The 229,886-nt window shown below is 29.7% G+C and overlaps 6 protein-coding genes across 10 annotated transcripts; 2 read left to right on the top strand and 4 right to left on the bottom strand.

Annotated features, from left to right (window-relative positions):
* Window positions 1-591: 591 nt before the first annotated feature.
* LOC107437749 (anoctamin-7) lies at window positions 592-113,261 on the top strand. The gene is made up of 22 exons (XM_087152066.1): window positions 592-945; window positions 45,472-45,624; window positions 82,581-82,683; window positions 82,763-82,899; window positions 84,311-84,418; window positions 86,054-86,190; window positions 87,393-87,561; window positions 92,312-92,477; window positions 93,303-93,393; window positions 93,511-93,677; window positions 95,659-95,741; window positions 96,664-96,801; window positions 96,882-97,077; window positions 98,527-98,638; window positions 99,347-99,401; window positions 101,299-101,396; window positions 102,773-102,897; window positions 103,965-104,170; window positions 108,428-108,561; window positions 110,137-110,227; window positions 110,345-110,476; window positions 112,135-113,261. Exons 2-22 carry the CDS (start codon window positions 45,496-45,498, stop codon window positions 112,237-112,239), a joined length of 2,682 nt encoding a protein of 893 aa, XP_087008192.1. The 5' UTR covers window positions 592-945; window positions 45,472-45,495; the 3' UTR covers window positions 112,240-113,261.
* LOC107437747 (uncharacterized) lies at window positions 53,559-68,317 on the bottom strand. 2 transcript variants are annotated; one of them, XM_016049845.4, is made up of 2 exons: window positions 68,155-68,317; window positions 53,559-56,007 (listed from the first exon to the last, which is right to left on the bottom strand). In XM_016049845.4, the coding sequence occupies exon 2, from the start codon at window positions 55,906-55,908 to the stop codon at window positions 54,475-54,477; it is 1,434 nt and encodes a 477-aa protein (XP_015905331.3). In that variant the 5' UTR covers window positions 55,909-56,007; window positions 68,155-68,317; the 3' UTR covers window positions 53,559-54,474. The 2 variants fall into 2 exon arrangements, with proteins under 2 accessions (XP_015905331.3, XP_015905332.3); XM_016049846.5 differs by lacking the exon at window positions 68,155-68,317 and adding an exon at window positions 62,747-62,903.
* Window positions 113,262-133,469: 20,208 nt separating the features above from the next.
* LOC107437748 (erythroferrone) lies at window positions 133,470-148,883 on the top strand. The gene is made up of 8 exons (XM_016049848.4): window positions 133,470-134,215; window positions 139,939-140,070; window positions 141,992-142,103; window positions 142,253-142,293; window positions 143,843-144,025; window positions 146,832-147,022; window positions 147,126-147,201; window positions 147,732-148,883. The coding sequence occupies exons 1-8, from the start codon at window positions 134,060-134,062 to the stop codon at window positions 147,828-147,830; spliced, it is 990 nt and encodes a 329-aa protein (XP_015905334.2). The 5' UTR covers window positions 133,470-134,059; the 3' UTR covers window positions 147,831-148,883.
* A 12-nt stretch (window positions 148,884-148,895) lies between these two features.
* LOC107437741 (acid-sensing ion channel 4-like) lies at window positions 148,896-191,068 on the bottom strand. Of its 3 annotated transcripts, none has more exons than XM_087152067.1 (14): window positions 190,734-191,068; window positions 180,832-181,136; window positions 179,350-179,472; window positions 174,573-174,696; window positions 172,646-172,779; window positions 171,480-171,601; window positions 164,280-164,440; window positions 162,796-162,894; window positions 161,919-162,018; window positions 158,982-159,048; window positions 157,565-157,610; window positions 154,857-154,891; window positions 154,701-154,776; window positions 148,896-152,271 (listed from the first exon to the last, which is right to left on the bottom strand). In XM_087152067.1, exons 2-14 carry the CDS (start codon window positions 181,044-181,046, stop codon window positions 151,987-151,989), a joined length of 1,587 nt encoding a protein of 528 aa, XP_087008193.1. In that variant the 5' UTR covers window positions 181,047-181,136; window positions 190,734-191,068; the 3' UTR covers window positions 148,896-151,986. The 3 variants fall into 3 exon arrangements, with proteins under 3 accessions (XP_087008193.1, XP_071042969.1, XP_042894641.1); XM_071186868.2 differs by lacking the exon at window positions 190,734-191,068 and adding an exon at window positions 188,676-189,461 and having other exon boundaries at window positions 180,832-181,078; XM_043038707.3 differs by lacking the exon at window positions 190,734-191,068 and having other exon boundaries at window positions 180,832-181,509.
* Window positions 191,069-195,016: 3,948 nt separating this feature from the next.
* Cdc42 (Cell division cycle 42) lies at window positions 195,017-228,657 on the bottom strand. Of its 2 annotated transcripts, none has more exons than XM_087152065.1 (5): window positions 228,380-228,540; window positions 226,154-226,304; window positions 218,187-218,369; window positions 213,326-213,523; window positions 195,017-195,279 (listed from the first exon to the last, which is right to left on the bottom strand). In XM_087152065.1, exons 2-5 carry the CDS (start codon window positions 226,256-226,258, stop codon window positions 195,178-195,180), a joined length of 588 nt encoding a protein of 195 aa, XP_087008191.1. In that variant the 5' UTR covers window positions 226,259-226,304; window positions 228,380-228,540; the 3' UTR covers window positions 195,017-195,177. The 2 variants fall into 2 exon arrangements, with proteins under 2 accessions (XP_087008191.1, XP_015905330.1); XM_016049844.4 differs by lacking the exon at window positions 195,017-195,279 and adding an exon at window positions 208,432-209,960 and having other exon boundaries at window positions 228,380-228,657.
* Window positions 200,209-201,971, bottom strand: LOC139426747 (speckle-type POZ protein). Its single transcript, XM_087152064.1, has one exon. The coding sequence runs from the start codon at window positions 201,791-201,793 to the stop codon at window positions 200,210-200,212; it is 1,584 nt and encodes a 527-aa protein (XP_087008190.1). The 5' UTR covers window positions 201,794-201,971; the 3' UTR covers window position 200,209.
* Window positions 228,658-229,886: the final 1,229 nt, after the last annotated feature.

Below are 229,886 nucleotides of genomic sequence, written 5' to 3'. Positions count from 1 at the left end.
TTACCCTTTAAAATAAATGTCAAAAAAATTATTGAAGATAAACAACATTATGATTTTTAATTGGTTTTTGTTTTCTCATGCTATTTTATTTGCATTTATTTCAGTAATTTTCGTAATAAATGATTTTAACCACAAATTTTTACGATTTAGAATAACTAGTTTAAAAAGAATCTGTCAAGAAAAAAAGAGGATTGTACCAAGTTTTCACACAAATGGTTGTATAAACATTCTCATTTGTACGGAAATCGAAAAAGCGTGTAATTATCAAAACGATTTAGAATAACTAGTTTAATAAGAAACTGTCAAGAAAAAAAGGGATTATACCAAGTTTTCATACAAATGGTTGTATAAACATTCTCATTTGTACGGAAATCGCAGGAGCGTGTAATTACCAAACAGATTCTGCTAATAGATAATCCAGTAACCTAAATATGATTTTACGTTCAAGTGCTTTTTCCGGCATAGCGAGAGAATATTGTTCTAATTGTTTCCCCTTCATTTTATTCTACTTTTATCAGGGCTTTACGTGAATTAATGAGAGTACCTACTCAAAAGCGACAGAGGGCGCTTTTGTCGCCTCAGTCGCAATGTATCGAGAAATCGAAGAGGATTTTCAGAAAGAGTCTGAGATGTCGTCTGCTTGGGTAGATTGTTGAATTTGTTCCATTTAATTTAAGCTTTCTCATGAAGAATTTTGCACTTAATATCAACAAATGAAAGCATTGATGATGCATTGTTGTGTTTTTACTTATGCATGTGCAGTAATGCAGCACTCTGAATTTGGAAAGATGGGAAGAAAATAAACTAACAGATGCTCGATTATCAACTGTTAAACGTATGTTTTTAGCGTGAAAAAAAAACTGAAAAGCTGCTAACTATGGAACATTTTTATACATGGTTCTTTATTTAATTTGCATAGAGTTAGGAAAAGATTTTTAAGTACAGGTGAGTAATATTACATTTTCTTTGATGTTTTTCTTTAATGAATTAAAATCGACTTGTGATTTATTTAAGTAATTTTAAAAAAAAATTAGTTTTGAAAATAAGTTTCTTTAACGTAGAAGTATATTTAAAACTAATATTTGTTTTCATTAAAAACATATAATTATTCAACACAGTTGTACCTACTCTATTTACTATAATAATTTTTTATCACTTATGGCTTTAAAGTGTTCGGAAAAAAAATATATAGCTCTTGAAAAAAAATATAGCTCCAGCCTACATTAGAGTTTTGGGTTACGTTATTTTCTTTTTATAAGTATTATAAACTTCTGTTGTTATTAATAATGTGGCAAAATAATAAAATTTAGATCATTAGAACAATTTCAAACAGTAGGAAAATTTATTCAAGTTCGTTAAAAAAGGAAAAACAAAGAGGTAATTTTCAGCTCTGCATTGGAATCCGCATAAAGTAAATATTTATCATTAAAGTAAAATTTCAATGCACTATCAGCTTTTTTAGAATAATAGGAAACTTTCAAATAGTTTAAAATAATTATTTATTTAGAATAATATGTTAATTAAAATGTACTTAATAATGTTGAAATGGAAAGCTTATGCATTTTTAGTATCTGATTATTATACAGTTCAGTTCATGTTCCCTTTTTCCTTTTACGCTCATTGAGAATAATGTAACATAATAAAACAATTCAGTGTATTGGAATGATATTCTATTTAGGTTAGTATGTTAATTATAAAGAATTGAAATATGTTTGAAAAAATAAGAGATTATAGCAGCAATTTTAGTGCATTTCTGGTTCAGCACCTCCCAATGAATTAAATGATTTCATTTCAAACTAAAAGGAAGTTAATAATTTATAAATTAAGCTTTATTTTACTCTGTAATAAAGCAAAAACAGTGGTGTTTTGATTTCTTACAAGGTATTTTGTTTCTAAAGCATAAATCAATTAATGATAACTTCACACAAAATGTTGGGCAAAAGAAAAAGCAATCAAAAATTTTGACAAATTGAGAAAAAAAATCAATTTTAGTGAATTTATAATTCAACATCTTATGATGAATTAAACGGTTCATTTCAAATAATAGAGAAGGTAATAATTTATAAATTTATTTTATGCTGTAATTAAGCGAAAACGGTCGAATTTCAATTCTCAGATGACATTTTGTTCCTAAAACATCTAACAAATTATGATTGCTTCGCACAGATTTTCGGACAAAAGAAAAAACAATCTAAAATTTCAGACCTCTTTACAAGGTATTTTATTTTATATTTTATAACCATCATCGAACGGCCGACCTAGGTTTACGACTATTAAGGCTCAACTTCGTAGCCTTGTAATTTTGAATCCAATCCAGAAGACAAGGGATCTCCTCGATCAAGTATTGGGAGAAATTTGTCTTCGTGGAGGACTTTTTGATGGAACTAACGCGCATTTGCATTGCATGGAGAGGAAGACCACGAGAGCCTCCCATGGTTAGCCTGACGGCAAGGGGACTCTAACCCCTGATCCGTCTAAAACTGAGGATATTTCACGTCAGCACTATGGTCGGTGTAAGCCGGATGCGGAATTCGTATCGACCAGCCATTGCCGGGATCGAACCCTCTGTTCACCTCATTGGAAGGCGAACGCTCTATCCCCTGAGCCATCACGCCTCAATTTACACGGTATTTGTAGCAAATGGAAAAGGAATCAATCATTTTTCATTTTCTTAACAAGGTTTTTTGAGCAAAGAAATAAAAAGATGTAAGAAAAAGTGCTTTTTACTGTAGATTATTATTTAAGATGTTGATTATTTAGATGATTATTATTTAGATCATTATTATTTAAAACGAGTTCATTGCGCCTTTTGAGTTTGAGTAAAATTTTTAAATAATAAAGCAAATATATAATGAGAATTTTAAGATAGCCATTATATTAATAAAATGGCAGGAAATAATAATTTTGAAATCATTTCCGTGACATGCTTCTACTCAGAGAAAAACATTTTTCTGAAATGATCGTACTGTATGGTAATGGTATTTCTGGTAAAAAAAGACCAACGACATTATTATGGTTAATAAAACCAAAATATACTGTATACTTAAACCATGAATTTGGTATTTTTTCCGTTCATATTGTAAAGGTTTACAGGAAATACTATAGTTTCAAAATTATTGTTTTTATAACAATGAATTTTGTAAACTCAAAATGAAAATGAAAACTCAAAAGTAAGTTTAATAAAATAAATGGTTTTTATGCCCTAAGTCCCCTAAGATATCATGATAAAATTTTCAAATTTTACCGCAATTACGTAAATTTTATCACATATTATAAAACTACATTTCATTGTTAATTTTTTTTTCAAAATCATAAACAAAACACTTCCATAAAAATTACCGACCTTTTCGATGTTCACATACAGGAACACGTAAATTTTTTCTATATTCTGGTAGTTTTGACTATACCTTTTTTCTCAGTGTATAAATAAACGCATATCATGAACGTTTAAATTTGACAACAGAAAGTATTTTATTTGTTTCAATTTTAAGAAATAAAAACAAATATGAGCTAACTTTGTACAATGGCATGGAGTAATGACAAATTCGCATAACAAATTGGAACTTATTTATTATTTTGAATTTGATTATATATTTCTAAATAGCAAATTATAACAATTTACAAAGACTTTGACTATCAAATCTTGAAGCTCACGTGTATTAAAAAGTTAAGAACGCTTGCATGGTAAAAGATTTTAATATTTTGACAGATTTGAAATTTCCTTTGGGGTACGCTTTAACACACTTTGGATTAAATTAATGATAACAAATAATATAAAATTTATAAATAATAACAAATTTATTATTTAATAAATAAATATTACATGCATAATTATAAATAAATTTTATACATGTTTAATGATAATTTTATAATAATAAACATTTCTTCATAACATAAATACTTAAATAAATACCTCAATAGATTCATGCAACTAATAAACCATTGCTTTGCAGTATATTATTTAAAGATAGTTTTTGTTCAGAATAAAGTATTAATTATTTTAGATGTAAGGTATTAATTTTATGTATTTTTTTTAAATGTAGCTTCATTAAATAAAAAATTGAAATATGATCTCTTGGGGTAAGGCGTAAATTGCAAATCCTTAGAACCTTGTAAATTTTACGCGATGTCAAAATTAATTTTAATTTAAATTGCAAAACTCTTTGCTTGATTTATAGCAAAGAAATATTTTCACATTACTGATTACATATTCATTGATATGAATAAATCTCGTATATTATTAAATGATTATAAATATGATTTTTGCAGCTATATTAATGCTAGAAAAGTAGGGGAGGTAGGAGAGAAAACGCTTTTAGACTATCACTTGATCTATTTATCTTTTCCGCATTCCCTATGCTATTGCCGTGAAACTGTTTTACAGTGTTTTTTACTCAGCATGCGGAAACACTTTTATTTAGTGTTAACTTCCGATGAGATGATAATTTCCCTGATAAGATAGTAAATAATTTTTTTTTTTTTATCGCAAAGAATTTTTTTATTCCAAAGAGTGTTTCAAACAATAAATTAGAAAATTATTCCAAGCTTTTGTTTTCCATATATCGTAAGGTTTAAAAATTTTGTAATTTTATTAGAAAAAAGGGAAAAGCTTTTTAGTTTATTATTGATTGCTGTGGATTAATTATTAAAATTGGCATACTCGAAAAACGGACAGTAATTTTCTAAAAAAATTTCCGACATTAATTTCAAGCTATTTTTGAAATGCAATGTGCACCAATGAAAATGAAAAACTGTCTAGATTATATGAATTAAAGGTGAGTCATTTTACTGTTTTTAATACTATTTTGTTGATAAATTATGCGAAAATAAAGTGATTCATATTATTCAACGGTCTAAAAAGGGTGAGCAGTAGTTTAAAAATAAAAATCCTTAAAATCTATCAAAAAGGGACAAACCAAATAAAAATTATTCATTAATAATTAAAATAAATCACAAATTTGGTTTACCATTTCCTTGTTTGGTTTGCCGTGTATTAAAAGGTGCCAGCTTAAGTAAAAAAATCAATATTTTTAGATTTATGTAAATTTAAAAAGCACCGATAGAAAGTTTACAAACAATTTTTTCCATAAATTATATTAAAATATTCATAACATAATATGAGTTTTTAAATTTTTGAGCTTTTAACTTTAATGCTATCTGACAGGAATAGTTTGTTTTTAGTCTTTTTAGAATACTTGTCGGAAATGAGGTAAAAAAATTATAAGCCTTAGGTGACAAAATAATGTACAAGAAAATGATAGATATTAATATTTAAGTGGAGGTGAAAAAAATGGTTTAAAATCTTGATGAATAATTAACAAAGAAAGCAAGATTAATAATTCGCTATTATCATTAATAATTAATGGGATTAAACCAGACATAAATAATCAGTGAGATTAATGGCACCGAAAAGACGAAACAATGTTAAGTTTCTTTCAGCAACCAAACTGGTTTTTATTTTTTTAATCCCATTTTTCTCATTAATGATTTATCAGTTAGGGATGTTCTTAATCCCACCGTTATCATTATTGAATATTCAAATTTAATTAACGTTTTTGTTGCCTCCTCGCTTGGATACTAGTTTGTGACCTCTAATAAGTAGATTTCGCATGCTTTATTTTGGAAAAGTATTTTAACGGATACATTAAAGCGCTAATTACATAATATCTTGCATATAAAATATAAAAAAAAATATTAATTATAATTTTGTGACTTTATCTCACAATATATAACAATTAATATGTTTAATTAATTAACTTATATTTCAAAACATGAACATTTAATGCAGGGAGATTTTTAATGAAGTTTTCGATATTTATTTCAGAAATCCAACATATAAGTCTTATTTCTATATTCTATTAATAAGTACTATTTTAAAGTTTCGTTTGCATTTGGAATAACAGTGATTCTCTTAATAAGTAATTTTTTTTAACTAAGATTCCAAGCATTTGTTTTTATAACAAATTTAGAGCTGCAGTTTTTATAACATGTCCTGACATTATGGCGTGAATAGTAAAATAAGAAAAAAATGTTACAACCAAGTAACATGCATCATTTGCGATACAGGAAAAGCTCTTATTCTTTTAGATTCTTTACGAGATTATGCCGTAACTAAAAGAAAGAAAAAAGAATCTGCAGTAAAGAGTAAGTCCCTATTTGGCAATAAATCTCCTTACTTAAATCAGTCGTTGGTCTACAAAACCTCCACGAGTTATTAATAATTAATGAAAACTACTGACTTGGCAAGCACTCATCGGATTAGATGAGATGGAGATCGTAAAAGCACACGACCTAAAAAGATCTAGTTTAGTCATGAAAAGCTTTTTCTGAATTTTCTTTTTGTAAGGTACAAGTTATCCGATTTAAAACTGATTTATATTTATTGTTTTACATAAAATTAATGTTTTAAAGAACATAAGAATTTGAAAACAAAAACTATCAATTATCTCCACGGGTAACGTTACATTTTTGATACGTTAAGACATTTCATTTTATTTTTAATAGATCTTCGCCGATAGATTTTTTGTCTTTTACTTTGCATTTAAATTAAATACCTTTCATTAAAGCCCGAAAAAATATTGAAGAGAAAGTCTTTTGCATAACAGATACACGAAATTAAGATGTAATTAATAATTTAAATGTTATGGGACTATTGCTAATGTGACTTTCGAAAAAGTAAATTAAAAAAAATATCAAAAGGTTATTTTTTAAATAAAAGCCTTAATTGCTTTAATTTACTCACTAAATCAAAAATGTCTTGCAATAAACACTGCAAAAAAATTTCATGTATCTGTACACCAAAAATGGTGGTAACAATTTTACCACGAAGTGTTCCATGAAGTGTTTAACTGAACCAAGAGACAGGGATAGTTCATGGAGCAGTGAAACACCTAAAAAGTTTTTTTGCCCCATTTGTCTAAAGTAGCTGTCACTATGCCTGTTATTAGTTGTATTAAAATTTATAATTAAAGTAAATATGAGACTTATCAAAATCAGCAAAGTTATTTTTTACTCAAAAATATAAAGCAATTATAATTATTTTAGGTTTTTTGAATAAAATTAGCTCGTAAAACAAGCAAACGCGTATCGCTGTGAGAATATGAGGAAGAATTCGAAATAGGCTTAACACAGCAGCAGTGGATAAAAATTATACATTTTAAAATTATTTAACGCAGTTTGCTGGGCAGTTTGCTGCATATTTTACCGGCGAACTTCAGTTTCTGTAAACGATTAGCATCATTGAAAATAACCACAAGCATTTGCTAACTTGTTATCGATTATAAAAAATTACAGACGTTGTGTCCAAAACACATCAGCATTAGAGTTTCCGGAGGCAAAAATATTTAACGTATGGTGTGAAGGTGTTTAGAGATTTCACACAGCCTTTAAATTGTATATAAAAGTTTGATTTGGTGAAAACTGTTCAAACTGTTCTTTCACACAATTTTTTTGGGTTGTTAAACATTAAATTCGGAGAGATATTACATCAGTTTTTATAGCTTAGCAAAGCGTTATCCGAAAAGAAATAAATAGCATTCTTTATTAAATAGTAATAAAGATCCATAACCAATAGTCCACAACCTTTTTCCCTCGACTGATGTTTGGTTGTAAACCTTTAAAAAAAATGAACGAACAATATTTTTTGAAGAAAAAAGTGTTTGAGATTTTTGTAATAATTGTTTGTAAACATAAAATACAATAAAAAATCTTTTTTGAATTTATACAACTACTATTTGTTTTAAAGTTTTCTTTTTAACTTCATATCTTTTCTATTTTCTTAAAAAAAAATTACGTATGAATACGTAAAGTTGATTATCATTGTAGTTGGTTAAAAATTATTTATAAGAAATTAAATTAAAATTTATTGACATTTTTGAAGATGATCTCGTATAATAAATTTTATCTGATTTGTTCGGCAGCTTAATTGAAACAATGGTTAGAGCACCTGTGATTTCCGGATTACTAAGTATTACCCAGTCTTCGATTAATTTTGCAAAATACTGGAGTAAAATTGAAACTGATCTTTTCTATAACTATTTCTATACCACATTCTGTGTAGTTTAAAAAAACCAGCTTCTTAATATGCTTTATTGTTTGCATAAATTCACTCAAGATGGTTCTCGAATTTTCTGTTTTTCCATTAATTTTCCATTTTCACTCTCAATATATTTTCTCCCTTTTTCAGAGGGATGAGAATTTCAATTTATTTTTTAAAGCATTGACGTAATTTATTTTACCTTTAAGCATTTTTCAAATCATCTGTATTTTATTATAATTTTAAAATAACTTAAGCTTCCTATGACAAAACTAAAAATGAATCTTAGCAAATTTTGTTGGAGAAGAAGAAAAATTAATGTCTTAGGCAATTTATGGTCATAGGAATCGGTGATTGATATTAAAAAAGATCAACAGCATAAATTTATGTATTATGTATTGCACAAGTAAAAAGCATGCTGGGATATTCGAATCACTAACTCAGATTACATATTGATGGAAAAAAAACCCGTCAAATTTAGTAATGTATCTTTTATGATAGTAATATACGGACACACTATACTTAACTAGAACCAAATTCATTTATATCTGTTTCTATGGATACGAGACAATCTAATATCATTAAATCAAGAAGAATAAGTTATTATATATTTCGCAAGTCTCATAATTCAAAATATGCATTTGTTAAAGTAACCTTATAGGATGAATTATGGCTTCACTTTAAAATATTTTTCGTTTGGTGTCTGCATATTAACAAAGCGAAGGAAACATTCAATTAGGTGAAGTATTATAAATAAGACACTTCAATATTTTCAGTTAAGTTCTAGCAAGAAATAATGTCAATTCAAATCTTCATGCATAAAAAGTTTTGAGATTATTAGTAGGATATATTAGATATTTAGTAGGATATAAATTAAGGAATAAATAACTTCAGTGGCGAGGCTCTATGTATGATTATTTCATATCCATATACACATTTATATCAATTGTAATTAATTAATAAAAAGTAACTAAAATAAAAATTTTATTTGTTGGCCCAGGTAGGAATTCACTTAAAATTTCTTTAAAATATTATTTTTAAGAATTTTCCATCAGTTTCTGAAACGTTAAGCAATATAATAGCAATAAAAGTTATAGTGAAATTTAAAACGGGTAGAGAAGTTTAATTTAGTTGCCAGTTTTTTTTGTTAAAAAGTGGATTTTTTATATCAAAAATAAAATCTGCAAAACTTGTTTGGAATGCGTTTATATTAAGTAGGAAAATAATATATTTTTCTTTAGATTTTTTGAATGGTAATATATATTTAATGAAAATTATTTATGGTGAATTAAAACATTAAAATGTGTTGATCTCTAACACAAAATTTTCTCGTTTCACAATAATCACAGATTATTTCAGCATGATTATAATATAATAATAATTAATAATTCTTATTACTAACTGAAAAAAAATGACTAATTATAAAATGTGATTGATTGTAGAATATGTGTTACTTGCACTGAGAAGGAAAGTATGATAAAAACTACCCGGATATGGTACAATTTTCCGTGTTTCTGACTCTATGGGAATGCCGAAAAGCTCGGTAGTTTTTCCGAAGAGCTTTTGTAACCAATTCGAAAAAATTAACAACAAAATGTAGTTTTATAATAAGATAAATGTGCTAAAATTTGGTAATTTTATCATGATACCTTAGAGCATGAAATAAAACCATTTATACTGAAAATTTACCTTTTCAGTTTTGTATTTTTTTAGTAAATGTGTGGTAATAAGAACTATTGTTTCGAAAACAAGAATTTCAGACAATATTAACAGAAACATTACCAAATTTATGTTTAAAATAAGGTATAATTTGGTTTTATTACGCAGAATTATGGTATCTTTTTATCAGAAATGTCATTACCATTCAGTACGGTAAATTTACCATAATTTTTTTCTCCCTGAGCTTCCATAAGAATTGATCTTATTGCACCTTTAAATGATTTCTTATTTGAAATATATAATTTTTACAAAACTAATCTTTTAGGAAAAATCCGCTTGCATCATTACTTAGAAATTTGATTTTCCAAACTGAATTTTATTAGAACTTATTTATCAGGATACCAAGTATGGATAATCATAACTTCTTCATCATGAATAACATAAATCCTCTTTGTCTCTCATATTTACTTTTGACCACAATAATGTTTTTTATTCCTGTGAGTTGAAATTTTCATAAATTATTTTCTTAGATTAATAAAATTAAGAAAAAAAGGTCAACAAAATGTGTATTCTAAGATTTGTGCCTTTAATAGTAAATACTTTCTGTTTAATAGTAAATATTTTTAGTTTTTGTAGTTTAAACATCATTTATTAGTAATTACTTTTAACAAGAAATATTTATAAATGCTTTTATCTTGAGCTATATTTGCTAAATAAATATTTTTTTGAGGAAATATTTGTAAGCGTAATATTGAATTTTATTGCAGAGTAAGTAACTTTTAACAGAAAATATATATAAAGCTGAGCATTTTCAATTTATTACCAAATTCTCTTATAAAGAACTATTAAACTAAATTTTTTATTATTATCTGTCAAAATATTGTGGGGAAATGTTATTAAAGAATTTGTATTTGAAACTCTAATTGCTAGTAAATACTTTTATAAGGGAAGTGCTTATAAGGACGAGGACTTAAATGATATTTTATTTCTTACTTTTAACAAAAATGTAACAATCGCAAAAAAAAGTTCGATAAACATGATATTTTCCGTTTTTAAAGTCTAAACTTGTTGAAAATGTTATTTTATTAAATCTATTCAAGTAACGACCAGAGTTTTCCCATCATGTTTTTAATGATATGTATTTTTCATGGTTAAAGTTACAGGGAAAGAACATTTATTGATCGTGATTTAATAGGTAGTTAAAAATAGCTGCATCTAATAGTCTAGCAACAATATTTCACTTCTTTTCAGGTAAATGATATTGACACCGATAATAAAATTGATGTATTACAAAAATAAAAGTTAGTTCTGCGTACATAAAAGAGATGTTAAAATTTTAATACAGAGGTAAAATTTTAAAATTAATTATATCGTACGTATGAATTTTTTTGATTAAATTTAAAACACTATAGCTCCTAAAAAATAAGATATTTATGTCGTTACTTACTACAATTTGCTACCTACTGTATTCGCTTATTACAACTCACTACATCGCATAAGAGCGTAAGAAAATATACACAAAAGTACCCTTCTCTCATGAAAACCATAAATCAACGTAACAATAAAGATGTTAAAAATTGCCTGAAAGCATGCGAGTAAGAATACATATTGTAAATAAAGCAACACATAAAATATAGAAATTACCTAACTCTTAAAAGTACAAAAAAATAATAAATAAATAATATAAAAATTTATGTGCTGTTGCTGCTTGTACTAGCAACTGTCTATCTTATTGTATGTCTATGTTTAAAGCAATATTGCATGGCAAAATCCGTCAGCTACAAAAGAAGTAGTGAATTCGAGTAAAATGATTAAATATAACGAATAGTTTAAATCCCCCCCCTTCCATTTCGATTTTTTTTTAAAAAATGATACATGGAATCATTGCAAATAATAACTAAATCCTTTTATCTTTTTAAGAAAAAATTTAAAAGTCAGAACACAAATGAAAATATGTACAAATAAAAGTTCATGTGTTGCTGTTGCATTTGTTAGCTACTTATATAGTTATTTCTTTAGACATCATTGCGTGCGAAAGTTGTTGAGCGAAAAAATTTCACAAAAGGAAAAAAAAGAAGTAGTAAATATTTGAATAAGATGATTAAGTTAAATGAATAGTTTTTTTTCTATGAGTACTTCTTTAGTTTATTTATTTATTTGTTTGTAAAATAATGCATTGAATCATTGTAAATAATATCTTTCAATGGCCATAAAAAAATCAGTGAATAAAATTAAAATTCACTAACACAAAAGAAAGGAGTATGCAAAAATAAAAGTTCATGCGCTGCTGTTGCTAACTCTTGCAACTAACTTATTTATTTTAGGCATAATTGTGTGTCAAAGTTAGACAAATAACTGAAGACCTTATTGTGAAATAGTCATAAATAAAATGTCACAAAAAAGAAAAGAAATTAGCACGTGTATGAATGAAATGTTAAGTGTAGTGTTTAGTGTTTTTTAGTACCACATTAGTTTTCTTGGAAAATAATAATTAGAAACATTTTAAACAGTATCTTTCAAAGACTTAAGAAACATCAAAACAAATGAAAATTTATGAACACGAAAGAAAGGACAATATTTAAATAAAAGTTTGTGTTACTGTTGCGTGTATTTTCAACTAGCTATCTTAATTCTTTTAAGAATTTATCCATGTCAAAGTTAGTCAAATGACTGAAGACCTTATTGTGAAATAGTCATAAATAAAATGTCACAAAAAGGAATAAAGAATAATTAGATGTTTAACTGAAATGATAAGTTTTTTTTTAAAGAAATGCTTTAGTTTTATTATTAAAATGATAACTGGTAACATTTTAAACAATATTTTTCAAAAATCTTAAGAGTATTGAACGAAAAATGAAAATTTACCTACACAAATGAAGAAAATATGTATGAAAGTTCATGTATTACTGTTGCATGTATTAGGAGCATTGCAAGAAGTTCTGGCACCCTGAGTGTCGGAACTTTTTTACCGTGAAATCCATTTTTACGGTAAAAATGGATTTTACGGGTGCTGCACTCAGGGTGACAGTACTTTTTACCGTGGTTTGATCTGGAATTGTTTTATACGGTGAACTTCTTTTTTATTCTCTTTAGACATTATTGCGAGTCAAAGTTAATTAGGTGATTGAAGACTTTATCGTGAAATAGTCATAAACAAAATGCGACAGAAAGAAAAAATTATATAAATTTTGTATAATTCAGTATATACAAAAAAATAATTATTAGCTGTATAACTAAGATGATTAAGTATAATGAATGGTTGCTTTCTAAGTACCATTTTAGTCATCTTATAAAATAATACTAAGAAATATTGCGGCAAATTTGCTTAAAAAATCCGTATATTATATACTGTTTCGTAACACATTCTCCAACAATCAAGGGATATAATTTAACGTACAGTCAACAAAAAAGTAATTTTAAAATACTAAGATTTTTTACATCTTCTACATTAATAAATAAATCGAGTCTTTCTGATCTGAATGAATTAATTACTGAAAAGTTTAAAATTTACATTCGTAGCTTTCAATTCTTTTCATAAGTTCTTTTAGTCATTAATTTAAATGTGTCATCAATTATATTTTCGTGAATATAATTATTTACAGACTATCTTAATAGTTTCATTGAACTGAGTTATATAAAGATTTTCATTTTTAGGAAATAATAAAGCATATTAAGCTGATAGTTTTGGAATTAATCTCAATGTACAAAATTTTGTACATTGTACAAGTAAATACAGATGAAAACTTATCTGAAGGCAAAACCTTTAGTTTTTTTTAAAGAACTAAATTATTTACCTGATCCAAGTTTTCTTCCTTTCAATTAAGTGCTATTACAAAATTAGGTCTTTTAAAGACCAGGATTTCTTTCCGACACCAAAGTTTCGATCATTCTCTTCCCTAAACTATTGAAACACAATTTCTCAGACATTAATCACCAAAGTTTGAGGGTAAGAATCCAAATTTCTTTCGAAAAAAAATTATATGTTTATTCAGAAAAAGTATGCTTTGTGTTTGATTTCTTAGCAATTAATCATCATGCTAACCTCTCGAACAATTTAGGTTCTATCTTATAACTTAATAATTATCATTAGTTCTTAAGTCATTAAGGTGTTCCGTTTTTTTATTTTGAACATTGTGGTATGATGTTATTTCAAAGTAAGAAGCCGTCTTAAACAAAAGTACTCGGTTAAAAAGTAAAAAATAATAATATCAGAGTATAAAGATTAATGTAGCTTGAAAATAGTTTCACTTCCTTGAAAAAACGAATTATTAAATCCTCGATTTATTTCTATTTATATTGTAATTTATTCACGATGTTATGAATATTATGTTCGATAAACAAAAATCCTTCATGCATGCTTAACAAATATTTAACTTGCTATATTATTCCCGAATCGATTTTTCCGGCACAATAAAATGAGGTTCCGAGTATTTGTGCATTTAAATTTATTTCTCTAAGCGAGAGTCATTTAAAAAATATTTCCTGTTTTATGTTTTTTTTTCATTTGCTGGTCTTGTAGAAGGTTAAAATAATATATGGAGAAACTCGAACTTATTTTAATGAATTTTTCAATAGGGACACGTTTGATTAAAATCGATTTGTTTTAGATGTATTAATTTTATTTTCATAGGATTTATTTTAAAATTTACTATCATTGCAGGGAAAGAGTGTTGTAGTTTGAACTATTTTTTTGTGCGAAAAGATACTAATAACTTAAACACTTTTTGAGAAATACAATATATACTTGTCTATTAATAAAATTTTTGTGAATGAATTACATAATACACTTTAGAAAAACATAGTTATTAAACTATAAGAAGCTAGTCTAACGTAAAACACTATTGATCATTGGATTTTACTCCTTTAATGAGAAAAAAGTATGGTAAAAACTACCAGAATATGGCAAAATTCGTTTCGGGTCTTCTGCTTCTTTTTCTATTATTTCTCTTGCTATTCTTTTTGTTAGCAACTTAACTTTTTCTTCTTCTGTGTCCAATCCATGATTAAATTTAAATTTCTTCTCCAATGTCAATAAATCACGTCCATGTTCTTTCAACAGAAAAGACAATTATTTTTTCACGCTCCTTTTTCCAAGAGCACTAATATTCATTTTTATCATGATTCGTAAGACACCAGTTGTCAGGGAATTATCTGAGCGGACTGGATCTAAACTGATAGAATCATCAGTTATTTAATTGAAAATGTAATTTAGTACAATTTGGAAAAATATTAAAGGTAATTAAAAATATATTCATTTATTAAACCTTATAAAGTACATCCAAAACAATTTACAATCTATTCTAACAAAAGCCAGTTTAGTTCTTGTTCCAATTTGTTCTAAAAAGTCCTGACATAATGCATAGCCAAACAGTATATCAATATATTCTATATGAAACCTTTCTTAAGTTCCATTTCAAACCCAATTGCGTTGTTGGAAAGCGAAATTTGTTGTTACAAAAGAGCTAAAAATGTACTGAAAATCATTCAGAATAGCCTCTCGCAAGATTTATTTTATTTTATTTTATAACCGTAGTTGAATATCAGACCCAATTTCATGGGTTTACGACTACTAATGTTCAGCTCCGTAGCCTTGTCATTTTGAACCCAATCCAGAAGACAAGGGAACTCCCGGATCGAGTATTGGGAGAAATTTGCCTTCGCGGAGGACTTTTTGATTGAGCTAACCCGCATTGCGTTACATGGAGAGGAAGACCAAGAGATCCTCCCACGATTAGCCTAACGGCAAGGGAACTCCAACCCATGATACGTCTACCACTGAGGATATTTCACGCCAGCACTGTGGTTTGTGCAAGCCGGATACGGAGTTCGTATCGACTGGGATTCGAACCCGGTTCACCTCATTGGAAAGCAAATGCTCTATCTCCTGAGCCATCGTGGCTCTCTCGCAAGATTTAGTAAAGAACGAAAGATTTTTCTTAAATCATTCATTTTAAGTTTTTTTTCCCTTCTAAATTTGATGATTGAGTTTGACTATCCGCACAATCAAAGATAAATTTTTGTGCATCATAACCATTATATCAAAGACTATTTTATTCAAAATAGAATTTTTTTACATGAAAAAGTGGTGAAATTCGCAAGGAAACATATTTTTACTAACTGGACTTGTTGCACTTACTTCAGGTCGGTCCAAGGAACAACGAGAATACATTTTTATTTTATTTCGAAAAGCATAAAAAAATGAGTTATTTTTCTTTTAAAATAGGTATTTTATCCAACAGATAATGACATTTTAGTACTTATGTGCCCCAGTTCCATTTTAAAGTGCAAGTACTAGATTGCTGTGTTTCCAAAACGAACCGATTTTATTTTATTTCCAACCACCGTTGAACGGAATTTTGAACGAATTTTGAGTGTACGACTCAGTGGTAGACGAATTATGGTTTAGAGTCATGGCCTTGCCATCAGGCTAGCCTTAGGAGATTTTCGCTGTTTTCCTTTCAATGTAAAGAAAATGTAGATTAGTTCCATCAAGAAGTCCACCAAGGCAATTTTCTCCCAATACTTGATCTAAAAGTTCCCTTGTCTTCTGGATTGGGTCCAAAATTACAAAACAATCCCATTGAAAACTAATTACTCTGCTACAAGAAAATAAAGAAAAGTTTAAGACATGCCCATGAAACTGGAAATGGTTACAGATCCAAAATGCAGAAAATCTTTCCCAGAAGACGCAAATATCTATACTGTGCTCGCCGTTCTTGCTCTTCTCTATATATATCGTCTTTAGCCTTAAGAAAAGGAAGAGAAAAAAAATCCCTCTTTTTTTAAAATCTTGTGTTCTTAAAACATAATATATAAATAAATATGTTATGAAGCTTTATAAATATTCCAAAATTCAAAATTATTTAACTGAGTTTGTGCGTATCAGTACATTCAGTGATGAAGTTGCTTCTGAATTTTATGACAAACAGAGAATTTGTGAAAAATTTTAGGGGGGTTACATAATTTTGACGTTACTTATCACAAATTTTTTTTACCTAGAGAGCAAATAGGCCCATAAGAAATGTTAATATAATTTCAAAAAATTTCGCTTTTTAATGAGCTTGTAATTTGCTTAGGGGCTATTTTAATTACATTATAAAGATGTAAAAAAATCATTAGTAAAAATCCTTAAAATCCGTGCACAAAAAAGACTTTTTTAAATACTTTTTTTTGTGTGTAATTCGTTTTTTATCGACTTTGCTGGATTTAATTTTTACAAATGTTTTACTCTTTTTTTGTTATCATTTTTTTCAAAAATTGCAGAAGTTGCTAATTATAGAAATGAATAGAAAAAAAATCCTTCATGTATTTAAACATTTTCGCTTATTATTCACATTAATTATATAATTTTTCCGCAAATGATTTAGTTTTATTGGAAGGGGGAAAACTTCAGATACATAATGTAGTAATTTTATTAAACTGAAAGTTTTGCCTTCAAATATTTGCTCATTTGTATTTACCTTTTATTAAATTAATAACGAAGGCTTTAAAATTTTAATTTAAATGTACTTTTTGCACATTGTACTAATTTACAGTGATAGTTTTAAATTTCAAAAGTAATTGCTCATGTTTTAATCAAAATTAAAAATCAATAAAATAGGCACTACCACTCATTGATTTCAATACACTTACAGCTTTCCTTTTTTCACAGTTTTTTGAAGAAATGCATAAAGTACTGATCTTTTGCATCAGTATAATTTTTCACTTAAACTTAGAATTATATTTCATTGCATAAGCTAGAATTCGCAGCAGAATTTTGTGTTATATATGTGTTATATATGTGTTTATTGAAAAAACATCCTTCTTTAGACCCTCAGAAGCAATTAACTGTCAAACACTTCCCAAATGTGAGGTATTTTCATTTTTGGACCATAAGCGAAAAAGACGATGAATGTTTGATTTTGGAAGTTTTGAGTTCTGGATCCAATATTATTCCAATGTATTTATACATAATCTGTACGATGTGTATTTAGACATAATCTAATATGTTGCAGTGTTAAAAAATTTGCTTTCAAATTTTCATTTTTGGACCATAAGCAAAAAAGGCTAAGAATGCTTAATTTTGGAATAAATGGCGAAAATTGAAACAAAATATTTCGTTCCTCATAAGTCACGTGTATTTTACCGTTGCATAATCTGATTGTGGTGACGAAAATTTTTGTCTTTGGACTATAAAAATACTTGTACCCTTTCTTACAAGAAATGCTTAATATAGTAATTACCGATGAGTTAGGGCTCGCTTTCGGAGGACCGAGCCCTAAGAATTTAAATTCGAGCCCAAGATACAGAAGAATACAAGAGCCTGAGTTAAATAAAAATCATTTGACAACTAGTGTTAGCACCACAAGGCAAAAACACCGAACAAAAGTAGCAAATCACTGTAATTTTTAATACATAATAAATTCTAAAATTTTTTGTACTATATAACTAAACTAAATATTTGTTTAAAAGTAGTAAAAAATGTTTATCAACAATTTGCAAAGTTGAAGCCTTCTCATTCTAACAGTGATGAAAGAAGCCAAAAAATACGTGAATATTGCATTAAATTTCAGTATTTGTATGATGATTAATGACATATGAAAGGGAAAAAAATTGAGTAAGTAATAACTTATGAAAATAATATAAAATTGATGTAAAACAATGCATGTAATGTAAAAAAGCTATTACATACATTATATTATGTAATAGTAGCATTATAAAAAAGCTATTAAAAATAGCACAAAACATTTACTCTTAAAAGCTATTCTATATAAAGCAATTAATTAAAGTACACATTTGAAAATAAAAGCTAAGAACAATTTCATGAGTTTAGCGAAAAAAATATTGATCCATCTCTCCCACACGTTCTTATTCTTTATATCTTCTTTCAAATGCTGAAACCATAAAAAAATATTCTACGTGAGAGTATCTCCACTGGAATTGTGTGTCAGCAGGATTTGTTGCAATACTCGTGACGTCAATGGCACATGTTGTGTTGATAGAGGATGTTGTTACCAAAGACACGGGGATCAAAAGAAATTACTTTGGCTCATCAACAACCGGAGTGGGATCTATTTTTGCTTTGTGGAGATTGATTTAACGAACGAGTATTACTCGTTACAAATGAATAGAAAAAACTCATTTACGTTATAGTTTCTTATCTCTTACTCATATTTTCAATCTAAGGAACTGGTGGGAACTATATGCTTTCTTTTTTTATTTTATACTAGGGAATTACGCTCCATGTTTTCTTTTATTTTTTTACAAATAATTTTGTTTCAATGATTGATAAACAGATTGTTACATCAAAGCTAAAATTTATTCAACTTTTTATTATTGTATTTACACGGATTTCGTTGCTGAGATTGAGTTTCCAATTCTAACGGAATGAAGTTTAAATCTAATCATTTTGCTTGGTTTTAATTGCAACTTTACCCACCGTTTAGTAGTTATAATCAACGTAATAAGATCTACGTAATAAGAGATCATATAATTAATTTATACAACCCTTTGACGCAGATTTTTTCTAAACATATTTTTCATGCTTTTTTTGTATTATTTTGCATTAATTTAGGTCAAAATAAGTGAAACATATTATATTTAGCATTTTAATAATTTATGGTTATGAAATACAGCATGAAGCACCAGTGCCACTTTCTGCTTTAATGGTAAAATCTTCAAAAACGGCTCACTTTCGAACAGTATTCTTTTTCAAATTTGCACTTATTTTGCAGTTATTTAGATCTAAGAGAAAAACTTATTCATCATTGAAATCTCTTTAAGTTATAAAATAAATTTTGAATACGAATAAAAAAGAATTTTTCAAACAAATTTTTTTCGATGTTATATTTTCGTACAAATATATTCCGATAATTATACAGCTTTTTTTAGCAACCATTAGACTATTTTTTATCATTAAAAAATAAAGAAATATATTTTTGTTCTGCAATAAGAACGTTAGAAAAACATATATAAAAGGGACATCAGTGACCCATCTGCTTCAAAGGGACCAACTTTTAGTTTCAAAACTCAAAATTGGATTTATGCTCAATATCAAAATCATAATATCCGTATAAGTATAATAATATCAGTTATTAAAAATGGTGGTAAATGTTTTGGTTTAGATTTTGTTACGTTAAGTAAGGGATAAATCAATAATTCACAGGTAAAATACATTATATCTTTTATTCATTTTTTGTCGATGACAACTAAATGTATCCGTGTCTTCCAAGTTAATTATCGATCCTATTATGCGAATTTTCGGTTTGGTGTAAATGTGCGAAACGGTAAGACGACTTTTACCTTTTTGTGATTTTTAGAGATGTATATATTTTTAAAAAAATCAATTTTTTATCACCACTGATTGATATTACCATGTATTGAATTGGAGGCAAATTTTTTTCACACCTATATCCTTGCCGTTATGCACGCAACTCAGAGAACGAATAAATTGTCACAAAACAAACGAGCACGCTACTGATTTACATCGTTTTTTATCCTGTTTTTATCCATTTATTCGGGGAAATTGATCAAATCTGTTTGATCTTTTGATAGATAAAGAAATGCTGAAAGCTTCATTTTATTTTATTATCATTTATTTTATTTACTTCATTTTATTTATTTTACTATGGTTGAGGAATAGACTATTTGTGTATCGAATTTAAGGCAATGACATTTACTCTCGTGTTTCTACAATTATGAATCTAGCTAAAAAGGCGATAAAGCAGATAGAAAGCAAACACTAATACGCTTCTCATTTATTTTTCTTTTTGTGGTAAAATTACTAAATTTTACCACATTTGCAAATTTTAATATACATTATAAGATAAGATTTACTGCTAATTTTATCAAAATCATTACCAAAGCACTTCGGTAAAAATTATTGAAATTTTTGGTGTTCCCATTGAGTCAGAAACACGGTAAATTTTACCATATTCTGGTAGTTATGACAATATTTTTTTCTCAGTCAGAAAACCACGAAATTTTTCTCGGTTAGAGTGACAACATTGAAATACTGAAAATTATTTTGAGTAATTGACATACAAATATTTTGCAATCGAAAGCAGAAACTTTTTATATGAATGCTGTTTATTAGGTTGGAATATGTTAACAAAAAGTTTGTAGTTGGGATCTTTGAAAAAGTGAATACATGTATTAAAAAAATCAATTTACGTGGGACAAACTAATAAGAATAAAAAAATCAATTTACAAGGGACAAACTAATAAGAATAAACTCATTCTTCGAACGCAGCATCCCTTTTTAATACCATCTGTTTGTGTATATTTTAGATGGAATAGCCGGAAAGAGAAACTTTTGTATGCCTGTTAGGACAAATATAGATCCATTTTTTCGTATTCATCATTTTTCTTCAGCTCTTTTTGAATACCACGTGACAAAAATACTGAAATCAAGTACGTGGATATCGAATTATGTATCGGAAGGAAAGAAGATTGATTTGTGTTCTACACTGACGTCATATAGACGACGCTGTTTTGCTGAGGGCTGTTGATGCCAGATGCTTCTATGTAAAATTTGTTTCATAAATCCGAAATCGCATACTTCATTTTGTAAAACTGATTTATTGGAGAAATATTGGTTTGGGTATAAAGCGACCTTTATTTTGATTGACTGATTTCGTATAGGTCAAAAAGATTGGTTTACACCTATCTTCTATTAATGGGAAAGAGTTGTAAACTGTTAAAAATTTCAGATTAAATTAAAGTACCACCACTTTGAGTGCATCATCCGTAAAATCCATTTTTACCATAAAATATTATACTCTAATTTTTAATATAAAGTTTATTTAATTAGAATGATTCAAAAGTGCATATTTCATTTTGTTAAAAGATTTATTGGAGAAATTGTGTATTAAGTACAAATTAACCTTATTTTTGATTGACTGAATTCATGTAAGTTGAAAAGGTTGATTTGTACAAATCTTTTATCGTTTGTAAAGAGATGCGCAATGTAAAAGATTCTTGATCGAATTACGGTATAAAGTACCGGTACTTTGGCTGTATCATCAGTAAAATCAATTTTTACCATAAAATAGAATACTGTAATTTTTGAAGTAATGTTTATTTAATTAGAGTCATTCAGTGATTTTTAAGGAAATTATTACAGTGAAAATTACAGTACATCAAATTTTTTTGTTCCGTAAAATATTTTGTATGATCCGTTATTGTGGTATGTTTTATCACTGAAACTTTTTACTCATAGTCTGAGAACAAACTTTCGAGAGAGATTTACCGAACAATAATTGTAAAAAAACTTGGAAAGAAGTAAACACTTTATTTAAAACTGTTTGCGATGGAATTCTTAAACATCGAGATGCAATAAAGAAAATAGATAGTTTTTTACACATTGGTTTACTGTTTTATAACGTTGAAAGTTAGTTCTCAATTTCAAAAGGTTCTTTCTTTCAAAGAGAATTAATTCAACAATAAGTTATCTTCCCTGTTCGATTTCGAAATTACTTTCAATAAATTTTTTGAAAATAATACCCTCTGCTCTGCATGTATTTTAGAAATGGGTGACCAATGGGAGAAATAAAAAAATTAGATATTGAAAAATTTATGGAAAGTTTTGAAGCTAGTTGTTATTGGATATACTGTTTGTCACATGCCAGAAAATGACATTTTGAAATTCAATTAAATTTTTTAACTATACAAAACAGTCAATGTTAATGCAAAGTCATTTTAAAATGAAAACAGCAATGCTATTTATTAATTTCTTTTTTTAAAAAAAGTTTTTTTAGTAGTATAATATTATATCTTGGAGCAAAGGACTGTCAATTGTCGTATTTCGTGAGAATCAGCCATATACTCATATCGTTCATGAAGTTAGGGGAATAATAATTTTATTTCGATGCTAGTCTGCAAAGTTATTGCCTTTTATGTCACCAAATGAAGTTATAAAACATAATTAAAACACCGGTCAACCGCTGTCGTTTCACATTTTATTAGTTTTGATGGATTTTAAACCCGCCTTCACCGTAATACCGACATGACAAAATATTTTTATTCATGTTCACAGCCATGAAAAAATAGTTTTAGAAATCTATCCAAAAATGAAGTAAGCAAATATGCGCATTCAAGGTCGAAAATAAATGTTTATATGAGAAAAACATATGTATTACATAAATTTGACGAATCATTATAGCTAATAGTTGTAGTGAAGACAATACAAAAAATAATTGAAATAATTTGATAGGTCGTTGAAGTTAAAAAGCGTTTCTAGTAATTATTTTTAGCCAACTTTCAATATCATCTTGTTAAAAAAATACGGATTTTGATGGTTTTAATCCCGCATCCGCTGTACGTAACCTCAATAATGATCTGCAGGACTTAGAGTGCATGTTTTTTCTTGCAATCCTTGATGATTATCTTTGAAAAGGGTTCTAAAAACATAAATTATGGTTAGTAATTAAGAAACAAATTATGGACAATTTAAGAAGTGTATTTAAAATAAACTATATTGATTTAAGTCATTTAAATATGAGAAATATGAGTGTTTTATGAGAATGAATAGAAAATCCATCGACACTCTTAAAAAATTATACTTTTTTATTGAGCCTTGTAAAATAAACTTTCCCTTTGTGTGCAAATTTTCTTCTTCCCTATATTTTATAGTTGTTTCACGTCTTAAACAGAGTTGTTAAATATTTTCTCTTTGGGCGATTTAAACGACCTTTTATTTGGATAAACATTGATTGCTATTCCGGCCTGAGGAAATACACGAATCTATTGTAACCATAGTAACAGCACGTTATTTCCTGTCTGTGTCAGTTTAAAAAGTAATTGAGAAAGTCTTCGCAATCTTGCTCCCATTTTAAATTTTCTCCATTGTTCGTAAATAGAATTTGTTCACATTGTAATGATTTCACACTTAAATAAATTGTTACCGCTATCGATTTGATTTTCCCTCTTAGTTCTTAAAATAACGTTTATGTTAATTTATGTAAATAAGAAGCTCTGTCCACCTATCACTCCGTTCGTCTACCTCGCAATTAAATATCATGCATTATTATTTATTTCTTCTTAAGCGGTCAATATTTTTCACAAAAATGCAGAACATTTTGGTTCCAAAATATACAATTATATTAGCTTTATGTAAGAAAATTTTGTTGATTGTAACGAAATAGACGATTACCTAGATTTGAAAAATAATCATCTGTACTTGAAAAAAATATAATAAGGAAAGCAGATTGCGTGATTCAAGTAATAAGTGAGAGGGAATTTTACTTGCTGACGAGACTTATAACAATTCAAACAGGGAATAGCTTTTATCGCTCATTATTTATTATTATTTTTTTTTTAATTTCCTTACGAATGTTAACATGTAATCTCGCTCTCTCTTTCTCTTTTTCTCTTTATTGATTGACATCTACTCTAGCGCAGAAAAGATAAAAAATGCCATGAAAAAACGATTTAATTTGCAATAATTTACGAAACATGGAATTTTCGAAAAAAATTAATACAAAATGTTTTTTTTTATCATATTTCAACTATAGTCTGATTTCAGTGGGCAGTAGATCGACAAACATGTTTTTTACTACAAGTTTCTCAGTTTTTAAACTAATAATTTAACTGTATTTTTTTTTCCCTTATCATTCTATCGAACTTCTTGTTCCTTCTATTGAACTTCTTCATAATTTCACGTTTTTAAGTCATAAAGTTTTAATCAGAAAAGGAAAATTTAGCATAAAGCAGCAAAAAAAAAAAGTGAAAAAATTCGCGAAAAGCACTTGAAATTGCTTCTTTTTTATTTTATTTTATAAACGTCGTTGAACAATTAAGGGCTTACGACTACCAATGTTCAACTCCGTAGCCTAGTAATTTTGAACCAAATCCAGAAGAAAAGCGAACTCCTGGATCAAGTATTGGGAGAAATTTTGTCTTCCAGGAGCACTTTTTGATGGAACCAACCCTCATTTGCGTTACATGGGGAGGAAAACCACGAAAACTACCCACGGTTAATCTAACGGTAAAGGGACTCTAACCTATGATCCGCTTACCCTGAGGATATTTTACCAATGCGGTCGGTGCGAGCCGGGGGAGGAATTGTTATCGACCAGCCATCGCTGGGATTCGAACCCGGTTCACCTCATTGGGAGGCGAGTACTCTATCCGCTAAGCCCCATCTGCTCTTAATTACTTTAAAAAAAATTGCAATTTTCAAAAACAAAATCCAAAAAAATTCTATTTTAAGTTCATTAACAAATGTATCCCTTTCAGTGAATCATTATAAACATTTCAATTGTTCTTTTTTTAAGTTTCAATGCTTTAAATCTCAATAAGTTTGAATGTTTTAATTGCTTAGGTAATACAATGTAAAATACACTATCAATCGATAAGTTGAAAAAAAATAAATTGTGTTAAAAATAAACATTTAAACTAAAATTAAGATAAAAAATTAAAATGTGGAAAATCTTTGAAAATGTTAATATTTAAAAATGCGTCTGAAACATTTCGTATTAAATTTTTAGTTCAGCTTTTTACGTTACACGCATTAACACAAAAACATCTAAATAATAATAAAATGCTTAAGTCACTAGCGTATGTGTTTCAAAGATTTCTAAACGATTCAATTTATTATGTAATCGTCAGACTTTTATTTCGATTTTTGTCCAATTAACAAAAATATTTCTAGATTTTAAACAAAAATGCTTTTGTAGGTGTTCAATATCTTTTGTTGTGGAACAAACGCCTGATGAGCCTCAATATTGCCAAGTAACGAATTGGTGGAAATTATAACTGTCGAAATCTAATCGATATACGCCATTTTATAAACATAAGGAAAGTTGTTGTTGTTGTTGTTAATTTACGTCGCACTAGGGCTGCACAATGGGCTATTGGCGACGGTCTGGGAAACATCCCGGAGGATGATCCGAAGACATGCCATCACAATTTTGATCCTCTGCGGAGGGGATGGCACCTCCGCTTCGGTAGCCCGACGACCTGCGCGGGAACACATAAGGAAAGATGTTTAGTTAAAGTAAAAATTTATCGTGGTTCAAATGTGGATATCGTTGAAAACATTTTCTTTCTCATAATTAATTATATGTAGTACAACATAAATGGTAGTTATGGGCGATATTAGGTTACGCTTCCATCTCGCATTATTCATCGACTCACAAAATTGCCGAGCAAATATTTTTCCTTATTGAGTATAAACACGATGCATCACAAATAAAAATTATTTGATTTAAAAGCTTCACATTTTTATTGCATTAGCAGAAATTTGGTTCCACGTGTTAATCTCCCGATTCTACAGGGAAACAATTTGCATCGGTAATTATTACAACAGCATTAGAACTAGGAAATTTCCTTTTTTTTTCAAATTTGTATTTAATCTTTTGTATTTTTAAAAAACTTGTTAAATGTTTTTCGCCAAACGGGTTATTATGTAGAAATTGAAAATTCCTTTCTTAAATTTGTACTAAATCTTTGGTCACTTTAAAAACTCTTTAAATATTTTTTCGCCAAAGAGATTATTTGAAAATTGACATTTTCTTTAATATTTGTACAGTCCGCAAAAAAAAGAAAGATATCACCCTGAATAACTTTCGTTCTAATGATCGGATTTTTACGAACTAAAAGTCAATCTTAATGGTTCCCGGGGGTGACCTCAAATATGCTAATTAATTAGTGCTAACTATTAATTAAGTTACAAAATCAGACACAAAAACGTGCTTTCTCTGATAAAACATATATTTTTTTTTACATATTTGGAATCTAGCCACTTAAATTAGGGGGGGTAGACAAAATTTTGAAAAAAGGTTTATATATTTGGCGACAGTCCAGAAAACCGCAAAAAAAAGTCGCCAGTGCAAATGAACATTTTAAGATAACCCATTGACTAATTCAAAAGCTTAATGCTTAATTTTACTAGGTTGCTAGGCAACCTAGTAAAAGAACTCTGAATGTAAAAAAAATGAAATAATGTTCTGTGATTGCTGGGAGAGGTTTAATTAATTGTTAATAGAAAATATCTCGAAGTTTCAAGGCAATAGACAATTTTTAAGCTGATTTCTGTCCAAAAAGCAAAAAGAAAATTTTTTTTAAAATCTCCTTTGAAAAGAAAATTTGATTTGATTTATAAATTATTTATGATTTTTTAAGTTTTTAGAATTTAAATACATGAACTTTTTATCTGATATTATTTAGATATGTTGTTTTTGCTATATTTATTCGAGGATTTCTTACTAAAATCAAATTGACATAACTTATTATAGCTATATACAAAATTTTAGGGATAATCATTTTTACAGATTTAATCGAGTCTTCTAGGCAAGAAAGTTTGAAGAAACAAAAAGTGCTTGAAAAATAAAATGTAGATTGTGTAGTAATTCTAATACACATTCACAAGGTTTTCTATAATTTACGATATTTCTTTTTTCTATAACTCAAGGAATTTCTGAATGTTTAGTGGCATTTTAAAAACATTGAAACATGTTATATTTAAGAATAAGATATTGAAATAATATGTTGCATATTGTATGATTCATTGTTTAAAAAATCGCTTCATTCTGCTAGATATTTAGGTTACATGGTTTTCTTTGGATTAAGATGATTAACAAATAGCATCCTTATGTTTCGATACATTCTGAAACTTACGTTCGCAAATTCACCATAAAATGTCGCACAGCATATTCTTCAATTACGATAAGCTACATTTACCCCCAAATGCTGCTACTATGATTATTTTTGCTTTCTTATATATATCTGATACTCTCTTTTTAAGCAGAGCTCGTAAGATCCTTAAGATACTGAAATGGGGGCACAAAAACTTAAAAGATAAAATATTTAATTTCATTAACTCAAAATATCTGGTCTCAAAATTTTAATTTTTAAGTTAAATATAACTTTTACAATATTGATGCTATTACGTTTTTAAAGACCACATAAATCCTGTTAAAATATAGAAATGCTTATGTTTACTTTAACAAGTGTAAAATCCTTGTCAAAATAATGATCAAGACTCAAATGCAAAACGGTATAATTGATGATAAAAACTCATCTGGCCTCAAAAAATATGAAGAGGGAAGTAAAAGTCGACATGTTTCGAGCGTTCAAACATAATCGCCCATTCTCAAAACTTGTCAAGCTTGAATAACTTGTGACTTTTATTATTGGACACTCAAAACATGTCTATTTTTATTATCATCTATTATTTTTTAAATCAATGAAGTTTTTATATTTTCGATTCAGTTTCTTAGGATTATCTATTTAGTTACACAACATATTAAATTATTTCACTCGATATTAAAATAAGTTTTACATAAGCTATAGGCACTGGTTCTTTGATTGAAAAAAATAATAATTCACTACTTTCTAAAAAAATCAATGCATTTTTCTTTTCTTTTTTTTTTTTTTTGCTGCAAGCCTTAAATTTCAAAAGTCGAATGTGAAAATGGAATGTCCCCTAGTACCAGGAATCGAAATTAAATAGTTACAAGGACAACTTTTTCAAACAAGTTAGCGTTTCCGTCCTACTCGAAGTTGTTTGAAAAGGTATTTTTTATATATCGATTCCAAAGATTATTCTACATATATTTTAGGGTATACTTTCGGAGTGTTTTGATCGAGTTTATTTTTACACCCTTTTTTGCTTAAAATTATTAAATAATTTGCTTAAAATAAAATATTCAAGCTACCTGATTTAATGCATTTATAGTATAATAGTAAACGGGGCTTCCATCGCATATCCTTAACCTTGATACCTCTATCATTAAATAAATGGAATAAGCTTAGATAAATAATGAAAGTTAATTTTTCCCTCATTTTAATTTTCAAGGAATAATATGTTTTGATCAAACAGATTTCATTCTGGAAATAGCGAAATTATTGAGTAGGTCCCTTGGAGCAATATCATTCTTATCCTCTTTTGACGAAATATAGGAAAAATTGGTTTTCACAATTTCTGAAAAAAGTATGTTAGCCTTCTTGCCCCGTTTTTTTTTATTTTAATTTTTTTTTATTTTTAATCAAAATAAGATCGGAAATTGCGTATTTTTTATTGCATTTTTTTTAAAAAATCAGATGGTTTCAAAATTGGAACGGCTTCGGAATATTCTTACAAATTTCAATTTTTATTATTTCCTGCTTAACAAAATAAGGCATTTCTCCTGATAACAAATTATACTACAATAATATCTTGGGAATCGTGCTAAAGAAAAAAATTAAGCGAAATAGTTTAGCATATTATCCGGAAAAAAATCTACATGTAATCATAAAGAAAGAGTAAAAGATATAATGAAATAGTTATTGAATCACGCGTGGTCAGATAATTAAAAATTTAATTTCGCAACTAAGATGTTAGGACGACATTTAAGATACTGAGATATTTTAAGACGCTTAAAAATTTTGGCTACGTATTCGACAGCTTTTTATGTTCGGTATCTTTAGACTCTTTGTAGTGACTTCTAAAGCATCAACACTATTTTAGATAATCTATGTTGAAGTCACAAGAAACAAAACAAAAAAAAGGCTATCAATGATTTATGTTCCTTTTTCGAAAAAAATAGTATGCTTAGTAAATAATCAGCTGTTTTTGCATTAAATAATTCTAAGCAGTGGAATGTTTTTAATTTCTTAACAAGGTTTTATTTTTAGCTAGCAGACAATAATTCTTTTTAAAAAAACTTGACTATAATTTAAAAAGGAACTTCACTTTAAAGAAAACCTAAATTAAAGTACTAAAAAATTGATTAGTATATTAATGAAGAAATAATAAACGTAGTAGGGTAAAGAATAAGATTTTTAAAAATGTTAAAATTTAATTAAGTAGTTGGTAAAATAGTTCTGCGAAACACTTCCGGACAGGTGATTAAAAAATTACTTCTAACATTAAGACGATAGATAAGATGTTGAGAAATTTGCGATGATGTGAGGTATGCTTAAATACGTTTACTACGTATTTTTACTAATATTTATAAAAAATGTATTCAAGAAATTGATAAATATTTTATTCCAAATCTATTCATACGTATGTATACTATTGAAATTGTATTAGTTATTGAGAAGTAAAATCTAAAAAATAATCACATTAAAGAAGCACAATCTGGTGTATAATCATATTCTATCAGAAGCATGCTTTTATAAAACTCGACATTCGTTGAATAAAATGTTTTTTATTCAATAAGATGTTTTATTCAAATTTCTTTGCTGAATTGCAAATAGAATTTTAGACTATTAAAAAAGAAACATTGTATTTTATAGCTTTGAACAAAATAAAAATAAAGAGATTTGCAAACGATTAATAGCGAAAAAAAAAAAAATGAATGAAATTTTCGCTACGCGCGCTAAGTTAAGTTCCTCGCAAGTTTATCATATTTTAATATTTATCGCCTCACTTAATCATTTCTTCATTGTCGCCAAGTTATTTTTTTTTAAATAATTAATTTTAATTTTTCTCATCTTCTAATAAATAAAAACAGTTGGAAAATATGTTGATTAAAATGGTATAAAAAAATTCATACCATTCAACTTTTTTTCATCCTCACTTTAATTAAATAATAAAAAATAATAAATAATTATTAAAAATTATTTTTTTATGAAATTATCTTTCGGTAAATGAGTTTTATGAGTGGGTGCAATTTTTTTTCTAATTGCTTCATTAGTTTTTAAAATATGACTGAAAACGCAAAAAGCGAAATTAACATTAAGGGGCCCGAACTTTGAATCGCTTTCCTGACCAAACTATGGGGACCACATTTCCCAGATTGCGGCTACCTCCTATATTTTGAAGATGAAAAATCCGAATATGTAAAAAAAATGTATGTTTATTCAGAGAAAGTACGTTTTTGTGTCTGATTTCGTAACTTAATTAATAGTTAGCACTAATTAATTAGCATATTTGAGATCACCCCCAGGAACCATTAAGATTGACTTTTAGTTCGTGAAAATCCGATTATTAGAACGAAAGTTATTCAGGCTGATATCTTTTTTTTTTTTGCGAACTGTACTTAATCTTTGGCTACTTTAAAAACTCGTTAAATATTTTTCGTCAAGGAAATTATTTAGAAATTGCAACTTTCTTTTTCAAAATTGTTCTTAATCTTTGGTTACTTTAAAAACTCGTTAAATGCCTTTCGTCAAAGCGATTATTTAGAAATAGGGTTATTTAGAAATTTGGTGAAATAGAGTTATATTCTGACAGAAAATTAACGTTTAAGGAAATTCCCCCGTCTTTTATTAACTTTAATTTCTCGAACAGAATTACGCTTAATAAACCTTTTTCAATAAATTACGAACATGACAGAAAAATTTCGAAATCTTATATTGTGCAAGCATTGTCATAAAACTCCGGTACAAACACTCTGGTGTTCTGTTACTAAACAACAGATACCATCTTAACATGACCTTAGATGCTTAAAATATTTGTCTAATAAAAGAATTATTTTTAAGCAGTACTCAAGATTAGAGAATTTTTTTTAATAACAATTTGATATTGTAGTTTTAGTTTTAGAGTCATTGTTATTCATTTTGCAAAGAAATTGTGCCTGATTATTTTTTAAATACAATATATATATGTTTTAGAAATTTTGTAGGATAAACATAAAATTTGCATCGACGAAAAATTATATGTAATTCTCTTATAACTTTTTCAATTACCTTAATTGGATTTTATTTGAGGAAGAAATAAATATTTTTTGTTAATAAAAATTGGTATATGTTTTATGACCGATACATTTTCGCGTTTTACAGAAAATAAACTTCGAGGATTTTATATAAAGAAATTTTTGTTTCCATTCCTTCCAAAAAAGAAATAAAAAGTAATTTAGTTGAATTGAAATGGGAGAGAGAACTGAAATACAATTTTATGTTATTTCATGAAAATAAAAATAAAAAAAAAAAACTAAAGAGGTATAGTTCTACATTTGAGAACTGTACTTTACAATCAATAAAAATAACAGCACCTTTTATGATCTAAGTTATTTTCGCGCTTCCATGGAGAAAAAAAAATAAGACAATATTAAAAGTGTTTTAATATTTTGCAAGCGTTGCTTTCTCACCAAATGATTTTTCCCAAAGTTAGTTTTTCTGTAAATGAATTTGTTTTATTGTTTATATACATTTTTGCAGTTATTTTATAAATTTAAATATTTTCAGAGAAATAAATGAAAAATTTTTTGCCGACCTCATTTTGTAATAAATGTTATTTTTTAAAAAAAGGATAAAAGAAAGATCTTTCGTTCGTTGATAAATGATTTTAAGTACATTTTTAGCACTTTCGTAAATTCAAATTTCCCTTTCCAACATAAATATTAGGTTTGAAATTAAATTTAAGAATTGTTTTATATGGAATGTATTAATATACTTGTTGTTTGTGCTTTATGTAACAGGCACAGAGAAAAAATTCTGGTGAAATTTCCATACAGTATAATATTTCCATTTCTAATTTTTTTTTTTTTTTTTGAAAAAAACATAAGTTTGGTAAAAATTAAAATATATGGTATTTTTAAACCATTCATTTGGTAATTTTCCCCTTATTATGGCACGGTTTATCAGAAATTCTTGTTTTCAAAATTGCAGTTCCTATTATCAAATTTTTAGTTAAAAATACTGGATTGAAATATAAGTTCAACCAAATAAATGGTTTTCATACCACGTTGTAATGAATCATGATAAAATTACGCATTTTTGAAATTTTATCAGACATTACAGTATATTTTATGAATAATTTGACAAAAATCATTGCCAAAGCGCTTTGGTGCAAATTTCATAGGTTTTTGGGGTTCCCATTTAACCAGAGACATGGTAAATTTTACCATATTCTGGTAGTTTTTTCCATACTTTTTTTCTTAGGGTGGGGAGACGATTGCTAAAAGCATTGGAAAATATTATTAGTATTCTTAATTTTACAACCATTTTTAAGGCATCAAAAAATTTGCATTTTAAAAGTAATTTAATTTATTTTCTGCAGAAAAAGAACTTGCTTCCTGTGAAAATACAGTCTTCGAAAAGGGGTTGGAGGGATATGAGTAATGATTACGCAAGACAATGAAATCCTATATTTTCGAAAATTTAAATTTTTTAAAAATCAAAATTAGAAAATATTAAAAATAAAAGTTACACGTGCAATTCGTTCAAATTTTGAATAAAAGTTGAAATCTGGGGGGGGGGGAAATAGAAACTCTTCATGTATCAAGTGTTTTGGACACAAAAGGAAAGTTAAAAAGTTAATCTATTCTCAACAATAACAATTCACTGTAAGGAAATTTATCACTTACTTACTTACTTACTTTATTTAACAAAAGCTGGGCACCTGGGCCGCGCAGAAGACCCATATCCCATTCATCGTGAAATTACAGTAAAATTAGAAAATGAAAGCAGTTTGTATACAGAGTCTCTGGGGTGACTGATATTGTAAAGCAAGCACCTTGCTTGTTTAACTGAAAAGAAAGTGAAAATAATTCTAAGCAACTTGCTATAGTAAAGATGGCTGTGTATGTATTGTCCACATGAGGTAACAGGTTTGAATTTCAAGGCTATAGAAAAGATGGCTGTGAATCTATTGTCAACATTAGGTACTAGGTTCAGATTTCAAGTTTGGTATTGTAGTTGAAGCAGTTGAGATTGTAATCTGTTGATGTTTTGAACTATTGCTATGAACTATTGATGTTAGAATTGGAGATTTTTACTTATGTTGATAGTTTCGGTACGAGGCGTCAGAGGTGAAGTGTGCAGCTATTGGTCTAAGGTTTTTGTCTTTTTTAAAGTTTTCAAATTTAAATATTTCATTGAAGTTAGCTGTATTGCAGTTGATAGCTTTGTCATAAGAATCTGCATTAAATTTGTAAATATGCTGAGAGAGAGTCGGGATTTTGAGATCTTTGTGGATGTTTGAGTTTCTAATGAACCATCTGGCACAGGTGATTTTACGGAGTATTTTGTTTTGACACTGGTTCAGTTTCTTCATTAGATGGTCTGGAATTGTGGCCCAAGCAGGAGAAGCATATGTTAGAATGGGTCGGATCATGGAAGTGTATAGCAGTTTCTTGTTTTTAAGTGAAATATTCCGGTTGTAGATGAGAGGTTGAATTGCATTTATTGCTGTATTGGCTTTGTCTATGGCATTTTTTATGTGGTCGGTCCAGGTGAATTTGCTGTTAATGGTGAGTCCGAGGTACTTTGTTTTATTTACTACTAGCCGCCTAAGGCGGCCAGCTGGCCGCCACGCTAAAGTTTTTCACAAATAAAGTTTTTTAAAACATAGCAGGAAATCTGACAAGTAGTGGACAATTAAAGTGTTCCTGTCCTGCAATTTTGTCTTCATATCCAGTTCTGCTGCAGACAAAAGTTAAACCTTTCTCCACTTTGATAAATGTAAACTAAAGCTAACCTTACAATTAATTTATTAATTCCTTCGTATATTATTGGCTTAAGTTGTCGAAAATTAATATTTCAATTGTGAGGTTCGCATTAGCATACATTTATAAGAGTGGAGAGAAAAGTATATGCATTTTTTAATAGTTTTTGAATATGGCTCTTTGAAGACGAAAAAGCATAGATTTTCTTACAAAATGACTGATAACTAAAAAACTAATCCAAATTTTTGAAAAAAAAAAATACTTCTTCATTATGTCAAAACACAATTATGTGGCGAGTTTCGTGCCTGGGCGAGGCTTCTGGGGCGATATATTGTGATTACAGACAAACAGACACACACAGCCGCGTTTATTATTATGTACTAGCCGCCTAAGGCGGCCAGCTGTCCGCCAAGCTGAAGGTTTTCACAAAAAAAAGTTTTTCAAAACATAGCAGGAAGTCTGAAGATTAGTGGACAATTAAAGTGTTCCTGTCCAGCAATTTTGTCTTCATATCCAGTACTGCTGCAGATGTGTTATAGCTCTTGAGGATGTTTGAAATTATATAGCTACAACGCTTAAGAAAAAAAAACTAAAATGCTAAATACATGAAAAGAACACGAAAACGAATAAATTTTTTATGGTATCAATTTCTATTTCTATATCTGTTACGTCAAGCACTCAGGTATTATAATTTGATCTAGTTGTGCTTGTATAATTTTGATCTAGTTGCGCTTTCTACGTCATTTTGTTAGCATTGTTTGGTTTGTTATTTAACATCGTTTGGTTTGTTATTTCTAAGTTAACTTTCAAAAAAATGGCTGGTATCAGCATTTTTATTCTTTAAGTTGTTTATTTTTTCTTTTGGAATTCGTTCCTTTTTAGCGAAATGTTTTTCAGCCTAATCGAATTCTTTGCCGACTGTTCTCTGTATATATAAAGAAAATAAAGTGAAAAGTGTGAAAAGAATTTTTAGTTGTACAAAGTACTACAATATCGCTATAAAAATTATCGTCTTCGTTTAAGAAAAAAAATAGAGCGTGGAAAGAAGAAGAAAAACTTATTATAACAATTATGAACAGCGACAAATATATCAAAGCGAAGCGTTCTATTTACGTATCGAATATGTTGCCACATTTTTAATACAAAAGTTAAACTTTTCTCCACTTTAATAAATGTAAACTAATGCGAACTTTACAATTAAATTATTAATTCCTTCGTATATTATTGGTTTAAGTTGTCGAAAATTAATATTTCAATTGTGAGGTTCGCATTAGCATACATTTATAAGAGTGGGGAAAAGTATATGCATTTTTTAATAGTTTTTTGAATATGGCTCTTTGAAGACGAAAAGCATAGACTTACAAAATGACTGATAACTAAATAACTAATCAAAATTTTTGAAAAAGAAAAAAAATACTTCTTCATTATGTCAAAACACAATTATGGGCCGAGTTTCGTGCCCGGGCGAGGCTTCTGGGGCGATATATTGTGATTACAGACACACACACACAGCCGCGTTTATTATTATGTATAGATTGGAATTTGAATATCAAAAAGCTTTGGTTTGCATTGAGGAAGTATTGTGATTCTTCTTTTTTGTATGACTATGATCTCAGATTTTTCGGCATTGACGGCTGTTTTCTAATTTCTGCACCATTCTTCTATTTCATAAATGTGTTCTTGTAGTTTCATGAGAGCAAGGTTTGGGTTTCTGGATTTTATAATAATACTAGTATCGTCTGCGTAATAGGCTGTAATACTGTTGAAGTCTGTTTTATTTATTGGGAAGTCATATGTATAGAGAATATAAAGTATCGGTCCAAGTATGCTGCCCTGAGGTACACCAGCAGTTATGATTCGTTTGGAAGATTTACTGTTTTGAATGGTGACATGGAAGGTTCTGTTTGTAAGGTAGCATGAAAGAAGTTTAATAAGTCCAGGAGGAAAGTTTAGTTGTATTAGCTTGAAAATTGCTCCTGTATGCCAAACTTTGTCAAACGCTTTGGCTATGTCAATCATTAATATGGCTATTGTTTCCTTGTTTGCTAAGGCCCTTCCAGCATAATCTATTATTCGTATAAGCTGTTTTGTTGTGCTCAAGTTTTGGCGGAAACCATATTGTTCGTCTGGGAGGGTTGAAAGAAGTGGTTTAGAAATTTATCACGGCGAAGAAGCGTTTCAATATAAAAATTGCATCCGTTAAAAACAATTGGTAGTTATGGATTTTTATTATTTCCGGAAAAAAACTAAAAAATCAAATTTATTTGTTACCAGTTTTTACTCTGGTGCGCCGCAAAGATGAGACAATCTAGCGTGACCCACCGGTGAGTCATCCCGGCGTGAACGTGTTAAAAGATAATATCGGTGACGTTTGCTAGTTTATAGCTATATTCAGTAAATAAAATGGATATTGTTACATTCTCTTTCATTATTTTTTTTTAAAAAAAATCTTTAAGTCAAACAGGCTTAAGCAAAGCAAAAGTGAGATGACATACACAAAATTAATGGTTTGAAAACTATGTGAAGTAACGTGATTGTTTTCTTTGTAGCAGCTTTTGAAGCATGATTCTGTAAAACTGATCAATTAAAGAAATCATTGGTGAATGAAATTTTGAAAAAAATATCAAGTTATTTACTAAAGTGGAAATCCATAAGAAAGACTGCTCGTTTGTGCTAAATCTAGATTTTTATGTATTGGTCGCTATCAATAACCAATAATTTCAATTTCCATGCCGAATAATATACTGACTATAGCAAATCTTTATATCGACCAGTTTTGTTTCTAAAAGCGTGCTGAGTTTAATATAATAGCTTGAAGCGACCGAGAAAGGCCACGATTAACAGTAAAAATAAACTGGAATTATTTTAACTGATTTAATTGTTCCATTCACGGATTTCAGTTTTGCGCATTTTTATTACCCTGTACATAGGATGAGAATTCAACCAATGCTTAAGCTTTATTCGTCAGAAGGCTTAAATCTAGTAATTTTATTTAGATAATGGTGTGTATTTTGTCTTTCGTCTGCGATTCTTCATTTCTTTTCTTCTTTTGACAGTGACACAATATCGATACAATATCGATGACAGCAAAAAAGGAAAACACACCTGTTGGGGAAGGTTGAATAAAGAAACTATATGACATAAATATTATTTTCTCTACTTTTGACTCAAGCATTTAAGAAATAATTATTTATCTATTTCTTCTCGAATTACATTATCTAACCAAAACATTTGCAAGCTTATCTGTTGAAACTTTCAGAGGGTTTGAACTATTATATCGTTTAAATTTGCAGCAATCTTAATAGGGTGAAACTGAACAATTTACCGTACATACCTTTTTAAGGTTGTAGCAGATTTACGCAGTATTATGGTTCAAGATTATGAAGAAAAGAATTTGAACACTTATAAAAAATAACATTTTAAATTAATAACAGTGTAATTAAAAAAAAACATTTATTTAAATATATTAAAAAACTCACTGTTTTATTAAACATCATGAGCTTTTAATATGATTGAAAGTTTTTATTAATAAAAGAATGGATCATATTTATATTATGAATATACAATCTTGGATAATTGAAATGGCTGTTTTATGCACAGAGGAAAAACTTCTGGTAAAATTACAGTACTGTATGATAACATTTCTGATAAAAAAATAAAAAAACATAATTCTATCTAAAAAAACAAATATATAATATTTAAACCATTCATTTGATAATTTTATTATGGTAATGGTTAATCGAAAATTCTAGTTTTCAAAACTATAATTCTTATTTCCGCAAATTTGGTAAAAAATACGAAATTGAAAAGGAAATTTAACCAAATAAAGGGTTTTTATGACATGCTCTTACCTATCATAATAAAATTTCCATAGTTACCTAATTTTATCATAGATTATAAGACCATATCTTATTGTTAGCAGGGTGGCCACCCACCTGGAAAACCTTGAAAACCTGGAATTATCAGGGAATTTTTTTTATACTGGAAAAAACCTGGAAAAATCAGGGAAATATGGATAAAAACCTGGAAAACCTGGAAATTTTAAAGAAAAGCTGGAAATTTTTTCTTATATATTTTTTTAATTTCACTAATTTAAATTATTTGCTAATTTTCTTAATTTAAATTGTTTCATCCATTACACCCACATTTTTTAGACAGAAATGTATCTCCAAACAGTTATAATATCATCTACTTACTTTGCTTTCTTCAAAATTTGCTCCATTATAACCAACATAAAATTCTCCCATGAAAATGTAGTATGCAGACTATGGGACTGTGCAATTTAGGAAAAGCAAAGATTATGGTGGATTCGGTTTTTAAATTCTGTCCGTGGGTTTGTTCACACAATGATTCAAGTTTATTTGCAATTGAGAGTGGTAATTTTTTTCTATTTTGGCAAAATGAGAAAATGTTTTTGTATTTTTAACTTTATTAAATTCTCTAAAAGTTAGTTGGTTATAATTTAATGATAATATTGCACTCTTATATTGCACTATTTTTCTGAAAGCTTTTGAATTCCCATTCAAAGAAATCTATAAATTATTTTTTCTCAGCAAGCCAACCAATCACGCATTTCCCCCCATCACTAACAGCAATGTTTCTCGACAAATTGTTACAATTCTTGCATTAATGCTAATTTTTTCTATTTCATTTTAACCTTTTATAGTATATTTTTATTTTAAAAAAAGTTTTTTTTAGAACTAACTATATATTGATATCAAATTTTACGGTTTTGCTGGTAAATATTAGTTTTTTGATTAAAAATTCGAATTGTATAGTTATCACAATATCGAAAGCTCGTAAATGTTGCTTGCATTCCTGAGATGATCTTTTAAAACTATTCCTCTTTTTACCTCAAAAAGCTGACAATGAATAAGGAATGTATAGGAAACATATTAAATGATATATATACATAAAATATATTTTTTTTTATTCATATGTGTTTAGTCAGGAGAAGGAAAACGAAACTTAGTGTTTTAGTTCTGCACTGTACAAGATTCCAGTTGTTCAAACAAAAACAATTAACTATGCTAAACTAAAAAACTGTGCGTTTAGATTGGAATTCTTTAAATGTTTTAATTTCAAATAAGAAAAAAAATCAAAAAAGTATCAATTTTAAGGAATTTTATCTATTTTTTTTCTTCTATAGAGTATAGAACTAAAAATTAGACAATTTTACATTTCTGACATTTATTTTTTTATACTGAATCTTTTAAAATAAAAATTCTATTTCAAAATACCGTTATTTAAAAATTTGACTTGAGATATTGGTTTAAGGAAAATATGATCCGTGAATTTTATAAAAAGCACTGGTAAGATGAAATACAATATAATGCAGTATAAAGTACAGCTTTATATTGAAATGTAATTACAGTGATTCACAAAACTGTTGATACACTTTATGACTTTCAATGAAATAAGACTATCCATTAATTAAAATGAATATTTCAGAATGTATATTTAATGATAAAAAATGTGTTCGAATCGTAACAAAACTGAAATATTTTAAATGACAATATGAAATGTTTTAAAAACAAAAGAAAAGTTTATTTTTAAGAATCAATCATCAAAAAGTGGCAAAAACTTTATCCCACAAAAGTCATCATACACTTTTAAAGAAAAAACTTAGTCTATTAGTAAATCTAATTTTTCGTTAAATTAACATTTAGTGGAGTTTCCTTTAGCATCTACAATAGCTTTTAAAGGTTGAAAATACGTGAAACTAGTTTTTTTTTTGTCAGGTGAAATTCGTGCAGAATATTTTTTTAAAATTTTTACAGAAACTTTTACAACACTCAATTGCAAATTTATTAATTTTTCCACAAAATTTATAATTTTAATCTCTGATATGAAGTCCTTCTTTTAAGCATTTTATCACATATTGCACAGTTCAATTGAATACAGTAAACTAATTTAACATATTCATCACTGATTTACCTCTTATGAAGACAAATAATCAAATTTGGTCTATTTTATTACGACCACAAGTCATTTTTAAATGATAAAATAAAATATTACGGAGTTAGCAAGCCGAAGTTAAAATATAATTTTGCTATTATAGGTTTGACACTAAATTGCTAATAAAGAAATAAGAAATTAAATGAAAAATAATTAAATAAAAAAAGCAATTGACGATAATTTTAATTCTGAGATCCAAAACATTTAAATGTACGATGACTTTCGTGGGGTAGAATTTTTGTTACTATTTGATTAAAAAATTAACTTTTGCTTTGTTTTTAAAATATTCTGTGCAGTTTTGCTAAGAATAGATTATACATCTTATTATCAAATACCCATTGTGAAATATTCATTTTAATTATTGAATTTTTATTTCCTATTTCAATATAAGTTATAAGTGAGTGAGCACTTTTGGGAGTCACTGTAATTATTAAAAATTATTGATATATAATCACCTGAAACGGTTTTCTTTTCCTTAATGAAAATATATTAAACAATACTTGTCCAAGGTTTTATTGGTTATTCTGATTTTGTCATTTTGTAGGTACACTTTGAGCAAATACTACTTAAAGTATCACATTAAATTCAATAAAAGCAATTAAAATTATTCAATAAAAACAATATATTCTGCAAGCTAAGCATATTTTCTCCACGTCTTAATTTTTTAAAAATTAATGTTGTACCAGAACATTAAAAAATAATAAAAAAATATCTTGTAAAAAAATAGATTTTTTTCAAGATATGTTTAAAAAAAATGACATTTTGAATAAGATATTTTATAATACAGACACTTTCCTTGTACACATCCTACACTTTATAAGAAAAAAGTTAAAAAACACAAACCTGGAAATTTTAAGATTTTTACCTGGAAAACCTGGAAAAATCAGGGAAATTTGAAATCTGTTTTGAGTGGCCACCCTGTGTTAGTTTTACCAAAGTCATTATCTAAGCGCTAAAATTACAGAGTTTCTTAATGTTCCCATAGAACCCGAAACATGGTAAATTTTGCCATATTCTGGACCATATTTTTTTCTCAGGGTTACACTGTTTGCAATCTGACGATATTACAAAGTTACTATTACACTCAGTTTTCATGAAACTGGAAAAAAAGGGGCGGTGAAATCAATTAAGGCAAATGTTAAATTGTTTACGGTAAAGCGAAAAGCAATTTGTGTTAGCTTCTATGGGCGAAGTAAATCAGAGTACAAATAAAAAAAATTTGACCTTAATTGCCATTTAAAAAAAAGGAACAAAAAGTTTATTTTTTTTTAACGAAAGACAAAACATTTTTAAAATCTACATAAAACTTTAATCGTTAATGCTCATTTTTTTTAATAACAATTGCTATCTTGGATGTTTGCCACGACCGTTTTATGGATAGCATTCGTGGTGGATATTAAACTTTAAGGTAATATTTCGTTTTCGTTCCTACGAAACTGACAAATTCCATAAGTCAATCAAGGCGTGAGTTATCTACGGTTACTCAAGAATAAATGGAAAAATTAAAATTCAAGACTACTATATACTAATAAAAAAAGTAATAATCGAACGATGTAGTTTCAAAAACACCTATTAATTATACAAAAAACTTATTGTTTTATTAATGATCATAAAGTTTCAAAATGACCGGAAGCTTTTATCATTAAAGGAAACGGCACCATGTTGTTATTTAAGCGATATTCTCAAAACGGAATTAGATTTCCTGTTCGGGCGCCAAAAATGCATTAAGTTTTCCTTAAATCCGAAGTCCAACAAAATTAACTTGCATGCTTTATTTAGAACTTAACTGTCAGAAATGATTTTAAACGGAGCGTATTTACAGTTTAATCCAAATTTGTTTGACGTTTTCGATCTCTATAATGGTTTCGAGGCGAATCAGAATCTAGTTATTCGTCTAGGTTTAGATAATTACTTTTCGTATATCTTTTCTTAATTGTCAATTATGATTAAGATGATAATTAATAATTCACTAAAAGGGTTGAAAACAGTATTTCTAATTTTATTGTTCGATTTTACTCGTATTTATATTAGAGAATAATGACGGTATTAAACTTAGCATTGTAAAGCATAATAATGGATATGTCAAATGCAATGATGTGTTGATATAGTTCGTTCACCAGGAGTTTCCACAGCGCGATAGTTAGAAGAGAAACATCTCCGTGCCTGAAATTTAGACAGCCCTTAATTTGCGCCAAACACAAGCAGTGAATTCTTTTTCAGTCACTTACTTCGCTTTATCATCTGCTATTATACCTTTTGTTACTCTAGCTAATTAAATATAGTTTTAATTTAAGAACTGCTGTTCTCCCAGCAAAATGTTTCATAAAGGACAAACTATTCACTCAAAAGAAAGAAATATCATAAAAAATGGTGCAAAATATCATCAAATTTATGATATATTTATTGTTAAAAAAATGAACATAAAGTTTGCGAAATAAATATTTTTGCCAAACGATTGCCAAGTAGCAACATTGTTCAGGCTCTCACAACCTTCTCCCAAAAATAGCGAAATAGTATTGTCGCATACCACGTGATGAAGGCGGAGCCAAGTCAAAGAATATATATACTTATATATTCTTTCTAATATATACTTATATATTCTTTGGCCAAGTGCCAACTCCTGGTGAACGAGCTATAGTGTCGGTCTATAAATGCTGTAGGATGAATAACAATTTATAGTTTTCATTTCATTTTATAATCGCTGTTGAACAGCAGATCCAATTTTGAGTTTACAGCTACCAACGTTTAAATCCGTAGCTTTGTAATTTTGAAACCAATTCAGAAGAGTATCGAACTCCTTGGTGAAATTATGGAGGGCATTTGCTTTCGCGAAGGATCTTTTGATGGAACTAACCCGCATTTTGAGTTGCATGAAGAGGAAAACTACGAAAACCTCTAACGTTTAGCTTGACTGAAAGAGGACGGACTAACGCAGAGTGGTACCATAAGTGGTATACCCATGGAGAAAATTCCCTTCTCCTTCTGGTTTATATCTAATGTGAGGAGGTGGCCTCACAAATGAGAACCCCTATGGTCAAAAATTGTGATGGCATGTCTTCAGATCATCCTTAGAGATGTTCCCTAGAACGTCGCTAATAGACCTAAAACTAAACTCAGTGGCACGACAGCCCATAGAGGGCCATTGCATACTGTGCCCATCTCAGTTTTCTTGACCTTTGGGCTCTGAGGTGCAAGAGTGTCGCTAACAGACCATTGTGTATAATATCTCCCTGATAAATAACCTGATAAAAACAGATAATAAAGTACATACCTGATCAGAGTGTATGGCTTCCCCGTTTTGGTAGCCCGACTACTTGCTCGTGAAGTCGAGCACTTTACGTTAAAATAGTTTAACGAGGACCTCTATTGCACACACTCGAACCCTTCGTAGACTGATCAAAATGGTCACCCACCCCCTCACTGACCGGTGCCAGCGATTCTTGACTTTGGTCAGTCCGTTGGACAGCGTGTCTTACGATCACATTGCGGAACAAGAAGAGGAGATGAAAAGGAAAAAAGAAGAGAAAGATCAATTCTCTTTTGAATTCTTTTTTACACGGATTAAATTTTTACAAGGATTCTATTTTTTGACTTATATATACAATGTACTTGAAGAAAAGTGTTATGAGCTTTTCTTCGTATATTTTTTAAGTTAAAATTTTTGTAATAAACCCACTATAAGTTCTTCTTAATCCCTGTAACGTTAGAACGAGAAAAAGTTTAAATACAGGAGAAAACGACATAAAAATATATATTTCAAGTAACTTGAGAGATTTATGATACGTGGGGTTTCAATCATTTCTTTCATACATTATTGATAACCCGAATTTTATTTCTTTTTTTAAGATATTTCAAAGAAAATATAACGAACGATTCCTTTTCAGAAATTCTAAATTCGATTTTCCCGTTTCAAAGAATGCTGCTTAAATTTCTCGTCTTCCGTCTGCGAACGAGACAAAATTTCTAATCATTTACATTTCAAAGTAAAAGTTTTTGTCCTCCTCTTCACAGGTAAAATGGAATAAGTAACGTCGCCAGGGAATTTATAGAGTTACTCGTGTCCCAAATTGAGTAAATAAACTACAAATGTAGAGATGAAAGAAATTAAAGATAATTTGCTGGAAATAAACGTTAATTAGCAAATACAAATGCTAAGTCATTCTGAATTACTAGTTCAAGCTACGGCAGTCAGTGTGAGCAATTCTTCGCGAACAGTTGCAACCAAATTGTAAAAAAGTAATTCAAACAATATTAGCATGGCTAATAAACCAGCATTAGCTAACTAAATTCCTAGCAAATAGACAGATCAGCACATTCTAAATGAATCTGTAAATAATATGAATAAGCAGTCCAATCTAAAGCTGATAGCATACTAAATTCGTCTTAAATAATCACGATAACAGGTTCTGACTACCCTGTTCAAATAAGGGTTATCAGTTCACGCAATTTGCAACGAATGATAATTTTATCGAATAATCACAGAAGCATTTTATAACAGTAAACAATATAGTTTAAACATTAATGTATGCAATTCGTAGGGAATCAACAGGACATCAAATTCCAAATGAATATTTAAATTGAAAATTCTATGAATGAATATTGTTGTTATTACATATGCCACTTTGCTTCAGTAGAATCGAGCGAAGCAGGGGGGTGCGCTTCTTGTTTTTTAGTGGTGCCATCTATGAGCAAGACTACGAAATTGCCACGTGCACGTCACATCCCGTTTCACTGGGAGGATTTATTCACACATCTTTCATCCCAGCGCAGATCGTAATTTTGACCTGAGCCAGATTTAACTCCGATCCAATATCCCACTACATTTTACTGAACTTAATCTAAAAATATGTACTTTATCTTGTATTCTTTAATATAAATTAAAATATATAAACTCTAAGCTCAGTGGCACGACAGCCCATAGAGGGCCAATGCCTACTGTTCCTGTCTCAGTTTTCCTGATCTTTGGGCTCTGAGGAGCACGAGCAATTGTTTCGGTTGGGTGATCAGCCCAACCTGGAACCCCCAGTGTTTGGATCCCAAGCATGCTTGGTACTCATTTTACCGACCCACTGAAGGCTGGGTGAACCTTGCCCCGGTCGAAGAATCGAACCAGAGACCTGTGGCACGACAGCGCGAAGTGCTACCACTCAGCCACCAGGCGCCAATTAAAATATAAAATATACATTAATAATATTATATTACATATAAAAATATATACTTCACATTAAAATCTATGCTTTGTATATTTTTTTAGCTGTTAATCAATAGAATAGCAGATTATATATGCTAGCAAATATTCAAATTGTCTGATATTCAAAATGATGGTTCTTAACTATAACTTCAGCTAAGTTTTAACTCTATTTATGGAATGCTGCATAGTTGTTAAAAGAAAGATTTTAATTGGAAATAAAATAAAAAATACGTAATCGCTTGCAAAAGACTTGGAAATTTTGTGCAACAATAATAATAATATTATTAAATAATTTTCAAGTCTGAATTAAAAATGTTTTATGCCTTTTTCAGGTAACTAGTAACTGAAGGATAGAGATGCCTCATTTTGGTAAAAACAAGAGTGAAAAGTATGAGCTAAATCCGTCTGAAAGAAACCGAGAGACTTACGGATCTTGTAAAAAATCAGGGGACGATGAAGATTTCATTTTGTCAAGAGACGAATTGGTGAGTAACTTTTAAATGAATCAATGAAAAATTATAGATGCATCGGAGAGAAAAGTACATTAGTAAGTATTTTTGTGCGACTGCATATTTTATAAGAAACAACTAATTTAATTTCCTTATCTTTTCGTCAAAAAAAAAACTATGTAAATTGCATACAATTTACCACTGAACCTTTTATTTTGAAAATAATTACATAAATTGTACATCATAAATTTGATAGATTTTCCCCCGTTTAACTTGGAATACTTCCTCCATGTAAAGACTGAAATTTCAAAATTATGTTAACCCCTTAAAACTTGTGCGCTCGAGTTAATTCGAGCGCGCTAAACAGGCCAAACTGTGCACACTCGATATAACTCGATCGGTGCTGTATTTTATACTGCTATAATTTTTCACACTCGAATATAATCGAGAATTGAAAATAACAATGTGAAAGCTAAGAAAAAAATCATTTTATTGATATTTATTATTTACATAGGATTGTAAACGATAACACTTATTTATTCAAGGATAAAATATAAGTCTTTTTCTATGGAACAAAAGCACAGTATATCAAAATTGTCCACCAAAAGGAAAGTTGAACCGGAAGTGGCAACAAATAGAAACCTTTGAGGAAATGGATTTTTTTACATAAAAAAAAATTAATTTTCTCGGCTGTTTTTTTTATCAAACAATCTGTACGTTAAGAGGTTACGTTAAAAGCACTATTGAAATCCAATAATTGCTGTCTCTCCGGATCTCCCTCATATCTTTTGCGGGGAACACGTTATTATAGCCACCAGAGCACTTTCTTGGACTATCTTGGTTCAGCAATACCGAAGCTGAATGAGACGATGACTTGTCTTTATTGTTTCTTGTTTTTATTTTACTTGCTATATTTTGTTAGAATTTATTGGAGAAAAAAATCTGACAAGTCACTACTCTCTAACTTTCGGATAACCATGGGTTATTTTGCTGTCTTTGAAATAGCAACTTAGGCTAGACTACCAAGTATTAAAAATATATATTTATGCAGGGTGCCGCAGTTAAACATTTCAGAAATTCTATTCCTAAGTGCATCCTGATGACTTAAAATTACATAGCAATGCTTCCCTGAAGTGGTAGATAATGATGAACCAATTTTCTGAGCGTTTTTCCTAGGAATCATTTTGAAAAAGGACGCAGTGCCAAAAAAATAATGCCGTAGATGTAAGGTCTGAATTGAAGTCGGTAAAAAAAACTTCGAATATTTTCTTTGATCCATGTTTCTTTTTCCTTTTTTTGGCACCCTTTAATGTATATTACCCTTTAATGTACGTATCGTATATTTGTCCCAATGCTTGATCTAAGATTTCTCTTATCATCTCCATTTGTGTTCAAAATTACAATGCTATGGGTTTGAACTTAGGGTGCCACAGTTCCAACATGAGCAGCTGTTCAGTGTGGGTTATAAAATAATATCAAATGCGCAAATCAAGCACAGATAAAATAAATAAACGAACGCGTACACATTTGTCTCGTGACTTTTGAAAAATAGACCATGTGAGTTTTAGATACTTTATTTAATTTAAAGAAATGAAATAGAATAAAAGTTGAACGTTGGAGGTAGGTACTTTACTAGCGTCGCACTCGAGCTGCATAATGGGCTATTAGTGACGGTTTGGGAAACATCCCTGTGGATGATCCGAAGGCATGCCATCGCAATTTTGATCCTCTGCAGAGGGGCCGGTTCCCCTGCTTTGGTAGCCCGACGATCTGCGCGTGATGTCGAGCACTTTACGGTAGAACAGTTCAGCGGGAGGTAGAACAGTTTACCTATACTACACACCCTCGGTTCCTAGACTGGCTGATCAAAGTGGTCACCCACCCGCTTACAGACAGCAGCCGGTGATGCTTGACTTCGCTGTTCTACTGGGAACCGTGTCTTTACGATCAGTCCACTGCGGTATTGAAAATGTTAGAATAAGCACTTCAAAAATACGATAATTAATGCAATTTGACATAGAAGATTGTTTATCATCGTTAAGGCCTGGTTTCTTAGGACAAGACGCCGTCGGCTGGAAATCAGCGCTAACCTCTGATTGGTCCATTTGTGAGTTTGATAGTATACGTCATCGAACGCTCATCTTGAACTACAATTGCCGTCCAACTCAACTGCAGTTGAATTACAACGTAACGTAACCACAGAAGCAATGGCGGACAACATCCAACAGCACATTGAAATCAGCCAAGATTTCGATTTTGACATTAAACATAGCTTCTTCATTAAACATAGCACTCTTCATTTAGCTCAGCTATAATGTGTTTTTTCTTGGACGGCAGAACTTCATTATTTGTTCTCTAAGACACTGGTCGACAATAACAAAATCAATACGAATTCAAAATAAATATTTGTTTACGTTATTAACGCATGCGCAATGAGAGATAATGTCTGCGTTGGACCGACTGCTCACGCTGAGCTAACAAAAAAGTATTTTTTTTGGCGTCAGCTCTACGTCAACTTTCCGCTGACGCCCAGATAAAGCGCTAGTTCTAAGAAACCAGGCCTTGAGCTAACAAACCAGTATTTTGTTGGCGTCAGTGGGACGTTAACGTCCCGCTGACGCTCAGATAAGGCGCTTGTCCTAAGAAACCAGACCTTTAGTATTATTTATAGTGTGGCGTAACTACCACTATGAAAGTTTAACATCATTCACTAGTATATAAAGCATGCTAACTTGATTCTATCATGAGGTACCTTTTGATAGATGACGGTTGGTATTGTCGATTAGCTCCGCCCCCACATTGGTGACCTTCGAACGTGATTTGCTCACGCAAGTAACGCCCACTTCGCAATCTCTTGACGGTTACGCCTACTTCGATGGATAGTCCACATTGAACAGTTGACTTGCTATTTGTGAATGCATCATTCACCTCCTGCGCTGTTGCTTTTCAGTCTCGTCTCGAACATTCACACACCGCCTACACTCTCAACGCCTGCATACTCTCGACTGCTAATGGCAACACAGGAGCGACTTCGATTGTGATGTTAATACACCTCTCACATTCAGCACTCAAAAAATCCGGCGACTCTCTCCCGGTCTTTCACAAGTACAATCAACTAGTGAGATCTGTTCATCGAATTATATCTCTGATAAAATTCTGGTGGGGGAGTACTGTGGCGTAACTACCTTAGAGGAGTAATTTAGGTAGAGAGAACCAGTCCCCCATCCCTCGTTGCAAAGAACATCGTCACGTGATTCCTGGACGATTTTCCCTCCAGTAAACCCTCTCCCCATTCTTTTCCTATGGAGGTGAATTGATGAGCTGTGTTTTTAACTATAAAATTTTAAAAAATTGGTGGTATACTGCTGTGCATTTGGATGCAACGAAAAATTCATTAAAGGAGGACCTTTTACATTTCACTAGAAAGATTTTTATTCTTTTATATTCAATTATAAACATTTATTTTCTATTTATATGTTAGCACGTCAAGTTATGGAATGAATTTAATTGGTTTTTAACTAGCAAAATAGCAATTATTTTTTTATATTTTTATTTAAATTAATAGATTATAATGTAGTTAACATTGATAGGCATTTTCATTACAATTAAATTTCATATTGATACAAATATTCTGATATTTTTACTCCTTTTCTGATAAAGCGCGTGCATCGGGTTTGGCGCATTTCTTTCACGCCAATGTTTGCAAACAGATCGCTTTAATTTTCGCTCTGTAACTTTTATTGATGCATTAAAAAAAATTTTTGTAATAATTTCAAGCGAATTTAATTATATATATTAAATGATTTAATTATATATTTAATACATTTCATGCAAAAAATAATTTTTTGGATCAAAACTAAAATTATCTTTTAGAAATTCCGTTATTAAATAAAATTTATAAGCCGAAGAATATATTTCTTATTATTTTATTATATAGGAAAAATTGTTTGGATATTCATATTTACTTAGGAAGCTTTATATTTATTACTGTACATTTATTATTGAAGAAAATATTAACTAGGTTATTATAGGTTCTATTATTAATAATAGGTCATATTATTAAATAATTGTTATAGGATTATAAAAGGTGTGGCTATTTATTATTATCATTATATGTATTTAATTTTGATTTCGAGAAATAAAAAGGGAATCATTCTTTTTTTGAATATCAATTAATTTTTTTAATATAAAATTACAAGTAGCTGTCGAGAGCTATCAATGTTTCAAACAACTGGTAGACAGTATGTTCTTATATGGAATTTCGCAATACTTTTTTTTAAAAATAAGATAAAGGGACAAATAACAAGACAAAAATTTGGTATTTTAATTTAAATACTTTCATCATGTTATGTTAACTCACTAAAATTTTAATTGTATGCATTGGTTGAAATAAATTATTATCGCTGATAACACTGATAACATATTTTATAATTCATGTCAGAATGTAATATAAAAAAGACATGATGTATTTTTAAAAATTAAATGTATTTCCTAACTTTGCAAATTACGTTTTATTTCTTTTTCCTTATTAAAATTTACAGATTGTAAAGTAATGACTTAGAAAATATTTGCATATCAAGCCAGATTGTTGCATCAAATGGATAAGATGATTTTCTTTAAACAAAGATTGACAATGAAAATATATTTCTTATTTCAAGCCGTAATGTAATATAAAACAGAATGATAATGTATTTTTTTAACTATTTAAAATAAAATATTGATATCCAATTATTTTCTTGCTGTTCTTTAAATTCTATTGAAGGAACTAGTTTTTTTTTATTTATTTAACTCTTATGACGCTTTGACAAAAATAATTAATACCTATAATCATTTGCAATTAGTTCTTTATATTTTAAATGCTTTCAAATGTATGTTCGATTCAAAAAATCATTATTTTTATTTCATTGTCTGGCAAAGTCATACTTAAATTATATGTTATTAGCTTTTTATGATTAAGAAATTAAAAGTAAATAATTAAATGTAGCACACATACTATAATGTATTTTTATTTGAAAGCTTATCTTTTACAATCACGAATAAAATTGGGAAAGCATTCAAAATAAAATAAAAGAGAAAAAAAATCTTTAGTACTCTTGAAAATATTTCTGTACGATGCAACCGCCAGCTATGAATTTTTCGCCAAAATGGAAACCCCCATCTTGGAACAAGTTTTCAGAGCCCAAACAATAGACTAGCTCTCTCTACCCTAATATCTCCTCTAAGGTAACTACCACTATGAAAGTTTAACATCATTCACTAGTATATAAAGCATGCTAACTTGATTCTATCATGAGGTACCTTTTGATAGATGACGGTTGGTATTGTCGATTAGCTCCGCCCCCACATTGGTGACCTTCGAACGTGATTTGCTCACGCAAGTAACGCCCACTTCGCAATCTCTTGACGGTTACGCCTACTTCGATGGATAGTCCACATTGAACAGTTGACTTGCTATTTGTGAATGCATCATTCACCTCCTGCGCTGTTGCTTTTCAGTCTCGTCTCGAACATTCACACACCGCCTACACTCTCAACGCCTGCATACTCTCGACTGCTAATGGCAACACAGGAGCGACTTCGACTGTGATGTTAATACACCTCTCACATTCAGCACTCAAAAAATCCGGCGACTCTCTCCCGGTCTTTCACAAGTACAATCAACTAGTGAGATCTGTTCATCGAATTATATCTCTGATAAAATTCTGGTGGGGGAGTACTGTGGCGTAACTACCACTATGAAAGTTTAACATCATTCACTAGTATATAAAGCATGCTAACTTGATTCTATCACGAGGTACCTTTTGATAGATGACGGTTGGTATTTTATATTTTATAACCATCGTTGAACAGCCGACCCAATTTCATGGGTTTACGACTACTTACGTTCAACTCCGTAGCCTTGTAATTTTGAACCAATCCAGAAGACAAGGAAACTCCTGGATCAGTACCCCCAGAGGTATTGATTTGTTGTGGGAACATGGAGGACTTTGAGACTCGACAGATTTAACGTGCATCAGTCACCATTTACTACACGGGGAGTCTTCGGCCGGCGAGGATCGAACCCACGACCTCTTGGATATGGGCCCAGCGATTAGCTCCGCCCCCACATTGGTGACCTTCGGACGTGATGTGAACACACCTACCTCGGCAGTAATGCCCACTTCGATATGGGCACGCCTACCTAGACGGTAACGCCTACTTCGATGGATGATCCACATTGAACAGTTGACTTGCTACTTGTGACGGCGACATTATCCACCTCCTCGCACTGTTGCCACTCAGTCTCGTCTCGATCACGCATAACGTCGGCTTGCATACTTGTGATTACTCGACTGCTAACGGCAACAGAGGAGCGACTACGACCGTGAAGTTAATACACCTCTCACATTCAGCACTTAAAAAATAATAAGGTGATCTTAATAAAGCTCTCCCGGCTTCTCACAAAAACAGCAATGAATCAACTAGTGGTATTTGTTCATCGAATTCTATCACAGATATAATTCTAGTGGGGGAGTGCTGTGGCGTATCTACCACTACAAAAATTACAACTACAATTCACTAGTATATAAGACATGTTAACTCGACTCTATGTCGGGGTACCTCTTCATAGATGAAGGTTGACATGGCCTAATACTCCTCCCCCCACAATAGCATTAGTTGTTTTAAAATTTTTAATGAGATTTTTAATTCTTACCTCTAACTTTTCTATTCACGAATCGATATCCAACAAATCCTCTTCTACTTTATCCATTGCAGCTTCATTCTCAACAGTGTCACAGTAGTTGTCACGTAATATGCAAACGGATGATTGAATTTTTTCAATATTATTTATTTTTGTGTCTTAGTCAAGTTCATTATATTTTTTCATCTGGTTTATTCAAAAAAATTTCGAGACGAGTTATTGTAGCTTTAATGCTTCCCTTTTTTATTATTAAGTTACTCGTATTAAGTCCCCCTTTTTTTTTAAGTTTTTCCATATGTCAAATTTGTTCTTATAAAGTCAAATATTTCGCAAATAATCCATGATACGAAATCAAAATTATTAAAAGTTTCCGTTTAAGATAACCAAAAATGCTTATGACGATTAAAGAGTGAACTGTAAATTTAACAAATATCTCAACACAAGAAGTTCACCATAGAATGTCCTTAACGAAGAGCGATATATTTTTAATTGACATCCATATTTTTATTATAGGACTCTCACCATAGAGCATACTCATCGAAGAACTAACAATTAAATTAAAAAACAAAACATTAACAAACAGTTGCCAAATTATCGAATTATCTTTTACGTGGCGACAACAACAAATTTAGATTCATGACATTTAACAGTACTTGAGCATTCGATCATTAGAGCGAAAGTTATTCAGGTTTATACCTTTTTTATTATGCGCACTGTACACTATAGACTCTTAAAATATTTTTTGTGAACTGAAAAGCAATTTTGCAAAAACAAATTCTTCTTAAAAGATGCGGACGACTGTAATTATACGATAATTTAAACGTTTAATTAAACGAAAATTGACAATAATTGACACCAGCTGTTTTCAGCTATCTCCCAAAACAAGGGAAAGATTAATGACCATGTTTACTATTTCTAATTTCGTTTAAAAACCTATAATAGCTTTTTTTTAATGTATAATGGCATACCGTACAGATAAAGCACCTTACATATTGTTACTTTGACCTGAAATAAGTACGTCAAATCAAATAGAATTTTTAGAATATGCTGTTCTGCTCCGATTTCATCAAAATGGAGTCGGATTAGAGAAAAAGATAGTTAGTTACTTACTAATGCACCACGTCAATAATCCTTAGAACTTCGAATACTAAAAAAGTAGAATAGTCGCGGAGTAGTGGCTCGCACTTTTAAAAATGATGAGTACATATGAAGGTGATTTTAATTTCTAATTACTTCCTTTATTTATAAAAAAAAACAAACAGACAAACAGGAGAAATTGGAAACTTCAGAGTTTTAAAACAACAAATTTATTTAAAATTCGTTAGTTTTTTTTTTTTTTTTTTTAAATTTTGTACAGTGCGGAGAAAAAAACGGAACACCATGAAAAACTTTTGATCTAATGAACAGATCTTCCCATTCTAAGACACAATCTTAATAGATCGTGTGGATGAACTCAAATGTGCAAATTTATAAGTGTATACGATATTTTAAATTGCGAAATCAGGCATAAAAGTCCACATTTTCTGAATAAACATCCCATTTTTTCGACAGGTACAGATTTCTAACCCCCAATATATAAGGAGCAATCGCTATCTAAATTCGATTTCTCCAGAACAGTGTGAACGATTTCGCTCAAGTTTTGCCTTATGTAAAATTGCATTCTTTAAAATTGATGTAAAAAAAATTTAAATCTTACAATGCAAAAATTTTTCGACTATTATTAAATGAAATATTAGAAAATAATATTTTTTGCACGGAATTATCTTCGGACAAACGAATTTTTTTAAATTGTATGCAAAAACTTTTTCGATTCGCCTAAGATATGGCAATATACGCAAAAACTAATATTAGCATTAAGGGGTCCGAAATTTGGATTGCTGTCCTGATCAAACTATGGAGATCATATTGTGGCCACCCCCTATAATTTGGAGATCACAAATCCAAATCCGTCGAAGCAAAGGTATGTTTATTCAGAGAATGTACGTTTTTGAGTCTGGTTTTGCAATTTATAATATCTTTTGCACTAATTAATTAGAATGCTTGAGGTCACCCCTTCGAACCATTAAGATTATGTCTTAGAACGTGAAAATCTTATTATTAGATCTAAAGCTATTTTGGGCGGCTCGCTTATTTCCTTATTAAATTTTTTGCACACTATAAGTTCTTCATAAGTATCCTAAACGAAAAGAGTCAATCTATCTTCTTTACAGTTCTTTTCTTCTTACAGTAGTACGATGTATCCACGCCTTGTGCATAGTCTGACAAGCAATTTTCGAATTGGAGTCCATAAACTCTTTCCATTCTTCAGACTGCAAAATCTCTTCGTCATGGGTGATTATGAAATCCTGAACTGCATCCAGAAAGTCTGAATCACAATGCATATCGGCGAGATGTAAGACTTCACAAGCACTTTTCGATGACAGTTGATCAAACAAAATCGAAGCACACTTATCTTTTAGAGTCATAATCTGATATTTATCTGAAGCGACATACAGTTTAGTAACGCTGTCCCAATTCCTGTCTTCCAAAACTTCGGAATACATAAAAAACAACATTTTATCCACAGTTTCTGGATCTAAATCAGATATTTCAACTACATTTTTCTCCTTTTCTAGCATGTTACTTTCGAACATAGCACTGAATACAGGAGATCGAGCACATAGCACAGTCTTGTGAGCTGGGAACTTTTTTCCTCCCACAATGATTTCCATGTCTGTAAACTTTCGTTCAATGTAAAGACACATAAAATCATCTCGTAAATTAACTTTATTTTTCTCGTAGCTTTCGGACACTATCTTTGTTTGAGATACTGGCATTTCAGAAAATTCTTCGATCCAAGTATTTGATTTGCGTTCTGATAATGAAAATTCAAAATCTAATGATAAAATATCAATTAGAGAATCACTTGACTGTAAATCTTTTATGCTAATAGGGGTTGGAAAACACCAGACATTTGTTTCTTCTTTTTTAAACACGTTGAAATGAGTTGCTCTGAACAGGTGCTTTCCTTTTTCATCAGTAATGGATAATTTACAAATTAAAATGGCGTCACTTTTGCTTTCCGAAGTGTTAGTAATGTCCATTTTTAAGGAATCTTTACTTTCAGATGCGCAAAATTTTATATCAAATGGCATTGTCAAACTGCATGCCAACGGCGATGGAAATAATAAATTTTGATTTTGATCAAAAGTTTTGATGGTCAGATTGGTATATTGAATCCTTCGATATTCAGCTTCCACCACAGTTCGAAATGAATATTGATTTACAATCAAATTGTTGTCCGAAATTATACGTAGGTAGCATCGAAGTACTACAGTGTTAGGAAAAGTTTCAATATCTATTTCTTTAAAACTACCGATATTAGGCCAAAAACCTGAAAGTGTTCTTTCATTTTTGTCTTGAAGAACTGTAGAACCATCTATCGTTATTGAGATAGAACAACTGAAACTTACATTTGAAGGGGCCAAGATGCAGTTTCTAAGACCGAAAGAGTTATTATAAAATCGTAACCTATATTTGTGTGTGGTCCCGATAAGGAAATAAGGGCTATCCAAAAAACTGGACCTCTCTAGGCAATGAAAATTTTCTATTTTCCATGTAACAATACAACCACCGTTTTCATAAAGTGTCTTCTCCATTAATGAGCATAAATGAATCTTAGAAAAAGTGTTTAAATATAACCTGGGCCAGGGAATTGTTCCAAATGGTAGAGATTTCCCTCAATCTAGAACTTAAATCTGGAAAAAAATAAGGGCAAAATTGCATCAGTTATAAGAAAATCAGACATTATATTGAATGTTAGTACTTTGAGGAACTAAACAGAACAGCCAGAAAATGAAAAACTGATCGCTCATTATAAACTTCTGTTCTAACTCACATTCATGATTAAATAATGGTAATTCTAAGATCTATACTCAGTATTATCTAAAAATGATTCATTCTTGAAAGCGTCTGGTCTCCCAAGTCAAAATCTCTGATGGATTTCCATTGATGGAACAACATAATCTTGATGGTAACCATCAATAATTTCATCAGGAACCATTATATTCTTGATGACAACCAACATAAGTAGCAATCAATCACCCCTATGTCATGGATCACCATGGATTGCTGGTTCATGAAAACCAAATTTCTCTTGATGGTTAACCATCATAGTATTAAAGTAGCATTTTCAATCACGGATGTTTGTTGGAATCTCAAAAACCTTCAACATGGCATAATGAAAAATGTTGGATGATGGTGACCATCAAATGATGTTTGACCATCATGAATCGCACAGAAACCAACATATACCATCAAAATGCTCTGAGGGGACCATCAGGAATTTTAACTTGGTCTGACTCACATTCGTAATTAAATATTGGCAATTCTAAGAACTATACACATAGTAATTGAAAAATGAAAATCAAATCCTTCCTAAAAGCGTCTGATTCTTAATTTAAAAAACAGTCTGGTTCAAACAATCTAAACAATGTTTTTTTGTTTAAACTAATACTCAAGTCTAATAAATATTTAATTTATAAATAACAATCGAGCAATACTCCTATTTTGCAAAAGTTCTGTTCACAAACTTTATTAGAAGTATATTCTTAATATTTATTTCCCAGAAAAAATAATTTTATTTATTAAGTTAATTAGGTTTTTATTTTATAATGTGGTTTCCTAAACAAACTAGCATTGAATATCACTTGGGAGGGAAGGGTATTCAAAAAAACAAAAAAAAAGAAAAAAATTATACGCTTTTTCCTACCATTTAAAACACGATTTAAATTATATTCACATGACTTAAAAATCACACATCGCGATGTCTATTTACTCGCTTTGAAAAAGCGCATCCTGTTTCGTATTTTAACTATTTTTTTTTTATCAAATATCGCTTTCCGCATTCACCTCGATTTAAAAACCACTGTTATGATTCGTATTGGCTGGTCAATGCGAATCCCGTACCCGGCTCGCACCGACCACAGTGCTGACGCAAAATATCTTCAGTAGTAGACGGATTATGGGTTAGGCTCCCCTTGCCGTCAGGCGAACCGTGGGAAGATTTCGTGGTTTTTCTCTACATGTAACACAAGTGCGAATTAGTTCATTCAAAAAGGTTTCCACGAAGCAAATTTCTCCCAATACTTGATTCAGGAGTTCTCTTGTCTTCTGGATTAGGTTCAAAATTGAGAGGCTACGGATTTGAACATTAGAAGTCGTAAACCCAAAATTGGGTCGGCTGTTCAACGACGGTTATAAAATTAAAATTATTGTTTTTTGCATTTTCTTCAAGATTCTCTCTAAATTATCGTAATCATCTTCAGCATCTGTATCTTCCTCAGCAAGAGCATTGATAAATGAATATTCTTTACAATTTTCATAAATTGTAATGCATTTTTTACCAGTTTTTCGGCAATTGCAAGCTGTTCTACTATCTTTTATGCAATCATTGCGTAGACGCATTCACAAGCAGAATTTTTTTTTCCATTTCTTTTCGATCCTGTAGTATTTGCTGTAATTTAGTAGACTGCTTTTAATGTATCATCTTCTTTTCCTTTTATAAAATAGTATTTGAAAAAAAAAATTTATTGTAAAATTATTATCACCTCAAATAAATAAAAAATCAATTGTTAATACCAGTGATTCTAACAGTACCTTATTTATTTTTTTAAGTATTACATGTTCAGTTTGAAATGAGTTCCGTTCTTATTAGTTTTATGAAAATATTTGCATATTTTTGTATGCACATCTCACATTATAACATGCGTTTGGATGTGCGGGGCCGTTACATCGAGCTTTCAATATATTGATGACACACATTACGACTATTAGTTGTATTATTTAAAATTAAAAATCAAAACTTCCTTTAAAATTAGTTTGTCTTCATCTTATTTTCATTTGAATTAAAGCTATTTATTGAAGTAGAATAACACGTAAATGTAAAGGCATGAAAGAAGTTGCTATAGGTCAAAAAATGAAGCATAAATTCTGCTTCATTAAAAACACCAATTAAAACTAACTTCTGTAACCAACTTAAAAAAAATCCACGTCACATTTTTTGACTTACGCTGACCTCGGCTAAAAGGGGGGGGGGGATTGAAATTGAATATAGTTAAATCATTGCAAATCCTATTAGTAAAAAAAAAAAGGTCTCCAAAACGTCAAGAAAGCAGTCGTTATTCAAACAATAATGTTACCAAATTATTTTTCTTCATTCCAGCATTTAAATTTGGCAAAACGTGCAATTTGTTTTAAAAATTGGCAATTTAGGTCATTTTTCACAATAGGTCAAGTAACCATTTTCGAAACAAAATATTTCATATTGGTACACATCTTATTCGAATCTGAAGTACAGTTCCGTTTTTCAACACTACGCCTTGTTAGCGAGATATTTAGATGAAATTGCAATTGGACATAAAAATAAGAAAATCTTTTTAAGCGATGGGTACTTTTGGTCAGCTCTCACCATATGTCAAGTAAGCATACTTGAAACAAAATATAACACATTGGTTTTCATTTCATACAAAATTTACAGAGCGCTTTAACGCATTCGCGACGGCAAGTATCAAAATGCATTCAGTCGTTTTTGCAAAATATCGAAATGCAACTTCAGTTTTTTATTTATTTAGTTTTTTAATATTTGTTTTATCTTATTAGGAACACCGATTCCAAATTTGAGAATTCTACCTTTGCAAAAACTTGTTATTTAGTATTATTGGATTAATTAGGCTAAGTACTCCAATAATTACAAAATATCGTAGTGAAACTTTTTTAGTTTTTCCATTTTTCTGATAAATAACATATATTCAAAGTTTTAGCTTTCTAAATTTATTTATTTCAAAATCAAAAATTATGTTTGTTCAAAAGCAAAGAACGGTTAAGTGATTTACAGCGCCATCCGTCCAAACAATTGTGAACTGAAAGCAAAACTCTGAAAAGTTTGTTTGCTTTGTCGCTTAAATTTTCTGTACGAACTGCTTTATTTATTTTAATCGAATGCTTTTTTTTTCAACTGCAAAAATCATCAAATTTAGATCATCAAATTAGAAAAAATCATCACATTAACAAGAGTTTTCAATCATAAACCGTAGAAAAAATTCAATCAGGAATGGCATCTCATCCGGAAGGAACCTATTTTTTACAGGGCACTGGAAGAAACGGAAGAAGTTGCAATAGACCAATACAAACTCGTAGAAAACCTGCTTAAATTTACGTAAATTTAAATTAATATAGCAGCAAGAAGTTCAAAGGTTTTGATGAAAGAAATTATAAACAATAAAAATTATTAGTAAAAAAAAAACCATTTTTAATGCAGAATTTTAAAAATCTATATATCATATTATTTAAGAATCGATTTGCAATATTCATACTTAATAGCATTTATTTAAAAAAATGTTATGCTATTTGAATTCGTAAATTTAATAAGTTTTTTGGTAGTGATTATGTTTAATGTGTGAATTAGTAACTTTGTGGTATTAAATAAACTCGGTTATGATATTTTAAGAGTTCTTTAAATAATTATAAATTTAAGTAAGTGTTTTTTTAATTTCAGAATTACTTTGTTTGAAACAGAAATTTTTAAAAGTTTACAGTATAATTTTATGAATACTGAACAATTATACTTTCGAATCAATATTTAATATTTTCTTACTTAAGTCATTTTGAAGTGGGGTTTCAATAACTTCGAAATGAAAGGACAATGAACAACTGCTTTACATTTTTGTACAAAATTAATTTAAAAGATCCCTCAATTCAACATATAAACATTATATGATATGATTATGTTGATTGAAATCTAAAGTTCTTAAAATCAGATGAAAAAAATGTAAATTAATTATTGCGAAACTACATTACACCATACTACAAGATTTGTTTCTGCATTTGCGTAAAATAATAAATAAATATACGTCCCCTGAATTCCTCAGCATTAAAATTCGATTATGAAAAATTGGCAATGAGCTATTTTTTCTATAAAATGACTGAAAAAAGGTTGACAAAATGCAGTAAGGCTATATGCCTATGCAGTATATATAATTAATAGATGGTCCCTAAATTGGAACTGGATTAAATGTTATTTTCACAAGTATTGCTAAAATTAAAAATTAAACAGTATTTTTTTCAAACCTATTTCTTAAATATCCACATTTGCATTCTTAGAAATTATTCAGAGCACGCACAAAAATCAAGAATATCAGACGAAAAACTAAAAATCTGGGCAAAATATTTTTGTATTATCAGGAATATCAGGACTACGTACCCTGAATATAGGTTTCAGTTTTGACTATTGTTATCAGTTAACTTTGTTTATCTAAAGCAGAGGTCGCCAAAGTGGTCTATATAGACTCCCAAGGGTCTATTTAACAAAGGCTGGGGTCGATCTGAGCCAGGGGGTCGAATGGGGGTCTATCCGAATCGGAAGGGTCGATTGGGGGTCTATGAAAAAACAGTTCTTAATACGCAAATCACACATACCTAATTAAGTATGTAAAATTTGTGAATTTTTTTATAATTGACTAATTGACTTAATATCAGTTTCTTTATAGAACATAAATTAATAAACGTATATTTATTCGGGTGAAACAAGTAATTATGTACCAGTGCGCAGTGGCATGAACTCTGCACTTCTGGTTTATAAGTCATATGCATATGTGCCATAAAATTGACCAATTTTGAACCCATTATAGGGAACCTTGCAAAAAAACACCAGGCACACCCATCTCATTGATTAAGAAGCAATAAACCTGTAGTTACTTTACTTACTATTTCTACTTTTTTATTATTACTTATTATTTAATAAATATTAAGGTATTTAAATTTCAACATTAATATATTTTTCATGAAAATATTGTTACACAATGTACTATTACTTTAATAAGTGTTTAAAATCATGAAATAAATTTACAAACACAGTATCTAATAGAGTTTTATTTTAATTAACAGAAAACTACTTTTATGGGGGTCGATGGAGACTTCGAAAAATTATGTAAGGGTCGATGGTCAAAAAAGTTTGGTGACCCATGATCTAAAGCGAAATTGAGTTACGACAAGTTTTCCGAATTTAATTCTAAAATGCTTGAATTTAGAAAACTCAAAACAGATTTACGTACACTATTATCTTATTTAACCACGGAGCAAAACTCATTATGACCAATAAACACTTAAAATAGCACTTTTAGTTTTAATGGCTTAGCTCTGTTGTTATTCAGTGTTCTTTTTGGAATTTAATTATAAAATAATGATAGTAAAAACCTTTTTTTTTTTTTTTTACATAAAGGATGTTCCTATGACGTCTTATTTTTTACGTCTCAATATATGTAAAACAAAAACAATATTTAAAAGATAAAAATTATTTGGATGGAAAGATAAAAATTATTTGGAAAGATAAAAATTATGTGGATTATATATAATTTGTAGACGGTCCCTAAATTCCAACACTTGAATATAGTTGTTTTTACAAGTATTGATAAAATTTTAAAAATATCAAATTTTCCGATCTTTCAAATCTTTTTCTTAAAAATCCATAAATTGCATTCTTAGAAATTATTCTGAACGCGCACAAAAATCAGAAATATCAGACGAAAAACTAAAAATCTGGACAAAATATTTTTTGTATTATCAGGAATATCAGAACAAAGTACCCTGAATAAAGGTTTAAGTTTTGACTACTGTCATCAGTTAACTTCGTATATCTAAAGCGAGATTGAGTTAAGACAAGTTTTCAGAATTTAATTCTAAAATGCTTGAATTTAGAAAACTCAAAATAGATTTACGTACACTATTATCTTATTTAAAAACGGAGCAAAACTCATTATGAACAATAAACAATTAAAATAGCCTAATTTGATTACTTTCAGTTTTAATGGATTAGCTTTGTTGTTATCCAGTGTTCTTTTTGGAATTTAATTATTCAACATTGAAATAATGATAGTAAAAATCTTTTATTTACTTTAAAATGTTCAAAAATATTTTTTTTTACATAAAAGTTCCTAAGATGTCTTATTTTTTTAAGTCTCAATATAAGTAAAAACAAAAACAATATTTAAAAGATAGAAATTATTTGGTTGCTTATTTAAGTGTTCCTTTCTCCTTTGATATACAATTAAATAAACTATTATGTAACTATTTATTTATTTTATACGTCTCAATACATTTAAACAAGCATAATATTTAACAAATAAATATTATTTGGATAGCGTCAAGCGTTACTCACTCCTTTAATATACAATTGAATAATTATTATTCAATTATAGAACTATTTATTATAATTAAATATACACATCATTTCATAACATGATCGTATAAATTTCCGGTAAAATATTTAGTGCCGTGGCGCCAACAGCGTTACGAACTAACTCTTGTCTTTTATATTAGCAACATTGTCTTTTAAATTATACAGAAATTATTGTACGTGTTCAACATACTACATTACGTATAAGAAAATTATTGTAAATATCAGTTAAACATTGTAAATATAAGTTTCTTAAATCTACTTACCTTTTTAATTGAGTAAACGAACAAATCGAGGTCCTTACAGGCTATTTTCTGGGGTAAAGATACGAACAAAACTTTTGAAACTCTTCTGTTTTAATTTTTGTCTCGGTAAGTCACGTGACTTCCTATTACGTCACGCTCTTATCACCCAGTATATTTTCAATATACTTTCACTTTCGCTATCGCATACATTCTTTTTTGGCACAACTCTTCTATAACTATCATCGCCAAGTAATTTAAATTTAATTTTAAAATTCATTTTGTTTGTAGCTGTTGAATAATCTGAAACTAAAATAATTCTTGATATGCCTTATTTTGTTAAAGAGAAATAAAATTAAGAGGGAAATAAAGCATATTTTTTTTTCCTTAAAGAAAATGCTTCACTAAACTTTCGATCTCGTAATCGTGTTCTGATTTTAAATATGTGATTTTTAATGATTAAAACCCAAAGACAATTTCCAGGTAAGTTGACAAATAATTCCACTACAAAACTATGGTCAGAAATTGATTTTTTTTTAAAAATTTATCTATGGAATAATAAGAATTGCCCTAAATCTATGACATTACGACAAATGCTGTTTTAATAATGAGTAAAAAATTCAATATATAATGGTAAAATTGCGGTTATAACGCCTTCCTATAATTTTTTTTTCCAGGTGATTTTCTTTTTTTACCCCTCTGTGTAACACTAATGTAAGTGATTTGTAACCAAGAGATGATGTTAAAAACGAAACACAGATTAGAAAATTTAGTTTAAAACAACTTGATTATATTTTTTAAAAATAATTTTTATTTAATATTTCATGCGGCTATATTGCTTAATACCGAGGTGGCCGAGTGGTTAGCGTGTCTGACTGAGAGTTCGAATCCCGTTCACGGCATGAATGTTTCTCTGGCAGTTGTGTAATATGTGAATGTGACCCACCATATGAACGGGTATTTGTGGCAGTATGGAGTGGTTAATGTTACTCGCCTCTGTGACTTTGATTCACAGGTGCCCACCGGATATAACAATAAATGAGCAACACTTCCGGAATGTTCTAATGCGAGGAATGAACATTCAGTGCCTGCTGTTATCAAAAAAAATTTAATGCTGTAATAAGCTTAAACAGGAAACAAACATTCAATTAACAAATTTATTCAAAATGAGTAACACATCAATGAAGTTACAATTTTAGTTATAAATTTTTAAAGGAAAACACAATATCATTGTTTTTTGTACACACCTTTGAAAAATCAATATTTTTCATTTGTTGTTCTTAAATTCTTTTCATTCTTTAAAACGAAAACTTTAGTGAATTTAATTGATTCTTGAATAGATTTCCATTCTGAGGCTGAACATTTTCATGTTAAAAGAGTTTCCATGCATATTTTTCGAAAATACTCATGCGCAGAAATTTTTCCCTAATGATTTTATTGCAGCAGTTTATTAAAATCGCTCTGTTAAAAATTATTAAAATCGCTAAAAGTGCTGAGAGTGCGTCAACAGGCATACAGCTATAAGGGAGACATATATTTGACCACTAACTTTAAATCTATTTGTATTATTTTTATAAGGAAATAAAATTTTTTATTTGCCGTGATGGCTGAGGGGATAGAGGGTTCGCCTTCCAATGAAGTGGACCGGGTTCGAATCCCAGTTGATACGAATTCCGCATCCGGTTTGCACCGACCACAGTGCTGACGTGAAATATCCTCAGCGGTAGACGGATCATAGATTAGAGAACCTTTGCCGTCAGGCTAACCGTCGGAGGTTCTCGTGATCTTCCTCTCCATGTAACGCAAATGGCAAATGCAAGTTAGCTACATCAAGAAGTCCTCCACGAAGGCAAATTTTTCCCAATACTCAATCCAGGAGTCCCCTTGTCTTCTGGATTGGGTACAAACTCACCAGACTACGGAGTTGAACATTAGTAGTCATAAACTCATAAAATTGGGTCAGCTGTTCAACGGCGGTTATTTGACATATATTTGACAATACAATAATATTTAATGAGAAATAAGCTATGATTTTCTGACAAATTTATTACTGATGTTTTCAGTCATTAAAATTTAAATATTATTATTTGTTGGAATCTCCAAAACCATCAACGCATAATGAAAAATGCTAGATGATGGTGACCATCAAACGATGTTTGACCATCATGAATCGCACATAAACCAACAAAATGCTCTGATGGGACCATCAAGAATTTTGAATTGGGCTGACTCGCATTCATAATTAAATATTGGTAATTCTAAGAATTATAAACAGAGTAATCGAAAAAGGAAAAACAAATCCTTCTTAAAAACGTCTGATTCTTAATTTTAAAAAACAGTCTTGATTAAACAATCTAAACAATGTTTTTTTTTTAAATTAATACTCAAGTCTAATAAATATTTAATTTATAAATAACAATTGAGCAATGCTCCTATTTTGCAAGCATTCTGTTCACAAACTATATTAGAAGTATATTCTTAATATTTATTTCGTCGAAAAAAATTATTTTATTTATTATGCCGAATTAGGTTTTTATTTTATAAAGTGGTTTCATAAACAAACTAGCATTGAATATTACTTGGAAGGGAAGGGTATTAAAAAATAATAGTAATAAATAAATAATAATTTTTACGCTTATTCCTACCATTAAAAACAGGATTTAAAATTATATTCACATGACTTAAAATCACACATCGCTATTTCTATTTACTCGTTTCGAAAAAGCGCATCCTGTTTCGTATTTTAACGATTTTGTATAAAACATCGCGTTTCGCATTCACCTCGATTTAAACGTCGCTGTTATGATTCGTGTTGGCTGGTCGATAGCAATTCCGTACCCGGTTTCCACCGACCACAGTGCTTACGTAAAATATCCTCAGTAGTAGACGGATCCTGGATTAGAGTCCCCTTGTCGTCAAGCGAACTTCGAGAGGATTTCGTAGTTTTCCTCTCTATGTAACGCAAATGCCGGTTAGTTCATTCAAAAAGGTTTCCACGAAGCGAAATTCTCCCAATACTTGATCAAGGAGTTTTCTTGTTCAGATTGGGTTCAAAATGACAATGCTACGGTGTTAAAAATTAGTCAGACAAATCCTTCAAAATTAGAAATTAGACAAATTAGAAAAACAAATCCTTCTTACAAACGTCCGATTCCTTAAAAAAACAGCCTTGAGTAAACAATCTAAACAAAACTTTTTTTTAAAATTAATACTCAAGTCTAATAAATATTTAATTTATAAATAGCAATCGAACAATGCTACTATTTCGTAAAAATTCAGTTCGCCAACTATATTAAAAGTATAGTCGGAAAATTTATTTAGTAGAAAAAAAATATTTAATTTATTAAGTCAAATTAGATTTTCATTTTATAAAGAGGTTTCATAAACAAACTAGCATTAAATATCACTTGAGAGGGAGTGGAGTTAAAAAAAATCATTTTTACCCTTTTTCCTACCATTGCAAACTCGATTTAAAGTTATATTCATAAAGTTATATGATTTAAAATCACACATCGCGATTTATATTTCCTCGTGTTGAAATAACGTATCCTGTTTCGTATTTTAACGATTTTTTTAAAATCAAATATCGCGTTTCGCATTCACCTCGATTTAAAAGCCACTGTTATGATTCGTTTTGGCTGGTCGATACGAATCCCGTACCCGGCTTACATCGGCCATAGTGCTTACGTGAAATATCCTCAGTAGTGGACGGATCATAGGTTCGACTCCCTTTGCAGTCAGGCGAACTGTCGGAGGATTTCGTGGTTTTCGTCTGCATGTAACGCAAATGCGCATTAGTTCATTCAGAATGGTTTCCAAGAAGCAAATTTCTCCCAATATTTGATTTAGGAGTTCTCTTGTCTTCTAGATTAGGTTCAAAATTACAAGGATACGGAGTTGAACGTTAGTAATCGTAAACAGAAAATTGGGTGGGCTGTTCAACCATCGTTATAAAATTAAAATGATTGTTGCTTGCACTTTCTTCGAGATTCTCTAAATTATCGTAATCATCTTCATTAGCATCTGTATCTTTCTCAGCAATGAATGTCTTTTTAAATTTTCATAAATTATAAAGCATTTTATACCTGTTTTTAGGCAATTGCAAGCAGTTCTACTATCTTTTATGCATTCATTGAGTAGACGTAATCAAAATCTGAAAATTTCTTTTGACGAATATAACAAGATTACGAATCATATTAATTTTGTTTGGAAGATTCTATCTTTCTTTTTTTGTGAAATCATCTTCTTCGAGTGGTTTGTTATCAAGTTAAAACCTGTTGTATTCACATGATTTTATAAACTGCTTTTAATGTAGCCCCTTCTTTTCCTTTTATAATATATCATTTGAAAAAATATTTTAATGTAAAATAACCATCTCAACTAAATTAAAAAATCATGTGCTATTATCAATTATTATAGTAGAGCTTTATTTATTCTTTTTAAGTATTGCATGCTTGGTTCAAAAAGAGTTTTGTTCTTATTAGTTTTATAAGAAATATTCACATATTTTTATACACACATCTCACATTTTAACATGCGTTTGGATGCGTTATTAAATAAAGTAATTATAAGTAGTATTAAATAAACTTGGATATGATATTTTAAGAGTTCTTAAAATAATTATAAATTTAGGTTAACTATACTCATTTACATTAGATATTGTAAAATTTCAGTTACTTCAATTTCTTAAAAAATTAAATTATTGCTTTTCAGTTTTTGGTCAATTAAAAATGATATTTTAAATAGCTTGATAATCAACACTATTATTTAAAATAGATTGCAATTATAAACTATTGAAAAAAACAGTTTGAATATTTTATATTTCTTTTTGAGTAAGAGTTTTTTATTTATTTTTGTTAGATTAAAAAAAATTTCTTTCTTTCGGGGTGTTTTTTTCTTCCTACTTTGAAATAAACTTTCCACAGTGAAAACTTATTTTTGTAACTTGATATTTAACAATTAAATTTATCTTATGAAATTGTACAGAAGTTTTTGTCAGTCTTCCGAAATATGAAGAGACATTTTGAGTCTACACTAGTTCCGTGTGTGAGCCGTTCCTCTTTAAACTTACATCTGATGGGAGCAAAAGGTTATTCAAAATTCTTGCTTACATTACAGATTTAAAATTTATAATACAATGTGAAATAACAAATATAATACTTCCAAAAGTCTCTGAGAACTATTCTCTGTTCTGAAAACTAATTTATTTCATGTTCATCATGTTGAAAGCATTATCAAGTCCCTTTCAGGACTTTCTACATAGTCAATTGAGAATCCATACACCACAAATGGTTTAAAAAACTTTTCTCTCGCTAATTTTACTATTTCTGCATCCGATAAATCAAAGTTTTAGGTCTGTATCAAGTCTTTTAGGTTTAGTACAGCATTTGGTACTAAATTTTTATAGATGTTTATAAGAAAAAGACACTTACTTCTAATGGCAAATCTTTGGAAACTCGAATCTATAAACAAAAATTCTTAAACAGTAGAGGACTTTTACCGTCCATTTAGCATTGCATATGACACTTGAAAAATATTTTGTTTGACCTTTGAAGAACATCTTCTTCGCTGTGACAAATTTCTTAAATATCAAGCATAAGGCCGAGATAGCCTGGTTGGCACAGCACTGGGCTTAAGTCCAAGAGCTCGTGGGTTCGATCCCCACCGATCGAAGATTCCCCGTGTTATAGTATTATAAAGTAGCAAGTTAAATCTGTCGAGTCGCAAAATCCCCCATGTTTTCATAACAAATCAATACCTCTAGATCCAGGAGTTTCCTTGTCTTCTGGATCGGTTCAAAATTACAAGGCCACTAAGTTGAACATTAATAGTAGTAAACCCAAAATTGGGTAGGCTGTTCAACGACGGATATGAAAAAGAAATATTGAGCATAGGCCAGCGAAAGCCTGTTTGGTATGGCACTGGGCCCACGTTCAACCGGTCGTGGGTTCGATCCTCACCTTCCGAAGACTCCCTGTGTAGTAAATGGTGACTGATGCACGTTAAATCTGTTGAGTGTCAAAGTCCTTCATGTTCCCATTACTAATCATACTTCTGGGCTACTGATCTAGGAGTTTCATTGTCGTCTGGATTAACTCAAAATTACAAAACTAAGGAGTTGAACATTAGTAGTCGTAAACCCAAAATTGTTTCGGCTGTTCAATGACGGAAATAAAACATATCAAGCTTAGAGCCGTGGTGGCTGAGGGGGTAAAGTGCTCGCCTCCCAATGAGGTAACCCGGGTACGAATCCCAGTAATGGCTAGTTGATACGAATTCCTCATCTGGCTCGCATCGATTGTAGTGCTGACGTAAAATATCCTCAGTGGTAGACGGATCATTGGTTAGAGTCCCCTTGCCATCAGGATAAACATGCTAAGTTTGCGTGGTTTTCTACTCCATTTAACGCAAGTGCGAGATAGTTCCCGCAAAAAACCCTTCAAATGTCTTCTCATACTTGATAAAAGTGTTCCAGACCCTTTTGGATTACAAGGCTACAAGGTTCAAAATTACAAGGCTGCGGAGTTGAACATTGCTAGTCGTAAACTCAGTAAAGGGTCAGTCGTTTAACAACAATTATATAACAAAATGAAATATCTAACACATTTAAAAGAATTATTTATAATCTCGCCCTGGAGGATATATTTTGGGTTTTGCAATTGCTTAGAAACAGTTGTCCAACAACATCTTCGATGTCATTAATTTTTTTATTTGGCTTGCTCATCATCAATCTGTACTTTTTTTTCCATGATTTTTATTGATAAACGTTACCCTAAACTATAAAAAATTTCAAATTGAGGGATTATAATAGATCAAACTAGAAATTGATCTTTCAAACTAAAAACTGATCTCAAAATTAATATGTGTCCCGCAGTGGATTGATCGTTAAGACACGGTTCCCAGCAGATCACCGAAGTCAAGCATCACTGGCTGCGGTCAGTGTGCGGGTGGGTGACCACTTGGATTAACCTGCGTAGGGACCGAGGGTGTGCGGTATTGGTCCTCGTTAAACTCTTCTACCGTAAAGTGCTCGACTTCGAGCTCAGATCGTCGGGCTACCGAAGCAGAGGAGCCATCCCCTCCGCAGAGGATCAACACTGTGATGGAATGTCTTCGGATCATCCTCAGGGATGTTTCCCAGATCGTCGCCAATAGCCCATTGTGCAGCTCTAGTGCGACGTAAATGAACAACAACAATAACAACAACAAAATTAATATGTGATGATGACTATTGAGGTAGATTTGATGTAATATAGTGGCGAATTGTAGCAATGGGAATTTCTTTTGCACGTTTTGTACAGTGGGCCAAAAAAATAAATATAAGCAAATAAATAAATAAAAAAACAGACCATCCTGAATAACTTTTGATCTAAGGATTGGATCTTCACGTTCTAGGACTCAATCTTAATGGTTCGAGAGGGTAACCTCGACTATGCTAATTAATTAGTGCAGAAGATATTTTTAGTTATAATATATATCAGACACAAAAACGTACTTTCTCTGAATAAACATACCTTTTTCTCAACGGATTCGGATTTCTGATCCATAAAATATAGGCAGTAATCGCAATCTGAGAAATATGGTCCCTATAGTTTGCTCAGGATCGTATTTCTCCATATCTTGAGAACTTTTTAAGCAGATTGAAAAAATTTTGCCCACAATTATAAATTTCATTTATCCTAAAATAATTCAAGACAAAAAGTAAATTCCAGTAAATATGCATTATTTTTTATTATTTTATTTAAAATTAATAGAAAACATTTTGAATTGTACGGTATACAATTTTTTACATCATTTTAAAGAACTTAATTTTACATCCCAATATACAAAATCTGAGCGATATCGGTTGCATAGTTTCTTAGAAATCAAATTTTAAAAAAGCCGTAGATTTAATAAACCATTATTGTTTTACAAATAGGTTTCTGTCATAAAAAATGAAGTTAAAAATATTATCTATAAAAATGACTCCATTATATGTGTCACCACTTATAAAATAAATAAACGTTAGGAGGAAAAAATATTTTTTTTAATGTTAAAATCAGGGGTCTTAATATTATTTTATTGAGCAGAAACTTTCCAAATATTAATTTTATACCAAATGGTACCTAACAGAGTGCAGTAAAAGATTTAATGAAAAAAAGTTTATCCCATGGTAATAAAAACCACACTAGTGTTCATACCCGAGGCTAACTTCTCCATTCGATGCCACTGAAAAAAGAACAGTAATCACTGGAGGGAGGGGAGAGGAATCAATATAATTTAAAACAGAGTTTCTTAGACTTTTTCGTGTGGTGGTTCCGCAGTGGACTGATCGTTAAGACACGGTTCCCAGCAGATCACCGAAGTCAAGCATCACTGGCTGCGGTCAGTGTGCGGGTGGGTGACCACTTGAATCAGCCTGCGTAGGGACCGAGGGTGTGCGGTTTGAAACTGTTCTACAGTAAAGTGCTCGACTTCACGTGCAGGTCGTCGGGCTACCGAAACGGGGGTGCCATCCTCTCTGCAAAAGATCAAAATTGTGATGGCTTGTCTTCGGATCATCCTCAGGGATGTCTCTCAGACCGTCGCCAATAGCCCATTGTGCAGCTCTAGTGCAACGTAAATGAACTACAACATCGTGTGGTGGTTCCCATAATATTTACAAAAATATTAGGGGACCCCATAAGCATTTCACAAATCCAAAATTATCAGTTTTTTTACTTATACTGTAGTATAACTATTGAAGTTTTAGGGCTTTAACCACTTGCGCTGGCAAAAAAAAAAAAAATCTCTGACGCGTGTACCAGAACGGTCCAGTATAATTCGCTGGGATGGCAGTGTGCGATGCCTCAGACTGCAGTGGGCACTGTGCGATGCGTGTTTCCACACCCATTCCTTAGGAATAAGATCAATTTTACAATCTTCATTTATGTATTGTTCCTCGTCATCAGAAAAAATTCCTCACCAATTTCGGAGTGGAAAAATTATTGAAGTTATACTTCTTATGCGACTTCCAACAAGGTTGCGTTAAACGTTTAACGCTACATTTTTATTGGCCGGGAAATCACGTGGTAGGATCCAGTTTTCCCTCATTCACTTCCATATTGTTTTGGTTCTCACCAGCATAAAAATAATAAAAGTCATAAAAGTATTATTTTTCTATAAATATTTTTTTACTTTGATTTGATACACATATAATTTAATAGGATAGTATTTTTTATTTTCAAATTTAGTGGATAACAATTGTAAAAAATGAGTGAAAACAATCCCACGGACAAGGCGACGGATTTAAGGTTATGTCAAGGTACGTCTCTTGTGAATATCAATTGATTGTTTCTCTTCTGAAATTACATTATGACTCATTCACATACATTTTTATGCAAATACATTTTCCAGGACGAGACGATGAGGCAACCACAAGCACTTCCACTGGTTCAAGAGGGAAAAATGCACAATATTACCGTGATTATAGAGCTAGGAAGCGAGCGGAGCAGGAAAAAGAGTCGTTGCATAGAAGTGATCCTTCTACGACTGCTGGTTCTTCACAAGCGACTAGGGACAGAACGATTCCATAATACAAACAGACTTAAAAAATTTAGAAAGGGGAAAATGAGCTCGATATCGAGAAAAGGTTGCTGGTGAGAGCTTTAGCTTAGCAAAATATCGCCTCATTTTAGCGCAAACATTGGAAGTCAAATTTTGGCGGGATTTTCTGAAACAAAAACAAAAACTTAACTCGAGTCATCAACAAAGAAAGAATTGATTATTAGGCTTTACAGAGAAGACATTCAGATATGATTTTTTTTTTTTTTTTAATCTTCAAAGAACGTTTTTGATGCAGAGAGGTACGTACCTCAGTACTGTTGACAATTATCGGTCGCTGTTCCAACAATTCTGTACATGTTGGAGGAGCGTGAGGGGGGGGGGATCGTGAAAAGAATTCCGTGTATATACCCTACACTGGTGTTATACCCCAGTGTATATACCCTACACTGGTGTTTTTTTAAGGTCAAGTGCCACTCCCCGTGTATAAACCGGGGAGTGGCACTTGACCTTAAAAAAACACCAGTGTAGGGTATACCGGGCAGTGACACTTATACTAGGTCTAGTTGACTAGACTTTTGGTAAATGTCTGAAATATATACAAGGTCTAGTTAAGGGCCACTGCCCGGTATACCCTACACTGATGTTTTTTTAAGGTTCAGTGCCATTACCCGGTATGTATTTGCCCGGTATATCCTACACTGATGTTTTTTTAAGGTCAACTACCATTGCCCGGTATAATTCTCACATTTTATACTTTGCCTAAAAACATCCAGTATTCTATACAATGCCGGCAACATACATATATTAAGATCTAACTAACTTTAAAGTAAAAAAAATTAAAAACAAAAGCAAAACAGATAACAATAATAAAAATAAAGACATAACGAAGAAATTCAACAAATAACATATTTTATACGAGTTCGAAAATGACAGCAAACGTCGCAAAAAATAAACATAAAAACAAATGCGAACGGCGACGGTAAACCTTTGAAATTTAGCCAGTACGCCAAGGAAGCGAACAAAAAAATCCCCAATATTCTCAATGTAATTTCCTTCTTTCCCTATTTTCACTCTTCCGACGAAACTCTTTAAGTTTTTAACATTATGGAATCGTCCTTCCCCTAGTCGGTTGTTGATTCTTCTACAATTAACGTCGCAGGTTGCGAAGTTTAACTTCTTCCGCGCGGAGGGACTCCACGCAATATTTTTTTTTTTTTTTTTTTATCAAAGTCACTATCACTACCATCGTGTTTGCTTTTCCTATTTGAGGAAATGATGTCGTTATGCTTTCCATTTTAGAATGTTGGTTAAATATTTATAACTGTACGCTATGCAGTGCACTGATGATCTGTACTCTGACAACAGTTCCACCTGACGTGACACGCATGTCGTTCTTGTTTCTGTAACAATTCCATGATGACGTAAACACCATGTCGTCGGCGATTCTGTGACAAAAGCATTATGACGTGCGTGGCACGTCTTTCTAGCGCAAGTGGTTAATTTTTAATTTTAAAGCGTAGAACAATAAAAAATTTTTATTAAATAACAAACTTCAAAATATAATACGAAGACAAAAATGCGTCAAAACGTTTTAATTTCTTCTTTCTTGTATTATTGTCTTATCTTTATTTTCAGTTACATTGTGTAAAAACATTTGGTAATTATAATATTATTACAATACAATAAAGAAATATCAAAATTTCTGTAATTTTTAGTGAACCCTGCTGCAGGTCTCACCCCCCCCCCAATCGGGATTGGGACCCACAGTTTAAGAAAATAATATTTAAATTAAAAATGAAAGTATATACAATTATAATAAATCTAAATTTACATTTAAAAATTTTATTTTACGCTGAGCTGGAATTATTCTATGGAAAAAATTATATAGAACAGATTATTCTTAATTTATCTTAAATGTAAAGAAAAAGAAATATTTAAATTTTAATTAATTATTAAACTTTACCATTTAATAGTTAATAAAAACTAATTTATTAAATTTATTTTTAAAAAAATTTTTTTTCGTAATCATTACATTCTTTTGCTTTACCCAATTATTTATCTGTTAAAATATTTAATTTCATTATAAAAATTACAGCCTAGATTTAATGTCCTTAATCGTCGATTAGATGTTTTAGGTTGGATGCCTGAGTCTATGTACCTCCTTCTTTTACTTTCATATTATTGATTTTAACATTGTTTAATTCTAATTTTTTTTAAACATTGTTTCTTTTTAACATTGTTTCATCTCTGAGGATTTTGAAACTTACAAAAAATACTGATGGTTGATACTCCAAAATAGATAAATGAAGTTAGACAATGTAAATAAAGCACAAATAAAACCCCCACAACAGGCATGCAATAGTTTTAGTTCTATAAATCATAACTTCACACTGAGCTATAGAATTAGCGAATCACACGATTCTTGAAAAAAGTTGCCTCTGTCTTTCTTTTAATAATGTTTTTAAACATCACTAAAATTATAAAAATTCATGTTGAAAGACATTGTCATGGTTAAAGTTTTTTTCTTTGAAAAACAAAATAAAAAGATAAATTAAAGATAAGGCTTCTAGTTGAAATAATAGTACAAGAAAAGTAAAATTGGGGCTAATAGAATAAATAGCTCTGGTTTCATAAGCCCACATACACAAAGGGCAGTAAGAAGGTATTTTCCCTCAAGCCTGAATGATCGGATTTTTTTGGATGAAAGCTCTTTTGATTGGTCAATCGCTACGGATGAAAACGTCTCCCTCCAAGTGTTAGTGTTATGTTCTGATATCAGAAACTCAATATCTAAAGATAAAGTATGTGATTTGTTTGACGTTAAAACCTTTGTATTAATAGGAATCTGTAAACACCAAGTATTGGGTATTTTCAAATGTTCAGGACCATCAATAAATTCTTTACTGCCAGTTTCGGTATACAAATTGTTTCCTTTTTCATCAGCAATAGAAAATTTGCAAATAAGAAGCACTTTTCTGTTTCCATTTTCTGAAATCTTTGCGACAAAAAAAGCGAGAACATCGGTTCCGAGTAAGCGCAATGCCATTTCAAATGGCACAGTCAATCTGCACGCCAAAGGAGCGGGAATGAATAATTGTTGACCACCTAAAATGCTGATTTTCGGAATTGTATACTGAATTCTTTGGTGTTCTGCTTCCACAACGGTCTGAAATTTATACTGATTTATAACTGAGTTATAATCATCTGAAATAATACGAAAATAGCACAGAAATATTACAGTTGTGGTAGAAGTATCGATATCTTTTGAATCATAGGATATAATACATAGTTTATCACGCTCTTTATATTTCGGAAAAGATATTACTCCTACCTCTTCAGGAATATCTCCAGCCTTCCATGTCACCTTGCAATCATAACTAACACTTAAGTTTTTAGAAATGCACGTATTTTCATTATTTTTAACCAAAATGAAATGATATTTTTCCTTTCCTGGCATCGTCGCAATCTGCCATTTGATTTTGTGTGTAGTTCCGATAAAGAAATATGGGCTATGCACGTTGGCCATCTTCTCCAAGCAGTGAATGTTTTTTATTTTCCATGTTACGACACAACCGCTATTTCTGTAATTTGTTTTTTCCATCGTATAAAACTACGAAAAGAAGATAGCGAAATGTTCCTTAATTTATTAATAGCTGCGCTCAATGATTCATTTTTAGTAGAGTCTGAAACCTGAAAAGAAAACAAAAAAACAATCTAACGAAATACTAGTGCAATATAAAGATAAGTTGTTATCGGAATCAGCTGGGGTGGATCGGGGTATCAGGCAATCATTTAAGAGAGAGTGGAAGGAATATACATTTGTAATGATAACATATTTTCAGATAAATTCTACTAAATTATACAGTGGGTGATCTATATGTAAATATTCAACTTAAATGCCTTTTCTAACGGTGACGATCTAAGATATTTAACGTAGCCTGTTACAGAAGTCTGGGTGCATGTTTTAAATTTTTTTTTAAAACAATAGGTTCTATGAATGAACTCTTGGTATCACAGTGCACATCGAACCGGTAATAAATTTTCCCCAAATAAGAGAGTATCAGAATCAGTTGTGTAGATCACAGATATAAAGGCAGAGCCCTTTTATTAGTTCCTGGTGTAGATATTGGATGTAATACGCTATTTCAAGTATTTTAAATCTACTAGGAGAGGAGGACAAAAATGCCCCCAAAGAAAGAAAATCACGGACCATCATAACTGTGCTGGTAGGTGGCGATTGCATCAGTACCATGCTGTAATAGGAACTTTGTCAAATTCATTGATGAGAGTAGTTAGTTTATACTGGTTTATACAAAGAACTTTCCGCGTCAGTCGTCTGTTGCTTGGTCGGTGACTACGGTGACAAGATTGAGCTAGTTCAAAGAACTAGTGCTTGTCTAGTCTAGTGAACTAGTGCTTGTCTAGTCTAGTGAACTAGTGCTTGTCTAGTCTAGTGAACTAGTGCTTGTCTAGTTGTTCTCTATAACTCCTAACGTATGTACTATTAGTTTGGAACACCTTGTAAAACAATTTTTAAAGTTATTCATTGAGAAACAAGCTCTTCCATCGCAATAAACTAATTCGCAATACATTCAAGTATGTTAAGCAGTTGCAATTTATTTATTAATCAACAATTAAGAAATTAAGATTAAGATATTTGAGGGGATTACAACTATATTGTATTCCTATTAAATTTCACACATTTGTAGGCCATTTTTATATTTTTCCACTAAATTCTTATATTATTATATTCATTCAATTCATTTCCACACTTCTAATTTCACACACTCCTCACTAATTTACTTAAAGCCTACTGCAAGTCTGCGTAAGTTCAACTCCAAAAATTAAATTAACTTCATCTATAAATATTTATGAATAATTTGCCATATTCTAATTGTTATAATTCAATTTTTTCTTCCCTTTCTCCACCAAATTAGACTTCCTTTTGGTCAATTTTATTTCTGACTACTACTTTCAGTTATTTTAATATTTTTAGCTAAATAATTTATATAGGCTTACACAATTAAACTAACATAATAAATTATATGAAAATCAGTATTATAACTAGAAAATCTCAAGAAACCTGAGATTCCATAAACTTCTCTAGTAATATTAATGCATTAACTATAGTAAATATTATGTTTGCTGAGTCAGTATCTATATTTACTAAGTAAACATAGTACATTTACTATGTTTAAAGCAATAAAGTTACTAGAAAAGTTTATAAAATCACAGCTTCATAGATGTTTTCTAGTAATAATGCAGTTTTTTTAATTTTTTATTTTTTTATTTTTCGTTTTTTTTTTTTTACAGTATCTCCAGTGACTCCCATTCTTAGCGTATTGGAAAGTTCGACACAGAATAACGAAAAAACTGTAATAATTAAAGAAACTAAAGTTACAGCCACTTACCTTATTATTTGAAGATCAAAGTTCCCAAATATATCCAAACTATTTATTTAATATTGAATTATTTTTTATGTGAATTCACTGCAAAATATCTATGGTATCTTTCTTATGGTGATCGTTACGTCGAAAATACTTATCTTTTCTGACATATGAATTTTTATCACATCATTCGCTCATCAAACAATCAAACTCCGTTTCATACGAAGAGTTGCAAGTTTATACATTATCTTACATCTTATCTATGTATTTAACACTTTTAAACCAGGTAGCCAATTGCTCACAGAGAATTTAAAGACAAATAATTCTGAGTCTTATGTCAATTATTATTTCTAATTCGATTTATTTAAATATGAAATGATGTTGGCATAAAATGGTAGTTTGAGTTTAAGCTTCTTACTTGGTAAAAATAGGCAATTTTGACGGAAATTTGTATTTTTTTACTGCCTATTGTTGAATTTTATTCATTAGTTTTCTAAATCTCTTAAATTGAGAATGATTGTTATGATTTATAATTATTTTATCCATATAAAATAAATAGTTTTATCATATTTTGGCAATTACATACTTTAAATGAATTCTCAGAATGAATTCTCAAAAAAAAAAAAAAAAAATTCATTTACATTAATACATATTACAAAAAATATTTATTTAAAATTCTCTGAAACTTTGTATGAAGATTTTGCGTATTGTTAGCTTTGTTTTGAACTAAAAGCTCAGTTTAAGCTAAGCTCTAAGTGGGAATTTATTTTTTGTATAATGCTGCAAATGTAAGAATGTTTAGATTTTTCATTCAAAAATCAATATTAAACAATGTTTTTCATTTTATATTTAATATTTTTTAAATATTTTTTAAATATACAGGTAATTATATTATTGATGCATGTAAAAATCTTTTTGATATTTATGAATTACAATTTGTTGTAGATCTGGTATCAGGACGTGAAAGATTTGTAATTTTTATGCTCCAAATTTCCTTTTATGAAAAAAAAAATTATAAATTTTTAAAGTTTACCTTATATTTATAAATTTAACACCCATGCTTACCAAAAATAAATTAAAATTTCAATTAAAACTGTTTAAAAAAAATTTGTCGAACCCAGTCGAATAATTTTTATAGATTAGTAAACAAAATAACAATAATTGATCAAAATTAAAGTGCCAAAAATAATTACATTTACTCAAAAATGTATTTGAGTTTAAAGTTCGTTACCGCTGATGTTTCTTAATGTATTAAAAAGCTCTACATTCGTGATTTTTATAAATACTTACAAAAAATATTTTTTACCTTTTACCTATTTAATTTTGGATCTATTGCCTTAGAAAATTTTTATGTTGAAAACTATCTTCATGCTCTATATTATTCATAAATAATATGCTAAAAATAGTGGAAAATAGTGCAATTTCTTAGCGAAACAATATCGATCATTTTTGTTAAACTATTTAAATCATTATGATAATTAAAATGATTATTATCCGTACCGGCAGAATAAAATAAGTCAGTGACTATGAAGTTTTCTCTAGCTTAATTCCAGCTCAAAGGTTAGAGATCGAAGGATCAAAGGATCTAAAAATGTTTTCATGTGTGCAAGAACCAACTTTATGACGGGCTATTTTATTAAGATTTAAATTGAAAAAAATAAATAAATAAAAGCAAAAAAAATTGTTAGATGCTTACAAACTGGGTTTTCTAAAAATGAACTACCTATATTTATTTATTGTTATTTTTTTTTCTGTAGGCATACGGAATATGCGTCATCACTACATGCATAATGCGAAAAATACTAAGATGCAATAAACTGGTTTGGAAGTTTTTGTCAGCAAAACTAAGCACTCAGGAGTGTTTAAGTTTTGCTGACGATGTCTTTCTTAAGTTGCAAATTCAAATGCAGTTTATTTCTACAAATAAACATGTTTTTTTTCTCGATGGGATTTGTAACTTTTATCCTGAAAATATGAGGGGTATGGTTAATATAATTTATTTGAAACAGCATTAATTTTTGGACTTATGGAATTGGTCTAATTGGGATGGACCTCTTGGGGATTAGAAAGAACAACAATATTTAAAACAGCGGTCGAAAATTTTGCTCTTTAATATAATTTTCACTGTATTTTGGAAACTATTTAAAAGTTTATCTAAGGGTAATTGTAAGAAAAAAATAATTTTATTTTAATATTTATTAAAAAAAAAAAGAAATTGATGTGCGAGGCATAAAATTTTTTACACCACTTGAAACTACGTTTTCTTTATTTGACTAAATATTAAATTTGAATAGAGTAGAGCGAATAGTTTATCAATAATAGAATTTCAAAGTAACAACAACAAAAAAAAGGAACTGTTCAATTACTTTTGTTCAAATTTTTATCAATCTAAATGCACTAAACCTGGAATTAGGATTTTGGATCCGAACTTTTTACCACTTTCTTCACTAAAGGTCTGGAATCCTAATCCGGTCAGAAAAAGGTGTGCGAATTAAAAGAAAGAACTCATTTTTTTTTCTTTTCTGATTTCATACTTTAATGTATCGTTTGCGCATTTTAATTAGTGAAATCAGTTTTTTCCCTCTTAGCATTGATATTGCAACTTATTTCGTGAAGATCCGATCACATGATCAAAATTAATTTATCTGTTAATTTTTTTTAATACACTGCGAATTTCAATGATCAATGCGAGGAAAACAAACAGACTATCCTGAATTGATTTTTTATCTAATCACGGGATCTCCATACTCTTGGATTCAATTTTAATGGCTCTGTTGGAAATTGCAATCCTTTTTTTAAGGTTCACATAAGCAATATTTCCTTTTCACGTAACTGCAAACGACTCGCTTTATTTTATTTATTATTTATTTTTTGTTCCCATAGTAGCGATTGTTTTTTGTCTTTCTAAAAGCTTCAAAGATGAAAGTAGGTTATTATCTTACTCAGTAAAAGCATTTTTCGAGTTTATTGAGATAAATTTGTAATTTATTACCATAATTTATTTGAGAAGCATCATGGCAACAGTTCTTTTTTAGGAGTTCTAAACGCGTCAACGTTGAGAGTAGTTTATTATGCTACTGAGTCCATGGAATTTTCGAATTCAATGTGACAAATAAGTTATTCTTGTTGTTTTCGTGTCCATGGATTTTCAAAGAACATTGAAACTCTATACGATTGCAGATAGACTGCAGATAACAGGTCTTTGGTTGTCCTCAAATGGCACCATTCCCAATTTCAGAACATCAGGTGTAATTGCTGCCCACTCGAAAATTTGTCTCCGTGTTAACATGATATCCAGGCAGTTTCTGCAGGGAGGATATGTATATTATCTATAGAAAGGGTTGCCTAAGCAATAATAGTAATTATAAGTAATAATAAGTTTGGGAAGCATAATAGCAACTGTTGATTTTTGGTCCTCTAAAAGTAGTTTATTATATTACTGAGTCCAAGTATTTTTCGAGTTTAATGTGATAAATGAGTAATGAACTATTATAATTCATTTGAGAAGAATTATTTGAGCTAATATATAATTTATTTTAGTTATTTTCACGAAATTATTTTTGTTAAGTGTCTATCGTCTGTTCGTCATTGTTCGTACATATTCTTACTTGTCGGCAAATAAAGTGATTTGTATATTCTGATATTCTGATTCGATGTCTACCCAATTTGGGAGCAACCTAGATATTCTAATTAATTAGGGCAAACGATATTTTAAGTTATGAAATCAGACACAAAAACGCACTTCTCTAAATAAACATACTTTTTTTTTTCGATAGATAATGATTTCTGACTCTCAAAATATAGGGGCAGCCGCAATCGGGGAAATATGGTTCCAATAGTTTCGTCAAGAGAGCGGTTCAAAGTTAGGACTCTTTAATGTTAATTTTACTTTTTGCGTGGTTTCACCACATCTCAAGAACTTTTTAAGGGAATTAAAACATTTTTGAACTCAATTAAGTTCGTTTATCCAAAGATAATTCCATTCAAAAGTAACTTTTAGTAAATATTAATTATTTTCTGTTTTTATTTAAATAATAACCGAAAACCTTTGAATTGTAATGTACGCAACTTTATACATAATATTTGAGAGAAATTAACCGCATAATTACTGTGAAATCAAATTTTAAAAAATTCATTTGTTTAAAGTTCAAATTCTCAGGAACTGTTGGATTGATTTCCGTCAATTTTTGTATTTTGCCACGTAAAATTACATTCTTTAAAATGTAAAAAAAAAAAAAATTGTTTACCTTACAATTCAAAATTTTTCGATTATTATTAAGTTATAATAATAAAAATTTATAAATATTTACTAAAAGTTATTTTTTACATGGAACTATTCTTGGATAAATGTATTTTATAATTGTGTGCAAAAGTTTTTCAATTCGCTTGAAAAGCTTACGCTGTGGGCGAAACATGAAAAAAGTAAAAATAACATTAAAGTTTCCAAACTTTGGACAGCTCTCTTGACCACACTATGGGAACCATATTTCCCCGATTGTAACCTCTTCTTATTTTTGGAGGGCCTGAAATCCGATTCTGTGGAAAAAAGGTATGCTTAATCTAAAAAAGTGCGTTTTTGTGTCTGAATTCGTAATTTAAAATATAGTCATTTGAGATCACCCTTTCGAACCATTAAGATTGAGTCCTTGATTGTTAGCTCATTAAATCAAAATTTATTTAGAGTAGTTCATTTTTTTTCTTGTTTTGCGTATTGTACTCAATTTAAAATTATTTTAATTTTTGTCATCGAAGCATTATGATTACATATTAGTATAAGAAATTCCGATTACTAGATCAAAAGACATTTAGATGCTTTATTTAATTTTTTACAACACTGAATACAAATTTCTTGTAATGTTTGAAAATTTTGCAAATTTTTTGCACTCTATTTAAATTTTTATCATTGTTACTGTAGAGTGATTATTGAAATGCTTCTTCTTTCTTAGGAAGAAGAAACTGAATCCTTGAGTAATGACTGCGGTATTATAATACCAAGTGTGCCAAAATGTGACAAATATACATATTTTAGAGATGGAAAACGAAAAATAGGTTTGTAAACTGATCTTTAATTGTTAGAGTAACCTAAAACCAGTCATTCCACCCTTCTCATTATGCATTCTCTTTACAGATTATGTGCTCGTGTACGAAGAATCTACCGATGACAAACCTTTACCAAAAGGTTTTGCACAGAAAACGCATAAGCATGAAGCATGGAGGAAAAAATTTATGGCAAATTTAGTGAAAGCAGGACTTCACATGGAAGAAGTAAGTGTGAATTAGGACCAACAGAAAAAGAAATCCCTTGAAATATATGAATGCTGTTTTTTTTTAACATTATCATTTAATTGCATTCTTGTGAGACATCTTTGCCGTTTGAAAAAAGTGTCTTTTTTATTTTTGCTCGATAGTGAAACTAAATTACGTAATCCAAAAAGCGTAACTCAGCGAATAAAAGCATAAATAATGTATTTATGAACAGAAAAAAAAGAGAAAAAAAAAGAACGAAACGTCGATTCGTTTGAAGGCTGTAAAAGCTTTTTGCTATTCCGCCGAGAAATACAGAAAAATTTATTTTTCTCTGTATATCTTTATATTTTGCGATACTGATGATGGTGCATTTCAGTGTACGGTAAGAGGCTCATTGCTATCCCGAAATAAAGCCGTACATTTTTTTTCAATATTTTAATTCTATTTTTTTCAATATTAATATTTTTTCTTCATTCTTTGTAATCTCACAGATAAATGGTGTTTTTCATAGTATGGGAGTAGCTCAATAATGTTTTAGAGAGAAATACTGAAAAATACATTTTTCTGTATATTTCTTCATTCTGTTTCTTGCTACAGAGGTTTAGTACGTCTTGCAATATGTAGAGAGTAGAGAGGCTGAATGCTATTTTAAAAAGAAAAAACTGAAAAAGTTTCTTTCGTTTTATGACTCGACACTGAAGACGGTCCTTCTTGCAGCATGAAGATATAGTCGGTGTTATCATGAAGAAAAGTGAGAAAAGGAAGTAATTTTTTCCTTTTTTATAGTCTTCATTCTGTGTCTGAACGACAGTCATGACAACAATTCTCATGATACGGAGATTGGTTCACTGCTATTCAGAAAATGTGTTAGTAAAAATGTTTTTTTTCTTCTGTATTATCTTTATTTTAAGGCTCGAAATTGACGCTGGTATTTTTCACAATGTGGAAAGAAGCTTAATACTATTCTAAAGGGCAAAAAAAATTATGATTTAAAAAAAAAATTTTTTTTTTCGTTGTTTATCGGGGCACTGAAGTTTGGTACTTCTCGCAGTTCAAAAAGGAGCTTTAAGTTGATGACTATAGAAAATTGGTTTTCATTATATTTTTACTACATTTTTTGTATTAACATTGGTGACAGCGCTTTTCATAATGAGAAGAAAAGCACAAGGGGAAGAGAGTACAGAAAATGCCATTTTGTCAATATTTCTTTACCTTTTGTCTTGATACTGAAATTTGGTACTTTTCCCAGGGTAGAGAGAAACTTAAATCAGTTCCGGATTATAAATCCTTTTTTCCCTTCGATTTACCTAAAGTTTTTTTGTCTCGACACTGGCAGTTCACATTACAAAAGAATTCAATAAAACACATTACAATAAAATTCTAAATTTTAATTTCATTATAGATTGATAACTTTTATTTTCTTTTGCAGGAAACTGTGGAAAGTGAAAGCAGCGTAATTCACTTCATTAAATTGTCAGCACCATGGCCAGTTCTGGTTCTCTACGCTGAACAACTGTGCATGCGTGCACCCCTTCAAGTATGCTTTATTACTTACAAAATAAATAAATGAAAAGTGTTCAATTATGTAAGAGTGATCTTTAATTGTTACACAGCAGAAAGACTGTGTAGATAGATGTCATTAATGCTGTTTTTCGAAAGCTCTGTGGAAACACGAAATAACGATTTTTTGTGAATAATATGCTATTTTCATAATTGCTGCGAATTTGCAACAGCAATAGTGTTAGAAATGATGATTAGGTCAAGTTTTTCCTATTTTTAAGCCAGTGATCTCTGTTCTAATAATGAAAATGGTTGAAAACGTCGATAAGAAAAAAGGCTACAATTAGGAAAAAAGAAAAACTTTGTGATATAAGTTTTTAGATTGAAAAGGTACTAATTCAACGCTGCCTAAAAATTTACAAGAATTTAAAATTATTTGTCGGTTTTGATTTATTTCTTTCTAAGGAAAAAAAATGCCTAATTGCGAGGAAAAAAATTAAATATTTTCTTTCTAAAACCCATAAGATTCTTTACGGATCGATGTTGTATTTAGCATAAAATTATAGCTTCGCCTCAACTGTAAGAAACTTAAACTGCATTTTTTTTAAATCTTTCTTCGCGAAAGGAATGAAAAAACACTTTCAATATTGAATGCTTTACGAAGATTGATTTGACTATTAATTATAAAAAAGTACTCAAATAAATAAATAAAAACAACTAAATAATTTATTGATGGCACATGTATTTTGAAAAAAAAATTAATTTATACTAAACTTCTAAACAGTGACTTATTTTACAAAGTCACATTGTTCTCAGGCCAAATCCACGCTTTGTCTCCAATTTCCGATCACTACATTTTTTTCTACATGTTCTACATTTTTTTTCATCGTTCTTCCGTCGCTTCCAGTCTCTTTCGGCTCTCTTCTGCTGTTGTTAACTTTTCGCAAACGGATTAGTCAGATTCCTTACAAAGTATTAAAAAACTACGCATTGATAATAAGATTTAAGGCTATACACCTCATCTTCATCGTATCTCTGGAAATTGGAATATTCACCAAATGGATTGGCCAGTCAGATATCCTGACCTGAAGTCAGTAAAGAATATCTGGAAGATTCTGGGAAGGATAGTTTCACTATGCCCTTCGACAACCTGTACAGAGCATGAAATCAGCATTCCCGATCAAGAAGACACACAGAATGTCACATGACATCTTGCCACAGAAACATCTAAACTGTCTTATGGAGAAATTGACAGAGAGTTGTCCATTTCTCCTGTTAGCATTTTTTTTTTTTTTTACTTTTTAATTCATGTTTTATGCTTTCAGATTCTTATGGGTGTTACGCATGAGAACATGCATGAATGTATGAGTATTATAAAATTGTTGCTTTTCCCCTGGTACACCAATCTTCCTTGAAGCCAAATTTCTGTCTAATTTCGCAGTTGGAGTGTCCAAAATATAAATATTTTAGGCCATTACAGCAAAGAAAAATTTCGTTAATGTTTTCATGTGACTAACTTTATTGCGATATTCTTAAAGATTATCACAAAAATAAGAACACTGGATTAGCAATACACTGAGTTAGAAAATCATTCATAACATTTTAAGCATGCTTAAATACTATAATATTTTTATTAATGGAATGATTTCTAATCTCCCGTCATTTTCTGTAGGCACATCCGAATCCTAGTCACAACTGGTCCGAACATATTCTTCGATTTCTTTACATTCCAAATATAATGAAAGAAGACGTTCCTAACAAACCATTAGATTACTACACGTGCGCCTTCAAGAAATCAAAACTTGACAAGTAAGTTTCCGATTTTATTCATAATAAATAATCACTTATTCTTCTGCTTGATGATTTGTCTCATGTTGCAATAAAGATTATTAATATGTATATTAAATAGAAACCAAACTCAACCTACTTTCGTTCTGCTAAATATATTTCAGATTTTATCTTTTCACAAATAAAATTAACCGCTTCCTTTGCCATTTTTTTTTCTTTTTTTGAAAAAGAAAATTTGAAAATCAACATATTTTTTTTGAAATTTCATTAATAAATACAATTATTTAAAACAAAGCATAATACACAGGTTTTAAGCTGAAATTTTAATTTTTTTATGAGTAAAAAACATTTAATTTACCATCAGTTTACTATCCCGAGCTATCTCAGGCAAATGAAAACAGTTAAATATAAGTCTTTGTATAATAATTTTTGAAATAAAGGGAGAACACAAAGTGATACGCCACTTTTGTAACACTTTCCTTTTAATGTAAATTCAGCAACCATCGTATACACAAAACACGTGTACATTCCCACAATCCAGCAGCATAACTACCAAATAAGACTTGGTAAACTTCCAATCACAGCAGATTGTTTTATAACCGTCGTTGAAAAACCGACCCAATATTTGGGCTTACAACTACTAATAATCAACGCCGTTGCCTTGTAAATTTGAACCCAATCCAGAAGACAAGGGAACTCTTGGATAAAGTATTGGGACAAATTTGCCTTCCTAGAAGACTTTTTGATAGAGCTAACTGGAATTTGCGTTACATGGAAAGGAAAACCACGAAATCCTCCGACTGTTTGCTTGACGGCAAAGGTACTCTAACCCATGATCCGTCTACCACTGGGTATATTTTACTTCAGTACTGTGGTCGGTGCAAGCCGATTGTGGAATTCGTATCGACCAGTCATCGCTAGGATTCGAACACTGTTCACCTCATTGGAAGGAGAATGCTCTATCCCCTGAGCCATCACGGTGGATTATTATTATTATTGCTTCCGGCCGAGTAAAAATCTGATCAAACAAAACGCACTGATAAATTCTGTTGCGCCCCGAGTTTTTTCGGGCTAATAAATATTTGCAATGTATACATACCCGGTTAACTCGGGATAATCAGGAAAATGGTTAAATAGTTTACTTTTTAATAAATCAGCATGTTGTTCTTATGATTCAAAAATTTTTCGAAATGTATTATGATAATTTTTTTTTTTCATTTTAGATTTTTAGGTAGTGATAACCAAGATGACTATTTTAGTCGTACACAGAGAATTCGTATTGTTTATGCCATTTTACAAACAGCTGTCTACGGGAAAAGAAGAAGAGCACAAATAGGAATAGACAGGCTAACAGAAGAAGGAGCATACGCTGCAGCCTTTCCACTTCATGACGTATGCCTATTTCATTTTCTTATATTCTAGATAAATTAGAAAAAATAAAATGGATTTTTAAGAAAAAAAATGGCAGCAAGCAATGATCTTTTCTTCAGCAACTGATAACTACACCTTTCGATAAAATCAGATCAGCTGCAATCAACTTTAATTATAATGTTTTTCAAATTTCATGCAACCACAACTTTAATAACACGCTAAATTGAAGCATAATTCCATCCAAATCGAACCATACTATCGTAAAATAAACTTTAGGAAGGATTCCTTTTTCACGATTCAAGTTGGCAATCGTATTAACGCTGTAGAAAATTTGAATGTTATTACGGTTCTATATAATCCATAATTTCAAACAGGGAACCACCATTATTGCATGTCACAAATTTTAATTTAGATTTTTCTTGGAATTGGTAGTTTTGTATTTAATTTTTTTTCAATTGAAGTAGATAGTAGATTTTAAACTGTCTCTCCTCTTAATACTTTTATCTGGTAGTTGTAATAAATGCCTTTGAAAGCAATTTAGTTTTTAAGACTGAGATATCACTTTAGCAGTGTATTTATCTACAGATTGGCCTGTTCAGAGTTAAGGCCTTGTCTTTGCTTACTAGTGTCATGCAGTTACCTAATTGGTGACCTGAAAGGGGTAGCACTACCATATCTCTCTCTGCAATACCTTTCATCTGCATTCGACTCGCTAGATGACAAATTCTATAGTGTTCTGAATCTTACTGCTTCTATGGTAAATTCTTGGTTCTTTGCATCTTACTCATTCGATAAATTCTTGTGCTTTTTATCTTAACCATAAGATGACAGCCCCATTTTGACTACAAAATCAGCAGAGTGTGCCAACTAAAGAGCCAACAAATTCAGAAAAAAGCGAAATAAGATTTAAAATAACAATAGGTCAAAATGGAAAAGCACTAAAGCCAAATTTGTCTTAATTTTAACAATTTAGAAAGTTAGAAACAGAAATCAAGAAGAAAAAAAGAATTTCTGAAGATATGCATGTTAGTAAAAACAGCATTCAGCAGGGGACATACTGTCTGCTAACACAAGAGCCTTTCTGTCGTTAGTGGTAATACCAAAAACTGACTGTGTCCCGATTGCGACTTTACACATTGTCGACTCCCGGGCACCTCCACTCGCCGCGGTTTTATTTGTCAACTGTTTCACCGCCTTATCTAGTAACCCTCACTCAGAGGCAACCCTACGCTCGCCGCAATACAGCACTCGCAAAAGTCATAAACGAATCTTCGCGCTCATGGTTATTTTTAAAAGTTACTTGTTGAATTAAGTTAAATTTATCCTCGTTTAAGACTAGAAAAATTCAAATAACGAGATCAAAATACTTCGTCCTTCTATAAAGAAAAAGTTACATACACACAATTATTTCAGTTAATTACATACATATTTCGGTTAAAAAAAATTTCAAATAGAAACTATTCTTGTAAATTAAATGAAAATCTGGAGTAATAAAATATTTATATCTTCAGAATAATCAATTTCTTTTGAATATCTTAATTAATAAACAAAGTCTAAAAAAATAATCCCCTATATAAATCATCACATTATTAAGTGTACATATTTTTGAAGATAAAAGTATTAAAAAAAAAATTACACAGTTTGAAAAATAATTATTTTTATTTCCTTCATTTTTACCAGGTTTTTTCAATTGTTTCTATTTTGGAAAAAATATGTATTCTTCAAAATGCTTACAATATCTTAAAAAAAATTGCATATATTTTATACTGAACAACTTTTGATTGACATTATTTTCTTCATAAGAGAGTCCTTAAGAAAATTTGAAAATATTTTCATTAAATTTGTTCAAATATTTTCTGTAAAATGCGTGCTATTATGAAAACAAGGAGAAAAAATATTTCTAGTAAAGCCATGACATAAAGAAACAAATCTATGACATATTCACTACTATTTTCGTATAGTTAATTTATTTTTTATAACATCAAATCATATTTATTAAAACTTAAAGTTGTGGCTGCTCAACTTTTTTTAATGTTTCTTAAATTTGTCAGGGAAAATTCCGATATTTTCCATTTTTCTTGTTTCTATCACTATTATTTGTATATATCTGAAATTACTCACCTTCGTTTTAATTGTTTCCTAATTAATTTTATCATATATTTTGCTATATATATTTATCCCTTCATTCTATGCTTCATTAATTTCATAACTTATCCATCTTGTAACTTTTTATTCATAATTTTATAACAACTTTAGCTTATTAGATTCTATAACTCAACAATTGGTCTATATATTTTATAATTTCTTTATTCAATTTTTGGGCTTCTAAATAAGATATGGAAAAAATACTATGAAAATTATTACATTTATTGTCAATCTAAAATTATGCCTTTTTTTCCTCCTAAGTGCGAAAACACATTTACTAACTTAATGTAACGTAATTTAACACGATTCATCTATTTTAATAAGAACGATTCAGAGAAAAGCAGAACCAGTAAAAGTGAAATGTGTATTTTAATTTATAGTCTGCTTCAAAAATGAGACAAAAGAGACACAGAAAACTTTTCTGTTATTATTTAATAGTATTCATTAGTCTTTAAAATTCCAAAAGAATTTTTAAGTTGCTGGAATCATATAATAGTCTCATTTGTAACAACTTGTTTTTTAATTTTTTTTCACTCAATAGCTTTTATTGTATGTAATTTGCTTTAAAAGTTCAAACATTTATTCTTAGATTGTCATGCCGTCTGCGTGTCTGAAAACTGTATGACCTATTTTATTTTATTTGTTCCTTGCAGAATGGTAATAATTGTTTCTTATTTGGTAATAAAAATCTTACTTTTGCTGAGATAACTGATCGCAAGGGTTTTGTTTTATTATCATAACATCGATTAATTTTTTTGAGAAAAGTGTAAGTCCTCAGCCTTTCAACCATATTGCTTTAAAACTACTTTCTTTATTTAAAGTAAATTATTAAATTTAAAAATTATTAAGATTCTCTTATTTGACTCAATATCTTGTCTTTAATGAATCAGAAATAAATAAACAGATTGTCCTTATATGATATGAGTTATGATATGAGAATGTCAAAGTTGATGCTTACTGTTTACATTATATTTTTATTTTACAAATCATAAAAAATTTTCTTTAATCAAAATTGTGTTCACCTCATAAATATACTTTAACTGCTACAAATTTTTAAGTCCTGGCTACCAAAGCTGTGGAGTTGGCTAATACGTATGAAGGAATTTATCGTTTGGGACATAACATTTGCAAAAAAGTGTCAAATCTAAGTACACTTGTTTGGAAGCAAATATTATTCGCACTGCAAATGGGAATCATTATATCAAATTTAATCATAGATATCAATGTCAGAAAAGTAAAAAAGAATAAATTCATGTATAAAGCTGACAGCAACAATCTCCTCATCATTACACGTATATAAAATGAAAATGCTTAAACTCATAAATTGTGTAGTTACTTAAATTAAAGGTTTTAAAAACTAAACAATAAGGTACAAAACCCTGCTGCATTATTGAATATTGCGTCCACATGCTTGATAAAGGCACCATAAAATATTTGCAATAAATTTATAAAAATAATTATAAAGCTATATTCTACTCATATATCCTACACCCACAACAGAACTTTATCTTAAAAAGGATATAAAAAAGTAAGAAATAAATATGTGTTTCAGGAAGTCCGAATAAAAAGAGAATAATAATACACAAAAACTTTTAAAGCAGCTAAATTTATTCACACCTCATGTTCACTCATGCGTTTTTCAAATCGTATGTCGCAAGTGAAACATGCGCGAATTAATATTCGAAGATTTTCACGAGAAAATTTGAAACCCGACTTGGCGAATGCAACATTGGCGAATTTCAAAATACGGTGCCAAAGAAGTGCCCGGGAGTCGACAATGTGTAAAGTCGCGTCCCGATTCGCCCATAATGGATAAGCTAAATAAGAAAAAGCAATAAAAAATTTTAAAAAATTGAAATGTAAATGCAATGAAAAATCAATGATGCACAAACACAAGTCAAATAGATAAAACTAAACAAACTAACAAAACTAACAAACAAACTAAAAAAACTAACAAACAAACTAAAAAAACTAACAAACAGAGATAAAACTAAAAATGAAAGGCCTACATGTAAGAAAAACAACGATAAAGTTTCAGTTAGAATGGCCGAATCAAAATAAAACATATATTGCCAAACTATTAAAAAATTCTTTATAAATATTTATAGTGCCCTTTTGAAAAACTTGAAAAATAGAGCAAAAACATTTAACGTTTAAAAATTCTAATAAAGTGCTGCCATCTATATTCTTCGGGAAATACTCATTGCCTGTCAGTTATTCCTTTTATTCATACAGTTCTCTAATGGGGGCTGTACGCTTAATGAAGCGAGTTTTCTAGGTTAAGTATGTATTTTAGTCGAAATGGTTAAGTTATCGTTAAGCTATCCGTAGGTAAGCACGATATATGTTTTGCAACCACGAAAATAATATATTTTTTCTGGGATGGGTGAGCACTATAGCCACACAAACTAAAAGCATTTCGCTTCAGACCAATTGATTTAGATTTTGTCCTAGCCTTACTTACAAACATTGAAATCTTTTAATAAACCAACTCTTCTTTAAAATATATATATTCTAAGAAGTGGTTTTGTTAGTGATATTCTAGACCTCAAACATTATAAATGTATAATTGATATTTTATTTTAAAATGTTTTATTCTTTTTACTAATATTTAATCTTGTTTCAGGGCCCCTATCATCTTCCTGATCGGCCTGTTGCACCAGAAAATCTGAATAAGCGCCAAATCCTTTACAATTACTGGGCAAGATGGGGAAAGTGGTACAAATACCAACCACTGGACCACATTAGAGAATATTTTGGTGAAAAAATAGGAATATATTTTGCTTGGTTGGGTGAGTATTTAATTAGCAAGCTAAGTTTCTCAATATTTTAAAATTATATCAAGAGAAATTTTTTATTATCATATTTTTATGCTTTAATACACACTCTTGTTTGAATTTTTGCCATTTTAAGAACAAATTTAAGAACTCTTTTATATAAGTTTATGATATTTTTTGTACTTTAGGTGCGCTTTTAGTTTATATCTAAGCTTCTTATGGTACTTAAAATGTTACCATGTCAGCTATACCGATTCTAATTTTGAAACCAAAAAAAAAAAAAAAAAAAAATTATAATAATAATGTTGTGTCTATACCAGAAACAAGAGCTATGAGATTAAAAATAAAAACTTCAGTAATAAATATTCGTAATATAGTCCTTGGTTCCTTCGATATTTTTTTTAGCAATAATGGTAAGCAAGATGGAAATACTAACCTAAAATTTTATATATTCCTTGTAAAAAATACTCAGCTAAATTGGAGACCTCAAGTTTAGAAATTGAATTTCCACATTTTTGTAGTTCAAGCTTTTGGTGTAGTATGGGAGCTCATCAGTCCCCAATTTCCGCTAATGGTCATTATACCCACAATGAGAAGAGCATAGATACTGGTTTACTTATATTTTCTCATTTCGGGCTAACGTTATAATTAAACATAAGAAGAATTCATTCATTCTTTCAGGTCTCACGAGATTTTGATACTTGGGCAGAAACTCTATGAATTTCTACTTCCAAAATTCATTTTAGTTTAATAAATGCAAATTAACAAAGTTCATACACTCTTTAAGGCTACGTGTTATTTTTATAACTGTGCATAAACTGAATACATTTATTCTTTCAGGTTTCTACACTGGATGGCTTTTTCCTGCTGCTGTCGTGGGGTTTGCTGTTTTCCTCTACGGCGTACTGACGATGCATAATGACACACCATCGTAAGTGCGTACGGTAATTATTTCCTGTACTTTATGACACATGCAACTGTTTGTTTTGGAAATCAATTTATGCATAATGTGTTCGTTCAACATAACAGGTAATGATTTTGATTTCAGGAATGAAGTATGTGACAGCAAGAATACATTCTTGATGTGCCCAAGATGCGAAGAGAGCTATGGCTGTGCTTACTGGTATCTCAGTGATATATGCATGTTTAGTAAACTCTCATACCTGTTCGATCATCCCGGAACCGTTTTCTACGCCGTCTTTGTCTCTTTCTGGGGTGAGAATATATTTTAATATCATTCAGATAACTTGAAGTAAAAATAACAAACCAAATATTTCTTATAACTAATTAACCACCTCGCACATAAGAGTAATTAGAGTGAATGTAAGGTCGTGCTGAGTGTGTAATAGAATAACACTCAGTAGTGGGATTTTTAATGGCAGAGAAAACGTTTACAGAGTAATGATTGCTTTTATGGCAACTCTGTGTCCGGATTTTGGAAAAGCGTGCATCAACATCCGATCTGTTTCCGGGGGGTTGGCGAAAGTCCGGAGCTCCCATGAATCCATCGCTGCTGTTGATGAAGCAATTCGAGGAAATAATGAAAGCGTTATGATTCTTGACGCGTACAGTGAGCAAAAAATGAACCACCCAGAGTTAATTTTGATCTAATGATTGGATCTTCACATACTATGACTGAAACTTAATAGTTCGAGAGGGTGGCCTCAAATATGCCAATTAATTGGTGTGGACGATAATTTAAGCTTCGAAATCAAATATGAAAACATACTTTCTCTGCATAAACATACCTTTTTCTGACGGGTTTAGATTTCTGACCCCCAAAATATAGAGGATAATAGCAGCAATTTGGGAAGTATGGACCCAATAGCTTGGTCAGGAGAAAATACAAAATTTGAGCAAAATCGAGCAACTTTTTCCTGAGAAATCGAATTTTAAATATGCGACTTTTTTCAAATTCAATTTCTTCGGAACTATGCAACCGATTTTGCGCAAATTTTGTATTTTGCCATGTAGAGTTATTTTCTTTAAAATGATGGAAAAAATTGTATGCCTTACATTTCAAAATTTTTTCGACCATTATTAAATAAAATAATAAAAAATAATAACCTTTCACTGAAAGTTTTTTTTTCTTTTGCTACGGATAAAATTTATAATTGTGGGCAAAAATTTTTCAATTCGCTTAAAAAGTTCTCGAGATATAGCGAAACACGCAAAAAGTAAAATTAACATTAAGCTGTCCAAACTTTGGAGTGTTCTCATGACCAAACTATTAGGACCATACTTCCCAGATTTCCCTTATGTTTTGTAGGTCAGAAATCCGAATCCGTTGAAAAAAGGTATCTTTATTCAGAAAAACTACGTTTTTGTGTCTGATTTTATTAATTAGTCTGCATTATACATGCACTTTCTACTAAGATATTTCGGATACCCCCCCCCCCTAATCATTAACGTTGAGTCCTAGAACGTGAAGATCCGATCATTATTAGTTAACAAAAGTTATTCGGGGTAGTCCATTTTTTTTTTTTGTATGCGTATTGGTACAGCTTTTTGCAAGGCTTATTTAACGAAAATATAGAACCATTTTTTACTGCTAAAAATTCTACTATTTGTTTTCTTTTTCTTTAAACATCTTTTTTTGTTTGAGTTTCATATTCACTTTAAATGCCTTTATGTTATCTCATGTCGTTCTTTTAACCTTTACGATAGAACTGATATTGTTTTTCATATTTTTAACGCATATTCATATAATGAATATAACACATATTCATAACATATAACTATCCCTCATGTTCACTTTCCTTTGCACAACCCATCTATTAATGGCTTTTCGTGAAATATTATGATGTCATCTTCCACTAAGGCAATGGTGCCAAAATTGAATAAGGCAAACAAGTGTTATTGTGCCACGTTTTTTTTTTCTCTCCTTTTAACTGTAGTGAAAAATTGTTATTGTTTCATGTACCTTATTTGAAGCATGATCTATTATCATACCTAACACAAATCCTAATAAGAGCTCATAACCAATAAAAAAAAAACAGGAAACACTTCTCTTGCCTCATTTAATTCTATAAAATTGATTTAAAAGCATTAATTTGGAATACAATTGACTTTTATTATAACAAGGGGTGGAGCTTTTATAAATTTATGCAGGTTTATATATTTAATGCATAAATTTATATGACGTCTCAAAACATTATTTCCTCTGCAAAACATTAAATAATTTCATTAATTGCAGCTGTTTCTTTTTTGGAATATTGGAAGAGGAAAAGCGCCAGTCTTGCACACCATTGGGATTGCATGGATTTTGAAGAAGAAGAGGTAAAACTTCTAAAAATAATATGAAAACCTAAATTGAAATGCATTTTCTTTTTCGGAGTTGTGAACAATTTATTACTTCAATTTATTTCATACTCTGATCAGCTACTATAACGATATGAGTTTGAAACCGCTTTTTCTCAGGGCCCGATTTTGCCTATTTGGGACCGGGGGCAAAACTTCTCCCTCTGAACTATATGGAGGTATTAAATTTTTCACTTTATTATCCATATATAACAAGAGAATTGACTAGAACCTAAAATAGATGTAAAGTCATCCCCCTTCCTCTAATGGTATCGTTCTGTCCATTTTATTCATTTTCTGACAATTCTATGTCCATCATGTCGAATGCAGTTTTCTGATTCTTAACTTTGTCGTCTAGCTGCGAAAAATTCATATCCTTGCTGACATTAGGGCAGAATTCAGCGAAATTTTCGCAGTTATGATGGCTCACTTAAGCTAATCAGAAGCCTGTATTTTTGTAAAATATCACATTTTGCGATATATAAAAATACAGGGTTTTGATTGACCAAATTTGTCAATTGTAATTGCAAAAATTCAGCTGAATTCCGCACTAGAAAGCCATGGATTTACGAAATATAGATTTATTGTGTTCATACAATAGATTAATGAAGAAGCTAACACAAAACAGACGGATTTTACACTATACTGATATTTTGTTTAAAAAAAGTGCATTAAAGAAGGAAATCTAAAATAAATTTTTCATTCGATTTGGGAGCCCCTTCTGAAGGGGGGCCCGCCCAGGGCAACTGCCCCATGTGCCCTTGCCTTTGTCAGGCTTCGTTTTTTCTCTCTTAAGTAGTAATTTTCTAACCTTTATGTACTAAGTTTCTTTCTACTTTATCCCTATACGCAACGGTACAATGTTCTAATTTTTATTTATTTATTTCTCTCATCTGTGTAGGAGAGGCCTCGTCCAGAATTTGCAGCTAAGGCTCCCTGTGTTGAACGAAATCCAATTACAGGAATTAAAGAGCCATCTTTTCCCACATCTATCAGATACAAGAGAATAGCGATTGGGTCAGGTGCTATACTCGTGATGGTAAGACAATCGATTACATTAGTATTTAAGATTTGATGAATGAAATGAAATTAATTTGTAATTCTGTTGGTCTTTTGCAGATGGCCTTAGTTATGATATTCATCGTTGCTGTTATCATTTACCGAATTTTGGTGTCCATATTTCTATTTAGAACGGACACTTTTAGGGGAGCAGCATCACTGATAGCGAGTTCCACCGGAGCTGTTGTCAATCTACTTCTGATTATGGCTCTTGGGAGAGTCTACGAAAAATTAGCTCTGACGTTGACTCAGTGGGGTAGGTCATGCTAACAAATGAAATGAAATTTACAAGTTTAAAAACATTATATATAACACGTAGTCGCATAAATGCTACGATAAACTTCTGGGGGAGTTAGGGAACATCTACAGAATTAAAATTGCACCGGAACCCATTCATGAAAATGTAATCACACGCCGCTAGGGGCGCTTTCCTATAATGACCTGTTCAGAAGCACACAAAGAAACATGGTAGAGTTCTCCTAGTGGTATATGACGACAGTTCCGGGCATGGGTTTTTATGGATTTTTAATCCTGATGATATGTCCGAACTCCCCTAGCAGATTGTTGTCACATCTATGCAATCACCAGTTATATATAGTGTTCGAAAAATTAGACTAAACATATCATTTAAAAAGAAAACTTGAGCTTGGAGAGAGAAATCGATTACAGATTTAAAATCAATGACGTGAAAGTATGGAAAATCAATTCAGAAAGTCTCACGAAAAATTAAGCAAAAAAAAGTTGTTCCCTGTATAATTTGAAAATAAAAAAGCATTTTTATTTATAGAAAGTGAAGTTTTGCTACCCATTTCGCTACTTAAAATGCCGTCTACATTAATAAATTAAACTCTGGTGCACGACAGCTCAAGGAGGGCCAATGCCTTCTATGTCCCTCCCAGTTTTCTTGACCTTGTGTTCTGAGGTGAAGGAGCATATGCTCTGCTCCGGTTTGGATGCAGCAAAGCAATGTTCAGTCCCCAAGCATGCTCCGTACTCATCTTATCTACCCACTGTAGGAATAAAAGGCGGAGTAAAACTTGCGTGAACCAAGGAGTGAGCCCCAGACCAGTGGCACGGGGGTCCAAAGCGCTGCCATTCTGCCACGGGCCATTAACTAATGAGCATTTTTAAGCTTAACTTCTCGAATAATCAAAATAAATTTAAATAAAACACAGATTATTAGGTCAAAAGTTATTCAGAGTGTTTAAATTTTTTATTATTTAATTTTAGTTTATTTATTTTTTATTTATTTTACTGAACTTATAAAATAAGTAAAATTATTTATTGAATAATTAATACAAATTACATCGCATTAAAACTCAGATTATTAGGTCAAAAGTTATTCAGGGTTTTTAATTGTTTTCTTATTTTATTTTAGTTTGATATTTTTTATTCATTAATTTTACTGCCTTTGATGTGTAGTACTAAAATAATAATAATGATTCGATTTTTCTTTCTCTAAATTCTCATTATTTCAGGAGTCAATTTAAAATACTCTTATTTTAGTCACGATATTTTTAATGACTAATTAAGGAAATTAATTTTGAAATAGATTCTTTTGTTGCGAAACCACCCCGGTTTTTGAGTTTAGATTGGAAACTCTTTGCTTTAGATAATTTAAATTTTTTTCATTGCATTATTTTACTGCAGTATTTTTTTCCAATTTATGAAAACAATAAATTTTAATATTTTTTATGTGTTTCAGAAATGCACAGAACTCAAACTGATTTTGATGACAACTTGACATTCAAAGTATTCATCTTTCAGTTTATCAACTTCTACTCTTCAATATTTTACATTGCATTTTTTAAGGGAAGGTATGTTAGAATTTTTTTTAACCAATGTATTTCAAAATAAAAATATATAATATATAATAAATAGTAATACTTTCAACATTTAACTAAAATATTTTTCTTTAATTCTAAAGTAATACAAAAGTTGTAAACTTATGTAAAAGCTGTAAAGTTGTAATTGTAAATCAATAGTATTATTTTTGAAACTTTTGCAGTAACATGTAAAATAATATGCTACATATTGTAAAATAATTTCTTGTGTGTTTACGTCCTTTGACAATGCTTATGAATCTTAACTTTGAATGTATTACATTAATGTGTAAAAGAATATGTTATGTATTGTAAAATAATTCCTTATGTGTTTACGTCCTTTGACAATGCTTATGACTTGCTACTCTCAACTATATATGCATTGTATTAACATGCAAAAGAATTTTCTGCATATTGTAAAATAATTTCTTATGATTTCACCTCCTTTGTCAATTCTTATGACCTACTACTATTAACTATGTAAGTTTTGTATCAATGTGTAAAATAATATGTTACATATTGTAAAACAATTTCTTATATCTTTACGTTCTTCGACAATGCTCATGACCTACTACGCTTAACTATGCATTTGTACTCTAGAGTTTTTAAAGAGTTTCGTATATACTTTATAAGATATAACAAGCGTATCCAAAAAAATTGTCTTTGATGAAGTTAGCATTCATTATCATTTTCTACTTACAGATTTGTTGGATATCCTGGAAATTATAAGAAGATGTTAGGACTTAGGAGTGAGGAGGTAAAATATAGGCGCTTTGCAACCATACATATTTTTTTAAAATTTATTGACGGAAATAGAATTGAAAAGTTTTACAAAAACATTCCCTAGTTTGCTAATGTATTTGCGATAAAAAAAATTTAAATTTGAAACATTGTTTAGAGTATATATTTTATTTATAAATATAACTCATCACATAATTTTAATAAAATTTCCTAATATTCAGTTATTTTCCACAAACTGGAATATTTTTAACTAGAACACTACATTAAAAGAGAAGGAAATGTAGGGGTTGAGTTAGTATTATTCTTTTATCTCTAGAATACTAAGAGATTCATAAATAGCATATAACTTGCTAATAGTTAAAATTATATAAATTTGAGAAGCTTATTTAAAGAAGATTCCGAACGACATTTCAGTGAATTTAATGAATGTCAGCTTTGGAGTTGGAAAAACATTAATGAGAAAAGCACATTTTCTCATTAAAAATCATCTTATTTAAGAGCCTGAAAAAAAAACAATATCTATACTTACATCTAAACATAACATGTTTCCAATATGAACATTTTGGGCTTTTCTTCCATTTAAATTTAGACGTGGTTTTAAGATTAAGTTTAAATCTAAATTTAAGTTTAGCTCTGACATTCAAATTCAGACGTAGATTTTAAATTTTATTATTCAACAAGCATTAAAAAATTATTCGTTTTACATTGCACTTGGTACTTATGGATGCAATTGGGATTTAGACATAATAAAGTAGATGCATTTATATCTTATATTTCAAGATGTTTGTAGACAGAATTCTTCAAATCTGTTTCATTTATTGCTATTTGGTTGTTTGTAACACATCTATTCTTTTGAATTCAAAACGTAGACTACAGTGTAATTTAAGTTTTGAATAGGATTAAATTATTATTACGGTTTTCAGAATATTTTTCTCCGTTTGTTATAGTAATTTTTTTCTACTTTTAAACATTCTAAGAGTCAACAAAAATGAAGTATATAATTTTATTTTTCATTATTTTCCGACAAAAAGATTTTAGAATAAACCTTTCACAATGATTCACTTAATAAAAGTGAATTTATACACATTAAATAATTAATTGATTATCGAATGAATAGCTCTACAGTTAGATGGATTTCGTGTTTCTTAAGTTAGACTTAAGACTTTTTAATTTTTTTTCTTCTGTTTTTACTCAAATTTTTGTCGGTTTTTGTTGCGGAACGCTATTTTGAATTTCTTATAATTCCTGAATTATTGGTGCTAGGGCTCTGAAATTTGGACATCGACTACAGGAACCAATTTTAGCTCCCGTTCCAAAAACTCCTTTAAAAATTTCAATTTTCCCGTTCGGGAGAAGTGTTTGAAAAATTATTTTTGTAGCATTAGCTTAACATTATCATTATAAAGAAAATTTTTAACGAATCCTGTTTAAGACTTTGTAGCACGTCCTTTGATGTTTAATTATATTTAACAATCTCAGTCATCAACGTGAATGACACGCAGATCAGTGCTACGTCACCAAATTAGCATTTAGTGCTACGTCACCAAATTAGCAGTTTTTAACCACGTGTTTACTTAAGATATAGTTGTGCTTCAACAATGTGCTTCTGGGGAAAAAATACTATGATAAGTTGCTGTTTTTTGAAAGTTTACAAACTATTTTATAACAAAAAAGTTTTGAGTTTAACAAAAATTCGTACATAGTATAATAATAACAAAATGAAAACGACAATAGACTGTTTCAAGACTTTTTTAGAAGAAAATTCAAGCGTAGTTAATTTAAATTATTACAAATCTTGTCTATCAAAACTTTGTATTTCTAGTAAAATAAAGAAATTGTATAATTGAAAGCAAAATGCATTATCTTATTCACGTTTTATTCTTCGTGAACTCGATTTTTTGCATTGTTTTCAGTGTGGTAACAGCGGCTGTTTAATGGAACTGGCTCAGCAGTTGGCGATCATCATGATTGGAAAACAAGTAATAAACAATGCTCAAGAAATTTTGCTACCGTAAGTAAGATTCCTCATTGTCAAGTATGTACTATGATCCGCGGTTACTTAAGCCAGTGGGGGTAACTTAAGTCACTTTGTTGGGTAAATTTCGAACAATGATTTTAACAACACAGTTTTGAGTTCTTGTTTAAGTGAAATTTTATGTTATATATTTTAATACTTTTTGCGTTTTAAAGGTAATTCTATAAGCACTTAATTAAGATAATTTCATCATAATATTCTACTTTTCAAAACTTAAATCAATTATATGTAGAGTTTCTTACACATACTTTTAAGCATAATCTCAAGGAGTACTTTTTTACGGTTGTTTCAAGCAAAATTATCTATTTCTTATTTTTTTCCATATTTTTATATTTATTATTATTTTCTGCGTCTGGTCAAAAAAGCTTTTAAGCTTTTTCCTCGGAACTAGGAATAAGAATATTGTGGACATTTTTGTAACTGCACCGCTTATAATGACCAATGGAGGACGCTTTACCTTTATATTTGAATTTGTGACAATCTTTTAAATACTGGACAAACTTTTAATGAAACATCAGTGCAAATAAAATATCTAAATTATTAAAAATAAAAAAATAATTTTTTTTTAATTTTTATTCTTACTAATAAATATTTTAAGCATCATGATTTCTGTGCGCGAAAATAAAAACGAATCGCTCTGAATAACTTTTGATCTAATGGTCGGAATTCACGTACTAGTGCTCAATCTTGAAGGTTAAAGGGAGTGACCTTAAATATGCTTATTAGTTGAAACGGCGATATTTTAGGTTGCGAAATCAGACAATATTCAGATTTTTCAATCTCAAAATATAGCGAGTAGCCGCAATCTGGTAAATATGGTTCCAAATGTTTGATCAAGAGATCAGTCCAAAGTTTGCCCCTTTTAATATTAATTTTACTTATTGTGTGCATAGCCATATCTCGAGAACTTTTTTAAGCTAAGCGAAAAGTTTCTACAGATGATTATAATATTTATTTAGTCAAAGATAATTCTATACAAGAAATAAACTTTTGATAATTATTTGTTATTTTATTTAATAACCGACTAATTTTTTTTTTTTTTTAAATTTGAATGTATAAAAGTTTTATACCATTTAGAAAAATGTAATTTGATAAGGTTAAAAGCAAAATTTGATCGAAATCAGTCAAAGAGCTCCAAATTTTAAATTTATGATATATTCTGCTATCTAACGTAAGCCGCATCTTGAATTCTTATTGCTTGGCTTAATTTATCACTCTAAGCCTTTATTATTATTTCTTTTTCATGCTAGTGAAAGTGCTGCTTAAAAGCAATTGATTGATTTCTATAACAAATTTTATTTTTTATTCAGTTTAATACTTAATAATTGTGATTTATTTTGAATGCTCATTAGAAAAATGAAAGCATGGTTCCATAGAAAAAGGACAAAGCTGGGTTCAGCCATAAAGCTAGCAAGATGGGAAGAAGATTATCAGCTGATTGAAAATGAAGGGCTGTTCCAAGAATATCTAGAAATGGGTACGCATCACGTGAAATATATATTTAGCTTGTGCTTATCTTTTTTTCTACATAAAAGTAAAGCAATTTCTGTAAACAGGATGTTCCGTAATAATCACTCTTAATATATGTATTTTTAAGAACCCTTGTAAAAAATTAAATCAAAAAAGTATACACACATTGCTGCCGCGAAATAATATTTAAGCGAATGAGATAGAAAAGGCCATCGAAATCTAATCGTTGTTGAGGGAGGTGGTTATATTCAGTTTGATTGTTTAACGAAACTTGAACGGGTTTCTACTCCGATTCGTTTTTTATGGAAATCAAGTCTTGACATTTTTAGTGCCGCTGTCCTCAGTAATGCTTTGTTAGTTGTTTAACTACATTTCTCTTTTGTTTTGTGACTCAAATGAAAATGTTTATTTTACACGAAGACTAAAAGTTCATCACGAAGAATTATTATTAAGTATTGCTTATCGGTATTCGTTCATATGCATGCTTGATCGATATATCTTTTAAGCAAGCGATGCGGCCCAGTGAGACTAATAAATTACAACTTACAAATTACAGTGAGACTAGCAAATTAGATGCTTAATTTGAATTTTTTGTGATTTTTAAATTTTTAAAAAAAAATTAAAATGAACACAAAGAATAAACAAAAGCTTTTCAAGTAAGCAATAAATTAAATTATATTTAAGATTTTACAACCTTACAAAATGTACGTTTTTTTAATGGATGATATTTCTATAACTAAAACTCTTCAGTGCAATTATTTATTTTCATTGTTTATTTTAAAAGCATATTTTCATAAATTCATGGGCCACCAACTCCCTGATAGAAAATGTTATGTCAGCTCTGGAATCTACTTGAGATAAACAAACAAAAAAGAGACACACACCTAGATAGTCTCCCCCCCCCCCCTTAAACACAGGAAACTCTGTATGCGAACATAACGGATATTTTCTAAACACATATACAAAATAGCGATTGTTATATAAGTTACATGAAATAATATTATGATTCTTTATTTAATATCATTAATATTAATATATTAGTTTTTTGAAGTAAAATGATCGCTTTTCTTTCAGTTCTTCAATTTGGTTTCATCACCATATTTGTGGCAGCATTTCCTATAGCTCCTCTTTTCGCCTTATTGAATAACTGGGTAGAGATTCGACTGGATGCGCAGAAATTTGTATGCGAGACCCGTAGAGTGGTTGCTGAACGAGCACAAAACATTGGAATTTGGTTCAGCATTCTAGAGCTTTTAGCTCACCTAGCTGTTATAAGTAATGTAAGTATCGAGAAGTTTTTGAACACAACATTTTAAATTCAAAAAATTACACGTGCCCCGTATTATTTCTCTTTTAATGTCTTGAATAAATAAGAGTAGCATATAACAAAAAAGATTATGATATTAAAGATTCTGATATGGTAATTAAGTTATAATGTTCTGATATGGTAATTGATAAAATAAGAAACAAAATTGCCATTCACGACGTTGTAGAGCATAATTCATGCAGACGAAACTATTATATATGTCGTTGGATTATTGGAAGCTCTGGTTCTTTTGCGAACTGCCGACATCTCTTTGTGATGCTCCCAGAAGTCACACTGCAATAAGCCTAACAAACCACGTCGGAAGTTTGAAAAGAGCCGGATTTTTCAATTAGCTTACGACATTTTACATGAATGTTGAAGGGAAAGCTGTGTACAAAGATTCAAATATCCTTTGAAAATGTATATTGCTGTTTCTTATGCCACGTGGCAATACTAGCAAGCCTGCTTGGTGAAACTCAGTGAATTTATGGCAGAGGTTGCGTTTCCTGTTTTTCAGTGGTGCCATGGCCAAAAATACGCATTCAGCCATGCAAATGTCACAACCTGGTTTAGAAGGTGGACCCATTCATACATACATTCATTCATCCATAGATCGTAATTTTGACCTGAACCAGAAAACGATCAATCTCCGATTCAGTATCCCCAAAGATATCGATTTATTATGGGAACTTGGAGGACTTTTTGACCTGACAGATTTATCGTGCACCAGTCACCATTTACTACACGGGAAGTCTTTGGCTGGCTGGAATCGAACTCATGACCTCTTGGACCTGGGCCCAACCAATACCTCCTAGAATAAGGAAGGCCTCAGCACGGGTTAACATAAATGAAAAATCCGATCCGTTGGTAGTCCAACGAAGTAGACCTGAATGGCTGCCACATTCTTCCATTAGCATTGGCGTCATTCATAGCTTTGATTTTGGCGAAATGGAATTCCGGTGACCATAACAGTCATTCCCTTTGGCGCCGGTTCTTCCCCTTCCACGTGTTTTGTTATTTTTAATTCGTTTTCGTGAAGTTTTAAGTTATGATAGCTACTGTTGGATTACATATTTGCAATATATATTAATGTGTCATGCCTTACCATTGCTGTGCAGTAAACTGCAAAGGAAATTATGCTAACGGTCCAAAAGTTGCCGTATTTAATTTTCCCAAAGATGAAGCTCAACAAAGACGTTGGCTACAAGCACTCTCACGGAAGGATTTTATCATCACTAAGAATTCTCGTTTTCTCACTTATTGTTTATTTCTGTTGAAATCGGGGTTCGTTGATTTAAATCAACACTTTCTTTTTTAAAATAATCATTCAGGTAGTTAAATCAAATTATATTCATTTTTTTATTTTGGAGAAAAATATATATTAAATTTAGAAGGCATTTTAAATGAGATAGTACAAATTTTTCATGATTTTCATAGTTTTAAAATTTGTTTTAATTGCATTTTTGTGTGAGAAAGTTTGACAAAATGTGAAAACATAATGCAGGCTATAAAATTCAAACAATATGAAACCGAAAATTTAAATCATTCAAAAAAAAAAAAAATCACAAACCTCTATTACAACAGTTCTATAAGTATTTTAATATTGTTTTTCCTAGAGTGATAATTTAAAATTTTACCAGAAATTAAAAGTTTTACTTAAATTTTAATTTGCGTCTCTTATTTCATTAGGTATTGTGCATTAGAAGTCTTGGTTTTGTGAAGAAAAAATAGAAATTGTAATTGAAAATTTAATTTGAATCTCATATTTCATTGAGTAAAATATGACTTTCAACAAATATTTTGATTTTTCTGAAATTTTTTTTCGTTGAGTTTAAAAATATGAGAACATTTTAAGAGTGAGAACTAAATGTAAGAACATAATTTTTTTTTTTACATCAAATATGTAAAAAAGCTTATGACATCAAAACTATAAAGTATTAAGTATAATATTTTTTGAAGAAATAGTTAAAAATAAAAACAAAATACTTAAAATGTATACTTGTTTTTAGGTGTGTGAGAAGCATTTTTCGTCGGATGTCATAGTTAAAGAAACGGTGAAAACTGACCCAAAGACTGGTGAAATAAAATAAATATTGTTCATTTTGTGAGAAATCTATCGCATTAACGGATATCGAAGAGAAATTTAATGTGATAGATGATGTTGAAAACTCTTACATTCAAACATTAGACAGAGGTTGTTTGGTTTACCCTAAGCAAGAAATTGTTGACATAATCTTGCACGCATATGTGGTAGTTCAAAAATTAGTTTCTGAAGAGTTTGAAAGCTCATTTCTACAAATGCATAATCATAAAGTTTTGGCTATTGAAACTACTATTAATGTTTTGGAAAGAAAGGAAATATTCTTAAATGACAATCAATGCTCTGCTCATGATTCCAGTTTCATTGTTAAATTTTTGGTAACTCGAGCCATTAACACCTTTTTAAGCAATTATTGTAAAAAGCTAAATGATTCAATTTTAACTGAACGATTTAATAAAAAGAAAGCTAACTTAAACTTAAAAGTAACTCAATCTAAAATTGAACCAGAAACTAAGAAAAGAAAACTACAAACATTAAAATAAAGGAGCGGTTTGTTTTTTTCAACATTAAAATATAGAATCAATTTTTGATACAGCTTCTGTTTTTTATTTGTAACTTTTAAGACAAGTAGCATTATAATACTTTTTGAGTTTATTTGAAAAATATTTTGTATGACTAGACTAATAAATTAATGTTTAAGTGGTCATATTTTTAATAAGCTGAAGAGATTTAAAATGAAATCTTACATTGTTTCTATATTTGTATTTGAAATAAACAGTTTTGTTACTTGTTTCATCACTTTTCATTTTTGAAAGCTGTGAAAAGCTAGTAACTTGTAAATAATTTTACTATACTACACTAATTTAAAATTGTGTTCAAATTTCAATAAAGTTAAGGATATAACTTTATATCAGCTGTCTTAAAAATGAAAATTTGTTTTCGTAAAAAATTTTACTCAATGATAAAATTATTTATTATATATAGCTTGTTTTATGTATATATTTAAATGAAAGAATAATAATAAATGCTTACATAGATAAATTGCCAAATAATATTGTCTCATTCCTTTAAATAAATTACAAAAGGTATATCAGAGTGCAATTTTTTTTTTAATATCTTTATTTCAATTGATAATGCAATTAAAATAATTTTTCTCAGAATGTTAGTATATGTTCGATAAATTTCATTCTTTTCAGTAGAGACGAAAAGTGCTTAAAAAATTTTATTTTCAGAAAGGTAAGTTTCTAATTAAAAACAAACTCATATAAAGTATCCGATCGAAGCTTTTCTGAAAAGACGCGGTAAGGATTCTCGTTGGACTACTAAGGATTGAGAGGGGTGTGTCGTGCTGAGGCCTTCATTCTAGGAGGTGTTGGCCCAACGCCCTAAAAATCAAGCTATCTCGACCAAAAAATGCATGTGATTCTATCAAGTAGATAAAAATCACTTTAATGTAATGTACTTAAGCACCATTTTTTTACAATTATAATTGTTGTCTAACTAAAATTATTTAACTACATATAAGCTTGACTTTACATTCTATCTATACCCTCCCAGAGTTGTTGATTCAATGCAAACCATAATATACATGCCGTGAACAATAATATTAATACCATGATACAGTATAATCATTGAACCATAATGATGTCCAAATTGCCTGCAACCTTTAAAATGTGTTTAACTGAAAGATTTTTTTTAAGTTGAAGCATAATCTCGGGCATTTAAGTATAAGAAGAACAATGATATATAACCATATAAGCCAATATGAACCCTGAATAACTTTCACATGTTATTTACGGCTCATATTGGCATCCTACATTATGGTACAAAACGATATTATGATTTATTATGCAACAAAAATTCTGACAGGATAGAATTACGTGATATATTACCATTAATTTAAATTAAAATAAATATTATGCTTCCGACAAACCTATAAATAAAAGAAATTTCTCCTCACTTATGTGCTACATTTTTTCCAGATATTTATAATTAGAAATTTTTTTTCTTTTCCAACTCACTCTTATGAAACAACTTATTACTGTGTTATAATTTATTCCAATTTAAGTTAAAAGTGATTCATTAAAGCATATATCTCGCAAGTAAAATGTCTATTGCATTATTATTACATACAATGTAGTACTACTTATAGTTTCCGATGACAGCTAATTCGAAAATAAATATTTGCAGGCATTTCTCATAGCATTTACTTCAGAGTTTCTTCCGAAGTTATTATACGAGTATGAATATAGTTGGGATCTTAAAGGATATGTCAACTTTACTTTAGCATGGGCTCCAAATGGCACTCTTACTCAAGCATGCAGGTAATTTTTCATTTTAGTTTCAAATTTTTGGATTTAAAATATATGATTAGCTACCGAAATTCACAATTTTTAGAAAGAGTCTGGGGTTTTTATTTATGCATATTGTCATTTGTTGTTTTAATTATTAAAAATTATTAATAGAATTTAATTATTAATACTCATTTTAAAGTTTATTTATAACATATTTTTGTGATGTCCATCACTAGATCGAATATTTTTGCCATAAACTTTCTTTACTTCATCTTTACATACTGCAAAAATATTCTTCTATGGTAAACGCTGAGAATGACAAAGAGAAAGTGAAAAGGGTGAGGGTTTTTGGAAAAAAAAGTGGGTTTGAAAGTACAAATGAACTGAATTGTTAATCGCTAAAATGAGAAAATGTTAAGTTTTGCAAATTCATACATGTGTACCTAATAAATAGAATTTTTAAATTCTTGTCAAAATTACTGAAATATATATCTATTTTGATTGGTTATATATAAAATATATTAATTATATTTTTGATTGGTTACATATTAATAACATCAACAACATCTTGTATATAAAAGTATTGTGATTTAAATAATAAAAAATAATGAGTCATCTTCCTCTATAAGTTGACTTTTTAAACAAAGGACCATAAAAAGTCAACTTAAACAGATTTCACTGAATTTTAAAATCTCTTTTTGCTTCAGAAATCTGGATGAATATTGATTTTTAAGGGCCACCCAAAAACATATTTTTAGTATCCTTGTCAAAAATAAAGTCAAAAAAGTACACGCATTAAATATCTCAAGTTATAATTTAAGCCAGAAAGAGAAAAAAATATCGAAATCTAACGAATTAAAATTAGCATACGAAGTAAAATTATCATACTGTATGGTAATAGCATTTCTGGTCAAAAAGAAATTATGATTCTGGTAATAATATCTGAAACGCATTTTATTTAAACCATTCATTTGGTGACTTTACATTTCGTATGGTAATGGTTTACCTGAAATTCTGGTTTTAAAGTTTAGAGTGTTCATTACCATACATTTGGTTAAAAAAAAAATGCAAAACTGAAAAGTAAATTTAACCAAAAAAAGGTTTCTTATGGCATGCTCAAAGTATTCTTGATAAAATTACCAAATTTTACCTTATTAACCAAATTCCTTCACATATTATTAAAATACCATTTTATTACTAATTTTACAAAAATCATTGCCAAAGTGCATCAGTAAATTAATTACTTAGGCTTTTGGCGTTCCTACTTAACCGGAAATACACTAAATTTCACCGTATTCTGGTAGTTTCGACCATACTTTTTTCTCAGTTCAAAAAAGATGTTGATAAAAGACAAAGATACTAAAAAAAATTTTATAAAGTAAATTTTATTCTTAAAAAGTATATTTCCTGAAAAATAATGTGCATAACCTATTGCATTTATGTTTTGAAAAAATTACATTAAGTCTTTTTGTTAGTGACAATGAGTTAGATACATTTTAACAAATTAATAATTAAAAAATACATAAATTGTTCTCTTTGAAATTCTTTTGCTCATTTAATTAATTATTTTTTAAACTATTTTTACTTACTATTTCTTTTTTTCAGATACTCAGATTTTAGAGATGAAAACGGAAATTTAACAACATTTTACTGGAGATTATTAGCCCTACGTTTTGGCTTCGTGATACTTTTTGAGGTAAATCACAATTTATACATTTTTATTTTAAACATTTTTTATCGCTTTGCTACATTATTTGCCTTGTCAAAAAATTTTTGTATTTTAATGCTGAAAATTAGTTCACTTTTCTTTCAGCACATCGTTTTTACAGTGTGCCGTTTAATCGACATGCTAGTGCCAGATATTCCAGAGGCCCTTGAACTGAAGATCAAGCGAGAAAGATATCTCGCAAAACAAGCTTTAGCCGATTCCGATACCATCATGAAAGTAGGTGCCACAGTTTTAGCTATAATGTCATATACCATATACATATTAAACGGAGGAAACAAATTCTGGGAAAACTACCGTACTGTATAGTAATAACATTGGTTTAGAAAAAAACATAGTTTTGGTTAATAAAACAAAAATAAACCATTCATTTAGTTATACTTCCTATCATATGGTAATGGATTGCCGGAAGTTCTGGTTTTCAAAATTATAGTTCTAATTACTACACATTTCGAAAAAAAAATTCATGCTTTTATGCCATGCTCCAAGGTATCATGTAAAATTACCAAATTTTATCACATATTATAAAAACATATTTTATTGTTAAGTTTACCAAAATCATTACGAAAGCTTTTCGGTTAACATTACTGAACTTATTGTTATCATAGAGACCGAAACACGGTAAATTTCACCATACCCTGGTAGATTTGACCGTACTTCTTCTTCTCAGTATAAGTTGGGTAACATGTTCAAATTAAGTTTGTTACATGCACGGGATTTTTCTGACACATTTGCTTTTATTTTGCTATCATTTGTTTCTTTAAATATTTAAAAACAAATTAAAGGCATAATGCTATTTCAAAAAAATTCAATTGTAAACATTTGTTTAATAAGCTCTATTTTGTATTTTTATAGATTACTGAAATGAACAAAGCTTAGGATATTTTTTCTGCTCAAATCAAACAGTGAAGATCTATCGCGAACAGTTTTAAATAAGCAGTTTACTTCTTCCCAAATTTTTTAAAAATTTTTGTTCAGTAAATGTCTCTTGAAAGCATGTTCTTAGACTTGGTGTAAGAAGTTTCAATGATAAAATATATCACAACGACGTATCATACAATTTTGTTTAATGAATTTTTTGACGCAACTTATTGTTTATAATAGCTTGATCAGAGAATTATGCCTTTTGACTTCACAGTAAGTAAGATAATTTTAGAAAGCTTCTTAAAATCAGAAATAAGAAAATTTTTTATTAAATGAAAAAAAAGAACTTTCAAAAATTTATGAAAATTTTTCAATGGTTGCATGCTAATCATTGTATTTTGGTCCCCATATCCTTGCCCATTATATTTAAGCTCCAATGCTTACGCCCATTGTCTGTGCATACTTACTAAAATACTAAAAACTTAAGCTCTTGGTTCTCCTAAATATATTCATGAATTTCAAAAGGTCCTTGAGTTGTGGTTATCTAATAGCTGGTTTTAGGCTTAAAAAGAGAATTGTGAAATAGAGATTAAACGATAATAGAGATTTTCTTCATTGCGATATTTAAAAATCCTGATTTGTCGAACAAAACGAAAAACCGGTGAAGGGATATTTTTATTTCCTTATAATAGGTTGCAGTGTGAATGAAAAAGCAGATATATACTTCTAACTACCTACTACCTTATCCTTTTCCCGCCAGCTGGTACATTAAAGCCTCGAGTCACTTTTTCCCTGCATCCCTATCCTGAATCTGAACACAAGGGCGGAGTTAAACGGATATATAATAGATATAAAAATGTTCCATAAGAGCAATTTTTAGACGAAACTAGCTTTATTTGTCACTTGTGGAACTTTTGTAGCACCATAAAGACAATTTTGTACTAAAATGCAAACATTTATGTTTTTATCGCTTTATTTCTACAAAATAAGATTTTTTTTTTTTTTCGATACAGGTTGCTCAGAGACGAGACGACGAAGACGAGGAAGATGACGAGGAAGCTTTGAGACAGGGCACCGCATCATTTGGCCAAAATGATCAGTCCAGTTTTCAAACTTGATAGCCTACCTATAAGACATTCCTTGAACGTGGAATCTTTTGTCTGAAGAGAAGATGGCGAGGAAATCTCACCTATTTATCCTCACAAAATGATAGTAGAAGAAGATTGGCGATGAAATACTTCACGTCTGTGAGTCTTGACAAAACAGATTTTCTCTGGTTCTATTAACCCCTGTGATACCGCTGCTGACCTTTGTGTTCCAGTTTCTCAAATTATCCTGTGATGCCACTCATCTTGAAATAGTAAAGCAACTCCTGCTTTTGATTCGTGTGTGTGTGTTTATGACTGTTGTTTGAAATACTTCTGCAATTTAATATGAGCTAACTTCGAGTTGGGATATTTTTATGAGAATATCCAACTTAAATTTTCCTTCGCGTCTTTCAAAATGCTTATTCAAAGTATAACTGTTTAATCTTTATTTTTCTCTGGTGTAAAATATGTGCTTTAAGCGTTCAACTTTGTCGTTTAGCTTCATCTGTTTGCATTATTTTCCAAACTGTTGATTTGGCGTTTATTCAAATACCTTCAACTTCCTAGAAACACAAACGTAATTACACTTATTGAAATGTCAGGTGTTATTTAATTAAATCAGGCAATAAAAATTAAAACAAGCAATAAAAATTAAATAATTTCTTTAAATTTAATTAAGCTAGAGACCAACAATATCCAACAAAAACTGCACAACTTGAAAAATTAATTATTAAGAAGAGGTATGGTATGAGAGAAAGACCCTTAAATTTTTACTTAAAATTTATGACATTAATACTTTTCGACGCACTTCTGTTTGCCTATTTTTATTCGTTTAAAATACGCTAAATTTTAATCATTGTCAGATGATACGATTGGTGCACTCATTAAGACACACTTTTGATTTAAAAGTGCTCCTCACAGACGACAACTATAGAATTTCGATTGGAATCGTCTTTGAACTTTCTACCCCTCATTTCTAACGATCAAATGTCCAAACTGGCTCTAAATATAATAATCAGGGCATAAAATATAATAAATAGAAATACAACAAATGAAAATGAAAACTATGTTAGTAGAGAACTATTAATCGTAGATTAATTACTATTAATCGTAGAAGACTCTATTAATCGTAACTTAGAGCCAAATGTACAGTGCGAAAAAAAAAAAAAAAAAAACGTATTATTCGGAATAATTTTTTGATCTAATGATCGGATCTTCACATTCAGGACACGGTGGGACCTAAAATATGTTAATTAATTACTGCAGTGTATATTTTAAGTTACAAAATCAGATCCCAAAACGTACTTTTCCAAAATAAGGAAACTTTTTTTCCCTTCGAATTATGATTTCTGACTCCCAAGGTATAGGGGGTAGCCACAATCTGGGAAATGTAATCTCAATAGTTCAGTCAAGAGAGCGGTTCAAAGTTAGGACCTCTTAATGTTATTTTTACTTTTTGCGTATTTTGCTTTATCTCGAGAGCTTTTTAAGCAAATTGATCATTTTTTGCACACAATTATCAAATCCGTTTGTTCAAAGATAATTCCGTGCAAAAGATAATTTATATTAAATATTTATTATTTCTTGTTATTTTATTTTATAATAATCAAAAAAGCTTAAATTGTAAAACGTAAACTTTTCTAAGACGTTTCAAAAAATGTAATTTTACATAACAAAACCCAAAATTTGAGAGTAATCGGTCGAATAAAAATACGATTTTTTTGAAATTCAATGTCTCAGAAAATATTCAATACCGATTTCGCTAGAGCGAATTATGATACGTTAAGTAAATTTAAGTTTATGTTTATTTCGATTTTCGTAGAATTATTCGAATTGGCGATTTTTAAGGGTAAAAAGTTATTTTGAATTTAAACTAGAGCCCTAAAAACTAGAGGACCTCAGGCCTGCACGTCTCAGCAAAATTCAAAACCAGGCACTGGTAATAACGGTCGAAATCTATTTTAGAATGCTGATGGAATTTTAATAAAAACAGTCACACAGTATTTCGGAAGGACATGATAATCATCTACTCTTAGGCCGGGATAGCCTGGTCAGTGGGGTGCCGGGCCCATGTCCAAGAGTTCGTGGGTTCGGTCCCTGCTGGTCGAAGACTCCCCGTGTAGTAAATGGTGACTGATGCACGTTAAATCTGTCGAGTCTCAAAGTCCTCCATGTTCCCATAACAAATCAATACCTCTGGGGGTACCGATCCAGGAGTTTCCTTGTCTTCTGGATTGGTTCAAAATTACAAGGCTACGGCGTTGAACATTTGTAGTCGTAAAACCAAAAATTGGGTCGACTGTTCAACGGCGGTCATAAAATAAAATAAAATCATCTACTCTTGAGCCTCGATGGCTCAGGGGATAGAGCGTTCGCCTTCCATCGAGGCGAACCGGGTTCGAATCACAATTGATACGAATTCCGCATCCGGCTTGCACCAACCACAGTGCTGACGTGAAATATCCTCAGTGGTAGACGGATCATGGGTTTGAGTCCCCTTGCCGTCAGGCTAACCATGGGATGTTCCCGTGGTCTTCCTCTCCATGAAACGCAAATGCGGATTAGCTCGATTAAAAAGTCCTCCACGAAGGTAAATTCCACCCAATACTTGATACACGAGTTCCCTTGTCTTCTGGATCGGGTTCAAAATTACAAGGCTACGGAGTTGAACATTAGTAGTCGTAAACCCATAAAATTGGGTCGGCTGTTCAACGACGGATATAAAATAAAAAAAATCAACTATTCTTGAGCCGCGGTGGCTCTGGGAATTGAGCGTTTACCACTCAATGTAGTGACCCTGGTTCGAATCCCAGCGGTGGCTGGTTGATACGCATTCTGCTCCCGGCTCGCACTTACCACAGTACTGACATACAATATCCTCAGTGGTAGACGGATCATGGGTTAGAATATCTTTTCCGTCGAGCTAACAATAATAGTGGGAGGTTTTCGTGATTCCTTTCCATGTAACTCAAATGTGGGTTAGTTTCATCAAAAAGGCTGGTTTGATTCAGGAGTTCCCTTGTTTTTGGGGTTGGATTTAAAATTAAAAGACAACGGAGTAGTTATAGTTTAGTAGTTTTATAGTGCATTAATAGTCGTAAACTCAGAATCGGGTCAGCTTTTCAATGCCGGTTATAAAATCAAATAAAATCCCCAACTCTTTTGTTGTTGTTTTTATGCTACCAACACATTACATTAGACTGGGATAAATGCAAAGTATAACTGTCCGAATTTAAAACATGTGAGAGTGATAGGATTAAAGGGATTGAACATAATAGCTTTTTCATACTTGCCAACTCTTCCGGATTTTCCGGAAGATTTTATTTTCATATTTAAAGTGGTAGCAATACTCAGGTTATTCCAATTAACTTTTTGAATTATAATGATAATTATAAATGAGTTTGACCACCACTACATATAAATAATTACAATAAATATATGAAAGCATAATAATCCTTGCGCAAGCGAATTTCAACGGGATCAAAATATAAATATATTTTTGAGTCAGTTTGTTTTTTGTTTATTGTTTTACACTTATTGTTACTCTGAAAATCCATTCTCGGAAAGAGTGAAAGTTGGCAGGTATGCTTTTTATAGTTTCTAAGTGTGGCTACTTCTAATTTCCACAACTTTCGATCTTTCAGATTTGCTAATATGTATTTGATGCTGTTTAACAGATTGTTCATTTTTTTTTATGTTAAGCATCCAATCACACTTAACTTGACTTAACCAAAAACAAATCCATAGATTTTATCATCGTTCTAATTATTTTTAATTTAAAATATAAGGATGACTAATTTATACATAATGGTAAATGGAGTATTATGTTCAATAATCGGTTTCGTTTTTACAACAAAAATTAGATTTCGAATAACGAAATTATGTCAATGAGCGTAGTCATAGTAATAGGAGCATATCATGTGATCATGACCATGATTTAAACCATAATGACCAATGATATTGATCATGACTATGATTATCTAACACCTTCCTTTCTCCTTCAAAAACTTGACTTGTGAAACTCTTTGGTAGTTCTGATGATTATAAAATTTCAAAGTTCTTCAATTCGACGAATATCAGATCTCGATATCGTTATCAACCAACTTTATAGACAGCATATAACACTGTCTCTTAAGTAAATACAGTATATTCTCTTATACTGTACCTCATATATTCACTGGTGTGATCGCTGACTGCATATAGTGTTTGCATGAAAATTTATACTGGAAGTTTTAAGCAATGACATTATAATTCGAAAACATTTAAAAAAAAAAAAGTTCATTTAACAGTTTTGGAAAAATAAATATTATAGCAATTCTTTTAAAATGCAAATTAGATTTTGATATTAGTTGCACATAGATATTATTATATTTTTACTTAAGAAAAAATTAAAAGAATTGGGATTCAATTAATTCAATTTTCTCACATGTGGTTAAATATATAAAACTATTTAATATTTAATCGTTTATTAAACAATGTACTATTCAATCCTATCTTATACAATTTAATTTTTAATCACATTTTAATATAATCTTAAGCAACAGTTTTAAAATGTATATTAGATTTTAATATATATTACATATAGAAAATATTGAACTTATACTTGAGAAATAAATATTAGGAGAACATTTTTTATACCACAAAAAATTAGAAAACATTAAGACTAAAATTCAACTAAAAAAATATGCTTCCTAATTTTACATAAGTGGTTAAATACATATATTTAAAACATATTTTTCTAACAAAACTACTGAAATATAGTCTTCTTTTTTTATTTCTAAGCATGCTTATAAATGTCAAAATGTATATAATTTTCCATTTTCTATTTATGATACTAAGAACAAATACACTCTATAAAAAAAAAATCGACGCACCATAAGGGAGTTGTCCGATTAAAACAAAAATTGGTGGATAGGAAGACAATGTACAGAATAGTAAATGCTTAAAATTTCAGAACAATTGAATAATTTACTGCAGAGTTACAGTAACAAGTTCAATAAGGTGTTGATCCGCCTCTAGCCTGGATACAAGCTGCCACACGGCGTGGCATAGACTGATAAAGCTCCCGGATGGTCTCTTGCGGTATTTCATGCCAAATTCGATCCAATTGTCGAACGAGGTCATCAACATTACGTGCCAGATGCCATCGCCTTCCCATCATATCCCAGACATGCTCGATGGGAGATAGATCTGGTGATCTGGCAGGCCAAGGAAGAGTTTGACAAGCTTGCAGACAGTTCATACCAACACGTGCCGTATGTGGTCTGGCATTGTCCTGCTGAAAAACCATCCCAGGGCGCTGCAAAAGGAACGGTAGCAAAATAGGTCTTAGGATGTCGTCGACGTACCGCTGTGCAGTAAGTGTACCTCTAATGACGATCAAAGGGGTCCGGCTGTCAAAGGAAATGGCACCCCAGACCATAATGCCTTGTTGAGGGCCGGTGTGGCGTGCAATAGTGAAGGTAGGATCCCCCCTCTGCCCTGTGCGTCTCCAAACACGGCTTCGATAATCGTCAGGACACAGTTAGAAGCGGGATTCGTCGCTAAAGACTATACGTCCCCAGTCGGCATCATTCCAGCCATATCTGTTCAAAACATTCATGCATATGAAATTTCAAAGCAATCGGATAATTGCTTCTTGGTGCGACGATTTTTTTGTTATAGAGTGTATTTCCCTACTGCACTTCTAATGATGAGCATTTGAAAGATTGTCTTCAATTTAATTACTCTTAAAAAATAATTAAGGAAAAATAAAAATTTCATAGAAAGCATATTTATTTTTAAAATTTTTGATGCATGTTATGGTTTTAATTTAAAGAAAACTCGCTGATATTTTTTTAATGACTGATTAGCCTCTGACTATTGCCAAATTTGCCTACCGGGCTATCCTTCTTTTTACCGTAAGCACTTAATACTTTTGATTTGATAATTTTGATGTAGACAGGCTGATATCATCCATGATTTACGCATGTTGTTAAAAAAAATTTTAATGTTTTTTAACAGCTCACAATTTTGAGTTTCCCTTAGAGTCACTGAATCTAACGTAATTAGAAAGCAGTTTCAAAATTGTGCGAAAGTAAAAGATTTTCTCAACCTATCTTTACAATTTTACTCAAACATTCGCCTAAGTATAATCATGGTAATTGATATAACTAACATGGTAACTGATGTAACTTTTGAAAACTAGCATTTAGTCAAAAAAACAAGCTGTTTAATTATTATGTAATAGAATAAACAACTTGATAAAAATGCCTAGTACAGTTATCATAGTTTTTAATATATATTATTTTTTAATGTATATAATTATTTTTTCAAAAAGAACGTTTGTGTTAGTATTACTTTTGTATATAGTAGATACTTTGAATTGTTAAAATTAATTTAAAAAGCAAGAAGAAAAATTACATAATTTCGAGATTTCATTGAATAAAATATCTTATTGATGACCCTATGTTATGTTTACGGGATAATGGTAAGTTTTTACTGCAATTTATACTTCTCACAATCAACCTGTCATAAATCACTATCTTAAAAATCACTAAATGATATAACTTTCAAACTACATTAGATTCAGGACCTCTAGCTCAATTTTTTAGTCCTTATTTTAAAAACGTTTAACAATCCTTTTTCTCATTAATTTTGTAACACAAGTAATGGATGATGTATTTTTGAAAACTTTCTGTCTGCTGACCTAGTTTTGCTTTAAATTAATAAATATATAGATTTTAAAGTTCACAATTTCGAATGGTTTTGAAGAGAAAATTACAATTTGCATTGATTGGCCGTGTGGATAATCATTTTAAGGCGTCCAAAACCTTAATCTTTGTATTAAGTATTAAAATCTATAAGCTAAAGTAAAATTATAAATATTCCTCCTTTTTTTAACGTCTCGTGCTTATTTTCTAATCTTCTTTAGCCAATATAATAAAAATAATAATAAATTCGAAGCAGTTCGCTTTAAATTTTAAAACCACTTCAACAAGTAAGCCTCCTTCTCTCAAACCGAATTTTTTATTTTAAAGAGAAATATAAAAATCGAATTCAATTCCTTCAGAACATTCTCTTTTCTATTATAAAATTATTTTCATCATTTTTTAAAAAGATTTTTGCCCAAATTTATAATAATTTTATTCACTGCATTTTCATTTTAGATAATGATTGACAGTGAAAACTAATTTAAAGTAATAAAGAAAAATAGCGAGCTAGCAGATAAATATTTTTGCAGAACGAAAAAGAAAAGAAGAAAAAAACGTCGGTGCTAAAATAAAACAACAATCAATTCATTAATAAAAGAAATATTAATATAATAAAAAATATATTTTTGAGAAACAAGTTATAATTCAAACTGCATCTGCTAAAGTCGGGATAGAAATTTTAATCGCATATAACATAGGAACATACTTAGAAATTAGTCAATGATAATTTTTTTTATTGAAATAATCTTAAGACTGTATTTTTCCTTGTGTTTTCTTTTTAACACTTTAAAATCTTATCTACATTAACTTAAGTTAATCTAGATATAACTTAAGCTATATCTAGATTTCAGATCAAAAAAATTCTCAACAAAAATGGAAGTTCTTAATTTTATGACATTAATCTAATTTTATAATGATAATCAAGAGCTTAATGGGGGAACGCTAAGTGACATTTTATTAAGTTAATATGAAAATATCAGGAAGCTCTTAATAATATAACTTTTCACCTAAACTAAGAAATTTATGTGTTATTAAATATTAAATTAATAATTGAAACTCGTTTTCGTGGCCTAAAATTTTTAGATTTTCAGTATACTGCATCAAATGAGTTTTCTTAATAAATTCCTTCATTCACAAGAAATTTAGAAGAGGTTTGCTGTCACCCGAATGCCATGGCAAAATTTCGCGTTTAAAAGCTATATATTTTTTTTACTTGTCAGAAATTGAAATCAATTAATTGAATGTAATTTGTGTTGTTTATTATTAACACTTGTAATTGCAATTGTAAATTCTTTACCAAAATGTAAATATTACGAAAAAGTATATTTTTGTCGTTCATTAAAAATCTATAACCCCTTCTTAATAGAAATTATAAAATTAATTTAACTAGTGTTATTGAAATTATTATCAGTATTGTATTGTGTAAAAAAGCATGCAAAACTTGTATGTCTTACATTAGAATTTACTTTTCATATTTGATGTTTTTGTTTTGATTTATTTTATCGTTATTTGTAATTGCTTATTTGCCCTTTGTAAGTATTTAATGTTTACATGTTAAATGTTTCTGGAGTCCTTCATGTTTAACATTAATTAAACTTGCTTAAGCATCTCTCCTTTTTCTTTTCTTATATTTTAAGTGAGTAGCTTTGAGTGTAAGGTCATTTTTTTGTTTTTTGAAAACGTCAAACAGTGTAAAATACGATCATCTCTGTGTAATTGATTATTCATTCATTCGTGAAACCGTAATTCCATAAAAGATGGTTCGGTTACATAAGTTGTAACAAAACGCTACTTAACAGAAAAATATATTTAATAACAATAAAGAAGAGTGAAGTTAAAGTTGCAGTGCCTGATTGGAATCAGAATATTAATTAAACATCACCGCGCATCTATGCACTATACATCACGGCGCAGCGCAGAGCGCCATCTGAGAGAATGAGAAGTGTTATTAACTAACAGTGGGACAGATTAGTAACAAAATGGAGAATAATTCAAAATATTGAAGTAGATTTATGATTGAATGATTAGAATAATAAACTCTTCATGCAAATGTTTTCTTGTGTAATTTAAATATTATATTTTTCGCCAATTTTATAATTTATTATAAAACTAGATGTGATTTGGCTTACAGTATGTGAATAAAAATAAACTGAAATATTTAAGATTTTACATAATTTTGTAATTTATATGTGCTTTCTTTTTTAAATATTCATAAAAAAGTTAAGTCCATGACTTCGATGGATGTTTGGTTCTTTTTGTTTATTTATTTTTCAATTTTTTTCTTTTCTTTTTCTTTCCTTATAGAATTGTAACACCGAATAATTTTTCCAGGATACAAATATAAGAATAAGTGTATTTCTTATGTAGCATTTGAAATTTTTATAAATTCTTTATTATTTAGATAATCTATGACTACTTTTCATGATTTTAGTGAAAAATATTAAAAATAAGGTACAATACCATCTTCAAACTATCAAGCTAGATTTAACACTAGTTGAGAAATAGATTTATTTGAAAATTAAATCTAACTCGTCAAAAACAATTTCTACCCCACTGCTAGTTATCAGAATGAGCTGTATAGACGATGAACACTGACAAAAATCATTTCTCAAAACTGAAAAGAAAATTCAGGATTGATTTCGTAAAAATCTGGAAAAATTTAATCTTGGCACTCTGCATAATTTTTATTCTAACCCTAACATACCCTAAATTTCTTTTTTTTAGAAGGACCGCCAAATTCTCTGTTCACACTATTTTACTGTGTGTTTTTGAATAGTTTTATTTTATTTATGTGTTGTTTTATATAATTTATGTTAAAAATTTATAAACTTTATAGACTTTTAGATTTTACAACTTATATGTATGCGTTATTTAATTTTTGTTGTTACCACATTAATTACACTCGTTTTCATACCATTTCATATTGTATGAAACTAAGCTGATTCTACGTTTTTTAAAAACAGCCTGAAAACTCTACTTAGTTTAGTAAAAATAATTTTTTAATTCTACAATGCATTTCTTTTTGTTAATGGTTGAGTCTCAGGGAGAACAAAATCAACGTTAATTTACTGACTTATATACGCCAATTTCTGGTGGTAATTAAACAACGTAGACTTTGCTTTTGCTTCACATACCAATGTCATAAATATTTCTTGTTATCTTAGACTTCTTGCACAATTGACCATACTTTTTGTAACCGCTGCCCCCTGAAAATATACATATATATATACACATATATGTACAGTATATTACTGCTTATTGTGTTATATCCATTTCTTCGACAAATAGAGCTCTTTAAATAAAAAATATATGAAGCAATAATCATATTGTGTGTGTGTATTTTTCTTACAAGTTTAAAACGTTAATATTATTATTATACAATCCATTAAATTAAAAAATGTTGTCACCTGATAAGGCTGTTTATAAGAAGTATGTTAAAATTGACTTTAACACTTTTCACAACCCACAAAATACATCTTCAGGTAATTTGGGAGTCTTTTTTGTTTCTAGCTTCACTTTTCACAACCCTCAAAATATAGCTTTAGATAATCTGTGAATCCTTTGTTTCAAACTTTGCCCCACAAAATATAGATTTTGATGATTTGTGAGTTTTTTTTCTTCTAAATAAATGAAAGTGCACTGAGCTAATTTTTTTGGCAGTAAAGCTGAAAAATTTCAAGGCTTCTTTCTTTATACTTTTTTATGGAAACTTTCTACTTTTTATGTTAAAAATGCGGAGTAAAAAAATTTCAAAAAAGTCCTTTGATTATTTATTACGCTATACATTTTAACGTGTTGATTTTTATAACAGTAATGAAAATTAATTCAATTAAGCAGATGCTACGAATATTTCTAGTAAGACAGTAATTTAGAGGATGACAAAACAGTAATTTAGAGGATGAACAGTATTTCAGTATAGTATATCCTGGAAATTTCCATGTTTTTCAATTTTCTCCATGTAAACAATGCGACAAATATTGTTAACAAGTTATTTCACACTTAAATTTGCAGATAAAATTTGAAATATTCTTTTAGCAATTCTCGTTTCATAATTATAAATACTGAGCTGTTTCTTTTATATATATTTTTAACTTAGGTGAAAATAGTCTTAAACTCTTGATGGATAGAGGATAAGAGATGAAAGAAAGATAGAGGGGAAAAAATTTCTAACTCTTTTTTTTCAACAACACACATCTTCATCACATTTAGCTCTAATAAAACCTAGTCTCTTTATTCTCCATCGAGGTGTGAAAATTGTCGATAAATGTGATACAAACACTTGTCCAAAAGATAAAGCCAGCCTTATCTCTAAAGGATAAATCCTTTATAAAATCATCCAGACATTGTTTTCTGATAAGATGATTGGCATCAAAAGATATTCCATAGGATAAAAGATACAATCTTAAAACTGCTGGAAAGAGTTTAGAAAATCACACAAAAGGTTAGAAAACCAGTCCAGAAGAAATAAAATGACCATCCCTCCCCCTAATAAACAAAGAACCTTTTTTGGGGAACTAGGGGGTCACCTGTATTTGTGAGCCCAGGTGTCCGAATTTGGGATGTTTATTCCTCCCTTTCCCCTCAAATAAGTGGGTGGGGCAGTATTTTAAGTTAGCCCATTTCGGCCATTTAATAAAAGGTAATAGTGGTATTTTCATTGGTTTATGTACCAACATTAAACATTGCGTACATATCTCGAAGATTCTGGGGAGCAGTAAAAATGCAGGTGTCAGATCTGCGTGACTTCGAGCATAGAAAATGTTTAAATTTGTATGAGAGAAAAAATTTCCTCTAAGTTTTCTAGAGGCTAAGCTGCTTATATATTGATTTAAAATTGTTTGTGTACATTTATTATTAAAAAAATGACATTTTTGGCATGTATGATGTCAAATGGATGAAAAATAAACCTTTGAAATTGTTGGCTCTAAACCACGGAAATATTTTTGGATTTCGGCAATTCGGAATTATATAAATTGCCGATAATGATTTCGGGTAAAACTTTCGGTTGAATTGTTGCATAATTTTTAATCTTTTAGCCATAAATTGTGAAATCAAATGGATGAATTTTTAGAAAATTTACGAAGGTGAGAAAATTCTTAATATTTAAATTGATGCAATATTTTATTTTGCCTCTTTTTTTTCTTCTTTTTTTTCTGGAAAAGTAAAAAAATTTTATTTTTTTAAACTAGTTTTAATCGTAAAATAATTTTTTAAACTTTTCCGAAAATGAAAATGTAATGAATAGAGTTATTATAAATTTACAAGAAAACCAAAATATCTTTTTTAAAAGAAAATTAAATAAATAAATGAAAAAGAGTGAAAATAATATTATAGAAAGTTTTGAAGAAATTTAATTTTTTATATTTTTCTTTTAAAATAAAAAAAAAATGCATTTGAAAAAAAGAAACTCATTTATTGAAATGATTTTACATTTTAAATTGAACTGTTTTTTGTTATTTCTTTCATCATATGAACTAAAAAATGATTAAAATATAAACACGAGACGTTAAAAAAGAGGAATATATAATTTTACTTTACTTTAAATATTATTTTTCCGGTGAAGTGTAATTGCTTCGAGTACAAAATATTTTTCTGGATCATCATGATCAAAACTAAGAGGCCATTCAAATGTTACGTAAGAAGCACCCAACGAGGAAAGGGGAACAGTAATTTGCTTATTTTTGTGGACAAGGAAGAGGTTATAAGAAGTGCTTACGTAAGACATTAAAGCTGCACTATTTTATTAATTTTTATTCCTGAAATACGCACAAAACAAATCTTAAAACAAAACTGGAAAAGTATTGCACTTAAAAAAATTCCAAATTTGAAATAAAAGTTTTAAGTTTGGGGGATGAAAAAATTGCACGAAGATTTCATCTTAGCTTTTAAAAGGTCAAAAGATATAGCCACAAAAGGCAATTCCCAAGTTAAAATTTCTGATAATTTTCTATTGATGGACCAACATAATCTTGATGGTAACTATCAATAATTCCATCACGAACCATTATATTTTTTGATGGTAACCAATATAAGTTACCATAACCTCAATGTATGAATTCGGACTGATTTATGACAGTCCAACATAAGAATAGCAACTTGTTTTGGTGGTTTTTTCACGTTAAACCATCTTGAATTTCCATAGTATCTTAGAAATCAAATGTTGGAATGATCATGAACAACCACCATTCCAATCTAGGAATTCAGACTGATTTATGATGGTCCAATAAAAAAAAAATTGTTCTGATGGTTCCATAGAACCAACAAAAATTCTCGTTAAAATCATGTAAATGTATAGTTGGAACCACCATAAACAATCACAGATCATCATGGATTGTTGGTCTATGAAAATCAAACTTTTATTGATGATTATCGATCATAGTATTAAAGTAGCATTTTCCATCAGGGAATAATGAAAGTTTGTTGGCATATCAAAAGCTATGAGCACGTAATGGAAAATGTTGGATGATGGTGACCATCAAATGATGTTGGACCATCTTGAATCGCACTGAAACCAACATAAACCATCAAACTTTTTTGATGAGCCCATCAAGAATTTTGACTTGGGTTCCTTTCCCGACTGAACACAACTAACTATCAAAAAGGTGGAGAAGGGAGGGGCAATTTTAAATTTGTTTTTAATCATCTTTATTTAATTTTCACAAACTGATGATGAAATTATTTAACCTTATTTAACAGTATTTTTTCGATACAAGGCCGTAATCCGATCACAATTTGTGAAATAAAGCGTGTATTATTTTACGTACTCTGTCCATTTTTTCTGACAAAATTATGCCAATACAATTTTTAAATTAACAGTTTTTTGATCAGTAGCTAAATGGTATACTGTTGCGCAATTTTAGATTCGTGATAATTATCTTTCTTTTATGTAATTAACGTTAAAAGAATTTTTTAACGCTATCTAAATTGGTTTTCTTTTGTTTAAGCTGTAATAAAATTAGATTTAAAAAAAAAAATCTGAAAACTAAGAACTGATTTGTTTTAAACTCAGAACCGCAAATCGCATCGTTTTATTGCTTTAAGGTTTGGAGAAAAATTTCATAGAATACTAAAAATGATAAAACGCTATTTCTCCTAATATAATAAAGCGACTTCTTTATTTTATACCTTTATATAATGCTATCCAATAATACTACATCATCAAACTTTTGATGATGTAGTATTATTGGATAGCATTATATAAAGGTATAAAATAAAGAAGTCGCTTTATTGATACAAAAAAATTACAATACAAAAAAATTCAAGGAAACACAAATTAAAGATTTAACGTAAAATTCAAGATGGCGAAGGTAGAGGCCTCTTAGGGAAACGGAAAAGATTGATAAATATTCGACTCAAAATTTTACAAAATGAATTAAAACATTCATTTTGTTTTTTATTTATTTATTTTTTCAAAACTACATCGCTTATTTAAATTAGATTACTTCAGCGTAAGTGAAAGCAAAAACATGGAAAGGGAAAATTTCGACCTTCTTACGTAAGCACGTGAGGCCATTTATGATTTTTTGATTTTTCTGATAGGGAGGAGATTGAGTCCAAATTTGCTAAAAACATGCTAAGCCAATCTTTGAACGGTCGATAAAAATGCAAACAGTTAGTGTCCGAAACAAAAATTGAAAAAATTGTTTTGAATAATGCTGTACTTTTTGACAAAACTTGATAACAATAGTAATAAAACAAAAACTCTTTATTTTGTACTTATATGAGCTTCAATTTATACTGAAATCTGCATATCGTCATATAATACAAAAATTAAAATTACCAACATAATTCAAGAATTTTAGAGCAGCATTTTTATTATATTGGTATACAATAAATACCAATATAACACAGAAACTTTTTCAAATCCCTAAGTATATAAAATCGTCTAAAATAAATCTATACTCATAAAAATCAGATAAAATGATAACTGGTCCATGCATTCGCCTTGAATAGATAAATCACATGGCAAGATCCAGTTTTCTCACGTAAATATCCACATTTTTTTCGTGTCATCAGAATAAAAGTTATAAAAATATTATTTACCTGTAAAATATAAAATTTATTTACCCCTAATTTAAGGTATTTAAAAGTGATATTTACTTGTAGTTATAGTCTTTTTCTTAGCATTCTTTGTTATTAGTATGTTTATGGTTTTGATTTTAATTTCAAATTAAATGATTAAAATCGAAAACAGTGTTTCTTCATTAAAAATCTGTCTTATGATATATCTTATTACCCAATACATTATGATAAGCATGTTTAAATCAGTAGCTATTTCAAATTTTTTACAACCTTTAAATAGTAAATAAGTTATATTTAGTTTTTGTATCCAATCATTTTGTATAAAATTGTAAGCAATCAACATAAATAATTTAAATGATGAACACTAAATTTTTAAAAATTAATGTGTATCAACTATTCGTAGAATTTAAAAATACTCGTTTTGTTTGGTCAGCATCGCAACTTAATGTAAAATTTTACTTTCTAAATTCCTATTTAATTTTTGGCTACTATAAAAACCCGTAAATTTTTTTCACCAAAGAAATGACTTAGCCATTGCGAGTGATTAATTCCTCATTAAGTTTTATAATTTTGCATTCCTCATTTCGATTGCATATGTTAATTGGCCACAGTTTTGCATAAAGCTTAAATTAAGAGTTATTTATTTATTTTCTCTTTGATAATTGTAGAACGCGTAATAAGGAAAATATAAAGGAAAACTGCATTAGTTTTAATTTTGTGTTACAATTAATAAAAAAAAATTAATAGTAGCGGAGAATAATACGAAGAACGAACGATAAATAGCTATTGCAGATATATATCGTTAAATGAGGGATAGAGAAATATTTTACAGGTTACATAATTTTATGCTGATAACAATCAATGGAATGTGTTTTTTCCCCCAATTAAGTGCAATTTTTGCTGATAAAGAATGCGCAGAGAACAATGAAAATGGTTTTTAGACCAATATGCTATGATATAGAATTCATGAGAAAATTTCCAAGATCTTCAATTCACCTTCAAAATTGTTTACTCACAAAGCTTTAAAAGAACTTTTTGACAACCAGATAATTTAAAACTCAACTTATTAGTCGACCAGGAAGTGGAGACTCCAGGAAGAGTTGCAGTTTCAACTTTCGGGGAGGTCTTTTTCGAATGAAAGCCCGGCAACATTTGGAGAAATGGTAAGAAAGCCGAAAGTACCTCCCATGGCTGCCTTCAAAATCAGGCGCCAGGACCTGTCTTCAGGATTTTATCTCCCACTGTTCTGGGGTCTCACCCAGACTGTCACTATAGAATTGTACAACTACCACATGATGAATGTCTTGAAAGTAGAGTACAATGAATATATTTTACACTTAGACTTTTTGTCGCTCACATTTTTCGTAACACGTTATGTTAAAAAAATAGTTTTGAAATTTTGCCATCTTCCTGAAGAATTTGAAAGATTGTTCGATTTTTATACCGTACATGCACGTCAATTGGATAAGTTTTCAAAGTCATGCATGACTTCTAAAATGAAAGTATTCCAAAAAAATTTTTTGCAGAAGATTTGAATTAATTGAATTGATGGATAATTTAAATCGTATTTTATATATTATCATCCTTTTTTATCATATTTTTATAATAATTTTTATCATATATTATTTCTCTCTCACTCTTTTTCTCATATACACACAAAAATTATTCGAACTACTTATCAAAAATACCACATAACTTCCCAATATTTTTTTATTTATTTTATTTATTTTATTTATTTTATTTATTTTATTTATTTTATTTATTTTATTTATTTTATTTATTTATTTCTTTTTTGGATACCTAACAACTTTGCAAGGCGAAAACTTTTCATCGCTTCCTTTCATTTAAAAAGAAAAGCAATAAATAAAGAAAAATAATAATGAATAATGAAAAATAAAAGCAAAAATTTGTCCCATATTGTTAGAGTCTTAAAAATATAGGGTACTTTTCTGTTAGTTCTGTTGTTCTTCAAGCAAAAAATCACGGGGGGAAAAGCAGGCCTTTACTAGTTATTTTTTTATTTTATTTATTTTTAAAATACATAAAAATTAAATAGAATAAAAATTTTATAAGTTAAAAAAAAATTTAAAAATAAAATAAGAAAGTTGTTGAATTTTCTTCTTTCCAGCTAACCGAAAAGTACCAAATTTTGCTCCGATGCTGTTCTGTAATCATAGGTTTTAATAATTATAAATTATCCTACAGAGCAACGTATTTACGGTGGAAATGTTTTTTACTTTTTGTATAAAAGTCAATTTACCATATTACTTTGAAGTTTACATTTTACATTTAATAAAGCATTATTTCTGCTATATGTCATAAGAAACGAGAATGTCGTTTATGAATGCAATCTTTCTCGATTCTGCAGTCTATCGTCTAAGTTTTTTAGTTCAGCTAATACTAAATAAAATTTATTTAGAAACAAACTCAGAGAGTTATATTTAATAAGTTAAAAATAAAAATTTCGATAATAATTATATTTTGATAAAATCCCTTTGAATTGTTATACAACGAAGGTAACACATAAATTATACAAATAAATTAACTTAAAGATATATTCAAACTTCTTTATAAAATGACCTGGAATAACGAAGAAACTGAACCAAAATTTAAATACTTCATTAAGTTCTAAAATAATGAATTTTAGACATTTTTCTTAAACAAAATCAAAATATATTATTATGAGTTTGTTTTTAAATTAAGGAGAAAACGTAATTTAATCTTCAATTTAAAGTTTTATTGCTTAAAATACTAACAATAAAATATATCAAAATACTGTTTGGTTTGAAAGTTATTTCGTGGTAATTTTAACTTCACTGATTATTATAAATAATCCATTCGCTACAATTTGTGTCCTCTCCACCAGAAAATTGTTGACGTGTCATTTTTTATACAGAAACATGATTCTGAGAAAGAAAGTTAAAGAATGATTTGAAAACCACATGTATTTAAATTTACGAAAGCATATAATCAGTTTTTAGCAAAATACATAGTCTCAAAAGTTGTTTGGTCGGAGAAATATATGAAAAAGTTCGTTGACTACCGGTGGGATTTGAACCAAGGACAAGCAAGAGGCTCTAACCATCATCATTAAGAGATAGGAAACTTTATATAGCTGCGCCGTAATTACATATCATGACATACTAATTTTCAATTTTCCAATTTCATTTCAATTTGGTAAAAAAAAGGTTGCAATATGAAAAATATGGTCCCTTTTTTAAATCAATTTAAAATTATGTTATTAGTATTTAAAATGATTATGACGAAACACATCAGAAAACTTTTTTTGAAAATAGATTTTTTTACACTATAGACTAGTCAGTTGAGCGTATTAAACGTTTTCTAAATTTAACATTCTTGCATCAAACTGTTCCTTAGTATTATTTTTAAATAAGCACTTTAAATTTTCCAGAATTTCAGCCAGATAAAAGCACAAAATTAAAATAATCTTATTACCCGCCAGGAAATTGTGGTGGTAAACAAAAATATCTCGTGAACAATTTGAAAATGTGATATAACCTAATCTAACCTAACCTAATATAACCTAAATGTGATGTGCACCTAATCTTTCATAACTTTTTTTCTCTCCGATACACAGTATTAGCTTAATTTATAAAATTATAATAATCCGACTAAATTTCAATAAAGCCTTACAAACTGATGACAAATCAAATCCTAGCTTCGTCATTACCATAAGAGAAACCTGCTGTCTGCACCAACCGCATATCTGTTTACGAAAAAGAAATTTCAAAAAAAGAAGAAGAAAACATCTGCTTCAGTTCCTCTTTAGTTATATAATTATTTTTTATGAGGTGTTCCTTATTTCGTTTAGGTAATTGGGAATAAGCTACATGACATAAGTACTTGAGACACTACCATGCAAAAAGAAAATATATGGTGCGCTGGGCAACGATAAAGTCTCATAACAATGCTTTTTGGGCGGCAAAGATATATTAGACTTCAGATCTTACAGGCTATTATGTTTTTTGATAAATGGGTTGAAAACTTAGAAAAGTAAGTAGAACTGCACTGCGCCCACCGGACATTCTGGAGTCTACATCCATCCTATTTCAAGGTCTCTTCGTAGCATTTTGAGGGAACACGAAATTATGCCCAGGCAATGTGAATCTGGAGTTTTGAGGTGGATGTCTTAAATCATATAGAATTTCAATAAGTAACAAGAGCTACTTCTTGATTTTATATGAGTTTTGATTAATACGCTTGTAGAAATCATTCAAAAATAAAACAGAGAATTTTGCAATGGTCTTATCACTTAAATTAAATTGGTAGACATTAGAAGAAAATATCTACCCAATTAAAACTTTAATAGATTCCTTTTTTTCATTATTGGAGCACTTTTCGTTTGCAAAATAGGACATAGTAAAGGGTTTCAGTTAAATTAATAATTAATAAGAGATTCATGTTCGCATTGCCCTAAATTGTAACCAGTGTCCTTAGGGACACTTCAATTATTCCGTAAGCACTTATCGGGAGGATGGGGTTTATGCTTTTTTTATTTTTGCTGTTGACAAGAAGGGAGGAGGAATGTAAGTAACGCTTACGAAAGGGGTATTAAAATTCCTTAATTTTCAATTTTTTTTTAATTGAAAAAATGCAATAAAGAATCACAATTAGAAAATTTTTAATTAAATTCGGAGTAATGAGTTGAAAAGATTAAATAAGAATCAGAGGTCGAGTGTTTTGGGTTAGAAGAAAAGATTCCTAAGAAAGTATTCCACTTAAAATTTTATAAAATGAACAAAAACGTTAATTTTGTTACGTTTAAAGTAAAAATCCTGGCTTGAATTTAATCTTTAAATTTGATTGCTACAATAAAATTTAAAGCTCAAGTAAAAAAAAAGGAAGGCATAGCAATTTTTTTTTACGTAATCATGAAGGGTTTTTGATTTTGTTGTTTTTTCTGACAAGAGGGAAGGGAAACTTCAATATTGCCAAAAATAGGCTGACGTAATTTTTGAAAGGCTGCTTGATATTTTCTTAACCTGAATGTTAGAAGAAGATATTCACTTAATTTAAACTCAAATGTGTGACCATTTTTTTAATTTTTAACTTGAGTACTTTTTTCTATAAAATACGAAGTCGAACATTAAAGGATTAAAGCTAATTCAATAATTAATAAGAGTTTGATGTCGCAATGCCCCAGATTGTAAACAATGTTTTTCGTATTTTCTTACCCTGTATGTTAGAAGAAAACATCCACTTAATTTATAATTAGATATGATATAATTTTTTTTTTATTGAAAAATTTTCTTCTTTCTGCACTTTGAAGATTTCAAGTTATATTTATAATTAATAGGAGGTTGTTCTCAATGTTCCAAATTATAAATAGTGCTCTTCTTTTTTTTTTTTTTTTTTTTTGTCCCAGTAGTTAAGTGCTTTGGCTATTTCACCTGTATGTTACTTTACTAGTTATCGACTCCGATAATTAGTAAAATCCTTTTGAAAAATTTTTATATTCTGTAGGGGAAAAAAATACAAATTTTCAGCCCTCGAGGTTCTTTGTTAAATTAAATTATCTTTTTCCAATTTTGAAAAAGTCATGTTCTTAAAATTCAATTTCTCAATAACTATTCGACTGATTTCGCTCAAATTTCGTATTTTGTTATATACAATTACATTCTTTAAAATGATGTAAAAAATTGTATACATTAGAATTTAAAATATTTCGACTGTTATAAAACAAAATAATAAATATTTACTAAAAGTTATATTTTGCATGGAATTATCTCAGAGTAAACGAGTTTTATAACTGTGCCGAAATATTTTTCAATTCACTTAAAACACTTTGTCGAATACCATTTATTCTTTGCAAATTACTTAATAAAATTCTGTGAAAAAATACTACTGTTTCTTTTTTTAAACCAAGTTGAGGGCTATTAAAAGAAAATGTCCACCTATTTTAAATCTAAATGTATTACAATTTCTGTTGTTAAAACACTTTTTACAGTAAAATACGAAGATATGCACACATAAATTTATGCTAAATTGATAAAAGGTTTACTTTCGTAACATCTCTTAATTGTAAGTAGTATTATGATGTACTATTATTTTACGTGATTAAATCTTTTTGCTATAGCGCCCGGCTCTTATATGTCCTTGTTATTGAAACCCCTGCTATTTTCGTTCCATTTTTAGATAAAATGGAACTTTTTCAGTATTTTCGTGCAACATAATCCAGATTTTAATCTTATTTGAATCAAATCGTCATTTTCCAATCATTTGTTTATAATTATTTCTAGATTTCTAGAGTTTATGTACACTATGTTGAATAATGTTTAAAAATTTTGTTGGAAATTATTTCTTTCATTTCTTATTATTTAAAATGTCTACCACACGAAGAGTCTCTTTTCTCTTTACAGATTTAGGAACTCGAAATGTTAGGCAACAAAACCAGACAATCAGCCAACTATTATAGCCACAAATCGGTAACGTTTATTCCCTTTTAGAAAGAAAAAAAAAGAAAAGAAAATTTGCCATTAACTTCTATGGAAACTGGCTTTCAATTTCTGAGCTTTGACTTATATTGTCCACTTTTTGCAAGAGGAAAAGATCAAAGCGTGTCTTCCTTACCTCCAAGCAAGAGATTTGCACCATCCATCCTACACTGGCACCTGAGTGTCTTTTCTATAGAAAAAAAGGCTGTGACAATACACACGTGTTCTAAAAGCTGCCCCCCTAAAATACCTGAAGCAAAATTTGCACGTGATTTACAGGTAAGGGGGTGGGGTCAGACGGAAAATATCACTTGGAGCTTTTGTCCAGTTTACTTGCCCACTCTTTGCCTTTATTTTCAGAAACGAATCACCTTTAGGAAAAGATTTTTAAGAATTTCCTGTGGAAGGCAGTCGGTTTTGCCATTTTCAGTTCTGAGGTCTTCAGTTCGCGCGGTTCGTCGGTGGTAGTCAATTAGGAACGTAGGATAATCAAAGAAGTCTTTGTATGTTGCGTCATTGTTGATTAATCGGAAATGGAACATTTGTTTATCGAGTAATTATGTCTAGTGGATTGATTTCAAATTGATTCTGGGATTATTTGGTGTTTTGTGGTTGTTTAATTGGCGATTTGTGTTGTTCTTTTTGCCCCGAACTGCGCTTTTTTTGCTTAGAACTATTAACATGATTTGTAATCTACATTTTATTGTGTTTGTGACTTTCCTGGTATCCATTATTTGCCAAACTTCGGCAGCTAAAAAGAGGTTTCGGATAGAAGCTGGAGAGCGAAAATGGCCATTGAATCCATCTTTGCAGAGATCTACGGCGCCAAAGAAAAATGTAAGTATTTTATAAAATAATTACATTTAAAAAATACTTAATATTTTTTTTATAAAATACTTAATATAATACTTAACTTTAAGCATTGATAAAGAATTTAATATATATAATCCGCTGTAATTGTGTTATTTAAAAATTAGAGTATTATTTGAAATGAGAGGAGGGACTAAAAACATTATGTACTATTTATATTAATTGATTTTTTTTTTTGTACCGTAATATTTGTATGATTTTTACAGTTTCTTTGGAATTTAATTTTCACATTTTTCATTCTAATTATAATTTTTTTTTATTCTAATGTTATTTATGATAAAGGCAAAAAATATCATTATTCAATTTCTGTTTAAAGTTTGTTCAACTCGATTTTTTATTTGTATCATATTGATTGAAAGTGATACTCTTAATCATACAATCTTGGTGATACTTTCAAACAATACATAGAACTAAGCTGATGTATAAACAAGAAACTACATTATTAATTAAATAATTAATAGTACTACTCCTAAATATTACTAAGTAATTCACAGGCCGATTTTAAGATTTTAGAAGGCCTGAGCCTGTTTAATTTTAAAGGTTCAATTCAAAAAAAATTGAAACGATTTAAAAAAGTTACTTTCCTGCAAGAATGAAAAATTAATGCAATGTTTTTTACTATAAATGATTTACTATGCTATTTATATTAGTTATATGAAATAAATCTTAGGTAACATTACTTTTTGCTGTGATTTTTGATCCTTTATTAGTAAAATTATTTTACTAAAAGGCATTAGCTTCAGTGTCTAGCATTTTTGTGCTCCCCTTCTCTATTTTTTTTATTATTATTTCATTTTTAGCCCATTCTATTGAAGAGATCATAAAAAACAATTCCATTTTGGCTGTTTTCATTTTTTTTTTTTTTAAATTTTCATTTATTTGATTAAGTAATTTTAAACTTTTATAAACAAATAAGTGTAAAACAAACAAGTGTAAAGCAACTGCATTTATTTTCATTTATTTCATTAAGTGATTTTAAACTTTTATAAACAAATAAGTGCAAAGCAACTGCATTTTTGTAGCATTTTAAAAGTAGGAAATCTTTTAATTGCACGAAAATTTTGCCTAACATTTTTCTTCTATAAATATTTTTTAAATTTATATATTTGGAAAATACTTAATCAAACTAGCCGAGTAAAAAAAAAAAAAAATCAGAAGAGAACAACAATTGCCACGAATAATAGCGGCAATAGTTGACGAACTTTTTGTCTTCCACCAAAGAGTTGTAAAAAAAGCTTAGACGTCCAATTCTAACGTCTCGCAAAAATATAAATTAGCATCGGAAATCAAAATTGATGTAACTAATAAGAGTTAAAAAAATCAGTTTTGCCATTAAAAAAAGAAATTTTTTTTCCAGAAATTTAGCAAGTATTTTTATCATAAGAAATATAAAATATGTTCCCCCCCCTCCAAGTTACACATATCCATAAAAGTTTTTTAAAAAAAACGCAATTTACGAGGAATACATAACTTTTGTTATTCATAATAACTTTTAGCTCAACTTTAGCACATATCAAATTTACAAAAAATTTCTTTTTCTCACTAGAATTGCCAAAATTCAAGATAAAAAAGCATTTTAGTCATTTTATGAATATATATTTCAGTCTACTAATTATGTATGTAACCACATGAAAACCACAGTGGCCGGAAGGGGGTAACTCAGGGTATAATGTATTTCCACGTGCCATGGAGAGGTGGTGAAGAACTGATATTGTTAACAAGAGAATCAGCATTCACTTAAAAAAAAACAAGATTCCAGGGCGTCAAGATGAGGTTATATAACAAGGATGGAAAAAAAATTGGATTGTTGAAATTGAATTTATGCCCTATGTTTCAACAATGTGCAGCAATTTTATTTTACTTCATATGCGTCGTTTAACAGCCGACCTAATTTTGAGTTTACGACTGCCAATGTTCAACTCCATTGCCTGATAATTTTGAACCCAACCGAAAAACAAGGGAGCACCTGGATTTCTCCTAACACAAGTATTAGGAAAAATTTGCTTACGTGGAGATATTTTTGATGGAAAAAACTCGCATTTTGCGTAACATGGAGACAAAAACCGCGAAAACTGCTTATGGTTAGCCTGAGGGCAAAGAGACTAATACATAATCTTTCTACCACTGAGGATATTTTACGTTACCACTGTGGTCGGTGCGAGCCGGGTGCGGAATTCATACCGACCAGCCATCGCTGGCATTCAAAACACAGTTCACCGTATTAAAAGGCGAACACTCTATTCTCTGAGCCACCATGACTTTTGAAGCATTGCTGGTATCCCTCCTCTCTCCTTGTCAACAAATATAAACAACTAAACCCGCCTTCAGTAGGTGATAACGCAATATTTGGAACACCCCATAGCTAATTTTCTTTTATGTAAATAACAACTTAATCGATACAAGTTACAAGCTTATTGCTTGATTTTTTTTTCTTGCATAAGGTATTCAAAAATACTTATTTTTCTTCGTAATTTATTGCAGGTCTCCCACACCTCTGAAAGCTTTAAATCTTATTACAAAGTATGAAAATTTGCATGATCTTGAAACATCTCCAAAGTTGCAAAATAATACTCTAAGTATTTCTTGAGAAATTTCAAAAAATGTCAAAAACTGTAACTGATTCTTCCATTATTGTAGGGTAGTGTATTTTCATGCAAACACTATATGCTGTCAGAGATCACACCAGTTCATATATTAGGCACAGTATAAGAAAATATACTGTATTTAACTAAGAGACAGTGTTATATGCTGTCGATAAAGTTGGGCGATAGCGACATCGAGATCTGATATTTATCGAATTGAGGAACGTTGAAATTTTATAATCATCAAACTACCTAAGAGTTTCGCAAGTAAAGTTGAGATTTTGAAAGAGAAAGGAAGGTGTTAGATAAATCTTGGTCATGATGACATGACATACTCCTATTGCTATTACTACGGCTCATTGACGTAGTTTCGTAACTCGAAATCTAATTATTGTTGTAAAAACGAAACTGATTATTACAGTAACATATTTCTGTTATGTTCTTTTACTTACACTAGTCAGATTTACAGCGCTTGGGGGTTCGGGGGCCTATTGGAATTGAGGCTCCAAAAGTGAAAAATCCCCCCCCCCCCAAAAAAAATTATTATTATAACTTATCAAAAAGTAATTTCTGCAACTTGCAAAGTAGCAAGTTGCAAAAATTGCTTTTGAAAATGACGGTAACGGCGGCTAAATTTTGACGTAATATAAAAATTAAGGTTTTTCATGCATTATAGTAAGCTCTTAATCATGTGGCCGAAAGCGAAAGCATTATTCAGTTTGGTTGAAAATCCAAATTAAAAAAAAAAAAAAAAAAAGAAAAGAAAGAAAATTATAACTTTCCTGTGGCGGAAAAGAATAATTTTTTTATATGCCCGATACTATTCATATCCGATAAAAAAAAATCTTTTAATTGCGATAAATTTATTTATTTGCATTGTTACTAATGATTAAAAAATTTTATATACTGATTGTCGTTGTTAATTTAAAACAATTATTGTAAAATATTTTATACACTGATTCACACAATAAGTGTTAAAAAAAAGACAAAAATATTGACATTAAGCGAGAAACACAGAAAATAATAAGACAATATTCATAAGGAAAAGTTTCATAAGTGACAAAAACACGAAATAAATAATCAAAAAATTTCATATAATTGACGTCATGATTTATAATAATACACAATCGCATCCCAATGATGAATGAATTCTTTTTTAAGTTACTGTTTTTTATACTTTTTAAAATTTCAGATGTTAATTTTAATTTAAAGCAACCATTCTTAATACGATACATTTAAACTGTGATACGTAGGTCGATTATTGTTTAAAATTAAAAGGAACAAACTATTCCTTAAACTTAGTTCTTTTTAAACAGAAGCAGGAAATAATCATAAAAACGTAGACAGCATTCGGAAAAAAGTATAGTTACAATTGTGATTAAACCAATCATTACATGAAGGAAATTTAAAATCGAAAAAAAATCAAAGCATGGAAGACTTACCTGCTACAAATAATTTTTAGAAACGTAGTCTAACTTGATCATTTATTTCACAAGATATAATTGAATAAAATTAAGAAGAGAACACTATTATTGTGTATATCTGTCTAGACAAACCTATTATGCTACATTTAAAGAAAAACAAATTATTTTTTTCTTATAGCTCAAAGAATTTTAAAAAGTCGTTTGGGTACATTTATTTAAGTAGTTTAAGTTTATCTGCTATTAATATTGTAATTGGGCAAACGATTTTTCAGATTAAACATTTCGATTGTCGAAATAATGGAATTCGATGTTTGAGGCAAATTGATGCCACCTTGACATTTTATCTAAAAGAAAATATTCCTATTTCTTTTCAGAATAATAACAGACTCATTTTACTTTTGCAAGCGATATGTAACAAATTGGATATTTGCAAGTAACGTCATCGTAGATAAATCATGGCATTTGCGATTCAGAAGCCAATCAGGTTCGACAAACATGCGTGACGTCGCTTGCAGAAGTCCAATGAAATCTAATTAAAATCACAACGTCAGGCACTATCACTTCACGAGTTGCAAGTACTCAACAGAAGTTTAAGTTATGCTGGTTTATTTGCATTACTAAACATTTTTCATTTAATAAGAATTTTTATGTCATGTAAAAAAAAAAAAAAATTATAAAGCTTATAAGATTTAATACTTCAAAATATTTCACGACTGTATCTATCTATCTATAGATAAAATATCGTAGTGCATCCGATTACAACGTCAAATTTGAACTAATTCTCTTGATTGTTCTAATTTAAACTATTAATTATAGTTTTGAATGCTTTTATTCGTAAAATCTGCTTTTGTGAAGTACTACTCGAACTACTATGCATTATCCGTCTCCACAACTACTCTTAAGAATGCTGTCATTTATGCAAATTTTACAATTGATTTTTTGTTAAAATTACAATCTTTCTTTAATAAAATTAACTGTAGATCGTTTGTTACACATTAAATCAAGGAATTTTTTATTTCATTTTCAAGAAAATTAGGAACAATTTGAATTATAAAAGAACTATAAGGAAAATTTAAATAACACATTTACCCCTTTATTAAGTTCAACAGCGCATTTGTCCCGACAACTTGTTGTTGTAAACAATGGGTCCACAAGCCTGAGCTTTTGGAGCCCACTCCGAATTTCTTCAACTTTTGAGAAGTTTATCGTTTAATGGTTGTTATTCGTTTAACTGTTACTTTTTCGATTGATTCAGTTCATATTTTCGAAGACGGAAAGAATATCACCATTTTTCTCTTAAGGTGAAAACCGATTGAACTTTTCAGTTTGTTTTCGAACGACATTATCAAAACAGCTTCAAGCGAACTCCAAAAGCTTCCTGTCCTGGAACAGACACAATTTGAGGTTAATAATGAAATGATGCACACTGATACAGAAAAAAATGCAAGCAGATCAATATATGCATTTGTTATTGTATATGTATGCATTGTTGACTTGCATTTTTTTTCCGTGGAAATAAAACTAACACCATTAATTTGAACCAAACTGAAATTTTTAATAGTTATTTAAATTCTTACAATAAAATCAATTTAAAACAGTTTAACTTATTTTCGTCTTGATTAATGAAATAATTTTACACAAATACACATTGATGTTGCCATAATGCTTCTTATTGATATTATAGGAAGGAATTACCTCATTAAGTTCTAAGGATACATGGAAATATTTCCAGAATGCAGTCCAAGAAAACGAACGGAAAGTAAGAAGAGAGAAGAAAGCGCAACGAAAAATGATGACTAGAACTTTCAATATGCAGGTAATAAAGAAATGGCTGTATTAGCGCTAGGCTATATAAGTTTTGCCATTAAAAAGCATTTATATGAAAAACAAAGACATTCATATCTGCGATGCATTGGTGCAACGTTGATCTAGTTATGCAAAAAGGCATTGAGAGGTGAACGGAAAGGGAAGCATTTTACGAATTGCCGAAATTTTGCCCTCCTCCCATTCCAAAAACACTACACTTGACGGAATCATATTTGGTCACCACTACAGTCCCTAGCCAAATTATTAGACGCACTATAAGATTCTATGTAAAATCTTAATTATCAGTTGTTACTATACAGCATTAGTGTTTTTCCGTGGCTGAAACCGGTTTGTTTACACTTGTTTACGTTCGTGTTTTAATTGGTTATCATAGTAACGCAATGGGTCAAAAATAAATACAAATAAGAAGAGTATAAAAAATATCCTAAATAAAAGCCCGTTACATGTATATTTAAAGATAAAAGTATTGCATATAAAATCATGCAAAACATGTAATTATTAAATCACTACAGTGAGTCTAATAATTTGAACTAATTATTATAATATACTAATATAGTACCTTGTATAATAAATATTCAATATTTATATAATGTATCGTCTAATTTATCGAATCGTCGAATTTATATTATATATCGTCTAATTTAACCAATTGATACCCAAACGTAAATAAGTGCAAACCGGTTTCAGTTGCGTAAAAACAGTAATGCTGTATAGTATCATCTGATAATTAAGATTTTACATAGAATCTTACAGTGCGTCTAATAATTTGGTCAAGCAGAGGAGTATAAGAAAGTAAAATAATAACTTACCATGCAAAACTAGCGTTGATCTAATAAAAACTAAAACCTCAGGAAACAAAGAGGAGAAAAGTACAAAATACAAGTCAGATGTTAGAAATTACGGAGATTGTGCATTCTTCTCCAAGAAATTCACTACGTTGTTTCGAATTATATCAACTCTGAGCCAGCCGAAAATAATTACTTACAACTCAGACTATCGGACAGTGGGAAATGAAAAGTTTCTTCGCGATAAGATCGGTGTTTTGCAAGCAATTTGAGGTTAATAATAGCACACTGATACACTAATAAAATCCTGCAAGCTGGTTAAACTTGTTATTGCATGTGTATGTAGTATTTTTTTAAAAAAAAAACATTCATACTTAAAATTGCTTTGAATAAATTTAAAGAAAATAAAAATTGATATTTGAAACATTTGTGTACTATCACGAGACTAAAAATTAAATTACATAAAAAGTAAAATAATTAATGCTTCGAACATATTCAAGATGAAATAATTTTTCCTCTTGGTATAAAAAAGGACATTAACTTCACATTGGGGACAGAATGGATAGTAAAAAGTATAAATTAGGCGCTTTTCTTGAGGTTTTAATTTTATCTTCATGAACATTAGAAACAGATTGATTGAAATGCAAAATAAAGATGAGGAAAATTTAATCAACTATGACCTTCGGTAGTATTTTTTTTGCTCCGTTTTTTTTTCTTTATTATTATTTTCTTGAATTTTTCTGAAGAATTAAAGCTAAAACAGTATGTTTAAATCATGAGCAATGATTTAAATGATTATTGAAATGAATGATGATTTAAACTTGATATTGGTCAGCTGCTCAAATGGATCAGGAAATACAATTTCATGAAAATGAACTGTAAAACATTTTCAAAGTAATTGTTTTCATTTATTTATTCATATTTATTATTATTTTTATTTATCATTTTGAGGGAATAATGAACTTTCATTTTTAAGAAAAAATTTTCCCACTAGTTTCCTCTTTTATGAATTATTTAAGAATCTTATTTTTATAAAATATTTATGAAACACGTTTTCATGAAACACGTTTTTGAAACATGTCCAAAGCAAACAATTCACAATATATTACAACTTTATAATTTTAGAGACCATCTGTAGGCTTGCCAGGACCTAGAGGGCCAATGGGGCCACGAGGTCCTAAAGGTGCTAATGTAACAGCAGAAGAAATGTTTGAAGAGTTCCGATCGCTAATAAATGGTAAATATAATTAATTTCTAATTTATTAAACATACATTTAATTTTTTTTTAAAAAATTAACGGCATTTTCTAAGTTTACAGTTTTTGTGATTATTGAAATATTTTATAAAATCATATTACAGTGTTTTTTTTTTCTTTCTTTTTTCTAGATATGACTAAGCAGAAAATTCTTCGTGCAGCTGATCCTAGGGTATGATATGAGAAAAAAAATATTTTTAATTATTAAATATTAAAACAATTATAATTTATTCTTATTATAATTAATTATTGTTATAATTAATTCTTGTTGTAATTTATTCTTATTGTTAAAACTATACTAGAATTCAAGCCCTCGAACCATTAAAATTGAGAATTATTCATGCTAATCTCTCCTTTTTTTTGCGCAGTGTGCTAAGGCGATTAACATATTTAATAATGCACGCATTCACTACATTTTTTGTGCATACTGTGTACAATCCTTGGTCATTCAGCAGACATCCCTTTGATAAACCAGTTCCGCACTGAATAAAAAAGTATGATCAAATCAAGATTACCTAAATATGGTAAATTTTACCGTGTTTCTGACCTCCTGGGAACACCAAGAAGCTCGGTAATTTTCACCGAAACGCTTTGATAATTGTAAAATTAACAATAAATAATAAGCTTTGGTAAAATTAACAATAAAATATGTTTTTATAATATATGGTAAAATTTGATAAATGATACCTGAAAGCATGGTATTAAAATTATTTAACTTACTTTTCAGTTTCGCAATTTTCGATAATTGTGGGGTAACAAGAACTATAATTTTTAAAACCAGATTTTCCGGTAAATCATCCTCTTACGAACGTAAAAGTTATTAAATTATTTTGAACGTCATAAATATTAATGGAAAAATTATTAATTAAATGAAAAATTATTAAATAATTAAGTACCGTCCATTTTGGTTTTATTAACGAGAATTGAACTTGAAATTTTATTTTATTAATAAGAATAATAGAATTCTATGAATCATTCAGACTATAATATGACTTAAAATTAGTCTAGTACGATAAAATGATTTCATGATTTAACGTCTGTATTCGACGTCAGGGGCCGTTATACCGAGCGTCGGCATCATTGTGTGGAAAAAATTATGAATCCGAAATTTAGTTCACCAAATGATGAATTGTAGTTGCTACATGTTTAATGAGTATTATATTAAAAGTGTACCGCAACAAGATTAATATTCAGCTCCTATATCTAAATGAGTGACTAATGCTCTAATATCTATCCTGGATCCATTGTTTGTTAAATCGCTCGTTTGCATCAACTGTAAATTCGGTTGTAAATGTGTGGTTTGTGGTTGACAAATATAATGATTACAAGCATTTACAGGAATGTTTATCAAGTACCTGAATACATCATATAAAAAAAAAGTTTCGTTTTTGCAAAATATAGAAATCTAATACAATTTTATTTCTTTTCATTTTTGTCTGGTAAATTTTAATATCCAATAAATTTCAGTTTATGAAACTGATGCATGAAAAATGTTATAAGTGGATGTTTAAAATTTCCTGCAATACTTTTTTTGATATAAGAACTACTAGATAGTTTATTTAATAGTTTTCCTTACAATTAAAACTTAACTTTTATCATTAAATTGATGGGGTACATAATTAAAGTTTCGCCTTTGGTTATGATCACCCTATACTTCTAAACTTTATTGGTATTGCCCAATTTATTTCAGTAATTTTTCTAAAAAAAAATTCATTTTGCAGTGTACAGAGTTGTGTGTGTCCACCTTGGGAGCAAATGACAGTGAACCTGTCGACAGGTGGGCTTTATTAAAGGAAGAAAATGATTTATTTTTGCCGAAAGTCATCAGTTCTTTCATGTGGGATTTGAAACGATACATTCTTGTACCAAAACATGCTAAAGTAGAACTGGATATGTTTAAATCAGTAAGAATTATTACCTTTTTTCTCTCAATTGTGACATTTTAAAGTTGTTAACTTCGTAAATTATGTAAATAAATAATATTTAATGAAAAGAGCTCAAATAAAGCTATATATAGTGAAACTATACATGTAGGAAAGCTCACTTATATGCATAGTTTGTCTACTGTAAGAACACTCCCTGCCATAAAGTCTGAAACCGTCTGCTGCTATGGAAACAAGAATAGTACATTTCAAGGCAAACACAACAGACCAAAGAAAAATATATTCTCTTTTTCTCGCCGACCCAAGCCAAAATCTGTCCCAAACAATGATCCCGCATTCCTACTTGAAATAGTTATACCTCGTTATCATAGTCATAGCCGCCGGTCCAGACGAATGGATAGGGGAGTTCTTACTTTAGACAAACTATAGCAACTTCCTCTATTTACTATAGCAACTTCCTCTCCCAGCATCCAAGCGAACCTCTGGACGAAATGCGGTTAAGGTCTGATAAGGAGGCATTAAAAAATATCAAAACAAAAAATATTAACAAAACAAATAAGTTGGTTAAAATGCATTCAAAATATTTGTGTGAGATTCTTAGTTAGATTATTATTAATTTATTAGAGATTTGTGCTCTTTTTGACAATCTCTGAAAGAGATCTCCTATCTCATATTGCAGTCAAAGTGCAATACAGACGATTCTATCAATGATTTATTTTTAGAGCTGAAAGTTAAAGGGAAAAAAAAGTTATTTTAAAGAAGAAACTAAGCATCTCAAAAAAAAAAATTATTTTCATTTTTTAAAAGCTAACTCGTTTTTATGATATAAAATTAATTGTACACTTAAACAAAAAACATAATTGTGCATTTATTTGAAATAGTTCTATCATTCATAATTGGTAAATTTGTTTTTACTCATAATTATATCAGTAGGGATCATTTCTATTGGCTCTAAGTTTTATTCAACGATCCGGTTTTCATGATGACAACACAAGTGCCATTTCCGCACCATGGGAAAGGACACTGACTAACTGGGACACTGATCATGAAAGGACACTGATCATGTACCACTGATAATATTATGGAGATAACCCCTGAGAACGACCAACCTCCATCAACCACTATTTTACTGTACTCCCAGTGTAGTAAGTGGTGACTCTGGTGCACGTTAAATCTGGAAAGTCACAAAGTCCTCAATGTTCCCACTACAATTCAATACCTCTGAGGGTACTGACTTGGAGATTGATTGTTCTCTGGTTCAGGTCAAAATTACGATATGTGAATGAATGGAACCACCCTATAAGCGAGTGTGACGCATGGGTGTGGCAGAAGTCGAATTCTTGACCATAGATGGCGCCACTGGAAAGCAAGAACAATCGCACCCCCTCTGCCTAAATGGCTGACTACAACAACAACAATCACCATAACTAAATAAATATTTCTGTAAAAATTATGGTACATAATTCTACGGTAAAAATGGATTTTGTTGTAAAGTGAATTTTACGATTGCCACACTGAAGGTGCCAGTACTTTTTTACGTAAATTTAATTCGAAAATTTTCATAGGGTAGAAGACCTTGTTAACAAATGTAGGGAGCTAATCCCTGTATCATCCCTCATTGCAGTGACGTCGTAGTAAGGGATAACTTGAATGCTAGCCATGGTCCTCCATTAATCTGGACTATTTTTCTAATTTATTGCAATCTTATTTGTAGTAAAGACATAGTAGTATGTTACAGTCAACATTTTACAGTATTATTTACTTTCAAATTTTCCAAAATTCTTTACTTTGAAGTTCAAATATTATGTCAGTACCAAACAGCGAAGGGGGAGTTTGAATTTGCTTATTTTTGCTGACAAGAGGGAGGAAGAATATTAGTAATGCTCACATAAAACATAAAAATCACATTATTTTTAAATGTAAGGAAACCGTAACCGGAAAAAAATTTAGGTAATTCTAAGAGTTTCACAGGCAAGAGACTTATATATTTTGTTTCAGGCAAAGTTAGTTTATTTGATTTCAGTCTTAAAATTAGATTACTACGTTCAAAGTCAGAGTTAAAACAGAAATAAGGGGCTACAGCGTTGAAAGCTTATATATTCATAGACGGAAACAAGCAAAAATCATTTTATTATAGATTGTTTTCGAGATGGCTTACTAAAACATTCATGACTACTAAGAATTTTTTAACAGTCGTAACAAATATAAACTGTTTTTTTTTTTTTCTTTGTTAGAGAAAAAGCGAATAACGATGAATACTATATACTTTATAATAGTAAGAGCTTAAATTGAACCTGACGCAAACCATCTATAAATAAAATCGCACTATCACCAGTTTTTTTCCGTCTTACATTCGGCCCTGGAAGAAAAAAAAAAAAATTCACTGTAAAAAATTCCGGATCAAATTACGATAAAAAGCACTGCCATCCTGTGCGCCTCATATATTAAAAACATTTCACCGCAAAATCCATTTTTACCGTAAAATTTCATACCGTAATTTTCACAGGAATCTTTTTAATTACAGTGAACCAGTGATTTTACAATATGCACATCTGTAAAAATTACGATACATCAGGTTTTTCTGATCTGTAAAATTGTATGGTGAAAATGGGTTCTGCAGTAAAAAGTGCCTGCATCCCGAGTGGCGGCACTTTTTACTCTAATTTGATCTAAAATTTTTTGCAGCGTATTGCAGTTTGGAGTGGTGTTTGTTATCTGCTTACTTTTTTGACAATGGGAAGGGGATTTCAAAATTGCTAAAAACATGCTTACGTAACACTTGAACTGCCCCTAAGTGTTTCCAAAAATTAATTCATGATCTTTACAGGCATCTAAACCAGGAGCATATGGCAGAGATTCTGGTAAGTCGGATGCTGATAGTGGTAGATTTTTCGCTCCCAGGACCGGATTCTACACATTTAACGCAAGGATGCATATCCGTTTGCCAGAAACAAAAGTTGTCAGAAGCGACTTGTTCTCTGTACAGATATGCATTGATTCCTCCTTGCAGGAGAAGACGTAAGCTGAAAATAGTTTTCTGTTACAAAAACAGTTTTTATTTTTATTTTATTTTACTTAATGTAAGTCTAACGAATACAATTTTTTTCTTTTTCAATTACAGATCTTTAGAAACTGTTTCGGGTCTCGGTCCAGGTAGTATGATGACGGTTACGGTGAATGGTCTATTACACTTAAAAGTGAGTTTTGCAAAATAAATTGCATTGATAATTAATAAACACACATACAGGGTGTTCCGTACTTACTGCCCTTATTAGAAAGATTTTGCTATCTCGGGTTACATGCAGCATGCTCAAGTACGTGGGCTCTGCGCAAACCGAAATCGTATGCATATTACTGGTCCTTAATCAATATTTAAACGAGGAAAAAAAGTTTTAAAATTTAACGAATCACTACTGAGGAAATAGAGATGAATAGAAAGATGAGAAATTAGAAATATAACACCAAGTTTCATTTGACAATGGAACGGATTTTGATGTTTTGGCTTTCAGTCCTTTCTACGGAATCAACTTACATCGATAGTAATTTTGTCTTTTCTTCACTTAAATATTGATTAGCAATCCTCAATCTGTATACTGTATGGATTTCAATTTTGATAAGGAATCTGAAAATATTCCTGTATAAAGGGTAATATTTACGGAACATTCTGTAAATAATATTTGTTCTATGAATGTTTCTCTTAATTGAAAACGTTCTTATTTGTTTTCAGGTAAATCAGTACGTTTCTGTATTTGTGGACAACGCTTCAAATTCTGATCTCACTTTCCTGGATGGTTCACAGTTCAGTGGTTATTTAGTGGGAATTTGATCTCAAGGAAACAAAGATTACAAAATTCATACAATACAATAGCAATTAATTACATTAGTTTTCTGATGCAATTGTTTAATCAAACATTTCATCTCATTTTTATGAAAGGGCTATTTTTTGGATATTAGAACCAGGTGTTTGAAAATCTTCTATGGACAGAAATAGCCGATATAAATATATATGGACACAAACTTTATCGATCTGTGGTTCATGATGCTATTGATATTACAGAAAAACAAACTATACGGGGTATCGGTTTTAGCTTTAATATGCTTTATTAGAGTGAAATAGTTGAGATAATGATAAAGTCTTTTCATATATCTGAAGATGATGAACACTCATATTAAATCAATGAAGACAGATACTATTCTCATGCATAATTTTTATCAACGCCCTATTACAAAGACAAAATTTGATTTACATGGAAAATAAATGACATATTTCCATCTGAAAAAAAAATCGCTCAAATTTTTAAAGGAAATGAAGATTTTGTTTATGAAAACATCATATAAGAAATTGGTTAAAAAGCACAAAACTTCGATACCAGTGTCTTGAAGGATTCTTAAGTGCTGAAGATATCACTAAACTAATAAACTTGAAACAAGAACGAAATTTAGGCAAAAGTTCTTATCTCAATAAAAGTGTTACAACACCTATATCTAAGAGTTTTGCGTTGTAATACGGTTGCTATTTATAATGTTTGCTATGTACTTTTCTTAATCGAAATGTTAAAAAAAATTTATTCTTTCCTTTACTGCAATGAATTACTACAATGAATTATTATTCTGGTTGTAGCATATTATTCCAGTAAGTTTTTGCCAAAAAAAGCTTCTTTTTTCCTTTCTCTTTGTACATTATTTTTTTCCATCAATTAAATACATTCTAATCTATACAACATTTTATATCTCATATAGGTATCTGTGTATATACACATTGATATATGTCCTTTTTATATTCCTGATATGGGTACATTTTTATCTGTTATGTATTTGTATTTTTCCTATTATGTATATAATATGTGTATGTTGTGAATATTAAATTGTATCTATTTAATCTGTTTTGAACTTTTTATTGTGCTGTATTTATGGATTGTAATATTTAATACAGTTTTTTATGTTTTTCGTATAAAACATATGGCCTTTATAATCGATGATATAATTTCAAGTTTCCACTCCCCCCCCCCCCTCGACATTTATCTTTTTTTTTCTTCCTTCTTGCGTGGGATGCTTAGGTAGTTAAATTACAATTGAAAATTTCATTTTATAAATTTTAAATTTTTTTTAATCAACCTAAATTTAGTTACGCAATGTTAATTCAACTACTTAATCGTAAAATTTTTTGAGTTAACGTAAGGTTGCAAAAATATTACATAATACTATGGTTCAATATGCCGATATTAAGGTGCGACATTAATTCATTTTTTCCTTCTGAGAGTATGGTACCATCGTTTTTGTTTTTTATTTTTAACAATAAATTATTTTTGCAATTAAACATTACGGTTAGAATTAAATTTAACAATTCCACAATACTAGTCCCTTGACTATTTCATTTATTGTTGCTTCATAGTTTTCTAATTAAACATAAATTTCTGTTTGTTAAAACAGGAAAAAAGTATCTTGTTTTTTTTTTTTCCTTCCCCCTTTTTCAATGGTCAGTTACTTAATAAATAAATTTTTAATTTCCTCCCATGTTTTTTTTTCTCCAATGTCCACTTGGGGAATGACCTCTCATCATACAGGCATCTGAAGTGCAGATTTGTTGGCCACTTTTTCGGGGGAACCATATTAGGTGGGCCAACATTGCTCCCACAGTAAGGACAGATAGCACAGAGAATGAAAGAACATCCAGGCCACTTCCTTGACCCTTACACAGGCATTTCCTAACATGTAATAAAATATATTTCAGTTTCTTACTGCAAAAAAAAAAAATTTTAAAAATTCTTGATTGCATGTTTTTTATAAATTCTATTTACAATAAACAATATACTACACTGTTCAAAAAATTGGTTAATTTTTAAGAAAAATCACAGCATGCAAATTTTCTGTCAGTTGACGTTTAATTTGAAAGTAGTTTTTTTAAGGGACTTTTTATATTAAAGTAATTGAAATATCACAAGTACAAGTGTTGTATAACAACAAGTGCATAACAATTAAAAATTCAAAGTATATAATAAATTTAAAAATCATTAAATGAAAATATCGAAGTATTGAATCAGCAGACAAGAATAGCGTAATAAATATTTTATAGTTTATTTCATTTTTTACATTACAAAAGTTTCTGAATTTCACCAGTTTGAAAAACTCTTGCCTAATACAAATTTTACAATTGATACAAATTGCATTGCATACAAATTTTAATGTATTGTGTAATCTACTGAATACTTTTTATTTCATTAAAGAAGCTATGTGTGTAGTATCATTTCTAATTGCTCTGATAATATTTTTGAAATGCTCTTGCTAAATAGAAAATTATATTTTCAAGTATTTTTAAAAATATTTTACTTAAAAGTTACCTTATTAAATTATATAAATAGATATAGATATTTACGAAAACAAAACTTTTATTCAACGATTTTAAAAGCATTTTTTTTCTTTATAGATTAAAAACAATTACATATACTAAAACCCTTAGTCGCAGAATATTTATTTGACTACTACTTTTTTTAAACTTTATAGTTTAGTACAAATATAATTCAGATAATCTAACAAACTTTTTTAGTAACTAATAGACAATTTTTTATAATTAAATAATACCAAAAATATTTTTTCGCTTTTAATTAGAGCGTTAAAAAAAATTAAATAAAAGGGATTCCGGTGTCCCATCTGCATCAAAGGGTTAATACATACAATGATAATCTACAAGAAACCAATAAAATGAGTTGATATTTAGGTGATTCTCACGAAACATGACAATTTGGACCAAACAATTTCTTCAAATTTAAAGTCTTCAAAATAATCTAAAAATTTTTTTGTATACTTCTTTATCTTCACTTATTAATGTCTTATAAACAGCAGTGTAGTTTAGAAGCTCGAGAAAAAAAATAAAATAGAAATTCACCAAATCTTGAATGCCAGAAAAATGACATATTACCTTAGAAGTTTAAAAAACAGTAATTTTAAGTTAATAGTGAGCAACTCAATTTAAGCCTTTATGCTAGATGGACCATAAATTGCTTAAATTAATTCTTTTTATCCACTGTAGAAAGAAGCAAAAACATTTTTGTTGCTGATATGTGCAGAATAAAATTGCGTATAATAATCAATCATTAAATAAATAAATAACTTTGATTACATCCAAGCATATTACAATCATACATAAACTTGGTATTAGGTTAATATTTGCTTTCCCCCTTTACAGTATTAGCAGTTAAAAAGAATTTCTGGTAACACTTCAATGTCCTGGCATTCATAAGCCAGGATAATGACAAATTCGCCATTTTATAGCATATAACTTTACTTGTATTTAATATTTTGGCCGAAGACGTTTATATTCTGCAGAAAACAACAGGATTTCTTAAAATAACTCAGATAAATCTATGTCGTTTTTGTTATTAATGATTTCAAGAAGCCAGGAAAATGACAGCATGAAAACCTACTCACCTTGAAAAATTTTTCGAAATAGATTTTGATCCAGAAAATATGTTCTTTATTCATGCAACAAGACATGTTCAGATAGAAGGATATCTAATCAATCTATTAACATAAGATATTGAATCTCTATCTATTTTGGATATAAATCACCAAATAAAAGTAGCCAGGAAAATGACAGATTTTCATGGGACAAACAAATTATTGACTGAAAAAATTATTTTAAACGAAGTTTTAGTAAACAATACCCTTTGCGTATATTCTAGAAATGCTTACATAGGATAAGATAAAAAAAATTAGATTTTGAAAAATGTATGGGAAGTTTTGAAGCTAGTTATTATTGGAAATATTGTTTGGGACATGCCAGGAAAATGACATTTTGATATTCAATTAAATTTTTTAAGTATACAAAGCAGTCAAAGCTAGTGCAAAGTCATTTTAAAATGCTAACAGCAATGCTATTTATTAATTTTTTTAAAAAAATGTTCTTTTAGTATTATAGTATTAGATCTTGGAGCAAGGGGCAGTGAATGTCATGTTTCATGAGAATCACCCATTTATGACATTCTTCAGTAGTGTCCATTAGTAACCTTACGAACATTTACGCCGAGATGGCGAGGGTGCTCTTTAGCATCCTTAGCCCATGGCATGGAATCAGTAGAGAATGTAGAATTGCTGCGAATTCTAGAACCTATTGCTGATTGAATGTTCGTTATCTTGTGCTTGTTTTTGAAACGATCAAACACATACACAATGAGAGTACTTAATGATTCTAAGAAGTCCAGCAGAGCAATTAACGAAACTCCGAGCCATATCCCGATGAAACCTCCTAGAAAACTGAATAACTCAATGCTCTAGAAAGATTAAGAAAAGCTAAATGAATATCAAGAATATTAAATATCTACATTGTTACAGCGTATGACATCTGCATTAAAATAGGATTGAATGTTTGCACTAGACAAGGATTCAATGTCTGCGATACAAAATTATTCAATATCTGCCTTACGACCGGATTTAATATCCTGGTTAAAATCGTTTGGTAATTTTAAACTCGCCTATTGTCAGCAAAAAATAAGCGAATCACAAACCAAACCCAATCAATGTTTACGTAAAAAAGTTTTCTATCATAGTGCAATTTATGTTTAAATTTAAATAAAAGATGTAGCAAAATTTACGCTTTATCAGTTTATAAACTTTTTTGTTTTCTTTCCGCGTTCAAAATTTTTAACTTCTGAAACACCGAATCCGTCCGAATTCAATTTTCATAAAAAATTTTAAAATTTTGTATTTGTATATTTTTTATTAAGTTTTTTTTTAAAAAAAATGGAAATAAGGGGATTTTAATGTTTTACACAAGGCATTGTACATACCCCTTTTCTCAATTGTCACCAAAATAAGCAAAACACAAACCCGTAATATTTAAATGTAATATTTCAACAGCTCCCCACGGCTGAGCATTTGCATTATAAGAAGATTTAATCTGTGCATGTAACCAGGATTGGATATTGGCACTATAGCAGGCAAAATATCTGCAATTTACGGAGTAAATATCTGCAATTATTACAATTTACTGCAATTTATATAAATATCCTAAAGGAGTATTTACAATATATCATTTAGAATATCTGCACTATAAAAGGTATAATAACTGCATCTTATCACGTTTGAATATCTGCATTAAAATAAGGTTGAATATTTTTATTACATTCAGAATCTGATCAACTTTGATGCAGTCAGATACAATAATATTTAAAAGAAACACGATAGGCAAATTATAAAATTAGAAACAAAACGTATTTTCCTTATTTCGTATTTAAGAGCAGCAATGACTCAGTGATTTAAGCATTGAACTGTCAGTGTGAAGAGCTAGGATTCGATTGATTCCTAGTGACTGCTTGAACCCTACCCAACTTCAGATAAATGGAAACCAGCCTTTCTGGGAAGTAAAGGTGGTCAGTATGCAGTGCTAACCACATTGCCACAATCATACCGTTGGTTACGAAATCGTGGAGTCTTAATCTCTGTGGCTCCCTGACTCACAATGGGCTGTTGCGGGAATGCTTTTTAAAACAAAAATATACGATATTGGTAATTTTATCGTTCATATGGTAATGGTTTACCTGAAATTCTGGTAATCACAATTATAGTTTATATATGTATGTATAATTATAGTATCACACATTTAGTAAAAAATACAAAACTGAAAAGTAAATTTAACTGAATATTGCCATGCTCTGTGGTATCATGGTAAAATTACTAAATTTTATCCCATATTATTAAAACATATTACATTGTTAATTTTGTAAAATCAATAAAAAAGCAATTCGGTAAAAATTACCGAGTATTTTAGTGTTCCCAAAAATCTAGAAACATGCAATCTAAATGTCCCCTTATTCTTTTAGTTCTTATTGTACACTTTTTTTCCTCATAGTAGATTTAATAGTTCTCAAAAATTAAAAACTTTTAAAAAAAATTATATATTTTTCCTCATTTTCTATTTTTTTCATTATTTAACCGATTTCATTTTAGATTTCGCCATTCATAGTTAGGTAGTTTTCCATAAAAGGAAAATAAATAATGTTTCAACATTAAAAAAAATACGTTTGTATAAACATAATTTAATAATTAAACAAAAAAGGAAGATTATTTCTGAATTAAACATTATTTTTTGGTTGAGATTATTTCTCGTAAGATTATGAGCTTTAAAAAGAAATTCAAAGTGGATTTGATTAGAGTATATCATTCCAGAAACAGGAAGAAAAATGCAACGACTTAAACAACTTATGAAGGACTAAAATATAAATGTCATAAGTTTGAAGAATTATTTGTAGTTGTCACCCTTATCCTATATTTTTAGTATCTTTTTCAAAAGGAAGTAAAAAAATAAACCTATAGGTTACGAAAATTACTTAGGCGTGGAAAAAATAAAAACGCATGAAAAATCTAAATGAACATATGAAAACATATGAAACATCAAAAGCTGACAAATTTTGATGCCTCTAAAGCAGTCATCCTCTATAATTATTATTCAGATATTGCGAATATATTTTTTCTTACTTAAATGTTAATTTTCAACTTCTAATATGTATTTCTGATACTCCTTTGACTTTATTTTAAACAGGGACTTTAAAAAATGTATATTAAGAGTTATAAATATGAAACATTCTATAAATGATCTCGTGACGAATTTCGCTGAATAAACCGACAATCTAATTTGTTTAAACATGCAGCGATAAAAATAAAAACGTCCTTTAAAATAATAACACGCTACTCAATAACTTACATCATACTTCGCTCTGTATCTGAATACATTGACATTTGTTCTCTTGAAAATTATTAGAAGAATTGCTGTTCTGTTCCTGAAACACAAAAGTTAACAATAGAATTTATAAAAGAAATTTGATAATTCCTACATGAGCTTGCAAGAAAATTATTTTACCAGTTATGCGTAACGGCATGCCCGACCCTCGTATCCTGAAAATAAAAAAATAAAAAATAATTAAAAAATTCACCCTTAACGGACGCATTATTTCCAAATCTTTCTCGAAGTGAAAACGTCTTTTTTTTAAAATATTTTTAATTTATTTTTTTTAAATTAAATTAGTGTGTACAAAATGCGCAAAATAAAAAAAAAATAACATTCTGAAGAATAACTTTTGATCAAATGATCGGATCTTCATGTTTTAGGACTTAATCATATTGGTTCCAGGGAGTGACCTCAAATATACTAATTAATTAGAGCAGACGATGCTTCAAGTTACGAAATCAGACACAAAAAGGAATTTTTTCTGAATGAACATTCCATTTTTTTTCGATGTGTTCGTATTTCTGATCTATGAAATATAGGGGGTAGCTGAAGTCTGGGAAAAAGGTTAAAAACGTTTGGTCAGGAGAGTTTGGACGTCTCAATGTCATTATTATTTTTTGCGTATTCTCTGTATCTCAAGAACTTCTTAAATGAATCGAAACATTTTTGCACTCAATTATAAAATTCGCTTATCTGAAGATATTTACGCTAAAAAAATATAATAAATGTTTATTATTTTAATTAATAATAGTCGAATAATTTTTGATGTATAAAGTCTGCACTTTTTTACATCATTTTAATGAATGCAATTTTAAATGACAAAATACGACATTTGAGCCAAATAGGTCGAATAGTTCCTGTGAGAGAAAGAAATTTGAAAAAAAGTAATATATTTAAAATTCAGCTCGATTATTATTAAATAAAATAATAAACATTCACTAAAAGTTATTTTTTGTGTGTGGAAAAAAATAGTGAATGCAAAGAAAATTGGATAAAATTCGTATTGAATAAACGTAATTTGTATTTGAATAAACGAATTTTATAATTATGTACAAAATTTTTTGATTTGCTTAAAAAGTTATGGAGAAATGCGGAGAAAGTAAAATTAACATTAAGAGGTTCAAACTGTGGATTCGCAGCCCTTTAACTGTTGGAATCATATTTCCCAGTTTACTTGATTCCTCCTATATTTTGGAGATCAGAAATACGAAACCGTCAAAAAAATCGGTATGTAATTTGTTCAGAAAGAGTATGTTTTTACGTTTGATTTCGCAATTTTAAATATGGTCTGATTAATTAATTAGCATATTTGAGGTTCCCCTCTCGAACCTGCAAGATCGAGTCCTAAAGCGTGAAGATCTGAGTGGTCAGGTTTTTTTTAATTTTATTTTGCGCACTATACTTATGGTTTTAAAAAGATTGCAACAAATATGAAAAAGATCGTGATAAAACTTTCTGAAGTTCTCCAATACCACTTTAAATGAACTTTTAAGAATAAAATTTGCAAAGTTAGCTTATAAGAATCGTAACAATCAATAATTCTCTCTCTATAACACTTTTAAAAGCTTCAGTTATAAGACTTTATTAAAAATATTAAAACACAATTTATACATCGTACAATTATAGGAGATAGTTTGTTTAATCTCCCTTCTAAAAAAACACAACTTGGTTACATTTTTAAAACACATGGCCCAATCTCAGTCACCCGTTGCCACCCTCAGCAACAAATGGAGGAAAAATATCACTAGGGTGATTTTGGTTGGTTGGCGCGTGGCGGGAGGCCATAGCGACCAACCCGTTTGTGATATCTCTATATATTTTCTTTAAATTTTTGAATTGAAATAATATTTTATTGTTTAAAAGGACTTTTAGATATTTTACAATTCTGATTGGCATATAACCTTTTGTACCTCGATATTTACTTCTTGAATAATATCCTCTTTATGTAAATTATTATTCACTGTAAAGGTTTCCATAGTGACTGTAAAGGTTTCCATAGTGTAAATCTAATACGTTTATTCATTAAAAGCAAACTATCTATAAAATAACTATGTGAAAGACTAATAACAACCGACCTACCCCCGAAGGAGTTTGCGGATAAGGATTTCACCCGTTGTCACGTGAACTAAACACAACAAAACTACAGAAAAGTAAAATCAAAACTGAAAAGATTGATACACATAGGAAAAATCCCAAAAAGGAAAAGATGGTAAAAATAAAACAGAATAAAAATTAAAAGTGCTTAAAACATCTAAGTGAATAAAATTAACCAACAGTAAAAGTGTCAAAAATACAGGTAAAAACACATAAAAGTAAGGTCAGGTAAAACATCAAATGGTAAAAATATGAAAAATCACATTAAATACAAATAAGACTAAAATAAGAATAGAATAATTAAAATAGTCGACTAAAAGTTCAAGTGTCCCCCTTTCAAGGCTTCTAAGATTAAAAATGTTCTAAGGTATACCAAAGTTTCTCTAAAAAGGATAAACACTCAAAGATGATACCAGGTAAGACAGAGGGTGCAACTAACTATGTTTAAATAAACTAACTAAATAACTACGTGTAAAATAAACTAACTCAAAATATGCAAAAAAATGTTTTAAAAAATGTGAAAATGATCTTGGAGGAATTTTTTTTAAAAAAATGTTATCGGTCATTATAGTTATGGAAAAATTTAATGATTCACGCTATGGCTAATATTATCGATACCTCGCCAAAACAGCTAATCTGCCAATTTGACTATTGAAATGTTCGTATTGTTGGCGTGAAGTTAGCGATATCGAGATTTCCTCTTCCTAGGTAAAAAAATTTTTAAAACCAATACAAAAAAAACTTACTTTCATTACGTCTTCCTCTTTTATATCGTAATCAAAATTCCTATCACTGAAAGAAAAACAATATTATTATTTTTCTATCATTATTTCATTATTGCTATTTTATGATATTTTTTTAGTATGGATTAAACCCTCACCCTAAGGGAGGATTTCTTAACCTGTGGCTCATGAACTCCTAAGGGGTCCATGAGTTATAATTTGGGGGTCCGCTGACTACTAATTTTTAAAACGTTTGAAAGCCTACCCATTGCTTGTAAAGCGAGCTATGGCAGCTATAATTCCGTTTGCCACAGTATATCTTTGCGAAGCGGGATTTTCCACCATAGTGACAATAAAAACATAACATCGAAATCGATTGAATGTTGAACATGATATGCACGTTGCTTTGTCGAAAACCATCCCCCAATTCAATTTATTAGTTAAGGAAAAGCAGCAGCAACCTTCACATTAAAAATTTTAATTTAAAAAATTTTTTATACTATTAAAATAATAAAATTAAATGTTGTTTTCTAATAATTGATGTTTATTGCAATTATTTTTTTCACAGGGGGGTGGTCCATGACTTCTTAAAAAATTTTAAAAGGGGTCCATTATATCAAAAAGGTTAAGAAACACTGCCCTAAGGTGTACACTACCAGGAATCAGTATGTCTATTTTTATAATTTTGGAATACTTATTAGTTTTTTTTGTTAACATGCTCGCTATGAACTTTAATTATAAAGTAAAGATTTTGCTAGAAGAATGCTGATTACGTCCATTGCCGAAAAAATATTAACAACCATTGTTTTAGAAGATCAGAGATTGCCTAACAGACAACATCTTCATGATGAGTATGCTATTAATACCCTTATTTCTCAAAAGATGGCAACAAATTTCATTGCGCTGGGAGAATACGTAGACTGTCTCGATTGTCATGCAAAATAACCATATGCAAAAGAATATTAATAATGTAAGGGTGACAGTGAATAAAATGCTGAAACACTCATCATCTCAATTCTGTAGATCAAATCTTGAGCGAATGAATTAAACGGGCAACGAAGCACCAGCAAATCTTACGGTCTCATTTTCCAGCATATTTGAAAGGCATTAGATTATACTTTTATGATACTTTTATGATATTAGATTATACTTTTCATGATTTTTTTTTTTTTTTTTTTTGCCTAAATAATTTTTGGTCCTGCAAACCAACATGAAATCCCCATTATAGTTAAGTAACGGCCTTTAGATAAGCTGATCAATAATTTATATAAAAAAAAGAACTAGAAAAATTGTTTTTTAGTCAATTTGCACGAACAGAATTCGGTTTTAAGATATAACATTATTTTAAAATATGTATGAGTATTTTAAACTATTATGATTATTTTAAAATTATTATGATTATTTTAAAACATGTGAGGAAAGTAGAATATTTAAAACTTACTGACAGGCAGGAGCGCATCTAACATAACAAAATGTGTAATTAATACTGTTAAGACAATCGTCCATTTCTGCAAAAAAAGAAAAAAAATAGTTATTGCATTTGGTTTGGGGTAAAAAAATGTAAAATTTTTTTTTAATTATATCATATTTTAATTGCTAAATTTTAAAATGTTTTATGTGACGCTGCCTTAAAAAAAATTGATTAGTTAATATTGTAAAAAATTTTCGTGAATCTGAATACTAAAATGCTGATAACTACTTTGCATCAAAATAGTGTTCCACTAAAGGTTCGACTGCATCAAAATCCAAGGATAGTTCCTGATGCAATGAAACACCTGGAATGTTCTTTTACACTACTTGGTGTAAAGTATTCGCCACCAACCCCCATGTTTATCATTCAGTAACGCTGCAATTTATAATTACAGTAAGATATGATACACATAAGAATCAGTAAAGTTATTTTTACGAGACAATACAAAATAAAAGTCGTTAATTTAGGTTGCATAAATATACTAATTTTTAAAAATAAAATTAGTTTGTAAATCAAAAGCACGGGTAATACAGGAGAAATATTAAGACGGATTCGATCTAGGCTTAGCAGAGCAGTAGTGTATAGAAATTACACATTATAAAATTATTTAATGCAGTTTACAGAGACTTAAAATTAAAATATAAATAGCCTTATTACACAATTAAAAACATACATACATATATTTAGTGGTGATTCATAGTTTCTGTAGATGAAAAGCAACATTGAAGATGACCGCAAATGGTCGCCAATTCGATATCGATTGTAAGTATTTTCAGACGATATCGAAACGCGCCAACATTGGAATTTTTGTAAAGTCAAATATTTAAAGTATGGTGTAAAGGCGCCTGATCTTGGTGTAAGTTTTTGCATTCTTGGTGTTTAAAGCTTTCAAACACCCTTTAAATTATACATGAAAGCTCAATTTTGGGTTAAGATAAAAAAGCGTTCCGTATCGCAATTTTTTGGGCTGTTGAACATCAAATTCGTAGAGATATTAGTCCGCACTTTTTACAGTGTATTAATTCAAAAATAAATGTGTTCCAAGCGATAAGAAGCCGAACTATAATATTTGTATTAATAGCACTCGATTCGTGAAAACTTATGGGGAGATCTTAAAATAATACCAACTGTGTGGGGCTTTCATTACTAAAATATTATTAAATCAAAATTTTTAAATTTAATAGCTAAGCGTATTAGATAGAAGGTGCTGTCAAATGTTTTGTTATATAATAAATTTTATTACATTAAACGGAACTATTTTAACATTGAGGCGTAGATTTTGGATGGAACGTATACCGTGATTTAAAATATTATTTATTTCAAAAGAAATTTTGCACTATTTTTTGCTTTATTTTATTTAAATTAATTTTTTTATTAATTTTTTTTTAAATAAACAAACTTTCTTTAGATTATTTTAAAGTTCTTGAATTGAAATGTTTCTAAATCTTATTTTGTAATTATTCCAAACATTTCTTTCCAGCGTTTGATATATATATATTTCAGACGATTGATGCAATTGTAAACAGTAATTGTCTAACAACAATAGTTTTCTAGTAACAAAGACATAGTAGTACCCAGTAGATTTCCTGCAAAAAATGTTTAGTTATATTGAACAAAGGTTTCAAAAAACAAAGGTTTATTAGCATTCAATAGATTTTAACTACAAGATTAACTAGCATTTAATAGTATCTAACATCAAGAGATAATACTAGCATCCAGTAGATTTCTGGTAAAAAATGTTTAGCAGTATCAACCTGTTTTCCAGAAACAAAAGTCTATTAATGTCCAGTAGTTTCATAGTACTTAATTAAATGTCTGGATTTATTTTACTATCACCCTGTCTATCGGATAATTATTTACCATTTGAGGGGAGTGAAATTTTACTCCGCAGCTCGCAATTGACGACCAAATATTTAGGGCTGTCGAGTATGTAACAGAGTTTAACTCTAGAATAACAAATTTGGCAAGTAAGCTGGGATAGTCCGATTGGTAGGGCACTGGGCCCATGTTCAAGAGTTCGTGGGTTCGAACCGACCTGGCTGAAGACTCCCCGTGTAGTAAATGGTGACTGATGCAGATTAAACGTGTCGAGTTTCTAAGTCCTCCATGTTCCCATAACAAAACAATACCTCTGGGGGTACTGATCCAGGAGTTTCCTTTTTTTTTGGATAGGTTCAAAATTACAAGGCTACGGAGTTGAACATTGGTAGTCATAAATCCAAAAAAATTGGGTCGGCTGTTCAACAATGGTTAGAAGTTTGGTGCGTGAATAACAGAAATTGGCTGAAGAATATTAAAGAATAATAAAATAAAAATACGACTTTTTTAAAATTCGATTTCTCAGGAATTATTCTGCCGATTTTGCACAAATTTTAGTTTTGCTTTGTAAAGTTAAATTTTTAAAATGATGTAAAATTCGAATAACTAACAATTCAAAGTTTTTTCGCTTATTATTAAATAAAATAATAACTAAAAGCAATAAATAAAAATAACTAATAAATAAAAAAAAGACTTACTTTGAGCCATTTGTTTAAACATAATGGAGCTTAAAACGTAACAATGTTCTTATTAACGCATTGCAGCATTGAGCATATATATATAAATAAATAATTTCATGGAAATGTATATAAATAAAAAATGTATAAAATGAGTGTAAATAAAAAGTTTCACAGGTTGTATAGGTTGCATATTTTTATAACTTTATTTTAAAACATTATCATTCATATAATAATCATTAGCATCCAACTTCATTAACATAACAATTACATTGCATAAACATTATAATTTCATTTTAAACCCAGCATACATGCAAAGCTTGACTAAAATACATAAGTATTTGATGATATAGCTCTAATTGCGAAGCATCTTTAAATTGAACTTAATTTTGGTTTTTAAAATAATGCTTACCTTCACCACAAAACTTGAAATTGTGTGGATACAAGTTTTCAGTTAAGACACACTGGCAATTGTCCATCGTTTGATTTAAAATACACTCTTCAATGCACATCTGTTTAAACAAAAATCATAAATTTAATGCGCAATTAACATGATTATGTTTTAAAAGCCTCACCGGAGGCGACGTAAAAATGTCGACTGCATGTAAACTATACCACTATTCTTTTTTTTTTTTTTTTTTTAAAGACACTTTTATTTTCCTTTATTCTGTCAATTGTATAATTTTATAATATTTTATTTCTATCAGTTAATGTTCCATTAAGCCTAATTCGAATTTGTCTTTTGTATTCTCTCAGTACGATGTGCATGTTTGATTTATTAACTAATTTAATTTCAAGAATTAGCGTTTATGTATGCATTCTAAACTAACCGTTCATACTCTAAATTGTTACGGGAAAATAATTAACTCTTTTGTATACACATATGAGTCTAAGAATCTGTCTTATTGTTAATAATATTAATATGTACATGCACATATCTGTTATAAAAATGTTAGCGTTATTGAAAATCCACGATGGCCCGACCACTTAACATCAAAAGAAAAGCAAAATTTCAAATACTTCACTACACCAAACACCAAAGAATTATTTGCGATGTTTCACTTCACCACATTTGGTGCAAAGTAGTTGCCGCCATTTTTATTGCTTAGATAATATCGTTCAACAAACAGTTTTACTGAGTATTATTTTATTATTTTTGCGATGTTCCAACTTGTACCACAAGGCTTCTGCAAACTCAAACTATGTCTTAGCATAATTTTCTCCAAAATTTTTATCAGTGTAACGCCTGACACATCATTTATAATCATAAATAGTTCGTAATATATTACTTCTTTTGATAGTGGTCCATTCCCACCTCTAATCTGCCATGTCTTTATATAATCTGTACAATTCGTCTGATATGGATATGGTAAAAGATTTTTTATGTCCTGTAAGAAAAAGAAGAAGAATCATATGGCTTGCCAGAAACATGAAGTAAAGAGAGAAGAGCTTATCTTTCTGGAAAACTATTCAAATAAAAAATTGAATTCGTTTTACTTTTAAACTTTGCCATCTAACATTACGAATAAATATAAAATTCCTTGGTCTTCAGTCTTAAAAATTATTATAAGAATAGTATATAAAATATATATTGCAATAATAATAGTATATAATAATTATTTTGCGGTAAGTTATTTTTTGGTAAATAAGATTGATTGACGTCAAGAAAAAAAAGACCATGGAAGGAGGTAAACTTTTGACGTCGATTTTGACTACTTTGATGTGGTCATAAGTTTCAATATGAGTCAAATTCTCATATTTTGAAGGTTGAAAATCAAATTCCCTCAAAACAAAGCAAATCTAATATATATAATTCTCTTACGTGGCTCCCAAGTTTTGGCTGTATTTCTTTTCCGCAGGTGGCAACGTTTGCTTTGTTTTGTTTACGTTACTATTTCTCTTACACGGCGAATCGACCAATGATTGCCGCTAAAAATGTCACATGAAAAATCTAGCTGAGGTGACTCAACATATAGCGCTTTTAAAAACGGAAACTGAAATAACCAGAGAGCATCAGCTGCAGCAATCTCGTACTATTAAGCTAGGCAGAAGTGAGTAGTCTTTGTCGATAGTACTCTATTTTAGTATTTTGTCGAAAGCGCTTTTTTTCGCGAATTTATATATTACGAATTTATTCGACGATTTTTGATTTATATCACGAATTATACTATAGCACATTTCTAATAGGTTTAACGAATTACATGTCATTTATTTGATTTCAAATTTATTTTAATGACTTAGTATTTACTAAAAAGATGTAATTTTTTAAAAAAAAAAAGTTTTTATATGGATTTGAATGATTGTTTTGAATTCTTAGAATTTTGTGCATTCGCGTACCTAAGTTAGTAGCGAGCGAAGCGAGCTTGATTTGCAAATCAAACCATACAAGATTGCGTTGCAATTTTCGGGGGTTGGCGAGCGTTGGGGGGCGCAGCCCACTAGTTAAATATAATGATTTTAAAAAATATCGAGAAACAGCAACTTTTCTATAGATTTGCACAAAAAAGTAAGAAATAAAATATTGCGTGTGATTTAAAATTCCACGCTATTTAAGTATATTACTCGAGAAAAGCTGGTATCACCTGCTAGATTTTAAATAAAGTTCCAGATGGCAACACAGTAAAAAATTTCACTACTTAATATAAGGGAATCTAGTTATTAAAAGATTTTTCTCAAATTCAAATAAACAATCAAAATAAGACAAAAGTTCATTGTGGAGTAAATTTAATGAATGAATTTAATAAATAAATTTAAATAAATATCAAATAATTGCCTCTTTGAGATGTATGACGTATGTTTTTCTTGGCTTCAGTAAGAATCCTTCGCTGAAAGGGTTGAGGATATTCCAAGGAGAGTGAATGGCTACTTGACCAGTCACCGTCTCATCAATTCTGAAATATTCATCCGGCTCCAAGTCTATTACCATCTTAAGGACTGAAAATGAAACAAAGTAAAATAAATCTCTTACGAAGAAAGATATCTGTTTTGTCACCCTGGATACGGAATGAAAGGTTAAGGAAAATAATAAGGATAAATCAGAGAGCTGTTTTGAGGGAAAATACGACGATTGTCATGTACAAAAATTGACACAAATTTGGCATCCTGAGTTAATTTCTGGATTATTTTAGAATAAAATTGAAACCTCTAACTTTTCAACTTCATCCACAATTTTTTTAAAATTCTTTTTTAATTACTTTTTTAATTTCGCACTTAAGAATATTTTGCAATGGTGCAGAAAGTAGATTTTCAATATTATTTTGAAGTTTTAAATATTTATCTGTATTCGTTTCATTTGTAATAATTAACTGGTCGCAGTTCTACATAAAATTAATTATAAAAATAAATATAACTAATAGTATAACTTAAATAGTAAATAGTATGACTTTACATTTTAATGATTGTAGAACGGTAAATAAAGTTGTTTATCATGAAATATTTCACTGTACGGTAAAAGTTGCTTTATAACGCAAGCAACAACGCTTTTAGTCTTAAGAATTTAATTTTGAAAAATAATCAAAATCTTAATAATAGAAGAGAATAGCGTCGAGAATGGATATAAAACAATTACTGCAGGTAATACCGTTAAACAATGAATCTATAAATAACACTGGGAAACAAATTTTTTGTTGCATTTACATAAATCTTGCCTAATTCAGGCGTAGGGATTTCAAATATGAAATTGGTTTTGCTCCTAAAGCTACAGATTTCTTTAAAAAGGACATTTTTAGTGTATGTTTTTCTCTAAATGTACAAATTTAAAAATTTTATCTTCCAGGGAAGTTAGGGCACATCATCAGGATTAAAACTACATAGAAACCTCTGTCCGGAAATGTTACCACGCGCTTATTTATTTTCATCTCTTCCGAAACAGTTTACAATAGAGGAGCGTTCTTGATCTTGTCTTGTTCTCTTCTGTATTTTGTTCTAAATTTTAGTAAGATTCTTGGTAAAAAAAAAAGAAAAAAGAAATCGTCACTTCGTTTTCTTTAACGCCAATATTAGCGCTGTCTTATAGATCTCGCCTAAAAGTTTCTCCCCTACCTGAATGATTGATGAGGTGGGCGGAGGAGCTCTATTGAAAAACCGCACCTGTTCCCGTAGAAGATTACTCGCCAAATCTTTATGATGCCAATGACGATAAAGGGTCTCAAATGGAAAACCGATTTCCCTCCGTTTTGAGAGACATAGTTGATTAATTCTTCCTTTAGTGGGAGAGTGAAACTTGCGAAATTTTTCGGATGCGCAAGGGATTTTTAGGGATTTGAGTTAAAACATTACACGACATTTCCGAGTGTTTTTTTATGGGTACCATTCAAATGACAAGGGGGGGAGGTACTCCGATGCTAACTTTTTGAAGATTATCTATACATATCGTGTGTCTTCGTGCATTTTTTATACTTAAATTTGAAGGGCATACTGCATTGCATTATCCGATTGAAAATGCTGGGAATAATCAAACTGTAGCATTTGCTTTTTTATTTTATTTTTTTTGAAACCTCAAAATGATAGTAAAAAATAATCAGTATGCCACAATGATAGTTATTTATGGAATTCAAGTGAAGATGCTACCGTTCATAAAAAGGTGCTTTATGAATAGTAACATGATATTACCATAAAAGATGCTTTATGATTAAAATTTTCTTACTATGTAATATTCAAAAAACTCATAAACATTAAAAGACTCGATTAAATTTTTTTTTTTACAAATTAATAAAAAAAGAGCTAATAGTGGCACTTCAGTTTCATAAAGTAATGCTTTCAATTTTTTTTTTTTTTTTAATGAATGCTTTTGTTGCTGTTGATTCATTTGTCGTCGTCGTAAAGTGTAGGCGAAAAATTACAAAGGTAGCATATTAATAATCTTTTGACGTAGATTGGAGAGTGGTGTCCGTTTTAAATTTTTTTTTTTTCCTGACACTCTAATTATAAGCAAAAATATATTTAGGTATTTTTTAACTTTAAAAAATACTCGAATAGTTACTAAAAATTTGTTTAGATTATCAGGAAAAAACTTGTGCATTTTTTTAAAAGCGTTATTCGAAAGTTTTTTTTATAAAATTGTATCAATAATTCTTACTCAAAAGTACATCAATAATTAATTTTGTAATTTCAATAATGAATAATTGTTTTTCTTAATTTAACTCTAAATAAGTGCACATTTGAAGATTGGTTGGAAGCGTCATGTTTAGAAAATTTTAGTGCAGGAAAAACAACGGTGTTTCATTTTGTACTTCGCAATCATAAATTATAAAATGCTAAATATAATATTTTCACTTATTTTGACTTAAATTATTCTAAAATAATGAGAAAAATTTAAAAATTCCAGTTAAAAAATTAACGATTTAAAATGTTGTAGTGTAAAATAAGTGAAAGAGTAAGAGTGAATCAGTACAGGAATAAAAAGTATTAAAAATTAACAAAACAAAAAAATTTTCTTTTATGAGGACCTGTTATATTGGGTATGGGTTGATAAGGAGTTGAATTTCCAGTTTTGTTTGTAAAAGAGGGAAGAGATAACACCACTATCTTTATAACTATTTAAGGTAGGCTCCAAGATTTACATGCAAACAAAATGGCTCAGTTTGAGTATGTCGAATCAATTCGAGGTGGTAAATTGGTTTTATTTAGAATAAGGATGAAACACAGAACGAAAATCTATTACAAGTGTATTTCAGATGATTGTAAAGCTTCCTCAATTCTAGAAAATGATCATACAGTAAGTCATAAAGCTCAGCATACCCATGCTCCTGATAAGGGTAAAATTGTAAGAAAAAGTTTTTACAATGAACTGAAAAAAAGATGTAGCCCATTGTGCAGCTCTAGTGCGACGTAAATGAACAACAACAGCGAAACCCATGAGTATTCCCCGATAGGCCATTATTTTTTTAATCGTACAATGAAAGTCGTCAAGCCAAATTTACCAAATATTCTAAACTTAAAGGGAAAAAAAAATATTGATCCTATGTGAAATGGAATTAATAGTAGTTTACATATTCTTCAAATTATTGATTATACAAGTCAATCAGATAAAAATTCAAAAATTGAAACAAATTACAGTTTGTGCATACATTTAAGACTATTTTTAATGCTCACGAACCTTTACGAATATTTTGCGCATTAGAATATTTTGTGCACTAGAATAATCTCTAAATATCTCTCAATAGATAAAAGTTAAATTAAAAAAAAAAAAAAATTCAGAAATTATTAATTTTTGAGGTCTTTTAAACCTTTAGGATGGACTCTTTGTCAGTGATCGTTTGATTATAGTCTATCAAAATTAATTTGGTGTGACTTTAAAATATTCTCACAGATAGGAATGATTTACTGTGGATTATTGATAGACGCTCTACTTCCACATGTTTGTGAGAGTAATTATTTAACAGAGAATACAACTATTGAGTAACAATAATACATACTGCCCTACAATGATGGGCGAGAAACTTTCAGATTTTGACATTTTCATTAATTTCTCAAGAAATACTAAGAAGATTATTTTATAACTTTAGAGATACTTAAGTCATTCGTAGGGTTTAATTTAGCAATAAAAATTTAGTCGTCCAAGGGCCACCTTGGTATTTATTTATTTGTCATTAAATTTAATATGGTAGACAAATTTTAAAAAAATTGAACTTTACAATTGTACATTTTCTTATAGTACACATGAAAAATTAACAAAATAATATTAATAGAATTAGTAGTATAATATCAATAAAATTATCACTCAAGTAACGCAAACTCAGTTCTTAAAGGCCTTTCACACAAAAATTAGTTCTGAAATTAAGGGTTTCCTTGTCTTCTGAGTTGGCTTCCTTGATAAAATAGCAATCACATGGTATATCTTTTCCCTAATCTACATGATGATTAGTTTGGAGTGGAGACGTGATTTTCATTACTTTTTAAAGAATGCATTAAATTCTTAATCACCTGTTTAATATATAATAAATATATAAAAATTATAAATGGATGAAAATGTTACATTTCTAAAAACATTTCTAAAATTATTCCGCACATGCATAGAGTGAAGAAACTATTTTAAAAGCTCATATCTTGAGAAATTGTGAACAATTTTTTATATAAACTTTAAAATAGCAATTTCAATAGTAATTGAAAATAGTTCCGAAAATGTCGTTGATTATCTACAGAGTTATAGCCCAAAAAGATGCAAGAAAAAAATTACTATTTTATTAAAATTTTAAGTATGGAGGGGTTTGCAAACAACAACAAAAGTAATCAATGCAAAATCTTTTACTTCATCTATCCATCATCAATCTTTTTTTAATCTTTCATTCAAATTAATTGCTTTATTTTTTGGCATAGGGTGCTCAAAAATACTTGTTTTCGTTTGTAATTCATTGCTGTTCTTTGAAAGCTTTGAAACATTTTTTTAAGTATAAGAAATTTCATGACCTAAACACGACTAAAGTATTTCTTGAGAAATAATTATAATTGGATTTAAACTACTTTCTTTTAATTCTGCTATTCAAACTTTTTTCAATGTCTCCTACCTCATAAATTATTGGTCTAGTTTTTAGTAGATTTTTCCATGATTCAACGTTATTTTGTGACATCTAATAAAAACTAAAAGTTCAACTTTACTTTTAAAAGAATTTTAAAAATGTAGTTTACAGGCGTTGTTTATTGGGATATTCTATGTGTAAAAAAAGTGTTCTGTACATTTTTTTTTCTTTTTGTATAAAATATAATTTCATTTCAATTTTAAAAATTTTTTGGATTGATCAAATTGATTTACATTCCTTCATTTCGTATGACAAAAACCAACTAACTATATTTAATTTATTTTAAAGGTGATTTTTCTGAAAGCTAATAAATTGTCGAAAAATTTATTTGCGAAAAAGAACAATTAAGTTTTAAAAAGAAAATCTTCAGGATCAAGATTTTTGAAAAAGTAAGAAAAAAACTTTGTGTTTGTGGAAAAAAAAAGAGTGAATTATAAAACCGCATTTAACAATGTTGTGCTTAATAATAATAAATAAAATTGTAGTGAAAATATTTTGTTAATACCATTAAAGACTATTGAATGATTTCTCAGTTCTGACATGATTCCTAAGTACTGAACATGAATTTAATTTAGTTCTTTAGTTCGCAAGTCTGTATCACGGCTTGAATATCAATACATAGAAATAATTTCAATCATTATCCCATAAAATCTTGAAAAAAAATTATTATTTCTAATTGGGTATAATATAAAAAAAACACAACTACTTCCACTTAGTAAGAATAAGATTTACCATGACGCAATGCTAAATTCTATGCCACTATCCACATAAATGCCACTATCCACATAAATCAGTTATTAATCAAAAATCGAATATCAATTACTTTTCTTTATAATGCAATAAAATCTGGCGAGCAGCTATTTAAACGATCAAACACTTCGTTTGTTTATTTGGGGCTTGAAGTTAGGCTCGCAGAAAATGCCGTTCATGGGTTAAATTTAGTAGGAATAACACAACCTGTGACGTAGGCTATAGTATACCCAATTATGTTTTTACGGTGCAGTTACTATATTATATTAAATTCTTATATGTGTTGCATTTTCAAACCTCATTCATACAGACGATAAATTTTATGGTTTAAAATTATTAATCATAATAGTAATAACATTATGATCGATTTCATTAAATTTAATTGACGTAATAATTGTACTCAATGAAAAATTAGATTTGAACTAAAATTAAAAAAATTCTTAAAGATTTCAAATATTTATTTAATGCGATTGTTAATAACGACTTCCAATGCTTAGAAAAAAATGTTCTGATAATTGAAATTTTATAGTTTATTTAAAATTTCAGAAACACTACATAAATCTATTTCACTTCGCTAGATAAGATAAGCTATTCATGAAATGGTGGTAAGTCAAGGTCAAGCTTCTTTCATTCTTAGAAAATTTTCCCTCTGATAGCTAAGACTTTTCCCTCTCATGACTAAGACTTCGATTACACACTTGCGGACAGGAAAAATCCTTCTTCATACCAGGAGAAATAGTAACCTTGTTATAAGAAAAGCGCCAAGAGAAATAAACTCTATCATGCCAAGGGAGTATTAAGCCAAGCCCGTTCTAGGGGGGCTTTTTAACGCACCTGAAAGCAATTATCCTTATCTTGACAGCTTAACTTTGGGCGAGGTCTACAATGAACCATATTAGCCACTTCTTTTTCTTTTTTTTCCTTGCCACCTCATGCTCCCAACTATCTTAGAACAACCCAGTTACCATGATAACGGCTGCAATACGGTCTACCTGCCTTTCTCTCCAGAGCCAGCTTCAGGTGAAACGGAGTATAGTGATGTGCATTTAACTCCCCTACATTAACGCGACCCCTGTTATATATAACGTTTTATAAACTTGTACATTTAGATAAAAGAAATACACAAAATTGTAATTTTTAAACAAATCTGCCGCTTGGAGGGAAAAACCGATTGCAGATTTGAAATCAGAGATACAAAAGTATTTAAGATCTATTAAATAAAAATCTCATGCAAAAAATTTTTTTCTCCCTTAACTGATCAATACCAACGTGACTTTTATTGACGAATCTAAATTCAATGGCGCGACAGCCCATAGAGGACCAAGGCTTACTGTGCCCATCTCAGTTTTCTTGACCTTTGGGCTCTGAGGTGCAAGATCAGATGTTCCGGTTGGGTAGTCAACCCAATGTGGAACCCCAAGTGTTTAGCTTGGTACTCATTTTATCGACCCACGAATCAGAGACCTGTGGCACGACAGCGCGAAGTGCTACCGCTCAGCCACCAGGCGTCGACTTTTATTAATGATATCAGCTAACTATTTCGTGATTTTTCTGCCCAGTAATAATGTACGAAAGTCTTAGAGGCTAATTATCTTATTTATAGTATATGGAGAAATAGCAGTTTACAATAAAGGAAATAGTTTACATTGAAGAATAGAGGAACTTATTTAAATTTTTATAGGTGTAAAATTTTAATAATATCATACCTGCTCTTGTTGGTACTTGGGGTAGATTTAGGCGAGCTTCCTGCCACAAGGCATTAATTATGTAGCATTTCTTCATTCTGCCATACAGGTCTTGAAAGACGAAACTTTTAAACGTTGTATTTCTGAAATTACAGATTCAGAAGTTTTTATAAAAACTGTAAAAAGATGTAAAGATTTGAATGCGAATTTTCGACTATTATTAAATAAATAAGCAAAAAATAATAAATAATTATTTAAAAGAAATTTTTACGTGAAATTATCTTTGGACAAAGGAATTTTTAAAAAATGTGAGTAAAATTCTTTCAATTCACTTAAAAAGTTCTCGAAATATGAAAGGCGCAAAAAGTAAAAAGATCATTAATGAGTCAGATTTTTTTACTGCTCTCCTGACCAAACTCTTGCAACCATATTTCCCGGATTGTGACCCCCCTTATATTTCGGGGGTCAGAAATCAAAACCCATCGAAAAAAAGTATGTTTTCTCAAAGAAAATTCAATTTTGTGTCTTATTTCGTAACTTAAAATATCGTCTGCACCAATTCAGCATATTGGACTTCCAATTTAGCCTATTTACCTCCAATTTAGCATATTGGAGGTCACCCTCACCCTCACATTTAAGATTCACTCCTAACACATGAAAATCTAATCGTTAGATCAAATGTTATTGTTTTTTGAGTGCTTTTGTTTTTTTCTGGACATTATACATTTTTTTAATCAATTGGCGGAGTGCGAATGGTAAATTCACATGACATACAAATCATAATTTTTTTTAATTTTATTTCCAATGAGCTGCACAATCAGTATTCCCGATGAGCAGACCTAGTGTGTTCTCCAGAAGTGGTATCCACTCTTTCAGAACGACCACAATGGGTGAGATACCGTTGGCCATGTTAATTTGAACGTCTAGTTTCTGCCACACTAGATGGCAGCACCGAAACTCTATTTGGATGCTAAAGTGCACTAGGAATGTAATTTGCCGGAAATGCCGAGAGCCAATAAGGCACTCCAGGGATCTTTTACATGCCGCATAATCATGTCTGGGCCGGGGATCGAACCCGCAGACTTAGGCTCAGAAGGCCGACGACAAACTAACTGCGCCACCCAGCCACCACAAATCACAAATTAGTTGCTCGGATAAATAGTGATATTTATTACTGAAAAACGTACTTGCAAAAGTCATGCGTGCGATTCAGTCCTTCAAAATGGCACGAAGATATGAGAGGATACGATGTATGTCCTGCCTTTTGTATCATATCTTGTGTGGCCGTCACTTCCTCAGACTGAGCTTCAAGCGTCGGAAACTGGAAAGGAAATTCAAATGTAATAATCATCAATATTAACGTATGATATGCACTTATCACAAAGCTTCCATCGCTGTCCAAACTATTTCTCTCAAAGGAAATATGGTTTAACATTAAACCCTAATGTCAGAACCCTTAACTATAATTAATACTTTGCAACTTTGATGCAACCTCAATAAGGTGTTAAACCACTCAAGTTGCATCATGTAATCAAGTTCAAAAAGTTCGATAACATAGATAATTTGTATAGCATTACGGCTGTCTCCAACTCTAACATTCTTGAGCTTCACAGCTCATGCGCAAATATTTCCTTACAAATTAAAGCATCGCTGAGGAAGAGAACGCAAGGTTGTCGTCACGGTTAATGCCAAACAAACGTTATGCAAAATCTCTCTAATGTTATTCAACTTAGTGCCGTATTAAGATAGCAACGAGTTTGAACAATATTGTGGTTCGGCACGCTGTGAGATTTTTAAGAGTAACAATTAAAATCATAAAAATCATAAAAATACTACAGTTTAACTTAAAATTTTAAAAAAACCACAAGATTGCATTTTAAAATATGTGGTGCTCTTTATATACCACCCTTATATAATAATTTTCAAAGTATTTATCGATAATTGGTAATTACTAGTGTCGTTTGTAAATATTACTAGCAAAATCCAGAAAATAAATGGAAAAAAAAAGTTCTAAAAAAGGGAAAATAAGTATAGTTTTTGTAGCGTTCTAATTTCAAGTACAGCAATTTTATTTGTTGATAAACAATCAAGTCAAAAGCATTCGATAATGTATACGGTCAGTGGTACGGTCAGTCCTAAGGCATATATTAATACCACTTTGATTCATTTTTTTGCATCGATGGCAGCCTACGCACAGCTGGGGAGACTCTCTTAACTGTTTATGTTTGAATGTTTATGTTTGAATGTTTATGTTACCCTCATAAGTAAAGTGATCTCAGCAAGCAAGGATTTGGACTCAACCGGTTCAATTAACAAGCTCTGTTTTGTGTATGTTTGTGAAAGGGAAAACTTCTTCCCTCACTTCAGAACCGTTTTTTTTTAAAATTCAGAGCAAAAAAGAAGACTTTATGAAGAAAGTAAGCGTACAAAGAAGCTTTAACCAAAGCACAAGCTTTGATTGGTTAACAGTTAACTTGGCAACGTCCGAAAATGAAAATTTGATTAATTGTCTACTGATGCTCAAGAGTTCATCACAACTGAAGTGAGTACTAGCAGTAAGAATGTTCTTTTTCTGGCTACGTGAGCTACATCAGATGGGGACTCTAAGGCAGAAATTCTAATCTACAGTTCATACTGTATCGTTTTGAATAGCAATTCAGTGGAATATTACAATTAAAGAGAGTCCCAAACTGATTGACCAAAGGTTAGAATTGAAGCAAGAATAAAAACGATGCCAATGGGTAACCTGTGATGGCCTTGCGGCGATCACAATTTGTTTGGTTAAATTTTATTTATTTTTTTATGTTTACATTAATTATGTGTTTCTTGATTTGTTTATGCCAAAAATAGTAGAAATTTTAATTAAAAAGTTTGCCTATCTCTTTTATAATAAAATGTTAAGAAATGAATGGCAAAAAAGTAGTTTCTCAACTTAAAATTTAATTTCGAGGTACATTAAATTTATGAAGCACATTATGTTTCTGATAATTTTCCAAGGCAGTGACTGGCCCCTAGGAAAAGCTTAGTTATTTTAACTTTCTGAGAAAAGGCGTAATGGATAATTGATTACTGACATAAGTGTTTAACGAAACAGTTTCAAAGAGCACTACTTACATAAGAATTGCCTTTAATACGACCATTTTCACACGCTTCTGGATACCGCTGACAAAAAAAATCAGCGTATTCGACTGGTTCGCAGTTCTCTGGTTTCATTTTACAATAGTTTGTACGTTTGAGTCTAAAACAAATTACATCAAATTTAAAAATTCATATTTCACCTTTTTTTTTTTAAAGTCAATAACAACATTTATTTTAAAAAAAAACTTACATTTCTGAAAATTTTAAATTCAGTCAATATAGGAAATGTTTTCCTCTCTGAATTTGCGATTAAAGACTATAATGTATTAGAAATTTTTTTAAAAAAAATCTCTTTTCTTCATAGCTGAAAGAGAAGTAAGGTCGATATACTTCAAACTGTTGAAACATGACACTCATCATAATGACACCACGTGATGGGCGAAAACAGAAACAGGTGTGATTAAACACAAGAAATGGCACTGTTGCAAACAATATAGCTCAAGGAAATTTTGTGGGAATAAAAATGGAAAAGAAACCATGATAACCAAGAGATCGCTGCCGGCCTAAGGAGGCAAATCAGGGCGGAATGCGTTTTCCGCAGAGGTTGGGTAGAAATAAGATCATTCACTAAATAATCTATGTTCACATGAATGATCAAGATGATTATGAAAAACAAATGCCCTCTGAAATATAGAATAAAAGAATGCGATCAATATGTTCGTCATGAAGAGATCGACAATTCTAAAACACTGCACATTGTTAGGACCTTGGGCGAAAATTTAAATTCTGTAAAGACAACCCACTCCTGACGCTTCAGCTCTCCTGATTGCCCTTGAATCTTGTTTCATTTATTTTAATCATGTTACAAAATGTCACAGCGCATTTAATGAAAACTATTTTATTAATTACAATTTCTATTACACTGTTTGTAATAATAATTATTGGGAAAATCTTTTAGGTGAATAATGAAAATAGATTTTAAATTTTCACATTCTTTTATTGGTAATAAATATGGACAATTCCAGGTTTCGAAATCTTATTTTTCTCAACATCAACTCTTCAGCTGGCCTAATTCATATTATAAAAGTTTTAGTACTAATTTTCTTTGACGTTCGTTTTGGTCCTTGTTTTCAGTGCTTTTGACATTTTTTTTTTTAAATAACCTTCAAATTTCTTTGCAAACTCTTTACCTTAATTGCATTTCTATCAGGTTGTACTTGTTTTATTGACTTTTCTACTCTATTTCTATCACTCAAAATTAGTCTCATTTTTCATTTCAGGGCAACTATTTTCACTTAGATATTTTTGGTTTCTTTTTTCTTTTAATATCCTCATTCTTAAAGTAACTGGATTTTTAATTTTGTTATGATTATTATATGATTGTTATGATTTTGTTTGATTTAAATATAGAGTAAGATTTCAAAGATATAAAATAAGGCTTCTTTTTGTAATTAAAAAATATTAATGAAATTTAAAATACTATTGAAACCTAGGAAATTACAATAATTTTTTATTTATTTAATTTTTATTACTTATTTTATTCATTTATTTTGATCTATTCATTGATTTTTATATTTTGATTTCATTTATTTATTCTTTTATTTATTTTTATTTACTAAAACGAATTCTGTTTGAGGAATTTAGTATATAGAAAAGCATGTAGCTTGACAATTGGAAACACACGTTTTTTTATTTTCATATTTATAGAGTGTAAGGTAAACTAACCAGTGAAGGAACACTTAAGCTTCGCTTGCCTTTTAAAAAAAATCATATTAATTTCAAAATTCGTAATTTTAGTTAAATGACTGTGTCAACATATTTGTTACTAATTACAAATTATGTAAAAAAAATTTAGAGAACTTACATAATATTGTTTTAAAGTTTTGGAGGTTCAAATAACAAGTATTAAGAAGACCAAGTGAAGGAACAGCTCTTACCATTGAATGAGCACCCAGTAAAGGAACACTTAATTTTGGTTATTTTTTAATGCTCTTTATGAATTTATAAGCCCTACAAATATTTAAAAACAAGCTTGTTCTTGAAATTATAACATATAAATACTTGAAAAATTTTAACATTGTTTTGTAATCATGAATTGAAATTTAAAGGGTAAACATATTAACACATACTGTTCATTCACTGGGAAATCCATGCCCAGTAAAGGAACATGCCTGTTCCCTCACTGGTTAGAAGTTGTTTTTCGTATTTTTAACATACTTTTGATGCGGAACATCACTAAAGGTACAAGAAAATTAAAGTTTATCTTTTATTTTCATTAACTTAGAAAAAAAAACAGTAAAGGAACACTTGTTCCTTCACTGCTTTCTCATCGTTTGGTGATCCAGTGAATAAACGTCCCCTTATCTCAGTACTTTACATTGCTATGGTGCTTAAAAAAATAAAACGCAACTTCAATAACTATATTTTGAATTCTCTTTTTCACAGTGGGAAAAATAAAACTATTACATGCAATTAATTAATTAATTCCACTTCAAACATATAAAAACAAACACTCAACTTATAATTTTTTCGAAGAAACAAGGTGTTGCAGAGATAATAACAAATTCAAAAATTTTCCAGAGAAGTCTATGTGACCAAGTAATCCAAAACATTGCTAGATGACTTCCTATTGTTTGGCAGTAAGCTATTGTTACCAATCAATCTAAAGAAAAACTTTAAAATTCTTATTTTTAATCTATATATATGAAATGTTCCTTCACTGGTTGATTTAACCTATTTACTAAATTTATTTTCAATTTTTTTTAAAATTTTTTTTAAATTCTTATTTTTTGGAAACTATTCAAGCGATTTTTTTTTTCAACAATGAAATTTATAAGTAAAGAGAAGAAAAATACTAATTTTAATATTAAGTTTTTTTCCTGATTTTTTCATTAATAATTGGTGATAACTAATAGACAAATATATTTCAAGTGTTAAACTCGTAACAAAAAGTTCTAAGACTTCTTGTACACGAAAGTCCCATTATTATAATAAAGTTATTCAGAGTGTAGAATTAATTAATAAATTTTTTTTTATTAATTATTAGCATTTATTAACTCTAGATGATGATTTGTTGTTGTCAATTCTAATAAAATATTAGTATTATTAGCTGCAATTAATAACTCGTAGTTATTACCCATAAATGATAGTGTGTGTAATAAGTGAATAATATTTATTAACACTAAGTTATGAGTGAAAGTTACAAACTGTGGTTAATAAGTTGTGCATATTTAAAAGTAAAAATTATTTTTGAACTTAGTAATTGAATATGAAAAGTCGACTTGTTTTGATTACTCAAATACGCAGCATCAGAACGACGCCATATGAATGATGAAAACAGAACAGGTTAAAAACTAGAAATGACGAAGTTTCAAACGAAATAGTAGAAGGATAAGAAAGCAAACCACACCTTTACAAGCAAGGAGAAGGTGATGGCACGTTCTTGATGATATTCGTTTCAAATACTGCCTATATTAATGAATCCTAATTCGTACTCATCGTGGACAAAAATCGTGAAATATATGAATACGATATGCGTTTAGAGAAGAAATCCTCATGAATCACCCTACACTGATTATCTTTTTAACATAATTATTTTTTGATTGTTCATCTTAAAAATAAAATATTTTTAAATCATACCCATTTCTATTGTATATTATTAGAGCAGATAGATTAAAAAGTAAAGTATTGTGAAATCATACCCATTTATATTGCATATTGTTAGAGTTCATAGATCAAAAAATAATGTACTTTGAAATCAAACCCATTTCTATCACATATTGCTAGAGCAGGTAGATCAAAAAATGAAGTGATTTGAAATCATACCCATTTCTATTTCGTATTGTTAGAGCAGATAGATAAAAAAATAAAGTGATTTGAAATCATAACCATTTCTATTTCGTATTGTTAGAGCAGATAGATCAAAAAAGGAATTATTTTGAAATCTTACCCATTTATATTGCATATTGTTAGAGCAGATAGGTAAAAAAAATAAAGTACTTTGAAATCTTACCTATTCCTTATGTATATTTTTAGAGCAGGTAAATCAAAAAATAAAGTGATTTGAAATCATACCCATTTCTATTTCATATTGTTAGAGCAGATAGATTAAAAAATAAAGTGATTTGAAATCATACCTATTTCTATTTCATATTGTTAGAGCAGATAGATTAAAAAATAAAGTGATTTGAAATCATACCTATTTTTATTTCGTATTGTTAGAGCAGATAGATAAAAAAAATAAAGTGATTTGAAATCAAACCCATTTCTATCACATATTGCTAGAGCAGGTAGATCAAAAAATGAAGTGATTTGAAATCATACCCATTTCTATTTCGTATTGTTAGAGCAGATAGATAAAAAAATTAAGTGATTTGAAATCATAACCATTTCTATTTCGTATTGTTAGAGCAGATAGATCAAAAAAGGAATTATTTTGAAATCTTACCCATTTCTATTTCATATTGTTAGAGCAGATAGATTAAAAAATAAAGTGATTTGAAATCATACCTATTTCTATTTCATATTGTTAGAGCAGATAGATTAAAAAATAAAGTGATTTGAAATCATACCTATTTTTATTGCATTTTGTTAAAGCTGATTGATCAAATATAAAGTACTTTGAAATCATACCCGTGTTCATCGCATAATGTTAGAGCACATAGATCGAAAAATAAATTACTTTGAAATTATACCCATTTTTATTGCAGTTTGTTGAAAAATGGTAGATCAAAATATAAATTACTTTGAAATCATACCCATTTCTATTGCATATTACAGGTGAAACAAAAAATAAAATACGTTGAAATCATACCCATTTCTATTGCATATTGTTAGAGCAGGTAGATCAATCATAGGTGGAGTGGTAACTTGAAGATCTACTAACGTTGGGTACGAGAAGTAGATGACTAAAAAGGCTGACGTCTGATACAAAAATCTATAAAATTAAATGTAAAATAAGCAGAAATTATTCATGGCTCTATTTGTAGTTTATGAGGGAAAAGTATATACCTATGATACTTAGTATCTATCTTATTTATATCTCCAGGAAAATTATCTCAAATGTGTAGTTAAATACCTCTTAAACGAGTGGAACAAGAGAATTAGGATATCTTAATTGATTTGCATAAAGTAAGTGCTGAGAAGATTTCGTCAGCGTTACAGAACCTCCAAATGGGAACAACATACGCAGATGGCATAGGATGTTTGAAGAAACGGGATGTTTGTGCAAAGGGAAAAGTAGCGGAAGGTCACGTGTTTCAGCGGAAAACGTTAAAAGAATTCGCAGCACGTATGAACGAAATCCACGAAGGCAGTAAGGAGTTACAAATGGCACAAACAGACACGGGCTGCAACTGAAGCCGTACAGAATTCAACTTGTGCAGCAATTGAAACAGGAAGACTACGGCAAACGTATGAACTACTTTACGTTTATGCTGGAAAGCATGGAGGATGAAACAATGGCTGATCGTCTCATTTTTAGCGATGAAGTTACCTGCCACATAAGTGGGAAGGTTAAGCGACACAACAGTCGAATATGGGGTACGGAAAAGCCTTTCACTGCAATTTAACATGAACGTGACTCAGCGAAAGTTAATGCGTTCTGCAAGATCTCATCACGTAAATTGTACGGTCCTTTTACTTCTGTGAGCGAAGTATTACGTCAAATGTTTATCTTGACATGCCTGAGGTACGGTTGATGTCACAGCTAGATACTGATTCTACGGATTGCATTTCGCAACAAGATAGAGCACCCTCACACCAGGGTACGATGGTCCACACATTTTTAAATCAACATCTTTGAAACCGTTGGATCGGTCGAAGTGGAGATGCCGATGATGTCTTCTGCTTTGGCCACCAAGATCTCCGGACTTGACATCCTACGAGCGATGATGCTACGAGCGACGACTGCCTAGATGCCGTCCATGTGACCAAGGGAAGTCACATGGAAAGTCTCTGACGCATGTATACAAAATTTTGAAGTTCCTTCTACATTCTGTGTAAATTTTATGAATATGTCCTTTTTCATTAAATAGTTTGTAATCACTTTATTCATTTTTAATTACCCTGTAAAGTTTTTTAAGTAGTAAAATTCTAACAAATGTTGCCTAATATATCGGAAGATGTGTCTCAGAAGGTTATGTACAAAAAAAAAATTTTTTTTCTTGCTCCCTGTACATGAATAGTTTGACTCTTGTAAATGTTACACTGTTTATGTCTTTATTTGAGTGTTCAAATATTTAGAAAACTTAGTCCTGAAAAATACAACAAAAAGAGAGTTATTGTTTATACGAACCCAGTAAAGCTGCCAAGTACGACAAAGGTTTTGAAAACTCTGCTTCTTGTAGTGGGAGCAGATACAATTTGAGGAACTCCAGTGAGCATGGAATTCGCCAACATATCCTTGCAGTAATCTTTTAAATCTTCTTTCTCGACATTTTTTTCGTCTTTAGTGTTGCTTTTCGGTCTTCTGAAAACGGGATAGGGTGTTGGAGTTCTGTTTGGTGACATTTCCAAAGTATGGTCAGGAAACTACGAGAAAACTTTAATTTTCCATCAGAAAACTGCAGTTGCTAATTTTAGACAATTATTGCATTAACTCTGAAAATTACACATCAATAAATAATTATAAAATTAGGAAATAAAAATTTAAAAATAGAGCTAAATAATTAGTGACCGAAATCACCTTGAAGTAGGTGTTCTAAAATTACAGATGGATATTTTTTATATGTCTTACTTTATCTTTTCTCGATATCAAACTAAGGAAGTAGTAGCTATTCCTTAACTTAAATGTCCAAGATAGCAGGCCCCGTGATAACTAAGTGGTTCAGGCAGTTTTTCGAAGGCTCTGTCGTCACATAAAATAATATTTTTTTTCAATTAATTAACATGCTACTTTCATAACTGCATCGAGTGTCTGTAGTTACTCATAACTGTAAGGTCGAGTTTAGCCAGTACCCTCTATGCTAATTATCAAAATGGCGTAAAAGGTCGTTCTGAAAAAAAGCCATATTTGCGAAAATTAAGCTTCAATTTTAGAAAGATTTTCACACAAGAGGCTGAACTGGATCAGTGTTCCACAACCATTTAATCAATTTCCGCTTGCGTTATTTCTATTGGACAATTCGTATTCCGTTCCCAATAAAAACGTAGTCCTATTGGTTGCATCTGAAACTGACTGATCATTGACGGATTTCCAATTGTGTAAGTGATGTGACATCAGCTGAAACATCTCTATTTTAATTTTTTAATATTTGAAAAATATAGATATATTTTAACGCTGCATTATCGGGGTTTCCCGAAATTTTGCAACAATTGAAAGATTGGTCATGAATTAGAATCCCTTTCCGTCGAACAAACTGAGGGAGATTTACATAGTTTTCCTCCCTATGTAACGCAAGTGTGGATTAGTTCCATGAAAAACTCCTCCATGGGAAGCTAGTTTACGCCAATACTTAACCCAGGAATTCCCTTGTTTTCTGGGTTGGATTCAAAACTACAAGGCTACGGGAATTGACCATTAAAGGTCGTAAACACAAAAAAATTGGGTAGGCTGTAAAAAATGTTAAGACTAACAAGCTTTTAGCTTTTTAAGCTAACAACCAATTGCTTATATGGTAGTGAAACCTACTCTTGTCAATGATCTATCTACTTCTAAGGATAATTTACGATAATGAATGTAGTTGGAACGGATCAAGATCATCCGGGCACCGCTAGTCAAGCCAGGGTTAGATCTTCTGAGCTTTAAATGTCTTAAAATACTGTGATATTTTAAAAATCTAATAAAAATGTTTGAGTAAAATATAAAATAAAATGTTCGTCTTCATCTGTTCTAACTGTTAGAGAAGTGATTCACACATGCATCATTTCCCATAAATCGTAGCATTTGTCAATTCAGAAACTGATCAGGTTTGGCCCACAGGCGTAACGTTGCTCAAAGTTATCCACTTAAATCTAGTTTAAATTACATGGTTAGGCATAATCTCTTTATTTTTCGAATTGCAAGTACCCAATTCAGACAGCACGAACAAACATAAATTTTGGTAGCCAATTTCCTGATTAAGACAAAATTTGGACACTGAACGGTTGATGAGACATGAATTTTTGACACTTTTATTTTATTCCCATAATTCGACATCGTAAGAATCGCTGACGCCGGAGCCTCTGCAGTTTTGGGTGTTCACCTCAAAGTTAAATTTTGTTTTGTTGCGCAAAAATTATGAGACTTAGAAACTTGAAATTTCTAAGATCCCTAGAAAAGTTTATAAAAATATATATAAAATATTCAATTTGTAGAAAAGTTGCGATGGAATAAAATAAAGTAGCATTCGATAGCTTTGTTTAACAATTATTAGCTGTTAAGCTTGTTAGAAAAAATATCATACGGACCGCTCTACAGGCGGCAGGAATGCAACTACAGAGTTGAAATTTGGCATGATGACAGAGTCACATTTGATTATGAAAAAAAAATTTTTTTTTTCGTAGTTCCAATTTGTTTGAAAGTTATTGAAATTTTTATTGCTTTTCGGGAATTTATTATCATTTTTTTTCTTTGCTTTAAGTTGCATTATTCTTTCTTGCTCAAAATTTATAAGGCTTTGAAACTTGACATTACGAAGGTGTGTAGCAGAATGTAAAAAGAGTTAGATGAAATACAAAAAAAAAATATGATTCGATTATTAGTTCGCGAATTAATAACTGTTAAACTAGAAGTAAAAAAAAAAAAAAAAAAAAAAAAAAAAAAAAAAAAAAAACATGTTGGTTGATCTATTGTCCACTGGAACGTAACTACAGAGTTTTTTTTGAAGTTATACTTCTTATGCGACTTCCAACAAGGTTGCGTTAAACGTTTAATGCTACATTTTTATTGGCCGGGAAATCACGTGGTAGGATCCAGTTTTCCCTCATTCATTTCCATATTGTTTTGGTTCTCACTAGCATAAAAATAATAAAAGTCATAAAAGTATTGTTTTCCTATAAATATTTTTTTAGTTTGATTTGATACACACATAATTTAATGGGGTAGTATTTTTTATTTTCAAATTTAGTGGATAACAATCGTAAAAAATGAGTGAAAACAATCCCACGGACAATGCGACAGATTTAAGGTTATGTCAAGGTACGTCTCTTGTGAATATCAATTGTTAGGTTTTCTCTTCTGAAATTACATTATGACGCATTCACAAACATTATGAATACAAATACATTTTCCAGGGCGAGACGATGAGGCAATCACAAGCACTTTCACTGGTTCAAGAGGTCCACGAGGGAAAAATGCACAATATTACCGTGATTACAGAGCACGGAAGCGAGCGGAGCAGGAAAAAGAGTCGTTGAATAGAACCAGTGATCCTTCTACGACTGCTGATTCTTCTACAATTAACGTCGCAGGTTGCGAAGTTTAACTTCTTCCTCGCGGAGGGACTCCACGCACTATTTATTTATTTATTTTTTCAAAAATGTTCGAAAGTTAGTGCAGATTTAAGCTCTTTTTCGTGATCTCTGTTTCCACCTTTTTTGCTTAAAATATTGACTATTTTTCCACTTTAGTTGGAAATTTATTTTTCCCTCCCGAGATCTTTATTTTATAAGATCACTCTTGCATAGATGTCAATAAAAAGTAGCAAAAATAAGAGAGAGAGAGAGAGATTAAAGAAGTAAAATTACCTCGCATTTATTTCTTCGCAATCTGTATTCCTTAGGTTAATTTTTTTCCCTTGTACAGATGATTATTTTTCAGATCTAAATAATCATCTATTTCATTACGATTAACCCATTAACAAAATGTTATTACAAAAATTGCATATTTGAAAACTAAAATATTCTGCGTTTTCTGGAAAATATTGATGTTTAAGAAGAAAATAAACAATAATGAATGAGAATCAATTACGGAGTTTAGCGAACGGAACGAACCTCTTAGTAATAATGAAAAAAACTGTCTCAATTAATCCATTTCAGGATAAATGGCCATAATTTATAAAACCATTGGTAATATCGAATAAAATAGTAAAGTGGTTTCTCACGTTAGGAATTTTTAGTTTTTGATAAGCGACATTAAACAAGATGGAGAAATGGGTTCTGACATTCATTAGATAGGGAAACTGTATCCCAGTTAGTCAAAGTTTCGTGCTCTGATTTCCATACTGAGAAAAACAAACGTGGTCAAAACTACCAGAATATGGTAAAATTTACCGTGCTTCTGGCTCCTTGAGAACAACCAAAATCTCGATTATTTTTACCTAGGTGATTTGTTAATGTATTTGGTAAAATTAAAAATAAAATTTGGGTTTATAATCTGTGATAAAACTTGGTAAATGTGGTAATTTTAGCATGGTAGCTTAGAGCGCGGCATTAAAGCCATTTCAGTTAAATTTACATTTTAGTTCTGTATTTACTAAATGTGCAGCAACAAAAACTATAGATTTGCAAACCAAAATTACTGGTAAGCCGTTATCAATAACCGTTAAAACTAAAATGTCGGTTTATAGTCTGTGATAAAACTTGGTAAATGTGGTAAAATGTGGTAATTTTAGCATGGCATTAAAACCATTTGTTTAGTTAAATTTACTTTTTAGTTCTGTATTTACTAAATGTGCAGCAACAAAAACTATAGATTTGCAAACCAAAATTACTGGTAAACCGTTATCAATAACCGCTAACCGTTAAAAATAAAATGTCGGTTTATAGTCTGTGATAAAACTTGGTAAATGTGGTAAAATGTGGTAATTTTAGCATGGCATTAAAACAATTTGTTTAGTTAAATTTACTTTTTAGTTCTGTATTTACTAAATGTGCAGCAACAAAAACTATAGATTTGCAAACCAAAATTACTGGTAAACCGTTATCAATAACCGTTAACCGTTAAAAATAAAATGTCGGTTTATAGTCTGTGATAAAACTTGGTAAATGTGGTAAAATGTGGTAATTTTAGCATGGCATTAAAACCAATTGTTTAGTTAAATTCACTTTTTAGTTCTGTATTTACTAAATGTGCAGCAACAAGAACTATAGATTTGTAAACCAAAATTACTGGTAAACCGTTACCAATTTAACGGAAAAATACTGTATGATTTTATTTTATTAACAAGAATTATGGTTGTTTTTCTTTACCAGAAATGTCAATGAAATGCAATACAATAGTTCTACCAGAATTTTTTTTTCTTTGTATAGAGGCTTTCACACCTCGCGATTAAATGTAGTGATATTTATGAAAATTCAACATCTTTTTTTTTCTCATTTTTATACATAAAAAATGAATGAAAATTAATCAATAAAACAACACAGTTCAGTTTCTCCATCGAAAAGAATACGTAAAAGTTTGGCTGATACTTTTAGAACAGTCTAAGAGTATAATTGCATTCCTAAAAAGTTTTTTTAAAAGCAACAAGTCTTAAGATAACTTTTTTTTTTAATCAGATTCTCACATATTTAAACCAGTAAACAAAGTCATGATTATACATTCATCTGTTAAATACAAGAGATCAAATTTTGCCATTTTTCTTTATAACTAGGAGGCTTCGCCCTCTGCTCGCTGGCGCTCGCCAACCCCCGGAACTGCGTTCGCAGTTCATTTCGGATTGCTTCACAATCCGATGCTCGCGCATTGGATACGTTCTTAACGTCTAGCTTTTGTATATTTTTTTGAACACTGAAGTTCCGAAAACTTTAAATGTAGAAAATTCTAAACCTGTGCATTTTAATATTAATTTGAAATTGCAAACAGTTCACATATTTTTCTTAATCACACTATTCTAAATTTGAGTTGTTGAGAAAAGTAACTTTTGTAAGTTTTGTTTTAAAGTCTTTCCTTCCCGAGGGCTAAAACCATGCGTTGTAAAACAATATGAAATAGTACGGAAAACCGGATGTAAAGCATCGGCTTCGATGAAGATAATTCGGTGAGAATTCACCAGATTAGACATATGATATGCTCACTACGTGCTCTTGCGCGCCGAAGCCTCTCAATTAAAACGTATTAGCGTTTTATATAATATAGATCAGCCATATGATGCTCACTACGTGCTCTTGCGCGCCGAAGTCTATCAATTAAAAACGAAAACTGTTGCCAACGCGAGAAAAGAAATATCATCGGTTTTATTGATACATACGTATTAGTGTTTTATATAATACTAGGAGGCTCCGCCCCTTGCTCGCTAACGCTCGCCAACCCCCGAGAATTGCTACGCAATCCTATGTGGTTCACGCCGTGAACCATGGCTCGCTGCGCTCGCTCGCCAATGAACACAATGTTCTAGCACAAAGACATAATATATTATCATTAAAGACATAGTATTTTATCATCAAAGACACAGTATTGTACTTATGTAGAAGAATTCTACCAATGTTCTTATTGGCTTTTAAAAAAGTGTATTAGCTATTTAGATTGTACATGGTGAAAAAATCAAAGCATTAGCTAAATAAGAAACATATTAGCAAAATAAATTATCAAATATTGCTTCACTAATATTCTGCATTTTAAAGCGTGAAAATTCATTGCATAAATAAACGCGAAATATAAAAAAAATTCAATGCATTCAATACAAACACTTAAACGTTTTTTAGACGTTTAGGTAGCTCCCAGTAGAAAAATATCAATTCAACAGCGGCCTTTTAATGCATTCTCACTTCAATTAATTAATTAATTCCCAATTGAGTTTAAATTAAATATTGTCATGTTTTTAGTGCATGAATCTGAATTGAACAACCTGATAATGCTCACTCTGGTTATTGTTATCTGGTTGCTCACTACGTGCTCTTGCGCGCCGAATCCAATCAATTAAAAATGAAAACTGTTGCCAGCGCGAGAAAAGAATTTAGCGCGCGAGAGCGCGAGAAAAGAGAGCGCGGTTTTATTGATACATACATACGTACGTATTAGCGTTTTATATAATATAGATAGATTATCTCCAAGAATTAAAAGGTAAGTAATCGTTCTTAAAAGCGGTCATAATACTAGAATTATAGATACCCTATGCTGCCTAAATGATGATTCAAAACGGTTCAGTTTTCCATCAAAACAATCTTCAAGCTGGAAGTTTTTAATTAGCAATCCAAGCTTCTGAAAGATATCAACGATTTCATGATATTTGACCATAATTTATCAAAGCATTTTTTATCATTGAATATGACTGTAAATTGTTGGCACGCATTAATCAGTTATTGATACAAATAAATAACACTAATCCATAAAGTGATTTTTTACTGACTATTAATATGCTGCTCGTATGCTTTGTTAAATATCTATACACTGATTAGATATCAATGATTTCACGATATTTGACAATAATTTATCCAAGCATTTTTTATAATAACTGTAATCCATAAAGTGATTTTTTACTGACTATTAATATGCTGCTCATATGCTTTGTTAAATATCTATACAATGATTAGATATCAATGATTTCATGATATTTGACGATAATTTATCTAAGCATTTTTTATCATTAAATATGATTGTAAATTGTCGGCACGCATTAATCAGTTATTGATACAAATAAATAGCTGAAATCCATAAAGTGATTTTTTACTTGCTGTTAATATGCTGCTCATATGCTTTGTTAAATATCTATAGAGTGTTCAGTAAAAGCCGCCCTTAATATATATTTTTAGAATCCTTATCAAAAATGGAAAACAAGAAAGTATACAAAAATTAATATTTAAACGAGGAAAACACAAAAACTCTATTTAATTCTTTCAGGTACAGGAAGGTGAGAGTAATAAACAACAAGACAGATTTGATTGCAGGGGAAACATTGACGATTTGAAAGAGAATTATCAGAAGCACCTTCGAATTTCAACATCCAATAAAACCTGTTTTGATGTTTATTACATTTGCCTTCATTTACTTTAAGTAGTCAGATTTCTATAGCGTTTTTGCTTATTGTTTGTAAATACCAATGTATGCTTTGTTTTCATTTTTGATTATTCCAAAAATACTTATTAAAGGTGAACTCTGTGCAAATCTATTGAGTTTCAGATGAATTATTATTTTTTTTTTGCGGGGGGGGGGGGGAGATAATTGGAGTGCGATTCGTTAGAGAATCAAGGAGCTTCTGGTTAACAATAAGCTATCAATATACTGAGGAGGGGAAATAACTATTTTTGGATTCCATGTAAACAAAGAAAATATATAATACTTACATTAGTTGTTTAAAGGTTGATTTTGATAACGTGTTCAAGTTAATAAAGCATTCGTAAAAATAACTTAATTAGTAGCAGGAGGTTATTTATAAAGAAGTTTCATCGTAAGTGAAGTATAAGGTAAGAAGTTTTAAGTAGGAGGACATCAAAAGGTTCTTCTTGAAAATTGAATTGAAGATAAAAATAATAAACCCAATAAAAAAAGCGAAAACGAAATCCTCATTATAACTTTTCGGACAACTTCACTTAACGCTTCCTTCACCACTAATGATACGGGTCGGTAGGCAAAAAGTGATGGTAGAATAACGAATAAAAAACTTTTATAACTATCTCCATGTTTTTAAGTATGCATTAAACAAACCCTACTAATGTATTAATGTCAAATGATATGTTTTTGAAAACGCAAAGCATCTAAATAAACCATAAAAAAAGTAAACATTGCATCGTTTTCTTCGTTTATGAACTCCAACTGTCAAAATTGATTCCATTTTATATTCCACGTTAACGAGTCTATGACGTAACAGTAACGACCAGCCGATTTCATAAAGAATTCTACACGAAGTATATTTTTATTATTTTTATTATTTTTTTATAGGTATTAGTACCGAAAACGTGGTATGGTGATGACCAACAGATGGACAAAGACACTTGGGAATGTTAACATCAGTTTCAAGTTCTTAAAATTATGCAACTAAAGATTTATTTTTAATGTAAGAACTTTTTTTTCGAAAGTGTTTCGAAGTTGGATATCAGTCATCATTACAGAAGGAATGGACAACTGTCAAAAACTTATTGGAAAACTCCCGAACTAGTTCACAATAACGAATACACTCTTAAGAAGTACAATCATTATGCGAAGAATATCTTAATAATAAGGAAATAATTATTCTATCTGTATTAATTGAATAAAATTCACGAAAATTATTTGATTCCTCAAAGTTTATCCTCTTCTTTTTTTTATTAATTTCATTTAAATAAACATAGTGGCTATATTTTAGTATTTACAACTTTATTTCGTAATATTTCAATCCGTGTTGTATTTTGTATTGTTGTATTAATCCACTTTGATAAATTAATTTCATAAATATTTTTAATTAATATTTGAAATTGCAAAAGTGCATTTCTTAAATAAAAATTTTAATCAATAAAAATAAACTTCATTCACCTTTCTTTGTAAATCAAACTGACAAAAATATTTCAGGTTTCCTGACTTTAAAAAAAAAAGTACTTCGAGAAATACGTATATTGCATTTATTTAATCTTACACCAAACCATTTCATAAGTTCCTGACCATTTTCAAATTTATCAAGTTATTTTTTTACTTTTAGCGAAGCAAATTTTTTTTATTTATTGTATCATAAAATATCTTTTTCATAGTCTTAAAATATATGTCTGCTAAGAAAAAAATTATTTCGTTTCTCATTGCTGAAATACACGGGGAAAAACTATACTTCTGATAGTCGAATAATGGCTAAAACCAATTAATTCAAAATAACTCTCTTACGATACACTGGTATAATTTATAAAGCAATTTGTTTTGAACCAATTTGCTACGTTTAAAAGACAAAAATAGTGGCTAAAATCAAGAATTCTCTGTTATCTCTTTTATAATATTTGACAATAATTTATAAAATAATTTTCTTCAATAAATGTGATTGTGAATACATGGATCACTTATAAAACTCTTAAATTATGGTTAGATAATAAATAAGTTATAGATAGAAGTAAAAAATTATAGCAAATTATTGGGACCATTTTTAGCTGACAATTAGCGTGCTACTAATAATCAAGAATTCGCTGATATCTCTTTTAATATATTTGATAATAATTTATAAAATAATTTTCTTCAATAAATGTGATTGGGAATACATGGTTCACTTCTAAAATTCTTAAGTTATTGTTCAACAATAAATAAGTTATGGATAGAAGTAAATAATTATAGAAAATTATTGGAACCATTTTTAGCTGACAATTAGCCTGCTACTAATATGCATGGGTAAAAGGCTATCAACAGGGATTATAAAAACTTAGATAATAATAAGAAAAGCATATACTGACATGGCTTGTTGAGAGATTTCTGGCGATCAGTTATACTGATAAAGGCAAAACATCGTTCGTATAATTAATTCCAGAAGTAACACGACGAATGAGATTATTTCACCAATAAATAAATTTGCGTTAAAACTGTTTACACAATTTAAATGCGTGCTTCCAACATAACTTAAGATTGATATGAGAGAGGAAAAAAAGTTGTAATGCAAAAACCGACTAAGATATTTTTAACTATCTTCACGCTTTTCTGAACGAACTCGCCAGATCATGTCATGCATTAACAATAAATGATCCGTTACTGAAAATGCTAAACATCCAAGTAAACAATAGAAAACAACACAGTTTATGAACGCTAACTGTCAAAATTAGTTCGACTTTATTTGACGTCATAACAATTACAAAAATCAATTTCATTAATAACAAATTATATTTAGTTTTTTCTCTCTTTTATGTTGTTTTTATGAAAACGCAATATGAGGGCCAGCAAATAAACAGAGACATTTGTTAATTCTTATGATGAGACAGACGAATAATTATTTTTAAGGTAGAATATTTTTTCAGAAAAGGATTTGTAAGTGTCTTATAAACTCATTATTATAATTAGATTGGGCAATTTTGAGGAATTTATCAGTAAACCATTAAATTAGTTTGATAGAAAGAAAAGGAAAGTTGCAAAATACCTGAATCATTATTAATCAGTATTTATTTGAAATTACCACTGAATTATCCCCTTTAAATGTCGTAATTAATACTCTTAAAAAAGACTGTTATAATCTGATATATTACAAAGCTATAATTTAATACTATGTTATAAATTATAATACAGACAATATTGCAAAATTTTATATGCAATGAAATAATTATTTCCATCTGAAGAAACATTTAAACAAAACTTATAAACACCCAGAAGTGCATATTTTTTGCTTATTTTTTTAGTAAACATTGTGATAGCGTGTACTACTTCAATTCTAAGACATCGCAATTACAATTTTAGCATCATTAAAAAAAAATCTTGAAACGTTTTGCATATTATTGAAAGTTTAGAGTTATATCTCAATAAAATTAACTTTGTAAGTTGTATTAAAAATAAATTATTATTTTACTTTCTTTCTAGCCGTTTCAAGCAGAATTCATCGCCATTTTTATCACCAATCGGAGTTTTATATTCGAATTAGCTAGAGAGCTCAAATGTCAACTGAAGACTCTGAACCTGATAACAATAAAAATTTCCCGAATTTACTCGCCGATACAAGCAGGATGTTTGGCGTATCAAAATATACAAGCAGGATGTTTGGCCAATCAATATAGGGACAATACTTTCAATATCAACAATACTTTAACTTTAATTACTAACAATACTTTCGTAATTGTTAGATTGCTGATATTTCAGTTGAAGTTCATGAATACAAATATCAATTTCTTTACCTCAATTAAAAAAAAAAATTTACATTTTTTGTCAAATGAAATGTATTGCCATTTGAAATTCGACCATTTTCCGACTAGCTAAAGTACTCAAACTTCAGTAAGAGCTTTGCACCACACTGTAAAATTTTCCGGATCAAATGCAAGTATAAAGTATCGGCACTTGGGATGCATCATCCGTAAAATATTATGCTGCATATTTTTGAGTAATATTCATTTAATAGATAGTTAATAGTAGCATTTAATAGTAAAATTTATTTAACGTAAGTGTGATACAGTAATTTTATGGTATTTAATACTGTAAAAATTACGGTATATCAGATATTTTGCTCCGGTAAAAAGTTGCGGCACCCTCAGGGCCAATGCGTTATACCGTATCTTGATCCGGAATTTTTTACAGTGCACATGAAAATATAATTCTCAATCTTTTTCTGATTATTACAAAAAATTATTGCTTTTTTTCCCCTCGTCAAACAGAATTTATCAACAATCGTGATTTTGGCAATTTTCCGATATAAAGAAATAACAGAATAAACAGACTAAATTTTTCGTTTTAACAAAACATTCCTCGCTTTAGAGAAAAATCTAAAAAAAAAGAAAAGGGAAAATAATAAGATAAAGTTTTTAAAATCTCAATTCATTAAAAATCTCAGTTAAGACGGACACAATCATTTTGTTTTTGTCATACCGAAAACGAGAAATATAGGAGTAAATATAATTTTGTGAAAAACTTTTAACATCACCTGAACTTCACGTTTTTCCATTTTAGAAATGACAAAAATGAAATTATTTTCTCTTTTTTTTAAGTTCACTTGAAAAATGTGAATTTTCATAAAATTTTTTTATCCGTAGTAAAGTATCACGAAATTATTTACTTTATACATTAAGAAATGCTTGTAAATAATTTCAAAAATTGTTGCATAAGTATGCGCATATGCACTTGTGCATGTGTTGGCCACATGTAATCACGTGGATTACACTTTTAAAAAATTTTCATGGTCTACAGATTATTCGATAAAAGGTTGATAATCATTTATTCATTAATTATTTCATCATAATTAGGAAAAGAATCGACATAAACTTGAAATTAGCATCTCAATCGAAGACAAAATATGTAGGGACAAACTTTAAGGAGAGGTAGGGGACATTAAGCGGAATCAGATTTGCATAGCAATCCATGGTCGGAAACGTCTTCGTACGCCGCTAGGTGTTGTTGTTCACAAGATGGTGAACCGGTTCCTTGGTTACCCCGCTCTCCTGATTTAAACTGATTTCTTTCTTTAGGATGCACTGAAAAGTGCTGTGTACGCAACACCTGTGGTTTCCGTAATAAATCTGGTATCAAGAATCATCTTTACTGCAGCGGAAATGCAACAAAATTCAGGTGTATTTGAGCGAATCCGCCAATCCACACACACACTATGTAAACGCATGCATCACCAACAATGATGGAAACTCTTAACGTCTTTTGTGACATTTTTACCTATCGTCTACAACAGCACATGTAATATCTTTGACCAATAAATATTTAAGGTTATCTCAGTCTTGTGTGTCTTTGTTTCTTGTACCTGTCATATAACTATTTTCCTACATCATGGGTAGCTATGCAATTCTTAATTCTTGTGATGGACCTTACCTCCCCGAAAAGTTTGTCCCAATTAGCTTGGGACACTCAACATGCCTATATAACCGAAGGAAAATCATTCGAGATAATTCAAAGGCACTCAGGTTGAATTCCTATTAACAAAATGTGAAAATTTTTATAATAATCTATATATATATTTCTCTTACACGGCGACAAAAAAAGCCTCATTACAACTCCCCGAATGGCAACTCTAGAAAATCGACCAATGATTGCCGCTAAAAATGTCACATGCCAAATCTAGCTGAGGTGGCTCAACATATAGCACTTTCAAAAACGGTAACTGAAATAACCATTGAGAGCATTCTCATCAAATGCGATCTCTTCCGAAATTCAGCCTATCAGCTGCGGCAATCTCATACTATTAAGCTAGGCAGAAGTGAGTAGTCTTTGTCGATAGATCTTTATTTCAGTATTTTGTCGAAAGCGCTTTTTTTCACGAATTTATATAATACGAATTTATTTGACGATTTTTGATTTGTATCACGAATTTATTTGTTTTATTATTGTTATTAGTTATTCATTGAAAAATGAGTCTCAGTCGTGATGTTACGCTTTAAGATTTTATACTATAGCATATTTCTAAAAGGTTTAACGAATTACATGCCATTTATTTTAATTCAAATTTATTTTAATGACTTAGTATTTACTAAAAAGATGTAATTTTTTTTTTTTTTTTTTTTTTGAAAAAAAAGTTGTAAATGATTGTTTTGAATTCTTAGAATTTTGTGCATTTGCAATGTATACCTAAGATAGTAGCGAGCTAAGCAAACCATATAAGATTGCGTAGCAATTTTCGGGGGTTGGCGAGCGTTAACGAGCAGGGGGCACAGCCCACTAGTTTGTAATTATCATGCTACACGATAATTTAGATGCAAAAGGGATTTAAGAAATAAATTTCTAAATAATTGTTATTTAAGAGTAGTTTGTAAGTATAAAGTATTCATTGATGAGTTCACTTTAATTTGCTTCACTAATATAATAAATAAATTATCATAATAATATATAATTATTTTATTAATGCATGATTCTTAACATTCAAAATAGATTTAAACAAATTAATTTCAGAATTATTATACAAAAGCATAATTTGTAATTAAAAAATATATATAAAGATAAATACAATGCAATTTGTTTCCCCACTAATACAATATATAAATTATTATACTATTATATAAATTATTATGTTATCTATAATAATGAGTAATCATCATATAAACGCATAAGAATTTACAAGAAAAATTTATTTCATAAAATAAATCTCCAAATATTACTTACATTCTGGATATATGGTTAAATACATTTAAAATTGTTTCAAAATATACATATATATATTTATATATCATAGTTTATAATATCAAAATAATATTTCTGATTGAGTTAAAACTAAAACAATACACATTTTCCATGTTTACTGCCTCTTTTCTTTTTTTTGGGTGGCATCAGAGCAGCCAAAATAGCCTCGTCGAAGACGTTTTTCAAGTTTTTCTAAAGACAAGGAAAAAAACACAAAAACAAAATAATTTAGAATCATCAGCAATTAAATAAAAAATTAAATTTTAATTTTAAATTAATTTATTTAATACATGATTGCATTTTCAGTTTTTAAAAAAAATAAGGTATTTGACCTTTTTTTTAATTTTTTGAAATTAAGTCATGATTAAACCCCAAAGAAGCATGTAAAGAATTTCCACTCTAATGCTAGAGAATGTTAAAAACGATATAGTAAAATTACAACGCTTTCTGACCAAATAATTATAGCGCCCCGCTGCGGTGATAATCTTAATTACTAATTAAAAGGTAATTTCATCGTTTTTTTTTTCAAAAATTTATAAATTTATTTTAATCATTGGTTACTTATTTATTTTAATTTTAAGAATATCGAGTGTTAGTGAAGAAAAAGAAAATAATATCTTAGTACAAGAGTAAAATACGACTTATATAAGCATTTTAATTTATCTATATTTTTCTTCTTTTTAAATTTATATCTAAGTAGAATAAATTTTTTATTTATATGAAAGGCATACACCATTAATCATTAAAAAATAAATTAAGAATAATTACGGATAAGTGCTTTTACTTACAGATAATAAATACATAAATACTTTTCGATAAATTATAAATGTTAATTTTTTCTTTTCTTTACTTAGATCAGAATTTATCATAAACAAAAATAAAATAAATAAGAGTAAATAAAAATATGAACGAAACACTTTTTACGAATAGTTGAATAAAAATTCTAAAATCTAAAGTCAAAATAAAAACAATTAAAATAAATATGTGGAATCGTTCAAAAAGTATGTTCTACACTATTATGCAAGATCTAAAAGCAAATTTAAAAACACTATTATAAACTCACGCAGTTCTATTTTGTTTCGATAATTTTAAATGAAATGAAACGTTAAGAAAATCTCAACTTCAAAACAAAAAATATAATCGTAGCATTTATGGAAAGTAAACAGAAGTCATCAAAAATATTGCCAAGACACTAAATTATAAGCTGTAGAATGTCGATTTTTCAAATCGACAGCATGAACTAGCCACTTCGTTTCAATGTTGCTAGAGGGCGCTGTTGGTTAAGAAGCGGGAAAAGAAACTTTGAAAAATAAGTTATGATGGCATTGCAGTGGATCGTTGTGAAATATTAGTCGTTTATGAATCAAACAAAACATCTGGCAAACCAGCAGTGAGGGCTATTAAGATTTTTTTCCATAGATCTTAAGTGTTGAACTTTAATATTTTATTTATTTTCATGCCTTCAGAATAAATCCTAAGTTTTAAAAAAAAATGTTTGTCAAACTTTAAAAAAAGATGTTGTAAGAAACTAGAAGTCCCAGTAGTCCGCAATGAAGAGATGAGCGACTAAATTCCACGAGATCATTGGTTCAAAACTTACGTCAGACTGGAATAATTTTGTATGTTCTAAAACTCTATTAAACAACAAACTAAATTCCTCAGGTGAACAGGGTTCGAATCCCGTCGATGGCTGGTTGATTTGAATTCCACACCCGGCTCACACCGATCACAGTACTGACATAAAATATCCTCAGTGGTAGACGGATCATAGATTAGAGTCCTCTTGCCGTCAGGCTAACTGTGGGAGGTTTTCGTGATTTTCCTCTCCATGTAGAGCAAATGCGGGTTAGTTCCATCAAAAAGTCCTCCATGAAGGCAAATTTCTCCCAACACTTGATCCATAAGTTCCTTTGTCTTCTGGATTGGGTTCAAAATTACAAGGATACGGAGTTGAACATTGGTAGTCGTAAACGGAAAAATTAAATCGGCTGTTCAACGACGGCTATAAAATAAAATAAAACTAAATTTCTCCATTTATCTATTTTTAGTACCATAATAAGAAAAATGTGTTTAGTACAGGGGAAAAAAAGAGCAGAATTGGACCAACGTTTTTGAATAGCGAGTAAAATACAAATATTTATTAAAAAAAAAAAAAGTACTCAAACAAGTTGCGTTGAAAAAACGCATCCTCTAATTATTTCAATAAGTGTATTTCAAATCGAAGCGTTAAAAAAAACGCATCCTCTAGTTATTTCAATAAGTGTACTTCAAATCGAAAATCAAAAAATTTCTCGTTTAATAGCTATTTTTATGTATAAAACATGCTTAATGAGAATATAATTATTAGAGATATACCGGGTCCGGGTACCCGAAAAAAACTGAATCTTCTACGACTGGTTACGGGTACCCGGTAAAATTCGGATATAATACCCGGCCTGATATTATAACATTTCTACAAAACAACTTCAAAATCGTATAATTTTCTATCTAACAAATAATTTGCAAGATATAGTTTCAAGGAAAATTACTGCACGCCTCTATATATAAAAACATGTTTTTATTTTTAGATTTTTTTTTAAACTCGATTTAAAAACAAAAAGTTTTTTGGATAATTGCTCGGATGCAGAATGATTAACGTAAAACTTCGCGAACATTTGCTAAAAGTGGACTTTATAATTAATTATCTTTTCATTTAACTTACTCAAATATTCAATCACATTTATTAATATAGCATTACATTTATAATGTTAAATGATGAATAATTTCTAAATATTTTAACAAAGTAACTGTCCGTTAAATGAAAAATGCTTTAACTATCAGGTTTAATTTTAAATCATCCAATAACTATAAATGTAATTTACGTCAATATACAATGTATTTTAGTACAATCTGTTAAACTTTTCAGTTACTCAGTAGAAATTTTATCTTAAAAAAATGTTAAACGGAAGATTCACGTAGCAGTTTTGCTGTTCTTGAAGTTAAGATTCAATTTCCGTATCCTAGTAATTTAGAACTACAAAAAGATAAACTCCTTGGTTAAGCAACAAACAAGGTGAAAATTAACTTTCATGGATAACTTTTTATGCAAAAACAAAGCGTATTTGCGTTACACGGAGGGGAAAAAAATGAAAATCTCTTACGGTTAGTAGGATAGCAGAAGATATTAAAACTTCAGTTTAAAGTTAGCCAATAGCTTTCATACATGCTTATTTTCAATATAAACATAAATTAAATTATTCTGAAAACTCTTAAGCTTTTTGCTTTTTGTCGAGTTATGTAAAGTAATATTTTTTTATCTTTATTTATAAAGTAAAAAGTATATTCAAAAAATTTTTATTATAAGCATTTTTTTATTTCAATTGGCTCGGTTTTAACTGTTGTTTTTATTTACTAGGAAATTTAACTTGAATGTCTAAAATAAATACAGAATTAGAATATTATACTAATATGCCATTTGTAAGAAAATAGTTTACGTTTTTATTCCAACTGTTATCTTCCATAAAACAGGTAAAAAATCCTAAGCTTGCAAATCTAAACAATAACATATTATTGCTCATTAGCTGAAAGCAAATGTAGTACGAATAGACTTTGAATTTTTAATTTACTTTAAATAAATATCAATATAATTCCCTATTTCTAATCTTGTATTTATTTAACTATCAGATATCAATTTAGTTAAAATAGTTTTCAGCATAAGATTTATGAATTTACATGTCCTTCTCCTAAGCAGACACCTAGTTTTAACGAACATATTTTTCTGTTCCAAAGGTGTCTATTTTACTAAGCTTTCCTTGAATTGAAATTTCGCCCCAACAATTTTGCACTAGCAATTTTACACCAACCAATTTCGCACCAGAAATTTTATATTGCACCAGCTATATAAAACATGTAATATGTTGTACCTTAACTGGTAATTCAGCTTAAAATAATACATGCTCAAAAGAAATTGATAATAATACTACATGGATTTCTAAGACTACAGTTAGTTTAATGAACAGTATTAAGGTTACTAAAAATCTGAATATGATTGTGTCGATTTAATAATTCGGCTCTGGATATCTGGAAAAACAGGCCGAGTCAGGTCTTGAGACTAAAAACCGGGTTCGGATATGCTACCCGGTACCGTGTATTGAAATTATCTAGCCGGGTACTCGGGACATGCCTAATAATTATGAATAGCATTTCATGATCAGACTTTCAATAAATGTCTGTAACTAACTAAATAAATAAATATATCTAACTAAATTAATAAACAGGTTGGAAAAGTTACTTCCTCAGTGAAAAATCAGTGGGGAAAAATGGAAAAAACCGTCCCTGGAAGAAATAGGCTTCTTTTTACCCAAGTGGAAGAAATGGAAAAAACTCTTTTTTCAGAAAGACACATCAAATATTAAAACAATTTTTTAAAATTTATGTTTCTTTTTCTATTTTTTCTCTTTCCTTTGCTTTAAAAATTTCCATCATTTTTAAATAATGAAATGTTTTAAAGCAAAAACTAGAGGGAAAAAAAATTTAATAAATTTTTGCAGAAATTAAATCAACTGTAGCTTTTTGTCCATATTTTACAGTCAGGAGAAATTTTTTTATGAAAATAAGGCATCTGATTTTTTAAAAAAATAATCTGAGAACTTCAGCGTCTGATTCGTGAATTTAATAAAACATTCAAATAGTTACTAATATTTGATTTATATAGACTCTATGGACAGCCACAGATAGTGCAGGTCATACGAAGCAATAGATTAAGATGGCTTGGCCATATCTGGAGAGGTCCAGAAAACAATGCAGTACGAATCGCCACCTTTAAAAATCCTTCTGAATCTCGGGCCAGAGGAAGACCTCCAACTAGATGGCTGGATGACACTACTAAAGATCTCAAAGTAATAAAGATTAACAACTGGAAAAAAGTCGCCATGGATAGGAGGCGTTGGAGGCTACGCGTGGTTGAGGCAGCCAAGGCCTGTAAGGGGCTGTCGTGCTGAAGAAGTTACTATTTTTGAACAAGAAAAAAATCGAAAGAAAAAAAAAGGAAGGGGAAAAAGATCACTACCAAACGATCTCGGACTTATTTTTGCATTTGTTCTACGGAGTTGAAAGTTTGTAATAATGATTGAATATACTTACCTCAAACTTCAACAAACATTTCATGCATTAGTTTTGCAGCTAATGCCCCCTTATCTTTCATAAATTTTTTCCATTCTTCAGTGCGAAGCACTTCGTCTTTGTGTGTTTTAATAAAATCTGTAGCAAATTTAACTAGTTTTTCGTTTGTGTGCATATCAGCAAGAAATAACAAATCACTCACATTTGAAACAGATATTTTAGATTCCAATTTCGCTAAGCAGTTCTCTAATAGTGACTTTATTTCATATTTATTGGCAGCAAGATACAACTTTGCTGTTTCTTTCCACTCTAAATCTTCAACAGTTTGTGTGTACATGAAAATAAGCATTCTATCAACGGTCCCAGCATCAATATCATCGATCTCCAGGATAATGCAATCTTCGCTCAAATCTTGCTCTAGAATAGTCTTAAACACAGAAGACCAGGTGCACAAGATTACTTTGTGGGTTTGAAACAATTTATCTTCGACTTGCAGTGAGACATCGCAGAACTTTCTCTCTTTGTTACTTTCCATTATCTTATCACTTGGATGTTCATCGTCGTCGCCAGCTCTTGTCAAACCATAAACACCAAATTTCGGAGGGAAATATGTAGTCTGTTCGACAAAAGACTTCACAGAAGATGGACTTGCAATTTCGAATTTGTAATATAGTGTTAAGGTTTCATCCACAAGGCGTAAATCTTTGTTACGCTGAAGTTCGCTCAACTTGAGAGAATTTCGAACATTAATTGACATAGATGAACCAATTTCGAATAAATGTTCTCCTTTCATGTGAATTCTCGAGACCAAGTCGCAGTCAACTAACAGTATTTCATATAAACAATAAAACGATTCTTTACTTTCAGCCAATAACTCAATCTGCATACTTTCTTCAGGCTGTCTTGTCGACACATTGGGAACAATTGACAGAACAAATTTTGGGGAATTTTTGCCTGCAAAACAAATTGACGTGGTAAGTTTCTGATTCAATGCGACAGTACAAAACCTAGGAATAGCCCAAACAAATCTAAGTTCTTCAACGTTGATGCGAGTACGAATTAAACATTTGCTGACCTTAGGTTTAAAAGCCTTCTTCATGCCATCAAAGGCTTGTTTAGAAGCGAATTTCGAATCGAAAGCATAATTGCGAAAAGCAGATGCAGGAGAAAAATTATTCTCAACGTTACATTTCTGCATTTGGCATTCCAATATAAAAGTATTACCAGGAAAAAGGTATTTCTTCTTTTGAAATACTTCGCACTGAGGAATTAATTGAAATCCATATCCCTTATCGCCATCGAAATCATAGTTTTTCTCACATATCAAAGAAGATGATCCATCAGTTTTTTTGATGGAAATCGCAAAGCTAACAGGTATAGTTTCTGCTCCTTCTTCGGATTTACCTCGATAAATAACACCTGTGACATAACTTTCGTTTTTATAACCCCTCACGTATAATCCAATATTCCATTCTGTACCAGCAAAAGTATCTATCACTATCGTAGGGCTCCAGAGTGGTTTATCGGCTTTAAAAGGGATCATCGTGAAATTATGGATTTTCCATGTTAATTTAAATACTGAATCGTCTTCAGTAGCAAACTGCATTGTAAAATTCGAACGATTTTCAACTGAAACTACCGTGGTAGACGGTTCAGGTCGATATTCAAATTTTTATCAATTTTTGTTTCGATATTCTAAATAATTATAAGGAAGTTGAACTGAAACATCTGTTTAAGACTCTTCCCACTGCAAGCATTATCATCATATCAAAAAGAAACAAAGCGCTGAGACAATATTCATTGTCCTTTTTATCTAAAAGACCTCGATAAAAACGAATCTACGTGATAAGATGGTTTTAGGAAAAGGTATCGAAAGCTAAACTATTTGTCTAAAAAAAGGTACGAAATAAATTGTGAGGAACTGAAAAATGAATATATATTTAATTTCCTATCAAATGCTTTTCTTATATCTTGATCTGTAATAATAATAAGAAAAAAGGAACTGCTGGTTTTTGTCTATGTTTGACACCCGTGGGCAAATTTAATTTCTTAGCTGTTCATTTACAACAGCGGTCATCAAACGGTGGTCCGCGAACAAGTGATGGTCCATAAAAGAATTGTTTATGCCCGCGAAAGAATTATTAAGGAACGAAAATTTTTGCTCTTGTTGCGTTAGTCAAATTTCCTGATATGAAGTCGCATTGATTAAATATCGTTACTTTTATTGTAGTTATTAAGTAAACTTTAATTAATCATTGTCATCAATTAAATTTTCTTTCTTATCTTTGATCTTCATGCGACATAAAAATTACTTTGAAAATATTCAGTCTCTTTATTTGGAAATGCGATATCTTGAATAACTTTTAACCTATTTTAGGCTAAGCATAGAAATTTTATAAAATATGGCATTACTTTTATTAAAATATGCTTCAGTTATATTGATTAAGATACAAAAAAAAATTCGCGCATGAAACATAATATTTTATTTAAGAATTAAAATGCCTATATGAGCCATTGTTCAAAGCAATGGACAAATCATATAGTTGAACACTAGTTTCTTTAATGACATTAATCAAGAATAGCGACTTTAATCCATGATATATATGATTAGTTTAAAATTCAATAATTATAGATTTACAGTTATACATTTTTCCAAATCAACGGACAAATTATATAATTGACTACTATATTTTTTATGACATTAATCAATGATAGCAACCTTTATCCATGATGAAAAAACATATATTTAATCTAAAATGTAATAATTATACATTTGTCCAAATCAATGGACAAATCTTATAGTTGAACACTAGATTTTATGACATTAATCAATGACAGCAACTTTAATCCACAATAAAAAATAAAAAAAAACATATGATTAATCAAAAATTTGATAATTATACATTTCCAATAAGTCGAATTAATCAATAACTGTTTAAGATTTTTAAAAATAGTGTAGTTAGAAACTTTTTCAACAGAAAGTATTTACTTCAATTGAATTGCTATAATTTTATACACGTCTTCAGTACCCTTGAAAATAGTCAAGAAATAAAATTAGAGAAAAATATACATCACACTGTTTATAAAAAAATATTTGGTGCGTTTATGCACATTTTGCTGAAAATGGGTTAATAAGAAATCAATCATTGGTTAATTAGTAATCAAATGGGTAAATTAGTAATAAATTAATAGGAATCACTGTAACATGTGCTGCTATGTAACGCGCAGTTATTACATTTAGCGTGAAAACGACCTTATTCATATTCGTGTATTAAGCCAGTTTTTCATGTTCATGATTAGAAAAAATTATGTAACGTATTTCGAATTTCACGCATCCCTAGGGGATTAACTGGTTGCTTTACACTAAATAAATGTAAAAAAAAAAAAACAATTATTAATAAATTTTAAAAAAATGTTCAACTTAAACAGCTCAGGTATCTATGAAATTTTCAGACATTATGACATTTTTTATTCAGATATAATTTTTAAACAAAAAACTGTTATTTTAACTGCAATAAATAACTTGATTTCTTTTTAAATATATATATGTAACCGTTAAAGTATATAATGCAGTTATTTCATAGAATACCTAGTTATTCCATGAAATAACTGATCGTGTCCGTTAAAGTGTGTAATATGTTATTAATCTGACACTTTAACTAGTTATTCTATGAAATAACTAGGTATTCTATAAATTAACTAATGAGAGACAGTTTAAGTGTAAAATAAACAATTTATCTAAAATGAAATGACTAGGTATTCTATAAATAAACTAATGATAGACAATTAAAATGAAAAAGAAGCTATTTATCTCATTTATGCAGCGTATAAATGGTATTTATAGAAACGTACCATAAAATCATTTGTTACACAACAAGGATTACTAAAATGACACTTGGAATTACAAAGAACATTATTTCTGAAACAAAAAAAATTTTTGGTGACGCACTGGGTTTTACACGAACATTTCTTAAATCCCTGACCAGTGCGAACCGAGCGAGATATATGATATAAATTATTATACACTTTAACGGGCTGCAGATCGTTATTCTATGAAATAACTAGTTAAACCATGAAATACAAGAGAATTTTACACTTTAACGGACACGATCAGTTATTTCATGGTATTCTATAAACTATTCTATAACTAGGTATTCTATAAAATAACGGATTTCATACTTTAACGGTAACATATATAATGATGTATGAATATGTAATTTGTTTATGAAGAACTTACTTGAATAGTGTGGATATTTCCTTCTGATTCATTTGTATATGGGCTGTTTAAAAAAAAAAAAAGGTGGATGCATGACGCATTTAAATTTCAAGCTCTGACAACAATTAAATTTAATTCACAGCAAAACTTTTATAGTATATTCTAGTGAAAGAAATTCGCATAAATTATTGCAAAAGTTTTCGTCATTTATCGAAAAGTTTAACACTTCTCAAAACGTGGTCCTTTTTGGGGAGAGGGGGGGGGGGCAGAAAATAAAGGATATCAATATGTTTTGAAGTGAAATAAAACCAAAATAAAAAAAAAAATATTTCTCAATGCCTGTCACAGATTTTTATGAAAATGTTTTGCAAGAAAGTTCTTGATGAAAAATGGCTTAAATACTTTTTTTCAAAATTTTTGGACAAAAACTACGATTGAGGATCATTTTAAAGTTTGACTCAATTTAAGAAAATTGAGTAATTACAGATGTTGGTTAGGAAAACGTAGGTTAAGAATGTCTATTTTTTATGAGCCAGCTTTCTTAATTTCGTTGTCATTATACAAAGAAAAAAAGTCAAAAAAAGTTTCTCTGCTATAAAATAATCTTGAAATATTTTGGCTAAAAACCATTTTTTATTTTGTTTATTGACCAAGCAAAACAAAATGATAAAAATACTCTTTTGATTTTATTTATATTTAAAAACGTGACATTTAACATTATGAGGGAAAAAATTAAGATCAAGAAACTTTTTCTTCATGCTGTAAAAAAAAAATCTTGAAGTATTTTGGCTAAAAACATTTTTTATTTTTTTAAAGGCAAAAAAAAACCTTTTTTTTAATTTTAGTATGATATTTAACATTATCAGAAAAAAAAATAAGTTAGTGATGATTGTTACTGTGCTGTGAAAATATTTTAAAGTTAGCAACAAAAAAAACATTCCCCAAAAATTATTTCAATAAATTTTGTTAAACAAAATTATATAACTATCTATTTTTTAAATGAAAATATCAACATTTAAAAAAAGTGATAACTTTCTTCTTTCTAACGACACCAGAAATAAGAAAATTGGTTCATAAATTACATTAGACTAAATTAATATATAAACACATTAAAGATCCTTTATTAAATAAAAAATATTAATTAAATAAAGACATTAAAGATATAGACATTTTAAACCTACGAGGCACCATCTGCAGTTACGGTATTTTCTTAAATTGAGACATATTTCAAAATCATCCCCTAATCACAGTTTTGGTCTAAAATTTTCGAGCAAATTATTTTAGTCATATTTCATCAAGAACTTTTCTATAAAAAATTTTCATGGAAATCTGTGACATAACAGCAATGGTCGATTTCGCTTGGAATAAGCCATAAGGTGATTACAGAATACCCTATATATACATATTCTTATATCTTATTAGATATCCATGTTCACCTTTTTTGACGTAATGCTTGATTAGATTAGAAATTTCGGTTGAATAACTTTTTCTCCATGTAATTTCAAACGTTTAATGTCATTTTGCCATATCCCAGTTGTTGAAACCTCAATTTGTGTCAATATACCCCAGTTGTAGAAACCTCAGTTTTGATCTGTTATAACATTCGAATAATGAGCGTGTATTAAAATATGCTTGCTAAAACAATTAAAGGGGGGATTTTTTTTGCAATAAAAAATTAACAAAGCAAATAAGAGAAAAACATGTCTAATAGAGGGATGGAATCGCGATGGCTCAGGGCGTTCGCCTTCCAATGAGGTGAACGGGTTCGAATTCCAGCGATGGACGGTCGATACGAGTCCGCATCCGGCTTGCACCAACCACAATGCTGACGTGAAATATCCTCAGTGGCAGACGGATCATGGGTTAGAGTCCCTTTGCCGTCAGGCTTACCGTGGGAGGTTCTCGTGGGCTTCCTCTCCATGTAACTCAAATGTGGGTTAGTTCCATCAAAAAGTCCACCAGGAAGGCAAATTTCTCCCAATACTTGATACAGATGTACCCTTATCTTCTGGATTGGGTTCAAAATTACAAGGCTACAGGGTTGAACATTAGTTGTCGTAAAACCGAAAATTGGGTCGGCTGTTCAATCACGGTTATAAAATATAAAATAATAGGAGATATTGGCGCTTCATACTTTTTACCAGGGTCCTTATCAAGCTCAGTGGCAACCGCACCCACTCTAGCACAAAAACACCCTTGATCTCATTGATGGTTGTTCAAAAGATCCCCTATTATTCAAAGAAAAGATCCCCTATTAATAAATTACAGTTTACCTCTACAGTATTTTGCCAACATGTTAAGAAAGAGACCCTAAAAACTCCTCTTTTAATCACAGTCCAAATAATTCCTACATAATACTCAATGAATTGTTTTATGCAACCATACTAATAATTAAGAAAATTTTCAGGTTTACAAATTAAAAAAAAATTTCTGAAGTTATATACAATATTTAATTCAAAAATCTGTTTGGTAAATTTTAGAGCTAGAATTAAGAGATAATTACCAAATTAGAAATAAAAGTAATAAATATTAATTTATTAAAAAAGTATAAAAAAATTCTTTTTTCTTTAAGTGTTTTTTAAATTTATAATACCATACCATTTATTGAAATATGAAAATTATTCAGTTCTTAATAACAAATTTAAAATTTATTGACGGTATTTATGATACTTTCTTATTGATTCATTAACATTTTCAATTAGTTATAAAAACAAAGTATTAAATGTTTAACTTGAAAAATATGCTTTTTGGCTATGTTTCATTTGATTGATTTTATTTTCATTACAATGACTTATTGTAGATGTTTCATTTTTAGAATTTATATAACTTAAACAAAACTAACAACTTATTAATAAAAAATGTATTAAATATAAATTCTTGTTATTGAAATACATTTAACTCTTTATGTACTGACGGAGCTTTTAAGTCCCACTAACATTATTTCCATATATCATTGAAATGGAACAAAATATCCCATCGGAACTTGTTTGTCCCTGTAATTTCCATTTATTGTTACTAGTTCACAACACACAAATATTTGTAGTTCCACAAGAAAATCACCTGTGGAATTATATTATATCGTTATTTTATGATTCCTCAATTCTCAGTTTTCTGTATGGATCAGTTTTGAAAGAAAGTCTTTCATACCTTCTTATTGATTCATTAGCATTTTCAATTAGTTATAAAAACAAAGTATTAAATGTTTAACTTGAAAAATTTTATGAAAATATTAAAGTGTAAAAGACATTTAATAAAACAAAAAAGTTTGACATTTTTGATAATTTGGTAAACATAGGATTAAGAAAACACTGACGTAAAGATAGCTGATTCTAACCCTTCAATCTCTTATTATCCAAATTAGTTATCGTAATTTTTATATGAAAAAATACTTAACAGTTAACATAATGGTAAAAACTAAAACATGGGAAATAAATAATAATTTCAAAAAAATAATACTTCTACTTTCCCGACAAATATTCAAAAAAGAAATAGCTTTTGTTTTAATATAAATTTCAAAATTTAAGTACAAAATTTTACAAAACACTATATAAGTTTATAAAATATAAACTTTTTATATACTTAAAATTTCAAAAAACACTATTAATAGTAGGATTTTAATGGCACTTATATTCAAAATTAAATATTTTTCATATTCAATATATAAATTTGAAAGTGTAATTGGGTTAACTACTTTCAGAATTATGAGTTTTGGATACTTCGGTAATACACTTTTGGGCGATTTAAAATAATATAAGGAAAATCTAGGATAGATTTAAATTCAAATTATTTTTTTTCTTCACATTCTGTTCTTAATATTCCAATAATTTTTTACTCAAAATGTGTTGAGTACTAGTATCTGGATTTAAAATATGCATATACATTTCTTGTATCTCATTTCTAATTACTTTTATTTCCATTTGAAGAAACTATGGCCATCTATCATAGAATTACCCTATTCCAAATGTTATGCCCAGAGCCTTAACTCTGGATGAGAGTCATAGGTAAAGATAATAAAGAAAATGCCAATATCTTATCAATTTTTTTTTATTAAAAATTGCTTCATCCAGTACACGAAGTGTATATTAACATGTGGCACAGACTGTCTCTTTTTGTAACACAAATGGGCAGTAAGCCAGTTTTTTTTTAGCATTTTTGTTTTCTTTAAATACTGAACAGCATACTATTAGGAAGACACATTGTGCTGAACAGTGCTCTTATTTTTGATTTATACATTACAAAAAAACAATTAAAAGCCACAAACAAATGGGAGAAGAAAAAAAAGAATTCACAAAATAATCATCAGAATGAAACAATCACATTTGGACTTGAAAAATGTTACATTGTACATAATCGATACTTAAAAAAGTAATAGAAAAAAAAAGGATGACATGTTTTTATATTAAATAAAAAGATTTTTAAATCACAAGCACCCTAAATATAAAACTTTGATAGGCTTTTCATTTTATATATTTGAAGTTATATTGTATACCCATAATAGTTATTTTTATCAGTACTGGACACACAATATAAATACATAAAAGGATTATGCTGACTATAATAACACAGAAAAGCAAAGCCACAAGGTGCAATGCCGAAATAAGAAACAAGTTATAAAAAAATCACGTTTAATGTTAGTAAGCTTAATATAGTTGTGTTTACTAAGACCTGCACATTAAATTCTTATTGAGCATGAAGACATGACAATCCAACAATGTAAAAAGCCCTTACTATTTGCAACAACATACTTTCTTATTGTTCAGAGGCACTTTTTAGGATTTTAAAACGGAATTACTTTATGCCAGCCAGCAAATTTATTAATGAGTCGTGATTCAACATAATTGAAATAATATAGAAAATATATATATCCAGATTAAATTATAATAAAACATGCCTAAAAAAGACAAATTTGGTAAAACTAGAAAAATAATTTAAACTACAAAAAAGACATTGTTACACAACACTAAAGTATTGCATCTGCAAAAGAAATAGTTTCTCGTTCTTAAACTCATACGTTAAAAACTCAACGTCAAATCATTATCCATCTCAAGAAATCCCCGCAAACTTGCAGCCACACATCCTAAGTCAAGGATTAAGTGTTCTCAACTCCTTACTCACTAATTCTGAGAAAAAAATTAAATAAAGTGGCACTTTATATATATATATAAATCAGTCTTGGTCCTTTTCACTCAAAAACCCCTGAAACACACTTAAGATGTTCAGAATGGTAAATGCGTATAACATATGTATCAGAATACAGAATGTATCAGTATTCCACAGAACAGTGGTACATGATTAGCGCAGGGATTCGCTAATGAATTTCTGGATTACAAAAAGAGCAATGTGTTTTATATTATTTATGATGTTTCGCGGAATATAATGTTCAGAAAAGGAGAAAAGCCAAGAGTTTTTTTTTATTTGTAGATTAGGGTAAACGTCTTGATGGCGATATATTAAGGTCATCCAATCTTTATAAAAGCCTGCACTTTCGTCTAGGTTTGGGTTCTGGTGGCTCCAAGGCTGCCAATATTGCTTCATCAAAAACATTCTTCAAGCCTTTCTGTTGAAAAGGATAAATTTAAAAATTAATATTTTAAAAAAAGAAATTCTAAAATATTGACAAATTTAGAATTGAGACTATAGGAGTTTTTTTTTTTTTTTATTATTATTTTTAATAATTGCAATTTTATAGAAACAGAAGAAGATTCTTATTTTATTTTAGAAATAGCTGAGATTTTTTAAAAAAAATACTTTATTTAATTATAAACATTTATTTGGATAAAGGTACTTGCAATCTTTAAGAGTAGAAAAATTTTGTATAATTGGAATTTATTATTTCCTCATTCATTATTTACTTAATCAAGAGATGGCACAACCAACACCATTATCATTGATGATATAGTTCTTAAAAAAAGACAAGGTAATTTTTAAAAGATGTTATTGTTTGTTTCTTTTATAATTTTATGTTTATTAAGTCTTTTTAGAAGTAAATTTATGAGATAAGAACCACCATAACTACTAGGTTTTAAGAGCATTTGAACAAAAATATAAATAAATAAGCCTACAAAAAACCATAAAAAGCATCTCTTTTAGGGCAAGAAATAGAAACTACACTACAAGTGTGAACTTTTTGATTTATTATCGTAGATTCAACCAATTGGAGGTATGCAGGCAAGACTATATTTTCTTTTTTTTTACTTTTGACAACTTGCAAACTATAAAGTAGCTCTTTTAATATTCACTAAAATGACATTTAAAACATTTACCCATTCAACTTTTCCATTATAATATCTTTAATTATATTAATAAAATATATATAAAATTAGATTACTACCTGGAAAATGGTATTAATTTAAAATTTCTACTCTAATGGTATTAAATTAACTGATTAGATATATATGTGCCTGTTGAAAAATTATAAAAGGGCCTAAAAGGCTAAGCAGATTTTTCTTTTTTTCTTATAAATATTATTTAGCATTATTCACGTAGCAATAAATATAATGTTAGTGTATGCAAAGCTATAATGCAACAGTGATCAAGAAACAGACACAAAAAGCATGACACATTTTTATAGCATTGGAGAATTTCTTTCAGATTCTTTCTCCTAGGTTAAACTGATAAAAAGATAAACACAAATATTGCATCATTAGTGACAGATTGAGATGATAAAGGAGATGTCCTAAATCATTTTCACAATACACACATTAATAACCTATTACTAAGCAGGTTGTTTGAAAAATTGGTAGGTGAAATGTTTGACTACAATAGAAGCACAACCAAACTTAGATAGTTGGCCACTACAAATAGAAAATAATATGAAAGCTAATAAATAGTCAGCAAAAGACTATGACCTCTCTTAATCAGGACTATTTATAAATATTTAAGAGTCAAAAAGTACCTACAGGCCATATATAGGTTATGCATGAGCTACATTTTTCTCAAAATTATCGGCACATGAATAGATTTGATCAAGATGCAGATGGTCCCAAAACCAAATTTCTTCTTCCCCAAAAGACGTGAGAAAAAAATGTCATTAAAAATAAAAATATATAAACATCTCAAATTTTCTATTATTTTAATCTTATAAAGAAAGCTCGAAGCGTCCTTGACAATAATTTTCCCTTTCAAACATTTGCAGTTTTAATCTTATTGAGGAAATAAAGTTAATTTACTAATTTATTTAGGATGATTTTACATCCTCTTAACTGATCTGAAGTTTGCATGACGAAAAAAAAAGTTAACACAAAATCTAAATAACATATGAACATTTGATAAAATTACACTATTTTTGATCAAACTTTCTATCAAATAATGAAATTATTTTTCGTGCCTGCATTTCTTTTCTTTACTCAAAGAAATCCAATTTTTTACAATTAATAGGTCAATGTTTAAATATATATAATACATTGGTGGAATTATGCAGAGATAAATATGAAAAAGCTTAATGTTGCTATCTGTAATGTATAAATTTTTCTTTTTAAATAGAAAATTTGAGGAATGCTTGCAATTAATAAACTTATATTAGAGACCTCAACCACAATTCAGTTTTTAGTGGTGATTATGAAAATTTTTAGCATTCTTCAAGCTCTTACAGTAGTCAGGGTGCGTAGCCAAATTACTCAACAAAAATTAAGCACCTTTCAAGCATTCAAAAAATATTTTTAAGCACTTTAAAAAAATATCCTAATTTGGTAGGATTGGAAAGTTTTTGACAATTGACGGTTTTATCTTGTTTTAACCGTCACATCAAAAAAAAATTTAGCATTGTTTTTAACAACTGTCAAAAATCATTAAATTTTGAATCATGTACAAAACGAATGGAGTTTTCATTCCCTACAGACTGGCAATACACCGAAATAGATTGGAGTTGAATTAAGTGTGAAAACGTTGATTCAAATTAGTGTAATTATGTTGTATAAAAAATATCGGAATTCAAAATACTAAGTGAAATTGAATTAAAACAGATCAGAAAACCGCTTAGATTTACCAATGTCAATCATTGTAAATTGGACACACCCCAAAGTGAAAATACAAATTCAGATGTAAAAATAGTGTATTAAAAATATTGGAATTCACAAGCATTGGAATTCCATATATTTTGGATAAATGGTTTAATAGATCACTAGCTGTTGATAAATGATCGTAAAAACCGTATGGATTTACAAAGCAACTGTCATGAATCTGGTGCACATCAAAAAGTAATAGCTTCTATTTTAATACAGATTTTGAAAAACCATAGGAACCTATCAATATCATATTCTTTCATAAAATGGGTTCTAATCCTTACAGTCCATGGTAACAATCAAAATTTGCATGAAAACTTTAAAAATTCTGTATCCGTTGGAGTCTCTGTAATATTGTCGTATAATGGTCGAGCAGATAAACACAGTTTGAAACAAAATAATCAGTCACAAATGACACATAAATAAAAAAGTTATTTATATAAATAAAAAATATAAATATTTATATGTCACATTTAAAAATTTAAACCGACTAACTAATTTTGAAATAAAATTTAAAAAAGACTTATTTTATCAACTAAAATGCAAAGAAACCTAAATAAATTTACGTGTAAATAACGAGGGTAGAGAGTCTTTATCCATCAATCTCCTGAAATCTTTTAGCAAATGCTTTAAATGAATAATAAAAAAAGGACTAATTTTAAAAGCTGGTATAATTTTCTCCATATTTTTGTAAAAAATTTTTCATTGAAGCCAAAGCAGAAACTTTATTTTTGTATCAAAATATATAAAATTTAGAAAAAGAGAAAATAGTATTCTTATTTTTACATACATAAAAATATTTATCACTATTTATTAAATATTTTACATTTAAAGTCTAATTATTGAAGAAAAATTTATTTATTATAGCGCAATAAAGGATCTTTTATATAATTACTACTAAATAAAAGAAAATTAAAATTACCTGAGTTAAGGCTGAACATTCAACATACTTGACAGCTTTCAATTCTTTAGCCAATTTTTCCCCTTGTTCATATGTGATAGGCTTCTGTTTATTTTTTGCTAATTTTTCTACTGTTATTCCATCATCTCTAAGATCAATCTGAGTACCCACTAAAAGAAACGGTGTTTTCTGGCAGTGATGAGTAATTTCTGGTACCCACTGAAACACATATTTAAAATCAATAAATGTAACACTTTAGATTACATGGATAAGAACTTTTTGGAGAAATAAAATACAAAAAATTGGCAATAAAAGTAAAACAACCTACAATTTAAAAATTCAACCTTTTAATTGATCTTTTATTTCCAGAGAGAATAGACTGAAATATTTTGGGAATTGAAATTGATATCAGAAAGAAATTCATTTAGCTTATTAGATAAATTTTAGATTTTAACTTTTTAACTTGTGTGAAATTAAGTTCATGAACAAATGGCATTGCTAGTGCTAATTCATAAAAATTGATTTTTAGAAACATGGCACAGCCTGAGAACGAAATTAACAAATGTCTACTATTTTTTATTTTTGGTTAGAATGATCTAATGCAGAAAACATTGCTGCCGTATAAGATTATTCTACGCAGTTTGATTAGATCCTTCGATGCATTCTGCATTAGATCATTCTAATTCTATACATTCTGTATTAGATCATTCTAATTCTATACATTCTGCATTAGATCATTCTACGCATTTTGCATTAGATCATTGTATGCAGATGGTTTTGCATTTCCCCCTAATTACTAGTGCGTTCTGTTTTAATATTATAAAAAACTAACTTATTTCGACACCCTGTGAAAACATGTTTCCAAAGGCAAGAATGCAGAAAACAATTAATCAAATTATCCATCCTTTTTCTCAGTAGTATTAAAAACCCTTTAATTGACAAAGATCATACTATGATTAGATTTCATTAGACCATTCTACACATTCTACATTAGATCGTTCGATGCAGATTTTTTGGCTTTTCTTTGCAGCATAAAAACACTTTAATCTACACAAACTCAATGACTATTGAAAAAAAATACTCAAAAATGAAGAGCGCTAGTTTCTTACAGCTGAAGGATGCAGAGAGAGGGAAGATTATTGAACATGATTAAATTAGGAACATTTAATTATCACAAAAAACGGACAATATATTTTTACTCTACTTGGAGGTATTTTTTAACAAGATATAAGCTCAATTAGAATAGATATAGCAGCCATTAAGTTCCAACAAATTTTTGAAAAAATCATAACTATGTAACTTTGCTGTTGTATAAGCTACATTAAGAGAATAATTTAACACCATTCAAAGCTGTTCTTGTTAATTTAAATTGAAATAAAGATAATTTTAAAAAATAACAAATTTAAAGAATTAAAATTTATTTAGTTATAAAAAAGTATATCTGTGTGCACAAAACACACAATTTATAGATAAATATTACGTTTGTTCTTATTAAAAATAAAAAATTCTTCATATTGAAATTTTACATGTTTTTCATAATGAGCAGATGGAACTGCCTGGAACTGAAAACTTAACAGCTATGAATAACTAATGAAAGTAGGAAAATTTCATTAACTATAACAATAGCATATATTTGTTTTTTTTTTCTCTTGATACGAATAAAATGAAAGCATTTTTTGAAAAGTAATTTTTCTTTTTTGTCTTCTCAAAAAAAGAAAAACACTAATTTTGTAAAAAAATTTTAAACATAAATTTCGTGACATGGTCCATCTAATAAATATCCATTAACATTTACAATCAGTATGAGATTGGCATGTTCCATTAAATACCAATTTTAAGTGTTTTTAATCCACATCAGAGTGTCCACCAGGTCCCAAGGGAGGGGGGAGGGGAAACAATGCCCCCCTACACAAATTTTTATGACTTTTTTTGAAATTAGGGTGTCAACTAAGTCTTAAGAAAAAAATTCATACCACCTAAATTAATTTTCATGACTTTTTTTGAAACATTTAGGCCTTTTTTTTCTTCTTATACTTCTTTATTAATAAATATTTTACAATTCATGTTAATGTTAATGCATTCTACATACATTTATGATTAACCAAATTTAAAAAAAGTGGAAACTTTTTAATGGACTATTAACCAGATATACTGCTGTTTTACTGAAATGAGGATAACAAGTGCTTTTCTGAAGCATTATAAATTATTCAATTAGATTTAAAGAAAATACTTTTCTAAAATGTTTTAAAGTTGGTTTTTTTATTTATATATACACTGATTTTCTACACAGGGCAATTTTCTTAATCTGCGCTACAGTCAAAGGCACTGGTGCCTCTTCTTGTAGCCTCAATCTTAAGGAATTACAATTTTTTGGCTGGATCTAGATCTTTGTATTGAGTCATCCGATCCTGTAGGACTTAACTATTAAAATAACAGGGCAATTCAGCAATAAAAATTTCATTTAAGTACAAAAGCATTTCATTAAGTACAAAAGCAGTTCATTTTAGAATATTACATAACAGTTTTAAATAATTACCACTTTTTTAGCTTTTCTCATAATAAAGATACACTATCTGGCCATTATTGACCGGTTCCCCCTCATTTCGAATACATGAGGTGCTAGAATCAAGTCAGTAGGGCCGGTATTTCGTCGGTATTTTCCCCACCACAGGTTCCGTATTTATTCGGCCAGAATGAGTCCACCTGCCGTTCAAGGGGTGCCCAGTCATTAATGGCTAGATAGTGTACATATTACATTATAAGAATTTTCGATTTTGTTTAAAAGACTGAAGAAAAAAAACAGTGCCAATTTTTCTTTTTGTTTATCAGCTGTTATCATTTCTGATTGTGCATTGGAACTACACACAGAACATTTAGTTTCATTTAAATTAGTATTTTCATTCCCACTGTTTCTCAAATTAATCTGTACTTCAACAATTTCTGCTTCTTCAACTTAAAAGTTTGGAAAAAGTTCAATTTTTTCCACTCTGCTCTTTCTATGAGACATTTTCTGTTTGTTGGTTAGGATTTTCCATGCGGAAACTTTAAGCTTCATTTAAAAGTTTCTAGTCTTTCTCAATTAATCTAGTCTCTCAAATTAATCTGAAAATTCTAGTTTCTGCCAATATTATTCGAAGGATTCAATTTCTTAACTTGCTGAATATTTTATAAGAGCTACTTTTTCAACTTGCTATGTTAAGAATGCATGCTAGAAAGGGTTTGTAGAGAACACCACCAGTTAGCACTTCGGATTAAAAATTTACATTCCACATGCCCTTCAATCCAGAGAAATCATCAAATATACTACAAAATAAGTATAAAAACAGGTCTGCTTAAGCCTATTTTTTAAAAAATCTGCTTGGTTATTAATTAACCTGCTTGGTTAAAAAGATATATTAAATACTGTACTGTTATGACACGCCAATTTTGAATTTGAGTGAAAACTTTTTTCAGTGCTAAATTTGAAGTGATTGCAAAATTTTTTTGGGAGGTTATTCAGGGTTATTTTCCTGTTATTTTTTGCTTTATTTCAAATTTTGCTCATTTTAATGTCTTACTGATAGGATAGGTGAATTTGAATTATCACCTTTTATGAACTTGATTCACGGCGATTTCATGATAAAGCCACATAGTTTTTTGGATCATTTTCTCAGACCTTTTTGTTTAGTTTTTTTTTTTTTTTTTTTTTTTTTTTTTTTAATGTTTTCGAAATCCAATATTTTCATTAAGCGAGTTTGAGTTAATAATTTTTTCAAATTTTGAAATTTTTAATATGTTATGATGACACGAATTTAAAATTTGAGTTATCACTGTCTGCCGTTCTATGTTCACAACAATTCGGTTTCGGCATAAATTCATGTCATCTGATGATCGCCATAAGGTGATTTCCAGGTAGTTTTCAAATTCAACATTATGACAGCGCACAATTTTCTTATCAGAATTGAAAACTTCTTCATACACCCCCTTGAATGGTGATAACCTTTTTGGTCGGTATTTATAGTTCTTTCCAGCCAATTCAATGTTTGAATGATCCCTACTTTAATAACTTAAAAAGATAAAAATTAATGACTTTTCATGACTATTTGTGACCAATGAATACTCTGATTCCTTGTTACTCGTTTTCACAAAATCAAACAAAGCAAAGTTTCTGATAGTTAACAAGTATTTAAAGCTTGTTAGGAACACAAAAATTCTGATATTTCATCTGCAAGCCCATTTTCTCACATCATCCATTAGTCTGGATAAAACATGGAAAATTTAAGGGCTATTTGAATGATAGTGTTAATTTTATCACAAATATGATAAATACACAAAGATATAGAACTAGGTACAGAAAAGAGTGTGAATAATTGCATATTTTGCTTTGCAGTTTAAGTGTTTGAGGTTGCATTGAGTTTTTGTAGTTTTATTTACATCCCTTTTTAAAAATAAAATTAGGTACAAACTTTAAAATTCTACTATTATAATGCATTATTATTAACTAACTCTCAAAGTATTTTACATTTTTTTAAGAAAGTTTCCTGCATTTTTAGAGTCAACCTAATACCTATAGACCTCCTAGTCAATGATTCCTATTAAACTAAAGAATTAAGTTGTTAATTTACGATTCATTATTTTAATTTCAAAACTCCTCTAAAACAAGGATCTTATACGATAAAACATAAATTGTTTCTATTTGCTAAGAATAAATAACAATCTTTTCACATTTAAATGCTTAGTCATGCACTGAAGAAAATACAACTTAGTAGATTTAGAGTAATAAAGTCACATTAGATAGCTAACAAGAGCTTTCCATCATGCTACGTTTATTTCGCAATTTGAATTAAATACTACAGAAATTAAACAATTAAAAAATATTAGTAAAAATACCAGGTTGAATTACCTTTTCTTTAACATTTTCAAACGAAGAAGGAGAAACTACAGAGAAGCAGACAAGGAAAACATCTGTTTGAGGATAACTTAGAGGTCTCAAACGATCATAATCTTCTTGACCTGCAGTATCAAATAGACCAAGCGTGTATGGTTCCCCACCAATCATAACAGTCACTGCATAATTGTCAAATACCTAAAAAGAAAAAAATTAAATCATTGATACCTATTATTGAGAATAAGATTAAATCGAATTGTTAAAACATTGATGTAAAAATTTTTTTAGCTTACTAACTGAAAAATGAAATACAGTGGAACCTGTCTAAATTGACCACCCTCGGGACCAAGTCAAATGGTCACTATATAGAGGTGGTCACTTTATGCAGACTCTTTAAAAAGAACTCTTTAAATAAAACTTGTATAAAATGGTCACCTTACTCAGATGCTCACTTTACCCAGGTGGTCACATTTACAGGTTCCACTATTAATTGGTATTAATTAAATATTAATTTAATGAACAGCAGGCTATTATTTAAAACTTAGGTTAAAAAAAGAATAATACAAATACACAACTAACCATTTATAATTATCTACAAAAGAAAAAAAAACATAGAAGCAATTTAAGCAACTGACTTTTTTGAAATTCAATTTCTCAGGAACTATTCAACCTATTTTGCTTGAAGTTTGTATTTTGCTATACAAAATAACATTCTTTAAAATGATGCAAAAAGTTCTTTAATCTTATAATTCCAAATTATTCCAACCAGTGTTAAATAAAATTAAAAAAAATAAATGTTTACTAAAAGTTATTATTTGCATGGAATTTTCTTTGGATAAACAAATTTTAAATCTGTGTGCAAAAATGCTTCAATTCACTTAAAAAGTTCTCGAAATATAGGGAAATGCACAAAATTAACATTAAGGGGTCCAAACTTTGAAGCTCACTTCTGAACAAACTATTGATACATATTATATATTTCCCAGATTGGAGCTACCACCTATATTTTGGGTGTCAGAAATCTGAATCTGATGAAAAGTAAAGGCATATTTATTCAGAAAAAGCATAATTTTGTCTGATTTCGTTACTTAAAAAATCATCTGCACTTATTAATAAGCATATTTGGTCACTCCTTTGAGCCATTAAGATTGAGTCTTAGAACATGAAGATCTGATAATTATATCAAGAGTTATTCCGTGTGGTCCTTTTTTTGGCACGATGAGAATATAAGTAGGGCATTTTTTTGGTACAATAACTTTACAAAATATTTTTGGAAAATAAAGCTAAAGAAAAAAATACAAGGTATGATCAAAAAGTATCCGACCTTAATTTTTATTGGTCAAACAAACGCAGCTATGGGGGCGGGGCTCGATGTGTGGTTGTGAGCATGCCTAGTGCGCATGCTCATTTTTTTCTACAGCTCCAATACAAGTCAGTCGGCGTCAGGCCATTCATGATTGAACAGGTGCAAGTGAGTGTCGTCGGATTTTATTTTTTTTTAAATGTCAGAAAAAGTCGAACAGCGTTATTGCATAAAATTTTGTTTTAATCTTGGTGATTCGCAAGTGGAAACAATTCGCAAGATTAAACAAGTGTTTGGAAATGAAGCGATGGGCACCACACAGATAAAGGAGTGGTACAACCGCTTCAAAGATGGCTGCTTATCAGTTGAAAGTGAACCACGCTCAGGGAGGCCCTCAACATCGAAAAATTATGCCATCATTGATCAAGTGAGGAATCTGGTGATGCAGAACCGCCGAATCACGATCAGAGAGCTTGTAGACGAGGTGAGTATTAGTTTTGGTTCCATTCAATCAATTTTGACTGACGACTTGGGCCTCAGGAGAGTCTCAGCAAAGATTGTACCAAAGCTGCTAACATTTGAGCAAAAAAACCTTCGCCTGGAGATCGCACAAGACATGCCGAAACTGTGAACGGTGATCCCGACTTTATGAACACAGTGATTACAGGTGACGAGTCATGGGTTTATGGATATGACCCAGAAACCAAGCGCCAGTCAACACAGTGGAAGCATCCTTCATCCCCGAGGCCCAAAAAAGCAAGGCAAGTTCGCAGCAATGTCAAGGTCATGCTAACTGCCTTTTTTTACTCCAGTGGCTTAGTACATCACGAGTACGCACCACACGGTACTACAATCACCAAGGAGTACTACCAAGAGGTTCTGCGTCGCCTTCGTGACGCAGTGAGGCGCAAGCGCCCGGATCTGTGGGCAACAGGCAGTTGGAAGCTCCATCATGATAACGCTCCCGCACATTCTTCCCATTTAATTCAGAACTTCTTGACAAAACACAGCACACCAGTGGTTCGTCAACCTCCCTACTCTCCTGACATGGCTCCCTGCGATTTTTGGCTTTTCCCAAAGCTGAAAATGCCACTAAAAGGGACCAGATTTCAGACCAGAGAAGACATTATGCAGAATGCGACAGACCATCTGAGAGCAATACCGAAGGAGGACTTCCAGCGATGCTTTCAACAGTGGCAGAAGCGTTGGGAGAAGTGTGTGGCAGCCCAAGGGGACTACTTTGAAGAGGATTTGTATTAAATAATTATATCATAATAAACGTTTATTTTATGAACAAAAGTCGGATACTTTTTGATCACACCTCATATATATTTGGTTTTACACAATTCTCGAATAAAGGAGCATATGTGTTATAAAATAATAGGAAACGAAATATACGAAAATAGTAACAATTTATTAAATTAAATTTAAAGCTCCATTTATAAAGTTAAAGAATTCAAACTAATAAATAGAAAAATTGACTCATTTTTTTAACAAGAAATTTTGTTAGAATTTTTTTAACCCAAAAATTTCCCCATGGCTGCTTGAATTTCCTCTAAAGTCTTGTTTGTGCAGTCAGAAATATTCTGCTCACCTGAATATAATTAATTAGAACAAATATTGAAAATCAATAAAAACATTTAGACAATTATTGGCAAGCACTTTTATTTTACTTAATCTAAAAAATTTTCCTAAATTGTAACACAAAAAAATTAAATTCAATATTTAGATTGATAATAAATAACAACTCTTAGTCATTAGCTGTAATAGTTATAATATGGGTCTTAAAGTATTAAGACTACCATTAGAAAAACCAATTAATAGTTTAATAATTTTGGCTACATTTTTCATATGTCATACATAATATTTAATCATAATTATAGTAATATATAATGCAAGTATTGATCATGACTTAGTATCTAATAAAATGTCTTCAACAAAAAAAAAAAAAAAAAAAAAGGAAACTTGCCCCATGTTTTTCACAGTTTTTTGATGTGCCATGTCACAAATCAGCTTTTGACATCAAAAGCCCAACCCTGTTTTTATCCCCTCAGTTTGTAGTAATTCTATCATAAATTCACATTGTTGTCCGATTGTGTTGGTCAGTAGTCATCAGTGTCAGATTGTATTGGTCAGTAGTTAACTGTCAAAAACATGGGGCAAGTGCCCCATGTTTTTGACAGTTTTTTGATATGTCATGTCACAAACCAGTTTTTGACATCAAAAACCCAACCCTGCTTTTAACACCTCAGTTTGTAATGATTCAATCATAAATTCACATTGTAGTCCGATTGTGTTAGTAGTTATTTTTTTTTTTTTTTTTGGCCATTCTTGTGCCAAATTTAAATATCATACCTGCCAACATTAGAAAAATAAAATAACGGAGATTTTACTTGCGACATTTTTGGGCTACATGTACGATTCTGATATCTGATGCAAAAGCATGGATGTCAAAAAGAGAAATTCGAAATTGGAAATAAAAGTACTTACATTTAGCAAAGTTGAAAATATCTACAAAAATCTTAATCTAAAAAAATTTCTAAACTATTATTTATAATTACTTAAACCATAAACACTCAACATCAAAATAATTTTCATAATTTTAAGTAATTAGCTTTATATTACAGAATTATTACATGCTCACATTTCGAACGTAAGCCAATTTGAATAAGCACAGGAAATTTTTCATCAAAGTTCTGTTCATAACAGTTACCAGGAGAAATTACTCTTCCTCAAAAGCAAGTTCACAAGCTTTCCATCAGAGAGTGATGAGTGAAGTTTGGAGCAATTTTTTTAAAACCTTAAATAAAGTTTTCTAGGGGTCTGCATTGCTCAGCAGAATGTATAGGGTACCTAACATAACATCTGCTATACTTTCGAACTGTTTTTTTTCTTTCCTTATACAATTCATTTTCTAGTTGCTTGACTACCAATAAATGATTCGGAAAAAAATAAATACTTTCCTGTTTGGACGATTGGTAAAAATACCAACACAAACAAAGTTATTGCCAGATTCCCATAGATAAATAACAAAGTTTGTTATCGGAGAAAAAAACAATTTACTGAATAAATTATTCAGAGCGGCTGTGCAAGAACTGCAACACTGTTGAGGAATAAGAGAAGTATTTTTACTATTAGCGCATAATTATTGCTAAAAAATTAATTTTTTTTTATTTCTTCAAAAAATACGGAGATGTTTAAGAACATGTGGGTAAACGGGAGATAGTCCTCAAAAACGGAGGTCTTCATTAAAAAATAGGAGACTTGGCAGCTGTGAAATATTATAAATGCAAGCTTATTAGGCAAGCAAATTTAGAATTGAGTTGTCACAATCGGAAGTTTCTGAAAAGAAAAAATTTTATGACTTAATCTAAAAAAGTTATCGCGATTTTCCTGCTCCCCTTTCAACTCTGCGTCCTTCATAACCCGTGGACACCCTATGCATCCACTGTACATTGCAGAACAATTTATGTCTAATTTACAGTTGCAAAAGAAAAAATATGCATTAAGAATTTTTTCTTTTCATTATGCAGGCATATTTTTGATTTTTTTTTTTTTTTTTTGCAATCATTGAAAAGAATAGTTATAATTAAAATAGTGAGAGATGTTAGTTTATCGTTGATGATAGCCTCAAAACATTTTATTATAAAGCTTGTTCAAGAGCTTAAGACATAATTCCACTCTTTAGTTAGTTATAGATAAATACTGTTTTTTATTTCATAACCACTTCAATACTTGTATTTTTATCTTTAAATATTATAAATTACAGTGTTTTAGAATAAAGCATTTTTTGACAATCGATACTTATGCTCTAACAATAAAATTAAACTTTAGATATATATGCCAAACATTCTGCTTTAATCTTTAACTGTTCTTAAACAATTTAAATGGTAAAAAATATGCTCAAAATAACAAAACTGTTGATTAAAATATGCTTATCTACATAAAGATTTTACAAATTGAACTAATATCATTATTCAACTGAGATAATAACTACAATTCCTTATCAGTAAATTATGGTTAATCTAAAAATATCAAATGAATTACTAAATATTAAATTACAGATTAATAAGAGTTACAAAATAAAATCTGTAAAATAAAACCATTAAAGTAAAAAATATTCAAAAACATTTGAAGAATTTAAGTTTTTAATTTCACACAAACTTTGATATTCTTTTAAGAATTAATCTTCTTGAAGTTGGCTAAATTTTTTTGGTCATAATTATAAGAACATAAATTGATTTAAGTTTTTATAAAATATTCCATTTTAGGAAAACAAAACTAAATTATATGACACATAAGTATTCCACAAAATACTGAAAATTTGTAATTCGTTTGAAATATGATTTCATTGTGGTACAAAAAGTAATGCTGAGAGGGTGGGGATATCCAATATTTTTAAAAATAAATTATAGCTGAGCCAAAAAATTATGAAAATTTAAAAGGAATCTAAACAATATATTCCAGTTAACTGCCACAACTATAAACATAAGTTGCAAAATGCAGATAGAAAGACAAATAGCATGTACATGCAAATTAATAACCAAATAACATTTAATGTTTTCAGATTGATAACACCAACAACAATTACTAGTTTAAAGAAATAAATCTCTCTAATTTAATGATTACCATTTTTTTTAAACAAAAAAATAAAGTTTGCAATACAATTTAAAATTGGAAAACATATTTTCAATTACGTGACAAAAATTATTATCAGCATATAAAATTTTCATCGTAAATTGGACACAAATAGCATTACCAGGAGGTAATCACAAATAGTTTTCCTCCAAAAACATGTAAATAATTCTGCAAGGACTTTTATCGTTCAGAAACACATGTCACAGTTTTTAACATTAAAGTTAACATGTATGTTAGGTATAATCACCAGCGAAATTTTAAAATTTTATATAAGTAATAATATTCAATAAAATTAAGCTAAATATCATTAAATATTGATCTACTAAACACAAACACACAATGTTGTCGTTAAATATGTTATAAAAGAAAAAATATCTGATAAATATATTATTAAAAAAAAAATTTATAACATTCTAAAATATTTTAATTAGAAAAATTGTGACTAAAAAGAAGTAATTTTTAAATTATCTGTTTCAATATTATTACTTCCAGGGCTGGCAGGTTTTTGACATGTGACAGTTTTTGACAGTTTAAACCATAGTTTAAACCGTCACGTCAAAAACCTCACTGTCAAAAATGTCAAAAACCTATATTCATATGTGAAATTTAATTAATACATAAAATTTATATATTTTTTATAAAGGATAGTGTTTCTAAATGTTCTAGAAAAAATAAATTTAAAATTTTGAAGAAACACTTATATTTTGAATAGTAACCAAAATCTTGTACTTTTGAAAGCTCACATCTTTTGTAATATTATGTATTCATTTTCATGTGTTATTGAAAATTTGCAGTGATATTATTAAGAAATTTATTTATAACCAAATTTAGTGTATAGTATAGATTATACTAAAAATTAGACATTTATAAAGATAAACATTAGCAGTTTTGTACATTAGACATCTTCTTTTAAAGAAAAATCTTTTTAATATTCCTTTAAATCTTCTTAATAATCTTTTTAACATAAGACAATACAAATTTAAATGCTTTCTGTTAAATACACAGAGTAGTTAGTGTCGATTTACAGTATATTCAGCCTATTCATTTACTATGCTGAAAATTTAGTTTATCCAAATACTTGTGAATTTCATTTTGCTGAATACGATATAGTTTTGTTGAATATCTAAATATTCAGCTGTTGAATAATTACTTCTTGCTTTCAAGATATGCATTATTTGTATTCTTAATACAAGTGGAGAAAAAAAAATTAAGAGATAAAAATTGTTTTAAAATGATAAGTGTAATAATTATAAATAAATATAATAAACAATATGAATTATATTTATCATTATTCATAAATATAACTACTTTTAAATTCAAATTAACATACTGGATAATAAAGATATTCGATAAAACATTAAAAAAATTTTTTTATACAATTGTATCAAGTTTGTATTTATACAACATAACTTGTAAGTTCCTTATAAATATTAGTTATATGTTCCTTATATGTCAAAAATGCATAGTAATAAACTTTTAATTTTCTTAAGTATCAAAAAAAAAAAAAAAATTTTTTTTTTAAATATAAATATTTAAACAATTTTTGTGCAATATTTTGTGCACATGCATTTGAATATAAATTTCTGAGATTTTAAATCTGTTATTTTACCTTAATTTTAATTAAAAAATATTTTAAAACCTGCTGATTACCTATAGTATAATTAAATTTCAATATAATGCATGGCAACTGTTGGTAGTTTTGAAGTTTATATATTTTCTTGGCGAACTTCAGTTTTTGACATTTTTGACGGGTTTTTGACAGTTTAAACCAGTATTATACCCTTGTCATGTCAAAAACCACTTTGACGTCAAAAACCCAACCCTGATTACTTCACAGCAAAAGTTTTGTCCATACAGAAAATTGTAAGCCAGCAATTTTCACAATAGTATTTTATTGTTCTAAGTCCCTTACAAAAGCATTTATTATCATTACAAAAAGCATTAATTTTATTATTACACAATAGATAAAAGGAAACTGATGATTTCAAGAGAAAAATTATTGACTGATGAACATAAAAATAAGTGTGAAAATAGAACTTACAGTGGGAACATATTCTGAAGGGAACTTGTTTGTAGTATAGGATATCAACAAACAAGTTTTACCAACTGCTCCATCACCCACAACTACACACTTTATGGTCTGCATAATTCAGATTCTCTTCAGGACAATGTGCCAGGACCAGCGTGGCTGCCTGATTAAAATCAATCAATCAATAATGTTGATAATGAAATATTACATAAACAGCATAGAAAGATACATTTAGCATGCAAGAAAAATTATTCTACACAACATTTATTATAAATCCTTATTATGGTACAATAAATAAAATATATAATCAATTTAGAAAAAACATCTGTTCTTGTTTATCTCATTACTGAACTACAGTGTATTAACATGTTTAAAATTTAGCTCCACAGTTATTATACCAACACTAAAACTACAGGCTACACATTTTCGCCATAGCCAGATAGGTTTTAGTTAGTGTACTAACTATTTTTAGAATGGCGGCCCATCCTACCTGCCCTTTCATGTATCCTCTTAGATCTTTTTGTAAAAATAAACAGCCATTCCTAAAAAACATAGCTTATTTATTTGTATTCCATTTTTAAAAAAAATTATTCACTATTTAAATAACTACACTCTGGTAAAATTTTCTCTGCTTATAGGTTCAACTCTGATTATAGCTATTTATTTTGTCAGGATAATTCTCAACTGGACAAATTTTTATAACTGTCACTTTTTTTTTATAGTATATTAATAACTTTTTTTAAGTGATTTTAAATACCTTCTTTTTAAAGAAAAAAAAAAGGAATCTTTAAATATTTATTTTGTCAACATTTTCCATTTAAATTGCAAGAAAAAGCTTTCCAGTTGTTTATCAATTTCGTTTTTAGTTTACTTTTTAGAAAAAAAAATTTAAGGTGTTAAGTGAATGCCCTTTTAAAACTCAAAATGTCCTATTCTGCCATGAAGTGTCCTGCCCTTTATCGTTCCTAGGCAGAGCTCTGTTTTCGTTTATGTAAACAGTGATTATGTTATAAGTTTTCTATATATGTTTAAATTGAAAGCTATGACTTATTTGTAATAAAAAAACTTCCTGAGGATCAAATCTTTTTACAACTTTCAAACTTATAAATTTTTATGTGGTTAAACACATAATTTTTTGTTTAGTTTTCAGCTATGGGAGGAATACTGATATTTGACCTTGAAAACGAAATCAACTAGATGTTTAACGGTCTAAACAATTATAATTTAACATAAAAGTTTGATAGAGCATTAAACTTTGTAATTCTTTTTAATCATCTTGTGTATGTATTAAGTGAGAACTTAGCACATCATATACCTACATGCTAAAAATGTCCAAATAACCTATATTTATCAGTTTTATTAGAGCAATACAAAAAATTGTGTTACACGAAGTTTTATTTATCTTAATTCTTACAAACCTTAAAGGAAATCATTTTACATTGCCCTTATGAAACTAATAATTAAAAGAATGCGTTAGCAGTAGAAAATCTTATTTTCACATAATATTTTAACTATTAGAACAAAAAAAAACTAAGACCTTAGGTTAGATACCAATACTTTAAATATAGTAAAATTTACGTAGAAATAACTTATAATCCTATATGATGGAACTCAAAATGTTACTAATGTATCATATATAACTAGGCTTTGATATTAAAATATGTAGGATAATGAATAAATGTATAACGGCATTAAAAGAAAATCATGTCAAAATGTTTCAATACACTATCAAACATTCAATGCAACGCAGATGTACTGAGCATTAAGTGCGTAAATACATAAAAGCATCAATTCTTGCAACATGTTAATTAAAGCAATGTATAACTTGAAGTCTACAGTGAAGAGCCTTATGAAATTTAGTACAGTTACAGTATTTGTTAAGGAAAAGCAAACATTAATAACATATGATCGGAAGCTCATTTCCTTCTTAGTGTTATTAACGAAGGCTGTTCAGAGATAGTTTATAATAAGGACACAACTTATCCAAAGAAAAAATTACTGATGAGATAAATGGGAAACATGTAATTCTGAATTGTAAATGTTTATGGATTGTACGAATTAATATTGCAATGTTTACAGCTATCTGCTTGTTTTATTTCGTTACACCGCCATATTGGATATTACAACACCGACATCGGTGTTTTGCTATAAAAAAAGGTGTACATTTTCAAATATATATTGACAAAAAAATAGCTAATGTTTTGATAAATAAACTATAATTTGCAAATTATATGTTACCGAAGAGATTCCTTTGGAACTTCCACAACTTTGACTTAGATTTATTGCTGTCCCTAACAAGAGACAGTGATGATAACTGGGCGTTGACAAACTATTGTGACATCATAACATTTTCCGTTTCCGGTGGAAACATCCAAGAAGGAAAAACAACTTTTACTACTAAAAAAAATGGGAATTAAAAGTTATTCAGATTTATTACAATTTTAACTTCCTTGTGATAGTAAAAGGATAATCGAAATGAGCTTCAGAATTTACTTATAACTTAAAACAAAAATTTCTATGAAGAAAAATACCGGAAATCAAAAATTATCAAATTTAGTGGCAACATTGAAATAAAACTACGTGTGAGTTGCAAGTTAAATCCTCTGCAAAGTAAGAGATGATTGTATGCAATATTTTGCCGTAAGTTGAAATTTTCTTGTCTCGCAGTGGTTCTTGTTCTAGTAGTTCAGTTACGTCGCTAGAGCTGCTCAATGGGCTATTGGTGACGGTCTGGATGGCTATACAGATGGACGGACTTGGTAGCCCGATGACCTGCTCTTGAAGTAGAGCACTTTACTGTAGAACAGTTTAACGAGAACCGATGCCGCACACCCTCGGTCCCTAAGCGGAGTGATCCAAGTAGTCACCCACCCGCACACTGACCGCAATCAGTGGTGCTTGACTTCGGTGGGTCCCGCCGTGGATTGATCATTAAGACACGGCTCGTAACATAGACACGGTGCGGGTGGGTAACCACTTGAATCAGTCTATGTAGGGAGTGAGCGATATTGGTCCTCGTTTCCCAAACGGTCGCTTATAGCCCATTTTGCAGCTCTATTGCGACGTAAAATGAACGACAACAACAACAAATTTCAGGCTCGAGGATTACAGTTTCCGTAAACCAGGAAGATTGACTTTTTCGGCCAATCTGATTCCGAAAGTGATAAACTTTTCAATCAACTTACCGAAAGGAACATTCACCCCGAATATGAACAAGAGCTTGATTGGGAGAAAATATTTATCCGCGAAAAACTCGCCAATCATGTTCTAGTTCTCATGTAAAAAAGAAGAATATCATTCAATGTGAATGTTTCTTAAAATTTAACTAGCAGGGACCGAACCAAGGACCAGTGGGGAAGTAGCCATTTACCATGGTATAGGATCTATACCCCGAACAAAAGTAGTAAACTTTACATAGAACGTACTCTCCGTAGGAGATATTCGTTTCGCGCTTGTAGAAAGAAGAATTATATGTTATACTATATATTCGCAAAATGATGGCTCATTAAGATTTTTTCACATACTTAATTATCTTACAGGAGGAAAATACACGAGTGTGCTCAAAAAAATTTTTTTTTCCTTTTTTGAGCGTTTGTGTTTTAGAATTTATTAAAATATTTTGCTTTTTGAAGCGTATTCTGGCTATGCCGTGGTTCCATAGTTGCTCAGTTCCATTGGTGACGTTGAACGTTGACACAATCTGATACAATTGATGTGACATGGTTATATTTAAAAAAATATGTAA

This window comes from Parasteatoda tepidariorum, chromosome 9 (genome assembly GCF_982258835.1).
Source record: "Parasteatoda tepidariorum strain Cologne lab strain chromosome 9, Ptep-v5.0, whole genome shotgun sequence".
NCBI lineage: Eukaryota > Metazoa > Arthropoda > Arachnida > Araneae > Theridiidae > Parasteatoda > Parasteatoda tepidariorum.
Note: the sequence above shows the minus strand (reverse complement) of the source record. Positions and strands in the feature narration are given on the sequence as shown.

What these genes read in the sequence shown, in the direction of transcription:
- LOC107437749 (XM_087152066.1), top strand. Translation starts at nt 45,496, where the DNA reads ATGCCTCATTTTGGTAAAAACAAGAGTGAAAAGTATGAGCTAAATCCG. An exon ending in CAGCCTTTCCACTTCATGAC is followed by an intron (nt 87,562 to 92,311) that starts GTATGCCTATTT and finishes ATCTTGTTTCAG; the next exon opens with GGCCCCTATCATCTTCCTGA. An exon ending in CCAAGAATATCTAGAAATGG is followed by an intron (nt 102,898 to 103,964) that starts GTACGCATCACG and finishes CTTTTCTTTCAG; the next exon opens with TTCTTCAATTTGGTTTCATC.
- LOC107437747 (XM_016049845.4), bottom strand. Translation starts at nt 55,908, where the DNA reads ATGGAGAAGACACTTTATGAAAACGGTGGTTGTATTGTTACATGGAAA.
- Cdc42 (XM_087152065.1), bottom strand. Translation starts at nt 226,258, where the DNA reads ATGCAGACCATAAAGTGTGTAGTTGTGGGTGATGGAGCAGTTGGTAAA. An exon ending in CTTCAGAATATGTTCCCACT is followed by an intron (nt 218,370 to 226,153) that starts GTAAGTTCTATT and finishes TTTTCTTTTTAG; the next exon opens with GTATTTGACAATTATGCAGT. An exon ending in AATGTTCAGCCTTAACTCAG is followed by an intron (nt 195,280 to 213,325) that starts GTAATTTTAATT and finishes CCTTGTCTTTAG; the next exon opens with AAAAACTTGAAAAACGTCTT.
- LOC139426747 (XM_087152064.1), bottom strand. Translation starts at nt 201,793, where the DNA reads ATGCAGTTTGCTACTGAAGACGATTCAGTATTTAAATTAACATGGAAA.
- LOC107437748 (XM_016049848.4), top strand. Translation starts at nt 134,060, where the DNA reads ATGATTTGTAATCTACATTTTATTGTGTTTGTGACTTTCCTGGTATCC. An exon ending in CTACGGCGCCAAAGAAAAAT is followed by an intron (nt 134,216 to 139,938) that starts GTAAGTATTTTA and finishes TTGATATTATAG; the next exon opens with GAAGGAATTACCTCATTAAG. An exon ending in ATGGTCTATTACACTTAAAA is followed by an intron (nt 147,202 to 147,731) that starts GTGAGTTTTGCA and finishes ATTTGTTTTCAG; the next exon opens with GTAAATCAGTACGTTTCTGT.
- LOC107437741 (XM_087152067.1), bottom strand. Translation starts at nt 181,046, where the DNA reads ATGTCACCAAACAGAACTCCAACACCCTATCCCGTTTTCAGAAGACCG. An exon ending in GTATTAAAGGCAATTCTTAT is followed by an intron (nt 172,780 to 174,572) that starts GTAAGTAGTGCT and finishes TTTCCTTTCCAG; the next exon opens with TTTCCGACGCTTGAAGCTCA. An exon ending in CATGCCGTTACGCATAACTG is followed by an intron (nt 154,777 to 154,856) that starts GTAAAATAATTT and finishes TTTGTGTTTCAG; the next exon opens with GAACAGAACAGCAATTCTTC.